Raw genomic sequence first — 288358 nt, forward strand, 5'->3', positions numbered from 1 at the left:
TTTTTTACTGAATTTCATAGGTTTTTATTAGTGCAACGTAACCATAACGTCCTTTTCAATGGTTGAAGACCACTAGCATCCTAGGTTCTCAAAGTGGGAACCCGGGTGGTAAAAAAAAGATTTTTCTTCCCAAATCGTAACGCCTGCGGCGTCCCTGGTGTAGGAAGGAAAATCTTTTACCAGGATGGACACCATGGAAAGGGAAGGCTCGGTGTATAAAGAGAACACAACAGGGCATCGGCGGGGGGGGGACCAGGAGAGAGACACGGGGCATGAGAGGGGGTAGGGGGGAACAGGGGAGACACGGGGCATGAGCAGGGGTGGGGGAACAGGGGCGAGATACAGGGCATGAGCGGGGGGTGGAGGGGAACAGGGGAGACACGGGGCATGAGCAGGGGGTGGGGGGAACAGGGGAGAGACACGTGGCATGACCGGGGTGGGGGAACGGGAGAGAGACAAGGGGCTTGAGCTGGGGGTGGGGGGAGTGGGAGGGAGACACAGGGCTTGATCGGGGAGGGGGGAACAGGAGGGAGACACAGGGCATCAGCGGGGGTGGGGGGAGTGGCAGGCAGACACGGGGCTTGGGCGGGGGGTGGGCGGAACAGGGGAGACACAGGGCATGAGCGGGTGTGGTGAGGGAACAGGGGAGACACGGAGCATGAGGGGGCATGGGGGGAACAGGGGAGAGACACGGGGCATGACCCGGGGGTGTGGGGCAACAGCAGAGAGACACAGGGCATGACCGGGGGTGGAGGGAACAGGAGGGAGACACGGGGCATGAGTGGGGGGTGGGGGGAACAGGGGAGACACTGGGCATGAGCGGGGGTTGGGGGAATAGGGGAAAGACACGGGGCATGAGCGGGGGTGGGGGGAATAGGGGAGAGACACGGGCATGAGCAGGGGGTGGGGGCAACAGGAGAGAGACACAGGGCATGAGTGGGGGCAACACGAGGTAGACACGGGCATGAGCGGGGGGTGGGGGTACAGGAGGGAGACACGTGGCATGAGCAGGGGGTGGGGGTAACAAGAGGGAGACACAGGGCATGAGCGGGGGGTGGGAGAACACGAGGGAGACACGGGGCATGAGCGGGGGTGGGGGGAACACGAGGGAGACACGGGGCATGAGCGCAGGGTAGGGGGTAACACGAGGGAGACACGGGGCATGAGCAGGGGGTGGGGGGAACAGGAGGGAGACACAGGGCATGAGCGGGGGTGGGGGTACAGGAGGGAGACACAGGGCATGAGCGGGGTGTGGGGGGAACAAGAGAGACATGGAGCAAGAGCAGGGGGTGGGGGGCACACGAGGGAGACACGGGGCATGAGCGGGGGGTGCGGGGTAACACGAGGGAGACATGGGGCATCAGCGGGGGGCGGGGTAACACGAGGGTGACACGGGGCATGAGCAGGGGTGGGGGGAACAGGGCAGACACGGGGCATGAGCGGGGGGTGGAGGGTACAGGAGGGAGTCACAGGGCATGAGCGGGGGGTGGGGGAAACAAGAGAGAGACACAGGGCATGAGCAGGGGGTGGGGGGTAACACGAGGGAGACATGGGGCATGAGCGGGGGGGCGGCGTAACACAAGGGAGACACGGGGCATGAGTGGGGGTGGGGGGAACAGGGCAGACATGGGACATGAGCAGGGGGTGGGGGGTAGAGTAGGGAGCCATGGGGCATGAGCGGGGGGTGGGGGGCAACACGAGGGAGACACGGGCATGAGCGGGGGCTGGGGGATACAGGAGGGAAACACGCGGCATGAGCGGGAGTGGGGGCAAAAGGAGAGACACGGGGCATGAGCGGGGGGTGGAGGGGTACACGAGGTAGACATGGAGCATGAGCGGGAGGTGGGAGGGTACACGAGGTAGACACCGGGCATGAGCGGGGGGTGGGGAGGAGATTCCCTAGCCTGCATTTCTGGACCTGCTTGCAAAAGCACCTTCCACCATAGCAAAATGTTAGCAACACACCATTGTAATGTAAGAAATGTCATTTACAAACTGTATTATTCAAAAACTCCAGCTTCAGCAATGGAACATTTAAATGATATTCCCCTACACGGTACAGCCAAATACCTGCTCGAACAAATATAGCACATCCAAAGTAAATATTTTGGAACTGAAGAACACTTACAAACTCCAGTACTTTCAAAAAACATTAGAAACAACTTTGCAGATGACAACTTTCTGTTTCACACATACAAAAAAGAAATACAAACGTTTGAAAGCACATCTCCTGAAGTGCCAAACCAATTATGTGTTTGTTGTCACAGAACTTTCTATACAAAGAGCACGAAAACTATAGATGTAATGCAGAAAATAGAAGACAATGACAAATCCCAGTGGGTTCAAATAGCTCTCTACCTTATAGAAGAAAACAAATACGAAATTACTAACACCTTCATATTGTGCACATAGTGCACTGCAAAACTTAACAATAACCAAATGCCTTCACGGGTTAATAGAAATATTTTTTGTAAATATTTCCACTGCCAAAGACAATCCAACAGGTTTATTTGTATGAAAGCATTGTAATCCAAACAGTACACCCATTGCAAGCAATAATGCGACTTCAATGAAAAACGGCAAAATTGACTCCCACAGAATTACTAAGAGGCATTCAAGGGTAAGTAGTTCATTTAGCATTAGATCTGAAAGAAAATGTAGACACTCGAGCACAGTATTACGGCGTCAGGACTTCTTATCACTTATTCAGAGTGAAAGAGATGAAAGGCAACCTACGCTCTCTGAAATCATGCAATAGTCATATTCTGCACTCCAGACTGCACCTTGTATATGCCCCACAGCGGGTCTTCGTTACCAGGCGTTCCCGTATACTAGAGCATTGGAGGTTGCCTTGGAGACGATGGCGTCCTCTCCATGCAATGCGTCACTCGGTGTGACTCGACCGGGTCAGGTGACATGTAGCATTTAATGCCCTTTCACTTTTGCCACTGTGCTTCTTATTCGCAATACGGTAGCTAACCCTTGCATTCCTTTTACATTCTGCTTTATTCCTGAAACCTTGCTTCGTCCCTGGATTTTCCTCATGCCTGACCCTCATTACTCTCTGAAACCACCATTGCCGACTCGGCCTTGTAACTCGACTCTTCTTGTCTTTCGATTCCACTTTGTTTGTCTTTTCATGTGCATGACCCGAACAGTACCAAGGATAATCTTCACCTCATGTTTAGGAATTACTTTGCCTGCCAGATGGCGACCATGTTTTGTTTGGATTCCTTAAACCTTGCTGCTTTGGAATTCATACACGCAGGGACTAGAGACTTTCCGATTGTGCGTCTTGATTTCTGGCGTCCGCATGCCATCGGGTGTCTGTGGCCTGTTGGTACGAGAGACTGGTGACACCTTAGACCTAGGCATCCTGGTACCGGCAGTGTAGTGGTTTTTGTTCTAGATTATTGTACTGGACCCTTTTTGCAACCGGAAGCAAGAACATTCAGACTTGTGCTCTCCCACATCCTTGAATCATGGTAAGCTGTGTTCATTGTTCTTGTTGTCCTTCTTCCTCATTGCCATTCCTAATTCCAGCCTTATCATACTACGTTTAGTTCTAGCGCCAACTTTGTCTCTATCTGAAGACCTTGTTCATTTAATGCAGTATAATGGAGACTGCCTTCAGGTTAGTTCCGTCTGACATTGCTTCACAGGCATTGATTGTGTTTATCAAGTGCACTGACATTGTTCTTCTTTGTTTACTGAAGCATGTGGTTGTCGTCTGGTGTTCCATCTTCCAGTTAGTAGACCCCTTTATGTGTTACCTTATTTGCTCACTCATAGGGGTACGTTATCAGGAAGAATTTGTTGGCTACTCTACGTGCTCCACGGCCAAGAATGGACGGATTCTGACATAATCAGAAGCCTCATGAACACCAACGAGACCCTGGAAAACATAATGCAGATGGTTGCTGAGCTGAGTTGCACACTGACATGGCAACTGCGCATAATGCCATACAGTGCTGCATTGATGAGCACCAGGCAGCCATCCCCTCTGGTGGTGCTACGGCACCCTCACCTGCCTTAGCATCAGGTTCTGGGGTTCAGTTACCCAGGCAAGACCAGCACACAGTCTACATGATGGCCCAGTTCACTCTTCCTCCACCAGAATTGTTTACGGGGACCCAAGAGTGTTCTGGACTTTCCTGAACCTGTGCCGGCTTAATTTTCTGTGTCGCCCCAACTATTTTCCTGACTCAACTGCGAAGGCAGCCTTCTTGCTCTCCCATTTAGGGGGGGCTGCTGCAACATGGGCTAACCCTCTGCTTGAGGGAGGCAGTCATCTGCTCTTTGATTGTGATGCTTTGATTAGCACTATACGTAGGGTTTTTGATACCCGATATAAAAACCAAGCAACGGATTTAGAACTGTTGGAATTACAATAGGGTAATTCCACTCTGTTGGCATATCTGGCAAAATCAGCTAGTGGCTGAAACTAGTTAGCCAGAAGAGAAAAAGGCTTCTCTGTTCTTCAAGGGTTTGTCAGAGTCCCTTAAAGACGTTCTGGCCACAGTTCTGGTGGTTCCTACAGGTTTTACTGAACTACTGGATCTTGTCTTGCATGTCGACGCCAGGAAAGCCGAAAGAAAAGGAGAACGCAGAACCCAGGTCCCTGTGTCATTGACTCTGCCCTGTCCTGTGTCCGGGGGTACCAAATCTATGCAGATAGGGGCCTTATGGGGTCCACTGTCTTCTGAAGAAAGAGAACAGCGTAAACAGAATAATCTGTGTTTCTATTGCATTTCTCCAGATCATCTATTACGGGCATGCCCTATAAAACCAAAAAAACAGGGAAACTCCAAAGCCCGGCAATAGAGGGAGTCCGATTGCCAAGCCTGTTATCTACAGACTCCATGACTTCTATGATTTTTACGATCCCTTCCCAATTCAGGTTATCCTCAGGTTTTTCCTAGAAAGCTGGAGCAGTTCTCGATTCCGGCGCACAGTATTGATACCAAGTATGTTCTCCAAGGCCCAACCCAAACTCGTCAACACAGTTGACGGTACTACTCATCTACTCTCAGGGTTGGTAACCGAACAAATGGTGGAGTTGTGTATGACAACCAACACGGGCCACACAGAAATGATTTTCTTTGATGTGATAGCTGCACCACAGTTTAGAGTTATCCTTAGGTTACTGTGGTTGGTCCTACATAATCCCAGTATAGACAGTATAGATTAACAGTCCGGGGATGTGAATTTCTGTTCTGACTATTGCAAGTCTCTCTGTCTGGGTGCAGAACACACGCTGGCCAATCCATGTCGCCCGTTGCTGGTAGTCATTCCCACCATTGATGTGGTTACGAGCACACTCCTGCCAAAGGCTTACGAGACGTTCAAGGATATTTTTGATGCTAAGGGGCAAGAAGAACTACCACCACATAGACCCTATGATTGTCCCATAGACCTGATACCCGGGGCTAAAATTCTGTCAGGTCGGGTCTATTCTATAACTGTAAAAGAGGATGCCATCATAAAGGAAAACAATGAGAAGTCATTGAAGATGGGTTTCATTCGCCCCTCACTGTCTCCAGCGGCTTCCCCCATGTTTTTGTGCCTAAATAAAGGGGATTGATGACCTTGTATCGATTACCATGCTCTGAATATGGTCATGATAAGGAATCAGTACCCAATACCATTGATCTCTGTGCTTCTTGACCAGTTGGATTCCTCATTGATCTTCACAAAGCTGGACGTTAGGGGGACCTCCAATCTGGTTTGAATATGTAGGGGGGACGAGTGGAAGACAGTCTTCAAGACACAGTACGGTTTGTATGAATACTGTGTAATGCCTTTTGGGCTGTGTAACACCCCAGCTACGTTTCAACCCTTCATCAATTATGTTTTTCATGACATGCTCGATCTATTCATCGTGGTATATCTCGATGATATCTTGATTTATTCCCCATCTCTCGAGTCCCATGTGCAACATGTTTCAGCCGTGTTACAACGCCTTCATGAGAATAGGCTTTATGCTAAACTGGAAAAATGAATATTCGACACCTCTTGTGTGGAGTTCCTTGGATACGATATCACTAATAAAGGTGTACTTATGAATGACACTAAAGTTTAAGCAGTCTTGGACTGGCCTATACCAAAGGATTTGAAAGCACTTCAGTCGTTCTTGGGATTCTCCAACTTTTATAGGAGATTTATACAATCCTTTTCAGAAATCGTAGCCCCGCTGACAGCTTCAACAAGTAGTAAGTTACATTATGTCTGGAATTCGGAGACACAACAGGCTTTTGATGCTCTCAAAGAGGCCTTTATGACCGCTCCAGTACTTCAGCATCCGGACACTGCTCTTCCTTTTGTGGTGGAGGCAGATGCTTCAGACAACGCTCTGGGTGTGGTGTTATCACAGTCATGCAGGGATTTTTGGGAATTACATCCAGTAGCATTCCACTCCCATAGGTTAACCCCTTACAAAAGGAATTATACAGTTACAGAGAAATAACTACTTTCATCCGGGATGCCTTTGTGGTTTGGTGTCATCATTTATTCAGTACTTCTACTGCTGTACAGGTGTTTACAGATCACCAGAATCTCTTGGCTCTGCAGTTTGTGAAATGCACCACGGCCCGTCATGCCCGTTGGCATGAGTTTTTTCCATGTGCCATTGTTCATTCCGTGTCGGGGCCTTCCCACATCCCCTGTCTTGGCTGATCTTTTTCTGCAAAACGTCTTCAGGTGTTTTGGATTACCCAACATTATATTCACAGACAGGGGGTCCCAGTTTACCTCTCGTTTCTGGAGGGCTCTTACTGGCTCTCTAGGTATCAATGATAGATACTCTAGTGCATACCACCCCCAGACGGATGTCCAGACAGAGCAATTGAACACGACACTAGAACAATACCTTTGCTGTCTCCTCCTCCAGTACCAGGAATCTGGGTTATCTGTCTTGATGATGGCAGAATCTGCCTACAATAATTCCCTTCATTCTTCCACAGGTTCTTCTCAATTTTTTCCATTATATGGCCATCACCCACGCGCTCTTCCCCTCTAAACTATGCCTTCAAGGGACAGTACAGCGGCCTTCGCTTGTGTTCGGGATTTGACTAGAGTGTGCAACGACATTAGGCAGCACCTACTGCTTGTGCAGGCTAGTACTAAAGAAGCTGCCGATACCCATCGGTCTCCTGCTAAGAATTATCATGTGGGCATGAAGGTATGGTTGTTGACTAAGCATTTGTGGATGCCAGGATGGAAGACGCTGTTGCCTCATTTCTTTGGCCATATCCGGTCATGTAACTCATCAACCCTGTGGTGGTTTGTTTGGATCTCCCGGTCCGGTGTAAAATCCATCTAGTCTTTCATGTTTCCCTAGTGAAACCCTACCTCCCTCCTATGTGTTTGGCAGCACGTCCATGTCCGGTTTCGGTTCTGGGGTCTGATGAATATGAGGTCAATGGAATTCTTGGCACCTCTCTTGCGTGGATTGGAAAAGTTTCAGTTCGGAAGATCGGACTTGGGAACCCACAGAGAATGTACATGCTCTGAAACTTTTGTCTCAGTTTTGGTCCTCCCAGAGGGTGGGGAATTCTTTGGGGGAGGATGCTGTCATGAATCGTGGCATCAAGCATGGCATCAAACACAGTATTACTCACGGCGTCAGGACTTCTTATCTCTTAGTCAGAGTGAAAGAGATGAAAGGCAACCTACTCTCTCTGAAATCATGCAACGGTCATATTCTGCACTCCAGACTGCGCCTTGGATATGTCCCGCAGCGGATCTCCCTTACTTGATGTTCCCGTATTCTAAAGCATTGGAGGTTGCCTTGGAGACAATGGCGTCCTCTCCACGCAACACGTCACTCGGTGCGACTCGACCAGGTCATGTGACATGTAGCATTTAAACCCCTTTCAATTTTGCTGTGGTGCTTCTGATTCGCACTACAGTAGCTAACCCTTGCGTTCCTTTTTGAATTGTGCTTTATTCCTGAAACCTTGCTTCGTCCCGGGATTTTCCTAACGTCTGACAATCATTACTCTCTGAAACCGCAAGTTTCCGACTCTGCCTTGTAACTCGACTCTTCTTGCCTTTCGAGTCCATTTTGTTTGTCTTCTCATGAGCATGCCCCGGACTGTTCCAAGGATAATCTTCGCCTCACGTTTAGGAATTACTTTGCCTGTCAGTTGCCGACCACGTTTTGTTTGGATTCCTTAAACCATGCTGCTTTGGAACGAATACACGCACGGACTAGAGACTTCAGATTGTGCGTCTTGATTGCTGACTCTAGGCGTCTGCGTGCCGTCAGGTGCCGGTGGCCCGTGGGGACTAGAGACTGGTGCCACCTTAGACCTAGGCGTCCCTGTGTTGGCGGTGTAGGGGTTCTTGTTCTGGATTATTGTACTGGACCCTTTTTGCATCCAGAAGAAAGAACATTCAGACTTGTGCTCTCCTACATCCTTGAATCACGGTAAGCTGTGTTCATTGTTATTCTTGTCCTTGACTTCTTCCACATTGCCATTCTTAATCCCAGCCTTAGCATGCTATGTTTATTTCTAGGCTTAACCTTGTCTCTATCGGAAGACCTTAGTCATTTTACGCCGTATAACAGAGACTGCCTTTAGGTTAGTTCCATCTTACATTGCTTCACAGGCATTGATTGTGTTTATGAAGTGCATTTACATTGTTCTTCTTTGTTAACTGCAGCCTGCGGTCATCATCTGGTGTTCCATCTTCCAGTTAACAGACCCCTTTGTGTGTTACCGTATTTGCTCTCTCATAGGGGTACATTATCAGGAAGAATTTGTCAGCTACTCTACGTGCTCAACAGCCAAGAGTGGACAAATTCTGACACTAACTAGTGGGCTTAATCAAAGTTAGGGAAGCTTTGCAGTATCTTAAAGAAAACAATGAATACTACAATAAAATATACGTTGAAGAGATCCTGAGAGAAACCACTGTCATAATTCAGGACTCCTCAACAACTGGCCAAGTTGAACTTCTAAATCCTACTGCAGCCTCCAATATTTTAGATCACTATTACACCCACTGGACTCCAAAGACACCATAGACGATGCACTGGAAACATATCAAATGTGGCAACGCAAAGGATTGCTAATCAGTATATGGAAAAAAATTGTAGAAGCACAAGCCTTTCCTCTACTCTTCTCGGCTGGAAAAGTTGGAAGATACAATGAAAGATGCACACAAATACCAACATCAGAATACCACTCTTTACGAATTTATTCTGAAGACCCTAGATGTAGACAAAACATGGAATACATATTCCACCTCCTCTTTCAAAGTGAACTAGCAACACTATGTTATGGAGTTGCACACACATTGAAAACAGGTTGCCATTTTCAAAACATGTGCACTACACAGCTTCTTCAAAAGATGCAAGACAAAGACGAAGTTTCACAGTCAAGTATTAAAAGTATAGCACCTTCTATGGGAAATATGAAAACATAGTGTGGCTAAGTCTTGGTTCTGCTGCATCCAGAAGAAGAGGTCTGAAATCGTACCAACACATAGAAACAATAGCCAAAAACGATCCCAAGAGCTAGGACATTTTGTAAAACAACTAATTGGACACATACTACCCAAAAAGGAGTACTGCTTTAGAAACCATGCACCTATACCACATAGCCCAAAACCTATCATGCAAAAATAACATTAAACCAGATTAGTCATATGAAGCTGCCATTAAAAACTACTCAACACAAAGAACTGTACTACATGGCCCTACTGCAACTTTTTACACCATAGAGAAAAGAAGAAGATGTATTAGACACCCATCCCTCCTATGAAGAAACTTTCAAAGTAAGTGAAAGTACCATAATAGATAAAGTTTACGCAGTACAAAACCATATTGGACAATAAACGCCAACAAGAAGAACTTCAAGCACAACTAAATGTAGACACTCCTGAGAGCAGTGACCCTTCTGTCACAGGAATCCAATAACCACTTGGACAGCCACTCAAAGCAAATGAGGCAGAATTAGCCATGACGGAAGTAGAGAACACCATGTGTCAGTATGAGCAATCTGCAGAAGAATTTACTGTACTAAAATCACAACTAAACAATGAGCAGGGTACCATTTTCCTATAAGTAAGTAAAGAAATTGAGCATGATATACAGCACAAAACTAAAACTTGTACCTGTGAACACTCCAAACCTGTACTGCTATACGTAAGTGATCAAGCTGGTTCAGGCAAAACATTCTTAATAAAAACCATCAGTAAATTCCTCCAATTAACAAAAAAGAAGCTTTCAGCTGGTGTAGCCGCCCCCACAGGTTTAGCTGCCTACAACATAGGTAGTGTCACTTTACACTGATTGCTACTCCTTCCAGTGGAACACCAAAACAAACTAGACAACTACAAACTGTCAACAGACTGTGCTATGGAGCTATGCAGAGTGTTGAAACAAATGAAAATGCTCCTAATAGATGAGATAAGCATGGTCTCCAACGTAATGTTAGCTTTCAATCACCTCAGATTGCAGGAGGTCCTCAAAACAGACTACGAAGACCTCTTTGGAGGAAAACATGTGATTGGTTTTGGAGATCTCCTTCAATTACCACCAGTTAAAGGTGAACCCATCTTTAAAACCTTAGGAAATAAACTGTGCCGTAACACTCTTGGAAGCATAGGGAATGCAAATATCTGGCAACATGTCACATACAGAGAAGTAACTGAAAGCTTGCGTCAGTCTGAAGACCTCACCTACGCCAACATTATGAAAAAGCATTCAGATTGGTGTACTGTCCAGGAGTGGACCAGGCCAATGAACTCTGCCTTAAATCCAGTAAGACTGAGATTCTCCTCATCGGCACACCCACTCCCTCCTTTCCTTTAGCTCTTTGGCCGGCCTCTCTTGGCCCTCTTCCTGCTCCCACCTGCAAGGCTAAAAATCTCGGTGTCATCTTCGACTCCACACTCTCCTTCTCTCCTCACATCTCTGACGTCTCTAAGAAGTCCCACTACCAGCTGTACCTCCTCAGAGGTATTCTTCATTTCCTCTCCTTGAAGCTCACTGTCTCCAGAGCTCTGGTTCTCTCTAGGCTGGATTACTGCAACAGCCTCTTTCTAAATCTGCCTGCCTCTACCCTCCACCCTTTGCAACTCATCCAGAACAGGACTGCAAGACTTGTCCTTGGCCTCAAGCCCAGGGATGGTATCTCCCCATGACTGAAATCTCTGCACTGGCTTCCAATGGCTGCGAGAAATAAGTTCAAAACCCTTTGCATTGTCCGCAAGGCCTTCTGGGGCACAGAGCCACTTAAACTTCAACTCTCTCTTCCTAAATATCTTCCTGCTCGAGCTCTTCGCTCATCCGCCTCCAACTCCCTCAGGGTCAGTTGCTTCTCCAAGCAACGACTTAGTGGTAGATCTCTTTCTTCAGCAGGGGCCTCCCTCTGGAGCAGCCTCCCTGCCTCCCTTAAACATTAGGAGAACCATCTCCAGTTCCGGAAGCACCTCAAAACCTTTCTCTTTGCTTCTGCTCTTTCTGCTCCTCTCCCCTGCTGACCGCCTGGCTGTAACACAAACTGTACCGATTACCTGGACACCCTCTGATCTCGAGCCCAGGTCCCTCCCCCACCACTCTCACACACCTGCACTGCCTGCCTGGCAACCCCGCACTTGGGGACTGTTTCTGTATCCCTACAGTCCCCCTACCAGCACATGACACCTGATGTCTGCACTTGCCCTTCCACTTGCCACTTGCTGGCCGTTCCTTTTACTTATTGTTATTATCTATTCCCATGTACTGCACTGTCCCTTCCCCCATCCCATGCACTTGAGCGATCTGAATGACACCTGGCCTAGTAGAATCGCTGTCTGTCCTCCCTTTGTTCCCCCTCCCTTGACTCGTCGAGCCTTGAAACACTTGTGTACAGGTGCGTTATAAATGCCATATCATATCATAGCATATCGAAGGACGCGCAGTGTACCCTAAATACCAGACGCATCCATGAGCTGTACGGCCATAACACATCTGCTACTGATGTCATGGAACAAATAGCATACAAAAATGTCAACTGTATGGCCTTAATGCCAACTCTAGCAATCTGTACATCATTTAATGAAACTATGCTGAAAAAAGAAATGTAACCACTGGTTCAAATTTACTCCACAGATAAACTGAATGGACATGGTATGACAATACCTATGTGTCAACAAGCCATAGCATGACTAAATACCTTAGAAATCTCTTTGTCTAACACAGCTGGTTTGGAGAAAATGTTAACATTGTGTTTAAACTGTAGAGTAATGCTTAAATGTAACCTCGATGTAGAGCATGTGGCAACAGCATTCAGTTTGTCAACATCCACTTTGACAAACTTTCAGAAATTAAACACATAGGACGTACAACAGCCCGATTCCTTCTTTTCAAAGACAGATATGTATGCAGAGAACAGTTTTCTCTATCGCTAGCATACGCAGTCACTTTTCATAAATCATAAGGTCTAACCTTAGAGCAAGCATTAATTGATATTGGTAGCACAGTTGTCAAAGAAGGCATGAGTTACATAGCACTGTCATGTTTACGTACAGTGGAATGACTATATCTTGTCCATTTTGAAGCAAGAGCAGTCAGGGCAGACATTCCTTGCATCGGAGAGTACAATAGTCTATGTTCACTCTACATACCCCATCTCAAAATGTACTGTGTTCCTCAAAAACGGAAAGGTTTTAAAAGAAAAGTAATGCAATCAGAAGTTCTAAATGATCTCCCAACAGTATCGTCAAAGAAATTGCAAGCAACTCATATTCCATCAACTACCAAAAACAAAATAGAATGGACTGAAAACAACAATGCATACCCAACTGCACACACAAAGAGAACACCCTCTTCGAAGAAACCACGTGCACTTCCCTCAAAGCACTCAGACACAAAACTACCTGGTCCATTCCCATTTTCCAATATAAGTGGTGTAAATTGCTGTGCAAATTTAGCAATCAATGTTCTATTGAATGTATATTATATTGAATGTTATATTGAATGTATATTGAATGTTCTATTGAATATTGAATATTGAATGTTCAATCAATGTTCTATTGAATTCTATGTGTTTACAAATGGAAGTCCTTCACAGAAATGCAGGAAACAGTCCTGAAAACAGTTACAGTGTCTCAAGAATAAGACAATAATTGGACTATTTTGCGGGAATGGTGAAATTCAGGTTAAACAAACAAGAAGATCCACAGGAATTTCTAATTTGCTTACGGCAAGTAGTGGAAAGCAAAAATATACCCATGAATGAAATATTTCAGTTTCCTACATGTGGAAACACACATGCACTCTCTGCAATCATGTAATTCAGGAAGAAGTCCCCAATGCGCTCTTTCGCTATGTATCTATACCTAATTGTGATTTCATTCCATTTCAGCAACTGGTACACAGTGCAAACCATACCTTATTGTGTAGCTCTGGCAATTCTGATAATTGTTCTACCTCACGTATACAATCACATAGTCAATACATAATATTAATGCTTTTACGATACAATGCAGATGGAACCAAAAATAACTGAAAGCTTACTACCTTCGCACACGGTCAGGTATCACTTGGCAATAAAACCTTCACAACAGTAGCCATAATGTATCACACAGGCGACACAACCAATTCAGGTTGCTATACTGTATACATCAGAAACCAATACTGTTCAATGTTCTGGAAAAACAGCTCCTGCATTGTCCTTCAATCGTAGGGGTCCCCTAGGAGGATATTTTTTGTTGTATGTTTGTTTGGGCATACACAAAGGGAATGTGTCGTGGGTCTGATGACACTTGCTGGCACTGACATCTGTTCTAAAAACCAAACACATGAATGGAGAGTCTGTTGGCAATTTTTGAAAGATGAATTGCATTTGTGTAGCCGTGGTAGGAGAGTGTCCCGTTCAAAACAGACAGCAAGCCGGTGGGTGAAAATCCGACAGTACTCAATAAGACACATTAGCTCATCTTAAGGTCCATGATCTGCCATCTAGGGCTCTCTGTGACATCCTTCCTTCAGAGCCCTTCTCCTTTATGCTGCCACTGATAAAGGCTACTTAAATGTATTTTTATTCCTTTTCGTTCGCAGATACCTGATACCTTACTGCCCGTGTCACTCCTTCCACAGCCAACAGACGGATTGTAGAGCAATCATTACAAGATTACCATAAGCAGTGTTTTTTCACTCATCGTTATCTTGGACAGCCGCTATGGCCCTGTATGTCCATTTGCGTTTCCAGCAATAAGAAGCAACATGCAAACGTTTATGATATAAGACATCACAGAGACAGCAACTGTCACCTTTCCTAACTTAAAAAGAAAGTGTGTTTTTCCACACAAACCACCAAGGACCATAAATAAATCCTTTTGCTGTTTTGGCAGACATCAAAAGAAGTACACAAAAGCACACACAGCAATTTGTGCTCAAAGTTACCTGCAAAATTAAAGAAGCTTATGTTTCAGTCAGCTTACACTTTCTTGTGGACATTCTATGAAAAATAAAACCACTGGTGACAGTACACAGTGTTGTGCGTAAATGAGTCAAATATTCTCTGACCAACTACTGTATATAACAAGACATTTAGGGTATGCTCTGTGGCAACATGTCTGTTTTAGCTTGTGTTTATTTTCCTGTTTTCCGGATCTAGGTCCTGACATGGCACGTTGGGCTACGCTGGGCACGAAAGTTATGAAAATAGCAGTAGTACATGGTTTACGAAACTACTGCAGAAAGTAATGTCACCTATGGGTGTGAGTGTTGAGATGTAGGGCCGCGCTATCACTTAAAGGTAGTGGAAGCTATGCACAAATAATATTAGCACGAAATGGCAATGCCGTGCGTGTTCTTTGCTTATCTGTAAAAGTACACAAAACAAAGGTAATAGTAAGATGGCTAACCGTCCAGTATTTTGCGGGACATACCCCCATTGATGATTTTGTCCAACAATTTTCTGGCACTCTGTGCGGACCTTTAAACATGCCTAATTTGCCTTCACCCTCTGCCGGATGAAAGCCTTTGGTGCCCTGAGTGCACACTTCTCTGTGCTAATTGAACGTCAGGGCAGAAAGGGAGGGGAGCTCTCCCTAGATGCGCGGCATGCAGCTCTCCGAGGATGCGTGGCATTTCAAGATTTTTCTCTGTGTAAACAGACCATTGCAATGGCAGCAGATAAACATCAATAAGGGCCAGTGGGGATATTAGCAAGGACTATTGTCCCTTAAGAAATGTGAATTCAGAGTGATTACAAGCGGCATTGCAGCATGTTGTCTTTCAAGTAAGACTGTAATTGTCAGAGTGGAGTGTTATTTTTTTGTCACACAGTAGTGTGTGTAGTACTAATGTACCTACCATGGTGGATGGGGGAGAAAAGAATAACAGCATACAAATGTAACTGAACACATTTCTATGACTAATTATGTAGTGCAACGGTAGGCCATTGTGAAATGCTCCTTTTCCTGTAATGGAATATTGTGGGATGTTTCAACCCACTAGTCCAGGCCCTGCAACATTACTGTGCATTGCTTGCAGCAGAAACATCAGAATGGGCACCGGAAAGCATGCTGCTTGCTAAAAATCACCAGAAAGTGTGCAGTAAAAATCAGAAAAATAGGCCGCCATCCACTTTTGCCTATGTCCGTGGGAACACAGGAGACCACTGCCAAAACCCATCATTTGGCTGCCCACAGAGCTAAATCATTGCAAAATAAACACAGAGCTGTTTTAAAAATCCATTTTTCCATGGCTGTCAAATTAAAAAAGATCATGGCTCACAAACCACTCAAAAAGATCCAGCCTCCATATTGGGTGGTAAACATCATTCTACTTCAAGAATCCACATAAATATAATGTCAGCAGGAGTATATGTTAGCAGAACAAAGTCCACTTTTGAAGATGGTTGCTGGAAGAAATCTGTCAAAAATGGGTGTAATACTGTTACTCACCTGTCAGAAGCTGGCGATTTTAAAACCTGTCATGTGTAAAGTTGTACATTGAACTCAAGCTACGCCAAAGAAAGACTTGCTATCAGAAGCCTGAGAGGTGGATACAATTCAAAACTATATTCTAAAAAGGCTTGAAGTAAGAAATTGATTGATGTATTTGTTAAAAATGTCAGTTATATTTTAAGACAAGACAATTTCAGATATTGTGTTTAAAAGTTAAGGTTTCCCACACTGGGCTTCAAACACATTCCACACCTCCTCCCTAAACAAAGGAATCTTTTCTCCTGTGCTCTGCTAAGAAACAGGCAGGCTGGTGTGAAAAGGAACTGGGAGGGGCACCCTGGCCTGGTGCTCTGAGTGCAGACAAAGGGCTCCCTTGAGCTGAATGGAAATGCTAATTTGGGCCATCAATAGAAACTGCCCTGACAGGAAGAAGGCCATGTGACTCTTTGACTCAGCCAAGACCTTGGAGGCGGGCTAGACTGAAAATGTGGATTTAAAATTGGAGTAAATATATGTTTAAGGAAAATACTTCTAAAATATTGTACCGTACTGACAAAAATATGAAACTTAGAGATTATTAAAATGAAAAATGTGCTCACATTTTAAAACTAATCTGGAGTCTGTGCGATGTTCTGAGACTGACCCACAAAAGTTTTTAATATTGTAGCTATTTTGGTTGTGCTAGGAACATGAAAAATTACAGAAGTATGACCTGATGGTATGTGCTTGTATATGTAAAAATTTGGTACAGATCTGAAAATGTGTAACCAACCAAAAGCGCGAAAAAGCTGTCATTTGTGAACCGAAACTCTTAGGAACATGGGACTTGAACAGAGACGTGCCTTAATTGATCTGTGATGTGTATATGTAATATTAACAAGTTGTGCATATTGGAAATATGTTTTTTGGGAAAAATAGATTTTCTGGGTAAAAGCAAAGGGGAGGTTCTTCACTAGATTGTAAATGGCAGCATCACTCTGACACATGATGACACACAGTTCCTTTCTCAAATCAGGGGACAGGGAATTCTCTGACCTATCAGATCCTTAGAGGGTTGGGCATAGACAATCAGCCTCCCCACCCACTTTGGAAAATGGATAAATAGGGACTGTTGAGGACCCACAGACACTTTCTCACTCATCAACTGATCCACTGGCGAAGCACCCTGCAGGAAGATCCAGACTCCAGACTCTAGAACCAGACCCAGAATCCAGACTCTAGAAGTTAGAAGCAGAAAGGCCCAATCCAAAAAGCTGAAGCCTTTTCAGCAGGCCTTTAAAATCTAGCAACCTGATTTTAACCCCTAAATTTCCAAGGTGCACCACAAAATCCAACAGCCTGGCTGAGCTGTTTTGTTGTTTGAGCTAGGAACCTCGTGCTAGAAACATGATCCAGACGCATAGAGCAGAGCTGTACCCAGAACCAACCTCTCAGATCCAGTCCAAGAGGCCGCGCAGACCAGCGGGCCTTGCTGAGAGCAGAACCCGTGCCTGAGACCTGTCCGGTGGTGAGAGAATCCCAGCCATACACTTGACCAGATCTTTGACGGGCCCATTCCATTCCAAAGCCATAGGAGTGAGTATTTAGTATATAACTGTCCATAGTCATCTCTTAGTTTAAAGTAATCCTATTCAATCCATTTCAACCTATCCAGAACTGCATTATAGAATGTTGTGTCCATCCTGAATTATTCTCATTATATAGTCTGTGATAATTGTAGCGATAATCATCTGTGCGCTGATATTTCTGAAGAAAGCCAAGTATCCTGGTGCACAGCAATCAGAGCGGAAGGTGCCCTGTTCTGGTGGTTGTCCCGTTGGGTATCTTGTACTTTCATAGCTCCTTAGTATTTTGAATCTTGACTCTGTTTCTGAAAAATCTACCTTCACTAAAACCTCTGTAACTTTTGAACCGTACGTCCTAGGAACAGAATTTGAATGTCATTTTGAAGCTAACATCCTCTGCTTTCAAACAAACGCAAAACATTCCAATTCCTTATAGTTTTTCTGAAATCGCATTTCCCACACGCGGAAAGGTTGCTGCGAATTTGCAATTTGGTTTAATTTCACCACATGTAAAAATAGCTATTTCTTGCTTTCAACTTCTGAATTTCGTTTTTCCTTCTAATAATTCTATAATCATTGCTAGTGTTGACCTGATCCTATCCCAAGCCACTCTCACTAGTTCTGAATCTCATTTAGTGAAAAAAATCATTTTTAGCATTTTTCCCAATTAACTCAAACCACATTTAAAAGCAATTGACCTGTTTAAAATCCTGCCTGTTCTATCTAAGCTTGCTGGGGGAATTGGGATTGAACTGCATTGTTGATTGTTATTCCTGATACCTGTGTGCCCTCATTCCATATCTACATATTGCATGTTGGGGGGAATGAGTAGTAACAGGGGAAAGAGTGATTATATTGTCATTTGATTGAAGTCATATCAAGTTTTATTTCTGTGTTGCATTCCTTCCTAACATTGCAATTTCTTGAACCCATACAAAGTATTCTCTGCTACATTATTCTTCCTATTCCTACTCCTAATTGATTAAAGAGATTGTTGATATTGTCATATTGCCCATTGCCGATCATTGTTCATATTTATAAGTGTGATATTCAGATATTATCATATTTATCAAAGTGTGATATATATATATATTGTTCAATTCTTCAAATAAATCTGTTAATTTGCAAAACAAACCTATTTCTTGGTTCAGTGAGACCGGGGGGATTCAAAGAGAGGGGCGTTATATAAGCGTACATCATCCAGAATTAAACAAACATTTGACATAAAAATATATAAATAAGGGTTTCCATTGCGCATCCCATTTTAGGCATTGACTTAGTTGGAGGGCTGGATTGAAATCACTTACAGATTGGGGGCTCGTGGCCCGGATTTCTGGATTGGAGCTACCACTTGTGCAGTGTGCTAACTGATAGGATACATAAATCCTGTTGGGCTGGCACGCTGTGTTACAATGTAAAAGCACCCCTCAAAAGGGAACGCTCTAAGGAAACGGTATTTTTTGCAAACATAAAATAAAAAACGTCTGTAAGTCAGGAAGGAAATCAATATTTCCAAAATGGCGACATTGGTAGACATCAAGATAGCTAGCAAATACCTTTTACATAAGTTATTTGTGAGAGGTGAGTGGACTGAGCAGGACCAGACTGTGTGTTTGCAGGCAATCACACAACAGATCACTGCAACTGGGTTAGATATCTGGATGAGCAAAATAAAATTGCCAAGATAGCGGCATATTTATATTTATCTATGGGAGCCATAGAGGACACATATGCTGAAGGCCAAGATCTGGCAAGTAGGCAACTGATGGCATTAGAAAAGGCCCAATTTGATCTGGACTCTTCTGAGCATAGGCTGCAGAGGAGCCAGGAGTCAGAAAATGAAAGCAGGCAGTACATAGTTAAAATAAAAGAGGATACGGGTATTCTGTAACAGGAAAAGGCAGACCAGGATACCAGAATTCTGGCCTTGCAGAAGGAGTACCAAGAAGGTTTGGACTCTCTACTGCAGAACCAGAAAAAGCTGGAGCAACAACTGGATTTCAACAGGGCATGCACAGAGCAGGTAGCCACCCTGCAAAGCCAATTAGATAGAGAAAAAGAGGAGAGCAATAAATTGATTTAGAAAGACCTGGATACCCAGCAGAGTTTGATGAAGAGCGCCAGAAAGCTGGCGCCCTTCAAAGGCAGAGGGACGACCTGGCGGCACAGAGGCAGGCTCTTGCGCAGGAAAGGGACACCTTAGGCCAGGAAGTCTGTCACTTAAAAGGGAAACTGGAAGAAAATCACCTGGCCCTCCAGGGACTGGGCGACCTCCAAAAAGAGCATGATAGATTGTTAGAGCACACCAGGAGGGTGGAAGATGCTCTGGCAAGAAAGGAGCAGGCCAGTAGGGACGGGACTCAGGAGGTAACCCTCCTGCAGCAAAGACTGGCCCAGTACTCAAAAGCAACCCAGGAAGCACAGAGAGAAAATGAGGCTCTCTGTGAGAATAATGACAAGCTCCACAGGCAGGTAGCCATGCAAGAGAGACTGATAGAGACTAGTAAGGCCTTGATTGAGGAACAGAAAGCTCAGGTTCTTGCATGGCAACAGGGAGCAGGGGCTGATAGAGATGAGGTTCACTGGGAAAGGGAAACACCTGAACATAACCTCAGGAACCCTAGTACCAGAGGCCTTCATCTCTCCCAGTCCCTGCACTCTGCCACCCCTATGTCCCATGGCGCACATGAGCTCAGGGCCACGGGGATGGCAGATTACTATCCAGTCAGAAGTATGGGGCTCATAGAACAGCACCTCCCAGGAATGGATGGGCGGGCGTCTGGGTATGGGTACCCAAGTACTGTGAAGTTTAGTGGGGAACTCCAGGAGAGTAGGCCCATTAAGGGCATCCTAAAAACCTCTGCCCAGCTAAGACAGTGGGGGGGGTACCCATCAAATCCTGGCAGCAAGTAGGAATCAGAAGACTCCTCTGAGCGCCCTAGGTCACAGGAGACTAGGTCCCCACATTCTGTCAGCCATTCCCAGGCTCGCAGAATCCGGGAGAACCTAGAAGATCAGACAGGCACCTCTGGGAGCAGTGCATCTGAGTCAGAGGATGAATGGACCAGGGTTACCCGAACTCAGAAGGCCAATAAGGCAAAAAGGACCTTGCTTAAGGACCCCTTAAAACAAATGGCAATAAGGAGCGTCATCACGCCTTATCATAAGAACGCTAAGTATTCTGTTTGGGAGCACCTAGAGCTCTTTGAGCAGATGATGGAAACTTTCCATTTGAAAGACAGTAGTAGCTGCATTCAGTATCTGAAATGGACATTCTCACCAGAATACTCCAGTTTCTTTGCGGGGCTGGAGGACCAAAATCATTCTAGATGGTCCACTTATAGGGTGGCCATCTTGAAGCATTTTTCTGTTCACAGAAATCCCCAAGAGGCTCGCAAGGAAGCCTACAACTTGCAATGTGGGGAGGATCAGGCCCCACAAGAATTTGTGCAGGAACTAAAGCATGCCTTTGCGCAGACTACCAGAAGGGTGCGCTCGGACAGCAGAGAATTTGTTAATACTTTTTTCCACGCTTTACCAAAGTACATCATGACCCAGCTAGTGAGAGGTTTTCATGAGAAAAGATCACTAGACTGGGTCATTGAACAGGCCACCCAGATCTATGAGGTGCAAAAGCCCATAGAAAACAAGAATGCTCAGAAAAGCCCCAAACCAACCAACACTCCTTCTGCTGCTAAGGTGGCAGAGGTAAAGGTTGCCCCCGTTTTAGATTTGGAATGGGGGGCCTAAAAACTTGCCGGCACAACAGAATAATCCCAAGACCAGAAGGCCCTCGGGCCAGTCACAGGCAGGGAGCCAAGGAGGTAGTCCCACAAATGGGATCCCTCACTCCCTTGACTATGTAAGTCCCCACTACAAGGGAAACATACCCATCCTGGGTTATGTGTGGACTCCTCCAGCCCAAGGGGGGGATCCAACCAGCCACCTAACCCAGGGAACTTCCCTCCTAACTTCCCCCAGGAAGGCAGAAACTCCCCATTCCTGGACAGAACTTCTGCCCCAGGTATCCACAAAACTTTCAACCTCAAAATCATCCATCCTTCTTTCCCCAATTCGCTGAGTCCAGACCACCTAATCCGAGAGAGGGGAGGCCAAGGGTGGAGGGGTACCCAAATCTTCCCAATCCGGGGTATTACCACAGAGGGGATAGCTACCCTTCCCAGGATCCACCCAGGGGAGAAAGGAGAACCCCATATCAGCCTGAACGGGTTTCACAGCTAGAGCGCCAGGACCAAAACATGGCACAGGATCTGGGTCGCATGCTGAGGGCTCAACAGAACCCTCAGATGGGCATGCCAGCACAGATTGCCTCCAACTCTGGACCTGGTGCTCCAGAACAATGACGGGGACAGCACCCGACAACCCACCGGTTCCCAGGGAGGTGGCACAAGGGGAAGGGGGTGTAAAGCCTTGGAGGAAGCTTCCTTCCCCCCTTGTAAAAAGCCCCTGGAAACCCAGGAACCGGAAACAAAATCTCCTGCCCCTGAAAGCCTGCCACCCAAGGAGCACGGGGGGGGGGGGTAGGAGAAACAAAAGATCCAAACAGACCCATTTTGTGGAGGAGGTGCAGATCTTCCCATTTGAAGGAGAGGGGTCCTCAGAGGATCCTGAGAAAAGGATCTTCTCCTTCAGAGATGGGGGAACTCCTCCCAAAGAGAAATGGATCCCAAAGGATTCAAATCCAGACTGGGTATATGTGGGGACTGAACTAGCGCCGCCCATCATCCAATCCCAGAACCAACAGCATCAAAATCCCCTGGTTCAAACACATCTTGGTGACTGCCTCCAAGAAGGGGGGGGCAGCCCAGAACGAGAACCAGGGGAACTCAAAACTTCTCCCATCTCTAATTGCCACCTTTTTCTTTCAGATTCCCCAGGCTCCTTACAGAATTCTGTCCAAATCTCTTCTCTTTCAGTGTCCAAAATTAAAAAATTCACCCACCAGTTGTCCACAAAATGTACATTATCTGTGCTGCTTGCTGAGAAGGAGGGACGATACTATGCCCCGGTACAAATACAGGGGCAGGGTAAAATTTTGGCACTGGTGGACACTGGATCCCAAGCTACCCTTCTGTCCAAAAAGGCCTTTGATAAACTGAATTCAGGAAAGGGGAAGAATTATCAAATTCCTCTCACCTCTCTTCCTGGACAATTTCAGAACTTTGACGGGAAGGAAATTCCTGTCGAGGGGGCTGCGGATTTGGACATTAAAATACGGCGACACAAGGTGAAGCACCCGGGCATAGATGTGACTCCAGAGGGCACCGCTTGTTACTAGGGAATGACCTCCTGCAAAGGTTGTCAGACCTAATAGATTGCGTAAACAAGGTCCTCTGGACACAGACTAGCCGACCAATAAAATTAAAACAGAGCGTTAACCATGTCAGTTTAAACGGCACATGCCACATGGTTGAACAAAAATCTGACCAAGTAGAATTTCACTTCCAGAACAACCAGGTTCCATGTGACAGTAATAGCAGTAGGACAACAGACTGGTGATGGGGGGTCCTCTATATTTCTGAAAATCAACCTTCCTTCCAGTCTAAGGTGGCATTCCACACTGGAAGGAAACACTCTGAAATTCTTTACCAATCCACAATCAGACATTCCCACTCCTATAGTCCAGAAAGATGAGAAATCAGCTCAGAGCCTGGCTGATATTCAGAAAATTGGAGAGCAGTTGTTCATCCCTGTTCAGTTAAATGAAGGGAAGGACTCTGTTCTCGCCCGAGTGTGTGTGAACAACGAACGGTAAGATCTTCATCAGCGAAGTCATGTTCCACCAACTCCCAAAATATCCAGCCATTCCCACATTTAGACTGATAGACAAATGGGAAACGAATCTGGAAACACCCAACTCCAAACATCTCCTGCCAAGCAGGTGTATGCTCAAAATCTCCATAGGCAACAAGAGCATAGTTCATAATTGTTGGGTCGTGCAAGACGTCACTGCCGCCTTTTTCTTGGGCAGTGATATCATCAATCGTTTTGCCATTAGTTTGGACCTAATAAACTTCAAAGCTTGGTCCTGATTAGCGGATAATTCCATGGGCCTTGATGATCCCGAGAAAGCATTTAGGTCAGCTCAACTGCTGCGTTATGCAGTTGAAATTCAGATTGGAGAGGAAGTCACCATCCCAGAAAGGACACGACAATTCTCCCTGGAAGTGAAAGTTAAAAGAGGACAGAAATTGAAAAACCCTGATGCTTATATTCATCTAAATGCTTCTTTCCAACAGCAAGGGTTGGGGGTAAACCCAACACCATTAGTCAACATAGAACATGACACCATTCCAATAGAGGTGGATAACAGCGACTTAAAGAGTAACACACTAGCCACATGCACCATTATTGGAATGGCGGTTGATGACCGACATTTTCCTTTGATTTAGGCAATGAACTGTTAGGACCAATCCAATCCCCAAAGACTGTTTTGACAGTGACAGTGATGACAACACAACACAAGACAGGATCTTTACCCGGCAGGGGGGAACTTTCTGGTGTACACTTCCTGCCCTTATGGTAAGGAAGATGTGACTTGTGACTTCAGGAGGGATGAGGTGATTTTCCAGGTCCATGAGGGCTGCCTTTCCCACCTGAAGCCACCAGTCCAAATCAGCACTTTGACCAGGGATTTCTCCACCCAGCTGGAGGAGGCCGCTGAGATAGCAAAACCAGAAGTCTTTCCAGGCTTCAGGCAGATGGTTGAAGAGAGAGTCAACCTAGCTGTTGCCTGTGAGACTCTGGAGCAGAAGCAAAAGTTGAAAAAAGTTTTCTTGGATTTTCAAGATCTCTTTGCGATGGACTCATATGACTGTGGTCGCACCGACATCCACACAACAACAATTCCTACGGACACTGGCATGACTCCCCTGTTTGTTAAGCAATATTACTTGCCCCTCGCATCAATGGAGACCCATACTGAAATAATTAAGAACCTTGAGTCCCGTGGGATAATCCATCCAGTCCACAGCACCTTCAATAATCCAGTGCTGGGGATATTGAAGCCAAACAGCCAGTGGAGACTCTGCGCCAACCTTAGGGAGCTCAACAAACGGGTCCATACTTCCTGATGGCATCTTCCCTACATTGACCAAGGGCTGACCCAGATCCAGGGGCCACAGATACTGGACTGTGCCTGTCAGTAGGCAGGACCAATACAAGCTGGCCTTTACCTTTGGGGGGCAGCAGTACACATGGACCCGGACTCCCTTCGGATACATCAACTCCGGCAATGAGTTAATCATTTTACTACATAAGGCCATGCCCGACCTGGGTAAGAGGGGTAACCTGGCCTATGTAGATGATGTTCTCATCAAAAGCTCAACTGTGGAGGAGCACATAGCAGAGATCCGTTATGTTCTGACACAGTTGAGGGCTGCCGTAGCAAAACTTTCCTTTCAAAAGGCACAGTGGTGTAGAACCTGTGTCAATTTCTTGGGGCATGAGATTACTCCTCAGGTTCTCTGTCCCCAGGAAAAGAAAGTGGAAGCGTAGAGAATGCATGGGTGAATGAGACCCCAGAACTCTCCGCTGGGTACAAGATTGGTCCCCGAAGTAGTCAAGTGGCAGAGTTGATGGCTGTGCATCAAGCCATCCTCACTGCTGTCCAAGATCAACTCCACAAACTGGTCATAATCACAGATTCGGAATATGTACTGAACGGGTTCGTGGAGCACCTGGTTAACTGGAAGACCAGAGGCATGTTATGTGCTAACAACAAACCATTGAAACATGGGAAATTAATTCAAAACATTGATGATCTGGTCACCTCGAATGAGATGACCATCTACTGGAAAAAGATCAAGGGTCATTCCAAAGTAGAGGGACCAGACAAAACTGGAAATGACTTAGCTGATCAGCTGGCCAAAACCGGTGCCATCCAAAGGGATCTAATTGAGATTGAGTCCCTGTTGGGGGAAATCCAGGTCACTGCTATCAGTAGATCCCAGACAAATGCTTACAATGATCTCTCAACTGCACAATGGACTAAGGAGACCCCAGATGCCAATTTAATTACGGCTCGAAAAGGGGATCCAATGATTGGAAAGTTTTATCAACACATTGAGGACCCTGAGAATTCTCCCTTGACGGATAATGATTACGTAGGGAAAGAGGACCTCAGAGTGCTGATGAAATGTCCAAAAATTTTCCGAATCCTAGACGGTTTGTTGGTAAGGAGATCCATATCTGGCTATGATCAGTGGGTGGTTCCTACCTCATTCCGAAGCCTGATGTTATGTCACGCCCATGATGCAGCCACAGCCGGTCATAGGGGGTTTCATAGAACACTTGAAATCTTAAGAGAGTTTGCATACTGGCCACACATGGGGCAGGACCTCGACCAATACTTGAAGGGGTGGCTTGTGTGTGCACAATTACAGCCAACATCCCTCACACACTGTGCGCCTCTCCAAAAGAGGGGGATGACACTGCCATGGTCAGATTTGCAAGTCGACTTTATCATGCCCCTGATTCACTCCTCTAGGGGGAACAAGTACATGTTGACCGTGACATGCTTGTTTACTAAATGGGTGGAATGTCTCCCGGCCCCAAACTGCAAGGCAGAAACAGCAGCTGCCCTGATGATCAACCCCATCTTTTCACGTTTTAAACTACCACAAAGGATCGAGTCAGACAGAGGTATCCATTTCACCAGTGAAGTAATGACACATATGTGGGAGATACTTGGGGTTAAAAGGAAGCACATTATTGCTTACCGGCAATCCTCTAGTGGTGCAGTAGAGAGATATAATAGGACAATTGTGAGCATATTAAAAAAGTTTGTGTCAGATTCTGAGCCGAGTTGGGATATTCGATTACCTCGTGTCCTAATGGCCATCAGATCTACACCTTCATCTGCAGCTAAAATGTCACCGTTTGAGCGGATGACTGGACGCAGGATGGTGCTTCCCCAGCATCTGCTCTACAGGACCTAAGAGCAGACATTGATCAATGCCTCAATAACTCATGAGTATGTTTAAAATCTAAGAAAACACCTTCAGCATTGTCGGGGAGTTTCTCCCGGGTTCGGCTGGGCCTTCCGCGGACCTCCGGGCTGGGAGGCCCCAACTCCTCCCGTGTATCCCAAAAATGAGTATGAGACACACACAAGAAGCAAGGTGGTTCTGCTGTTTATTGAACAACGGCAGGGATGGGTCTAGGATCGTACGTGTCCGTCCAGACTCTCGAAATTTGTGGGGCTCGCAGGCCCCTTTTTGCCTCAGTATGACGCGCTACTTGCGTCACCTGGGAAAGTTAGCAAAAAACCTATTGCCACTCTGGATTGGTTCCTTGAGTGGTAGGGTTAGTATAGCATACATATAGAGAACGTTGTTAGTGGTTAAGGGTCAGTCAGGTAGTATACTTGGGTTGTCCCTTCCATTAGATACTTGAAAATTGTTACACGAAGACCCCTAATGATTGGCTAATGTTAGTGGCGTCAGTGATGAGTGCCCCATGTTCTGATTGGTCTACTCGCGAGCCCCCCAGCCTGGGACCATCGTTGTTCCCAGCTCGCGGTGTACCTGTCATTTGCAACAATATATAACTATGTGTTCGTGCAGACAATGCGTGGATTTGCTCATATGCCTGAGAGCAGACCATTCCCATCGCTGTAGGTGTCCATTGGGTCATTTCATTGTTGCAGCCTGTGTCTCAGACGTGGAACCCAGGTGACTTCTCCCTCGTGGGTCTGGCACCCCGTCAGGTTTGGCTTGGTCACGTGAGGAGAGACCGTGGCTGAGGCAGAATTCTGCACATTTAAAGTTGTATTTGCCTCTGCGTGTCTGGCTTTGCTTACAGGTGTGGCCTTGGCGTCGGCTGGTAGCATACGAGTTGCAACATCGCTCCCTTGACTGTCAGTTCTCGCTGGGCTTGTTCTGCAGGGTCAGCAATTGTACTCTTGCTCGCCCAGTGTTCATGGAGGCTTTTGCTTGCGGCCTACTTGGGCCTGGTTCATAGGTGGGGATGTGTAAATCACGGCACTTAAGTTGCAGTGTCACATTGCTTCATAGGCAGTATCATGTCTTCGTTGTATTTTCATCACGATGCAAGGGTCGGGAGAAGCGTCAGCAAGCATGTAAACGAGTGCTTTGTGCGTCTTGCGTTTCGGAGAACCTATGTGAAAAATAATAAAGATGCGCGTCAGTGGGTGTGTCCGTCACCTACGTCATAGCACTGAGTATATTCTTCGTGTGGATTGGTGTGGGGGTGTCCAGTGTGCATGGTTGCACGTGTGTTCTGACAGTTGGCTAGGTCGTCATGGCATCTCTAACGATGTAGGTCCTTATTGTTGAAGGGCTTAGTCGAGTTCATCCATGCCGCAGGTGTCGGCTTGAGTAGGGCAGGCTGGCGGGCAGGCTGGTGGGCACATCCGTATGTTCTTGTACCAGGGTATTTGGTCGTCTGGTAGATAGACAAATTCATCTCGTGGCGGGTGTCTGGGCCGCGATCTTCTAGGCCAGGGGCGCGAGGAGATTGGGGGGAGTCTTTTCTCCCATTCTCCCACTTCAGTCCCCCCTCTGGTCGACTTGTCGACCACATACATATCCTTTTCTCTATCTCCTCTTACTCTCCATATTTTAGTTACTCCTCCCAGGTGCCCATAGTGGTTGACATGGTCCTCAAATGACTAATACATATATACACATCTTCCTCCTGGTTTGCAGTATACCCATCTTCCGATGTAGCTCCTCAGGTTTCTTGGGTTTTCGAGCTTTACGGATGGTGGGTCCAGGTGGTTGGTGATGATCTGTCTGCGCAGTTTCTCTCTTTCCTTTATTATGGTGTCTGTGTGCTGGTCATCATCAGTTGGCATCAAGGGATGCATACCAACGATTTCGATCATTTCATCTGTAGTGCGTGCCCTCCTGGCCTTCCAAAACCTTATTATAATCAATGCAGCCCCAGCCAGTATTATGCATGCAACTATAATCTTCAGCCCGTCCGACAGCCATGATGGCATCCATGACCATAACAATGAAAACCAGCTATCATCCTTCTTCACTCCTTTACTTTCTTCCATCATTTTGGAGTGCATCTGGGCCAGTTGTGATACTGCTTCGGTGAGTGTACCATTGTCGGCATCGTTAGCAGGTATAAATGTGCATTATGATTGTCCTATTTTTGCGCAAACTCCTCCCTCCATCGCTGTAAGGAGATCCAATACATATCTGTTCTGTAGTGCTACCATCCTCACCGCCCGTAGTTCCTCTTTTATTGCGTTGAATCCGTTTACTGTTGAATTAATGGTCATCATCAGTTCCCATCGGGTTATCTGGAGCCATTTAGCATTTGCATAAGCTTGTAGTCCAGGGTGTATTATTGACGAGAAGAACATTGCGGCTCTGCTAAATAATCTGTGTTCTGGTGGGATAGAAGTGAGTGATGTTTCCGACCTTCCCCACAGGTAGTTTCCCGTTAGAGGTTCTCCTTGTCTCTTTTTCCTGTTCAGGACATTATTGTTGTTGTTGTCGTTGTCCGAACTTCTCTGTGATTGTACCGATCTCTTCTTCCCTCCATCCATTTTGGGAAAGTTGGCCATGTTCACATGTTTTTGGGGCACCACTAGTGATGGTACATTGATGTGTACCATTGTGCATTTACCATTCCACAACGGGGGCAGAGTGTGATATGCCTTATTTCCGCATTAACACTGCTGTTCCTGCACCCCCCTCTGGTAACTCTAACACGCTTGCACAGTTGGTGTTGTATCCCACCTCCACATCTCCTCTGTGTTGGTAGCATAACTTGGGCGCGGTCAGCGGTAGTATGCTCATTGGGTCTTCATCCTTCTCCATCCATGTCAGCATGGGTACGTACTTGCCCCATATCGTCCAACATCTGTCATTGTGTTCCTTTATGGTGGTAATATTTTCTCTTGTTACCATGTTGCTACCGACCACTCCTATGTCCCATTCATTGTTCATGTATACTTTCCCTGTTATTGTTATCAGTGGCCTTTCCCAACAGCCTTGTGTACCAGGAACTTCAGTGGCATACCAATCACATGGTAGGTATTGTAGTGTTACTTTCTTCGTTTCTCCCTTTTCAGGGCCACTTGTCATGTATCTGAACGCTTCAGCATGCAAACTGCTCTTGTGGTAACTCAAATATGACTTGAGGAAATTGTTTTCATACGGATATGTGTCTCGCGTTTTCCACTCCATTCTCATCACCGTTCCTTGAAATCGCCCTCTCGTTTGGAATAGTGCCAGATATACTATACATCGTGCCGTCTTCTCTTCTATTTCTGTGGCGACGAATGTTCGAGAAGCGCTCATGGCGTATGGGATCAATGAGCAAACATAACAGCTGTCTTCTGTTGTCTGCTTACCTATTTGGGTCATGTGCTGGTACCACATGTTGTTCGAGACAATACCCTTATTATCTGAGTACGTGCTGCGTTTAACTCTACTTCCCTTATGCGGAGGGTTGCTAGTACCACCTGACGTAACACCTGTTGCAGCCGTGGGAGGGGGTACGTTAGGTTTGGGTGCAGCCATAATATTGATAGCATAACTTTTCTGCCATACAGAGGCAGCCAATAGATCAGTGATGACCAACACTCCTATAATTTTTATTACAAAAGCTAGTCTCACCGGCATTTGCTCTTACCTTGCTGCAGTCCACCAGCTATTTCTTGCGACGTTAAAGTTGCCCGCCTGAAAATTCTCAATACGCTTGTTATTATGGTTAGTTGTCGTTATCAAGCCCTCCCTATCAAGTAGTCGTTCAGTGCCCAGGCGAAGAGCTGTTCCCACGCCAACCTAAGTGATCTATCTCTTAGAGCAGGTAAGTGCTGGTGAAGATGGGGAAATGATTGTTCTATGGCCAAAACAAATGCGGTGTAATAGACGCGTACCCTCCTTCTTTTTAGGTACTTTGGCCTTCTTATATGATATACAAATTGGTGTGATAGGGCTTCAGGGTAGTTATCGTCCGCGGGTAGCATCTACTCCTGGGCAATGTACGCTGTTAGTTACTTATTTTCTTGACAATACAATTACACACGGTACCTGCATGTGAGAGAGAAGAAAAAGAGAAAACATACAAGTGTTTACATGTGTGTGTGCACAAACAATGTCCTTCAATTGGGGGTGACCTTAGCGGGCAGGGGGTTTGGGGCTCAATTGGCGGAAGTCTGTTTATTTTTCGATCTCGTGACCATGGGATGGGCCGTGGGCAAGTGTCCAGTGTCTATTTCAGTACTTGTCTCTGGGGACTCCTTGGGGTGATCGGGTGTAGTGACACTAATGTCGTCAGCTGTGGTCGACGTCTCCTTCTCTGTAGGTGATGCTGTCGTTGTTCTTCCAATGGCCCTGACGGTAACGCTAGGGCGGGTCTGGAGTTTGCAGATCTTCACGTCGTGTAGGTGATTCCAAGCACGCTTATCCTGCAACTTCACCGCTCTCGTAGATACCTCCTCTACCAAACGAGGACCAGTAAAGCGTGAGCTGTTCCACTTCCTATTGAAGTTGCGGAGTAGCACGTGGTCACCTTTAGCAATTTTGCTGAGTCCTTCCTTTTCCAATTCTTTGTCGGCGTCTTCTTGTTGATAACTCTTAGACCAGCACCGCGTGTGCTAGAGCTGTTGAGATACAAACGCTACACTAGTAATCAAAGAAGACACATACTGGTACATTTCATCACCAAGAACAGTTGCAGTGTTTTCATAATCTGTGAATGCTCTTGATGTAGGTGTTAGAGGAAGGCGCATTTGACGTCCTGTCACCACCTCGTGAGGAGTGAGGTGGTGGTCAGACCCTGGCCTATTCCTTAGCTCAAATAGAGCTAGCGGAAGACAATATAACCAGCTCTTCTTTGTTGTTTGCTGTATCTTTGCTATTTCTTCTTTCAATAGGCCGTTCAGGCGTTCACATACACCGTTGGCCTGCGGGTGATATGCACATGCAAATTTATGCTTAATGCCCAGCAAAGACGTGATGTGCTGAAACATTTCATTAGCGAAGTTTGGGCCGTTATCTGACCGCAGCACTTCACACACACCCCACCTGGGGAAAACCTCCCTCACTAGAAATTTAGCTGCTCTGAACGTATCTGCATGTGAGCAAGGTCCTGCCTCAATCCACCTGGAGAATGAGCATACCACTACAATCATATACCTATTTCCTGACATACATTGATCATATCAACGTAATCAATATGAATGTGCAGGAAGGGTCCCTCTGGCCGGGTTATAGTACCTTTTATCACTTGCACCGGCCGTAAACTGTTGGCATGTAAGGCAATTGCTGATAAAATTTGTTACATGAGAATTCAACTCGGGGCAGAACCAGTCTTCCCTAAGTCGTGCTGCAATAACTTCCTTTCCTGTATGAGCTGGGTGATGGAGCTGGGCCAGGGCGGTGTTCAATAGTGCCAACGGCATGACCATCTTTCCAGTGTTACCCTGACGCCATAGTGCGTCAGTTGGCGACATTGTACATCCTCTTTTGACCCATAGTTCCTTTTCTGCCATTGGTGCGGCCGCCTGTAATTCCATTATCTGTGTGGCTGGGAGATAGGTGTACCCTTCTTTCATCAACATCTGTTTAGCTATCCCCCTCCCTCTCCCTCTCTCTGACTCTGGGGGGTTCCATATTTCACCAAAATACGCCGCATGTTTGGCATGTGCATCTGCTGTTTCATTCCCTTTTGAGATATGATCTTCTCCATTAGTGTGTGCGGGACATTTGACCAAAGCTATTTCTTGGGGATTATTGATTACTTCAATTAAATCAGCTAACAAGAGAGCATGTTGCACTGGGGTGCCGTCAGCTCTCCTAAACCCCCTTCTCTGCCATTTTATCAACCCCGAGTGGACAGTTTACGTGACATATGCGCTATCAGAATATATAGTAACTCTTTTGTCAAAGCTTTCCTTCAACGCCAAGATCAGCGCAACCAATTCTGCTGCTTGATCCGAATAATGCTGTGGTAACTGTACACCAGGACACACACCAAATCTTCTGTCATTTTTATCTGCTGCCCCAGTTCTCCTTATCCCATCACTCTGGTCTATTGTTGATGACCCATCAATGAACAAGAGCTCTCCTCCATTGAGCGCATCCTCTTCAACTTTTCTAGTACATGAGTACATTTCAGTAGTCTGCGTACAGTCGTGAGCATAATCACCTTCTTCAATAACTTCCGCTATAAACCTTGCATGGTTAACTGTACTGTATCTAACAATAGATAGTTCTGGTCTAGATAAGATGATCTCATAACCTGATGCCCTCTGTGTGGTTAGTGTGGACTTAGGCTTGTTCAATATTGCAAATAGTGCATGCTCCACAAATAGTGTGGTTGGGCACCCCATTGTAATAGATGATGATTTCTCTACCGCGAAGGCAGCTGCGGCAAGACCTTGTTCACAAGGGAAATGACCTAACATAACAGGGTCCAAGTGACCGCTGTAGAACGCTATTGGCTTGTAGCCTATGCTTGTTTTCTGAGCCAATACTGCTTTCATTACTGCTGAGTCGCAATGTGAAAAGATAAGGAACTGTTGTTCATAATCTGGGGTGGCCAGTACCGGAGCAGTTGATATCGCGTTTTTTTAACTCGTCAAATGCTTGCTTCATTTCCCTTGTCCACCCCAATTTTTTCCCCCCTTTGTTTGCTTCTCTCAATGCTTCAAGTAGGAGTCCTATGTATGAGCTGTAATCAAAAACCCATGCTCTACAGTAGTTGCACAATCCCAGGAACTGCTGCAGCTCCCTCACTGTTTGTGGCAGTGGCGTGTTTGATATAGCCTGTGATCTTTGTGGTGTAATCTTTCTTCCGTGTTGGGATATTAGTTGACCAATGTATAATACCTGTTCCTGACAGTACTGTAACTTTTCTTTGTCTATCTTGTAACCTTTTTCAGCCAATATTGTCAGCATTTTCAATGAGTCCTCCCTGCACCTTTTCTCGCTTGTGCTGCAAATTATTATGTTGTCAACATATTGCAGCACCGTATTTTCCAATTCAACGTTTCCCAAGTCCATCTGTATTACTCTGTTGAATATTGAGGGTGACTCGCAGTACCCTTGTGGTAACCTGGTGTGTTTGCATTTTGTGTTTCTGTACGTGAAGCTTGTCAAGTCTTGTGAATCTGGATGCAGGGGTATTGAGAAAAGGGCATTTTTGAGGTCAATCACTGTGAACCGTGAGGCCTCTGCTGGAATTCCACATAATATTGTGGCCGGGTTTGCTGCTATGGGGTATTCTGCTTCCACAATGTTGTTCAAGGGCCTAGGGACCTGGATAAAACGCCAAGACCCTCCTTTAGCTTTGCGCACTGGGTACACGGCCGTGTTACATGGTGATTCTGATGGTACCAGTATGCCGTTATTTATTAGGGCCGTTATTGTTTCGTATATGCCCTCATCTGCCTCTTTTGATAGTGGGTATTGCTTCACTCTAGGGAGTATTGCACCCTTTTTCAGCTTTATTCTTACTCCCCCGATACTCTTTATGCAGCCCACGTCATAGGGACTAGTGGTCCACAGTGATGTTGGAACTTTTTCCATATCTTCCTCGTAAAAGGGAACTGGGGTAGATGCGGGTGCTTCAAGTGCCATGGCAATTTTCTGTGCCACTTGCTTGTGTGTCACTCTTATATCTACACTCATCATAAATACCATTTCACCCTCTTCCTTGTCTTCTGAAAAGAGCTCCTCATCGGACACCTGGGTGAGCCTGCATCCCTCCGCCAGCGCTATTACTGCCCTCCATGCTCTCCCTTCCCGATCTTGGGCATGTACTGCGATATAATCAGCAGTCGCTATAATACTCTCGATGCTCACTGAAATCACCTTCCCTTCCGGTTCATTGGCTGGTGTCTCAGGTCTAAACAGATATGCTGCTGGCCTCCTCCAGATCTTCCCTTCTATTCCTGGCATCCATGCGAATGCCATGTCTGTTCCATACTGGAACAGTTCGCCATCTACTGGCTCAGCCCTAGTCACTGTCTGCCCACAGTATGCTTGCATAATTTGCCGTGCAGTGAGCATGTTTATTTCTGGAGTGGAACAAATTATGCCGTCCTCCGTGAAGGAAATTGTCATATTTAACCTGCTCATTATGTCTCTCCCAAGTATGTTTACTGGCGACTCCCTTGAATACAGGAGCGGGACGGACATGTCATAATCCCCTATTGACAAGGAGATGTTATCAGTAAAGGGAACCAACCCCCTAGCCCCAGAGAATCCTTGGTGTTCATGGCCTCACCTGACATCTTAAATTTACCTTCCCTTATGCAAGACCGGGTTGCCCCAGTATCAACAAGGAATGATAATTTTTTGTCACCTATCGTTACCTCAATGCGTGGTTCCTCCGCACTATTAGGTGTTACCAACAGGATGGGACACACCAAGGACGTCTGTGGGCTGTCCTATTGTGGGTATAATGATTGACCACTTCCTGTGTAAGGGTTGTGTCCCAGTACAGTCACCCTTCCCAGTTGTGTTTGCTGTAGCTGTGTATTGGTGGAGGTTACCTTATGGTCCTGTATTTGAGTGGGCTGCTGTACTTGCTGCACTTGGTGTTGTTGTGATATCGCTACCTGTTTTTGCGGTAGTGAATATGTCTGTGGCTGTTGTTGTGTTACTAACTGTTGCTGCGTGCTGCCCTGTGGCAGCCCCTGCTGTTGTTGGTAACCCTGCTGTTCCCTTGTAGGCCCTTGTTGTCCTTGTTCCCCCCACGCTGGTGTGGAGGGTCTCATTCTACATGTGCGTGATATGTGTCCTAACATTCCAAAAATACAACATACAGGTGGTTCCCTGGTCTGCCATGGGAAACTTCCTAAATTATCCTGGTATACTGGTTGCCCAGTGGGGTAGAAGCTTCTGAATCCTCCCCCTTGCTGTTGTGCATTGTAGCCATATCCCCTCCCCCTCATCATTCCTCCCCTTCCCCTGTTGTTATTATAATATCCAGTTCCTGATGTCAAGTATCCTCCTCCCATGTTTGCCGTGTATGGTGGGGGTGGTGGCAGCTGTTGTGTTATAATTTGTGGTGATTGTATTTGGGAGGGATCTTGTGCGGCCACTACTTGCGTGGGGTTTGGTGTCATTGTTGTAGGTGTAGTTATTAGTGCACCTTCCATCGTGTACTTAGTCAGTTTTTTCTGCACTAATTTAGCCTCTCCCGCTTCTCTATCTTCTTCCTTTTGTTTCATCTTTTCTTGCCACGTCCTAAAATGATGTACTATCGTCAGTTGTATTTCCGGCCAAGCCTTTGCTTCCATCCCCACTACTTTCTTCAATTGTTTCTGCACTGCCTCCGGGATCCCTTGTATTAGTATATGATAAAATATTGCCGGTGTCTTGTCCCACTACTCTCCAGTTTCCATACGCCACTTCTCCTGAATTTCCTGGATATAATCAACAGGATCTTCGTTCTCACGCATCTTGCGTGATGTAATTGCTCCTATGTCTGAGGTGTCTGGGTATTGTACCCTTAGTGCTTGCCATAATGCATGTCTGCAGTTTGCAAATGGTGCCCCGTCGTGTGATGTGTTTGTTATTGTGACCCCGGGGAAGCCCGATCTCTTGCAGATGTCGTCTGCTGCATCCCCTAATATTGATATTAGTAGGCCCTTCATGTCTCCTACTGCCAGTTTCTGTCCTGCTGCCAGTTTCCGTCCTGCAGTGTGTTTTTCCATCTCATATATCCATTTCCCGCTACTACACCTTATATTTTCCTTGTTTGCATGCTTCCAAGGGACGTATTGTGGTCTAACCCCCTCCTCTCTCTAAAAGTGGCATTAGGTTATGTCCTATCTGACCCCCCGGGTGTCGCTGTGTTGAGTCCGTATACCCCTCCTCTTCTTCTGTGTCGTCTACGTCGTCTGTTATGTCCATTTTTCCCCCGCTCATAGCTGTTTCCCCTTCATCTTTTCCCCTTTGTTTATTATTTCCTTTATTTGATGTGGGCATGTGTGTTCGTTCTTCCTGCCTGCGTCCAGGGAGATCTCTAAGCCTGCCGGCGTAGGGTGTGTGTTCGTGAGGGGCGGGTGTAGGTGGACATGTTGGACGGGATGATGAGGGTGTAGCTGCACGTGTTTGCCTTCCCGCCATTCCTTGCTCTTCTTCCTCACTTCCCCCCAGTTCTTCCTTCCTTCTGCAAACCCATGGTGATTCCCTGTTGGTTCGGGTGATGTACAATTTATCTAAGCTCTCCCTTTCCCCGTTTCTTCCTTCTCTCCCCATTCCTTCTTCTTCCTCGCTGCAAAAATCATCCAGGAGCGACAACCCCCAATCTGTCTTTTTCTCCCTAATCGTCACTGTTTTTAAATCTATTAAATCCGTTCCTCCCACTTATTCTTTACCAATTGCTCCCCTTTGTGCTGATGTTGTTGCTACTTCTGTGTCCCTGCGTACATATTTCCTTATCCCACTCTCCCCTCTCCTATCTCCTCTTTCCCCTTCTTTTTTCTCTACTATTTCTCCACCTATTTCCTCTCTTTTCTTATTTAATTCCTCCATTACTTCACTACTCATCTTTTCTAATATCCTTTCTTCCTCTCTCCTCCTTTCCCATCTCTCTTTCCTGTTCAAATATGCTTTCTATCACCCTCCCTTCCTTGTATTTCTTTGTGGTTTCTGATAGTATTTTCCTCTTCCATATTTCCATTTCCTTTTCTTTCTCTTCTTCCTCCCTTTTCTTGTCGCGCTGTGCTGCTCTAGATACCCTTTCTGCTGCCGCCTTCACCCTTTCAGCTTCCCTCTTTCGTTCTTCAGTTCATTCCCTCATTGTTTCTAACTCATTCTTACTTTCTTTCCTTTCTCTCCTTCTCTCTCTTTCCTCCCACTCAAGCTGCTTGATCAGGGCGTTTTGCTCATTCCTTAACTCCGCCAATCGTTCCTCCAAAATCTCCTCCTCTTCTCGTAACAGCTCCCCTTCCTTCCTTTTCCCCCTTCCCCTTTTATCTCGCTTTTACTCTCATTGTCCTCGTTCATTTTTCTTACTACCTCCTTCTCTTCTCCTGTAAATGAACCTCGCAATTTTAATAACACCTGCGCAGCTACCCACTCGTCGTGTCCTATGGCTGCAATTTGTTCTTCACTAGTCTTCTCTTCCCTTGCGGGCATCTTCGTATAAGTTGACCCTACCGCACTTGTCGCCCCCCCCCGTGTAGCCACCTGCAGCTGTATATGGTGGTGGGCTGTATGCTGGGTTCGAATACCCCTCAGCCGCCCTTAATTGTTGCCTCACCACTTCTCGTAGTTCCGTTATAGGATATAACCCCCCTTCCTCCTTTTTCACTACTTTCGCTAAGGGCATGTCGTCGGCCTGCTCCTTTTTTATTTCTGTTTCATTTACGTTGCTAGGCTTTTCTCCTCCCTCTTGTCCTTTTCCCGTGCACTGTGTGCTTTCACTCTCTTTTTCCCCATTCTCTTCTTCCTCCTTAACCTTCTTCTCCTCCTTTGTTTCCCCCACAGTGAACATTCCGGTCGGTCCTGGTCAGGACCCCTGGAACATTCTCCATAAGTTAAACACCTCCACATGGTGCGTCAACTTCTTCCCCTTGTATGTGTTATGTACATGGGTCAGTAGTGAGTGCTGGACACATGGGTCGAAACTGCCGTTAGGCGGCCAGGGTATCTTCATTTTGTTGTCCGTCCCCTGTGTCCATTCTATGCTGTATTTAATCAGTTTCTCCCTAAGGGGTGACAGTGTTTTACATATATGCTGTAGCGGGGTAGTGAGGGTGTTCCCCCACCCTCCTGATCCTATCCCGTACGACATGGGAGCACTGTGTTGTTAGCTTCCCTCGATATGGTAGTCGTTACCTGGCTGATAATAAACTCTGTACAATTTCAAATGTTTTACCTGGCCCCGTAGTTTTGGGGACTTGCGATCGTCCGCTAAAAAGAAAGCAGTCAAATATAACGCTTGCAAGTATGTATTCTTTTCTCTGTCTTTGTTTCTCTCACCTAATACCGTTACGGCCCCCTACGGCCAAGGCGCACGTAGCCCCCTGCGGCTGCATGCCTTGTGTGACGTGCTTATACAGCCGTCCCACTTTTCTTCACCCCTCCTCCTCCTTCCTCACTCGTCGTGGCCGGCGTTCTCCGTGCGCGGTCACGTCTCCCTCTCCACCTGGCCCCGATTTAATCGTTGCCGTTGACCTCCGTGCTCTCCCCCTTACCACTATTCGCTTCCCCACCACTCTTCAACAACGCTGTGTGGTCGAGGTATCCTATGAAAGCCCTACGGGTGACGTCACCGACCTCTTTCGAAACTACCGGTAAGTTCTTTTCATACTTCTGAATGCTCGAAATAAGTTTTTGCTATTTATCCCTGTTAACCCCACAGCTGTCCTCTTGTCACGCCTGGAACAAGGTAACCAATAATATAATCAGACTGCGCACGCTGCGTCGCCTCGCGTGTGATACGCCCCTCAACAGGAGGGCTTAACCAGCCAATTATCTTCCGTATTTAGGCAACCAGTTAGCTAGCGCCTACAGGAAAACGTCATCTATCTATCGAGTTTTGCTGCTCGATCAATAGGGATCCTCATCTACTCATTGAACAATAATCGCCAATTTGTAGGAAACCGCACACACACACATACCCCACACCCTTACAGGTGGTCGCGACCTAGGCCAATCAGTGTCTACGAGTGGTCGCACGTGATATTTTTGTGCTCCGCCCACTCTTCTTCGTAGCGTAGCGGCACTTCTCCAGCTACCAATCACTTCACCATCAACACTAATTTATCAAATCTTTGCCGCACACCTTGGTAACACCTCCCACCTCCCTTATTCCATTCCTCCCCCCTCCCTCACAATTTCACATTGCTTGTTGGGTGTGGCATACTCACCAAGTTCTCTTGATGCGGGGCCACTCGACTGTGTGCACCCCTCCAAGCGGCTCGCCACCTCCCCTCGTCTGGACCATGTCTGGACACTCGCCAACCGCGGGCGGGATACTTTTCAACCGGCTCACGAGGGCCAATATCCAGATTGCGCTGTCCGGTCTTCTCGCAGTTCCGCGATGGTCCTGTAGTCCTCAAAAAGGGGGCAGCGGCAGAGGGGCCGCGCCGCCGGGCCTCCTCGCAACGAGAGTACTCAGAAAAAAATAAAAGGTAGATCGTAACCAGATCTCAGCAGTGCCTCCAACTTGTCGGGGAGTTTCTCCCGGGGTCGGCTGGGCCTTCCGCGGACCTCCGGGCTGGGAGGCCCCAACTCCTCCCGCGTATCCCAAAAATGAGTATGAGACACACACAAGAAGCAAGGTGGTTCTGCTGTTTATTGAACAACGGCAGTGATGGATCTAGGATCGTACGAGTCCGTCCAGACTCTCGAAATTCGTGGGGCTCGCAGGCCCCTTTTTGCCTCAGTATGACGCGCTACTTGCGTCACCTGGGAAAGTTAGCAAAAAACCTATTGCCACTCTGGATTGGTTCCTTGAGTGGTAGGGTTAGTATAGCATACATATAGGGAACGTTGTTAGTGGTTAAGGGTCAGTCAGGTGGTATACTTGAGTTGTCCCTTCTATTAGATACTTGAAAATTGTTACACAAAGACCCCTAATGATTGGCTAATGTTAGTGGCGTCAGTGATGAGTGCCCCATGTTCTGATTGGTCCACTCGCGAGCCCCCCAGCCTGGGACCATCGTTGTTCCCAGCTCGCGGTGTACCTGTCATTTGCAACAATATGTAACTATGTGTTCGTGCAGACAATGCGTGGATTTGCTCATATGCCTGCGGGCAGACCATTCCATCGCTGTAGGTGTCCATTGGGTCATTTCATTGTTGCAGCCTGTGTCTTAGACGTGGGACCCAGGCGACTTCTCCCTCGTGGGTCTGGCACCCCATCAGGTTTGGCTTGGTCACGTGAGGAGAGACCGTGGCTGAGGCAGAATTCTGCACATTTAAAGTTGTATTTGCCTCTGCGTGCCTGGCTTTGCTTACAGGTGTGACCTTTACGTCAGCTGGTAGCATACGAGTTGCAACATCGCTCCCTTGGCTGTCAGTTCTCGCTGGGCTCATTCTGCAGGGTCAGCAATTGTACTCTTGCTCGCCCAGTGTTCATGGAGGCTTTTGCTTGCAGCCTACTTGGGCCTGGTTCATAGGTGGAGATGTGTAAATCACGGCACTTAAGTTGCGGTGTCACATTGCTTCATAGGCAGTATCATGTCTTCGTTGTATTTTCATCACGATGCAAGGGTCGGGAGAAGCGTCAGCAAGCATGTAAACGAGTGCTTTGCGCGTCTTGCGTTTCTGCATTTCGGAGAACCTATGTGAAAAATAATAAAGATGCACGTCAGTGGGTGTGTCCGTCACCTACGTCATAGCACTGAGTATATTCTTCGAGTGGATTGGTGTGGGGGTGTCCAGTGTGCATGGTTGCACGTGTGTTCTGACAGTTGGCTAGGTCGTCATAACATCTCTAATGATGCAGGTCCTTATTGTTGAAGGCCTTAGTCGAGTTCATCCATGCCGCAGGTGTCGGCTTGAGTAGGGCAGGCTGGCGGGCAGGCTGGTGGGCACATCTGTATGTTCTTGTACCAGGGTATTTGGTCGTCTGGTAGATAGACAAATTCATCTCGTGGCGGGTGTCTGGGCCGCGATCCTCCAGGCCAGGGGCACGAGGAGATTGGGGGGAGTCTTTTCTCCCATTCTCCCACTTCAGCATGCTTTTGCCTTTGCTCAGCGAAATCTAGAGAGATCAGCAGACAGCATGAAGACCCACTATGACTTAAAGACTACCAGAAAAGAATAAAATGTAGGAGACCGGGTCTATTTATACAATTTCCAAAGGAACCAGGCCAAACACCAAATATTTCTGACTACCTGGAGGGGTCCTTTTGCTGAGAGCAGAACCCATGCCTGAGACCTGTCCGGTGGCAAGAGAACCCCAGCCAAACCCTTGACCAGATCTTTGATGGGCCCATTCCATTCCAAAGCCATAGGAGTGAGTATTTAGTATATAACTGTCCATAGTCATCTCTTAGTTTAAAGTAATCCTATTCAATCCATTTCAACCTATCCAGAACTGCATTATAGAATCTTGTGTCCATCTTGAATTCTTCTCATTATATAGTCTGTGATAATTGTAGCGATAATCATTTGTGCGCTGATATTTCTGAAGAATGTCAAGTGTCCTAGCGCACAGCAATCAGAGCGGAAGGCACCCTGTTCTGGTGGTTGTCCCGTTGGGTATCTTGTACTTTCATAGCTCCTTAGTATTTTGAATCTTGACTCTGTTTTTGAAAAATCTACCTTCACTAAAACCTCTGTAACTTTTGAACCATCCTAGAAACGGAATTTAAATGTAATTTTGAAGCTAACATCCTCAGCTTTCAAACGAACCCAAAACGACATTCCAATTCCTTATAGTTTTTCTGAAATCACGTTTCCCGCACACGGAAAAGTTGCTGCGAATTTGCAATTTCGTTCAATTTCACCACATGTAAAAATAGCAATTTCTTGCTTTCAACTTCTGAATTTCGTTTTCATCTGCTAATCATTCTATAATTATTGCTAGTGTTGACCTGAACCTATCCCAAGCCACTCCCACTAGTTCTGAATCTCATTTAGCGAATTAAAAACATTTTTAGCATTTTTCCCATTCAACTCAAACCACATTTAAAATAAACTGACCTGTTTAAAATCCTATCTGTTCTCTCTAAGCTTGCTGGGGGAATTGGGATTGAACTGCATTGTTGATTGTTATTCCTGATACCTGTGTGCCCTCATTCCATATCTTCATATTGCATGTTGGGGGGAGTGAGTAGTAACATAGGAAAGAGTGATCATATTGTCTTTTGATTGAAGTCATATCAAGTTTTATTTCTGTGTTGCATTCCTTCCTATCATTGCAATTTCTTGAACCCATACAAAGGGCCTCATTACGACCCTGGCGGTAAGGGGTTAACGCCAGCGTTAGCTGCGCCGACCCCTTACCGCCAATTACGAGTTCCCTTTCCGCCATGGCGGTTTTTACACCTGCTTTTAGCGGGAGTAAAAAACCATGGCGGTAAGGGAACTTGGTGTTAATTACGCCACCGTAATTTACGGTGGCGTAATTAACGCCTTCCCCACTCCCATTATGCCCTATGGGGCAAAAATGGGAATGGGGAAGGGTAAATGGGGATTGGGGATTTACCGCCCCGCCAAGGTCGGAATGGGGCGGTAAATCCCCTTACCGCCATGGCGTTAACGTAGTTAGCACCATGGCGGTAAAGTCACGGCCCTGGCGGTAATTTACCGCCAGGGTCGTAATGAGGCCCAAAGTATTCTCTGCTACATTATTCTTCCCATTCCTACTCCAAATTGATTAAAGAGATTGTTGATATTGTCATATTACTCATTGTCGATCATTGTTCATATTCTTAAGTGTGATATTCAGATATTATCCATATTTATCAAAGTGTGATATATATATTGTTCAATTCTTCAAATAAATATTTTAATTTGCAAAACAAACCTAATTCTTGGTTCAGTGAGACAGGGGTAATTCAAAGAGAGGGGTGTTATATAAGGGTACATCATCCAGAATTAAACAAACTTTTGACATAAAAATATATAAATATGGGTTTCCATTGGGCATCCCATTTTAGGCATTGACTTAGTTGGAGTGCTGAATTGAAATCACTTACAATATGTTTTTTCGCAAAGCATTTCTATAAACAAAACATTTCTTATGTACGTATGTGAAGTACATCTTCAACGATTTGTGGGTAGCTGCGTGCATTGTCCACATTTTAAATGTGTGATTCTAAGGAAATTCTTTCATGTCGCAATATCTTATTGCACTCCCTAAGTAAAGGGTCTGATCAGGGGCAAATGACAGCAAATGCAATTGTGGTGCTCTACCAAGCCTGAAATGTCCTCCACAACCATTCTGTAAAGGTGACCATCCTAGGAGAGATGCAGAGGAAAAGGTATGTACGATGCAGCAACGTATGGTTATAACAGGTTACCCAAAGGATTGAAGCAAGAAAGAAAAATCACTCCGTAAAACATATTTGTCGCATCCATATACCAGTATCACATTGTTTGCATGCATGGCTGCATTACGTTGCAGTGGGTGCGGCCAAGGCCTAGCCTCTTAGCTGCATGGACTACGGCCTTCAGCTATGCACCCAAGAGGCTAGGCCTTGGCCGTACCCACCGCAATGTAATGTAGCTATGCATGTGAACGTGTGGCCAGGTACCAAAACCCACAAACTTAACACAACCACTGGAACCCCTACCCAAATCTCATAAGATAATACAGCCATGCATGCAAACATCTAGCCAGTTAGCAGAATCCACAAACATAATACGGCCTTGGGCACCCCTACCCAATTCCGTTCACCTAGTATTATACTACTTCCAAGCCAACCACAAAATCTTCAGAACATTACCCCTGCACCCAACACTCTATAAACTACTCACAACCAATAGATCATATTAAAGTACAGTACTCAGTACTCTAGGCAATGGCCACATCCCAAACACATAAAGATTGCACTTGAACCATTTGCACTTCTATATGCACAGTATTCCAACACTTCACCCAGTGGACACTCTCCAGGACTGTTGACTCCATCACCTCCAGCCATGCACCAAAAACTTTAGGACGTGATAGCAATCACCACACCCATGCAACCAACAATGTGTACACAGCTCACAAAGCACACACACAAGCCAACAATGTAAAACCTACTTACAACCACCCGGCAAACTCTTCGGTGAAAGGTCACTGGCCATGCACCAATGGCACTAGAGACTTACCACACACAACACAGCATAGTACACCCAATGCAAATATCCTCATATCATCTGCAATCCACTCCACATGCCCAATTGAGCCCGCCTGCAGTCACTGAAAAAGCTACTCGCCTGAAGACCTGCCTGCGAATTGTGACAGTACTCGCGGACACTGCACGCACACCACCGTCTTCTTCCACCTAAACAAATATATCATATGAACCACTTTCCACTCCCCCACCCTTCCAATCCTCTCTTCCCACCACCAGATGCCACAGAGCATGTTTTGCAGCCCCTTGAACACTACGTAAACATATTTGTTGCATCCATATACCAGTATCACAGTGTTCACATGCATGGCTGCATTACCTTGCGGTGGGTGCGGCCAAGGCCTAGCCTCTTTGGTGCATGGCCAAGGCCTATGTCCTTTGGCCATGCATCCAAGAGGCTAAGCCTTGGCCGCACCCACCCCAATGTAATGCAGCCATGCATGCGAACATGTGGCCTGGTACCACAACCCACAACCATAGCACAGCCACTGGCACCCCTACCCAACCCCTGCAACATAATATAGCCATGCAAAACATCTAGCCAGTTAGCAGAATCCACAAACATAACACAGCCTGCAGCACCCCTACCCACTTCTGTTCACATAGTATTGTACTACTTCCAAGCAAACCACAAAATCTTCAGATCATTGCCCCTGCAACCAACACTCTATTAAAACTACTCACAACCAATAAATCATAATACAGTACAGTACTCAGTACACTAGGGAATGACACAACCCAAATACATAAAGATTGCACTTGAACTGTTTCACTTCTATACACATAGTATTCCAACGCTTCACCGAGTGGACACAATCAAGGACTGTTGACTCCATCACCTCCAGCCATGCACCCAAAACTGTAGGACGTGCTAACAATCACCACAAACATGAAACCAACAATATGTACACTGCTCACAAAGCACACACACAAGCCAACAATGTAAGACTGTGGGATGTATTTACCCATGCATCCTAGCCCTACCTCAAAACTGTGCAGTACTGACATGAAAACATCATGATGGCCAGAGCTTCCCAGAAAATGCACAGGGAAATGCAGGAAGAATAGGCTGCCACCCATTTTTGCCGATGTTATGGGCACAGAAGGACACTGCCTAAAACCACCATTGGACTACCCGCACAGTAGTCTGAAACCATTGGGAATGGCAATGCTGATTGCCAAATGCAACCTAGAATTGTGGGGAATTCATTTCTTAAATCCCAAAAATGGGTGCAGTACCAGTACTCACCACTATCCAAAAGCCGGCGTTTTAAAACCACTCTGTTTCCCTGAAGGCAAGCCAAAGTGCCTATTTCAAACATTGCAATATGTGCAAAATATTCACTGAATACCAGCAGACATTTGGTAGAATGGAGTTTTGTGTGCCTACAAAATCTGGGAAATGAAGAGCCCAGAAAAATGCTTATAACAAGACTGGCTGCGCTGTGGATTTCAGCAGTTTAAGTTGCATTGGACTGAAAGACACTACAAATCTAAATGTTTAAATTGACTGAGTGACCTACTTTTGAGTGTCACGTAGGTTGCAATTGTTTAAATGTCATAGTTTTGCACTTAGAATCAGCATTCTAGCTGCATGTGTAAAATTGCAAGTTAATTTAAAAAGCAACAAATAACATGACAGTAGCTGAAAGTCTGGCTTAAGGAACTTGATTCTGCCTGGCAACTACCCCCATCAGGAGTGAAATTTGAGTCACCACTGTGTTCCCAGGCCAACCTTCCTTTTGCTGCCCACACTAAGGATATGCCATCTATCTGATAATTGAATTAACTGTGCTCTGCAAGAGAGTGAACAAAGCCCTCTTCACTCAGGCAAAGGTTTTTATTACCGCAGTCGTAAAATGTAGCTTCCTCTTGGCAGGAGCTGGGAGGAGCACTGCCTGTGAGAGCAAGCTGGCTTGGCAGAAACTGGAAAGACTGGTTTCTATACCATGTGACCTGGGAAACCACACCCCTTTGGAGCCAGAACATAACTTTAAAAAGATGAATAACTCATAGAGCGGACATGTGAAAATTTTATAAATGATACCATAATTCTTGTGATTTTTCTGCCCACATTTTAAGAGGTTTTTCGACCCGGTGGCATGTTCAGGGGGGTTTTAGCGGAAAAATGGATATTACTCTAACTGTATGCATGTTAAAAATCTGAAACTTCTTCAGTTAATGTCCGTACTCCCTGCACACATGTATGTAAAGTTGGGTCAATGTCAGAAATTGCAAAATCAGTTAAAAAGTGAAATATGTGCCATTTCTGAATGCAAGCTCCCAGGAAGAGCAGAGTTTGAACAGGGTATACCTCCTGTAATGCATGATGGGTGCATATGATTTTAAAACAATATGTACCTCTGCAAATATGTATTTGTTTCAAATCTAGATTTGTGTGTAAGTTGACAGGAGGAGTGGACTTTCTGCAGGCTGTAAAATGACATCACTCTGACTCACAGTTCATTCCCCAATCAAATGATAAATGGAAGTTTGACCAATTAGAAGCTGAGAGAGAGGTAGGGTCAGTGATGCTAGAACACACCCACATTCTAAACACATAAAAGCAGACAGACAGGACAGATAGGGACCTTCCAAATCCATCTGCAGCGGGACGCTCTGCCGGAAAAATCCAGACTTCAAATTCATCAACCTACAGAAAGCCAAACTAGAGACCAGACCAGAGAGAGAAAGCAGTGCTGTACCCAGAGAGAAAGCAGTGCTGTGCCCAGAGAGAGACCAGAGCCCAGTCCAAAACCCTGACCAGATCCGTGATGAGGCCCATTTCACTCAAGAATATAGTGTGAGTACCTAGAAAACTGTGCAGAACCAATCTCTTAGTTAAAATAATATAATTCAATCCTATTTTAATCTAAGTAGAACTGTCTCCTAACTGTCACCTGTCACTTGTAAAGCTGTCACCTGTGATTTGCTAGTTGCAAGCTGCACTTGTCATTTTGAGCTTTTGAAATTTGCAAACCCAAAAACGACCTTTATTAAATCGCTCATATCTCCGCGACCGTTTGGGCTAGAGACTTGCAGTAACTTTCCTCTGATAGCTTAGAATCGTAGCTTTGAATCGCACCAAGAACCGCAGTCCTACCCCTTATAGTTTTACCGCAATCGCGGAACACGCATCCGCGAATTTTACCGCGATTTGCAATTTCTTCACATGTAAAAACTGCTGCTGCTTGCCTTCCATTTGCCAGAAATTCGTTTAACCTGTTAACTATCCCTGCATCATTGCTAGTGTGAGCCTGGACTAATATTAATTAGATACCACTCACCCTGAACCTCTGAAAGGGAATTAAAAGCATTTCCAGCATATTTCTCATCCATTGCTAGCACATATCAAAGCATTTGGGCCCGTGTTTTCAAAACTCCTATCTGTTTTCTGTGGTGTAAGCTTGCTGGGGTGAACTGATTACATTGATTGCATTTTTGAGAACTGCGTGCTTTCCTCCCATTCCCTTGCATTGCATAAAGAGGGGGGGAGTGGATTGCCAGAGAAAAGTGATTACATTGTTTGGTTGAAATCATATTGAGTATTTTCTGTACTGCATTCAGTGAATATTGCATCCACCTGAGCTTACATAAAGCATCCTCTACCACATTATACTTTTGTTCCTATTTACCAGTGTGCTACCTTATCCATTTCATGTCAACTCATTAGTGATTATAAGAAGTGTGCTAGTGCCAGATTCTCCGTTGTTGATCTTTATCATATCAGATTAAGTGTGCTATTCAATTATTAATTTATTATAAAGTGTCATATATATATCTATTGTTTAAATTATCAAATAAACCTTTTAAACTTGCAAAACAGAACTACTTCTTGGCTCAGTGGGGTCAGGGGGATTCCAAGAGAGGGGTGTTATACAGGGGTAGTCATCCAGAACGCATGAACTGGACATAAAGATATATCAATAAGGGTTTTCATTCAGTATTCTAGACTAGGCGTTAACTTAGCTGTAGTGCTGAATTGAATCCTCTTACAAATTGGGGGCTCGAGCCGAGACGTTGGGTTAGATTTACCACTTGTGCAGCTTAATACAGTGTGCTAACTGACGGGATACATACATCCGGTCGGATCACCATGCTGCATTACGCTGTGAAGCATTCCTCAAAAGGGACACTCCAAGAAAAGTTCTGTTCTGCAAAAATAAAATACAAACTTCTGTAAGTCAGGACAGAGACCAATCTCTAGAATGACGACCTTAGTAGACATGAAAATAGCCAGAGAGCACCTCTTGCATAAGCTATTTGTGAGAGGTGAATGGACCGAACAGGGCCAGGATGCGTGGTTGCAGGCCATCACACAACAGGTCACTGAAACAGGGTCAGATATATATAGAGATCAGGGTCCCTTACATGTGGCCCTGAGTGAACTATATATGGCTCCTAAAGCCAAAGATGAACACAATAAGATTGCCAGGGTAGCGGCGTATTTATATTTACATATGGGAGCCGTGCAGGACAAATGTGCTGAAGGCCAAGATCTGGCGAGTAGGCAACTGCTGGCATTACAGAAGGTCCAATCTGACCTGGTCTCTTCTGAGCAGAGGCTGCAGAGGAGCCAGGAGTCAGAAAATGACAGCAGACTGTACATCACTAAAATGAGGGAGGATATGGATGTGCTGCAAAAGGAAAAGTCAGAACAGGATACCAGATTTCTGGCCCTGCAGAAGGAGCACCAAGATAGTTTGGACTCCTTACTGCAGAGCCAGAAAAAGCTGGAGCAACAATTAGACTTTAACAGGGCATGCACGGAGCAGGTAGCCACCCTGCAAAGTCATCTAGATAGAGTGAAGGTAGAGAGCAACAAGCTGATCTTGAAAGACCTGGATACCCAGGCAGAGTTTGATGAGGAGCACCAAAAAGCTGGTGCCCTTCAACGGCAAAGGGACGACCTGGCGGCACAAATGCAGGCTCTTAGTCAGGAAAGAGACGCCTTAGGCCAGGAAGTCTGCCATTTAAAAAGAAAAATGGAAGAAAATCACCTGGCCCACCAGGGACTGGGTGATCTCCAAAAAGAACACCAGAACTTGTTAGAGCACACCAGGAGGGTGGAGGATGCTCTAGCAAGAAAGGAGCAGGCCAATAGGGACACAGCTCAGGAGGTAACCCTCCTGCAGCAAAGACTGGCCCAGTTCTCCAGGACCAACCAGGAAGCACAGAGGGAAAACGAGGCCCTCTGTGAACACAATGATAGGCTCCAACAACAGGTAGCGATGCAGGAGAGACTGATAGAGTCCAGTAAGGCCTTAACTGAAGAACTGAAGGCACAAATGCAGGCTCTTGCATTGCAACAGGGAGCAGGGGCGGATAGAGATGAGGTTCGCTGGGAAAGGGAAACTCCGGAGCATAACCTCAGGAGCCCTAGTACCAGAGGCCCTCATACCTCTCAGTCCCTGGACTCTGCCACCCCCATGTTCCCTGGCGCACATGAGCACAGGGCCACAGGGATGGCAGATTACTATCCAGCTAAGAGTATGGGGCTCATAGGCCAGAACCACTCAGGAATGGAGGGGTGGGCATCCGGGTATGGGCACCCAAGTACAGTACAGTTCAATGGGGAACCCCAGGAGAGTAGGCCCATTAAGGGCATCCTGAAAACCTCTGCCCAGTTAGGTCAGTGGAGGGGGTACCCATCAAATCCTGGCAGCAAGGAGGAATCTGAAGACCCCTCTGAACTGCGCAGGACACAGGAGACCAGGTCCCCACATTCTGCCAGCCATTCCCAGGCTCGCAGAATCCGGGAAAACCTGGAAGAACAGACGGGAACCTCTGGGAGCAGTGCCTCTGAGTCCGAGGAAGAATGGACAAGGGTTACCCGAACCAAAAAGGCCAATAAGGCAAAAAGGGCCTTGCTTAAGGACCCTTTAAAGCAGATTAAGGCGATCAGGAGCGTCATCACGCCTTACCATAAGAACGCTAAGTATTCTGTTTGGGAGCACTTAGAGTTGTTTGAGCAAATGATGGAGACTTTCCATATGAAGGACAGCCAAAGCTGTATTCAATATGTAAAGTGGACCTTCTCCCCGGAATACTCCAGTTTCTTTGCGGGGCTGGAGGACCAAAATCATTTAAGATGGTCCACATATAAGGCGGCCATCCTGAAACATTTTTCTGTTCACAGAAATCCTCAAGAGGCTCGCAAGGCAGCCTACAATTTGCAATGTGGGGAGGATCAGGCCCCACATTAATTTGTGCAGGAGTTAAAGCGTGCTTTTGCACAGACCACAAGAAGGGTGCGCACGGACAGCAGGGAATTTATAAATACGTTTTTCCATGCCTTGCCCAAATATATCATGACCCAGCTCGTGAGGGATTTTCACGAGAAAAGATCTTTAGACTGGGTCATTGAACAGGCTACCCGGATCTATGAGGTGCAGAAACCGGTAGATAGCAAAAGTAATGCCCAGAAAAACCCCAAAGCCAACAGCACCCCTGCTGCTGCCAAGGTGGCAGAGGTAAAGGTTACCCCCGTTTTGGATTTGGAGATGGGGGGGCCTAAAAACCTGCCTGCACCTAATAATGTTAGGCCCAGGAGGTCCTCGGGTCAGTCACAGACAGGGAGCCAAGGAGGCAGCCCCACAAATGGGGTCCCTCGCTCTCCTGATTATGTAAGTCCCCGTTACAAGGGAAATCGACCCATCCTGGGTTATGTGTGGACTCCTCCAGCCCAAGGGGGGGGATCCAGACAAGCACCTAACCCAGGGAACTTCCCTCCAAACTTCCCACAGGAGGGCAGAAATTTACCAAACCCTGGGCAGAACTTTTTCCCCAGATATCCACCCGACTTCCAGCCCCAAAACCATCCATCCTTCTTTCCCCAATTCCCTGAGCCCAGACCACTGAATCCGGGAGAGGGGAGGCCACGGGTGGAGGGGTACCCAAATCTTCCCAACCCGGGGGATTACCAGAGGAGGGACAGCTACCCTTCCCGGGATCAGCCCAGGGGAGAAAACAGGGCCCCGTATCAGCCTGAGCGGGTTTCCCAGTTAGAGCGCCAGGTTCAAAACATGGCGCGGGACCTGGGTCACATACTGAGGGCTCAGCAGAACCCTCAGATGGGCGTGCCGGCGCAGAACGCACCCAACTCTGGACCTGGTGCTCCAGAACAATGACGGGGCAGCACCCCGATAACTCACCGGTTCCCAGGGAGGAGGCACAAAGGGAAGGGGGGTGTAAAGCCTTGGAGGAAGCTTCCTTCCTCACTTGTAAACAGCCCCTGGAAACCCAGGAACCGGAAACAAAATCTCTTGCCCCTGAAAGTCTGCCTCCTAAGGAGCAGAGGGGGGGTAGGAGAAACAAAAGACCCAAACAGACTCAGTTTGAGGAGGAGGTACAGATCTTCCAATTTGAGGGAGAGGGATCCTCAGAGGATCCTGGGAAAAGGATCTTCTCCTTCAGAGAGGGGGGAACTCCTCCCAAAGAAAAATGGGTCCCTAGGGATGCAAATCCAGACTGGGGAGATGTGGAGACTGAGCTACCGCCGCCCACCATCTCATCCCAGAACCAACAGCAAGAAAATCCCCTGGTTCAAACCCATCCTGGTGACTGCCTCCAAAAAGGGGGGGGGGCGGCCCGGAACCGGAGCCAGGGGAACCCACAATGGCTCTGATCTCCAGTTGCCAAATTTTTCTTTCAGATTCCCAAGGCTCTCCCCCGAATTCTGCCCAAATCTCTTCGCTAGCAATGTCCAAAACTAGAAAGTTAGCCTACCAGTTGTCCAAAAATGTACATTACCTGTGCCCCCTTGAGGAGAAGGAGGGAAGATATTATGCCCCGGTACAAGTACAGGGGCAGGGTACAATCTCGGCACTGGTGGACACTGGATCTCAAGCTACCCTTCTGTCCAGAAGGGCCTTTGACGAACTGAATGCAGGAAGGGGAGAGAATTACCAAATTCCTCTCACCTCTCTTCCTGGACAACTACAGAACTTTGACGGGAAGGAAATTCCCGTTGAGGGGACTGCAGACTTGGACATTAAAATTGGGCGACATAAGTTGAAACACCCGGTCATAGTTGTGACCCCGGAGGGCACCCCTTGTTTACTAGGGAATGACCTCCTGAGAAGGTTGTCACCCCTAATAGATTGCGTAAACAAGGTCCTCTGGACCCAGACTAGCCGACCCATAAAATTAAAACAGAGTGTCAACCATGTTAGTTTAAACGGCACATGCCACATGGTTGAACAAAAATCTGACCAAGTAGAATTTCACTTCCAGAACAACCAGATTCCAGACGTGACAGTAATAGCAGTAGGACAACAGACTGGTGATGGGGGGTCCTCTCTATTTCTGAAAATTAACCTTCCTTGCAGTCTAAAGTGGTATTCCACGCTGGAAGGAAACACTTTGAAATTCTATACCAATCCACAATCTGAAACTCCCACTCCTATAGTCCAGAAAGATGTGAAATCAGCTCAGAGCCTGGCTGATATTCAGCAAATTGGAGAGCAGTGGTTCATCCCTGTTCAGTTAAATGATGGGAAGGACTCTGTTCTCGCTCGAGTGTGTGTGAACAACGGTAAGAGCTTCATCAGCGAAGCCATGTTTCGCCAACTCCCAAAAGATCCAGCCATTCCCACCTTCAAACTGATAGACAAGTGGGAAATGGACCTGGAAGCACCCAATTCAAAACATCTCCTGCCAAGCAGGTGTATGCTCAAAATCTCCATTGGCAACAAGAGCATAGTCCATAATTGTTGGGTCGTGCGAGACGTCACTGCCGCCTTTTACTTAGGCAGTGACATTCTCAATCGCTTTGCCATTAGTTTGGACCTAATAAACTTCAAAGCTTGGTCCCGATTAGCGGATAATCCCATGGGCTTTGATGATCAAGAAAAAGCATTTAGGTCAGCTCAATTGCTACCTTATGCAGTTGAAATTCAGGTTAAAGAGGAAGTCACCATCCCAGAAAGGACCCGACAATTCTCCCTGGAAGTGAAAGTTAAAAAGGGACAAGAGTTGAAAAACCCTGATGCTTACATACATCTAAATGCTTCTCTCCAACAGCAAGGGTTGGGGGTAAACCCGACACCATTAGTCAACATAGAACATGACACCATTCCAGTAGAGGTGGATAACAGCGACTTAAAGAGTATTACTCTAGCCGCAGGCACCATTATTGGAATGGCGGTTGATGACCAACATTTCTCCATTGATCTTGTAAATGAACTGTTAGGGCCAATCCCCAAGGACTGCGTTGACAGTGACAGTGAGGACAATACAACACCAGACAGGATTTTTACCCGGCATGGGGGGAACTTCCTGGTGTACACTTCCTGCCCTTATGGTAAGGAAGATGTGACTTGTGAATTCAGGAGGGATGAGGTGATTTTCCAGGTTCATGAGGGCTGCCTTTCCCACCTGAAGCCTCCAGTCCAAATCAGCACTCTGACCAGGGACTTCTCCACCCAGCTGGAGGAGGCCGCGGAAATAGCCAAACCAGAAGTCTTTCCAGGCTTCAGGCAGATGGTGGAAGAGAGAGTCAACCTAGCTGATGCCTGTGTGACTCTGGAACAAAAGCAAAAGTTGAAACAAGTTTTCTTGGATTTCCAAGATCTCTTTGCGGTAGACTCATATGACTGTGGTTGCACCGACATCCACACAACAACCATCCCCACGGACCCTGGCATGACTCCAGTGTTTGTGAAGCAATATCGCTTGCCTCTCGCATCAATGGAGTCCCTTACTGAAATAATTAAGAACCTTGAGTCCCGGGGAATAATCCGTCCAGTCCACAGCACCTTCAATAATCCGGTGCTGGGAATATTGAAGCCAAACGGCCAGTGGAGACTCTGTGCCGACCTCAGGGAGCTCAACAAACGGGTCCATACTTCCCGATGGCCTCTGCCCTACATTGACCAAGGTCTGGCCCAGATTCAGGGGTCACAGGTATTCACTGCAATAGACCTGACCAATGGATACTGGACCGTGCCTGTCAGTAGGGAGGACCAATACAAGCTGGCTTTTACCTTTGGGGGCCAGCAGTACACATGGACCCGGACTCCCTTCGGATACCTCAACTCCGGCAATGAATTCAACATTTTCCTACATAAGGCCATGCCCGACCTGGGTGCGAGGGGTAACCTGGCTTATGTAGATGATGTCCTCATCAAAAGTTCATCTGTGGAGGAACACATAGCGGAGATCCGTTATGTTCTGACGCAGTTGAGGGCCGCCGGAGCAAAACTTTCCTTTCAGAAAGCACAGTGGTGTAGAACCCGTGTTAATTTCTTGGGGCATGAGATTACTCCTCAGGGTCTCTGTCCCCAGGAAAAGAAAGTGGAAGCACTTCAGAAACTGAAAGACCCCACAACTCTGCGGGAACTAAGGAGCCTCCTTGGACTGACTAATTACAGCAGAAAGTTCATTGAGGGCTACGCAGAGATCACCAGACCCCTGATTCATCTCCTGAAGGGGGGGGTCAAGTGGGAATGGGGTCCAGAACAAGCCGAGGCAGTAAAACAACTCAAGAGAAGCCTCTCACAAGCGCCTTGCCTAGCTTACCCTGTCAGAAACAAGGAGTTCTTCCTGGAGACAGGGTTCTCTAATACGTGCTTGACGGCAGTATTATACCAAAAGCATGACAAGGTCAATAAAGTAATCTCCTATGCGAGCAAAACTTTATCCTCTGTGGAGGAAAAATTCAACGATTGTGAGAAGGCACTCCTGGCAACGGTGTGGGCATTGAAGAATTACCGCCCGTTTATCCAGGGGGAACACATCATAGTGGAGACTCCACACCAGCCTCTGCAATATCTCCAAAGTGACAGAATCCGGGCCGGAAATGTGAGTAATTCCCGAATTACTTCCTGGATTCTGTCAATGCAAGGCTTTCCTGTGGAGGTCAGATATGGCCAAAACAAGAAGAGTCCCCTCGCGCAAGGTCTGGCTGACTTGCATGATTGTGCCAGAGAAAACTGTCTCGAGGACGAAAGTCTAAAAATCAAGGACAACATGGAGGCATACCTTAATTCCCCCCACAAAGTCTTTGAAGAGGACAAGTGTGAGGGAATGCCCACTGTCTATGTGGATGGATGCTCTTACCATGTTGACAACGACGGGGAGAAAGAACTGGTGGCTGGCGTAGGGAATGCATGGGTGAATGAGTCCCCAGAACCCTCCGCTGGATACAAAATTGGTCCCCGAAGTAGTCAGGTGGCAGAATTGATGTCTGTGCATCATGCCATCCTCACTGCTGTCCAGCATCAACTCCACGAACTGGTCATAATCACAGATTCGGATTATGTACGGAACGGGTTCGTGGAGCACCTGGTTAATTGGAAAACCAGAGGCATGTTATGTGCTAACAACAAACCCTTGAAACATGGGAAGTTGATCCAAAACATTGATGATCTGGTCACATCGAATGGGATGACCATCTATTGGAAGAAGATTAAGGGTCATTCCAAAGTAGAGGGACCAGACAAAACTGGAAATGACTTAGCTGATCAGCTGGCCAAAACCGGGGCCATCCAAGGGGATCTAATTGAGATTGAGTCCCTGTTGGGGGAAATCCAGGTCACTGCCATCACTAGGTCCCAGACAAATGCTCACAACGACCTTTCAATTGCACAATGGAGCAAGGAGACCCCTGATGCTGATTTGATTACCGCTGAGAAGGGGGATCCAATAATTGGTAAATTTTACCAGCACCTTGAGGACCCTGAGAACTTTCCCCTGACGGATACCGATTACATTGGGAAAGAGGACCTAAGAGTGTTGATGAAATGTCCAAAAATGTTCCGAATCCAAGACGGTTTGCTGGTAAGGAAATCCAAAGCTGGCCACGATCAGTGGGTGGTTCCTACCTCATTCCGAAGCCTGATGTTAAGTCACGCCCATGATGCGGCCACCGCCGGTCATAGGGGGTTTCACACAACATTGGAAATCTTAAGAGAGGTTGCATACTGGCCACACATGGGCCAGGACCTCAACCAATATTTGAAGGGTTGTCTTGTGTGTGCACAATTTCAGCCGACATCCCTCACACACCGGGCGCCTTTACAAAAGAGGGGAATGACACTGCCATGGTCAGATTTACAAATCGACTTTGTAGGCCCTGTGATTCGCTCGGCTAGGGGGAATAAGTACATGTTGACTGTGACATGCTTGTTTACCAAGTGGGTGGAATGTCTCCCAGCCCCAAATTGCAAGGCAGAAACTGCAGCTGCCTTGATGATTAACCACATCTTTTCCCGTTTTGGTCTACCTCAAAGGATTGAGTCAGACAGAGGTAGCCACTTCACCAGTGAAGTAATGACAAAGATGTGGGAGATACTGGGGGTCAAGAGAAAGCTGCATATTGCTTATAGACCAGCTTCTTCTGGGGCAGTAGAGAGATATAACCGGACAATTGTGAGCATATTAAAGAAGTTTGTGGCAGATTCTGGGCCAAGTTGGGATATCCGATTACCTCTGGTCCTAATGGCTATCAGATCTACCCCTTCATCTGCAACCAAAATGTCACCATTTGAGTTGATGACTGGGCGCAAGATGGTGCTTCCTCAGCATTTGCTCTACAGGACCCAAGAGCAGACACTGATAAATGCCTCCACTACTCATGAGTATGTAGAGAATTTAAGGAAACACCTCCAACATGCTTTTGCTTATGCTCAGCGGAATCTAGAAAGATCAGCTGATAGCATGAAGACCCACTATGACCTGAAAACTTCCAGGAAGGAATATCAGGTGGGGGACCGGGTCTATCTATACAACTTCCAAAGGAACCAGGCCAAGCAGCGCAAATTTTTGCCTACATGGAAAGGACCCTTTGAGATCGTCGATAAGATCTCCCCTGTGGCCTACAAGATCCGCATCCCCAAAGGCGGTTCGGCAGAGGGGGAAGACAAGTGGGTCCACATAAACCAGTTGAAATGTTGCCATCCCAGGCACACTCTGCAACAACTGGAGGAATCCTCTGGAATCCTAGCGGGTACTGTCTCAGACTAATTCAGTTCCAATCATAAAACATACCACATCTAGTCTCTAAAATATTGTGATTTGCATGAAACTGTCTCTTAGTTATACTGTTTTTTTTTATCAAAGTAAGAATGTAATGTTTCGTTATGATAAAATGCATATGCTGCCCCACTATCTCAACGGTGGTGGAAAAACGTCTATGAATAGGTATTGCCGCTCTTCCTTTGTCGTCCTAGGAGAAAGAAAACCTTGAGACTGGCCAAGGAGGACGATCCGGAGACCGGGAACGAAGATCCAATGGGCCCAGTGGACCGCCCAATACTCCCATCAGGACTGGCGAGGAGAACCGATCGATCAGTACCGGATGGAGGAAAAGATGCTGAACTGTGCCATCTATTGGAAGAAGATGAGGAAACATCCCAGATCTTGCGAGTCCCATCAGTGAAACCGAATGGCCATCGCAAGAGGGGGGCTTGTGGGATGTATTTACCCATGCATCCTAGCCCTACCTCAAAACTGTGCAGTACTGACATGAAAACATCATGATGGCCAGAGCTTCCCAGAAAATGCACAGGGAAATGCAGGAAGAATAGGCTGCCACCCATTTTTGCCGATGTTATGGGCACAGAAGGACACTGCCTAAAACCACCATTGGACTACCCGCACAGTAGTCTGAAACCATTGGGAATGGCAATGCTGATTGCCAAATGCAACCTAGAATTGTGGGGAATTCATTTCTTAAATCCCAAAAATGGGTGCAGTACCAGTACTCACCACTATCCAAAAGCCGGCGTTTTAAAACCACTCTGTTTCCCTGAAGGCAAGCCAAAGTGCCTATTTCAAACATTGCAATATGTGCAAAATATTCACTGAACACCAGCAGACATTTGGTAGAATGGAGTTTTGTGTGCCTACAAAATCTGGGAAATGAAGAGCCCAGAAAAATGCTTATAACAAGACTGGCTGCGCTGTGGATTTCAGCAGTTTAAGTTGCATTGGACTGAAAGACACTACAAATCTAAATGTTTAAATTGACTGAGTGACCTACTTTTGAGTGTCACATAGGTTGCAATTGTTTAAATGTCATAGTTTTGCACTTAGAATCAGCATTCTAGCTGCATGTGTAAAATTGCAAGTTAATTTAAAAAGCAACAAATAACATGACAGTAGCTGAAAGTCTGGCTTAAGGAACTTGATTCTGCCTGGCAACTAACCCCATCAGGAGTGAAATTTGAGTCACCACTGTGTTCCCAGGCCAACCTTCCTTTTGCTGCCCACACTAAGGATATGCCATCTATCTGATAATTGAATTAACTGTGCTCTGCAAGAGAGTGAACAAAGCCCTCTTCACTCAGGCAAAGGTTTTTATTACCGCAGTCGTAAAATGTAGCTTCCTCTTGGCAGGAGCTGGGAGGAGCACTGCCTGTGAGAGCAAGCTGGCTTGGCAGAAACTGGAAAGACTGGTTTCTATACCATGTGACCTGGGAAACCACACCACTTTGGAGCCAGAACATAACTTTAAAAAGATGAATAACTCATAGAGCGGACATGTGAAAATTTTATAAATGATACCATAATTCTTGTGATTTTTCTGCCCACATTTTAAGAGGTTTTTCGACCCGGTGGCATGTTCAGGGGGGTTTTAGCGGAAAAATGGATATTACTCTAACTGTATGCATGTTAAAAATCTGAAACTTCTTCAGTTAATGTCCGTACTCCCTGCACACATGTATGTAAAGTTGGGTCAATGTCAGAAATTGCAAAATCAGTTAAAAAGTGAAATATGTGCCATTTCTGAATGCAAGCTCCCAGGAAGAGCAGAGTTTGAACAGGGTATACCTCCTGTAATGCATGATGGGTGCATATGATTTTAAAACAATATGTACCTCTGCAAATATGTATTTGTTTCAAATCTAGATTTGTGTGTAAGTTGACAGGAGGAGTGGACTTTCTGCAGGCTGTAAAATGACATCACTCGGACTCACAGTTCATTCCCCAATCAAATGATAAATGGAAGTTTGACCAATTAGAAGCTGAGAGAGAGGTAGGGTCAGTGATGCTAGAACACACCCACATTCTAAACACATAAAAGCAGACAGACAGGACAGATAGGGACCTTCCAAATCCATCTGCAGCGGGACGCTCTGCCGGAAAAATCCAGACTTCAAATTCATCAACCTACAGAAAGCCAAACTAGAGACCAGACCAGAGAGAGAAAGCAGTGCTGTACCCAGAGAGAAAGCAGTGCTGTGCCCAGAGAGAGACCAGAGCCCAGTCCAAAACCCTGACCAGATCCGTGATGAGGCCCATTTCACTCAAGAATATAGTGTGAGTACCTAGAAAACTGTGCAGAACCAATCTCTTAGTTAAAATAATATAATTCAATCCTATTTTAATCTAAGTAGAACTGTCTCCTAACTGTCACCTGTCACTTGTAAAGCTGTCACCTGTGATTTGCTAGTTGCAAGCTGCACTTGTCATTTTGAGCTTTTGAAATTTGCAAACCCAAAAACGACCTTTATTAAATCGCTCATATCTCCGCGACCGTTTAGGCTAGAGACTTGCAGTAACTTTCCTCTGATAGCTTAGAATCGTAGCTTTGAATCGCACCAAGAACCGCATTCCTACCCCTTATAGTTTTACCGCAATCGCGGAACACGCATCCGCGAATTTTACCGCGATTTGCAATTTCTTCACATGTAAAAACTGCTGCTGCTTGCCTTCCATTTGCCAGAAATTCGTTTAACCTGTTAACTATCCCTGCATCATTGCTAGTGTGAGCCTGGACTAATATTAATTAGATACCACTCACCCTGAACCTCTGAAAGGGAATTAAAAGCATTTCCAGCATATTTCTCATCCATTGCTAGCACATATCAAAGCATTTGGGCCCGTGTTTTCAAAACTCCTATCTGTTTTCTGTGGTGTAAGCTTGCTGGGGTGAACTGATTACATTGATTGCATTTTTGAGAACTGCGTGCTTTCCTCCCATTCCCTTGCATTGCATAAAGAGGGGGGGAGTGGATTGCCAGAGAAAAGTGATTACATTGTTTGGTTGAAATCATATTGAGTATTTTCTGTACTGCATTCAGTGAATATTGCATCCACCTGAGCTTACATAAAGCATCCTCTACCACATTATACTTTTGTTCCTATTTACCAGTGTGCTACCTTATCCATTTCATGTCAACTCATTAGTGATTATAAGAAGTGTGCTAGTGCCAGATTCTCCGTTGTTGATCTTTATCATATCAGATTAAGTGTGCTATTCAATTATTAATTTATTATAAAGTGTCATATATATATCTATTGTTTAAATTATCAAATAAACCTTTTAAACTTGCAAAACAGAACTACTTCTTGGCTCAGTGGGGTCAGGGGGATTCCAAGAGAGGGGTGTTATACAGGGGTAGTCATCCAGAACGCATGAACTGGACCTAAAGATATATCAATAAGGGTTTTCATTCAGTATTCTAGACTAGGCGTTAACTTAGCTGTAGTGCTGAATTGAATCCTCTTACAAGACCTACGTACAACCACTTGGCAAACACTTTGGTGCAAGGCCTCCGGCCATGCACCCAAGGCGCTAGGGGCTTACCACACACAATACAGCATAGCTCACCCTATGCAAATTTCCACATATCATCTGCAATCCACTCCACATCCCCAATTGAGCCTGCCTGCAGTCACCACAAAATCTACTCGCCTGAGGACCTACCCGCGAATTGCTGCAGTACTCTCAAACACCGCGCACACACCACCGTCTTCTTCAACCTAATCAAATATATGATGTGAACCACTTTTCACTCCCCCACACTTTCCATCCCCTCTTGCCACCACCAAATTCTGCAAAGCAGGTCTTGCAGCCCCTTCCGGCGCCTCAATATCCTCTGATACAACATGGTGGCGTTACCCAAAATTAAGACGCACACCACGTATCCCTCCAGCCAACCACCAGGCGTGCCCGATGTCCGCCGACATCACGCCACACTGCAGGTCTATCAGAGTTTTGACCGCAGAGCGAACAGGGGAATGGGACCGCGGAGCGAAGCCAGATATCACACATTTTTTGAGATGTACATTTTACCAGTTTTTAAAGAAAGTACTGGACGGATTTGCACCAAATGTACAAAAGCACGCTTTCGAGACCAAGCCGCCACTCCTGCTGCAAATTTGGTGAAAATCCATCCAACTGTTTGGGCCGTACGCGTGCGCAGCCCTTTTGTCCATTCAGTCTATGGAGAAAAAAAATTGGAAGACCACTTTTTGGGAGCCTTATAACTTTGCCCCCCCCCCTGGATGAAACCTCACCAAACTTCCCAACGAAATTCAGAGCGGGCCATATATTTTTATTGCAAAGTTTGATACATATTCCTCCAGGGGGAGCAAAGTTATAAGCCTCCCAAAAAGTGGTCTTGGTATGGGTTGAGCAATTTAACCATAACTACACGGCCGCTACCATTGGCCGTGAAATATATGCACCACCTGTGACATCCGTCATGCTTCAACTCTGTTACCTTAAAATGAAAGACTTTGTTTTTCTTGTCACTGTTTTGGCTGTGGTTTGGAGGGAGGTTTGAACTCCATTCATGCTGTTGGGATCCACTACCCTGACACTTCTTGCCCCTGAGGATGTTTGGATTCTACATCGGAGCCCCAAGGAGCCTTCCTGTCAGTGTCCCCTGTCCAAAGACAGGGAGCTTCGTCACACATGTCACAGTGTGTCCCAGAGTCTGAATTAGTCTTTACTCCCCTCTTGTCATCTTCTCGGATCTTCACTTGATCCTCTTTATGGTCTATGTACTAGGTCATTCTCGCTATGTATTGATGGAAACCAGAACAATTCCTTCTAGTTCATCGTATTCCTGTCCTGATTTTTGGGTTATTCCTCTGGGCGTGTCATCTCATTGGGTTATGCCTATGATGTCCATTCCTGTTTGTTTCAGTCTTGATTCATCCTTCATTCATTTCTCTTCAGTCCCTTCTCTTCTAGGTGATTTGAGGTATTCTACTTCTGGGCGGAAACCCTTCTTGGCTGCGGGGATTTCTTCTGTAAAGATTGACTTGTTCTTTTAACTGACTTGCTGGATACTCCTATCCCAGGCTCTACTTCTCACTTTTTCTCCTCTACTCGTTTGCTCTCTCCTATCAAGATCTCCCATTTTCCAGGCTGCATCCTTTGACTTGGTCACAGCATGGTTTATGTTTACATCCCAGCATACTCCTTCAATTAGTACCTGCCTTCCAGCACCTTTCTTTCTTCTCCTTTATCTCCTCTCTCACTTTGGGTTTTCGCATTGCCTGCACTGGCTCACCGTCACGCTATCACTCCACTCTTTGAGGTATGCACCGTTCCCTCCTCACACTCTCACCACGGTAACGTTTCTCTGGTCCCTTTCTCTTCAGCCTCTTCCTTCCTTATCACAGCCCTCTCATCATCTGTGTCCTCACTCTCTCTGTCAGCTTCTCATCCCCTTGAACCTCCTCTTTCCTCCTCCTCGCTGTTCCAAAATGTTGCAGCTTCTTTTTCTTTGTGGTCAGGTTTTATATTCATCACTTTGCATCACTGCCTTCCTTTCTTCATATTCGTATACCCCTCAAACCTTTCCTATTGATTTGCTTCTAGTTTAAGGACTCTTTTTGTTGGTATTGCACCAAAATACTGTAAAGACAATTCTGAATGCGCATTTCTTGCGCATTCTGCATTGCAGAAAATGACGAAGCCAAAAATGCTAAATCAGGTGAGCAGGGTAGCGGAGTGTCCCCCGTTCTCCCCGTTCAGCATTTTTTGGCTTCGGGGGTTGCGGGGGTGTCCCCCGCATACATCAATTGTAGAGCAGGGGACAAAAGAAGAAAATCCCAAAAGCTAGAGTTACAAAATGCGAAAAAGTCGGCTTTCCAGTTTTTGTAACTTGAGCTTTTGCGACTAGTTATTTTAAAGTAGATCACTTTCTGTTAACTCATCTGTCTCCCATCTTTGAAAGAATATTTTATGTGTTTATGAGGACTCTGTTAACCTATCAATACCCTCTGTGGCAGTCTCTAACCTCTTGGCCTGAGGTGTACCTTTACTCTCCAACGTTGGTTCCCTGAAACAATCAACTATGCTATTCAAAGACCAAGCTCAATCTCCATTTCATAACCTGTAAAGCAGCACTTTTATCCCTGTGTCTCCCTTCCATCTGACCACCATGCCTGCGCTAGTTAGACTTGACCCAAATGCATATCGACACACTGACCCTGGGTAAGCAATGTGCCGATGGCTATATGTAAATCTGATTTATGTATGTTCCCTTCTCACATACTATCCACTTTCTATGTACCATTGTAGTGCCCTCCAACAATTGTCTCACTCCCAACTATACAACCTCTACAAATTGTTCTATGCATGACATTTCTGGTAGAAATGACTGCTAAAAGAAAGAATATATAAACTATAAATACACACTGCTCTATCGTTGGTTAAACTATACTAGTTGTACAGTGTATTGCATCATACTATCACTCTGTTCAACCCTGGAACTGATACAGCTATGATCTGACCACTGGACGGTATCTAGATTCAGATTGGGATGAGCTGCACCAAACCTGTCTACTTTGTCTGCCTAGTTCCATGAACATACCACAGACCTACACACAATGTATCAGTCAAGGATTAAAGGGGATCAGACTTATCCAGGCTAGTCTTACTATGCCCCTTAAGTGGAATCGCAATGGTAAACTTGCAAACATGCCACAGGCCCACACACAACATATCAGGTAAGCGATACAGGATTTTGCCGCCATTCTGGTCTTTCTCCTTCCACCACGTAAATAAAAAGATGACAACTAAATGATTCAATGACACTGTAGCAACAATCTTCGGACAAAGGTTTTTCTCTCAATAAACCCTTCCTTGCTCTGTCCACCACATACATACTCATGTTTCCCGGGTCACGTTTTTATCTCGTGTCACCTTACACTACTCACACAATCATCCCTTGCACATAGCAGCCAACTGCCTGCTAACATACCACATGAAAGGCGGAATACCACTCAATACTCGCCCTCCAGACCAATTACACCCACCTACCACACCAGCATCTAACCAGGACCTTGCAGTGCTGACTTCAACTGATGGATCTTGAAATCTTCCTTGTGGAAGAAACGTTCAACCAAGTGTCTCCATCATTAACCTCTTAGAATCACAGCGACAGTCATGAATCAGGTTCTTGCAGGCCTGCATGCATTAACGCCACCGGATTTGGATATGCCTTCTCCTCTATCCACCTGATAACTTCCTCTCCCTCTTTGCTTGCAGGGCAAGACATCACATTACAATATTCAACATCGTTTGAATAAAAATAGAGAAAGGGCGCATTACAATGTCTAAAACAGTGGAGACTAAATTATTCATCTTGTGATTTTTAAAAACCAAATATATCCTGTTTATGTTATCTGACCGTAGTCTTACTGTCACCATCTGGCCAGATTGTATCCGAGCTTCATTTGTTTTAAATGTGTACATGCCTCTGATTGCCGTGTTGCATAGTACATGATTTATTAGAGATGAACGAAAAAAAATCTCTTCAAGTATTGTCCCCCTAGAAAATAGCATGTAGATGGGAAAAAGCATTAACGCGATGCATAATACATTGATCTAAATGGACGCCATATGTTTCTGCCAGAATTATGTGCATTCAAAATTGCTTTTATTAGGAAGGGTTTCGTTTTAGTAATGAATCCAAACAATACATTTTCTCTACGTGAGCTTTTCTTTGTCTCTAGAGCTGATAAACTGTAATATGTGTGCATATTCTCTGAATCCTACGTCTGTTCTCATTGCCTGTGATTGGGCTTGTTGACACACACACACATACACACACACACCACTTGCTCTGCTCTCCTGTTGTTAGCATCCTCCCTGCAGTGGAAATCAGACTTTGAAAGGTCGACTGCATTCTTTCAAATAATCACCGTATTAACACAATAAAGACAAAGCAGTCTAGCTGAAAGGTCACAGTGGGGGCTGGCATTTGTTGAACAAGGGTTACATAAATTGTCATCCTGCTCTCAAGCTCCCCAGCCACAGATGCCTATCAGCAATGATGTCATAGGCTCTCATTAGGAGGTAGAAATGTGCTTTGAAAAAGATGGTCCAGTTTAGTGTTGAGCATTTTGATGTTACTTTTGGGTTCACTTGTGATGCCTCGGCACTGTCTGAAATTAAAGCGGAACTGCTTGAGACATTCCAGAGAGCGTTTTCTTGGAGGGTATTCAAAGATTTTAGCCCAGTATATGATGGAGGGGCTGGATGCCTACATCTAAAATCGAAGGTTTTGAACCCCACAAAACTATCTTTTGTTACAAAACAGCAGGAGGGCTTATGTCCAACTGATGTCTGCAAATATCCACATCTGTTCCGCTGTGGTATTGGCATCCAGTCACATTACCAACCCATGCTAGACTTCAAAGTCTTGCCTTTGTTTTGGAAATGTGCATGTCTGGATATGACATAATTAGCCCCGCCATCACTGACAACAATTCCGTTACTCTTGTAGATAAAAATTGCACCAACCAGAAAACTGCGGGCACCGTAGGAAACAATATTAGAATATGCCAGCTGTTAAATAGAAGCATATGCTCCGCCATAAAGAGACCAAACAATGATGTTGAGGAATTGTTTTTCTGCTGGCATGTTGTTATAATATATGCTTTTGTCCAGAAGTATGATGTACACGAAGCAGACTAGAAAATCTAGAATTATGAGGCATGGTGTTTTGAAGATGAAGTTTAAGATGAAATGTTAACTGTACATACATGACTTAACATTATCATAAATTTACTTCAATCTTTACATAACCCACAATTAGTACCTTTTTCCCAACGCATTCGGAAGAATATATCAGTGACCCTAATGTCCGATCTGAGCACTCGGTCTAGCCATAGTGACAGGTTTGTTTGCCCAAATATTATAAGAGTCAACGTATAAGGTTTGTAAAATATAATTTCCCTGTAGACGTCTGCTGCACTGCTTTTCTTCCCACACTGGCCCCTCACTCCTGGCTACCATGTCCTCCCTACCTTTTTGTCTTGTAAGAAAATGAACTACCATGAAAGAACAATGAGGAGCAGACTAGGGGAAGGCAGAGCAGGAATAGATGTGTAGGGCCTCCTTACAAGGTTGGCAGAGCAGGAAAAAATTGCAGTAGTTCCGTTACCGCCCCTTTTCCCAAACCGTCAAATTATAATTTTTGGTAGATGTATCGCTGGCCATATTACCATGTGGTAAATCCACAGGTTTTCAGAGGAAAAGTGGAGCAATCACCTCCATCTTGTTACTGGATGAAAATCCTCCACTTTACCTAAAACAATCATCAGATTCACCATGCGGTAATTCCATAAGCAGTAAATCTGCCAAAATGCCAAAATTGTGGAAATGCCACCACTAGTTATTTTGTGTTAACTCCACGAGACAAGTGGCGGTAACGGTAATTGAGTTGAGCAACTCTTAATGAGGCCCATATGTGTAATAGTGGAAAGTACATATTTAAGTGGAAAGGAAATGTGCCCCTGTAATGTTGAAATAGTGTACCTAATTTACTTGGTATTTACAATCTAGAAGAGTTGTGAAGAGGGAAGCTTCTCACCAGCATTTCAATCCCAAGATGATGCACAACGCCCCCTGGGATTAATGCCAGTGGACATCAAGCAATTTGCCTGTTGTCATGCAAGCCACAAAAGTCACTCCCCATCTCAGTGGTAGTTCAAGAGTTGTTATTGAATTTTGTGGGCCCTTTGGCCATCCCTCTCTCTTGTCTTGTGTTGCAACCCCACCCTAACACAGGCATCCCTGGCCCAAGGTTAGTAGATACAGAAGATTGACCCCTACTGTCTATTTGTATCTTCTTCTAGTGCTGAGAATCTAAAGGCAGAATGTCTTATCTCAATAAAAACCCTCATGAACTTCCTAACTTTCCTGACACTATGTAGTGCTTAGTGTTCTAACAGGATTTGGGAAAATGTCCCTTACAAATACCCTGTTGTATTTAGGTCCTGTCTAAAATGCTCAGTCTTATATTTTCCTTTCCTACTCTTTCCTCTTATCCACTTCACCTCACTCCTCCTTGCATTTTCCTATTCCTTTGATGTTCTCACTCCTTCTTGGTCTTGCTTTTACCTCTTGATGTTACCCCCTTCCTCTACTCTACCACTCCTTTCCCACACTATTACTCAATCCTCTCCACTACTACATCCTCCTCCACACTACTACTCCCTCCTCCACATTACAATTCCTTCCTTCCCACTACTCCACCCTCCTTTAACTCAGTACCATTTGCTTTTTATCATTCTAAACCTCTGAACCTCTCATGCCAGGCTAACACCCACACTCACACTGAAGTACAACTTTCACCCCCTGGCCAATACATTACCTGTCCCAGTAATTCACTCCACAATCCACTGCTCTTTCCTCCCTCCTGCTGGTCTCTTGGTCATCCTCCATCTCCACTTCTGACCTTCCCTGAATAACCCACACTTTCTACTTGAAGCGTATATGCCTCTCTCTCTGCCGGGATTGGGTCTCTCTGTCAAGATTGGTTCTCTCTCCCTGAACAATCTTGCACAGTCTTCACCACTGAGGATGTGTGTGTGTAAAGCAAAAAGTCATAACTAGCAGGATCAGCTCCGTTCACTTTTTCAAAACATTGATCCACCGCGTAATGGAGGTGGCGACCCGGGAAGGCAAGTGTTCATTTTCTAGGGGCCTTTTCTTGGCCTCTGCAAGTTAAGTTCTCTGAGAGAGGGTGTGTATCTTTGCTATTTTGGTTCTGGTGGGCTATGGGGCCTGTGAGTTGTTGCATGGACTTGTAGGTCCCTCTCAGCAGCTCTGCAAGGTTCTCCTGGTGACTTCCCAATGAAGCGTTCTCTCTCCCCATCATGGATCACAGCAACGTATGGTGAGCGCCTGTATCAATGTTGTTGATTTCTTTCCTTGTGTATTTCTCTCTCTATCAGTGGATGATTACTGTTGTGGTCTGACTAAGTTCTCTTATATATGTGCAGGGTTCTGGATTTACTTTCTGACAGTTTTCCTTGCTTTCTTGCTTGGGTGCTGTGTCTCTTAAGGCAAAAGAAAGGCACTGGCAAGTATCTGATATTGAAGATAAGTTTGAGACAGTGGTGGTCTGCAAAGAAACATGCTGGCACAAGGAGGAAGGAATTGGGGCCCTCTCAATTGCCCTTATTCTCAGGCTTAGGACTGGTTGGCGTATTCTCCATAGGCATGCCACCCCCTTTGAAAAGGCCAGGTTACTGGCCATGCCGCACTGTTCATATTAACACTGTAGAAGTTAAGCCTGCCTTCTTCTCATTCAACAACTAAAATAAATAATAATAAATCACAGTAGCAACTTTAACACATTTGAAGGATAGATTCCCATGTAGAAGCTGTCCTGATCCTGAATACAACTTCTCTCCCATGGAATGTCCTTCTCATGGCAAGATTTTCCTTGGGGCACTATTATCTAGAGGAAGTGCATTCTACATTCTACCAAGTGGGAGCAAGACCTCCACCTGCCTGTGTACCCATGTATTAATTTTAGGTGTAGGTTAGACTTAGTTGACAATAACAATGATAAATGGAAATCCCTCTTACTTCCTAGCTGGTTTCTTCCCAAGAGTAGTCCTAAGAGAGCACCAAAAAGTCTAAGGGCATTTATAAAACACCCCTGCTAGAGATCTGTCCACTGTAACCAAGAGTGAGCATCCTAACCAGTCCCTCCATCAAGCAGTCTCGTATAGCCCTAACAACATAACACACAAACTACCCAATCTTTGAGATCACAGAGTCAGCTTGAACCAAATACATATCTAGTGTGAGACACCCCCGCCCCCAATTAAGAGAGGCCACAAAAGATTATTTATTTATTTGGATTCAATAAGCACTATCTATGACTCGTATAGAACCAAGGAGAACCCTCTACCTGTGCCAACAATGAGCCAAGAACCGGACCAGGGTATAGAAGGAATATATATGTATTTAAAGTATATGTTCAATAGATATTTTAATGGTTACACACGCCACCCTCTTTGTTGCACAAAAGAAAGCTTCAACACACAAGGAACTTTCTTTTTCGTAATAAACAGGTAAATATGACTTTACACATTATACGTGCCGTTCTTGATACATGGGGGTTCTCTGCACACTTGAACATGCTTGCAGTTTTGGAAACACACCAACTTTGAAGATATGTTTTTTTAATAGCACTTTTCTTTCTTCACCCCAAAAGCAATGCAAAAAATCGTTCTGCTACCAGGGTCTCTTCCTCACTCTAAGGAGAGAGTGTATATTTTGCAATGGAAATTACACTAGTTTCACGCATCTCCCCCGAGCACTAAAAACCCAGACATCCGTCATATGCAGCAAACCTCTGTTTAAAGGCCAGGTCTAGGAATTGGGGAGAATTAGGAATTTCGTTTAGGGCCAAAGGCACTGCTTTGTTTATATACAAGGTTTAATGGAGTGGTGACAATGGAGAATTTCGTTTTAGGTTAAGTATACATTTTGTTTAAAAGCAAGTTTTGGAAAGGGGGAACAGTTGGGAATTTCATTCTGGGACAAGGATCATTTTGTTTTAAAGGAACGGTTTTGGAATGGTGACAATTATCAAATTAATTTTGTGGTCAGAACACCCCAATTACTTTATGTGGCTATAACTTGAATTCCGTTAGGAAAGAGGTTGGGGGTTTCAAACTCCTCCAAACTCCCCCTATGTCAATCTATTTGGGAGTTAATTGAATTACTATTCAGTAAAATATGGTAAGGGTGTATACAGTTTGCTCCCCCACCCACTATGAAGTGAAGTTATTAGGCAGGCAGATCACCCACACACTTGGTTTCAAATTGACAATTCTACTTACATTGGACCTTTGTTTTGGGGTGCTCATGGAAGACAGTCAGGCACCTCTGGGGATCATCTTAGATCTGCTCACAGGCTGCTGTCAAAGATAGTCACAGCACACATCCCTCAGTTGTCTCTCCTTAAGAATCAGGGCCCGGTCAGCTGTTGGCTTCCGCAGTTTCTCTCTCCCTGGCAAAGTTTAAGTCCTCTCCACCCAAAATGGTTTTAGGCAGGCTTTCCTTTTTCTCCTTCTCTGCTTTATCTGTCTTTTGTCCACTTCTGGAATGAGCGAGTGCTTTTTAATGTAAGCCACACCTACAATTATTACAATTAGAAGGTGCCAGTTTATTGGTTCTAACTTTTTTACTCGAGGATTATCCTCTCTTCCTCCTCCTAGAAGCCAACCTTTCTCTGCCGATAGGCTCTTGATTGAGGTGAAGATAAATTGGTGGGAGTGAGGAACACACATTTTGGAGTGGTCATTTTAACTTTTCAGATTTGTCACCCAAAAGTCATAACATATCAAATGTTTGCAATTTACAAATAAACATTATAATATAGATATTAATTAGAGGAATCCCATGTTTGCACGAGATTGAACGTGCAAATGGTAGTGTTTCCCAATGTATTAAAATATAACAGTATAGTTATGTGGTTCCCTAGGCTAAGATCTCTCTGAGTTTCAGCTTCATCACACTTTTAGGGGAGCTGTGATCACTTTTTAGCTTGGAACAAGAGTTCTAAGATTCGGATGTGCATGAGGATTCCCCCCCCCCCCCAAAACCTCCTTGATAATATCTTCAAAATGACACCTCAATGTCCTTAAAATGATGGAGAAAATCATGCAAATGTGGTCAAATTGGCAATACAATAGCAAAATACATGATACATACTCCCCCATTACCTTTCATCTGCCATTTGCTCTGTTAGTTTCTATTTTCCTGAAACCACATGATGCAGGGGTCTGGGGAATGTTGATTCAGTCTGCAATAAATACATGACACGCATCAGGTAGGCCATTTGCCCTTCAAAGAAATGGCCTTTCAGAGACAACAGATCTGGCAATGGTGGGAGGGGGCAAGAGGTACATGGGATATCTGCCCAGCAACCCAAAATAAATGCATATTTTGCTTGGACTCAGAAGAGATTTACATGTTGGATCTGAAAACAAAATAGCCTTTTCAAGGATTGCATTTGTTTCCCTGTGCAGCATTTATTTAAGGTGGCTAACTGAAAGTGAAAGGCTGCTGTTCATGTTGTCTTCACAATGGGCATTTTCCATGTTATTTTCCCTGTGTTGCTTAATTTTCAGGGTGTACAGCATTTTGAGGTGTGGCAGTTTCAATGACAAATGCCACTTTTTGTCTCTCAACCAACAATGTGCCTTTTCCATCTTCACATTCTTCTTTGTGTCATTTTCAGCAAGACATATATGTTCCATGGTACACTGTTCATTGTGTGATTTTGGTACTCAGGCAGGGATTGGGTGGTTAGACATTGGTTGGGTGTGTTCGTAGAAGTCAGGAGAGTGGAAGGGTTGATAATCGGGCATGTATGCTGGTAGGCACGTTTGGGGTGGGGTAGGGTGAGCAGGGGATATGCAAGTCTGGGGTTGTGTGGGTGGGGTATGCATAGATTGGGTAGGGTGGGTGGGTAGCCCTAGGCATGTAATCATCTGGGATATGTGGGAAGGCAAGTGTGGGTAATGGTGTGTAGGCTTGGGTTGGATTGCTGAGTAGGGATAGACAGGTGTAGGGTAGGGTGGGTGTTTGGGATCAGGCAGTCATGGAGTAGGGTGTGTGGATGGAGACAGGCAGGTTTGCAATAGAATGGGTTGGTAGCACAGGAGGCCTGATCGTGAAGTACAGGAGGCACCTGATCATGTAGTACAGGAGGCACCCTTGACCCTTCCATCCCCACCAACTACCGCCCCATAAACATAGTGCTATTCCTACTGAAAATCTTAGATAAAGAAGCATATCTACAAATCCAGCACCACCTGGAACAAAACCACCTCCTAGGAGTGCGTCAGTCTGGCTTCAGACCTCAGCATGGCACTGAGACCGCACTCATAGACCTCAAGGCTCAAATAGACACACTGAGAGACTAAGGTAAGACGGCACTCTTGCTACTCCTTGACCTCTCAGCCACGTTTGATTTGGTAGACCACTCCATACTCTGCAACCACCTGGTCTCCCCGGCCCCCTTCTCTCAGGAGGCAGTCGCCTGGATCCAGACCTTCCTTGATAATAAGACGATGCAAGTCTTCTCTCCTCTAGGAGCTGCGGAACCCCCGCCCATATCATGCGGTGTACCCCAAGGCTCTTGCATATCTCCTACCTTGTACAACATCTTCACAAAGCCCCTTTTCGATGATCTAGATGGTTTAGGTATCACCTACACAAAGTATGCCGATGATACACAGATCCTCATCGATTGACGGGGATTATGACAAGGATTTGGCCTTTGTGAACAGAGTCTACCTCATCATCCAGGCATGGATGGCCTCTCACGGTCTATGCCTGAATGATGACAAAACAGAACTCCTCATTCTAGGTACCCCATCCAACATAAAAAAACTAGGCCTCAACTACGCATCCCTCATAATTGACAACAATAACATTACTGTGGCTAAGGTAGTTAAAACTCTTGGCTTTTACAAAGACTCCATGCTTACCTTTGGTAAACAAGTAAACGCTATGGCCTCAGCTACCTCCTACACCTGCAAGCTGATCAGAGCAGCTAAGCCGTTGCTCTCACCTAACAACTGCATTACTCTAGCGAGAGCCCTAATCTTATCCAAATTGGATTATTGTAACGCTCTATATATAGGCAGCAACAAATACATTACGTCCAAAATTCAGACTCTCCAAAATAATGCCCTGAGAGCTGCCCTAAGCCTCAATAAAAACTCCCATACTTCTGACCTCAGGAGATCCGCTAATTGGCTCTCTACGAAAGATAAAATCCTCCTTAAAACTGCATCTTTGACAGACAAATGTCTCAACCAAGCAGCCCCACAATACCTCACAGCCAGATTTACTAGACAAACAGCCTCTCGTCCCCTAAGAAAAACTCAAATCTACTAGTAGTACCCAGATTTAAGCTTACTAAATCCGGAGGGAGTAGCTTCCCTGTCAAAGAAGCACAATATTGGAATTCCCTCCCCCATGCCTTAAGGGAAGATCTACCTTACTCACAATTCAGATCTAGTCTTATTCACTGGCTAAAGGAACATGACGTCTGACCTTATCTCACCTGCAATCCTCCCAGTACTTATTGTATATATGTGACTTCACTGCTTTGTGCTATTTGTATGCGCCTCATACTTATTCTTGGCTCTTACTGTATATACCTATTATTATTTGCCCTGACTGTTGTTCATGCATACAGCATTGTAACACTAGCTGTACTCATTCCTGTGCCATGTAACTTAAGCTTAACAACCCTCTTTTTGCCTTCGCGCCCGAATACCTCTGGGTCAGGTGCGCATTATAAATAATAAAAACAAACAAACATAGGTTAGAGTGTGTAGTTGGGAAAGCAGTCATGAGGAGCAGTGGGTGGGTAGGCAGGTGTGGAGATGTGTGCTTTGGCAGGCCTGCTTTAGGGAGGGTAGGCAGGCATAAGGAAAGGTGAGTGGCTAGATAGGCGTGTGGTAGGATGGTGGCTAGACAGGTTGTTTTCTGGTTGGGTAGGAACGCTTGGGGTAAGTCAGGTGGTCAGGCCGTTGGGGTAGTGTAAGTGGGATATGCATAGATTGGGTATTCCTCGGCATGGAATCATATGTGGGAAGGCAAGTGTGGTTTATGGTTGTGTAGAGTGGGTGAGTGGGCAGGTATAGCTTTGGGTTTGTGCTGGTGCAGGAGTTAGGTATGGAGGGTAGGTGATAGGCAGGTGAGAGGTATGGTGTTGTGTGTGTGGACAGGGAGATGTGAAGTAGGGACAGTGGGTGAGCAGAAAGGCATTGGGTCGGGGGCAGGCAGGCATGAAGAAGTATCAGTGGTTGAGTATATAGGCATGCTGTAGGGCAAGTGTGTGGCTAGGCAGGCATGGCATAGGATTGGTGGGTAGGTAGGTATGTGTGGGGTAGGAGGAGTGAGTAGGCAGGAATGGATAAGGTTGGTGGGCAGATAAACATGGGGTAATGCAACGGTTGATGGATAGACAGGTGTTATTTGGTCAAGACAGCTGTGGATAGTGTATGTAGGTAATCAGGCATGTGAAGGGGCCAGTGAATAGGCAGTGTGAGAAACCTAGGGGTATTCTCCCATGTACATCCTGAGAATCCACTATTCAGGTGGCCAGGGGACAGCCATCGCTTTTGGATCCCAACCCTGGTGGTGGACGAGTGAGGGAGGATCACCTAGTTTGGGGAGGCCGGGGTTGCACTCAGGAAAATACCCTAGGAGAGACGTGGTATTCCAACAGGACGATAGGGGAAGACATCCCGGAAGCCTTTCTGGGTTATGCAGGTCCCATTATCCCTAGCCCAAGAAAGAGACAAACCGATTATCCGAGATTAACCCCGGGGAAAGGGGGAAGCATGTTAAAACAAAGACATAGGGCCTCATTATAACTTGTGCGGAATGGGTTTAACAGCGCCGGTAATGGTGCCGGCGCCGTTAAACCCACTCCACACTATTCCGAGGTCCCCTCGCGGGACCCGCTCTGGACGTCTGGTTTTTCCAGATGTCCATAGCGGGTCCCGCGAGGGGACCAGGCAGCTAACAATGGGCCCGTTCATAATGGGCCCGTTGTTAGCTCCCTCCCCATTTCCATTGAGCTCTATGAGGGCTCAAATGGGAATGGGGAAGGACCGGGCCCGGGTTCCCTGAAGGAGGAAATACTGGGCCCTCCATACTCGGAATGGCCCAGTATTTCCCCATTCAGGGAACCCAGACCCGAACACGATTTTGGAGGCAGCCCTTATTAAGGGCATGGCTGCCTCCAATGTCGTAATGAGGCCCATAATCTCAATACCAATGCTTCTTTGTTGTTGCCCAGTTCAGATCATGGGAAGTGTTATACAGGCCCGTGCTTGCATGTCTGGGTATGTAACATAGGGAGGAATTTAATACAAAAATAATCACCTAGTGTCTACCAAACTAGGGCTAAGGGGTCCCCCCCCATCATTTACCAATCACCTTGTAATAATATAGCCTGTAAAGGTCAATTCCCATCTCACCCAATCTCCCCCTCCCCATTTCCAACAAAGACCGAGACGAGGAGGAGGTAACTAAGATCACTAAGGTTAACCATAGGAATACCATGGGGAAAACAAGGGAAACCTGCCATAGAAACTGTGACAAATCAACTTCCCGGGAATCAGTGGTCATGGGATGAATATCTGGTTCAAAACCATAAATCAGCCCCACACCTCTCGTACACCAGAAAGGATCTGAACAGATTGAAACACAAGTCAATTATAAACCTCCTTGTCCAATTTTGGTAACGTGCATGATATGATATGATATGATAGTTTATTTATATAGCGACTATTCACAATGTGTTTCAAAGCGTTTCACGACAAGGGAGGGAACAAGGGAAAATACAAAACATTCTTACAGGCCATGAACGACAAGAATGTGAAAATAACTATCGTACTCGGCCTAGCGACCTTTCAGATAGTGCAAGTGCTAAAACACAGATAGGAAGGAAATGGGAACAGACAGGTGACTACTGTACTAGGCCTGGCAATGTTTCTGGTAGAGCCTGAGAATTACAAGAGGTGAGGGAGAGGGGAGGAGAGAGGAGAGAGAGGAACCAAACAAGCGACTATCGTACTAGGCCTGACGACATTTGCTACTATCGTACTACGTACAGGGACAATTCTGATAGAGTAAGTGAGCAGAAAAAAGTAGGGGATAGGGAAGTAGAGAGAGAGAAAGGGAAGGGAGCAGAGATGAGAATAGAATAAAAACAGTGAAAAGAGCAGAGAAGCAGAGGGGAGGGCGAAAAAACTTTCAAACTGCAGTGCGCAGTCAGTGGGTCTGCATCACTGTTCTCATCTGAGGCTGTTCCTGGTATGGGCATTGTGGAAGAAGTGCAAGCCTTTTTATTCCTTGAATGGCCCTCAAGGCCTCAAACCATTAAGTGTCTCCTCCCACATTTTCCCACTCTTTTCTGAGTCCAATGAAGTTTTTTAAAACACATAGAGATGGTTTTCTGTCATGGAGATATTGCAACAATTGCTCACCTAACATGGAAGCACTTACTAAGATGGAACGGCAAGCTTATCTCCGCAAGGTCGTGGATCGTTGGTTATTTGCAACACAGCAGAAATACAAATATTACCCAATGATTATCGGGACTGTCCAGTCAAGGTCTTATACAAATGTCTACTTTATTATTATGACAACAGACAGTTCTAGCACACTACAAAATACAACCCAACCTGTAAAGGAACACAGAGAAAAGACAGTTTCATGAGGGAAAGGGCTGCACTCTGGATACTGACAGGAGGGTAGTCGGTAAAGAAATCAGTCTTAACTGTTCAAGGTTATTTGGTTTCAGCACCAAGGGAGCAAGAGGTTGTAAATGTCACTAGGGGCCTTCGGAGAAGGACCGGGGGGACAGAACCACAATGAACTTGATGCTTGAGATGTTCTTGATGCTCGACACAGCGTCAAGTCCGTTGCAGCTCCTGCGACAGAGTTCAAGATGGGAGACAGTGGTGGGTATCAGGCAGTAGGCAGTTCAGCAAGTGAGGCTGGATCGATGGCTGCTGGCTCACCTATGCAGTGGCTCAGAGTCAAGAATCATTGTCTCTGTGCTGGTTGTAGGATCTGGAACACTGGTCGAGGCATCTTGGATGGCTTTAGTGACTACAGCATGATAACAGTCAGTGGTTCAGACAGTCACAGTTTGAGAGCTTGACTGCCTCGAACATCTTTTTAAAAGATGGACTCTGGTTGATGCTTGTGTGGCACTCCTCCTAGCTTCTTCGCAGGGCTTGTGGCATCCTTTCAAGGCGGACGGGCCAAAGCTGAGGAGAGTGTTTGCAGGCAACAGCCTTGTCCTTTGTTCAGATACTCTCTGGCATTTCTCACCTAGGAAGCTCGCTGACAGAACCTAGCAGGGCATGCTGTGTGCTGGCTGGGTAACAGTTCTGTAGCTGTTGGATGGGTCCTCTGAGTCCTGTATCATCCTCTGTTCCCTGGGAGATGTCTAGGGGAGAGATCTTGCTTCTCTCTTGGAAATCCTGGCCTTCCTTCACTGGCAGATGCTGTAAAGCAGACTGTACCTTCAGCTAGTGTCTAAATGAGCCCGTCCTCTTACTCCTTTCAAAGTCATTGGATGATCTTCTAAGTAAAAGGCTCACCCCTCTTTTTAAGCCATATGGGCCCCAGTGATGGGTGCAGGATAAGCCTACCTTAAGGAACCAATCCGTGGTCCCAGCAACAATTTTCTGTTATGCATGAGGTCAGGACCAGACTGCTTTGCAACAGGAAATGTAAGGGGTGACACCATGTACTCCTAAACCCCACCCATCTTCCTGTCTGTTGTAGATCAAAGTGTCTCTCTTGTTAACTGAGCCCTCTGTGACTCTTGATCAAAGCGCAAGAGCAGACTTTCTGTCTCCATTAAATCACATATTTCTCCCTCTAAAAGGGGTCCAATCTGCAGGGGTTGCCTACGGTAATTGTGGACCCAGAAATGCCATTCATTGTCCTTCGTACAAAGGGTTGGGAACTAGTTTCATGTTGACACATTGCAAATCACAGAGGTGTTAGCTCTGCCTTTCTGTTGTCTGTTCTGCGAACAAGCCCCTTTCGCAGGCTTGCCTCAATTAACTCTCATCAGTATGTGCTGCCACCAGCAAATGAAACAATAGGAATGCAGATCCATGGAGCCTTTGATATTTTGACTAGGCTGCCCATGGCTGGAGGAAGGTGTAGCCTTCCCCCTTCTTGAGATGCTTTGATGTACCTGTGGCTGTCACATTCCAGGGAAGAAAGGCGCCTGTAGGGTGTGTCCTCCCGGAGTACACGTGACTGTGCGTTTCATTCAGTGAGCAGGGAAAATGTGTGCGGAATGGCCTCACACATTTTCAGAGGTTGATCTCCCATTGTAAATTTTAATTTCCAAAAAAATCAAAAAAGCCCAGGTGAGCACACACTCTCTGTCCCACTAATAGAGTCAAGCAGGGTAAGGCATTTAATAGTGACCGTTTGTAAAGACCGGAGGGGTGGTCTGTACTTGTGCTCTCTATATGGCAGAGGAGAGGCACAGAGGACCCCAGCCAAGATTCTCTATTACGGTAGCAATGGACAAGCAATAAAGGCCTAGCTTCTCAGGAGGTGATGTGGACTGGTTCCTAAGTACAGTGTAGTCCCCACGCAACCACAAAGGAATGCCCACACACTGTGTTCGTTAAAACACAGTCTTTATATAATTAATATTCAAGGTTATGTACAATTTCACGATAACTCACTTTGTACTCGGTTATCTATAATGCCAGATCTATACAGTTCTACGTGGTACCACAATTACTATTCCATCTCTTTAAAGTGCATCAAGTGTATGGTTAAATGTCACACAAATCAGTTCATAAAGGAAACCAACAATAGATATAAGAGGAAAGCAGTTGGTTAGAAAAATTGGCAGAAAACTGGTCCCAATCCCTAGACACAGTCCTGTGTGGAGATCCCCCCACCTGGGCACCCTGTAGAATAAAGATATATCTCAAGCCCAGTCCATATATTGTTCAGAAGAGTCTTTCCAATAGTTCATCAACCTCAAAGTACCTGGCGTTGCAGCGTTCCTCGTCGGGAAATCAACGGCCCTTCTTGAGTGCCCTCCCTTTAAGGCAGGAGTCCCGGGTTGTCGAACATCCAGCGAAGAACAGTGTGAACTAAGGCGGTGAAGTGGCAGCCTCTTTCTTAGCGGTGCTCATTGATTGGGAAGCGTAAATGTCCTGCAAGGAAGAGGCATGCGGGGCACCTCGATGTTGATAGTTCTGGACCGCAAAGAGTTTGAAGAACTGTGGCCCAGCAAGGGCATCGAGTCATCACCATCTCTGTGAACTTTGGGTGGCAGGAAACCCACTGGCGGATGCTCCTCGGCGTGTCGACGGCCTGGACTTCTCCGGCGGGATAAGGCGGGTGGCGGTGTGGACGAGTACGTCCGTGAATCGGAAGTTCTTAGGCAAGGTCAGTCGGCAGCGATGGACAACAGTCCGGGCGTTTCTCTTTGGGATTCCGTGGCAGTCCCAGTCTCCGATTGGCAGCCTGTCATAGGTCTGTGTATGAGGGAGCTTTGGCAAAGATCAGCTGGTGCACGATGGGCCCTCGTAGCTCGGGAAGAGGATGCCTCACCAGGTCCTCTCTGGGTCAGTCCTTGGAGACACAGCAGCTTTCAGATTGATGCAGAGAAATTAAAATTCTTCTCTTCCAGCAGGGCTTCAAGGTCAAGCTTCAGTTTCACTCCAGTTACTCTTCGTAGTTTGGACTTCAACTTCTGAACACGATTCCTAGCAATGAGAGGTCCCCAGATATACTGTTGATCTCCCATTCGTTCTGCTGAGTCACACTTAAGCAGCCAATCACTATGAAGGGCATTCAGCAGTCAATCAGCCAATCAGGCACACGGTGCATTCAGGACATTCTTCTCCATCCACTCAAAACACAGAATGTGGATTCGGACAAGTACCACGCCATTCAACACTACACACTGCATTCATACCAGTTTTGGGCAGGGCTGTCTCAGTCATTGTGTCAAACACTAGATACCAGACATCCACAACAAGAAGTGTAGATTCATCACACACTCCATTCACCCAGGTCCCACCCACAGGTTTACCCACAACATACGGTCATTGGGAAGGCTCCAGCCAGTCTGGTAGGCACTTCCCACACTACCATATATGGAACTTCCCCCAACAGGCAGTCAGGGGGAAGGGACAGAGTCAGGGCTTCCCGGGACTTCGGGAAGTTCAAGGTAACAGGCGATGGAAGGCCACGGGGTCCATCTTGTCTCCACCAGGAATCTACTGATTCCAATGACAGGGCCTGGACATCCCAAAATGGAGGACGCTCAGGGCACCAGTCAATTCAGCACAGAGCTTCCACCAGCCCGTACCCTGCTCTGTGGGCCACACGCAGGTGCCCAAAAACATGCACTAGGTGCACAGAGTTGTACCCCCACCCATGGGTGCCATACGGGTATCCCATGGGTCTGTACACCAAACCAAAATAGAGAGCTGCACCACCAGGGGTCCCACATGAACACCTGGGCAGAAAACCCTACAGAACACATGATAAAAAGCAGTAAAGGACAAGGATACGGAGGCCCTGTCCCTCCAGCATCACACTGTTCACACCTGAATCCACTATACTATTGTTTTGCCACTATACAACGTGTAGTCTTACACAGATGAATGAGTGAGCTGGGGAGGCATTCTGAACCAGAGAGGTCATGAAGCTGGGAGCTGCAGAAAGAAGGATCCGGAGAAGAAGAGCTTGTCGTAACGCTGGCCCAGTGTTTGAGAGGGACTGCAGCGTGGCTAGAGAGTTGTGATTCCTGAGAGCCAGAGCGAGGCAGCTGGGACCCTGCTGGCGGTGTCTGTGCAATTGCTAATTCCCCTGGGCCGTGTGCCTGACCCAAGGATGCCTGAGGGGCAGGTGGCGAGACCCTGACCTCGAACCAAAGCATCCAGGAGAGACCGCTCACCAGCTCTACGCTACCAAGTGAGTTTCGCATGAGAGAGAGAGAGAAACCTGGGAGCTTGTGGGTGGCTGCAGTGGGAAAAGGACAAAAGCAATATTTGGAAAGCAGCATGGAGCAGAAAGCAAGAAGAACAGTTTTAAGAAACAGAAAGTAAGAAAGGAGAAAGCATGCTAGTGGCACAGAAGAAATAAAAAGGTACATTAGCGGCACAGAAGTAAAAGTGAAGTCCAGAGTAAAAGGAAAGGGAGCGAGCAACCCGGAAAGAAGGAAACAAGTGCAGGTGTGCACAAAAGATTAAAAGAAGTGGGCAAGAGATACAATAGGAAGAAAACAGTGCACGTGTGCATGACAGAAGGAGGGGAACATGCACGAGGCCAAACAGAGAGAAAGAAAAAGACAGTGAAAGTGTGCACAACCAAGTAAAAAGAACAATAGACATTGCATGTGTGCACATCAAAGGGAAAAGAATACAGACAGATGAAAGTGGTACAGGAAGCACCTGAAGATAAAAAGTACAAAGAAAAGCAAGTGTAAGAAATAAGAGAGGGGCAAAAGATCAGAGTAGTTGTGCTTAGGAAAAGCAAAAAGTCTGGAACAGATGCAATACAAATAGTCACACTTTCACGATGAATGTGTGTGGAATGAAAAATAAGAAACAGACAGTGTACCCTCACTCTTGGTGTGTAGGAAGTCCTTGCCTTATCTCTCCTGCCTGTGAGCAAAGGACCATTGTGTGTTCTCTGCTGGGCTTTGCTGATTCCAGGTTATTGTTTTGCTATTCTTGTTGGCACTGTCGAATGTTGTTGCTAGGAGCGGAAACCGCTTTGCAGGGCTATATGTCATGAGGTGGTTCCAAGTTTTCTTCCCGATCAATTTGACAGCTTGCTCATTTATCAGTTCAACTACGTGCTGTCCCGTGAACCACGGGGCATCCCACTTTCAGGAGAAATTACACAAAAGTACCTGATCCCCTGTATTGCTTGCCAAGAGTGTACAGACAGTTATTTATCACCAGTGCATTTGCAGAGCAGAGCAAATACTTTGAAAACAGGTACACAGAACAATATCTCAAGTAGACAGAACAATAACTCACAGCCAGACACGCAGTTAGCGAATAATGAGTACTTATACAGCTATTTATTCATGGTTAAGAAGCAACAAGTAATAACACAGAAATACATCACAGAAAAGATAGAGAATTAAAGAGAGAATACATCACCATGGGTGTAACTGAATCCCTCATCTTGCCAGAAGCAGCTGATGAGGGATTCATCAGCCGCTTCTGGCAAGGCAGAGAGCACAACAGCCCGCAGGAAGCCAGGCAGAGAGCACAACAGCCCACAGGAAGGTCGGAACAAGGCGTCCCCCCTCCGACTGAGGTCTTTGTGTTTTTTCCACCTGACCTTTCCAGAGCTCTGCATATATGCCCTCCTCAAAAAGCGGTGGCAATTTCTCGAACCTTCTGGCATTAGCGCTTGCACATTGCTGAATGACCGTTGGTTGCCGGCCGGGTCAACCGACAGTAACCGAAAGGAGCAAAGCTTCCCTCTTCTAAAGCACCACGGAAAACAATTCCATAACTCATCCTGAGACCTTGACGCAAGACGTAACAAAACCCTTTTTTTATATCTGGTGCCAGCCGGCACCTGTGGATTCTCGCTTTCCCAGCGTTGTGTCCTTGGCTGAGGCCTGCATACCAGGCTCAGCAACGAATAACATTAAAAGCATGTTTTTTAGCAAAGCAAGAGCAGTTTTCACTGAGGCATAGAATAAATATCCATTATAGCTCTGAGTGCCCCCAGAATGCACTGCGCATCAGTGCCATGTTTTAGCTCAAGCATCACAATCCACCCTTGGATATTTACCTTCCATAGCCCAGTGGTAGAGGAGACAGTCTCTGAAACTGACGAAACATCAGAACTAAGTTGGGAATACATTGAATACAACAACAACCAATTATCATAATAGCCAAAATAATACAAATGCAAGCAAAGGCGTAACACAGTGTACCCCCAATGTCAGGAATCCATGAAAATAACCAATGCCACCAATTCCCAGTATGATCTTGAGACACTTGGGAAATGAGGTCCCTTAAACCTCTAATATGACTTTCAATGGATCGTGAATGGTCACTTAGATTGAAACAACACATACCTTCAACTGCGTTACAGCCCAAATTATGTTTCAGCATGAGATAATCAATGGCAGCCCTGTTTTTGCAAAGTTGCTTTTCTAATAACTTTGCTATCAAGGAGCAACTCTTCTAATGCTTGAGAAGTATGATTAAGTCCTTTTACCACTAAACATGCTAGTTTAATTAAAGATGTGCAATCCCAGCAGCTAAACCCCAAATTCTCACTAATGAAAGGGCTAATGCTCGAACCACAGCCTCTGATAACAAATGCACATGTGAATCACAATCTGGGGATAAATCCACAGATTCAAAATTTGACCTTTTGCTTCGAGACATTGCTGGGTGTAAAGGGAACATCATTAGCCCTAATCGAGTTAAGGCACATGGACCTCTGGAAATGTTAGCTGGAATGTAAGTGTTTGTGATGTTGCCACATGAGAAGAGCCATCCTGTTGGAAGTTTCACGGTTTAGATGACTGGCAGCTATCACTGTATGATTGCAAGACATTGGGCCTCATTACACAGTAGGCGGTAACCATGGCGCTATTGCCGCCGGTACCGTACCGGGTCCGCCTTGGTGGATGGTGGAATTACCACCCTACTCCAAGGTGAGCGGGGGCGGTAATTCCCCATTCACCAAGGCCCTTCCCCATTCCCATTTTTGCCCCCATAGGGCATAATGGGAATGGGGAAGGTGCTAATTACGGTACCGCAAATTGCGGTAAAGTAATTAGCTCTGAGGTCCCTTTGCGGGCCCCGTCCTTAACGCCTGGAAAAACCAGGCGTTAAGGGAGGACCCGCAGAGGGACCTCGTAGTAAGGCGGTAAGGGTTTACCGGTACCGGTGCCCTTACTGGTACCGGTAAACCCTTACCGCCTACCGTGTAATGAGGCCCATAGAATTATTCACACTGGTACATGTGCTTGGAACTCGTGAAAACAACCGTTTCTCAAATGTAGTTTGATTTTTCTGTTTGGTTAAATTCAGCTGTTGACATTTGCCAATTTCTATTACATTGCAGGTCATAAAGTAACACACATCGCCTTGAGTTATATTGTATGTTATAATACGTGTGAAGTTTCTCCACTTGCAATCTGTTTCCTGGCAAAACCTGCAGTACTCATATACTGAAAAGGATTGTCTGATATTGGAATCTTGAGCAAAGCTTCCGCATGTTGCACGTCAGTAAGCAAAAAGTGCGTAATGTCCGTAATGTTAAGTAGTTGCTGTGCCAAATATGTCCACATATTCTCCGTTTGGACAATTATCGGGGAATATCTTCGCCGTCCCAAAGATATCTCCTGCATAGCTGGCATCAATGTTGTTTGCGCTTGCACCTGACGTGTTTTTTGCATTCCACAAATCAATTTCTTTGGTCTGGCTGGCTTTTCGGCATCGGCATAGGGTTGCTTTCGGACATCATTGCTCATCATCATCAGTTTCATATGTATTGCTGGCACAGATGTGACACTTTTCATGGGAAGCAGCATGCTGTTTGACTCTCCCAAACAGAGTCTATTTAGTCCCACAATTACACCAACCAGACACAGGATTTACAAGGCAAACCCAGAAAAGAGATATCAGTGTTGAAAATTACTCTCTTAGGTAACATTTGTCTGCGGGCACATACTGCCATTTTTTTTTACCAGGTTCCATTACTAAAACTACCTGGTCTTTGCCTGATGCAATAACATCTGCGGGCACAGGTGGGCCACTTGGTCTTTCAACCCACACGTTCGCACCTGGTACCATACTGTCTGAAGAGCCAAAACCACAATCCCCATGGGTAGTTAAGACTGTGGGAGGCACCCCCTTTTTAATCATGGACAACTTAACAGGAACAATAATCAACTGGGCCACCAGATTGCCATTATGGATCGGTAACACTTGGTCCCCACTATTCAACAAGATGACTTTGATCTCGCCTTGGTAATCGGTGTCAATGACCCCTCCCAGCACTTGAACTGCCTTCAATGCTAGGCCAGATCTAGGGGCAATCCATCCCATATGCTTTGGAGGAATTTGTACCCCAATCCCTGTTTCAATCACAACAATCCCTCTCGGGTCTAATCTGATTTCCTCATGAGAATGCAAGTCTACCCCTGCGGACTCTGGAGTCGCCCAATAGGGAGCTAAAGAACCCGGGGTAATTTCCCAGAACAATAGAGTCTCTCTAACTGAGTTGGGTTGAATCTGTAAAGCAGGAGTCATTAGCCGCAATAAGGGAGTTTCATGATTATTCACAGGCCTATTGTTTAGCACTTGCACCGCATCAAACACACAATCACGCTAGCCTGCTAAACTGCCATCTCCAGATTTGCGCAGCTGTTCTTTCAACAAACCATTGATCCATTCAATTAATCCTGAAGCTGCAGGGTAATAGGGCACGTGGTAGAGCCATTCAATACTCTTTTCCTGACAATATTCCTGAATTAATTTGCCTTTCAAGTGTGACCCATTGTCACTTTGAATCTGCAAAGGCACCCCGTAATGCAACGTGATCTGATCCAACAACTTAATGTTGTTCAGTTGTGTGGCACGTTTGCACGGCAAAACCATCATATATCCAGAGTATGTATCCACAATAGTGCATGCATACTGACAGCCTTTACTGATTGGCAGAGGACCGATGTAATCAATTTGCCAAATTTGACCTGGTAATTTTCCTCTTCGCAACGTACCCTGGACAATCTGAGGGATAGGCCTATGTTGTTGGTGTTGGCACACTGGACATTGCAAAATGATTGTTTTCACTACCTCTAAAGGAATACTGATTCCTCAAGCTTGTGCCCACCTGGTAGTAGCCTTTTCTCCAAGGTGCCCACATTTCTGGTGAGCCCACTTGGCCAAACCCTCCAAATCGTCCGCCTGAGCCTCCGCATCCACAGATGAAACCTTGGTGTGTTCATCTGCAACAGAATTAAACTAACGTTCTAATGAATCTGCAGCACAATGCGTAATCACATGATACACAGTGACTTCACTTTGTGATAACATTTCAGCAATATCTTGCCACAGTTCTTTTCCCCACAACTCTTTTGAGTGAATCATCCACCCATTCTTTTGCCAGGTTGGCCGCCACATCGCCAATCCATTCGCCACTGACCATGAATCTGTGTACAAATGACATTGACCAGGGGTCTCTTGTTTCAATGCTTGGTAAACTGCTTAAAGTTCTGCAAACCGACTGCTCTTCCCTTTCCCTGACGTTGTCAAAATCTTTTTAGTCTTGGTATTGTATGACACTACTTTCCAGTATCGCTCGGTTCCCACATATCGGGCTGAGCCATCTGTTAACCAGGCATGCTCTGTCTGCTCTACAGTCAGATCGCCATAGGTACTCCCCCTTTCACGGCAGATTCGCGTTTTTCAGACACTTCGGTGGTATGTAATCTGAGGGTGGTATGTTGGCCACTTGCTCATGTAATTTGGCAACCCCACCCTTCTCTGATTTAGCTCTGTCTTGAACGTACCATTTCCATTTGATAATGTGTCTGTCATGATGCCCAATCCCGGTGAGCCGGTTCAAGCCCTGCGTCCCCGAAAGCGGACATCCAGTCCCCAAGGAAGGACCCAGCAACCCCATATAGGGGCCCTTTGGACAGTGTCCTGGCGCCTATGGCGCCAGGCTCATAAAAGACATCAGTCCTGGCGCCATAGGCGCCAGGCTCATTATGGGAGTGCTTGGGTGCACTTACCTGATGCAGACCATGCTGCAGGATCCCGGCCTCCTTGAGACCTGAAAGGAACTACTTTACCTCTGGGACTAATTTACCATCCGGGCGTGGTCGGGGAAGGATACATACCTGATTGGAGGAAGGATACATACCTGGAACTTCTTCCAAGGCTATTTAAACCCCACCCGAACAGCCACACATGCTTCGCGTTGTTCTGCATCTAGCAGCTGGACACTCACCGTGTCTGCTCCTGCATCCTGACTTCTGCCACGCCTGCCAGCATCCTGGATCACCTGCAAAGGAAGAGAAGAAGAGAACAGAAGAAGGAAAAGTCCTTACCTGCTAAATCTGCATCCCGGAGACATCTTGCCGACAATCCTGAAAAGGAAGACTTTAATTTAAAAGCTCATCGCGTCGATCTCTGCAGCGCCACATTCCACTCACCTTTACAGGGCGCCTCCATGTTCAGCAGCGATCATCCAGATTCGCAGTCATGCCCCAGCGCCTAGGGAGAAAAAGACCAGAACAAAAGGTGAGAGAGAGAAGGGAATAAGGAAAGCTAAATCTCCATGTTAAGACTTACCTGTTGATTCATTCCCTCTTCATTTCGGGTCCGAGCCTTATCCTGGCATTTCCGGACCCCGGCCCCTAAGGGGAAAAGAGACATAAGCGTTAATGAGCGAATGAAAAGACATTACCAAAAAAACGCTCATTAAAGACTTACCTGATTTCTACAAGGATTTCACCTCGCATCTCGGGTCGGTGCCTGTTCCCCGGCATTCCGTACCCCGCCCCCTATGGGGAAAAAGACACTAGCATTAGTACATTAATGCATGGACACAAGGGGAACCTCTTATCAAAAAACTTACCTGGAAGCCAAGCAAGTTTGGTTCTCACCAATCCGAAAATCCAGTGAAGTAACTGGATACCAACGCGTCCCTGCATCAGAAGCAGGATGGAGAGCTCGTCCTTCCAGACCCTAAGGTGAGACGCTACGAGAAATCACAGAAGGGTTTCGAGGAGGGTGAGAGGGGAAAGTGGGAGGCGGATTGCATTACCCCGCAGACAGTTAATCCCCTATTTTCGCCTACAGAAGGATACTTCTGCGAGCCAGGCAAGCCAGATTTGGGGGCCCGGTCCAGTCCGTCTTCCGAACCCTGCGCATCACCTTAGAAGAGGTCACAGCAGCACAAACCAGGCCAGCGCCTCCGTGGGAGTCAGGTGAGCGTAACAGTGTTCTATTCTGTGTGTTTTAGGAGAGCTCAGCACCCATTGCATAATCGGGATTTCAAGCCTCATCAACACATCATGCCCCACTGTCATTTGCTCAGTATCGACCAAGGCTCAATAAAATGCCAGCAACTGCTTCTCGAACGGAGTGTATGAGTTACCAGCATCGGGCAGCTTACAAAACCCCAATGGCAGACATTTCCTGTCCTGTTACTGCCACACACTACAGTTAGCGTAATTGTCTTGCACAGACACATTCAATTCCACTACGCCTTCCTTCAATGGCCATAGATCAAGCACCTGCTGCACAGTGTTTTTCGCCGAATCCAATGCTTTTTGCTGCTCCTCCCCCCACTAAAACTCATATTTCTTTCGTGTCACTTTGTGGAGGGGAGCCAGTATCTGCCCTAAATGGGGAATGTGCTGTCTCCAAAACCCAAACAGCCCTATGAACTGCTGGGCTTGCTTTTTGTTCATTGGAGTGGTGAACTCAAGAATTTTCTGTCGGGCCTTCAGCACCATCTCTCGATGCCCATTATGCCACTGAATCCCTAGGAATATCATTGTCTCAGCTGGCCCTTGAATTTTGTTTGGGTTAATCTCCCACCCTTCCTTCTTCAATCCTTCCATAATGACTTCTAACTGGTTTTGCACACTGCGCTCATCCTTACCCTGAATCAAAATATCATCAATGTAGTGAGAGATCTGTATGTCAGGTTTACACAGTATCTTGTCTAAGTGCTCTGCCACCAGCCGGTGACAGATAGTCGGGCTATGTATGTACCACATAGGTAACCTTGTGAAGTTGTACTGACGCCCGCTCCAAGAGAATGCAAACTGCTCTTGGCATTCTTCAGCAATTGGCACAGAAAAAATGCATTGGCTAAATCTACCACTGCATACCAGGTCCCCTCATACTTTTGGACATTCTCAATCAAGGTAATGGCATCTGGGACTGCGGGCACCAAGGGAGGAGTGTGTTTATTTAACTCGCAGTAATCCAACATCATCCTCCAAGACCCATCCCATTTTTTGACAGGCCAGAGTGGGTTGTTCCACGCGGTAGTAATAGGGCGTAACACACCCGCCTCTACGTACTCTTTGATGGTGTCTGAAATTTCCATGTGCCCCCCCCGAGAATGCGGTATTGCTTCATCGCTACCCGCTTGGTCGCCAGAGGCACCTGCACTGGGGGTATCTTCAATTTGCCTATGGTAATGGGTGTGCAGGTCAATGCACTCACCCCAAACTGATACATTTTACCTCCTAGTCCCAAAGTCAATCCTTCTAGAATGTCAAAGCCAATTATGTACTCGGGTATCGGGACAATCAACACTTGGTATTTCTGCCTAGTCAAATTGCCTATTTTCATATCCACTTCTGTTTGTACTGCGGGGGTCTCCTTCCCCCCTAGCCCGGTAATGGTAAAGTGTCTGCCTTTGACTCGTGTTTGATTTCCATGAATCAGAGAGGCCTCCGCCCCGGTGTCTATCAATGCTCGCACCCCTTGCGTATTTCCGGTCCCCAAAAAATCTTAACATTAATATGGGGCCGCCTATCAACTTTTATGCGAGCGGATGCTGCCAGAGCTTGGCAGTAACCCTAGTCAAATTTTGAATGAGTGTAACCTGACTCTGCCTCTAACATTGCACTCACCACCTTCCTCAAATCAGCATATGTTGGCTGGTACGGGGAAGGTGTCCCCATAGACCCTTCTTCCTTTTCTTCCTCAGGAAGGGCGTAAGGTGAGGTGTCCCTCTGTGGCTTAGTCACCACCTGTTTCTTAACCTGCTTATAGCGCTCTTTAGCTGCAAGCCCTCTCTTTTTGTATAGTTCATACATTACCCTGGTTTCAATGCCATCAATTTCTTCTCGTGGCACACCATCTTTTAACAAAGCCAAAAACATGTATTTTCTGGACACTCGGGAGTCTATACTATCTTGCCTCCTGCCTTCAGTTCTTCTCTCACTACGCCCCTCTCTCTCTCGCCACTTGCCATCACTCTTGTCCCACTCCCCTAAGTCTGCCAATTGCCGGATGGCATCCACTACTTCATCATGGGTTTGCCCGTCATACCTACGAGCAAAGTCATAATGACACTTTTGTATGCGGGCGGTGCAGTTCTGATCACCATATTCCTGGTTGAAACTGATAGCGGCACGGCCCCGATGTGTCCTGGAGCATCTACATGAATTTCCTCCTTCATAGCATGCTCTCTGAGCTTTTGAATCGCCTCTTTCAAAGTGCACCACTTCTTTTCCTCGCTAGGCCAATCTGTGGTAATAGGATACTTACGGTTACATGCATGGGCTGCTAGGTGTAACAAAGACACTTGTGAATCTTGCCCATTGTCATCAGGGCCCGGCCCTGCCATTAAGACCTCCTGTACATTGGTGTCAGTTGACAAAGGCAAAAAGTACAGTGAGTCTGTGGAATCTACCAACAACCCTGCAGCGCCCCCATCTAGCAATCTCACCATCCATGTCAGTAAAGGTTCCCCTTACTTTTGCCTCAAATGAGTAATGATTTCCCCAACCTCCTGCTCGGTGTAATCTTCCAGCGTGGTTAAATCCACAACCCCACCTGCAGGATTCTTCGGGTGGGGTCTGGCACACTGTCTCCTAACTGGCTTCACTGCCACCATCTTTTGCTTCAGTCCTGCATTGGAATCTGACTCATTTGCCGAGCTACTCTCTGGGCTTGTTGAGTCAAAAATGTCTCCATCCCACTTATCAGGGTCCAAATCCAACACCGCAGTAGCGATTACCATTGCCACTTTCCTTTGGTTGACCCCCCTCGCCTCTTTTTATACTTGTAGCGAGCTACCCTAACTGCGGCCCGCTCTGCCACAGCCTGATATTTATCAGCCTTGTCTTTAAAAAGTTTCATCGGAATTTCATGCATCAAAGCTATTTGCTGCTTGGCAGCTAACTCTTTTTCTAATTGCAAATATATGCTCTTTCATTTCTAAATTTTTTTGATGTATTTTCCTATAGGCATGCAGGAGGACCTGCCCCAGCCTGTGTTTAAAAAGTTTCATCTGAATTTCCTGCATCAAAGCTATTTACTGCTTGGCAGCTAACTCTTTTGCTAATTGCAAAATATGCTCTTTCATTCTACATTTTTTTGATGTATTTTCCTATAGGCATGCAGGACGACCCGCCCCGCCTGCCCAACGCAATGCATTCCCTTCCCCTCTCTACTGAAATCTGCTGTAAACAAAGCATTACTTCTGACGGAGCAGCTTCTCATCAACCTACTGTCCCATGTTTCATTCAGACCAGCTCTGCACGCCCACACCTGGGCTAACTTATCATATGGGCTTTTAGCTCACCCTGGAATCATAACCTCGGGGCATTCACCGCCAGCGGGGACACCCTTTTTCCTGAACAAACTATTCGTCATTACAGTAATTTGCAAAACGTCTTTTCTTTTCTCCTTTCCACCCTGCAGTCACTCGCCCAAGCACGCACACACAACAAAAAACAGATTAACACAGTCCAACACTCACTGCCAAATGAAAACAAACTTTTGCTTGCAATGTAAGCAAAGCCTAGCTGCGTTCAAACAGATTCTTTAATATTTGGAGCAATTCATCACAAATATCCCATCCTCGGCGCCAAAATGTATTGCTCACCAAGAGTGCACGGACAGTTATTTTTCACCAGTACATTTGCAGAGCAGAGCAAATACTTTGAATGCAGGTAGACGGAACAATAACTCACAACCAGACACACAGTTAGCGAATAATGAGCACTTAGACGGCTATTTATTCATAGTTAAGGAGCAACAAGTGATAACACAGAAATAAATCACAGAAAAGATAGAGAATTAAAGAGAAAATACATCACCATGGGCGTAACTGAATCCCTCATCTCGCCAGAAGCAGCTGGAAGACCCCAGTAACAGCCAGGCAGAGAGCACAACAGCCCACAGGAAGGTCGGAACAAGGCGTCCCCCCTCTGACTGAGGTCTTTGTGTTTTTTCCACCTGACCTTTCCAGAACTCCGCATATATGCCCTCCTCAAAAAGGGGTGGCAATTTCTCGAACCTTCTGGCATTAGCGCTTGCGCGTTGCTGAGTGACCATTGATTGCCGGCCGGGTCAACCGTCAGTAACCCCAAGGAGCAAAGCTTCCCTCTTCTAAAGCACCATGGAAAACAATTCCATAACTCATCCTGAGACCTTGTTGCAAGTATAGCAAGACATAACAAAACCCTTTTTTTATATCTGGTGCCAGCCGGCACCTGTGGATTCTCGCTTTCCCAGCGCTGTGTCCTTGGCTGAGGCCTGCATACCAGGCTCAGCAATGAATAACATTGAAAGCATGTTTTTTAGCAAAGCAAGTTCAGTTTTCACTGAGGCATGGAATACATATCTATTATAGCTCTGAGTGCCCCCAGAATGCACTGCGCATCAGCGCCATGTTTTAGATCAAGCATCACATCCCCTTGATACAAACGTGGCTGTTTAAGTAAGTCATTGTTGGTCTAGGTCCTGTCACTCTCTTCTCTTACTTCCGGCCTCCCCTGTTGTCTTTGCAGATGGTGAGAAATAAAAGAGGCACTAGCAACCAAGGAAGTTCTTGACCCAATACATTAGACATACTTTCAGCATCTTTGATTGTCCTAGTGGGAGGAGCCATGGGAAGTCATATGCACTGTCCTGTCACCACCTCATGTGGGATTAAATGGTGTTCGGACCCGGGATTATTGTGCAGTGTGAACAAGGCTAAGGTAATACAATGGAGCCAGTTCTCATTCAGAGTCTTTTTAGTTTTGGCTATAGGCTCCTTGAGCAAGCCATTGAGGCGCTCACACACCCAATTTGTTTGCATGTGATAGGCACAGGAGAATTTGTATTGGATCCCTAACAAGGTTGTGATGTGCCGGAAGATCTCATTGGCGAAGTGAGAGCCGTTGCCAGACTGCAGGACTTCACACATCCCCATCATGGGAATATCTCCCAGAGCAGGAATGTTGCTGCTCTAAGGGCATCAGGATGGGAGCAAAGACAAACCTCGATCTAACGTGAAAATTGACGTACAACCACTATCATGTAGTGGTAACCTTCGTAGATGTGGATCATGTCAACATAGTCGACATGCAGGTGTTGGAATGGACCCACTGAGCGATGTATGGCTCCTCTCACTACCCTCAATGTATGACCTGCAATCCATTGTTTACACACTAGACAATTAGTCATGAACTCTGCCACGTGTTCCGCCAAGTTAGGACAGAAGCATGTTTCTTCAATATGAGGCACAAGCACCTCCTTCCCTGCATGGGTCGGATAGTGTAACTGTGTTAGTGCAGTGTGCAATAATGAGAAGGGCATTACCACCTTCCTTGTTTTGTTTTGCCACCATAGAGCTTCTGTCGGAGACATTGTATCTCCCCTCCTTACCCACAGCTCTTTTTGTTCCCTAGATGCAGCTCCCCGTAGCTCCACAATCGTTGTCACTGGTATTGTGTTGCATAATTGTGTGCGTAAAACAAGGCCTCTATTTCTAAAATGTCCCCAAAAGAGGTGGCGTGTTTTGCTTCTGCATCTGCTGCTTCATTACCCCTGGAGATGGAATCCTCCCCCTTTCTGTGTGCTTGGCACTTCCCTATTGCTATTCGCTCTGGGAGATCTATGACCTCTATCAATCTGCCCAATAGGAGTGTATGCTGCACTGGTGACCCACCAGCACACCTGAAGCCCCTCCTCATTCAACGTGACAGTTCAGAATGCACTGTGGAAGTCCCGTAGGCTGAATCTGAATACATTGTCACTTTCTTCTCCCTGATGTGCTCCAATACCAATATTAAGGCCACTAATTCTGCTGCTTGTGCTGTACAATGGAACGGTAGACGTGCACCTGTCACTACCACGCTTGTCCCATCATCTCTAAACCTCACAACTGCCTTTTCCCAGTCGTTTGGTCAATGGTTGACAACCCGTCAATGTAAAGTATGTCTCCCACCTCAAGTGCGTCCTCCTGTACCTTGTGAGTGTCACTGAATTCTTCTATGTTTGCTGTGCAGTCATGTGCACAGTCGCCCTTCGGTAAGATGTCAGCGATAAAGGTCACCGGATTGACAAGTCTGCATCTCACTACGTTGAGAGCCGCACATAGAGAGTGGTGCTGCATCCCATGGTAATACTCGCTGACTTGTCCACTGCGAATGCAGCTGGAGCCAAAGCCTATTCGCATGGATAGTGTCCTCTCATGACTGGGTCTAATTTCCCACTGTAATAGGCTAGAGGCTTGCCCCTATGCTTGTCTTCTGTGTCAGTACTGCGGTCATAACCAGTCCATCCGAGTGTGAGAATATGAAAAATTCCTTTTGATAATCTGGGATCCCTAAAACTGGAGCTGTGCATATTGCTTACTTCAGCTCGTCAAATTCCTCAGTCATCTCAGTTGTCCTTTTTTATGTTGTCTCCCCTCTTTCTGCTTCCTTCAGTGCGCTCAATAGGGGCCTAGTGTAAGTGCTGTAGTGGAATACCCATGCCCTGCAGTAATTACATAGTACTAGGAACTGCTGCATTTGTCTTACAGTCATGGGTTTTGATGTTCTGCATATTGTTTCTGCCCTTTCTGGTGGTACTCTTCTACCATTTTGGGATATCATTTGTCCAATGTACAACACTTCTGTCTGGCAATAGTGTAGCTTGGCTACGTCGACCTTGTACCCTTTTTCTGCCAGTACTGTGAACATGTGTACTGAGTCATTTCTACACTGCTCCTCTGTCTTGCTGCAACCCAATATGTTATCTACGTACTGTATAACCATGTTCTCCATCTGTACATTGCCTAGATCCATTTGGAGTACCCTATTGAATATGGAAGGTGATTCACAGTGCCCTTGATGAAGTCTTATATGTCTCTTGAAGTCCTGCGAATCTGGGTGTAGTGGTATAGAGAAGAATGCATTCTTAAAATCTATGACCGTAAAGTAAGCAGCTTCCATTGGTATGCTGCACAAAATTGTCGCTGGATTTGTAACTAAAGGAAATTCTGATTCTACAATTTGGTTGAGAGGGCACAATTCCTGTATAAAACACCTTGACTCCCTGTTGCCTTTTTGACAGGGTATACAGCCGTCCTGCATGGTGATTTTGATGGCAATAGGATGCCCTGCTTCACTAGTGCTGCAATGGTCTCATAAATGCCATTGTCTGTCTCTCGAAAGTGGGTACTGCTTAACCCTCCCGGCTTCAGCTTTATTTTCACTGCTCTTATACTCTTCAGAAGCCCCACATCATAGGGACTTGTGGTTCATAAGATGCTGAAAACCTTTGCAAAATCCTTCTCAAAAAGAGGTTGGCAGTGCTTTCAGCGCCATCACCATTCTCTGCGGTACCTCTCTGTAATGTATCCTCACCCAATTTGTGATGCTCATTTCAAACACCTTCTCATGGTCTGATCTGTTGTCTTTGAATAGTTCTTCACCTGTAACTGTAACTGTAATCAACCTGTATCCTTCTGCCACAACGATCACTGCTTGCCATGATCGCTCTGTGTCTCCTGTGTTGTGCTGTGTCATCTGTCCCATGCACTGCTATTCAGTCGCCCCCCAGTATCACTGCCCAATTCTATGGGCACTATTGTCCCTTCTTTCTGATCTAATGGTATCTCTGGCCTGAAAAAAGTACACATTTGGAAGGTGCCACATTTTCCCCATAATCCCTGCGAGCCATGCTATTTTTATTTCAGTCCCATACTGAAACAGCTCCTCATCTACTGGAAACCCCTTTGGTACCTTCCGTCCACAATGATCTCCCTCATGCTTAGAAGGTGTATCCCTGGTGTGGAACACACTATCCCCTGGTAAGTGAAAGAAATGGTCATATTAAGTCTGCTCATGATGTCTCTACCTAGTATGTTTACAGGTGTCTGTCAGGAATGTAGAAGGGGCAAAGATAGGCCATGCTCCCCTATGGAAAATATGAAGTCTTCTGTGAAAGGAACCACTTCCGTTGCCCCAGAGAATCCTTGAGCATTCATGGCATCGCCTGACATACTAGTATTCCCCTTCTGGATGCAGGATTTAGTTCATTTGGTTGTGCACTGCTCTGCATCTGCAGTATTTGCTGAGCCATGTATGCATGTTGTGTCTTACCTTGCATCTGCGGTATCTGTGGTGTTTGCGAATACTGATGCATAGGCACTTGCATTTGTGGTATCTGTGTCATGGGCTGGTGTGTCAGCGGGAATGTGTTCAGTGCCTGTCCCTGTTGTTGTGTCTGGTCCTGGGCATTGACCTTGTTCTGTTCTCCTTGATCTGTTGGCTGGTATTGCATTCCCTCATTTTGTTGTCTCCCTCCCCTGATTCTGCATACCCTCGAGATATGCCGTATCTGTCCACACACCCAGCAATGGGGTGATTCTCTCATTTTCCTCTGATACCACCCAGAAAACTCTTCTGGGCCCTGCTGCGTTTGCTGCCCATATCCTCAGAACACCCCCTGAGATCCCTCTTGGTTTTGCTGCATTTGATGCCCATACACACATCCCCTTGGTGGCACCCCCTCCTTCGGAAACCATGATGCGCAACCCCCTGCACCATGAACCCACCTCCCATGGGTGGTGGTATGTTCTCTGTCTGTGGCGCCCCTTGTAATCCACTGCTTGTTAATACTGCCTCTTCCATGGCATATTTAGATAGCTTCTTCTATACTAACTTCACCTTCTCCTGTTTTCTTTTTGTTGCATTCTCCTGCATTAACCTACAGTAATGTACTATCGTGAGTTGTATTTTTGACCATGGTTGTACTTCCATCCCCACCAACTTCTTCAATTGCCTTTGCACCTTTTCTGGTAACCCCTGGCATAGTACATGATATAATAATGCCACTGTTTTATCCAATGGTTCTTGTATTTCAAAGTGCCAGAGCTCTGGAATAGTCTGAATATAATTCAAGAGGTCTTCGCCTTCCCCCATTCTGCGTGACATAATCGCAATAATGTCTGGTTTGTGTGGGTACTGTGTCTGTAGGACTTGCCATATGGCCACTCGGCAGTTAGCGAATGCTGTGAAAGATACTCAACAATACTCGTTACCCAACATTAATTTACCACCCCCCTCAGTTGCTGTGTGGCTGAGTCAATACTTAAACTCCATTACTACTCATGCTGTTTAACAACCGGTTCTCTTAAAGCTGCCACAGCAACCTTCTGGCCTGCTGGGCTCCTCTCAGACCGCGGGCAGGATATGTCCAAGCTGGCTCCTGACTGCCTTTGCATGAGGGTGCACCTCCCATAGGGCTCATTTTCCACATGGTACCCTGCAGCCCTTCAGGTGCTGTGGCGGAAGAGGTACATTATGCTGAGCAGACATAGTCAACCATCCTCTGCTACAAACGTGTTGGCTTAGCAATGCCATAGGACTGGGGTTACCACAAGCTCACCGTCTCAGCTCCCAGCGCCCAACAACCCGCCCCCAGTATGCAAACAGAGGACTCAGCCAAGGGCAAGTAACGACTGTCGTTTATTACACAAAATGACAGGGATCATACAGGACATTCAAAAATGCCCATAATCAACGCTTCCACAACCCGTGTTGGGCAATTTTGTTTGCTTTCAACGTCACAACATGGGTGCTTCCACAAAAAACCTAGGAGTCTGCCTGGTAGGGTGATTGGCGTGGTATCACTTATGGACTGCTTCTATAGATATTGTGTTATTGGTCAACACATGTCAGGTGGCTGGCCTGCCCCTTCCCCAAGAAACTATCTATTACATTGTTGCAGGGTCGCAGGATTACCATTGGCCCTTGCCCTCTGCCATCCACCCCTGAATTTTAGTTCCCTGATTGGCTGGATCTGTTCTCCCCAGGCCTGGGATCCAGCTCTGTTCTCAGCATTATTTGTACCTTCTCATGGCGATGAGAATTACTATGTGTTCCCAATGTAACTGTTAGTACTACCACTTTTGCCTGTGAGAGTGCCCTCAGCGTTGCAACATTGTTTTACGATTCCATGTTTCACTTCATGTCTGTGTTGCTGAGAACTGTTTGTCTTCCCATTGTTGGTGAATGACCATTGTCTAGCTTGGCTGCATCACGTGGTTCGGGACCGCGAAATAGAACTCTCGGGTCCGCAATTTATGAGAATTAATCCTGTTTTTCTGCAGATGGCTCCTTCTCATTTTAGGTTTGGAATGTGCTGCTCGTCTCTGACCTGGGCTGCGAACCCTGGCCTGCTGTTCTGTGCAGCCTGGTTCCGCTTTCTCTCATCTCTCGTCCTGTGGCTTGTTGCCTCATGTAAATCTCATTATGCTTATATTATGATTTGTATATATCTATACCATGCTACGCTTCCTTTAGGTTAGTTGTCTTTTGGCCCTTCTGGGCTTCTTATATGATCCTGCAGTCCCATAGGGTTAATTGCGGTAAGTGGATGCAAGCTTGCTCTGCATCACTTTGTTTTCCTTCCATTCAGCGTTTCTGCACTTGGCTAATGAGAAAAATAATGAAAGCTTGCTTTGGTGGTATCAATCGACATTGAGAGAATCTCATTTCCAGTGAGGGACCATCTGGGTGTCAGTGTTATCCATCTGGCTTCCCCTCTGGTGGGGGATCTTATCCTTACACAGAGGGAGGCATTATCCCTGATGGGATTTGAAGTCCAGCAGGTGGAGGGAGAGAAGGGGGAAACTGACCATTATGATGTAAAAACGAATCTAGTCCCCTCTATGCCTGGAAAATTGGGAACAACAAAGTATGTTGATAGGGGGGAAATAAAAGATGTGGACTGGGCAACTATAATCTCCTCCCTGTGGCAAAAACTGGTCCTGTGATAAGTGGACTGGCCCTGTAATTACCCGGGAGGTGATTTTGCTAACTGTCATATCCTGGAATACCCGAGGCAATGCCCATCTTCTTTCGAATTGGGAATGTGTGAATAACCTAAGACTTGCTAACTGCATCTGCCTCCAAGAGACATGGCTGACCTCTGCCCCTAACCTGGATGGCTTTAGTGTATTTGTGCAGCCACCGAAAGAAAGTACTGGTGGTAGATCCTCGGGGGTCTGATGATTGCAATCGATAACTCAATAGGTTCAAGTGGGGAAAAAGCTGTGCATCTGCCATTTGCGGCACTGGGGATCGAGCTTTGCTCCAGTAATTGTAAGGTTAAAATCTTGATCATCAACATCTATTGGCACATGGGTATTGCACCTCTGGATGACTTTGTAGAAAATGTAGGCAATATAATAGATGCCTGGATTGAGAGAAATGTGAAATGTAGAATTATGGTGCTGGATGACTTTAATGCTGATTGTGACCCCTATTACTCCCTATGGAATCTTGAAGACCTAACTAGTGGCAATTCAGTAAAGAGATCTCTGGCCAGAATGTGGAAGGTTGGGTTTGAGGGGCGTGGTTTGAGCCCCTAGTGGGAAGAAAGACCAAACAACTCACCTCATTAGACTGGTATACGTGGCATAGAGGGATAAGTTAATCTTTGATTGACTATATTTTTGTTGATCCTTATCTTATAAACCTCTGCCAGTGATATGAGGTGATGAAAAATGATTGGAGTGATCATTCTATCTTGACGGCTTCCTTTGATCTGCCGGTCTGTATTAGGGAATTTCTGATTCAACCGTGAGTAATTGCTAATGTGGCTGGGAATGCTGTCAAATAGACAGACCGTAATATCCATCTGTTGAACTTGAGGGTAAGGAACAATCTTGACTTATCCACCTATGAGTGGAAGATTAATTGTTTCAATACTACGAATTCCAGAATCTTGTTCTGGGCTTGGTATCTGGTATTGGAGCAGGACGCGGTAGTAAGCATAAAAAAACACCTAGGCAGGGGCGTAGCCTGGAGCGCCAGCGAAGTGGCAGCTCCTTTAATGGCCTCCGCATGGGGACCGCAGTATTTAATGAATATCCTGAGTTCCTGCTGTAATCTATCTTCATGATCGATGGTTTTGGGTTGCGGAAGATGGGGGGCCCTGATCGAAGCATTTTGAGCCCATAAAGCGGACTGGATCTCCGAAAACATGGCAGGGGGGCCTGCGACAGCGATCACCAGGCAATTCCAAAATTGCAGGTGCGCCATCCCGGCCCTGTCCCTGTGACCTTCCTGAGGCCCTCGTTGTTTCTGGCGCTGCCCTTGACGGCTGGCTCCTTTCCAGACTCACCGGCGGAGCCGGAGATCCCTTGCTCTGTGGGCTGAATCCTGGCTGCAGTGCTGACTGGGGCTGACTGGGGGCCTATCCGGGACCTGGCCCGTGAAGATTGCACCTTCCTGGAGCAGAGCCCCCCACGCAGATGCTTCCAGCCTGCCTCCGACCGGCAGGGATCCCCCCTGACTCACCTGTCGTCTCCGCTGGGGTTCATCAGCCCCTCCTGGGGCGAAGTTGTGGGCCGCTGAGTGTGCTGGCGGCGGCTTCCCTCCTCTCTGGGGCCGGGCCCTGAGGCACTCCTCCTTCTGCCTATACTGCGGCATTCCCCACCAGAGGGGCAGCCGTGTTCGCCTCTTGCATGCGGGATTGGCAGACCCGCGGGCAATGAGTGGTGGCCCCTGATTCGGCCTGACCTGTCCTCCTTCTGCAAGCTTGGGGCTGCCGTGAGTGCTGGACAGCCTCTGCCGCCCTGTCGGGGACCCGAGCGCAGTGGAGCGGAGCTCACGAGCCATCACCGGGGGAGCTGTTGCCAACCCCATAAGGCCCCTGCTTGGCCAGCATGGCGTGAGTCTCCCTACTGGGTGCTCGGCCTGCGTCACTCTGATAGTTCCACTTGCTGGGGCCAGAACACTGAGGCCAGATCTTTGGGTCTGGGGCAGCAACCCCCCCCCACACATGACGGGGGTGATTTGGGGACACCCCCCTCCACTCAACTGAGCGCAGGGGCCTTTTACCCACCTCTGGCCCGGAGTCCTCAGGGCCCCCCAACAACTGCCTTATCACAACCAGGCTCCCCCTGGAGGCCCCCACCGCAGTGGGATGTGGTCTGCTCTGTTGGGGCCCACGGGCCTTGCCCCTCCTCTCTCTCCAGACCCATGACTGCACCTTTCTTGGATCCCTGGACCTCGGGATCTTCTTTGACAGCCCTGTCTGGTGCTGACTGCTCTCCCAGCTTCCTGGCGCACCCCTGCCCACCCTCTCCAAGCAGTGGAATGGAGTGACCTGGCCCCTCTGCCTTCACCCTGGGATCCTGCTACTACTGGTGAGTAGAGCACCACCACACGGCCACACCTGGAAGACCCCATCGCCCCCCAACCTGGGTACAGACCACTACCCCACCACTGCAAAAGACCCGACGACTCTACCCTGCTTGCCCACTTCCTGGGGTGCCCTGGCCCACTGTACTCCTCCGCTATCACCATACCTAGGTAGCGTGGACCCTACCTGGTGGCCTAGGACTTCCTACGGGTCAATTAGCAAGTCAATATTTGTAACCTGGTGAAAAGCTCGCCGAGATTCCCCCCCACCCTGAAACCATGGCTAAATCTTTGAAACCTCCAAAATCAGCATACATTTCCACCATGCTGCTGGCAACCAAAAAAGGGAAGAAAACAGACCCGCCAAAACTTACGCCTCAAAAAGCGCCAGATGATAGAGGGACCCTCACAACCAAAGAAGACCTTCAAGCCTTCATGTCCGATAATAAAGCAGAATTTAGATCCTGCATGTCGGAACTTACTGCAAAGCTAGAACAAACAGAGCACAGGATCGGCGAAGTTGAACACACGATGGGGGAGTCAGAAGACTTGGCCCAAGAAAACTCCAACGCGCTAGCGGAAGTGCAACGTACCATCAGGTCCTTAATGGACAGAACCGAGATTCTCGAACATAAGCAGGAGGATCTGGAAAATCGCTCCCGCCGCAATAACCTGCGTATCCGAGGTGTGCCCACTTCCATCTCTGACAAGGCACTCCCCGAGTATGTGAGCAGTTTCTTTCAGACGCTACTGCCGAACCTAGAGGAATCCCAACTTCTACTCGATCGCACCGACAGACTGCGCTCACATCGAGGAACCGACTCGGATCTCCCCCAGATGTAATCACAAGGGTCAATTTCTATACTACGAAAGAGGCCATTTCTGCAATAGTCTGCTCAAGCGACGAACTATCATTCCAGGGCGCTCCTCTTCAAATTTTCCAGCATCTTTCACCCCTGACCCTGCAGAAGCGCAGATCTCTGCGCACGCTCACGCTATTTCTCTGAGGCCATCAGATCCGCTACCGGTGGCTGTCCCCGACAGCCTTGCAATTCTCACACAAGGGCACCCCATGTACCATCAGCCACCTTGACGATGCAGCGTCGATCCTATGCTCGGGCTCCCCGGGGTGCACAGGAGCTTCCTCCCCAGGCCGAAAGAGTCCCGACCCAGGTACAGCTTCCCCTAAGCCTGACTGTGCCCCCTGGACAAGGGTCTAGAGAAGCCGTAAATCCAAATGAAGATCAGTGAAAAACACATAACACCGGAACCATTCTTGCCAACGCTTGCTGCGGGCCCCATGCGGTCCATACCCTCCTCCAGGGCGGATATCACTACTTTACCCTTGGAGTGAACCTCGACAACGTGGGCTGATAACAGCCTGGGTGGCTAGGGGAGGCACCGACAGTTCAAATTCGGTCCCCCTCGTCTCGGTTTGCGCCTCCCTTTGAAGGCCGATGTTGGAAGTTCGTATCTCCCGTTGGAGACTATTCAAAAAACCTCAGCCACAGGAGAACCCAAAGCAGCTAACCACTCACAGCTATGGCTAATTTGACTCCCCCCCAAACCTCCTCCTGTGGCAAAAGAGCTCATAGAGCCAGCCCCCACGTTTGAAACTAAAGTTCACCACCCTGAATGTAAGGGGCCTAAACTCCCCTCTGAAGACGAAATCCATCCTGCAAAAGCTACAAAATGACGGAACCGCAGTCGCCTTCCTGCAAGAAACTCATCTAATCCCGGCGGATTTCTCCCGCCTGCGAAGGAGACTTTTTCCCCTACAATTTCTGGTGTCCAACACCACCAAGAAAGGAGGAACTGCCATTCTTTTCGCAAAAGACCTGAATCCCCAGTTCCTGGACTCGCTACAATGCCGGGAGGGTTGTTTCATCGCAATCAGATGCGTCATCTTGAGCCTACTCTATACCCTCTTCTCAGCCTACACTCCGAACGAGCATCATGAAGGGTTCTATCAAGACCTAGAAGAGTCCCTCCTTCCATTCATTGAGGGGCAAGTCGTCATTGGAGGAGACTTTAACGGAGCCCTGGACCCCCTCAAAGATAGATCCCACCCTCCAACATCCAGGGACTTGAAGTTGGCAAAGGTCCTGCTCCAACTTTTCCATACACTGAATGTTGTGGACACTTGGAGAGTGCTATCACCGGAAGAGAAAGACTACACCTTCTATTCGTATGTGCACTGCACCTTCTCAAGAATCGACTTACTGCTGGCCTCCCCCCAGATCTTGGCCTTCACAGACGACATTACTATTGGCCCCCGGATCCTCTCTGACCACACCCCAGTCTCACCCTGCGATCCCACAAACCAGACCCTCCCCCTCGCCACCGATGGAACTTATATGACCCTATTTTGGGTAACATGGCAGTGACAGACTCCGTCGCCAGAACAATTAAAAACTTCTTTGCTGAAACCGCGATGAGGACACCTCCCCAGCTAACACCTGGGATGCCATGAATGCGATGCTTAGAGGGGAACTAATTGCTCAAGGCACAGCCTTCCATAAACAAAAGCAGGCGACACGCGCTACTTTAGAAGCAGAAGTCTGTGAATTTGGGGGCCACCCACAAACAGAAGAGCTGGTCCCCGAAATCCTACAGGGTCCTGCAGGTGGCAAGAAAGAGGCTTGAGGCACACTATGCAGACACCACAGCAAATCTACTAACCAGAACCAAACAATGGTTCTACGTCAATAATAATAAAGCTAACAAGCTGCTGGCAAATAAGCTGGCCAAAGAGAAGAAAAGGAAAACCATCTAGGTCTCCGCGACTCACAGGGGGTGGTCCATTATGTGGAACAGGAGAAGTTACGACTGGAGGTAGCCCACCATTCAGAGATAATGACGACAGTCCCGGGGGACCTAAACAAACAGCAGTCCTACATCCAAGAGGCAGCTCTCCCACCCTGACACCCACGGCGAGAGAAGAACTTAAAGCGCCCATTACAAATGAAGAAGTGGAGGTAGCTATAAAAAGCTTGAAACCCAGAGCCCCAGACCCAGATGGGTTCTCCACCTGATTCTATAAACTCATCTGCCCCCAATTAGTGGCCCCCCTAACTCGTTTTTTCAACTCATTTGCAGCCACTGGAACTGTCACTCCAACCATGCAGGAGTCCATCACAGTCCTCATCCTCAAGCCTGGAAAGGATCCCCAAGACAATAGCTCGTACAGACCCATCTCCCTATTGAAGTTGGACGCCAATATATACTCCAATATTCTGGCCACCGCCTTGCACCTATTCTTCCAAGCATTATAGACGCGGATCAAACTGGGTTCATAAACCGCAGGTCGACAAAAGACAACATTCACAGAGCACTAGACCTAATAGAGGTCGCCAACCAGGACACACAACAACTTGCCCTGGTGGCGCTAGATGCAACCAAAGCTTTTGACAAAGTGGACTGGTTTTATCTGTGCCTCACTATTGAGGCTTTCAGCTTTGGCCTGACTTTCAAGAAAATGGTTCTAGCGGACTATCAAGCCCCCAAGACCCGGCTGAGAGTTAACGGCCACCTGTCGGACCCAATCCCTCTCACGTGTGGAATGAGACAGGGATGCCCACTATCCCCACTGCTCTTTGCCTTGGCCATGGAACCTTTGGCCCAACAAATCCACCAAAACCCTCGGATCATCAGCAAGCAGATAGGCCCTGCTCAACATAAAATTGCTCTGTATGCAGACAATGCGTTGCTAACTATCACAAACATTAAGGCTTCCATGAGTGTGGCCCTGACTGAAATCCACGGTTTCGGGAGTGTGGCAGGATTCACCATTAATTTCAAAAAATCAATGGCACTTGGAATAGGCCTGGGCCCAGGCGAGAAGGAAGCCCTGGAGAAGCAAAGCCTGCTCCAATGGAGCACCCAATCCATCCCATACTTGGGGGTCCAGATCCCTACCCACACAACGAAAGTTTACCAGGCAAACCCCCCCCCCCCTTTGAGGTATTGGAAAGGGACCTTACCTGTTGGCAGTTGCAGGAGATCTCACTGTTGGGCCGCATCACAACATGCAAAATGAACCTCCTCCTTTGGTTCCTTTATGCCTGCTCCTCCCTCCCAACCTTTATCCCACTGCCTCCCCTACAGCGGCTCCAAAGGAAAATGATTGACTTTATCTGGGGGGGGCAAGAAAGCACGGATCCCCCAAAGAACCATGATGGGAGGACTAGGGGTGCCAGACCTCCGCAAATACCAAATAGCAGCGCAGCTGGCCCACTTTCAAGCATGGGGAATCGCCATAGGGCGCCCAAAGTGGGTAGAGATTGAACAATCCTGCCTACCCCTCCCACTACGCTTCCTTCCATTTATCCCCGCCGCACTAGGCTGGACTTGCCCAAGAGTGTTGTCCTCTATGAAACAATCAATAAGGGCCAGGGAGTGGGCCCGCAGACATGGAGGTATCCCAGGGGACCTGAGTACATTCTCCCCAATCTTCGTTAACGCAGCTTTCTCCCCGGGCACCCACCCAATAAACTTCAGGGACTGGGTTGCAGGAGGCCTCGAATTGCTGGGACAGCTCTTCAAGGGGAACACCCCCCTCACCTTCGAACAATCCAAAATGACTTACCAGCTGTCGGAAATTGATAGATTTACCTATGCCCAACTGAGGCACTGGTGCTCCCACCCCCAGACTCGAGCGGCAGCAACACAAGCCCCTGTCCTACTAGAGCTCACAGTAAATGACCTGCCGGCCCGAGGGAAGATCTCGGCCGTCTATAAACTGCTGCAAGAAGACCCCTTGCACGATAAGCCTTCCTATATGTCTGAATGGGAGGCGGACCTAGGTCATGCCATAGCAGACCACACATGGGTGGACATCTGGATAAGAATGCGCACAGCATCCCGCTGCATCACTAATTGAGAATGCGCCCACAAACTGCTTCTGCGCTGGTACTACCCCTCTTACGCCTTCACCACTTTCAACAGGCATTGGATCGCCACTGCTGGCGTCTCTGCAGCCACCCAGGATCCTACCTCCACATGTGGTGGACATGCCCTAAAGTAAGGGAGTTCTGGACCCAATGCCTTGCCACAATAAAGGAAATTACTCAAGTGACAATACCTCTGGCCCCCGAGAAAGTCCTCCTGGGGATCCCGTCTCCAGACTCCTATCCGAGAACAGGAAGGAGGGCAGCGTTAATATCCCATAATATAGCCAAAATTACAGGAGCCCGCACCTGGAAGTCCGCGGAAGGACTCCTGATGTCCCTGTGGTGGGATACACTCTGGGACATTCTAATAGCTGAAAAGGTTACAGCAGCAAAAGAGGGTCTGCTCCACCGATTTACAAACATTTGGGAACCATTGCTAGACTATGACCAGAACTATCCGGCCCTAACCTGTAAGCCACGCTTGATTGCGAGAGCCCTCCACATTACCAGCGATCACTCGCCGCATTGGCCCGGCCGAATGAGGGCCGAGAACAAAACCTAGTTGGGAAGACCGGGGAAGCGGGGGGACAAAGGGACATCATACCAAATGCATGCTAAGGGGTTACAAGCAAATGTTAATGTATATGTTCACCTGTACGCTGAGTTAAAAATAAACAAATAAAATAAAATGGCTTTAATATGGAATTAGCAGAAGCAGAAACGCTTATGAGAAGGGAAATTTGAATGATAAAATGTACCAACTTTGAACAGGCTAAATGTAATGAGCTGACTAGAAAGGTCAGACCGTCTCATCAGAATTTCTGCTAATCCCGGAAACATCTTACTCTACAGTGAGATGCAGAATTGATGTTAGGGATTTTGATTAAATCTGAAGTCAGCTCGTTCTGGTATCTGGTCAACGGGCAAGACCCTAATTATGCTATATCCCAGCTTAACTCAATTTCTGAACAAGAGTGACATCATTTCTACTGGGATCACTCCGAGCTCCTGGAATATGGTACATGTGGTCCCTATCATCAAGTGTGGGGGCAGGACTTATCCCAGTAACTATCGACCGATCTCTCTCATCGATGCTGATTGTAAAATCTTTTCAGAATTCCTGCTCTCAAACTTGGAGAATTGGGCAACCACTTACCATCCGCTGGCCCAATTCCAGACAGGCTTCGGGAAGGGACATTTTAAAAATATTAACGCCTTGGCACTCAAGTGTGTGCAGGAAGAGGCTTGGATTCAAATTAAGGGCTGTACTTATATGGCCTCGATCGATCTAATGGCTGCATTTGACTGCATCATCCGTGGCAGATTATGGTCCAAACTTGCCAAATGGGGGTTGCCTGATGGGTTGTTAAGACTCTTTAGCCTTGTGTACGAAAACTGTGGAATACAGGTCTGATTAAGTCAAAAGGGGGACTTCTCTATCAGAGTACGATACTACCGGGGGGTGAGGCAAGGGTGGCTCCTGGCCCCTTGATTATTTAATCAGTACTTCTCCGATTTAATACTATCGCTGGCTAAAGAGGGGCTGGTTGCCCCAAGGATCGGAAAGGAAAACATATCATGTCTTATTTATGCAGACGACGTACTGATTTTTGACTGCACTAATGTTGGGCTGCAAAGATCCTTAAACAACTTTGAGAACTATGCCAATGACAACGGGCTAATTATCAACCCAACTAAAACTAAGATTCTTGCCTTTAAGAAAGTAAAAGGGATGACAAAAGGACTTGTATGCTCCGTTGGAGGCAGGCCCCTGAAATTATCAGATTCAGTTCAGTATCTGGGCTTCTACTTCTCCGCCTGTAAAGGCTCTAAAAAAGCTAATGAGATCTTGCTGCACAAGGCTAAACTTTTAGAAGCTCAGATTATTAGAATTGACCGAAAGTTTGGCAGATTCTCTCTCAAACCCTCAATGATGTTCTTTGAAGGCAAAATTATGCCTAAATTTACCTATGGTTTAGAACTAAGATCTGATAATTTGTGTAACATCTTGAGCAGAATTGAGGGAAACATTTGGAGGAGAATTCTTGGAGTGCCAAACGCGATTCTGATCTCAGCTATCCACTTTGAGTTGGGTATGGTGTCCCTGTGGGCACGGGCACAATGGGCCTCCCTTGTTCTCTACTCAACAATTATTGCACCCATTCCTGGCTCCTTATACCAACTAATGAGTAGAAATCTGGACCATTCATCTGTATTAATAGCCTTCCGAGCTCGGTCTGAATGTACCCTAAATGAGATTGGTGTCTCTGTGGAATGTGGGATGTAGTAACCCACTTATGCTCTGCCCTGTGACATCACTGTGTCCTGGTGGTGCCAGAATTATCAAAATGGCCGCAAAACCCCTATGCGTGCCAAAACCTATGGAATTTGCGCTCTACAAATTACAGAAAGATGGCTGCCAAATCTACCATGCATGTTGTCAGTGGTGGAATTGGAGACCTCACTCCTGAAACATGTCATTGGGCTGCCCAACCAGTAAAAACGGAGACTGCGTGAAAAAGCAGTGCTTGCTGAAAGAAATCTGGAATCTTGTTTTTAAATCTTTTCTTGGTTGCTGAAAATACAGAATGCTGGTTCAAAACACCCAAAAACATCAAATCTTCTTGCTGGGTGTCACATTTTACTGAATTCAAGAAATCATTGTGAAATTGCAATATCCTGGAAAGCTGAATTGGTCATCAAAACACCCACAGCACAATTTTGTCTCCCTGTGGGATCTGTCAAAATCTGGGTGCAGTACCAGCGGCCGCCTGAATTACTGTTTTCAAAAGCCTGCATTAAAACTGTAAACTTGTACCACTAAGATCTAATGTCTGAAATCTAAGTGACCTGTTATCAAGAGTAACCTAGGTTGTAACTATTTAAACTTCATGGGTTAGAGTTTGGAATCAGTGTTCTAGCTGCTTGTTTGAAAATTGCAAGTTTATTTTAAACAAAGAAAAATGCAACAAATAACATTAACATTAAGCCTGACTCCAAGCCAAAACCAGTAGAACCACTTCCCTCACAGGGCCTGCCATCTCCCTTCTGCCCTCTAGACCAGGAACTCACATTGATTAAGAGGGGAGGGGAACTTGGGCTACTGTGGGAAGAGCACAATGGACTTCCGCCAAGGCAAGGAGATGCTAACCAGGAAGGATCGTAAATGGCCTCTGCCAGAAGGAAGGGGGCGGAGATTGCTTTTTGAGCTGCAAGAAGAGGAAGGAGGCGGGGACAGACAACTTTTGTTGATTCACAATGGACAAAAAGCATATTTCTAAAAAGACTGATAATTTACTCTGTACAATTGTAAAAAAATATGTAAACTCTGAACCTAATTTTTGGCTGCACATTTTAAGGGGAGCCAGAACTATGTGCTATGCTCTGGGAAGTAACTGTAGAAATTGTGGTTTTATGTCAAATGTAATTATGTCAAAAGCATGAAACTTCACTCGCTTATGCCCAGATACAATGTGCACAGTTGTACACATTTTTGGTAAAACTAGATATTGTGTTCCAGCCCAAAAGGGCAGAATTCTGTCAAAAGCCGGCACAAGATCCTACAATGACGGGGATGGGAAGAACATTTGCCCACAAAATATGTGATCTAGATATGTTATTGTTATAAAGTTTGCAAAATTGTAAATATGTATTATACTAAAAGTAGATTTCATGTTCAAAAGCCAAGGGGAGGATACTCTGACTCATAAACCCACATCATCATGGTGACACCCTGTTTTCTCCTCCAATCAAGGGAGAGGGGAAATTCTAGCCTATAGCCAGCCAAGGGGGCGCGCTTAGGATAATCCAGCATACACACCCCTTTACCAAATGCATAAATAGAGAAAGCTGAGGACTAAGAAGACACACAGATCCACCCACTATCCTGATTCTATGCGAAGCACCCTGAAGGAGATCCATCCATATTCCCTGCCCCAGACTCCAGAAACTTGGCAAAGCAGAAAGGCCCACTCTATAGCTGAACCATTCTCAGCTAGGCCTTAAACTTCTACAACCAGAATCCCACAAACTTAAATGGGAAACCAAAGAAGCAGCCGGGCTATGCAGTAACTGCTTTCCTGCCAAAGAATTTTTACCAGAATCAAAAAGACCCAATCCAGTTGTACCGTTCTGTGCTGTGCTGTGACCAGAGAGCCATTGAAGATCCAGTCCAGTTGTGCTGTGCCATGCAGACCAGAGCACCTTGCGGTCCAGTCTTGTGTGCCCAGCAGTCTGTCCCAGAACCAGATCCCTGACCAGAATTCCTGACGGTTCTGCTCAAACCTGTATAGTGAGTATCCATCAATCCCTATCCAAATCCACCCTATCTTGTCTTCAGAACTGCATTGTTAGAAATATTTTTGAATTGCTGGAACTCTTTATCTTATCCCTACTATCTCCTTCTGTACTAGTAGTGTTAAACCTATCTTTGCGCTGATATATTTCATCTGAAGAAGGCAAGCTCCTCGGCAGGCAAAAACTTGATCCAGAGGTGCCTGGTCAAGTGGCTGTGCTCCCGCATAGTATTTGCTTCTTCATAGTCAACCCCTAGTGTAAAGAAATCCTGTTTGTCTTTTAAAAGCACATCCCTGTTTTCTCATTGCTGCATCTATCTCAGAAAAACGACCTCCACGAAAACATCCATAACTTCTTCATTTTATGCTAGAAACAAAATTCAAACATCTGCTTGTAGCTAACATCCACAGCTTTCCATAGAACCAATCCAAATCCACATAGTTCTCCCACGATCGCATTTAACCATGAGTGGAAAATTGTGGTGCAAATTTTGTTTTAGGAAATTTCTATAACGTGTAAATCAGCTTTCAATTGCACCCAAACTCAAATTTCAGTTTGCCCATTGCTTTTTAGTGTCAAATCATTGCTAGTGTTTGTCTGCAGCCAAATAAAGCGGCTCCCATTACAATTTAAACAATGTCATTGATTTAGCCCATATTTAGTGTTTTACCGATTCATTCTTCAGATCACTGTAAAACCATTTTGACAGTTTGCCAATCAATTCTGTTTCTCTCTTGTGTTGCTGGGGGGAAATTGGGATTGTCATTTGCTTGAATTCTGCATTCCTGAAACCTGTTCTCTCCCCTCCTATCTCTCTACATTGCATATTGGGGGGTTGAGGGGTGTGCAGGGGGAAATAGTAACCATATTGCTATTTGATTTGAACACATACCCACAAAAGTATTATTTCTGTGCTGCATTGTTTTTGCTCATTATTACTCCTTGTGATTAAAGAGATTGCTTAGTGTGACATCACCCCATTGGTGATTATTGTATCCCCATTAAACATAGTGTGATTATATTGTGAATATATAAATAAATATTTTAACTTTGCAAACCAGCCTGTTTCCTGGTTCAGTGTAACTGGGGGGTGTTCCAAGAGAGGGGCTTGATCTAAGTGGTACATTGTTCAGAATAAAAGAACTTTTAGACAGAAATAAATAAGGGTTTCAGTTGTGCACTACACGCTAGGCATTGATTTAGGTGAAGTGCTGGATTGAAATCACTTACAGGATACACTGATTTCAAACCCTACTAAAGCTAAGCGAGCCTTATTTGATTATGATTGGTCTCAAAATACTGATACATTTCACTCTTATCCATCTATGGGCCACCTGACACATGAACACAGATGAAGACCAACCTTGACTAGGATCCTGTTACAATTTCCTAATTGTCACTACAGGGGCATCCTACTAAGGGTGAGGTGGAACTTGCTACCAACTAGGGAAATCCAGCTTAGGAGATCACTTATCATGGCAGAGTTAGCTACTTGTAGGTTCCGTATGGAAAAATTGGAAACCTTTAAGCATCTGGTGCTTGAATGCCTCACACTACAAGGCTTAAGAACCCAGTATCTGTGGCCACTTGCAATGAATCCATTCCTTTATGATGAAGATATGATATGGAAACATTGTCTAGAAAACGTTAATATCCGTGAAGGGTTGGCTGTGACTGGTTTCATCAAATCACTGAATCTGTAGACCTGGTAAACTGTGATACTTGGCAGGGGTTGCATTTCATTTCATTTTTTCTTTTTTTAAATTGACGCGATTTATAGAATTTGGATTTATCCTGAATTTGTATTTGAATTGTCTGTGGATCCACTGTTTCTACACTACAGTTGGTAGTATATAAGATCTGAAGTGAATGTAATTGTTGACCATTTTTATATGCTGATCTATTTGTTGTATTACTAACTATTGTGTGCACACTGAACCAATCCAATGAACTCACCTTCCGGGCGAAATTCTGTTGATGTATTGAACACAAATTGATTACCCTTTTCTTAACTCATTTTGTCTTTCTGCTTGGTAATCCTATGTGTACTATTTTACTTTATTTTTCTTTTAGTAATTACTTTTTTTTAACTATGGCCCTCATTACGACCCTGGCGGAAATCGAAAAACGATGGCGGAAATACAATACCGCCATCGAATAGCGCTCGGTGCGACTATGACCCGTCACCGCAAAGTACGAAGCCATTAGCGACACCGTAGTGAACGCCAACGCTAACTGCACCAAGCACGCGCGCGCGCGCCATGCCAAACCGCAAACACCACCATGGTGCAACGGTACGCCAATTCCGACCCTAGCGGACATGTACCTAACGCCATCAGGCATGGCGGAATGTACCATTCCGCCATGGCGAGAAGTACGGCATCGCGAATCAACCGTAAACGGCCCCACTGAGTGCCTGTACACCGCTCCCTGCCCACAAAGTACAACTCCCGGTAGGTGCAATGAAGTCACAATGCAACCATTGAAATGTACAAAGCACCCATGCATGCCAACGAACAAAAGCAACACAAGAGGGGCCAATGGGAGCTGCAGGTCACAGATGGCACGAATACAGAAGCCATCCCAATGGACATGACCACAGTCCCCCACCAAGAAACGCACGCAAACACAGGCACCTGTGCCCAGCAACATTCCGAAAATCACATCATTCCACCAGTCCACCTGGCTGACCAGCATCTGTTACACAAAACCCAATCCCCCGCCCCTGAGCATGACAACATTCAAACTGTCATATAGGCAGCCCCCATCCCTGACCTCACGGGCTTAGTAGGCAAACGCGCCCAGTACAGTACCACGCAACTAAACCCCGAAGCTGGAACCCAATGCAGATCTCCTCACAATACATCGCCCCCCAAATAGGCATATGCCACATCACTTGCAAAGAAAAACGCTACACGGGCCAAATCAGAATAGCAATTTATGCACATCAAAGACACCAAGCCCATACAGCCATCAGGCCATGAACTCCAAAACACTAATCACCATTGTGGGCTGCATCCGCAAGAAATGACCAGCCACTACTTGTGTGTCGCCCTGTACCCCCATGGTACACAGAGCCACATTCACGTACGAAAAGGCAACATGGAAGCGCACAGAACCACAGGGCTGTCCCAATGGGGAGGCACTAGTCCAGCTGAAAGGCCGAAATGTTGCACCGAGACACCAGTACTGCGTAAGGGCATGTGGGCCATTGGCGATCGTCCCATAAGATCGTAATGCTGCTCCACCGATTAACACGAAGCAGCAGGTGTCGGGAGTAAAATCCATCTGCAGGAGTGGCATACAGATGGCAGTGGCAAAAGGGGAGGAGATACCTGTCAACCAAAAGAAAAGAAAAAGAACAGAATGGCCATCAGAACTACATTCGAACAACTCACTTCAATGATCACACGAAATCCACAGCCATATGCATGCTAGCCCACTCAAAAGGATCATCACCACCCCAAAACAACTTGCGACTCATAACCATCTATATCGAGGTGCAAACACCATCACTAACAAGTGTACCTGTGCATGCGTCTGTCAAAACAGAATCCATCAGATGGGAATGTCAACGTGCATGGACACAAGTGTCTGAGGGCGCCTCGAGACAGGGAGGGCTCAACAAGGCCAGATAGACGATGGTCCCACTATGGCAGGCCTGCATCACATAGCGTAGGGGAGGCGGATAGATCCCAAGAAGCCCTGTACATGGCAAACTCTGTATCAAATCACCTGCCCATGCATCCATTCATCATTCCCTCATCCCGGGATCAAAACGCCTGAATAATTACTCACATGACATTAGAAACATCCATTGAGTCTGTGCGTTATGCAGCCTGCAAAATCCACAGTGCCCCAGCCCGTAATTCCAGTGTTGTGAAGTAACATGTATTTTGGAACGGCCGGCCTCATCGCCCACGTAGCTAATGCGCATCCCAAACTATTCATATCAATCATTGCTCCCTCGCCATGGGCCCTGTCTCAAGGACATTGAACAATAGAACGTTATATTTGCAGTCAGACCTGTGGGCATCTCCTCGCCGCCAGCTGATAACCGAAAGCGCCGCCCTTCGAATTCCTCATTTGCAACATCACGTTGAAAAGGCATCTGTGGCCGTTTGAAATCACTAATTATTCCATCGAGTGCGGCTGTGTGTGAAAATGGCAACTGCCTTCACCCACGAATGGGACGCCCCGCCCGTCGTTGCAACTCGGTACAGTGATGCATGAGGGCCCACCGTTACTCGAGTACTAAGTTCCACTGACCCTTCACAAGTCTGTTCGCGACTGCACAGATAGAATGGGAAACAATGGGACCATAGCCGAATGAACATAACAACCAATCCAACACGCCCATCGGGTACAAATACATGATAGCAATAGCAAGATACCATTCCCCGAATTGCAGCGTTGTGCGCGTGACGTGCTCGGCCAAAGGGGAGAGCAGTTTGCACAGGTGGAATGAATCACCACAGGTGGAGGCCATACAGCCTGAAAACACATGAATTGCACAGCCAGTCTCCTCCCACAACCACACCGAAATGCTACCGGCAGGACTCGCGATGTTGGCCCTGGGGGACCTGATAGCACTGCAAGTGCTCCAACTCCAAGAGGAAGACGAACACCAACTACAACCGGCCGCACGGAGGAGACGCAGGGGGAGGAGGAGGGCAAGGCAGGGCCAGCAAGGCCCACCAGCACAGCCACTACCACCACGCAGGCAGCCCGCAATCCCACGCCTCCGAGCACATCCGTTCAACCTCACTGATGAGCAGATCCACACCCTCTACCGTTTGGACCGGGACACCATAGCCGCCATTGTGGACATGACACAGGCTGACCTTGTCAGCATGATAGATAGCCCAACCGCCATCCCACCCCTACTGAAGGTGGTGTCTGTACTCCACTTCCTGGCCACAGGCACCTACCAGCACACAGTCGGACAGTTGCATGGCATTTCTCAGCCACTGTTCTCACGGACACTATTGCAAGTGCTCGATACCCTCCTGCAGCACGCAGACGACTACATCTGCCTACCACGCTCGGAGCAGGAAATTACAAACACGAAAGTGGGATTCCATGCACTTGGCGGCATACCGGGTTGCATTGGTGCCATCGACTGCACCCATGTGGAATTGGTCGTCCCACATGCCATGGAGGCCCAGTACCGCAACCGAAAACAATTTCATTCCCTGAATGTACAAATGGTGTGTGACTCCAACAGGATCATTACACATTGTTGTGCCCGATTCCCTGGATCAACCCATGATTCTATGGTCTTGAGGAACTCTACAATACCACGCTACATGGAGTGACACGCAGGGAACAGATCCTGGCTACTCGGTGAGTCTCATTACATGCATGATGATGTGGGGTATGTGAATTGGCAATGACCTGGCAGGAAGGGGGGGGGGGTGTGCGTACGTATCAATGGCATTCCACATCATACGTTTCTCGTCCACATACAGGTGATGCTGGATATCCACTGAAGAGATGGCTCCTCACACCAGTCCGGAACCCACGGGACCAGCATGAGGAGGACTACAACCATGCCCACTCACGTACCCGTGTAGTCATAGAACAGGCATTCGGCCTACTGAAGGGCCGTTTCCGCTGCCTCAGCAGGTCTGGCGGGGCACTCCTGTACCGCCATGAGAAGGTTGCAAAGATGATGATGCCATGTGTCATGCTCCACAACATGTGCGTACGTAGAAATGTGCCCATGCCCCCTGACGCAGAACTGCAAGCACCTGATGATGGTCATGATGAGGGTGGGGATGTGGCAGCACCTCATGGAGTCTGCGAGGCACCGGAGGCCCGTGACATTCGTCAGCATCTCATTGATGTATGCTTCTAGCACTCACGCCTGGTGGCTGATACATGGACACGGGACTCGTGGCACTGCGTGTGTCTGGGACATGCACAATATGGACTGTACGCCTATGATGGCCTAGTACACAAAGATCAATGTCCACACATCTCATTGGTTGATCGTGCACTTTTTATGGCATATGTGATGTCATGTTGAACACCCTATCGACCCGCCACCCAAGTGAGCCCAACACACCCCCTCCACCCCCCTACCTCCCCCCCGAACACCAGTGTCCAAAGATGCTCATTGTCAGTGGGCTGTCGCTATTGCAGGCCCCCTCTGCGGGTATCAGGGGCACCCCTGCCTGTGGAGCGCAGGTTCCTTCCAGATCTACGTTGGGGGCTGCCCTGGACGGAGCTTGCAACGGATGATGTGTCTGCCTGCTCACATCCATGCATGTCCCTAAGGGTTTGCGAGAGCTCAGTGAGCACACGGCGCACTGCGGCAAGTTCGGCACATACGTCCTTGGCCGTCGCATGCAGTTCCCCCCTGAGGCTCTCGGTGCTTCTCTCCATTTGGACTCTCAGGCTCTCGGTGCTACTCTCGATTTGTGCCCTAAGTGTCTCAGTTGATGTTTCTATGTCTGCCTTAGTGCCCCCACATTCATCAGCATGGTCCTTGAGGAGCGTGGCCAGTTGCTGCTGTTGTTCGATCAACTGGTCGAGGGACTGTTGCCTCTGCTGGGCCAAGGCCATTTGCGGGGGTGTCACAGAGGGGCTGTTGTCCTCATGTTGCATTGCCACAGGGCTTGTGGGGGATGGCCAGTCGTCGTCTTGTGGGTGCCCCTGCGTGGTATCCTCATGTTGTACGGGATGGGACAGACAGGGGGATTGGGACAGGTCATGGATGGATCTGACTTCGGCATCCCCGTTTTCTGTGTCGGAGCATGCTGCCATCAATGGGGTGTCACCTATGGTGCTGCTGCCACCGGAGGCAGTGCCTTCTGTGGCATCCATTGGGGGGACCTGTGGTGGTGGTGTTGTGGGCATGCTGGCTGCTGGGGTGCCTGTTGATGTTCCCTCCTCTGTGCTGCCACCTGATTTGTGCTGCTGCCGTGTCTTGATGCGTGCAGCTGAGGTGGAGGGTCTCTGGCCGTTGGTCTTGGCCCTCTTTGCAGGTGTGCTGGTAGGGGTGTCCTGTAGCTCGTCGTTTGGATCGGACCCTGTGGTGGAGTAGAGGAGGGCGAGGGTTATTGGTGGGTCTGTGGGAATTGGAATTGCATTGTGTCACATGCATTGGGGTGGTACCTGAGGGTGATTTGGGCCGGGCCCTTGGAGGTGCTTTGATTTGTGTGTGGAGTGAGGGTGCAGTTGTTTGGCAGCCTGCAGTTAGGGTGTGCCTGCTGCACGTGTAGTGCGTGTATTAGGGGTTTTTAATTATTTATGTATTTATTGTGGGTTTTAACGTGCGCTATCAGGCCGATGTGTGTGGACGTTCTCCTGGACATGTGTTTCTGTTGCACTATGTGGACGCATGGTACTTCACATGGATGGACTGTGTGGATTTGGCATTGTTTTTCTTGGCCCACCTACCTGTATCTTCGGATGTCTGCACTCCTTTCTCCATCCCTCCGACTCCCTCTATGCTCTCCATTCCGATGGTGGAGGCACAGATTTCTTCCCAGGGGGTCAACTTGATGGGTGATTCAGGACCTCCCCCGGTGGCTGTGGCAATGTTGCGGTTGGCAGAGAGTATGCTGCGGACGCGTATCCGCAGGTCGTCCCATCGCTTGCGGCATTGCTGTGGGGTGCGGGGTGCGGTCCCCACCGCACTTACCCGCTGTGCCACCAGAGCCCATATGGCCTTCTTGTTTGCAAGTGCCGTCCTGGTCATTTGCGTGCAGAAGACGACGGCAGCATTCTCCTGGAGGGTCTCTGTTAGCACGGTGAGTTCCTCACGGGAGAAGTGGACCTGCCGCTTGCGGTCGCACGCTTTCTTCGCTGCTTTTCCCATTATTCTTGGTTTCGCTAGGGTGGTTGACGGGTTGGGGTGTGTTTCAGGGTAGTGATTTTAGTGGTTGTGTGGTTTTAGTGTATTTATAGGTGTACGCCGGGATGTTTCCCGTTCCGGGCCCATGTTTTAACTTCCGTTTCCGTATATTTCCGGCCACCGTACTTTCCGGTAGGCGCACACTGCGGTGACCGCTAAGAGGGGTGGCGGTATTGCACCTGGGGCGCCGTACGGCGGCGGTGTGGGCCGTTTTGGGGTCATTTCCGCCATCGCGGACTTTGCACTTCCGCCATGCCGTGGTGCTCGTGCCCGATGGGTCGGAATGGGCCGCACTTTGCTCCTTCGTGCAATGGCGGAAACGCTATTTACGCTGTGGCGCTCCGGTCAGTCGCTTTCCGCCAGGGTCGTAATGAGGGCCTATGTGTATTATGTGATTATCTGAACTCTCTTTTGTAAAGGTTTGAACTAACCAAATACAATTTAAAAAAATGAGAAAAATAATAAAAGCTTTTGACAGTATGTATATGTATCTGTCCTCTATCTACAGAACTGTTTAAGCATGTTCTTCATGTGTGCATTTGTATGTTTGTGTAACTTTGTGCTTGGCTGCGAGTTTACTTCTTGACTAACATTGCTATGTTGTGGTGTCACTAAGGACGTCAGCACAATGGTCTCTCAGCATTAGTCAACGTCATCCATCAAGGCATTTGGGTCCATGACCAGTGTTGGGGCACGTGTGTCAAAAAACACATTCACTGTATAAGGTTTGAATGGTTGCCAAAGAGGGTATATGTCTGCATATGTGGATGGCCTCCTGGGGGTTGTCCGAATAGTGAGTTGCTTTGTGCGTTCTTAACTCTTCGGGCCGTCATGTTCCTTGGGGTGAGGTGGGGCATTCCAGGGACCCTCTACTCCGTCCCGCCTCTGGTCGACTTGTCAACCAAACCACCATACTTCGCCACCGTTGCTTTTGGTAGCCGTATCCAAGTTACAAATAGAAGTTATTTTTAACAAATACTGATAGAGGATTTTGAATCTTAATTGTATAAGGGATACACATGTGTGTTGGTTGTCTCCTCATGCCTCTATAAGTGAACTTTGGCTCCTTGTAGTGTGGGATATTTTTACCCATGCAGACGTGCCCCACTGCATCCCTTTAGCAATGGGGAAAGAAACAGCCAAAAATGTATGCGCTAACCCCTGTCCGCGCATACATCTGCAAAACTGCGTATGGGTCACAATCACAAAAGGCTGCACACCCCTAACACACACAGTGAAAGTGGGGGTGACAACCGAATTCTCACTGCAGGAGAATGCCAGTGGGTGCTGTTACATTTAACAGGAAGCAAGGCCACAGGGCTAAAAACCAAACATGCCTTTTAAAATGCAGCTTTGCAACCTTCAAAGTGCTGTTTTGGGGCTAGATCCATTCATGTTTCAGTGAACCATTGAAATTAAAATGGTAAAGATCATCCAGTGTGGCCAGGGAAGCCAGGCCACATTGACTGACAGCAGCTAAGAAATGTACTTCATGAAAAAGGCAGCCCAGCAACATTTCTTTCAGTTCCATGGGGAAAATGCAGCTAAAAATGGCAAAACATGTAACAATTTCAGCTCTGCAGAGGAAACTCTGACGTAAAGGATTCAGTTTAAATGTGCTTTTTCCATGAAGAAGTGCAAAATCGCCTGTTTGAAAGCATGTTTTGGTGAAAGGTATAATTCTTTAAATGTTAAAATCCCCTATAAACTATGTTCATTTTTATATGTTTTAAATGTAAGATTTAGGTGAATCTTAAATTCAAAACCCAGTCTGGAGTTAATTAAATAATTGATTCTGACTTCACAGTGTCCAGCCTGTGAAAGATGACACTTCATGTTGACACTCCACTGCTAACAGGAAGGTTAATTGCTGCAGGAGGTTCGCGCATATTGACAACAATGAACTGATTAGACATTCATCTGGGGCCCAGCCAAGGACACTGTCAGGCTGAGGACTGATCCCTTCAGGGTAGGGGCAAGAGACTTCCCTCTGGACCCCCACCCTGATCAAAGGAATTTGACAGCTGTTGCCAATTGAAAGAAGAAAAAAGAACTACTGAAAGAAATTTGTTGTTTAAAAGGCCTATTCATGGTTAAGCTTTGAAAATCTTTAACTTTGCAACATGAAGTAGGACAAATCTAAAAATGTGTAGTTATAAATCTAATTTTATGCTCTTTCTGTGAAGACATGAGTGAACCCTGTACCACAGAAGGAACCAAAGTTACACAAAAAGAATAATTGTGGCAAAACTATTGATGCTGCAAAAATAATATTTTATTCCCGTGTCCTAGGGGTGATTGCCCAGATATGTACTGAAGTAAGAATTGTTAGGCCAAACTGTATGATTAAAATTGACGAAATTTCAAAGAACGACAAAGATAGCTCTCACGGAGATGGGAGTTAGATGTCAGGATAACTCACAAAATATGTAATGTATGTGTCCGATTTTATTAGAGGGCAATATAGAAATGTGCATTTGAGGGATAGCTAAATTGTGGTTCAAATCAATGTAGGAGTTCCCAAATCAAATCATAAAATATGACAGCTCTTTCTGGCTTCCAACCAGAAAAAGGCAAGTGCCTTTGACCTATCAAAGCCGTGGGGTGTGGTTTGAAATTCTGCCCCTACCATAAACTTGTCAATGTCACTTGGCATGATAAATATAGGAACTTCACCACACACAGACACACTGATTCCTGACTTCATCCTGATTTCCGTGAGACGCTCTGATCCTGACTTCTTCATCCTGTTCCAGAATTTTTTATCTTGTCCTGATTCCAGACTTCTTTGCAAAACCCAGGCCTCAGCATGTGCTGAACTCTTTTCAGCGAGGCCCAAATCCTGAAACCATCACAAAAGAAATTCTGATCCAGGCTGGCTTGCTACCATTCATGCTTGCCGGCTGAAACTCGCCATCACGCTAACCTACAGTGTCCAGTGACGAGAAGGGCCAATCCAATCCCGTCTGAGGTGCCGTCCAATTGACCATAACCACCCAGCTGACCCAATTCCACCAGCGGTGCCCTGCTGCCTGTAGACCGATCTGTGATAACCAGAACCTGATGGTCCAATCTTAAAATACAGTGGACTGTAAGTATCAATAAGAATCCTAGTGACCCATAGTATATTTGCCTTGTCCAAACCCATCTCTCAACCTATCCCGTCTTTAACTTAAGAACCTTTAGCAACCGTGCGTAACTGTAGAGATTCACGGGTGGCATTCTCTTTTTCTTAGTCATTCATATAGTTTAAATAAAACCAATCTGTCATTTTTAAAACCAAATTTCTGCTTTTCTCTGTTCTATTTTTCAAAAATGCCACTCATTAAAGCTCACATAACTTCTTCAATTTATAGCTAGAGACTTAATTTCAACTCTCACTTAAACCTAAGACCTGTAACTACATCCTCAACTAAAAACCGTATTGCAAAACAGTATATTTGACCCGCTTTTATTAAAAATCGCATAGTGAAATTTAGGCACGAATTCACATTTTTGCAAATGTTTTACACATGTAAATTCCCATTCCAAGTGTTCCTTAACTTCCATTCAGATTTAAAGTGTGTTCTGTTGCTTATCTTGTAGCTCATGTTGGTTAGAATCTGTTCAGTGTTACTCTCATAGGAATTTCTATCATTTTAAGGATTTTGCACACTTTTCATTGTTTCGCACAGCCATTTTCACTTGTCATTTTAAAAGTTTAAAATTGATGAAAACGCTTTTTTCTCTTGTTTGGGGAGGGAGAATTGCATTCAAACCCTGTACACTGTTCATCATTCCTAAATACCTGCTGCTTACTTACATCTGTGTAGATATGCTCATTTGTGAATTGAGAACTTTGGAGGGGGAAACTTTAACCTAAGCACTATCTTTTTACAAGCGAAAATTGTTATTTTCCTGTGTTTTCTATTCTGTATTTCTATAAGTGAATTCAATTGCTTTCCTTACTTTCTGAATTGTTTTGTCACCACATTGGTAATTGCTGCCCTATATATATATATATATATATATATATATATACACATACATTAAAATTGAATTTGAATTTTAAATAAAATTTGTTTGATTTGAATTTTAAATAAATAAATAAATATTTACCTTTACCAACCAGCCTGATTCCTGGTCCACTGTAACCTGGGGGGCATTTTGCAATGGGTGTGATATGAGTTTTATATCACTCAGAATATTAAACCTATAGACATAATAAATAAGTATTTCATATTTGCATTACATGCTAGGCGAGACCCTGTTGTGTGCTTGATTGAAATCCTTAACAGTAGATGACCAGTGTACTAATTGTGAAGGCTGAAACTCTCCTTAGCAAGGTCATAGAATCTCCCATTTGTTTTATTGAAGTCAATGTACTGAGCATGCTATCAAAATCTGCCAATATGGGAGTGAGGTAACACAATTTGGAATTGCTTGCGTATTGTGTGTTGTCCGATTCTGTTTTCATCATGCAGTGGTGCTATTTTGCTATGAGGACACTCAAATATGTTTCTCTTTTCCCTCCTACACCCCAGCCATCTTGGAACAGATTACGAACTGTCTCATGGCAATTCATCACTGCATGGCTCTCCATTGCCCAATGCCGAACTCTTCAACAATGGAAATTAAATCATCTTTCTCCCAGCTTCCAATGCTATTCTTCCCCTCTTCTATCTTCTTCCCACCTGACCTTTGCACCCTTACCCAAGGCTTGAAATCTTGGGGTCATCTTTGATTGTGACCTACAACTGCAACAAATCATCACTACACTACCACGGCCTCTACTTCTTGCATTAACCTCCGCTTCATTTGGAAAATGTTTCCGTTTATTACTAACCACTCGACAAAAACTCTAATCTTCACTTTTGTGCTCTGAAAATTGGACTACTGCTTAAGCCTACTCCTTGGACATAACTCTGTACTCCTAGCTTCCTCTGGACTAAGTTCTCAACCTTTCTACCAGCATGCTCTTCAACATACCCATATCCTAGCCCCATTTCTACCTACCGACAACATGCTGTTTGGCTCTCCTTGCACAATAACTCTCTTTTCAAGTTCCTTCTCCTTGTCTACAATGCTATGAATGGTCTTGCTCCTCAGTAGCTGTCTGATTGTATCTAAGGTTACTCACTATTTCGTTCCATGCGATCCTCCTCTGCACTCAACCTCACTATCCAATTCCATCCCTGCACCGACTTTTGCTTCTGCTCTTTTTCCCTACTTGCTCAGCCCCACTGGAACCTACATAACAATCAAAGCCAACCCAACTGTGGATCTCTTCAAAGCTTGGCTTAAACTTCACTTACTTTGTAAAGAGCTAGCACCCCCTCACCTCTCTACTATCCTCCTTACCTGTCCCCACCACTGCCTCCACGTACGCTTAATAATGTCATTTTGTTTACATAATGCGTATTCCTCTTTAGTTGGAGCCCTGGCCCCCTTAGATTAATGTTACCTTTCTAAGTTACTAGTTTTCTTATATGCATTTTGTTTCTGTTTGTTTTGATTGATTGATTTAGATATTTAATTAGCGCAACAGGACGACCCAAATCGTATCATAGCATGGTTGTTAACATAGCAGCAATAGTAATACACCTCACGTTTATTGAAACAGGTAGGTTTTTATTTTTTTCCAAAATAATGGCAAATATTCCACTCTTCTTAACTCCACCGGAAGGCTGTTCCAGAATTGGGGTCCAAATACTGACAGTCTACAATCTCCTCTGAACATACATCCAGTTGGAGGGACAATCAACAAATACTTGTCCTTCGATCTTAAGGACCATGTTGGTTGACAGTGATGTAGCTTTTCCGCAAGATGCATAGGAGCTAGGTTATTCAGGCATTTAAAAATAATGCATCCAGTTTTAAATTTAAGCCGGTCATCCACCGCCAACCAATGGAATGATCAGCGCAGGTCTGATATAGGTGTTGACATCCTTACCCCAGACACTAATCTAACCACTGCATTTTTTGCTTTTTGAAGTCGGTATATTTCTTTGGCAGGAGCCCCCGTCAATATACTATTACAATAGTCCAATTTTGGCATTTACTAGGGCTCCTTCCACTGTGGCATGATTTTTTTTGGGAACATAATGAAGTGCCTTCCGGAGCAGCCGCAAGTCCTGTACTTTGGCCGTAACCTGGCCTTCACAAGTCAAATCACTCTGCCAATTGCACCACATGTTCTTAACTCTGGAGGCATACTTCAACTCTGATAAGAAGCACTACTGTTTTCCTGATAGAGACGTTGAATCAAAGAACGTCCCCACAACCTTGTGTGTACACAAAAAGATGTTGTCAATAGGAGCCGAAAGCAATTGGTGCCTGGCGTAATACAATGCAAATAAAGCCTGTAGATGAAGAATTAGTGCAGTACACTAGACAACCACCAAGAAAAGATACTGATGCCTCAGCGCGACATATGCCTCTACATTGTAACCTGTCCTTGCGCTGTCCACAAAATAAGCTTACAAACTTACCTGGTTTAGAAGACTAAATGCCTTACACGATCACTCATCTCTGTCCTGACGAAGGCCCGGTACAAATAACGAGAACACCAAGTTTGGATGTGGTCAATCTCCACCGAAAAGGGCCAAAACGCACCGCGTCAACACTATCAGGGTAATTCATAGAAATTCGCACAAAAGTGGTGCACGCGGTTGGCGCACAGTGTTCCCCTGCGAATGTCTGCGCCAGCCGCGTGCGCTAAAATCGATTTCCGCGCATAGCGTATTCATGGATTTTAGCTTCCAAAAGCAGTCGTGGCGCAGAGTGGCGCAGCGACCCTGCAGCAGCGCCATTTACGCCCCCAAGAACGCCCTTGCGCAAGGAAAAGCCATCAAAATCCCCAATCCAGCGCAAAGGGCTGCGCCAACCCTGCACCAGTTTACCGGACTGCCAAACAGCAAACGCCAAGCGGGGAACGTGTATTACGGGTTTCACAGTAACTTCCACATGCGAAAGGGCCTGTGCGAGTGGGGTACGTGTATAATTGTTGTTCGCGTGAATTTTTACACGCGATTGGCCTGGGTACGTGTATTCCAGGGGTGCGCGGGAAGTTTTACAGGTGATTGGCCTGGGTACGTGTATTACAGGGTTGCGCGGGAAGTTTCACACGCAATATGCCCTGTGCGAGTGAGGTATGTGTATTCCTGGGGTTCGCGTGAAGTTTCACACGCGATAGGCCTTGGGCAAGTGGGGTACGTGTATTTCAGGGGTGCGCGGGTAGTTTCACACGCAAATGGGTTGGGTACGCGTATTTCAGGGGTGCGCATGAAGTTTCACACGCGAATGGGCTGGGTATGTGTATTTCAGGGGTGCACGGGTAGTTCCACACACGAATGGGCTGGGTATGTGTATTTCAGGGGTGCGCGGGAAGTTTCACACACGATATGCCTTGGGCGAGTGGGGTACGTGTATTTCAGGGGTGCGCAGGTAGTTTCACACGCAAATGGGCTGAGTACGTGTATTTCAGGGGTGCGTGTGAAGTTTCACACGCGAATGGGCTGGGTACGTGTATTTCAGGGGTGCGCGGGTAGTTCCAGACGCGAATGGGCTGGGTACGTGTATTTCAAGGGTGTGCAGGAATTTTCACATGCGAATGGGCTGGGTACGTGTATTTCAGGGGTGCGCGGGAAGTTTCACATGCGATTGGCCTGGGTACATGTATTTCAGGGGTGCGTTGGTAGTTTCACACGCGACTGGCCTGGGTGCGTGTATTTCAGGGGTGCGCGGGTAGTTTCACACGCGAATGAGCTGGGTACATGTATTTCAGGGGTGCGCGGGTAGTTCCACACGCGAATGGGCTGGGTACGTGTATTTCAGGGGTGTGCGGGAAGTTTCACACGCGAATTGGCAGTGTGGGTCCTCCCAGGTGTCCCCTCTACCCCCTCCACGGCCCCTGCAGGCAGCCCACACCACAGGGGACTACCCTGCACCCCTGGTCATGTCCCGCAGGCAGCCCATCCACCATGGGCATGCCCCCCAGCCAAGCCACATGTCACGTTGCAATATGATCACCAACTCATGTCTCCCAGCACCCCCACCTCCCAGCAGTCAGGGGCACCTGCCAGCAGGCCCCCACTCATGTCCCACTCATGTCCCCCAGCACCCCCACCCCCCAGCAGTCATGGGCACCTGCCAGCAGGCCCCCACTCATGTCCCACTCATGTCCCCCAGCCCCCCCAGCCCCCAGCAGTCAGGGGCACCTGCCAGCAGGCCCCCACTTATGCCCCACTCATGTCCCCCAGCACCCCCAACCCCAGCAGTTAGGGACACCTGCCAGCAGGCCCCGACTCATGTCCCCCAGCACCCCCACCCCCCAACAGTGAGGGACACCTGCCAGCAGGCCCCCACTCATGTCCCCCAGCACCCCCACCCTCCAGCAGTCAGGGGCACCTGCCAGCAGGCCGCCACTCATGTCCCACTCATGTCCCCCAGCACCCCCACCCCCCACCAGTCAGGGGCACCTGCCAGCAGGCCCCCACTCATGTCCCCCTGCAACCCCACCCCCCAGCAGTCAGGGGCACCTGCCAGCAGGCCCCCACTCATGTCCCACTCATGTCCCCCAGCACCCCCACCCCCCAGCAGTCAGAGGCACCTGCCAGCAGGCCCCCACTCATGTCCAACTCATGTCCCCCAGCACCCCCACCCCCCAGCAGTCAGGGGCACCTGCCAGCAGGCCCCCACTCATGTCCCACTCATGTCCCCCAGCACCCCCACCCCCCAGCAGTCAGTGGCACCTGCCAGCAGGCCCCCACTCATGTCCCACTCATGTCCCCCCGCTCCCCCACCCCCCAGCAGTCAGGGGCACCTGCCAGCAGGCCCCCACTCATATCCCACTCATGTCCCCCAGCACCCCCACCCCCCAGCAGTCAGGGGCACCTGCCAGCAGGCCCCCACTCATGTCCCACTCATGTCCCCCAGCACCCCCACCCCCAAGCAGTCAGGGGCACCTACCAGCAGGCCCCCACTCATGTCCCACTCATGCCCCCCCCAACATGTCAACATGACCCACAATCATGGCCCTCATGTCCACCAAAATCCCACGGCACGCCACCCCTGCCTAAATAACCAACCAAGCATAACATACACCCCACATTGAAATGGCCATTACATGAAACAACCCAAATGGCATGTATGTACATCAGCACATGTCCGTCACACACACACAATGGGTGCCAGTGAATGTGAACACCCACATCGTGACATGCATGAAACCAATGAGAGAATACCACACATTGAAGTACGGGAACAAATGTATTGAACAAAAAATGTGGTGAAAGAAAATCAAATACCAAACAATGGACATAAGGAAAACAATGCAGAATGTCACATAATGATAAAAAAAGGAAATCAGAATCCAAAATATATGAAATAAAAAATGTCTACAAAGTCTCCTTCCAACAAAGCAAATCTAAACAGAAATGAAAAAGTAAAATCCATTGCTCCATGGAAAAATCAAAAAAGAAAAAGCTGACAATGCACACTCCAACTATTTACAAGGATGAAATCCTGGGTCCATGAGCCCAACTGTCCAAAGGAAACCTACAAAAAAGCCTACAGAATAAACAACTATATACAAAAATGTGGGGCATAGTCCATGCGCTCCAAAGGAAAGAAAAAAAGAAAGGAAACTTAACACTAATGAACTATATACAATGGCGGCGGGCAAGTCCAACGGCTCACTGGTTGATGTCATGGGCCAAGGCATCATCGAACTCCTGTTCAATGGCTTGGAGGCGGGCATGTTCAGTAGCCCCGAGGTCTCGCGGGGATAATGCGGTGTCCAGCTCCAACTCCCTGCAAATACCCTCGAGGCACTCAGCCTGCCTCAGCACCCTGCGAATGGAGTTCTCCGCCCTGACCATTGTGAGCCGTTCCTCCTCCGCCCGCCGCCGCTCCGCACCTATCTGCTGGCCCAACCGCTGCCACACGGAAGACACTCCCATTCCAGGGTTTTCCTGCCCTCCGGCCGATGCCTGCCCCTCTGATGTAGATGGCCCCGAGCCGTGATGCCTCCCACGTCGAGCCTGCCGCTGCTTCCGATGCAACTGCCTCTGCCAGCACGACGGCATCCAGGCTGATGGAATCCACCGACGCCGTTGTGCACGTGCCCTGCCTCATGATGCTGGCACATCCTCCATCTGCTGGGGTCCAGTTGCTGGTGTGTCCACCCCTGCTGGACCTCCGACTCCCGACTGTGGCAGGGATGGGAGCCCCACCGAGCTGGCTGCGTTGGTCGGGGCAGGTCCACAGGGTGCCGTGGTGCCATCTGAGCCGGAAGACGGCATGGAGATCGACTGGCGCATAGCCTCCACAGAGGAGGAGAGGGTCGCCAGAGTGGCCGACACATGTACGAAACCCCCGACCATGGTCGCTACCAACTGCTCTTCGTGATGACGTGCGTGCTCCCCCCGGAAAGCACGCACGTCATCACGAATAACACCCGTGCGCAACGCGACACCAATCAGGACCTTCTCCATACGCCCAGGGGTCCCCTCGTCCGCAGGTAGAGGAGTGTCAGATGACATGGACATCCCCCCTACCTGCGGACGGGCCTGGGATGGCGCATCCCTGCTGGTGCATGGTGGTGAAGTCACAGTGTCAGGGACAGTGACATGCACAGGCCCCTCCACGGTGACCTGTGCTGCCTCCTGCCCCTGGACTGCACCACTTGCACCAGTGGTACCACCCCACCAGGCCCCATGTGCAGCTCAGTAGCAGCCTCCTCCTCCTCTGTGGAAACCACCAACCTGGATGGCTCCACACCATCTCCCGCCGTTGCAAGCCCCTGTGGGGGCTCACCCACGCCTTCCGCTGCAGCCGTGGGGGTATCCCCGCCGCTTTGCTCCACAGCGCCGTCTCCGCCCTCTTCTTCACTTGCCGCTGTGTAGAGGGATACATAGAACACAAGCATTAGGGTACTGTACAATGGTCCCCTAGACAGGAAGCAATAGCAGATGATTGGCACTGTCAAACATCACTTCCATCATGTCTCTCCACAACACATGGGTCAGTGCAGGCAAAACACATGCAGTAACGGGCATGGTGCATGCTATGGACATTAGCATACATGTCCAAGGGACTCTTGAAACTTACAATGTTGGTTTGAGACTCACATGCATCATGGGTCATGCCTATCACATGCACACACTTCACTGTAGTTTCATCCATCTGGCCTCGTACACCCCAGACACAGTGGATACAAGGATGACTAGGCTGCATCAGTGAATCTGAACATTGTCACAGACATGTGTCATGCATCCATGGCATTCACAAGTCACAGACACGCAGGTCAGACACACAGACATGGACATCATACATGTACATGGCATCAGCACCCATCCCTCACCCCCACCCATGTCCAGGAACAGAGACTGGCATGCTCTCATGTGTCCATTCCGCATAGAGCTCCCCATGTTGCATTTAAACACATGTACCAGCCATGTGGTTCACACATTACTGGACTCACATGCATAACCATGATGTCCCTGCACACACACATACGTACATGGCCTGTGTCACACATACAGGCAAGTATCAGACAACCAGCACACTGCAACATGCCCTGTCTCACACAGCAATGCTTGGTCACTTACCGCTCAACTCCAGACGGGTCTGCCTCTCAAGGATCTGGGTGTGGAGCGCTGGGCGTACGCGTTCCAGGACCCTCAGCTGGATGTTACTCATGTGGCCCCAGCTCCCCTCCACGAGGCGCCGGGCCTTTAAGAGGGTCCTGGACCTCAAGTCCTCCCAGCGCTTCTTGACTTGCTTGATGTTGCGGGTTACCACCCCCTCCGCGTTATGGCAACCACAAAGTCGTCCCAGATCCTGTCCCGTCCTTCCTTGTTGGTGCGTGATGATCCGAAGAGGGCATCATAATGCCCCAGGACAAGCTCCACCAGGACACCAACTTCCTTCTGACTGAAGATGGTGGCCCTCTGCCCTCTGGCTGGGGGTCGCCAGTGGTCTCAGATGGTGTTTGCCCCAACATGGCGACCCCCGAGGCAGGCGTGGGTGGGCAACTGGGTCCTGGGGTTGGGCTGTGGAGCAATGGTATACCAGTCGGGAGTCTTCTGTTCCAGCAGGGGTGGACACAACAACTGGACCCCTGCAGATGGCAGATGTGCAGGCACAAAATGGCGGGGCACGATGGCAGCAGGCAGGCAGGCAGCAGCAGATGGCTCGTGGGAGGCTGCTCGGGGTTCTGGGGGGCAGTTATTCGGCCTTTTGGGCAGGAGCGTTGTCTTCCGTGTGTTTTTGCGTGGCCAGCTTGATACGGAGTGATTTGGCACGTGAAATTCTTGCACGTCAGTGTGTAATTCGAGGAAAGGCCCTTAGCGTGTAAGCGCGTCAGCACGCATACGCGATTTAATTGGACCAAAGGCCCTCAGCGAGTAAGCGCGTCTGTGACGTATCGCGCACGGGCCTGTACGTGCTTTTCGTGGGGTGCAGTGCGTTTGTTTTCCAGGTGTTGGGTTTCACACGCTATTACTTCACAGCGGGTGGGTGTTGGTTACACGTTCTTCTACACGCAAGGCAGACAGTGAGTGGTACCCCGCTCGCCCAGGCCCAATCGCGTGTGAAACTTCACGTGCACCCCTGAAATGCACATACCAAGGCCAATCGCGTGTGAAACTCCACGCGCACCCCTGAAATACACGTACCCAGGCCAATTGCGTGTGAAACTTCACGCGCACCCCTGAAATACACGTACCCAGACCAATTGCGTGTGAAACTTTGTGCGACCCCTGAAATACACGTACCCAGACCAATCGCGTGTGAAACGTCACGCGCACCGCTGAAATACACATACCCAGACCAATTGCGTGTGAAAGTTCACGCGCACCCCTGAAATACACGTACCCAGACTAATCGCGTGTGAAACTTCATGCACACCCCTGAAATACACGTACCCAGACCAATCGTGTGTGAAACTTCACGCGCACCCCTCAAATACACGTACCCAGGCCAATCGCATGTGAAACTTCATGCACACCCCTGAAATACATGTACCCAGGCCAATCGCGTGTGACACTTCACGCACATCCCTGAAATACACGTACCCAGGCCAATCGCATGTGAAACTTCCTGCGAACCCCAGATTTACACGTACCACGCTCGACCAAGGCCTATTGCATGTGAAACTTCACGCGAACCCCCGATTTACACGTACCACGCTCGACAAGGCCTATCACGTGTGAAACTTCACACGAACCCCAGATTTACATGTACCCCGCTCGACCAAGGCCTATCGCGTGTGAAACTTCACGCAAACCCCTGTAATACACGTGCCCCGCTCCCCCAGGGCAAATAGTGTATAGAACTTCCCGCGTACCCCCAAAATACATGCACATGCTATTTTTCACACAGTGGGTGTTTGTCGCGTACCACTTTGCACGTCATTTGTCCTAGAGTCCCACAGTATGGGACATTCTACATAGCTGAATATACCTGCTTTTTGTGGGTGCACATTTTGGCACACATTTTTTTCATGCGCAGGGACGCGACCGCCTGCCTTCGTGTGGCGGACGTGTTTAGGCCTGTGCCTGTCTTTGCCTGTTCGCTATTTTGCCCTATTCGATTCCATGAATACGTGTTGTAGGCGAGCGTGTGGGCGTTCCACGCACTTGCCTCCTGTACTTCCTCCGTGACGCCCACATTTTCACAAGTTGTTCCCCATTCCACGTGTCACGCCCCGTGTTCCGCCTACTTTTGTTATGTGCGCCGCGCTATGTGCGCTTTCGCTGTGGCCTTAGCACACGCCGTTAGATGACCTGTGTGCCCGCGAGCGCCGCGCACATTTTCAGCGCACATCCCAGATTTTACTTGTGCACGGACTTCCATGAATAGATGTGTGCTGGTTTCCCTGCGATATTCGCACTTGCGCTGCGATTTTTGCACTTTCACTGCGAATCGCACGTTTTCGCACGCTTGCGCTGATATTTTCAGCGCACATTAATTCCATGAATCGGCCTGCAAATCTGTATATATATCCACTGTGAATTACGAATATACTAGAGGTGACAGGGAGTCAGCACCTCCCAGAGTTAACAAAGGGGGTTAGAGCAGAGAAGCCTGAGAAATTATTATACATACAAAGAATAGAGCTGTGAACAAACGAGTCGTGACACCACTCGAAAGGCTTGGAACAAGATAATATCAAGTCTCTGTATATACCTTGCATGACGAAATGTATATATGTTTGTTTCTCTACCCTACTGAAACCCATGGTCAATGTTACTCTGTGTAAGAAGTTTGACAAAGCAATATGAATTTCTATAATTATGGAGAATAGAGTAGCTGGTACTTTAAGGCACATTGTTGTTTCTCTGTACTATATTAATACAGAATTTATGTCTACATAAGTAAATGTGCTATATACAATTTATTTTATCTGCTACATGTTATATGTTTTAGAATGAAAAGGAAATAGCTGTGTGAAACAAAGGAATACAATATGGTTCTGTGTTTGATAATACAAAAAGTGTATATTTCTTGGTCTAGAAGAGGTCAATTAATTGTTCACTCTTGGATACTAGTTTGGCTCTGACGATATAGAGTCACTGTTGTGCAAGAGCAGGAGGAAGTTTGTGATTCCCCTTTTTTTCTCATTGTACAGCTACCCTCATATATCACAGACCCCTCGAAAATCAAAAATGATGGGTTTGACCTACTTTACTGAGGGGATTAACTTAATCTTGTCCAAGAACAAGTTATTAAATACATTGGCCTGTTCTATTGAAGGTTCCCTCCCATAGGGTGTACTTTTTTGGGGCTGTAAGGATATTTGTCGTGTTACAGCACAGAGTACAGCACTACTGCACAGGTAGCAATTTTTTTTTGATGCAGCACCACCACATGGGTGTGGTGCATTGGTATATGTGTTGCCAGAGTAACATCGACATATAAGTAAAGACAGGCTATTCAGTCAAAAACGATTTTTACATATAAGATGCAAATCTATTTTTACAGTTAAAAGCACACATGTGCACATTCAAAAATGCACACTATTTTTCACCTGAAATGCCTATGTTGCAAAAGACACATTTGAAAATTAATAACTAACCTTATTAATAGCTAACCTGACTAATAAAACTTCATTTAACATAACCCACTAATAGAAATGTGTCTCCACTGCAGAATTCGGCCTACTCTGATAGTGAATTTTTAAACGCACATTCTTTTTATTTTCTCTGCTGCCCTGTCCACATAACTACAGGAAGCAAAGAGCTTGAAGGAACAGGAAATCAGTTTGTTACAATTTTTACTGTAGAAATGAGCCATTGTGTAGTGAGGGAGGAGATGACATGATTGATTCTGATTGGAGCAGCGTCATAGCAAGTATCATGCTAGAGGCTGTGATTAGAGTTTTGCTGGGGAAGCTTGAGGAGAGGGGGAGAACAATCGAGATCTTGCAGAGCTGGGAGAAGGACCTGTTTCCTGGCTGAAGCATTCCTGCTGCAAAAGCTGAGAATTCCAGGCAATAACCCCGGTTTGAGAACAGCAGATGCTTGTTTTCACTGGGGTTAATCTTCAAGGGAGCCAAATTCAGAAAGAGAATAGCCGGAGAAAACTCATGCTGAACAGATAAGGTAATTACAGAAGTGTGGGAGCTGTGCGAAAGTGTGCGAAACTGTTCAGTCAGTGTATTCGAGGGAGTCCCAGTCCCTTATCAGCATATTTAATGTTACCAATTGAATATATTCTCGCAGTTCTCTGTTCATTTTATCACAAATAATGTTGTACCATTTCATTTATTTCTGTAAAAAAGGGTTAAACTGTGTTTAAAGGAAATTTCTATAATACAAAAATATCTGAAAACAGATAGCTAGTGTGTATTATTTCTCTCTTTCATTTTGCATGGGAAAAGGTTTAAACGTGGGTAGATTTTTAAACAGTGCAATTGTCATTTTAAAACAGATGTGTGCATTATTATATTCAGTATGGACAGTTGTGAGTGACTGTTTGTAGCTTGTTGGAGGTACATGGGCCAACGGGAAGAGAGACTCTCTGGACATAGTTCCATACCGTATATAAGGTAGTGGAAATTACCACAGAAATACCACAATAGCCCATGGTGGCACACAACACTAACACTGAAAATGTGGTATCCCTAAAATGTAGGCCTGAGGTCTCTCTAGTGATCAAGAACAATCTAGATAAAAAACAAGGGATGTTGGATATTGGGGCCACAAATAAACCAACCACTATACCAACCAACCACGCAAATTATCGCGCACATTATCTAAATAGGTCTGAATTCTGAAATAATGCAATGTATTATTGTTATGTGTGATCCAATATGAATACAGAGAATGATTATTGCTAAAGGTATTTTGGCGGTAAGAAAATACTGCAAAGCCCCAAATATCCACAAAATACCCAACAGGGCCGACACAATTTGAGATAACCAGAAAGAGTTCTTGTGCATGATTAGCAGTTGTGTCTATCTTCCCGCTTAGGAAGTCCGCCTTCGATCTAAAAATGACTATTTTATATTTTGTGGAGGCCGTGAGGGAGACCCCAGTTAGAAAGGGAAAAGAAGATTCAACCTGGGAATCCTCCCATCCCCTGCACACCTTCAGGTGTATGTAAATTACAATGATATTCAAATTGATTTTTTGAACATGGTAGGAACAAATAAATCCATCACAAAGAAGGGATTTTTAGTTTGAAAAATATATATATAATTAATTCATGAAAATACATATACAAAATGTATCAAGAACATGGATCAATGTACAGAGAAGCAAACAAAGATTAGTCCGTTATATTGAGGTGACACGTTTTGAGGATTTGTTCCCCTTCTTCAATTGGCCAAATACATACTGTTAAAGAAACAAAATTACATTAATAAAATCAACATATTGAACAATTCATAATCTTTTTCAATTGTTTGACTAGAGGAAATCAGTTACATTTATCAAATGAACCCTTATCAGATAATGGTTTGTTTATAGATCATTGGATTGAACATTTTGAATTGAAAAAAAACAACATGATCAATACACATTTATCTCGAGGTATACAAAAAATATTTACAATGTTGCCATTGAACCTATACTTTTACTGTCACTCATGATTGGTAGTGCTCTAAAAAAAGAAAGTCCATTCCGGTCAATACCACAGACCAGCGCTGTGTGCAAGTAGTTCACCACTAAATAAAATGTGAAACCTAAAAAAGAAGACAAATGTGTTTAAGACAAGCAACGGTCTAACGGATAGAGTACATTAAAGTTCACATACCAGTGGAAAGGAAATGAGTCAGGTACCGTCTCTCTGTATCATATGCAGGCTTTCAAAATCATATATTACGCCAAAATTCCAAAGTCAATGTGATGCGGTGGGCCGTTGAGGGAACCATAGACGTGTCAAGGTCTGTAAGCCAGATAGCAATACATGTTTATAACATGGAGGATATGAGGAGATAGGAACTGTATTGCAACATCTGTAGCTCAATCGAACAGCTGAAGGCTGGATGAGTAATGCAGTGCAATTTAATGCACGCATAATTAAATCGTCATAGTTCCCTAAATCAGAGAGAATAGTTAAATTGCAAAGTAACAGAGTGGTCTCCCTTACCAAGTATACTGAAGTAAAAGGCCCTCACAAGATGAAGATTGTAAAGTGTTTAAGCTGCAGATGCAGGAAAAATGTAACCTTGTTCTGCAATGTGGAACGTACTGTTGTTCAAAAAAGTCTAAGAAGACAATAAATGGAGAGAAGGCTAAGTAAAGTAAACACAAAAGGCCTAGTGAAAAATTGTTTAAGTTGTTAATTAATAAAAAGCTCAAAATGAAAGAAGAGCAATAGAACATTAACCAGAAAGATAAAAAAATTAAAAACTAAAACATGTCAGAAATACTTGCCTCCTATGAGGTGCGGATGCAGACAAGAAAATTGAACTATCTCAGTGGATTAGTTTGATGGAAGAATGGCTGCAAAGGTGCCACAAGGCATCTTGAAATGTTACAAGTGGGTCATAGACATAAAGAAGGGACTGATCCCTATCGAAGTATAGAGCGAGCCATATTGGAAGTATATCCCATATTGCAGTATATAACCGTGTGGACAAGTCGGTAAATAATTATGGACAGCAAAATTAGTCTATATATATATGGCGCAAAACGCTAACAAAGGAGAACATAGTACAATCAAAAAATATATACCAACTTGGAATCGTTCATGCAGTAAAAGTGAAATATGATGAGTAGAAGGATGCAGACTGAATAAAGTTGGAAAAGATGTGTTGAAGGATCCTGAATAACGGTTGAGTTGAAAGAATGCGTAAGGAGAGAAGTGGACTACTTTCACTACACAAGGCGTGATCAGTGTGTTTTGCCCAGATGTGAAAATAAGTTAGACAAATGGAGTCAAAAACACAAATAAAGGGAAAAGAAAATATAATTTGTAAATTAAGAGAACATGTTTAAAATAATACCACAACAGGCAACATTACAAAAGATAACAGTGAAAATCATTCTCCAAGAGATGAAATCAATACAAAGGTTAAAAAAAGGTTAAATCTCACTGATGAAAAATGACAGAAGAAATTGCATTAATCCATCAGTGGAATTGTAGTTCAGAATTGTAAGGTGGACAGTACTTATTAAGGCTATATGGAGCTATAAGAAGCAGTTTAATGAAAACTCATTGTTCAGGCCACGAGGTTGGACAGAATCCAAAGTGTCAATCCAGTAGGATTCTCTTTGTAGAAGGAGAGCTTGGTAATTACCTCCCCTAGGAGGACATTTCACTACCTCTAAAATTTGAAATTTCAATTGGGCATTTGTATGTTTAAATTGGTTAAAGTTTTTTGCCAGGGGTGAGTGTTGGTTATTGCAGCGTATATTGGACTTATGTTCAGTCAGTCTGATTTTGAATGGTCTCTTGGTCTGGCCTACATACACTTTGTCACATGGACATTTAATCATGTATACTACTCCTGATGACATACAAGTGGACTAATGCCTTAATTTGATTTTTTTTCCAGTTCTTGGGTGAGTCACCATATTTCTCTTGATAACATTATTACAATGTGTACAGCTCAGGCACGGAAAGGTGCCAAGTTTCTTAGTAGATACAAATAGTTGTCTTTGGGTATTTTCTCTGCTCTGACCAATTTATTCCTGATGTTCTTGCCTCTCTTGAAACACATCATAGGTGCTGTCGGGAACACCCTTCGGAGTGTGGGGTTGTTGTGTAGAATGCTCCAGTTTTTTTTATGCATTTTGAAATCTGAAAACTTTGTCTAGAGAATCTTGAAATAAAGAGAAGTGGTGTTTCCTTGGTATTGGTCTTTGGTTTTAAGAGATCTGATCTAGTCATGTTTACAGATCTAGTCTTTGCTTCATTCAAAATATTTGAAGGATACCCTCTCACATGGAATTTGTTCATCAGAGTGGAGCATTCAGTTTCAAGCAATTCTGGGTTTGAGGTGATTCTTTTTAACCGTAGTATCTGGCTATATGGCAGACTTTGGAGCATAACTCGAGGATGGAAACTAGAATCACAAAGCAAGTTATTGACATCTGTAGGTTTATGATAAACTGAGGTGATAATATTGTTGTCAGCAAGTGTAAGATTCACGTCAAGAAAATGCAATGAAGGATTTCCGATCTCTATAGTAAATTTAATTCTCGGGTGAACCAAGTTTAGGTAATCAAAGAATAATGTCAATTCTTCCCTGGTACCACACTAGATGCCAAAGATGTCATCAATAAATATTTTCCAGGTGAGTATGTATGGTGACCAGACAGGATGTTCTAGAACATGGTGACTCTCAAAATGGAACATACATGCATTGGCATAGGCCGGGGCCATCGATGAGCCCATTGATGTACCCGAAGTTTGCAGATAATAGTTTCCTTGGAATCGAAAATAGCTATAGTATAGAATTACATTAATTCATTCTAATGTGAATTGGGCATTGCCCTTTAGACCAGATGAATTCAAAAGAAGCCATTCCATTGAGTCTATGCCCTCATTATGTGGTATTGAAGTGTACAAACTGCACACGTCGAGACTGAATATTATACATTCTGAACTTAATGCTGAAAAGTCTTTTAAAGAGTTTAGAAAATCGGTAGTGTCTTTTAGATATGTCGAAGTTGCCTGTATTAACGGTTGGATAAGTCTATCAATAAACTGCCAGAGGGTCAAAGATACTTTCAGTACCTGCAAAAATCGGTCTCAAAGGGGGATTTTGTTGGTCTTTGTGGATTTTCGGTAAACCGTAAAATACAGGAGTGATAGGATGATGATTGATAAGAAACTCGTAGGTCTTGCCACTGATCCAGTCATTTGCTTTTGCTTTGTCAAGTGTCTTGTGAATGAGGTTCCTAATTTCAGGTAAGGGAACACTTTCAAGTATAATGTAGGTATTCATATCATCCAATAATTCAATGCATTTTCTTATGTAAAAGGATGTATCCATCACTACAATGGCACCACCCTAATCAGACGATTTAATAGTAATGGCTTTATCCTTAGCTAAGTTCTCAACTAAATCTAATTGGCAGTTCTTTACATTGATAGGATTTTTTTTCTTGTAATGTATCCTATTAAGGTCCGCCAGAACAGTTTTTTTCAAACACAAAAGACCCCAGTTAGAGCCACAGTTTGGGCCATGGAGTCAACAGACCCGGTGGTGGTGCGTTGTGAAAGCAGACGCACTAGGTCACTCCTATGGTAATAACAGGCAGTTTACATGGAAATGTGGGAAAACAATGAAGGCACCAAACTCTTAGTAGAAACCAGGAACATATTTATTACAGGAAGATGAGTAAACTCATTGCCAGCAGGATAAATTTGACACACTGGACTAGCGAGGCACACCCACCGTCATGGAACCTGGGGCCTAGGGATTGCCCTTGGATGCAAAGGTGGGGGAAGGAATACCAAGGGGGAAAGGGAAGGGTTGAAGAAGGGGGGGGGCTGGTAGAGAGGGTGAGGGGGAAAATGAGAGAGAGACTTGTGCAGAGAGAGACCAGAGGGACAAACACAGGGGGACAGACACACAGGGGGACATCCACACAAGGGAGACAGCCACACAAGGCGGATAGACACAGACACAAGGGGGCCTGAGTTCAGAGAGGGACAGGGAGGGACAGCGAGGCAGGCAGGGTGGCAGAGGCTGAGATGCGAGGAGTGAGAAACAGGAGAAGAAGAGACAGAGGACAGGAGACCTACTGGTGAGAATAGAGCAGGGCTGATATGATATGATATGGCATTTATGACGCGCCTATACACAAGTGTTTCAAGACGCAACACAGCAAGGGAGGGGGAAAAAGGGAAGACAGAGACAGCAATCCTACTAGGCTTAGTGTCGTACAGATCTTGCAAGTGCAAGGGAAGGGGGAGAGAAAAAGTGTGGAGTGGGGGGGTGGGGACAGTGCAGTACAGGGGCAATAGAATAAATGAAACAATAAGAGCAGTAGGACCAGCTGGTGGTAAGTGCAAGGGTAAGTGCAGACATCAGGTGTCAAGTGCTGGGGGGGCTGTAGGGATACAGAAAACAGTTTGCAGGTGCAGGGTTTCCAGGGAGGCAGTGCAGGTGTGTAACTGGCAGGGGAGGGGACCTGGGCCCGAGATCGGAGGTTGGCCAGATAACCAGTATAGTTTCAGCCAGGAATTCAGCAGGGAAGAGGAGGAGATAAAGCAGAAGCGAAGAGGAAGATTTTGAGGTGCTTCCGAAATTGGAGATGGTTCTCCTCAAGTTTCATGGAGGCACGAAGGCTGTTCCAGAGGGAGGCCCCAGCCGAAGGAAGAGATCTACCACCAACTCATTGCTTGGAGAAGCGACTGACCCTGAGGGAGTTGGAGGAGGATGAACAAAGAGTTCGAGAAGGAAGATATTTAGGAAGTGTAACGCTCACCTGATTCCCACGGAGGCGCTGATCCCGGCTGGGCTGCTATCGTTTCTTCAATTGAGAAGCGTAGAGCTCGGACGACTCTCAGGACTGGGCTTCCTCTTATCGAATGTCTGACTTGCAGGGTAAGTTTTCTGCAGGTGGAAGAAAAAGGGTTAATCACCGTTTGATGGGATTCCTTCTCCCACCAATCGCCAGTTTCTCCCACAGCCTAGCTTTCTACTTGTCTCGGCGAGCTCTCACCTTAGGCGTATAAATGCTGAGCTCTCCATCCTGCGTCTGGTGCAGGGGTGCGTGGATTCCAGTTACGTCACTGGATGAGTTCAGTGTTGAGGCTCAAGTCTTTTGCGGCCTTAGTTGTGGCACTGGTGCTGGGATGCCGAAGAGCGATGCCGCCGTTACTGCACGAGCGGATGCCTGTAAGTATACTGTAGTCTTTAGGCTTTAAAAGATGGGCACCTCAATAATGTCCCTTTTCCTTTGTTTCAGGCCTCGGGATGCTGTGGGCGTAGTTTTCCGTTGCCGCTGCATGTGCCGATGCACGTAAGTATAATGTTCGTTGGCCGCTTTTAATGGCACCTCTTATAATGTCCTTTTTCTAGTTTTCAGGTGCCGGGATGCTGCGGGCTTTATATCCGTTGCCACTGCACGTGCCGATGCACGTAAGTATAATGATCGTTGGCCACTTTTAATGGCACCTCTAATAATGTCCTTTTTCTAGTTTTCAGGTGCCGGGATGCTGCGGTTGATGCGGCCGCTTCTGCGCGTGCAAAAACTGGTAAGTTAAGATGAATGCGACTGCCTTCACTTGAACCCCTTTTTAATTATGTCCTTTGCCTTTCAGGTGCAGAGAAGCTGCCGAAGAGAAGGCCGCGGTTAGCTCCGTTGCAATCACGGATGGATCAGGTAAGCGCGGTTGCGAGCGAGTTGCACTTTTCTAACCTTATGTTTATTCTTGCAGGTTTTGCCGGTGACTGGATTCCGGGATCTGGTAAGCATTGTTCTGTGTCTTTCTTCATCCACAGGTTGCTGCGCGGAAGCTGAAGATGACTCTGGACCTGGAATGCAGGAGCCGACTCGGTGAGCGTCCTGCTGCTGCTGCAGAATAACGCGAAGCACGTGTTTTCCATCGGGCGTGGTTTAAATAGCAGAGAAGTGCTTTCAGTGTGTGTTCTTCCACCAGTTCCACCCAGGTAAGAAAAGAGTTCCTGAATGGAGGGAATAGTTCCTCCCAGCCCTGACGGCTGGGGACTTCAACCAGACTGGATTTTTCTGGGTAAATATGCAGCATGGTCTGCCTCAGGTAAGTCCACCCAAGCATTATTACACTGTTTATCAATATGAGCCCGGCGCCTGTGGCGCCGGGACTGAAACCCTTCATGAGCCTGGCGCCAAAGGCGCCAGGACATGGTCCAAAGGGCCCCTGTAGGGGTCTGCTGGGTCCGGAGTAGTGGAAGACGGGTCTTCTTCCGAGGGCGCTGGGCCAGTCCTGGCCCCTCGGGAGTAGCGCCCATGACAGGAAGAGAGAGTTGAAGGTATTGAGGCCTCAGGTCCCAGAAGGCCTTGTGGACAATGCAGAGGGTTTTGAACTTAATCCTCGCAGCTATTGGGAGCCAGCGCAGAGATTTCAGTCCTGGAGAGATACGATCCCAGGCTTGAGGCCAAGGACAAGTCTTGCAGTCCTGTTGTGGTTGAGTTGCAGAGGGCGCAGAGTAGGAGCAGCCAGATTAAGAAGAAGGCTATTGCAATGTCCAGCCTAGAGAGAACCAGAGCTCTGGAGATAGTGAGCTTCTGGGGGAAGGAGAGGAAAAGAAGAATACCTCTGACGAGGGTCAGCTGGTAGTGTGACTTCTTAGAGACATCAGAGATGTGGGGAGAGAAGGAGAGTGTTGAGTCGAAGATGAACCCGAGGTTTTAAGCCCCGCTGGTGGGAGCAGGAAGAGGGCCACGAGAGGCCGGCCAGAGAGTGACAGGAAAGGCGGGAGCGGGTGTGCCGATGAGGAGCATCTCAGTCTTACTGGCATTAAGGCAGAGATCGTTGGCGCCACTCCACTCCTGGATAGCAGGCAGACAGTCAGAGATGAGAGATGAAGAAGAGGTGGCCAAAGGTAGCCTGAAAATGAGCTGAGTGTCACCCGCATAGCACTGAAAGTTGGGGCAAAAAGCAGCAATGCGGTGGGCAAGAAGTGCCAGGTATTGGTTGAACAGCCAGGGAGAGATGTTAGACCCCTGGAGGACACCACAGGTAGAGATAGAGATAGCGGAGAGGAAGGACCCAAGTTGGAACTGGTAGGGTTGATCAGAGAGGAAAGAAGTCAGCCATGCAAGGGCCTGACCGGTAATACCCAGGTTATCACGGAGATGGCAGGATGGCATGGTTGACTGTGTCAAAGGCAGAGGCGAGATCAAGTAAGATGAGGACACAGGGGTGTTTGAATCGAGGTTGGAGAGCAGGTCTTCACGGATGTTCAGGAGAGCAGTGTCCGTGCTTCTGGCAGCTCTGAAGCCAGGCTGATGGTCATGAAGAAAACCAACAGATTCACAGGGGAGGAAGGGAACCAGGGGAAAAGTGTAAAGCCAGACAGGGGGAAGGGTACCTGCCAGAAGGGCTTCTGAAGCCACTGCCCCCAACACACATCAGCACACAACACCGCCAGCAGCCAAGGGAAAAAATTGGGTTGTCTGTCCTCTTTCCACAGGCTTATATAAGGCTACATGGCCACAACATGTGGTTGGCAAGGGAGGTGGGGTGCAGTGCGGGCACACATTTTCATACATTTTCCACCCCTATCCCTTCCCTCAATAGAGATTACTCAGACCCAGCCTCTGAACCCAGAAACACAACTTGTGGTTGCCAGGGGGAGATTGGATGCAGGCAACTAGTCCGTCTGTTTGCTTGGTTGTCAGGGCTGTTGGAGGTTAATTGTAGGGAGGTTAGCTTGGTGACTCAAGATAATTACAGGGTGGGCTTGCCAGAGCCCCCCCACCCATGATGGACACAACAAGTAGACTGACAGGGGGTGAAAAACAGACAAACTGTCCCTGGGTAGTTGAGGAGGATCTCAGCTCAAAGAGTATGCTGAACAGGTTTTACGACCGTGGAGTTGTCAGGCCTTTGATAGGAATGAGACCCCTTTGTTACTGGCCATGAGCTGATTGCCTGGGAGTGGACAGGGGAAACTGGGGAGTCCTTTTCCTGACTAGAGGAATTCCACAAACCCCCTGTAGGCACACTGTAAACAGTGCAGATGTCGAAAGGAAACAAGTCTGCCATTTTGCTTGCTTTTCGGTGGAGATGGAGCCACAAAGCAGGAAACATGAAAGTTATACAGTGCAAGGCAGTTGAGGCCAAAGGGTAGGTTTCTTGTTGGACACAAGTGAAACTGGTTTGCAGGGTCCAAAGAGGCCTCATGCCAAGACAATGGGCAGATTAATTATAGGGTGGGGAGAGTGGGAGGAAGAGTTTAAAGGGGTTCCAGGCTGCAGCTGACCAACAGATAGAATTGGTTCTTTGTTGACAGATCATGGCTTGGGTCCTCAATCCCCCACCCACACAGTGCAGGGGACACAAAGGAAAATGCATTTGGAAAAAATAAAAGTCACCCAATACTTTGGAAAATGAAGTTGTGCAATACATTGAATACAGTGGGGAAATTAAAAGTCATGTACTACATTGCAAATAAAAGGTTAGCCATTTCCACACCTTAACCTTATCTGAATTTTCTGAGGTTCTTGATTTTCACCATCTGCTTTCCATTCCTCTGCATAGTCTCTTCAGCTCTAATAGCTGAGTAGTGAACCAAAGTTTTGAAATGTTCTTTTGTACTCTTGCTCTCAAACGAGCATTACAGGTACAGATGTTATCCATAATTGTGGCCCCTTCTTTAAACAAGGAATTACATTCACATATTGAGTTCGTAAATCCCAATTCTTTCCTCAGTTCCGTGCCCAGGATTTTGTCCAGTTCTTTAGGTTTACGACTGCAGCCAAGCTATTTGCACTAGATAAATGTTCTATAGGCCTATGAAAATACATATTATTTACCAAACTAACCTCACTTGAGCTTCACGTTCCGCATCTGTTTTCCGTGACAATGTTTGGTGCTATCAGGTAAAACGTGTTTTCTTGTGCTATGTTTTTGTATTTGTGACAGGCAACTCCCACTATAACAAAACAACATGTTTTCCAATTGATTACCAGACATTCTATTTTAGCACACGTTTCCATTGAACTATATATGTTGCTCTGTTTTTGGCTTTGCTACTACTTGTGAATACGACTCATGCGGAGATTGAGACTTAAAAACTGCTGCCTGGAACTCTTCTGGTGAAAGGCGCTTGTTCACATGTGACTTAGATCGGTGCAAACTGGAATGAATCATTATAGTCACCAGGAGAGAGCACATGGAGGTGTCAGAGGGACTCATCCTGTGGCCTACTGATTGGTCATCTACATCAACAACAGTCCAATATAAAGGAATGGATGGAAATCTAAGGGGGTAGAAGGTCTGCGTAGGCCTCAGACTGAGCCCCCCCTTGCCTCGTAGAGCTCTGAAACACTTGTGTATGAACATGATACAAATAAAATATCATTATCAATATCAATACCTGTGAGTACATCAGAGAAAATGGATACTTCCCCACAGATTGTCCTCACCGCACAGAGAGCCTTCAATTGCCAGAAGTTTCTGCCTCCATTGGAAGTATCAGAGTTGAATATGTCAGCACCGGATGCCCCTGCTTTGCTCGCATATGGAGAGATTACATCATCATGATCATACACATCTGAATCTGATCCAATATGGGATTCCTCTGTGATTAGTGCCATGATTGTGATGTCTGTTTATAGTGATGATGCTGCATCAGTGCAGGCTTTGTTTTTAGCTCTAGTTGGCAGTTCAGTCTCATATAAACTCCCATCCATTGCATTGAAGTCAACGTACTGAGAATGTTATACAAATCTGCTGCTATGGGGATGAGGAAACATTTTGAGATTGGTTGGAGATTGTGTGCTCTCCTTTCTTGTTTTCACCCTGCAATGATGCCACTACAAATGTACCAAACTAGCCTCACCTGGGATTTGAGTCCCACAGCTTTTTGCTATGACAGTAGGCAGACAGGCATGGGGTAGGGTAGGTGGGTAGGCAAGTGTGGTTTAGGGAGCGTGCACAGGCAGGCAAGGAGTATGGTGAGTGGGTAAGCAGGTGTCGAGTAGGTGGGAAGGTGTGGGATATAGTGGGTATGCAGGCAAACATGGGGTAGGGTAAGTGGGTGGACAGTGTGGCATGGGCTAGCATGGGTATTTGGTTATGCTGGCATGGGATAGAGTGGTTAAGCAGACAGGCAGGAAGGCAAGCATGGGGTACATAAGCTGGGTAGGCAGGGTAAACAGACATGGGATATGGTGGGTTGGCAGGCATTCAGTAGGATGAGTAGGCAGGTGTAGGGTAGGGTATTATGGGTAGCATGTCATGGAGTGAACATGGGTGAGTAAAAGATATGGGCTGGGATGGGTAGGTTTCTAGGCAGGGGTAGGGTTAGTTAGGTGGGTGGATAAGCAGGTGACGGGTTGGCATGAGTATTCAGGAGTAGGCTGCTGTAGGGTGAGTGGATAGATGCATAGGCAGGAATGGGTAGGGTGTAAGACAGGGTTGTAAAAAATCTTGGGACAGGGAGGTTTGGTAATATGATGGGGTTCCATGGATGAAGCTATGAACTTTAGAAAGAGAGACCCAGGGAGCCGGGGTTAACCACATGCTAAGTGATGTCAACTGAAGAAGGGATAAAACCAGTGGGCGCCTTACTGAACCGATGATGAGAGCTAGTGAGGCCCAAAACTAAATTTCCCTACACAAAAATGGAAGAGAGAGGCTAGCCATTAGCACTAAACCAGATCTGGTGCAATTTGAAAGTTCACCAACCATATTTGCTGGCTCAGCAAATAGGAAATGAACATGCTGCTGCTCTGCTCCCTTTGGTGGGGCTACAATGACGATAATGAATATCATATTCTAACAGGGAGGAATCAACAGTTATCTGACAAGCATCTTCATAATTCTTGGTTACAAGGGGACTCTAGGGCAGGGAATGATAAAAAGAGCTTTGAATGACTATGTTTTTGGTATCCTTTTTCCTAAAAACATATATTAAACTTGAATGCAATGATGTTGAGCATGGTGAACATTCCCTGCACTTATCAGTGTTCTGTCCCCATTGTGATTACAGAGTCATGTCCTACCTTAATTTTTACATGTGCTCCTACCCTTGACTTTATGGCACAAAACACATGCTTTACCACCCCAAACTTGCACTTTCAGTCCTCTGTCTATTCTCTGTGGGATAACAGAAGGCTGGTTGACAGACAAGGTGTAGAGAGGGTAGATGAACAAGTAGGAATAATGGATGTGTTGGGTGGCTGGGTAGGCAGAGGCGCGTGTGTAGGGGGGACAAGTACACAGATAGGTATGAGTTAGAGTTGATTGGTGTAGTGGAAGCCAGGTGTGGGTTAATAGGAGTCAGCCATGTGTATTATGCACCCACAGGGTATGGTGAGGTAGGTTGGCTCAGTAGGTGAATGGGGAAAAGTGGGTGTGTAGTCATTCATGTTTCAGGCAGGTAGGAGGGTAGGCAAGGCATGCAGATCTGGGGTAGGTTGGGTAGTACTTCAAAGAGAAATGCTCAAACGCACACTCATGTTGTTCCCTTAAACAATCGGTCCTCTTCCAAGGAAACAATGAATTTCCCTGATTAAGTTATAAGTGTCCCCCATTATCATGGTAGAGTTATGAGTCCCTGCTTTTCTCCCATCTCGGTCAATATCTAGAGAGGGCAGGAACAACAACATCCGATTCACTGTTAAAACGTTCCTCTTGGTTGTGCAAGGTTCGGCAGGACTTGTTGATGGTGGGGGGGGGTGAGGCAACGACCTCTGTATCCCCGACTACAGTCACCATGTCAATGTAAGGTTGAGGTGCAACGGGGAAAAGAACTGTTTGTGCGGGCCCCTGCCCCTTTTCTCACTCCTCAACTTCACGAAAGGCGTCGATGCGATGGTTCTCCCTTCGATGATAGAAGGTAGAACATTTTCCAGAGGGAAACAACCCTTTTGGTCGCTTAGCACCTCTGCAGGAGCTGAACAACCCGCTTCGGCCCTGCTGGGAAAAAGAAAAAGGGGAATGTCCTAGTGCTCCGGCGCTGTGAATGATGGTAGCCTCCTGGGACAACAGCAACAGCCCCCTGCAGGGGCTGAATACTGCACGCCCTTGTTTCCCCATGGGCTTTGGCCCTGGCGGACCTTGGCGTAGCTTGTATAGAAAAAGAGGTGTGGCCTAGCGCTCTGTCGCTCTGAATAACGGCAGCCTCCTGGGATAGCAACGACAGCCACTGCAGGAGCTGCACACCACCTTACCCTGTGTCCCCGTGGGCTTCAGTACAGATGTGTATCTATTGGAATGAGTACCATTTCAAATGAATCTGGAGACTATATTTGAAGAAATTCTCCTGATATCGACTCTCGAGTTTTCTTCCCTTTAATGCTTTTTATGAACATAAAAACATTACCATATAAAAGATAATACATTGATTGGCTGTTTCAGCTCGAAGGTATGCAGGGGACAGGGGTAGCCATAGTTTTGTGATTCCATTTGTCTATTGTAGGTTGGGTAGTAAGCTGGCATGGGGTAGGTGGGTGGAGAACCACACTGGCAGAGGGTGAATGTGTTGCAGACAGTCATGGGGTAGGGTTGGTAGGTGTATAGGCCAGCAGGTGTGCGGTGATAAGCAGGTAGGCATGAGGTATAAGGCATATATGAGTTGGATCCATGAATGGGTACGACAGATGTGAGGTAGTGTTGGAAGGTAGGTAGACAAGAGTTATTAGTGGGGCAAGCATTTGGGAAGTTAGCATGCTACATTGGCAAAAGTAACCACCAACCTCTGTTACACTGTGTAAAGGTTCATGTTTTGATCAAAACTTTGTGGAGAAGAAACGGGTGTCATGGCAATGGAGGCTTTAAATTTGGGGCCTGACTGCAGAGGTTAACAAAGGAGACAGGAAACTCCAAACGCCTTTCATATGCAACTGTGTCAATCTGAAGCCAGCGCCCACCCTCAGAATCAATTGACAGTGAACTGTCTTGTTTGGGACTGTGTGTTTAGCGAAGTCCACCCTGCACGGGAACCCCATTCAGAAGGTAGGAGCATGTGATTTGCAGGAGCCAGGGAGTCTGTTTAACTGCAGCTTCAAGAGAGACCTGCTGCTTTAATCAGGAACCACAGAGAACTCTATTAACCAGAGAAACCCTTTGATCCGCAACAGACAGGAGATGGGTGGGATTTAGCATCAAATGTTTTCACCCCTTTACTTTTTTTGTTGCAAAGCACTCTGGTTATGACCTCATGCATACATGAGGTTGTTGGTGGGGACCCAGGATTGGTTCCTTAATGTAGGTGTATCCTGTACTACACCAATCCCTGTGGTCCATTTGGTTTAACAGATAGACACGCTCCTCATTTTGCACATCATCTGAAGGCTTCACCAGGAGCAGAAGGAAGTATGCATTATTGGACCCTGGCTGATGGCACAGTCTACCTTAGATCTTCCGCCAGTGAAGGGAGGCAAGGACCTCCAAAGAGGGAAGCAAGATCCCTCCCCTAAACATCTCCCAGGGAACAGAGTGAGATACTGAATCCAGAGGACCATCCAGCAGCTCGAGAACCTGTACCCACTGTAGGATGATGATTATAGAAGAAGGGAATTAGCTGGATTTGTTAATAAAGGATTAACTAAAGGGGAATATAGGGTTGGACGTTCAGATCACTGCCCCTCTGAAACGATTTAGATTGCAGAAGATATATTAAACTGCAGAGACTGCCTAGAGGACGGTGTAGGGGGTAGAGGGAAATTATGGGTGGAAGTAGTTGATGAGGAACACATGTATTGTAGGAACTCATACAGGGAAGACTAACCATTGCTTTGTGATAGTGTCACTTGGAATACATTGCATGTGTCTGACATTCACAACATGACCTAGGACTCAAGAATAGGCCTGAATCTTCGCAGGCCATGTTGCAGACACAGAACAACGAGGCCTCATCTCTTGCTTGATTATTACATTCCAATTCTCAGGCGCAGCAAGGAACACACACGTACACCCACATATAATTGTATCAAGGTAGCCTTTTAAACAGTCAGGTAGGAATGTCAGAAGTCGAATGGAAGACGAGCTGTAGCCCAGTATGAAGGTCATACTCATGGGAGCTGGGGCAGAGGTCTTGAGCTGGCAAAACAGGAACTGAGATTTAGGCCACTAGCACCCCCCAGACAAATGGTAATTCTATTTGAACTACCAGATGCACAGAAATAGTGCGCTTAAATCCTTCATGAATTGGATGGATTAGTAGGACCCCAGGTCCATCGCCTGGGAGGGGTAGCTGATACACAGAGGAGGTGAGCACAACAAGGTCTGTGATTTGTACCAGAGAGAGCAAAGGGTGATGCCAAGTTATAAGATTATAATGGGGAGACACAATGCGGGTGCCTACGTGTCTGGGATGAGAAAATAGTTGCCTTGTTTGTGAGGACCAGACTGACCTTGAAGTTATCTTCTGAGTTCATAATGTTGACCAGATGTAAATCACATATTAAGGGTGGAAGATAGGATGTTGCCTTTTTGAGTTTGACCTATTACCTTGCAGTGCTCTGAGGTGAACAGCTCATCATCCACGTGTGGAGAAGATGGCGAAGAAGACAATACAACCAATCATCACAGGGACCCTATGTAACCATGAGCATGTAATTAGGCATGTAAATAGGCGGCTGCCAATGAAGGTAGGGGATTCATACTTTATATCAAATGTGTCATGAATCACCATTGTTGTATTTTTGAAGAAAACTGCATTTTGAGGAGGAGAGAGAGCTCTATAGCAATGGATTGTTGCCATTTTCCTTTTTGTGTAAAAAATAAAGCTCTTGTTCTTCTCGAAAAAAGGTGCATTAGCCTTTTTCCCTAGTGGGTTATTTTTTCTATGTCTGGTTGTTGTGGAGTTACCCTACACCAGCCAGCACATAGTCTGCCCTGCTACGCTCTGCAGTAAGCTTCCTATGTGGGAAGTGCCAGAAGGTGTCACATCTTGATCCCCCTCGTGGTCTTTATGGCACAAATGGAAGACAATGCACACCGGAGAAATCTCGCCCTTCCTTTGATGGACCAAATATGTTCCACAGTGCTGAATCTACTTCAGCAGTCTAGTTTATTCCAAGATGGCAGCCTACAATGTCCAATCAGTTCCAAGGACCCCATAAAACAACCTGCAATCCACAGCCCAGTTTGTTGCTTCTATCAGACTCCATGTAGTCTGTAAGTATCTGATCCCCCCTGCCGCTGTTCCCTTGTTTCCTTTCCTCTCTGTTCCCCTCGAGTATTTTAGCTCTTACGTCCAGACCATCGTGCCATTTGAAACGTTATCCGAAGCCCAACTTGTGCCTCATTGTTCAACTGCGAAGCACAACTCGTTCATCTCTTCAGAACACTGTCCTCCCTGAAAATCCAAAGTGCCTTGCATTATTCAAACCCCAACGTTTCTTTGATAGAGCGAACGCTGCTGGCGGCTCTGCGAGCACCGGACAGCCCAGTGCTCTAACCTGCTTGTCCTTCTCCCCAGCACCTCTCAGACAGAGCGAAAGCTGCACTCGGCTCTGCCAACACAGGATGGGCCAGTGCTCTATGCTGCTCGTCCTTCTCCTATTATCGAAACATTCGCCAGAGCAACATCTGCTCATGAGGGAACTAACATATACGGAGTGCCTTTCATCCGTTACCAATCTCCCACTACAAAGTCAGAACTAGCGCTTTCAGCACAAAACAACCCATTTTACTTCACAGGTGCATATTACCCTTTATATCTTGGAACACTGCCTTCCCAATGCAGACAAGGATATGTACTTAAGCTGCTGCTGGGATTCATCAAGGCCTCACAGAGCACATATCTGTGCTTGGGTTTCCTTCCGCAGGAGGGTTTCTCTGTCCTCACTTTGATACCCAGTTGACTTAGTTCGGAATATGAGTGGGAAAGGGGAGGCCTTTCCACAAACCACCCTCGACTTGGAACTCAATATCAGGTGAGTGAACATTGTGGGCTTCTAACAGTTTGCATTTCTAGTCACCCCTTTCCTTATGAAATTGACAGAAGGTTACTGTACCTGAAACCAAGGACAAGGCAGCTGCATGCAACACACTCCTCAGTTTTGGGCGGTCCGCCTTCAAGGATGACAATAGCCCAGTGAAGAAGCTAGGAAGAGTTCCCTGATGAGCATCTACTGACATCTGCATTAAAGGACATTTTTTTGAGCCAGTTGCACTCCTCAATCTGCCACGACTGCAACTCTGACCGTTTTTATGCCGCAGTCCCTTAAAGACACCTGAGACGTCTCGACCAGTGCTTCAGAACTGCCAACCAGCAGTGAGACAACAATTCCTGACCCTGAGCCATTGTGTAGGCCAGCCTGCACCCATCCTTCCAGCTTTGCTCACTAAACTGTTTGTCACCTGATACCCTCAGCTGTCTCCCATCTTAAACTCTGTCACAGAAGCTGCAAACCACCCTGAAACCAACTCGACCATGCTGTGCACCAAGAACACCTACAGCATAAGGTATATTCCAGTTCTGTCCCCCAGGTCCAGGGACATAATTTAGGGGTCGCCAGAGGTCGCAAGTGCGATCTCTGAGGTCTCCCTTGCAACCTCTGTGGTCTCCCTTGCGACTACAAATCCCCCCAACCCAAAAAACAGCAACAAAAAAACGTTATATATATATTTTTTATGTAATGCAAGCTCCAGCGCTGTGGCCAGCTCCATGTGGCTCTTTACTTCTGGAGTGGCAGGCCTTCTTGTTCAGACCCCTTAAAAAAAAGAAGAAAAATAAGAACAGGAGTGACACAAGTCACACTTTCAGCACTGACCTTAAATGAGAAAGAACATGAATACCAAATAATGTGTCTTTCTGGAATTCTATACAATCATTGTTAGACTCATTAAAGTTTTATTTCATCCACACTTCAGGGGGTGAGTCACTGATTTAGTCTGTTCTTAAATGCCTCAACTCAGCCTTTCATCCTTCTAAGGTCGATAAATGAGTAACAACCCAGGTTGGGTGATATTGGGTGTATATTTTTTCTATATAAAGTGCTTAAGCGTAAGTGCTATATAATAACATATCATTATCATTTGGTCATGAGCGTCTGCTTGCATTCACAGTAATTTGGTAATATGGGCCTATACACACTGATCTTAACGATACATATGGCGATCCATTCTTGTATGAAATGTACATCACATTATAGTGATATCGTAACTGTATTTTTCATAATGTACAATGCTATGTGATGCCACTTCCTGTTTTGTCAACGGGTGAAAGGTTGTGTTCCATCTCCCCGCGATATCACTTTGGGGTGGGGTCAAATGCCATCACTTCCGGTGATGTCATCAGTGGTCAAGGGTTGTGTGATGTCACTTCTGCTACCCCTGGCATTTTGCTCAAATGACCTCCCTGCCCAGGTCCTTAGAGACATTTTAAGACTCATTGCTCCCTTTGTGCTGAAGCCAAGTATCCTTGAACTTTTTCAATTATTTCCTATACTTACTACCCTCCACTCAGTATCCAGAGTCCATCCCTTTTCCTTCTTTGAAACTGTCCTCTGCATTCCTTTACAGGGTGGGTTGTATTTCATAGTGTACTAGAACTGTCTGTTGTGATAATAATAAAGTATATATTTTTGTATAACCTTTTTTGGTGACCTCAATATCCATCTGGATTCTCTCTGTTCTTCATCTGTGCACTTTTGCAACCTCTGCGTTTCACTCTGCCTCTCCATCCTCCCCTCCAGACCGACTCACTCTGCTGGTCACACACTTGATGTCTTGATCTCCTCTGGCCTCCCCCTCTCCATCCCTCTGCCTACTCCTCTCTCCTGGAGTGACCACTGCCTCCTCTCCTTTCATCTCTCACTCTCTTCCCCCCAAGCCGAGCCTATCCCAACACTGCCACCTACCTTCTCGGACATCTGACCCATGAAGCGCATGTCAGTTGAGGCTTTCGCTGCCACCTTCTCCCCCCCTCCCCTGTCCTCTGGCTGACTCACACCCGGACACAACCCTGTCCCTTATCTACTCTTCTATTTCTGATACTCTTGATGCTCTTGCCCCTGTCACGAGGATCTGTTTAGAGTCCAAAGCCAAGTGCAATTCCTGGTATGTCTCTGACCTAGCTACACTTAAACGTAAGTGTAGGGAGGCTGAGAGGAAATGGAGGGTTTCTTGTTCATCCTCTGACAAACTGGCCTGCCGCCTGCTCCAAAGGCAATACAGACTCTCTGTCCGCACCAAGAAGAGAGTCCACATTCAAGCTTGTGTCTCTGCGGCATCTACCAACTCAGCTGAACTCTTTAAAATCTGCAAGGAGCTGACCAACCCTGCTGCAGTTTCCACCCCCCCCTCAAGTCCCAGGCTCTTTGCAATGCCCTTGCCGCTCACTTTATCTCTAAAACCCAGGACATCTTGTCCACCCTCTCCTCCACTCCCCTTCCTCTCCCCTCTCTGTCTCTGCTTGCTCTCCCTCCTCCAACTACCTCCCACCCTCGTTCTCCTCTTTTCCTTTTTTCTCCCCTGATGAGGTCGCTAGACAAGTCCGAACTATGAAAGCCTCATCAAAACAAGTCTATCCCTGCTACTCTAAAACCATTAAGGACCACATTGATACCCTTGCCGATTACTGCAACCTCTCCTTTGCCCTTTGGATATTTCCCCTCCCCCTGAAGCACTCCATTGTGCATCCTCTGTTCAAGAACCCCACAGCCAATCCTTCTTGTCTGGCTAACTATCGCCCAATTTCCATTACTCCCTTTTTGGGTAAACTCCTGGAAAAGCTGGCCATCTCTCAGCTAAACCTTCATTCCAATTCAGTTGGCTCTCACCAATCTGGCTTCAGAGCTGCCAGAAGCACGGAAACTGCTCTCCTGAACATCTGTGATGATCTGCTCTCCAACCTTGACTCTAACATTCCCCTGTCCTTATACTACTTGATCTCTCCTCTGCCTTTGACACAATCAACCACACCACCCTGCTCTACCGATCTCCGTGACAACGTGGGTATCACAGATCAGGCTCTGGCCTGGCTGACCTCTTTCCTCTCTGATCGACCCTCCCAGGTACAACTTGGGTCCTTCCTTTCATCGATCTCCCTCTCTACCTGTGGTGTTCCCCAGGGTTCTAACCTCTCGCCCTGGCTTTTCAACCAATACCTGGCAGCTCTCGCCTACTGCATTTCCATTTTCTGCTCAAACTTCCAGTACTATGCTGATGACACTCAACTCCCATTGCACTGGGTTCTGTATCTGTACCCATACAGTCCCCTACTCTTCCTCTGCACTTACCAGATATACCCTATCTGACTAATCTTGCACTTGCCACTTGTACTACCACGTTTTCATTACCTGTATTTATTAATTTATTTAACTTTTCTTTTCTCTCCTCTGTTCTGCACTTTCCACTTCTCCCACTTCCACGCACTTTCCGCCTTTTCCCTTCTCCATGCACTTGCGCGTTCTTAATGTCACTGGGCCTAGTAAGATCGTTGTTTTTATTTTCTGTTCTCCCTTGTTCCCCTCCCTTTGCTTGGTTGCCCTCTAAAGCACTTGTGTATGAGCGCAATATAAATAAAATATCATATCATATCATATCATAACCTTCACTGGACAGTCCCTTTTATCCGTGGGTAATAATTGTATTTTCACTGTGTTGCAACTAACCAACGAGCCACAACCTTTCAGAGAGAAGCCTGTCGTTCCATCCACGTTACCAAAATTGGACAATGAGGTTTATAATTTGCTTGTGTTTCCAATATGTTCAGATCCATTCTGGTGTATTAGAGGTGTGGTACTGTTTGATGGTTTAGAACCCGACATTCATCCCTGGACCACAGGTGCTCCGGAAGCTGACTCATCAAATAGAGAGACTTAGGGAAGGCTGTGTGGGAATAGAGAGAGAGTGGGGTAGGGTGGGTCGATAGGCATAGAGAGAGTGGTGGCATGGTGGGTGGGGCTAGGGAGTGGTGATTGGCTGGTTGGGGTATAGAGAGGTTGGGTATTTAGTGAGAGTGGGAGTTGGGTGAGGGAGGGGTGGGTTTGGGTACAGTTAGAGGGAGTTGGGTGGGGTACAGTGAGTGGGTGTAGGGTAGGGGTAGAGTCAGTGGGGCAGGATGAGGGTTAGGGGTGTGTGGTCGGGGGTTGAGAGCATGGGGGTGAGGTAGGTGAATGGGTGGGGAGAGAGAATGGTGGTGGGCTGGGTAGATGGTGATATTTGGTAGGGGGCATAAAACATGAATATCAAAGCACTCTTGGGAGGACCTTTTGAAAGTAGCTCAAATTAGCCCAAACAAAACTCAACCAGCATTCATAATGGGAATGGTTGGGTGAGGGTTAGAGAGTGTGGGAGTAGAGACAGTGGGCATGGGGTGGGTGGGCTAGAGAAGCAGCCGTGGGAGGACTAAAAACAGATTTGCCATGAAAGGTAATTCAAAATAGCCCCCAGCACATGCCACACTAGCCTAATTGTGTGTGAAATAGCACAAAATTGCAACCTTACACATCACTGCGCGACTGGGAAATGGAAAACCCAGCACCTGACTTTCTTCTTACAAAGCTGCTGACTGGAGCAAATATTGTTAGGGAACTCCTCATTGGGTAGTACAGCAGTGAAGGGTGGAAAAATAAACTTTAGTGATTTGACTTTTTCATGCTGTGGCATGGCTGGTTACTATGCCAAACAGATATTCTCAGTGCAGAACCCCCTTTCCCCTCTCTCTCTTTTGTAACAATAGTTCTAGCATTTTTGTGACACAAGTGCCACAAAATTCACCAAAATCAACAAAATCAAGCCTTGTAAATCCAACTATTCCATTGGTCATGTACGCAACCTCCCTGGTCCCCCTGATTGGGACAGTGGGGGTGGCATGCATGGTAGAAGTTCTGATGGAAGACGCAAAAGTGTCATCTACTGTTATACCCATATTTCTGATAAATAATATATCGAGAATGTCACGGAATTAAAAAGTTGCCCCAGCCTTGTCGTAGGGGATATTATTATCTGTGTTGACATTTGGAGGCTCATAAAAAAAAAAGAAAAAAAAAGACGTCTTAATTTCGCAGAGGGGAAATGCCTATCTTCGCACTTCCATGCACTTTGGGCCTGCATGCAGTTTTCATCATTTGAACACAAAGTGCAAAGAAAGTGTTAAACCTGGCTAAAACAGGTTAACAGGCTGTTTGCAATTTCGAGTTCAAAGAGTTTAAATACTTCCCGCAATTAACGGTTGTGAGAGTAATTTACAATTGATGCCTATGCCTAAAAGCCGGTGAATTCCATAGGAATACAATGGTTTTCCGCCATCATGAACATGCCACGCTGCCGGAAAACCATGCCTTTGGTGTTGACAGGCTAATCGGGAAAGACAGGTGGATATGGTCGTCCTGTTTACTCACGCACACATCTGTCAGAAAATACAGACTTGCTGCAGGTGTTGGCACATACAAGCCTCAGCATGTGCAAGCACATTTTGTAAACAATTATGGCAATGTGTGGGAGTGGTATGATCAGAAGAGCAGTGCTATGGGAAATGTTATGGCTGTTTGCGACACTGGTCATGGCAGGGGGAGAGATATCCCCACACCATTAGTAGAACATGGCAAATGTTCCTACAGCACAGGCTATACACCGCATGCAGAAAGTCACTTCGTTGGCAATTACAATATCATGTAGATAAACAGTTCTACTTAGTACACAACCTATAAAGACCACATTCAAAATGTCTGGCCTAGCAGTGTGGCCATATCTATTTTCATAATAATATGTTTTAGGATTCAGCCCTCCTGTCACACGAGGCAGCTTATTAGAGCCCGGGCGCCAGACTTCCTGAACTCTGCAAACTCGATCCAGGCGCTAATCTATGCACCTTCTTGACACGTTCCAAAAATGTCGACGGTTTAATCAGATTTCGATTCTTACAGATGCAGGAGGGTGTGTACTGGTCCCTATCGTCTTTCTCTATATTATACCATATTATACCATGTAAAGGTGGCACTCATGGGTGGCCTACTGGGCCAAGTGATTAAGTACATTGGTCCTTTAATTCTGAAAGTACTATGGATCTGAGCTGCACATGTCCTTGATGAATGGTGGCCTCGCAACGATGTACAATCTATAAATAGAAGGTAGTGTCTAGATTCTCTGCACCTGGCTCACTAATTACAACGTTGTGCTGCCAGGAGTTGCCTTGATGCCACATGTGACCTTGGAGCTCATTGTTCTTGCAACAGTCAATTACTTATGAATACATGCTGCTCTGAACGAACCAGTGTGCTGTGCTGCTTGGCATTTAGCTTCTGAAATCACAGATGTTCATTTGAAACCAATGTGAACTCCTCCCATTAATGGAGCCTGTTTCACTGCACATATTCCTAATTTATCCTGCCCCTTGTTTCCCCTGCTCCACAACGCTTGTGTTTCCGCATTGCTAAGATTGTAACAACGCCCTTATTTTTCTCATTATTACTAATACTCTCGTCTTAAAATATGTACCACTCACCTACTAGATTCCAGTGTTACTTCATGCTCTTACTCATCCTAAATAAAGTCCAGTGTTTCTCAATGTTTGATTTAGAAACATCCAAGCATTGTCCACAAGGCCTTCTTGTGCCTAAATACCTTCAACTTTCTCTTCCTAAATATCTCCCTTCTCGAGCTCTTCGCTCATCTGCCTCCAACTCACTCAGAGTCAGTCACTTCTCCAAGCAGCGAGTTGGTGGTAGTTCTCTTTCTTCTGATGGGGCCTCCCTCTGGAACAGCCTCCCTGAAACTTGAGGAGAACCATCTCAAGTACCAAAAGCACCTGAAGACCTTCCTCTTTGCTTCTGCTTTCTCTCCTCCTCTCCCCCACTGATCTCCTGGCTGATTCTGAAACTGCACTGGTTACCTGGCTACCCTCTGATCTCTGGCCCAGGTCCCCTCCCCGCAGGTTGCACACCTGTACTGCCTCCATGGCTACCCTTGCACTCGGGGACTGCTTCTGTATCCCTACAGCCCCTACTAGAACTTGATCCCTGATGTCTGCACTTATCCTTGCACCTGCCAACAGCTGGACGCACTTTTATTTATTGTCTTTATTTGTTTTAGTGTTATCCTATGTACTGCACTGCCCCTCCCCTTTCCCCCGCACTTTTCCCCTTCCCCCCTCCCCTGCTTTTGTGCGGTCTCATTGTCACCTGGCCTAGTTGGATCGTTGTCTGTCTTCCCTCTGTTTCCCCTCCCTTGCCTCGTCGCACCTTGAAACACTTGTGTATAGGTGCGTTATAAATGACATATCATATCATCACTTAAGTCAGCTGGATTCCATTCTGTTTTGCCCATGTCTTTTTGTACCATTTGGATTCCTTTGATCTCTATCTTCGGGGCTGCTTGATCCATTTCATTGGTACCAATCACTGAGCCCAACTCTTTCTCTGCCTATTCTGCCCAAATCTCCGTTGCCAATTAAATTGGATAAGTCTCATGGATGATCTGTTCTTTTTCGCTTTCTTTGGGATACTATTAAAGTTGTCAATGTGTGTATGAACCTTCCACATCTTTCAGTGCTCTTCCTACCAATAGTGCATGAGAAATGGAGTGAGCCTGTGAGGATGCCCTTTGTGGAAGACCATAATGTTTTCCACAACCTCGATGCCTCCGTGTTGTATGGGCGCCTTAAGATTGAAATAAATAAATAAATAAAGTACATGTCACCCTAATCGAGTCTTCTGTGTACCTTATGCCTGACTCCTAGTGGACTTTGAGAGATAGTTGTCTGTAGCACCATGTGTTTTCTTTTGTCTGAATTTGAGAAGTTTCAGATGAACCCAACACCCCTGCGCCATAAAGGGAATTTGGAACGGACTGGGCATACCTAAATGTGGGCAGGGGAGGGTGGGAAGGAGGCTCGGGTGATGGTGAAGCGGGCGGAGCTGTGTTCTCCAGCAATTTCGCAACTTTAAAACACGTGTGTATAGGTGCGTTATAAATGCCATATCATATCATATCATGTCATGAGAATACCACAATTTACTTGACTATTTTTTAACGCTTGACTTGTCGCGAGAGAAACCCCATTCGGCTCTGAAGAAATAACGATGTCCAAATTTCTAAAGTTTCTCACCCTTTCCAGTTGTTCCTCCCACCACCTGTTAGCTTTAAACATGTGTGGGCAATACCAAAATGCATAATGTTGACCTTGTAGTGAGTCCTATTGGGACCCTTTCGTCTCTACATAAGTATGCTGGTAGGCAATGCTTACCTATAAAACGGACATCCGAATGACTTTGCCAAAACACGTGATAAACTGCTAATCTACAGGTTAAAATGCACAGTCCTAAAAGACACAACTCCCTTAACGTCTCATTCAATGTCATATTGCAAAACGTGTCTCAAGTCACGATGCATTTCCTTCAGAATAGTAAACGTGCTTTTGGTAATCCCAGGTCGGCTCCTATCTCCAAGAGTATGGATATATTGACACTATCGAATGCCGAACAGAGGTCTATAAATCCGAAATGCATTCTTTCAACTCAGCCTTAAACATATTCACTGCCAATTACATACCAATTAAGGACTTGTGCGTGGTACCCAACCGTTCCTGGAAGTCAATCACTGTGTTAATTAAAATGCAATTTCACTCGCTCAGTCCAAAGCTTTCTTTCCTTGTTCATTTTATTTTTAAATGATTTTCTAAAATAGCTGATGCATAGTCATTCTCACACAATCATGTTATGCAAGTCAGCAAAAACAATGTAAACATACACATACTTAACCAGCTGAACCAGTGAGAGAATAAGGGCAAATGATTGATAGTGAGGAAGGAAAGCTCAGGGTCAATGCCTTGACAACGCAGCTCAACACGGGTTCGAATTCTGATCCTGCACTTAGAAACCACTCACTGGTAGTAAGCTTGTTATAAATGAACAATTATAATCATAGTAATTCAGTAAACTCGCAGTTGTCCCGGCCTAGTCACAAAGCTTCAAGTATTTCTCGCAGATTACCATAACATGGCCCTCCCTTTTCTGCAGGGGTCACTTGATTCTCTCTAATGAAAAAGAGTCTGACCTGTCTCATGCCAAGATTTAAGCGCATGTCACTGTTTCGATTGTGAGAGTGCCAAGATGGTTCTCTTCTCCATTTCTTTTACTGCCTTAACCCACAGGAAGAGTGGGGCTTTTGTTTTAATGTAATTAGAGGTGTGTAAATATTTCCGATGAAAGTGTGCACTTGACCAAGCATAGAAAGCGAGCCTCATACAACGTAGGTCTGTTCAGAGAATTTGTTTTTTAAATTGATGCATTTTTTCAGCAGATTTTCTGTGAAATATTGGGCAAAAATGCCAACAGTTTATCATCATTTGCGGTGGGTACAGAGAAATATAGCGTGACAAATGGGCTGAACTGTTCAAACGCTAGTGACCTGGTCATTATCAACTGGTGTGTTATGTGTATAATTGCCCAATACGTTTTTGTATTATTTTTGCATTGATTTTATATATAGATTTTTTGGGGAACTTTTCTATCCTGGTATTGTGTGGAAATTGTGTAATAAAAATTGAGTTTTTCATATGTAACTGTCAACACAGGGTTGGACCATTATTTGCTCAAGGCTCACCCTAGAGATGGATGAGGATTACAATAGGGACACATACGTATAGGACCTTTTTGGTTTATGTTATAAATTAATTCCCACTTAGTAGGAAGGTCTGTTGCCCCACAGGGGGGGTTAACCGTTGTGAGATTGGTGTGCACAGAGACATACATAACACAATAACAATACAACAGTGTACCAAAAAGAATGTTATAGAATCAGTTCTAAGCGATGATGTCAGAATAAAGTGCAAATGGCCTGATCAGATCACGTGACCGATTAGCAATGTTGAAAATATTAGAAATACAATACATCTGCATCCACAATAACAACCAGACATCTCAGAAACAGCGCCTCCCTAAGCTCAAAGAGGAGCTAGCCGCCCAGTAGAATGTGGCATGTAACTGTTTTAGGAGCCAAGCCTGAAAACCTCTTCACTCTATAGCCTGGTCGGGTAAAACTTATCTCCAACTGCATCCAGAAGTCCCCAAAACCATCATACGTCATCTGCCAGAATTCAGGCAAGCCATTGTTCAGGGGGAGTCACTAAAATGTGAAATATTGATCTCTTCATGCAGCAAATGGGAGTCGCACATGGCATTAGGGTCTAAGCCAAGCAACCGTTGGTGCTTGACTTCTGCAAGATCAAGATGGCAGCCAAGTTCGCAACTTTGATACATATTCAATGCCTTGTAGTGATGATTTCCTAGAGTAACATCGCTAGCCTATATCTAATGCTAGGTTATTTGCAAGTCCCCTTAACTGTGCCAAGTAAAGAAAAGGCAGTATTCTATGCTCTATTTAAGTTCACAGTGATACTGATTTTCGAATTTACATTCTATAAAATACAAACATGACACGAAGGTAGAAGGGTGCTGTACACAACAAACAACTCCAGAGTTTCTATAAAAAAGATAAACTATGCACAATCAATATTTTCAAAAATATAAAGCAAAGGTTCAATACAATAAATTGCTTGATATATGACAGACAAGAAATGTTAGGAGTACACAATAGAAACATCAATATGCTTTAAATACCATTCTATAATCCAAAAGGATAGGTAGAAGACAATACAAAGGAGGAGAGCATTCCAAGCTAGGATAGCACCCATGCTGGAAAACGATAGGCAGAAGACGATTAAAGGAGAAGAGCATTCCACACTAGGGAAGCAGCACACCTGCTGGAAAAGGATAGGCAGAAGACGATAAAAGGGGAAGAGCATTTCAAGCTATGGAAGTAGCACACATGCTGAAAAATCCTTGGTAGTAAAGTAGGAGTTCTTTAAGTGGGGAACATCCAGACACATAATATCAGCACTTCTGGTACAGGTTGAACCCCCTTAAATAGCCAGCTTCTTTGCCAGGCCAGATGACCTTATAGGTGATGCAGCTAATCTTGAAATGTGCAATCAAGATGAATGAGGGGCCAATGAGGACAGAAAAGAATAGGGACAATGTGCGCGAACTCCCAAATGCCGAAATCAAACAGGCCACTGAAAGCAATACAAGGGGCCAAAGAAGAAGGAGGAAGAGCCATGAGAACAGCACACAGCCCTCCAACTGCGATAGAACTAAGGCATGGCTGGCAGTCCAGAAATGTAAACGGGGAAGGAAAGCTGCACTTTCCCAAGTGCAGAGTGGGGTGAAAAACTGGCACGATTGGAAAGGAATGTTTGACTATTAAATGGCCATGTGAATCAATCTGGTAACACCTCCTCAGAAACAAATCCGTATTGATTAGTGATCACTCTCTACTGATATGGCCCTCATGAGTTAAGACCACACACGTGAATGTTCTGTAGTAGTTTCTAATGATGGGAACCTTTTTATTTTTCAGTTAAACACCAGAGGAAGGGTTCAACATGAAGCTGACTTTCCGTCTCACTTGCAATTAAACAAAGACACACACATGTTGAAGGGAAGGGAAAGGAAGGGATGTTTAGCATCACCAGAAGAGCACTGTCAGCAGGCCAAGTCTGTCATGCCTATTGAACCACATTTAATCAGGCCTGCTGTGCCATGGCCCTTTAAAAAATCTGATTTTCTTAGGATGAAAGAACGAGAGTGCAGGAGAGCAGGCAGCAAACCATAGTGTTGCTTTGGGATGGAGTATGCTGCCTGGAATGATATACGACAACTGTGGGATGGAACCACTGTCTGAGCCTCGGAGAACGACACCAGTCTAAACAAGCATTGGAAATGCCAACAGTTTGGGCTTTTGTGTAGGCATGGGAAAGGAACTTGCCAGGCACTGTTGTAGTGATATTAACTTGCTATTGATGGTAGCAAGTGCAAAATGGTGTGAGTAGCTAAGCATTTGAAAACAGAGCCTGGAAATGCCTAATAATTATAAACAAGCCAAAACATTGGCTTTGCCAATGCTTGTTTTTAAGAGGACTTCCGTGAAGGACACACATAGTGCTTATAAAGGATCTATGTGATCACTGGGACCACATGTAATTGCGACGGGCGAAAATGCCAATTAAAAAAAATTAAACCCCTTTACACCACATAGATATGTGGGGGAAGACCCCCGCCACCCCCCATATTCCTATAGTATCCCATCACCCCGCACATATATATGTGGTCTAAAGGGGGTGTTTAAAAACATGTTGCATTTTGGCCGTCGCAATTGTGAGGGCGACATTTTGGGCCATTTCCCTTATAAATCGAGTGGCTGAAGGCAGACCTGGGTAAGACATGTTTTTTACACCAGTAGCGCAATTGCAACTCCCATCACGTCTTTAACTCTCAGAAGACTGATTTGAGAGAACACTGGCAAGCACTTCAAGCTCATAGAGTTGCCATAAGGAGGTGTTTTGTGCAGGAATGGCAGGACCTGGTTGGGAATGGCCATAGGGACTATCATGGCAATGGGCATTCAATGTGCGGGTAAATAACCAAACAACACCTTATACTGCAATAGTTTTGTCTTATAGGTGATGATAAAGCACCACCTAATAGCCCAAGCTAAGAAGGGGGCAAGCGATAAGGCAAAAGACATATATGGTGAAGTCTTCTCTAACACAGTCTGGACTTCTGCACTTACTGGTATTATGCATTGCTCTTCATCTTAGGTCAGTCTTTCCACTCTGAAAAGTTTTACCAGATGGTTTAGCATTACTCTTAACTGGACACTCTGGTTAGCAAGAATAATGAGGCTCTTTTCTACCTGGGACCGATGTGCTGGTTCCATGTTCCCTCTACCTATCTGCACAACTCCTTCTACCTTTCTCCCCTTCACTGCCTGTATTTCCACCAACCTCATTGCTTCATTTTATGATGACGTGAGTCATTGATCTTTATATTATGAATCCCCAATAAAGTAAAAATACAATAAACAATGACACAGACCCCACAAACTGAAGCAACAGAGAGATTGCTGTGCATCACAGAGATTCCAAATGATGGCGTAGAAACGGACCAGGGGCTAGCATCATGGTGAAAAGATGTGCCATCATCACATCCAATGCCTGGATGGCATGTGCTAATGACATTGTGCCCCTGATTCATGGACATATTTGTGTGTAAAACAGGGATTTAGGTGCCATTCTGCCCACGAATCCCCATTCGTCAAACAGACATTTGCACGCAGAATGGCATGCAAATCTGAGTTTTACATGCAAATAATTCCATGAGTCAGGGCCTGTATTATTAGGGCACACACCTATACGCCTTTAATGCACCATGCACACTGTGTCTTCCTATTTCACATCCATTAACCAATCTATAAACATTGCTAAAACAAAGGTAATTGGCCTCATTACAAGGTTGGAGGTAGCCTTGCTGGTGAAACCACTAAATTAGATTATCACACGTTCATCATCATCTTTGCATGGAAAATACTTATTATTACGCATTGCTGTATCAATGTGTTAGCTGTTCTGAGAACTAGGGACAGAAATGGGTACAGAAGCTGCTGATACTGTAAATCACTAAACAAAATTGAAACTACAAGGGATCACATCACCGACTGTCTAGCTTTATCAGAGTCAGAGAATCAAGAGAATTGTTTTTGGGTAGATTTATTTATAACAAAGACACTATGAGTGCTATTGAGTTTTGATTACTTTGTCTTGAGCGGGAAGAGTTTCTCATCTACTGTGGCAGTGTTAAGATCTTAGATTTTTATCAAAGAAATGTATAGCTGTTAAGGATTTCAATCAGGCAATACACCCACGTCTCACCCTAGCATGCAATGCACAAATTAAATACTTATTTATTGTGTCCATAGATTCAATATTCTGAGTGATATATCACTCATATCACACCCCTTCTCAAAATACCCCCAGGTCACAAGGGACCAGGAATCAGGCTGGTTGGTAAAGGCAACATTTATTTATGTATTTAAAATTCAAATCAAACATAGGTTTTAATATATGGGGCAGCAATCACCCATGTGGTGACAATACAAATCAGAAAGTAGGTAAGGCAGTTGAATTCACTTATAGCAATACAGAAGATAAAATATCAGAGAAAAGAACAGTTTTGGCTTCTTGGAAGATAGCACTTAAGTTAAGATTTACCCCTGCAAATGTCTCAACTCACAAAGAAGCAATTCTACACAGGTGTAAGTAAGCAGCAGGTATTCAGGAATAAAGAACAGTGTACAAGATTTGAATACTATCTTCCCTCCCCAAACAAGAGAAAAAAGTTTTGGAATGTTTACACTTTTAAGATGACAGTTGAAAATGGCTGAGCAAAACAATGAAAAGTGTGCAAAAATCCTTAAATTGATATACATTCCTATGGGAGCAGCACTGAAAAGGTACTAACAAACATAAGCTATAATATGAGAAACAGTATACACTTTGAATCAGAATGGAAGTTTGGAAGTATATGAGATTGGAAATCACAATTGTAAAACTTTGCAGAAAGGCGAATTCCTGCCTAATTTTCCCTAAACGGTTTTTAAGAAAAATACTGGAAATACTGTTTTTGGGTTAGGATGTAGCTACAGGTGTTATGTTCAATTCAGAGTTGAAATGAAATCTCTAGCTATTAATTTGTGGAAGTTATGCAAGTTTGAATGATAGGTGTTTTTAGGGAAATAGAACAGAGAAAAACAGAAAATTGGTTTTAAAATGACAGGTTGATTTTACTTAAACTATATTAATGGATAAGAAAAAGAGAGCGCCACCCGTGAATCTCCACAGTTACGCACGGACGCAAGTTACCCTTCACATGGCGAATACCCATATTTCTTTGTGGGAATTACTTTATTTAAACCGAATCAGTAAGGGCTTATGGTCTAGTAAAACAAAAATGAAGATAATATTGCTAACACTTGGAATCACAGACCGAGTTGCAAGAATAAAAAAATATTATAGGTTCTTAAATTAAAGATGGGATAGATTATAGATTGGGATAGGACAATGTAAGGCAATATATGTTATGGTTTACTATGATTCCTATTGATACTTATAGTCCACTTTAATTTAAGATTTTGGACCGTCAGGTTCTGGTCATCACACGTGTCTAAGGACAGCAGGGTACTTCTGGCAGAACAGGATCAGGAGGGTGGTTCTGGTCAACTGGACTGGCACCTCGGACTGGACTGGATTGGATTGGATTGGCCCTTCTGGTTGCTGGACACTGTAGATCAGTGGGATGGTGAGATTTCAGCAGGCAAGCATGAATGGTAGCAATCCAAACTGGATCAAATTTCTTCCCTTAGGTTTTAGAATGGTTTCAGGATTTGGGCCTAGCTGAAAAAGAGTTCAGCAATGCTGAGGCCTTGGCTTTTCAAAGAAATCTGGAATTAGCAACAAGATGGAGAATTCAGGAACAGGGCACCATGCGGAAATCATGATGGAGTCAGGAATCAGTGTGCCTGTGTGTTGTGAGGTTCCCTTATTTATCATGCCAAATGACATCACTAAGTTTATGGTAGGGGCAGACTTACAACCCACACCCACAAGGCTATGATTGATTAAAGGCACAGTTCCCGCCTTGCTCTTTGCTGGTTGGATGTCAGAAAGGGTTGCCATGTTTTATGATATAGTCTGGAAACCTCCCATAGTTATTGGGACCAAAATCTAACTTTCCCACAAATACATATTTATCTACTTATGCCCTCTAAGAAAATTGGATACATAAATTACATATTTTGTGGGTCACATTTACATCCAACTCCCAAGTCGGTGGAACCTGGTTCTGTCTTTCTGTGGAGTTTTGACAATTTTAATCATAAAGGTTTGGCCTAACAAGTCCTAATTCAGTACATATCTGTGCAATCACCCCTAGAACATGGGTACACAATATTAGGTTTGCAGCATTAATAGTTTCTGCGCAATTAGTCCTTTTTCATAACTTCAGTTCCTTACGCAGTAAGAAATCCTACTAAGTCTTCAAATGTCTATCATAAATTCAAATTTATATGTATGTATTTTTCACTCATTTACTTATTTTTGCTGCCAAGTTAAATATCTTGAAGTTCAGTGGCAAATAAGCATTTTAAATCCAAAATCACATATCAGTTATTTTTTCTTCCTTCCCAAGTGGTAGCAAATGGCCATACCTTTGAAGTTCAATGAGAAGCCTCTTCCAGCATCCTGCCCCTCCCCTGGAAGGATCAGTCTCCAAGCGTTCTATTGTCCTTGCCTAGGGCAAAGACGAATGTCTAATGAAGCGCATTGTCATGAGAATGCAAGGCCTCCCAACAGCAATGACTCCTTTCCTGCCAGCGGCGAAGTGCCAACCTTTCCCAGGCTGAGGACTGCCAAAGCAGAATTGTTTTTTTAAAATAGTTAATTAACTCAAACTGGGTTATTTTAAGTTTCACCTAAATCTTTCATTTAAACATATAAAATTAACACAGTTTATAGGTGGATTTTTACATTAGCAATCCTTATTTCTTAAAGTATTAAGCCTTTAAATAAAACATACTTTCACAACAGGCGATTTTGCACTTCATTCATGAAAATCACATCAGACTGATCTCTTTAAATCAGATTTTCCTATGCAGAACATACACAATTTATTCAGCATTCTTTCTTCCCTTGAGTGCTGGGATTGTTTGCAGTCTGGATACATGTATCCTGCCTTTGTTTAGAGGTTCTCTCTGCATAGCTGATTTTGTTACTTGTTGCAATTTTAGCTGCGTTTTTCCAGTGGAAATGAAAACAAAGGTTCCTGGGCTGCTTTCTCATTAGATACATTTTGGGGCCGATTCATGGAACAAACGTGCGCCGAAAATCCCAGCGCAAGCAGGAGCAAGGTGGCGCAAGCGTGAGAAAGCAAGCGCACATGCGCGCGTGCGATTCAAGGAAGGCACTGCGTGTGTATGCAACTGTATGTGCTCCAAATCTGTGCGTGGCGCACGCCGGCGCGCATGTCATCAAACGGCGTGCGCTACGCACACAGCGAAAGCGCACACAACAAAAGTGGGTGGAACAGTGGGCGTAACACGCGGAATGGGGAATAACGCGTGAAAAAGAAGGAGTAACTGGAGAAGTACTGCAGGGAACTACATGGAATGCCCACACGCTCGCGAACAACTCATATTCATGGATCCGAATACGGGAAACCTGCGCACGGCAAAAGATGCGCATAGGCGTCAATGCGTCCACCACAGGAAGGCAGGCGGAAGCGTCCCCGCGCACAGTATAAAAGTGCACGCAAACAACAAACACATATATACCACTACGAAGAATGCCCATTTGTCGCAGCACTGATCGTGGGACACCGCAGGAGGAGGAGAATAGCCAGGGCACACATTTTTTCACCACGGACAAGCCTTTTTGGGATGCCTGACGACCAGGTCTACGGCAGGTATAGGTTTCCACCTCGTATCATCTTAGACCTGGTCAGGGGGTGGGAAGATGACCTTACATCCCCCACCTTCTGCTCTCAAGCATCAAGCCCCTTGGAGAAGGTGCTCAATGTCCTCCATTTTTTGGCCACTGGGACATTTCAGCGGACTACTGCCATAGTGGGGGGGGTCTCACAGGCCACGCAGTCACACTGCCTACACCAGGACTTGGCAATCATGACAGCGTGCCCCTCAGTCCGCAGGCACATATACATGCCCAAAACACCTGCAGAAAGGCAGGCTGTTGTCCAGGACTTTTACAGGGTGGCACACTTCCCCAAAGTGCTTGGTGCCATAGATTGCACCCATGTGGCCCTACGTCCACCTAGGGCCACTGAGCACATCTACCGAAACTGCAAGCACTGGCATTCCATCAACGTGCAGGTGGTATGCGATGCAGAGGGAATCATCACCTCTGTCTATGCAAACTACCCTGGCTCCACCCATGACAGTTTCACATACAGAATGTCTGCCCTGAGCCGGGCCCTGGAAGCTGGGCAGCATGGCGACACATGGCTCCTAGGTGAGTACAAATGCCTGTGCACGTGCATGCATGTCACACACACACACACAAATACAAAAACCCCAATAATCACAACCATCATCACCTCTCCAGGGGACAGTGCCTACCCTCTGAGCAACCACATGATGACGCCAATCCAGAACCCCACCACACCCCCCCAGGTAATATACAACGCTTCCCATATTGCAACCAGGACCATAGTGGAGTGCACATTCGGAGTGCTCAAGTCACGCTTCCGCTCCCTTGACCGCTCTGGCGGGCAGCTACTCTATGCACCCCCAGTAGTGTGCAGGATCATAAAGGCAGCATGTGTCCTGCACAATGTTGCAACACGGCAGGGCGTACCGGTGGACATGGTGGTGCCCCCACTTCCCCAACCACAGGCACAGGCGCTGCCCATGGGAAGGGACAGGACAAGGCAGCCTGGACCCAGCTTGTGGCCACATTTTTCACCTAAACTCCCACCCCTGCGGAGTGCACACAGGCCTGGCACATACCAGGTGACAATCGATGATGACAAAGAGACAGTCAACTGTCACAACCTTACCACCCTGAGAATGTTGCGATGGAAGTGCCACATTGTGTGCATCCCTAGCTACTTAAACATAAGCAAACCTGTGTGACCAAAAGGCACACATGCAAGGTGTGAATCACACAGACCTGCAAAACAGGCCATGACTATCACTGCTATCTCACCCAAACCCTCCCAAACCACAACATGACATGGCAAGCAATAGCTATACACCAACACAGTACCAATAAGGTACACATCGACATGTGAAAAATGTAAAGTGGCATCAGACAATGATGCCTGACATGGAATCAGATGAAATGACTGACCAACAACCCCCACCCAAAAGAAGTCATACCCAAATGCATTCCAACAGTTGTAGTTGTAACATAACAATGAATGCCTGTCTACATGCACATTGTGCATTGCAAAATCAACACTGCAGCTTCTGTGTGCCATGTCCACCTCATGCAACACACTGCTCAGTGCACAGCATAGTGAACAGCCATTGTGTGTGACGCACACCCTGAGCATCACATCTAAGTGACAAACTACATCAAAAAGCAAATTACGCATGTACAGGATCCACAATTGGTCATAGATCATGTGCTGCAGGGACACAGTGGGCACCAGAAGGCAAACAGAGTGTACATGTGGACATGGAAGGGTGGTTGTACATGTAGTGGATCATAGAGCGAGTGTGTGGGTCGCTAGGGACATGCACTCGATGTATGCATGTGCAATCAACTGACCATCAGTTTCCTCTACATATCACATGTGAAAATTCACCATGTGTACACCCCAGCATATTAAGCCACAACTATTCCATCACACCTGAAAGGTAAACACAACACATGAACAGGCATTGATCAGCAGAATACATCATGTACATAGGATACTGCAATTACAATGTCAGGGTGTGCATCACACTGTAGGGCAAGGCAACTGTCAACAACAAAACACCCCCCTATCTCACAAATCACCATGACCCACTGAACAACTGCACCTGGGTTATATAGCCTTCATCCTTGAAGTTCACCTGGCCACAGGATCAACCTTCCCCTTTGTCACCATCTCCCACCTTGTGTGCAAAAAGTGTCCAGCACCCTCAGAGGCCACCTTGACTTGCAAAAACACCACATCAAAGAGAACCCAAAGCAGGCCAACACAGAAGCCAAGCACAAAGCCTGCAGGCAGCAAAACAAACCAGAAGGCCCTGCAGTAGATGACCTGAAGTAGCAGTACATCACAAAGCCCTAGTACTACCACAATGACGTAACAACCAAGATAGCACAGTAAAACAATGTCACAAGAGGATGTGTACCATGTGTGGTACATAACATAGAATAATGCGCCACAAACTGATGTGTACTGTCACTGCTTCTGTGTACAGGTGCAGGAGTGGCACGAACCAACCACCCCCACCGTGGCTGGGTGCCTGCAAGGTCAAACTCACACAGACCTCTGAGACCCTAGTGGGGAAGGAGGGTCAGGGATATGCAGTCGGGACAGGCATTGCTATACTGGATAACCAGAATGAGGGGCAGGAGAGGGGAGTAGGATTCACATGGGAAAGTAGGAAATGCACAAAACTGTACTACTCACATTAACACATACACAAGTACACCAAACTTGATCATCATGCACATAGTAACAAATTACTCAAATGGAAGACAAACAGAAACTTATCTCTGGGGTGAGTGCCGGCCTCCTGCCTACGCACTCTCAGGTCCGGTAACAGGAGCAGTTTAATGCTGCACAGAGAGTCACAGTTACTAATCTGTGCATGCCTATAACACACAAACACACCACCATATATGCCCCAAAGTAACAAAATACTCTAAAAACAAACAATCTGGTGTGGATGCTTCGTACCCATACGTAACATTACCCATGTGATGGTTCATACACAGTCAATGCAGTAAGTCATGCGCCCCTGGGTGAGTTGCAAATGGAAGACCAATGTGTCATGAATCACACAACATGCAATGTTCCCTGGGTAAACAGCCAGATGCATATAGAAAGGAATGACTTCAGAAAAAGTCGTGTTCCACCATGACCCAAATAAAGTAGGTAGTGCATGTGTCAAATTCTACATGGTAATGAAATGCACAGCACATGAGTCTGTCCCTTGCTGTCTGTCCCTGTGAGCTGCTTCCTTCAATGTCTCGGAATGCTACATGGCTAATACAAGTGCCTCAATGGACCATGGTGGACTGGAGGGTATGTGCCACTGGCCCTGCAGGTGTGCCCCAGACAACTTTCCCATCAACTAGCCATTAGTCCACCAACGTATCTCAGCTGTATTGTGCGCTTCAACACCAATATTTGTCCAAGCTCACCATCAGTGCTGCTACTAAGCATGCATGTGCAACTGGCCAGGTGGAAGGTCTGCTGCGTTGTGGCCCCCCTGTCCTGCTCACCCTGCCTGGAGTCCCTTGAAATACGTCAGCTGTTTTCGGATGTATGAGCGCAATCCCTGTGCCTCTGCTTGGGCACACATGCGCATGTCGGCACCACCAAACGTGTCCAGCTACCAGACGTCCAATGGCCCCTGTCTGCTGGCAAAGGTGGTCTGGAGGCTCATCCCCCTGCAGAAAGGGCATGAAACACATGATTAATGCTTTAAAATCAACTGTGTGTGTCTCTTCAGGCATTACATGACTGGACCATGTCAGAGACGTACAACACAAATCACACCATCAGTCCGTCTTTCACAGGCAAACTGTTGAACACACCATCTACGCCATGAATTGCAACAAGCACATGTACAGTATAGATAATAAACATACTACACAATGAATAGCAATGAATGTACACATCAATCATGAAACCCCCATCTAGCGAATGAAGAACAGTGGTCAATAACACCCCATATCATCCCCACTAGGGGTTTTAACACAAGTTTCACAGCAGCAGACATGCCACAGATATAACAGTCCAGAGCCCTTGTGAAATAGGCTGTTACACCGAACCATCCTTGCAAGCCCATGGATAAGAGATGCAGTAGTGGCATATGTGAGTCAAGGACCCCAAGCTGCAAACACATACACAAGACAAGCTCGAAGGGCCCAGCTGAAACAGACAGTGGATGCTCTCAAAAGCCACAAAGCACCACACCGTCACATGAAAGCACAATAGACAAACAAGTTTAAACTATATTAACTAATTACACTGACTATGAAAAACCTACATTACCTATTTAAACTAACTATCAAAATGAAACTAAACTAACTAAACTAAAAGAAAAATCAAAAATGGCCACATACGACCAGGGGGGAAAGGCACCCAGGAGGGGGGAGGTACAGGGTGCCGCTCAACATCCCCCAGGCGATGATGTTTAGGAAAAAAAAACCTCCATGGGCTCAACGCCTGCACAGCCTGACCTATGTGGGAGATAGATTGTCGTCCGAGTCTGGCTCTTCCTTGAAAGGAAGATGTGGCGCAGGAGCCTGACCATGCCTAGCTGCAGCTTGCCCCTCGTCGGCAGCAAGTCTGCCAGACGGGTGAGCCTGGTTCTGTGCGGCGATCACATGTAGGTATGCATACAGAACCTCCCGTGATACACGTGCTTCCTCTTGCAAGGTAGCACGTGTAACACAGAGTTCATCTTGCAAGGCCTGGCTGGACAACTGCTGCACCTCCCAGCAAGCATGTAGCTCAGCCGAGATGGTACGCTCAAGCTGCGCAAGCCTCTCCTCTGCCCGCTCCCTCTGGGACATCAGAAGGACACCCAGAGTGGATCTGAGGGAAGCATACTCTTGCCTCCATGAGTGCCTCTGCGTGAGCAGCAATTGCTTTACGCAGAGACGACATTTCAGCCTGGCGTGCCCTGTCTGAGGCCGCCATGCCCAGCCTGAGCGAGCGGGCCATGGACCGTGCCGCCTGCTGCTGGAGAAGCACCTGCCTAGCAGGGGGGAGCACAGATTGGGCCACACGCTCCATGCTCTCAGCGATGTTCTCCATTGCTGCCCCCTGCCGTTCAGAATTGGCAGTCATGTTTTGCTCCCACTGAGTATACTGCGGTTGCGCGCGGTGACCGCGTTGCTGGCCTTGACTCCTGCTTGACCCAAGGACTGGGTGTCCTCTTTGTGTTCGCACTGCCCGCGGCTGCACGACTACATGCCCCCATCAACGTGATGGCCCAGGCACATCAGTTACTGGTGTGGAGGGTGACCCTGCATCCCCATCCACCACAGGCAGAGGTTCCAAGACTGTCTGACCCCTCAGTGCAGGTGTCGCGGACAGAGGAGTGTCCACATCAGAATCACTCACCCTGACATATGGACCTGATGCTCATCCAACTCGACATGGACGTCAGAGTGGTCATCAGGGCTGGACTCATTGCCAGCCACAGACAAGATGGACTGTAGCACATGTGGGTTTTCGTGGCCTACCACCCCACGACCCCCACTTGTGCCGGGTTGCTGTAGTGATGACAACCCTGTGCCTGGCATGACAACACCATCCTCAGGCTCCATTGCGTCATCATCTGAAAAGTAGAGAGAAAAAAGGTCACTACACATATTAGAAGCACACAACACACACACACAAACAGACACCAAACACATCAAGCAGACATGTCACACACAAAATAGAACCTGCCATGCATGCTGGGTCAACTTGAAATTGCTTCTGTGATTAGGCATGTCGAAAGGTGTCAGTTTGCACTGAAGTGGGTTGATGCAGTGCAGCAAATATATACGTTACTCACTATCTACATGTACAAGAACTTCATGATGTGTGTCAGAAAATGTGAAGGCAGTGCAAGGTCAACTTCAGGCATCACGTGCAATGTGCATTCAATGGGTAGCATGTCTACAAGCAAACCACCCCTCCCCCCAAGTGCAAATGCAGGGATGGCTAGCATGGTATCAAAAGGCTGAACATAGACCCGTGTATTGACAGACAGTGTTGACTAGCATCAACTGCATCATGTGAGTCAAGTGACAACACAGCAAATGATGATGGGACAGTAAGCAGGACCCTTGATGAAACCTCTGGAGTACACCCACGTGTGAAGAAGACACTACACCAGTTGGACAGAGTCATTGGCCATTAAGCAGGCTGAGGCCTGTGACCCACACAGACTGTCACACCCTAAACATGTGTGTGACGCAGGACTGAGCCACAGTGCAAATGAGAAGGCTGATGAAATGCCATGCAATGTAGGTCCCCCTGGACTCCTACTACAATGATCATCCAGTCAAGGACACATAGGGGCATGAGTGGAATACACATGGAGCATGAATGGGGACTCATGTCCCTGCAGGGCATCTGACCTCTGCACAGTCCAAGTGAGACACCCTTCATCAAGTACAAAGGATGTATCACACAGCATATGTCTGGCAGATTGGCTGCTGGAAGTTAGCATGTACACAGGACGCATGAACAGGGAAGTACTCAACGGCAAAATTGAAGCATACCAGTGTCAAGGTGTAATTGGGGTGCACAGGGGGGTTGAGGGGCAAGGGAGCATGCCTACATGGAGTACCCGCATGCAGGCACAGGACACATGCACGTCAGTCATGCTATGACATAGTCCCTGGGCTGAGAGGATGGTCATCCCATGCTACATGCAGAAGGGTCAGTGAGCTGGAACATGGACTTGAGGGGCATCCTGGTGACCAGCATGTGAGTAGGGTGCAATAGTGGTGATGAGGACAGTCCCCGTCCGCTCCACATGTCCACCATCCATCAGAGCAGACATGCATCAGGGAAGCATTGCATTACTTGCACATCAGAACCATGTACACGTGACATGTAGTGGCAGTCATGCACAACACATCACACAAGTGAAACACACATGTCCACAACAAACACGCAGCAACACTCACTGGACTGGGCATCAAAGTCCAGCATCTCTCCCACTCCTTCGACCGATTCAGATAGTATGAACTCCACAACAAGTGACTCATGCGGAGTGAGGTCTTCCTCCTCAGGTGCAAGCCCACTGCCAGTCACCAGAGTCAAGTTGTAATTTGAGGCACGCTTAGCCTTAGCGCTGCGTTTGAGGTCATTCCAACGCTTTTTGCACTCTTGCGCTGTGCGCACCTCATGGCTGAATGCACTCACATGTTCCGCAACTTGCTTCCAGTGGGTGTCACGGTGGGCAGCCGTAGTCTGACAATTAGGACCCACTAGCATGTCACGCTGTGGCCCAGCACGTAGTCCATGAGGCAGTCCAGTTCCTGGTTGCAGAAAGGCTTCTTCCTCGGCGTGCTGGAGGTCGTGACTGTGTGTGGGGTCCCAGCCTGTGCTGCAGGTGCAACCTTCCTCCTCTTGGATTGTGGCACAGACCCTGGCTGGCAAATGCCACCCTGATCACTATGGCCAGTAGCACCGGTGGATTGAGCCAAGGGAGTGGCAGGTGGAGGGTTGACCAAAGGCCTGGCTGCGTTAGTGGCAGCTGGGTGCCCTCTAATGGACCCTGATCAGCAACATCCGCTGTGCCAGTCTCATTGACCGCGACTGTCCTGGTTGGCAGACTCACAACTGGGGTGTTGTTGGCTGCATCTGCCCCTGCACTTGCCAACACCCGGCTGGTTGGGGCAGCAGATGACATTACTGCTCCAGGGACATGTGTCTTGGTCAGGGCAGCGTTGCGTGCACCTACGGTTTCCCTCCTGGCCTGTTGGAAATCTTCCAAGGGCTCTTCAAGTGCCAACGCAGCCTGCGCTGGCAGACCCTGAGCCTTGGTGATGGTGTCCACAGTTGCACCTGCAGCTACCACTACCCTTGAGCCCATGGCAGTCGATGAAACAGACTGCTGGGTCACACGGGCACCAGTGCTAGATGCAGAAGCTGCATCTCCCGGAACCACAGGGGGTGGTGGCAAGACTGCACCGACACATGGCACAACATTGTGCTCAAGTGGTGCACCCCTGCCTCTTCCCCCTCTGTGGCCACCCTGGACACCCCCTACTCCCTGGTCACCCTGGCCACGTCCCTGACCACGCCTACCATGAGGAGGACACCCAGCTGAGGCGCCCCTCACCTTTGGTGGCCTCCCAACCATGGCACAGATGGAGTAGTGCCGGCACAGATGGAGGAGTGCCAATGGGAGGTGTACACCACAATTGTCCTGGGCAATTGGGGTGAAGGGGGTGGGATGCAAGATGTTAACAGCCCCCCTGCACCTGCAAGGCTGTATGTGACCCCGGTGATGTAGTGATGGGTCACGCAATGCTCAGGCACCCCAAAACTGCAGTAAAACTGTGCATGCAACCCTGCAGCCTACGTGCGTGGAATCAACCTCCCGCAGTACGCGGTGGCACCCAGTAACACGAAAAACACGTACGCGTGGGACACGCAGGCTACTATGACCTCGAAAACAGGTGCGATACACAGGGCTACCCGCAGTGGGAAAAATAGTGTGCGCGACTCACTGTCTGACTAGCGTGATAATGTAAAACATGCGTAGCCAATACCCCCGCGAAAGAAGAGATACGTCCTCGATCCGCTGTGAAGTTGTGATGGTGTGCGAAACAACACGAAGCAGCAACACATGTCGGTCTCCACGAAAGGCACGTACAGCGAACTGCTGACCCCTCTCACCTTTAACCCGTACTGAGGGAAATGCCCGCACGCGTCACTTCACTTAAGCGTAGGCCCTTTCCTCAGATTACATGCATTCACATGCAGACATGCAGTTTTTTCACGCGCGCGGGCGTTTCCCTCGTGACGTGGGCATAGTGGTTCAGCGCTAAGGGCCTTTCCTCGAATTACACACAGACGTCCAATTTCTTCACGTGCCAAATCACTCCGTATCAAGCTGGCCACGCAACAACACACGGAAGACCACGCTCCTGCCCAGAAGGCCGAATTACTGGCCCCCAGAGCCCCGAGCACGCTCCCACCTGCCATCTGCTGCTGCCTGTCTGCCTGCTGCCCACGTGCCCTGCTATTTGCTGCCTGCACATCAGCCATCTGCAGGGGTGCAGTTGTTGTGACCACCCCTGCTGAAACTGAAGACTCCCGACTGGGATATCATCACTCCACAGCCCAGACCCAGGACCCAGTTGCCCACCCACACCTGCCTCTGGGGTTGCCATGTCGGGCACCTGAGGGTTTGTAGCGCTATAAATGGCTATAAATGACAAATTATTATTATTATCTGGCACCACTGGCAACCCCCAGCCAGTGCCAGGGAAGTTGGTGTCCTGGTGGAGCAAGTCCTGGGGCAGGAAGTTCTCACGCCAACTATTAAGGATGGACCAGGATGGACATCGTGACTGCCATCAACGAGGAGGGGGTGGCACTCTGCGACATCAAACATGTGAAGAAGCACTGGGAGGACTTCAGGTCCAGGACCCTCGACAAGGGTGTATGTATGTTGGCATGGTTGTGGTGTCACACATGGATGTTGGTTCCAGCTGCATGTATCTGCAATGTGTACATGTGCATGTGTGTGTATTTGACAAGTGTGCAACTGTGATGCAACATGGATGCATTTGACACTGATATGTAGAAGGCTGAATGCCAGATGTGACATGTATGGCGATCTAATCACTGCGACAGTTGGTGGAGATGTGCACATGCATGTAAGTGTGGTGTCGTGTGTGCATGTCTTGTGCACTCCCCGTGTTTCATGTGATGTCAGGCTCACCTTCGGCTGCTCATGCTGTTGTATGTGTATGGATGGTGCTGCCTGCTGCAATATTGCTGTGGAATTACTCATGTGTGTGAGTTGAAATGACATGTGTGTTGGGTATTGTGATGCCATGTCTGAAGTTTGACACAGCCACTCATTTGCAACTGTCATGTGTGTATCAGCCCATTGTACAGTGCCCTGATGTCTGTGTCCTATCTCTCCCTGTCTGCAGTGTCAACTGATGAAGAGGGCGGAGAGGGTGCTGTGGAGCAAGGTGGCAGGGATCGCACCGCCAGCCGGAGACGCAAGGCCCGGCTCACCTCCCAGGTTGTCATCTCATCAGGGAGTGAGGAGTCCGGTGCCACGTCCCAGGCCGCAGCTGCTGAGGGTAAGTCCAAGAGGCAGAGGTAGGAGTTGGACTCCTCGGCAGCAGAAGGGGCAGCTGAGACCCCACAGGGTCCGACGGAGGAAGATGGCACAGAGTCATCCAGGTTGGTGGGGAGTTTGGTGGAGGAGGAGGCCGTGGAAGGGACAGACACGGGGTCTGGAGGTGGGAATTCCACTGGTGCTAGTGGTGCAGTGCAGGGGCAGGGACAGGAGGCAGCACAGGCCGCCGCGGAGGTGCCTGTGTGTAATCCTGTCCCCGATCCTGTGACTGCATAATCCTGCACCAGCAGGGATATCTATGTTTTCAGGAGGGGATCCGCTTACAACAACTGGACTTCCTCTCCCTACAGACGTGGCTTTCCGGGACCAGGTTGAGCCTGTCCTGTGTGGGATGGCGTTGCGTCAACGGGGCATGCGAGGTGACCTGCAGTGTTTTCGTGAGGACACTGCACATCATCTCGAATACCTCGTTGACCGCGTTGACCTACTGGGACGGTCACCAGGGCTGGATTCCTCCGTTTGCTGGACCTTGTTCTGACCCCCTCCTCACCTGAACCCCCTATGCGCCAGTCGTCCTCCATGCCATCTTCCCACCCATGTATCACCTGGGTACCCTGTGGTGCTGCCTCTGACCCTGCGGCCAAGCTGGTGGAGGACACATCCCTGCCACAGTCTGGAGTTGGACGTCCGACAGGGGTGGCCACCTCAACAACTGCACCCCAGCTGGAGGAGGACGTGTAGGCAGCAAGAGCCAGGGCACAGGCACAACAGCAGCAGCAACAAGGTGGGAGCCATGATGGCTCATGGCCTTCAACATCGGAGGGGCAGGCATCGGCCAGAGGGCAGGAGGACCCAGGATTGGAAGTGTCTTCCGTGTGGCAGCGGTTGGGCCACGCCATAGATGTGGAGCGGCAGCAGGCGGAAAAGGCACGGCTCACAATGGTCAGGGCGGAGAACTCCATGCAGAGGGCTCTGAGGCGGGCCGAGTGCCTCGAGGCAATTCGCAGGGAGTTGGAGGTCCACATATCATCTTCCCTGAGAACCCTCAGGGCCATGGAAGAGGACCGCCTCCGGGACATCGAGCAGGAGTTCGATGATGCCCTGGCCCGGGAAATCGGGAAGTGAGCCATCGGACTAGCCCGCTGCCATTGTAAATAGTTTTTAGAGTTAGGTTTCCTTTTCCTTTCCCTTTGATTTGTGGTGAATGGACTATGCCACACACATTTGTATATAGTTTTTTTTATTAGGTAGTTTCCTAGGTAGGTTTGATTTCTTTCATTGGGCTCATGGACCCTTGACAATAGATTGTACATAGTTGGACAATGGATTTATTTGAACTTTTTATTTGATTTTGAACATGGATTAATGGATTTTTCTTTTGGACTACAGGGGTGCAGGGGGACATGAGTGGGGGCCTGCTGACAGGTGCCCCTCACTGCTGGGGGTTAGGGGTGCAGGGGGACTTGAGTGGGGGCCTGCTGGCAGGTGCCCCTCACTGCTGGGGGTAGGGGTGCAGGGGGACATGCGTGGGTGCCTGCTGGCAGGTGCCCCTCACTGCTGGGTGGTGGGGATCCAGGGGGACATAAGTGGGGGCCTGCTGGCTGGTGCCCCTCCGTGCTGGGGGGTGGGGGTGCTGGGGGACATGAGTGGGGGCCTGCTGGCAGGTTCCCCTCACTGCTGGGGGGTGGGGGTGCAGGGGGACATGAGTTGGTGATCATATTGCAACGTGACATGTGGCTTGGCTGGGGGGCATGCCCATGGTGGATGGGCTGCCTGCGGGACATGACCAGGGGTGCAGGGGAGTCCCCTGTGGTGTGGGCTGCCTGCAGGGGCCGTGGAGGGGGTAGACGGGACACCTGGGAGGACCCACACTGCCAATTCACATGTGCGACTCCCCGCGCACCCTACTGGATACACGTACCCCGCTCTGACAGCAAAATCACTTGTGAAACTTCCTGTGCACCCCCGAAATACACGTACCCCGCTCTGACAGAGAAATCGCATGTGAAACCTCACGCGCACCCCTGAAATACACGTACCCCACTCTGACAGCGAAATCGCATTTGAAACGGCATGCGCACCCCCGAAATACACGTACCCCGCTCGCACAGGGCCAATCGCGTGTGAAACTTCCGACGAACCCCAGTAATACACGTACCCCGCTCGCACAGGGCCAATCACGTGTGAAACTTCCCGCGCTGGGGTGTACATATATTCGGAGGGGTGCGCGGGGAGTTTTACAGGCGTTTTCGTGGTTGGGGGCCTGTGCGCCATGTACTGGATTTGTGTGCTGTGCATGGCGCACGGGGAGGTGTTTGGGGTGTAACTGGCGCTGCTGCAGGGTCGCTGCGCCACTCTGCGCCACGGCTGGTTGTGATTGTTAAAATCCATGAATACGCGGAAATGGATTTTAGTGCACACGGCTGGCGCAGACTGTTGCACGCGCACACTGTGCGCCAGCCGCGTGCGCCACTTGTGCTTTGGATTCTATGAATTACCCTGATAATAGAGTTGTCAGTCAATGAGGCCCGGTTCCTCTAAGCCACACTTGATGATCCTGGGCATTGCAGTACCCTTTTGATTTCAATGATTCAATGGAAATAAATGGATCTAGCGCTAACAATTTAAAAGGCATTTTCGGTTTTCAGCACACTTCTGCTGCCTTGCTATATGTTGAATGTGGCAGAGTCCACTGGCATGCTCCTGCAGTGATAACTCTGTTTTCACCCCCTCTTGATTGTGTGTGGCAGGGTGTGCCCTTTTCTTCGGATGTGACTCAAATGCAGTTTCAAGATTTTGGCGCGCCCTGGAGTCAGCGCATCCATTTTGGGCTGTTTCTTTCCCCATTTGTAAAGTGATGCAGTGGGGCACATTGGAATGGGTCAAAATATCCCACAAAGCACAATGAAACTTTGGTATTAGGTGATGAACATTAGGCTTTTATATAGAATTATTCCTGCCAGCGGCGAAGTGTCAACCTTTTCCAGGCTGAGGACTGCCAAAGCAGATTTTTCTTTTTAAATAGTTAATTAACTCAAACTGGGTTACTTTAAGTTTCACCTAAATCTTTCATTCAAACATATAAAATGAACACAGTTTCTGGGTGGATTTTTACATTAGCAATCCTTTGACATTTCTTAAAGAATGAAGCCTTTGAACAAAACATACTTTCACAACAGGCGGTGTTGCACTTCATTCATAAAAAAGCACATCAGACTGATCTCTTTAAATCCGATTTTCCTATGCAGCACATACACCATTGGAATGGGTCAAAATATCCCACACAGCACAATGAAACTGTGATATGAGGTGATGAATATTAGGCTTTGATATAGAATTATTCGTATATAATAAACATATGGAAACACATTCATGAAACTGTTATTGAAATCATTTTTAATGAGTTAACATTTGTAGTATTGTTATTATCATTAGTGTGGAAGGTTTGTGGTTTGAACAGTATTGCACTTGCAATTAAAAAGAAATATGGCTGCAGCCTTGCTTGTGGGAAATACCATGCTCTTCTGAATCCCACTGGTAGTGGTATATTACATTTACTCCTGGGGATTTGACAGGCTCCCTTCCCTAAATATATGGTTTGATTTACAAGGTCCTGCCTGTCAAGGTGTTGGGCCATCTTAGAAAACGAATTAAATGCTAACAAAAAATATTGCATTGAATAACAAGGGTGTGCTTGGTATTTTAAGTGTCGGGTGTTATTTTTAGTGCATTCCAAAATTTGATAAGTCTTTCAAATTTCTTAAAAACGGAATGTTTAACTTTCTGGGAGTGAGTTGAAGGCTTCAAAGAATGATCTGTTCTTAGGCTCCTTGATTGGAATCCCATTCTGTTAACTCTTCCGAGGGAATTTATCACAGTTGGTGTTTGCTCAGGTGTCAGCTGGTATTCTCTTGTTACTCATTTTCTTATCTGGAGCATTTGCCATTACGTTCGGCAGCATTCAAAACTGAATTAGATTTGTATACAGATCTTGTCACCTGTAGAATAGTTCACAACTACATAGAAATTATAAGACACAACTGTTCCTGTTCATTTCAGCTTTTTACAAAAGCTGTTTGGAGTGCACCACTAAATAATCATTACAAACATGAGTCGGATGAGAATGAACTACGAAAAACCCAGTTCGCTGAAATATCTTGGTAAGATCAGGTTTTGCTTTAAATGAAATAAGGGAAAGCGAGATAAAATAGAATTATTTTGACCGCGTTCAGCCTTCATCCTCTGAAAAAAAGGTAAGAGCTCATCAGAAACATAGTACCCGTTTTAGCATGAAAACCATGATGCACACGCAACAAAAAACATAATGGAGCCAGAGATTCCCCCAGACACAACATGATTCTGTTTAACACTGCATAAGAGAACATACCGGAAGTGGAAGTAGTATACTGTCTAGCCTAGTGGCTGCCTGAATTGCAGGGAATGCTAGCCCCCATAATCCTTTTGACCTGAAAGCAGTTATTCATGGTTTTTGGGAAATATTTTAACAATTACTTTTTGACTAGAAAATTAAAGTGTTTCCATTTGTTAGAAAAAGTCTGCTTTTTTTTATTTTCCCCAGCACCATTTATGCTGCGTATGCCTACGTAAAAATCCACGAACCCAGATTGTGCAGATCTATGTCCCCATAAAAAAAAAAAATCTTCAAAACTATGTGCAGTTTGCAAAGCTTTGCACTTAATTTGAACTTTGGATACACCCTAAAATCTAGGTATCAGAACTAGAAGAACCGCACTCCTGAGCTCTGCAGATGCATGTTTTGAAAAACTGTCGATGAAATCCACTGTGTTAAGACTCATGCATGTGCGACAGCTACCGGCTGTTTTTCATGTTTAATTACAGCGCTAACCTTATGCATTGCGATTTGCTGGATCGACCATTTCTTCTGCTCTAATCTACTTTAATTACACGTAATTGGGCATTGGCATATATTAGTGGATCACTCATACGATAATAAAACTGAACCCATTCTGTGAAGAAATAAAATGGACGTACCATTAGGTTTCTAAGACGATGTTTGACTTTCTCACATTTTCTTCCACAGAGACCAACGACGCCTATTGGTGCAAATGAAAAATGAAAGTGCTGCACAATTATTCAGAGAGTTGGTGAAGGTGTCTCTCACATAATAACTCAGCCCTGTTATTGTATGAACCCTCAAATTTGAGTACTGAAAGTATTTAGCAGCAATACAGGAATTTGTTGTGAGAAATGCCGAAAGGACGTCTATGGAATCGTGTGCAGTATTTGTATCCATGTAAAGGAGGCAGTGACTGTAAGGTTCTTTATATGAGCTCTGCCAGAACTCTGGCTGTGTTTTATGTTGCTCTACTGGCATACGTTCTTGCTGGCAGGACCTATGACTATATAGAAATGCTGTTTGGTAAAGGCAATGACTATTTTTCTTTCAAGAAGCAGAGCTCTGTTATCTGCCTGCGAGGAAGAGGGCAACATATGCTTAAAATGACTCCATTGCATTAGACATTTCCAGGTCTCTGAGAAGCCAGCTGTAACTATCAACATAGAACAGGTGTTAGTAAATCCCTTGTGTAGCAAGAAAATGAAGCGATCACAACGGGAAAAAGACAATCTTGAAAGCTGGCTGAGTACCAAATAGTGACAGGAATTTCTCAATAAAAATCGTAAATGGGAGGATTGTCTTATGTTGGAGTTTACTCAGGGCCATCTTAAGCACTTTTGGGGCCCAGGCCATGCACACCTTTGGGGCCCCCCTCCACCAGACCAAAGGAATTAAGGGATAAAGAATATCTAGTGCACCCCACCCCTGCGTCACGGTCACAACCCATAACTTCATATGCTGCCTCGCAGTGATTAAAATAATCATGGATACTCCCTTTCAGTCTCCTTGCCCTCGTCATTCTTGTTGTAATCAAAGTAAAAATCAAGTGGCATTTCAAGGGCAATATTAGCAGCCTACGACAAGGGTACTTGTGTGCCAGCAGAGACACACAGCACTTTTCGTCAATAGCAGCCACAAGGAAGTTACAGCGGCCATAGTATATATGCAGGATACAGATCGATGGAAAAAAGCGCTCATAATCCAGAATAGAGAGGCGATTCAGATTAGCTGCCTCAAAGAATGCAAAAAGTGCTCAAGCATGGATACCGAAGACCAATTGGAAGCAAGGAGAAAGCTACACATAGCATACATAGTGCTGATGATTAGAAGCTACACAGAAGGTGTCCATATTCAGAAAGACTGATGCTAGAAGAAGGACTCTGGTGTGCTATAAATCAATGCTCACTATTATTATAGAGGAAGCAACACTATGGACCTTATTCAAAGAAGCGTTTTCCAGTGGGGGTTTGACATTATTAAACACTTCTGTGAATTAGGCCCAGCATATAGCCAGTGAAACCATGAGTGAGTCTTTTTTAAAGATAATACCCTGAGAAGGAAATCACTCTGAAGGGCTGACAATTTTGAAGGTTTAGGGACTTGCAATTTTGACAGGTGAGGAAATACAAGATTGAATTAGATACCCAAGATTACACATTGGTTAAGAGGTGAAGTTGGGATTCACACTGACTCTGAAATGTCTGCACTTTACCACTTTCTTTTCTAGTTTTTACCCTGAACTAAAATAATCCCATTTTACAGAACTGACTCGGAAAATATGCAAATCACATAACCCAATATAAACATTTTTAAAAACGGAATGTTATACAAGCATATTATTGTCATGGCCACTTGTCATTGGCCAGTTACTTCACATCCTGCAGTCCAAGGAAAAGCATGTGGGCCATGTAAGAGCTGTGCTGGAAAAGCTCTGTCAGCACCAATTGTTTGCCAAACTAGAAAAATGCTCCTTCCACGTCACAGAGGTCGAATTTTTGGGATTTATGCTTACTCCACAGGGTGTTCGAATGGACACACGCAAAGTTGAGTCTATCCTCAAATGGCCTTCTCCAACCTCTGACAAAGGGGTACAAAGCATGTTGGGATTTGCTAATTTGTACAGATGGTTTATACCACATTTCTCTCAGATCGTCCATCCAATCACATCCCTTCTAAAGAACAATAAGAAATTCTTATGGTCCGCCGAAGCAGAGAGCGCTTTTCAGGAATTGAAACAAGGATTCACCTCGGCACCTGTACTTTGACATCCTCGACCGGATCTACCCTATGTCGTTGAAACGGACATCTCCAGTATTGCCATGGGAACTGTGCTATCGCAAAAGAACCCTAAGACGGGGCAACTCCATCCCATAGCATTTTGGTCTCGCAGATTTTCAGCACCTGAAAAGAACTATGCAATCACCGACAAAGAACTCTTGGCAATCAGAGGAGCCTTCAAGACCTGGAGACATTACATGTTAGGGGCCAAACACACAGTTACTGTTATTACTGATCACTGTAATCTACAGTATTCCAACTCCGCTGGGCTTTATTCTTTGCTGAGTATGATTTTATAATAACCTATCGACCAGGAGTGTGAAACGGAAAGTCAAACACCCTATCGAAAATGGGAGAGGACCAAGACGCCTTCAATCCAGTCAACCCCATTGCCATTATTCCCGAAGAACGGATTCAACACCAGATCACTGTAACTACCTGCTGGGAAGACTTAAAAATTGATCCCCAAAGTCTGATGAACCAGACTGCCCAAAAGGAATGGTTGAGTAAGGGGAACCAATATTCTATCAAAAATAATCTGCCATACTTCCAAGGAAGACTATATGTTCACGACAAGGAAACATGCACAAAAATAATAGCAAACTATCATGAGTCATTGGTGGAAGGACACCCTGGAATTGCAAAGACTAGAGCCAACATCCATGGCAATTATTGGTGGACCTCTTGGAGGAAGGATGTAACCCAGTTTGTTACCACTTGCGGTGTCTGCGCACCAAACAAAGCCCAAAACCCTGGAGGGCTAATGAGACAATTATGAGTACCACTGATACCATGGCATATTTTGTCACTGGACTTCATTACTGACCTGCCACCCTGTGATGGGTTTAATACGATATTGGTAGTGGTAGACCTATTCTCCAAGAGGGCACATTTAATCCCACTGAAATGACTTCCGTCCACTGCTACTTTGGCCACAGTATTTCTGGAACAAATCCTTCGACTACATGGTTTTCCATCTGGTTTCCGAACGGGGCTCTCAGTTCGTTTCGGCCTTTTGGAAAAGATGTTGTAAGGTAACCCAAATTGACCTCTGTCTTTCCATGAGTCATCAACCCCAAACCGATGGTCAAACGGAAAGAACGAACCAGACGCTGGAACAGTACCTGAGATGTATGTTGCAACAAAGAGGAGAGTCCTAGAAAGAAATTCTCTGGTTAAGTGAATTGGCATACAACACTCTATTCACACCAGCACCGGGCAGACCCCATTTTACACAATGAATGGTCGACACCCAAGAACATACTCTTTTGACCCCCTTGACGAGTTGGAGATGCCGACTGTTACATCATTGCAAAGGATAATCAATCAATCCCTTAAAGAAGCCACCGAAAACTTGAACTGTGCTAAGGAGCAACAAAAGACATTTGCAGACCCACATAGGAAAGAGGCGCCACAATATCACGTTGGGGATAAAGTGTGGTTGGCATCCAAACACATTCCATTAAAAGGACCCCATGCCTTTCGGCCAAGTTACCTGGGACCATATCCAATTAAGGACATCATTAATCTGCGGCCATGAAATTGGATTTACCAGCCAACATGCAAATCCACCCAGTTTTTCATGTCTCTCTTCTAAAGCCAGTGATACCAAACACACAAATTTCAACACTACCTGAACTGGAGGTTAGCGCAGGGGAACTTGAGTATGAATTAAAAAACATCCTAGTCTCCAAGAAAGTACGCTCAAAACTTTATTATCTCATTGATTGGGAGGACTACGGGCCCCAGGATTGTATTTGGGGACCAGCCGAATTTGTCAATGCCCCACGACTCATCAAACAATTCACTGGAACAACCCCACCAAACTGGGACCAGAGGGAAGGACAATCCTGAGAGGGGCCTTGAGGGGGAGTGCTGTCATGGTCGCTGGTCATTGGCCAGTTACTTCACATCCTGAAGGGTCCCAATGGACCCAGTCTTGACGCCATTGGCACCAAGCTCATAATAAAGTGTGCTTTGCACACAGACTGTTGAAGGCAAGTGCATTTGGAAAGGGCCGGGCCTAGCAATGCATGAAAGCAGGAGGAGTGGTAAGGTGGGGCCTCAGGGTGGGGCCTAGAGGGAGTGGCTGGGGCGAGGCTATATAAACCGGCCCCACCTGCATGCTGGCCCTTCTCGTTAGTCTGCTAGAGCAGCGTAACGCTTACCGCCGTTCAGAAGACCTTACCTGTTTCAGCACATTTATCCTCAGACTCCGGAACCCTCCGGCTTCTTACCTCGAGTCAACCATATCATCGCTTCACTTCTGCAGCTACACGCGCATCTTACCTGAGTCAGCCGCACCATCGTTGGAAGCACTGCCATCGCTTCACTTCTGCAGCTACGTGCACATCTTACCTGAGTCAGCCACAGCATCGCTGGAAGCACTGCCACTGCTTCCCTCCTGCAGCCACTCGCATATCTTACCTGGATGTGCAGCCCCTCGCGGGTGCCGCCCAGCATCCTTACCAGTCCCAAACTTCCATCAACATGGGATCTTCTTCCGACATGCCATCTTCGAGGATCTTCATCTCCGACCGCCTGTAGGAATTTGGAAACCGCCCATCAAACAGTGATCAGCTGCACCTGCAAAGGGAAAGGAAACTAAAGGTTAGCTCTTGCCTAGACTTTCATATTATAAGCAGCAGGCTTCAAGTGGAGGCCACTTACCTCTGGTAGCTCCTCCGGAGTAGACTTTGTCATGACACGTTCCTGGGTCATCTTCATACCTAAGGAAGAGAGAAAGGACAATATAAGGTTACAGACAATAATCATGGAGGAAGATTAACACAAGCAATAGAAACAATAATCATAGTTACAAAACTTACCTTCAAAGCGGAATGGGCGCAGCCGGTCTGGTCCTTCACGCCAAGGACCAGTGATGCAACTAGGTCCATCTACAGTGCCCCAGCTGGAAGAAAGCAGGACAGAGAGCTCATCCTTCAATTAAAACAGGTGAGCCTGCATGGGAAAACTCTTGCTCACAACCTTCTGGCAAGAAAGGGTTGAGGGGAATCCCGACGACACCACGCCATTTTCACCGTCTCTCATCCTCTCTCAGGTGCAGAACCGGTATCTGGGGTCCTCGATAATGCAGTGGCTGGGGGAGAGAGCTGATGCACGGGAGCCAGGTCCAGGGAGGGCTCCAACCACGCCCCAACGCCCCCACAGATACCAGGTGAGCGTAACAATTATACAAAATGAGAATGATTGTAGATGCATTGTCTCCATCATCAAGGGAAGTATATAAGTACCAACCTATTAATTGATGTGATATTAAAATATTTCATACAGGTTTCTCTTTTGTATTGTAAAGCTTTAAATACACGCCAAAAACAGGATTGTGCAATGGTACTTTAAAACTTGCAGAAAAACCCTGTGCAATGATATTTAAAAACATGCAGAAAAACCTTGGAATTGTACAGAAAAACAAACTGTTTTGGTGTCACACAAGCAGATCTTAAAATATGCTTCCCAAAAGCCTAACATATCTGGTCTGCTCTTTTCTGTCTATAACTCCATCCACTCAAATGGCCTACATAATAGGAAGGATCAGGTATTTGCTGAACAATGCCTGCAGTTTTGTGAGAAGACAAACCTGTCCATATAGGCAGCACTGCAATGTCAGTGATACAATATTTTTTCAGGATCGTTGTATCATCTTCTGGCAAATCCAGGATCCAATCATGCACGCTTTGGTTTTACAGTGTGGAATTTGAATGCATAACCTGTTAGGTTTTACAACTCCCATCTTAACAAACCAATTTCTGGACCTTCACCATACCAACCCTATGTTAGTTTCTATAGCAACCACTATCTGGTGCAGGTACATTGGTGATGATAACACCTGGAGTGCTAAAAAACAAAGTAAATACACCAGCAGGAATAACAACTTCATACATTGGAAATGCTGAGTTGGCCTTGTTGGAATTAGGTATTGTAATCTTGCATATGAAGGTAGATCTCTTCAATGAGTGCTTAACACACTAAGTTATCCTCTGAAGCATGCGGCCAATCATATTTACAAATATCCACTTAATTTCTGGCTATTGCACATGTTCAATATAATCTCCACAGAAAAGTGTGACTACTATAGCTGTTGTACCACACAAACTATGTATACCACAGTGAACCTAGCATTAGAGGGTGAAAAGATCAGAGCAGAATGTACTTGTCAACAGCAAACAGGAAATAGGTTTAGAGCCTCTCAGCAGCACACCATAAACATCCTGACGTGTGATAGTTAAATGTGCTGACTAATGGGAACTGACTTTTTAAATAAGGCTGCCTTCTGGGGGCCCCTCCAAGGAGGAGGTCTGGGGCAAGTGCCCCTTTTGCCCTCCCATAAAGATGTCTATGAGTGAACCCCAAGACAGAAATAGAGCCATGCAAGAGAATAGTGGCAGTGGTGCACTGACACATGGAAGTGACATACTGCCCAAGATTAAATTTAAAACAGAGATGAAGACCAGACTTTGATATTCACTAATTGATGAGCTTATTGAATGAGATATGACACAAGAGTTGCCTGCACTACTGACTAAAGTAAAGACCCGTGTTTTGGGCTCAACCCAGACAAAATTCCTGGAATCAGTGGATTAGCCTGCCACACAACAATGCATTACACCTGTCATGCTTGGTACAAGTACTACACCTGACCCTACAAGGAGAGTGACAATGCCAGCAGGATATCATTGAGCCTTAGGCAGAGAAAATGAGAAGGAAGGACCTAACGGGCCATGGGACAGAGGTCAAAGAGTGATTGCATAAATATAGATAGGGTCAGAGCTAAGCTACTGTAGTTTAAACATATACACATATTAAATAAAGGATTGCATAGTGCACACTCTTGTTACCGCCTAATCGCCTTAATCAATGCCTCCAATAAGGTCTTTGCTGGGTGTCTGGAGGTTAGACTGGAAGAATGTGCTTTGGAGAATTCCAAACTCCCAGACATACAGGCTGGTTTTCGAAAAGGCATCTCCACTATCGACCAATGTTTTATTTTAAATACAATGGTGGAGAAGTACACAAGAAGGAGGAAGCTGCCCTTTTACAGCCTTTCTGTATCTGTCCAAAGCCTTTGATTCTATAAGTCATACTCTGCTGTGCACCAAGCACGACAGGATAGGGGTACCCTCCCAGCTCCTTCAATTCATTGTTACTTTATGTGGACACCGCTGTTGTGGTTAGGTGTACCAGGAATTTCAATTATGAAAGGGATTTTAATATTTTAATACTAATAGGGGGGTAAGCAAGATTGCCCCCTTGCTCCACTTTTATTCTCACTATTTTGTGCTTGAAGTGTCTTCTATGTGCTGGATGGAATTATCAGTAAATATCACAGACCAAATAACCAGACAGATCAAAGGAAGATGGTAGTATACTTTTCTAATCTCAAGCAGGGTGATATGACAACTATCAAAATAGATGCTCAATGTTCACACATAAGTGTGCTTGTAAAACGTTTATATACTTTCACATCCGTCATTTATGACATCATCCTACATGGCATTTCCTAAGAAATGTATGCCAGGAGGGATTGGATTTTGGGTACATATCTACTTATAGAATTGTATAAGGGTTAATATCTCATTGGCTGCCCCTTGTCTGTAGGACACACCCTGAGCTAATTCTACATACCTCACATACTGATCATAGCAGAGAATATGGCAACAGGCTAATAACTGTAACATTGTGTATGAAAGTGCGTGGCAGACCTTTTGTTTGGTTGGCAACCCTATCCAACCTTAGACTTTCAGCTCCTTATGTGGGATATTTTTACCCATGCCAATGCGCCCCACTGCACCCCTTTGCCAATGGGGAAAGAAAAAGTCAAAAATGGATACGCTAACCCCGATGTGTGCCAAATCTGCAAAACTGCGCATGATTCACAAATCACAAAAGGCTGCACACCCCTACCACACTTAGTCAAAGTTGGTGTCAAAACAGAACTCACGGCCGGAAAATGCCAGTGGGTTCTGTTACATGTCACATGAAGCAAGGCCACAGAAGTGGGCTAAAAACCAAAAATGTGCTTTAAAATGCAGTTTCCCAATCAATTGCAACCTTCAAAGTGATGTTTTGGCCCTAATTTCAGTCATTTTCCAAGTGAACTAATGAAATGAAAAGTGTGCTGAAACCACAGTCAGAAGAAATTGGGCCTCACTGACTGACAGCAGCTAAGAAATGTATTTTATGAATCACCCGTCCAGCAACAATTTGTTTTCAATTGCACAGGAAAAATGTGGATAAAAGTGGCAACATATCAATTTCAGCTGTGCAGAGAAGAATCTAAGCATAAGCTGAATACTTACTTCCAGATTGCAGACAATTTCCAGCTCTCAAAGACAGAATAATGCTGAGTTGAATGTGTGTGTGCTGCATAAGAAAATTAGATGTAAAAACCCAGTTTAAATGTGTTTCTTTTACCTGACGAAATTGCAACATTTGCCTATTTAACAGCATGTTTGTGAAGGGCTTAATTTCTGTAAATGTCCAAATTCCTTATAAACTGTGCTTATTTTTATATATTTTAAATAAAAGACCTTAACGTGAATTTTAAAGTAACTCAGTTTATAGTTAAGTAAATACCTAATTCTGACTTGACAGTGCCTAGCCTGGGAAAGATGACACTTCAGTTGACACTCCCTTGCTACAGGACAGCATAATGGATGATGGAGGTTTCCGCATATTGACAACAAAGACCTCATAAGCCATTCATCTTTGGCTGACCAAAGAACAATGACAGACTGCCTACTGATCTCTACAGGGGAGCTTCCCTCTCTAGGAAGAGGACACACTTCCCTGATCAAAGGAATGTGACAGCTGTTGTCTGTTGAAAGAAAAGTTACGAAGGAAAAAAAAAACTTCCCAGAACCTTTGGTGTTTAAATACTATTTGTGATTAAGTTTGAAACTCTTTAACTTTGCAACCTGAAGGAGGACAAATCTAAAAATTGGTAGATGTTACTCTAATGTTAGGCCCTTGCGTTGAAGACAATAATGGACCCTGTACTACCTAAGGAAGCAAAGTTACAGGAAAACCCTAATTGTAGCAAAACTATTAATGCTGCACGTCTAATATTGTATATCCATGTTCTAGTGATAATTGCCTAGATATGTACTGAATTAGAAATTGTTATGATGAAAATTGTTAAAATTCCACAGAATGACAAAGACTGCTCTCACAGAGATGAGGATTGAATGTAAAGATAACCCATCAAATATGTCATGTATACGTCCGATTTTATTAGGGGGCATACTTTTAGAAATGTACATTTGTGCAAAAGTTATGTTTTGGTCAAAATCAATGTGGGAGTTCCTAAATTCCATCATAAAGATGACAGCTCTGTTCTGACTGCCTACCAGAACAAGGCAAGTGCTTTTGGCCATTCACACGGTAATCCCTAACCGCCCTACTACGAGGTCCCTTAGTGGGTCCCGCAATGGACGCCTGGTTTTACCAGGCACCCTTAGCGGGAGCCGCTAATGTACCAGAGAGCTAATAACGGTACCGCAAATTGCAGTACCGTTATTAGCTACTTCCCCATTCCCATTGAGCCCTATGGGGCTCAAATGGGAATGTGGAATGGATTTTTCAATGGGGACTTACCGGTCCCGCAAAGTTCGGACTACACCGGTAAGTCCCCATTGAACCAGGTCGGAGTCGGTACTGGTATGGGAGGTAGTCATGGCGCAAATAGCTCCATGACTACCACCATACTCGAAATGAGGCCCATAGACACACTGCTTCCTGACCACATCCTGATTTCTGCTCAGCTCTTTCTTCCTGACTTCTTCATCTTGTTCCTGACTTTTTCATCTTGTCCTGATTCCAGAATTTTTTGCAGAATCCAGGACTATGCTGAACTCTTTTTTAGCTATGCCCAATTCAACCATCCCAAACTCAAGGGAATTTAATTTTGATCCAGTCTGGCTTGGTACCTTCACGCTTGCCTGCTGAAACTCGCCATCACGCTAATCTCCCGTGTCCAGTGACCACAAGGGCCAATCAATTCCAAATCCAGTTGAGGTGCCAGTCTGATTGACCAGAACTGCCCTGCTGACCGATCCCTCCAGAAGTGCCCTGCTGCCGGTAGACCCGATCCAATGACCAGAACCCTGATTGTCCAATCTTAATTACAATGGACTTTAAGTATCAACAAGAATAATAGCAGCCCATAGTATATTTGCCCTGTCCTATCCTAATCTCAACCTATCCCATCTTTGAATTCTGAACCCTAATATTGTCAGAACCATTCTTGCACTGATTTTTCTCTCATTTGTTTCATTAAACCATAACCCATTAATGATTTGGGTTGAATAAAGTAATTCCCATACAAAACGGAACTAGAATATCATACATGAAGAGTTACAAGCGGCCATGAGTAACTGTGGAGATTCATGGGTGGCATTCTCTTTTTCATTAATATAGTGTAATATAACCAATCTATAATTTTTTTAAGCCGAATATCTGCTTTTCTCTGTTCTATTTTTCAAAAACACCTCTTCTTAAAACTTCCATAACTTCTTCAATTTTATAGATAGAACCTAATTTCAACTCTCAGGCACACCTAAGACCCTTAGCTACATCCACAACCAAAATCGCAGAACATTGTATTTGACCCGTTTTTAACAAAAATCACATAGTGAAATTTTGCCACAAATTTACATTTTCAAATGTTTCCCACTTGTCTTTTTCTCATTTAAAGTATTTCTTAACTCCCATCCTGATCTAAAGTATGTTCTGTTGTTTATCGTGTAGCTCATGTGTGTTAGGACCTGTTTAGTGTTCCTCTCATAAGATTTTCTATCAATTTAAGCTTTTTTGCCCACTTTGCATTGTTTCACAAATGCACCCGTGAAGCCCCGGTAAGTCCTGCTTTGCTGCAGGAGACTCCTGTGGATCGATTCTGTTTCAGAGCTTTTGTGGATTGTGAATGAACGACATCTTCCAGCAGGCACTCTGCTATACTTCTTCTGGGAGGGGCCATAAATACGTGGTTGCGCGCGCACAGCGCGCACGCACCAGTGAAGCCCCGGTAAATCCCACTTTGCTGCGGGAGACTCCTGTGGATCGATCCTGTTTCAGCGCTTTTGTGGATTGTGAGCGAACGACATCTTCCAGCAGGTGAAGACATGCTTAAGGAAGCTTGACAATTTTTACTACTAGCATAAATATATGCTAAAATAACTTTTTTCTGCTTGTCTTAGGCACTCTGCTATACTTCTTCTGGGAGGGGCCATAAATATGTGGTTGCGCGCGCACCAAGCTTGCGCACCCTTGAAGCCCCGGTAAGTCCCGCTTCGCCACAGAGTCGCGGATAGCATAGCAGAGTGAAAATATTTTTTTATCCCTCTCCACAGTCTCGGAAATGTTAGCTTAAACAGCATACTAGTGTTGGTGGAATCTAAGCCCTCGTATTGGCCCACTCTGAGATAGTGTGTGGATTTAAGGGGTTCAGATGTTTACTCTATGGACGGACATGCCCTGTCCTGAAAGGCTACGTGCCCTTTTTGACTCTACTTCAAAAGATAGCCCTGCATCTACACCAAAAACTGCACGGCCTTGTGTGAATAGTGCGCCGTGGGATAAACGACCATCAAGGAAACAGACACGTCCCAATATTCTAACTGGTGATCTTCGAAATTTTGGGTTTGCTGCATTGCGTTCCCCCGGTCCTCTGACACGAATGGCAGAACTGGTAAATCTAAGTGTTTCGACTGCAGAGGCACAACCTCTTTCGAATAATCAAGATGGTGCAGTAGCACAGCAACCTTTAATGAGCTCACCGACTGTACTGGTTGTGAATGATGGTAATGAGGTTGCTAGACAACTATGTAACATTTCCTTTTCGGATACCATGATGCTACAAAATGCTTGTTGCATCAATGCTGAATAAGTCAAAATCGTATATTGTAATAGATGATGCGGTTATTCATTTGGAATCATCACATTCTTGTTTCTCAGTCAAGGAAGGTGAATCCGATCTTTCAAAATTGCCGGCATTGTTTCAGAATAGGAATATTTCAGAATCTGAATCTTCTATATCTTATATCCCTCCAACCCCTAGGAGACCAACTAGAAAAGATTTGGCTGTAATTATGGGCTCCCAATTTAAGGAACCCTCTCTGATAACATTTGAAACCATGATTTCGGCATTAATGTCACTTGCCAAACTATTTGAAGCCTTAAATTCCAAAGTAAATCTTATTCATACTAATTTAGGAAGTATGGCAAGTTGTCAAAAAACATGCAGTCATTTCTTGGCTCAGAGACAAGTGTCTGATGATAGAGATTTGGCACTTTTGTCAAAGCAATTTGTAGAGATTTCATTAAGGTACAAAAGATTAACTGAACAACTAGATCTGCGGCTGGAATTACAGACAGCAGGTGAAAACTTACAATGCTCAAAGTCTGCGGTCCCGTGTGTGGAAGGTATTATACGTGAACTACCTCTGGATGCGGCTGACATAATTCCCGAGGTTACGCAGTCAGATGTTGTTGATGCAGTGATTAAGGCATCTGATGTGGCCTTGCCCAAGTCAAAAAATGCCAAATCTAGCAAAGAAGCGTATACAATTTTCGCGAAAAATCCCATAATCCAGAAATCCGAATTTAGGACCAACATGAAGAAATCTGAAAATCAAAAATCCAAGGGAGTGATTGTGAGTGGACAAACAAGACCATTTTTTAAATCACTGTCCAAGCCAGTGAAATGTTCCACATTGGCAGCTAATGCCATATCCAAAAAATATCTAAATCAAACCCTAGAAAGAGAAAGGAATGCAAAGAATGGTGATAACATCCTTCAAGCCAACCTAACACACTCTCCATTAGATAGGTTGGTACAGGTTGTAGAGGGCATGGAAAATAGTCAAGAGAGTTTGATGTTAGAAACTCAACCAGCTCCGACTCTTAAAAGTAAAGCAGTGAGCAATGGTGAAAAATATGAATCTACACTTAATAGACTAGAGCTTAGGGAAGCTGTGGACGAGTATATGAGTCAATTCCACCCAGTGCCGAGTGTGATTCACCCGCTAGCTCGACTGACTTCTTCAATTGAGCACAAGCTAGGTCTGGGTAATGAAACAAAAACAAATTTGATGGGTTTACCATCTAGGAATAAAATTAAGGTTACAAATGGAAAATTGCCTAAAAAATCTCCTTTACCTGATATACAGGATAATCTCCAAAATAATATTCTAAGCACAATTAAAGATTGCTTAGTTGCCTTAACTGCCGAACAGAAGATACTTAAATCCTCTTTGAAAACCCTGTTCATCAACAAACCTGACTCATTAAGTGTTCCTGATGAGAAATTTGTCTCGAAGAATGTATCTTTCAAACTGCCAATAGAAGAAAAGAACCACAGTTTGCATAGAGATACCAAATCCAACAAAAATAGAGGCAAGCTCAAAGACGAGCGCTAAGAACATAAAGTCGCCCCAAATGTACTCACTATTCCTTAGTTGCTGTGGTGGCTCTTTTCCTTCTTATGCTATGAACAGAATGAGTATCTTACAGCTATTCTCTGATATTTCTAGCTTAGAAGATGTATCCTCAGGCGATATTCAGCAGGGTGAATTCCCTGATGATAATGATCAGACTGTATCTTGTCTGTGGATAAAGTCTTGTATTATTTACAATACAATCTGGTCTGCAAGATCTGCTCTTCATGACCTTGGATTCATATTAATCCCTACCACAATAGAGAGCTGTCCTAATGAGACTTTACAACATTCTGGAATACAAGGGGATAACACTGAACATACTTTGGCCTTAGCTTGTAATTGTAAGAAAACCTAACTAGAACCTGTTGATTTGTGTCCACTAACTCATAAAATAGCCATTGTGAGTTGGAATACCATTGGACATAAACACTTACTTAACAATTCCAATTGCTCGCACCAAAGTTTTGATTTAGTGCTATTGCAGGAAACTTGGTTAAGTGTCCCTCTTTCATGGGATAATCATTATGTTCACTTACTTCCTGCTATAAAAGGTCAGAAAGGAAGACTGATGTCTGGCCTTGCTACCATCTCTAATATTGCCACTACAAACAACATAGCTGACTGGCCCTCTCCGAATTCCTTTTTACAATGCTCAACAATAGTAATACAGATTACAAGATTTGCAATAATTAACATATACTGGAACCCAATGGCAATTGTAACTGATACCTTTTTTAAAGATTTGAATTTACTTATGGAGGAAATCATCATTACTCCAAATATTGACCATGTGATTCTAGCTGGCGACTTGAATATTCATCTTTTGGCAGTAGGGAAAAAGAGAAATTCGGAACGGGTCACTAAGTGGCTTGAGTTTGTTCAGACATGGGATTTAATAATGCTAAATGGAGCATTGGAGTCTGATACTTCTCCATCTCACACTTGGATAAGTGGATCAGAAAGGGCAACAATTGATTATATGTATGTGTATAGAGGACTATTTGCTAAAATCACCAAGTTTTCTGTATTGCCAACTATCTCTAGTGATCATTTGATGCTGATGGCCGAATTTGTGATCCACTCTTCTCATGATTCGCAGACGCAACAAAAAATATTGAGGAATCTAGTTATAAATCCTCAACAAAATAGACTACATTGGACTAGCCCTGCGCCAGAAGCTTTTGAGTGTAGTTTAGTAGAAGATCAACATCTTCTAGAGAAGGGCTTTGCTCCTCCTGAGTATACTGATAAAATACATTTATTTGCACTCTCTTCTGTATCTGGTGCCAATAAGCCCAGTATTCCGCGCACCCATATATTTGATCAATCTGTTAGACTCCAAAAAATGGTATTCCGGAAGCAAAAAAGGCAGATTTCATTACTTCCGGTGCAATATCGTGAGCTGCCCCTACGCAGGTTAAAGACAGTACAAAAATTGGATACGTGCGCATAAGGCAGTAATGCACCAAAATGATGGCGAACAGTGGCTCCAAGCAATTAAGAATAAACAATCATCTCAAATTTGGAAGCTGATAAATGTGGGCTCAGCACAGCCACAGTTTTTATCTCAACTCAATGGTGTATCTGAAAAGAGTTGGGTTAGTTATTTCACAAATATTTATGCTTCTCCACAAAACAGTAATGCACAACTATCTTATGATTTGGCTAAGACTGCTTTCAGGATCAAATTCGACCTAGAAGATGTGCTATTCTATATAAATAAGGCCAGCTCTTCAAGAGCGCCTGGCCCTGATGGCTTATCAAATTTCATTCTGAAACAGAATCCGGTATTGTGGGCTTCCATTCTATATGCAGTCTTTCAGGCAATACAAATAAAACAAAGTGTTCCGCCATCATGGTGCAGAGCTATAACGGTGCCAATATATAAAAAAGGAGACCGAACGGATCCGGCTAGTTATCGTCCGATATCTCTTCTTGACGCCCCGGGGAAGATCTACAGTAGAATTGTATTAAGAGATCTCAATATTTGGGCACTTAATGAGAACCGTCGTGATTCTTTCCAAACTGGATTTGTTGCAGGCCTTAGCACTGCCATTAACATCACAACACTCAGCGCGATTAAAGAGCTCTATGCGTCAAAAAAACAACCTCTTTATTTATCATATGTAGATTTTCGAGTTGCTTTTGACTCGGTAGATCGGCACTTACTTTTCCAAAAACTAACAAGATTTGATTGTCCATCTTCTCTAGTCTCTTTAATATATTTACTTCACTCAAACACCTCTATGCAGGTAAATCTGAACTTGGACGGGTTATTATCTGAAGTAATTCACACTAAACGCGGCCTGAAACAAGGCTGCATTCTAGCATCTACTTCATTTAACTTGTTCATATTCGACTTAGGAATTGATCTCATGGAAGTAATGCATGATGCACCAAAACTCGGAAATCAGGTCATTGCATGGCTTCGATATGCAGATGACCTCGTTCTCATATCGCATACACCGAGTGGTCTGCAAAACATGCTTGATAAATTAGACCAGTATGTTGTTAAAAACAATTTGCCCTTAATTCTGGAGAAAACTCAAATCATGGAATTGGGTAAAAGTCAAAAGAGACAAAGAAAACATTATGACTGGTTTCTGAAAAAGCAAAAACTGACTATAGTCATTGAATATAAATATCTTGGAGTCACATTCAATAATTCCATTGCGAACAAACCTCAGTTAAATAACATAAATGGCAAACTGACTTACTCTAATCTCGCAAGCGAAGATTCTTCAGTATAAGTATGGTAAATTTTCATGTGCACACATCCTTATATTTTACCAACAGAAAGTAGTACCCATTATTACATATGGGGCTGAGGCTTGGCTTCCCCAAATCTCCAGCTATTGGAATAAATTAGAAGCAAAGTTTTGGAAAAGGGTAATGAATCTTCCGAACTCAACTCCAACTGCTCTTCTCCGTTTTGAGCTAGGTCATTTATCTATACATATACAAGTCGCTTGGAAGAGGTGTTGCCTTTTTCGAAAGTGTAATAAGAATTTGCTCACAGTATTGGCAAACTACTTATTGCAATCTGAGCATCCTTTCCCTTCGAAATGGAGAACTGCTGTAATATCAGATGTGAGTGAAGCTAACATCTCGTTGGATATTTTGCTTAACAACCCTAACAAAGCAAAACTCAAATTGCATCAATTGGATTGGCACATTACTCAACAACGATGTCTGCAACTGAAAGACTTTGATAGAGCACTCTTTGGACATAAACAATTTCGACAGGCTGCTGATTACTTATTAAAATTCCCTTCTTTTAATTTAAGAAATCAGATATTACGGTTTTGTTTGAATTTATGGCCGACTAAGCAAATATTATTGAGAAGAGGTCTTATTCAAGTGGAAAATTCGATCTGTCGATTCTGTAAAATACCAGAAACCGAAGAAACTCTAAAACATTTATTAATTGAGTGTGTTGCCTTGGAAAAGCAGAGAGAAGTGGTTACTATTAAACTAATACGATGTCTATGGCACGAGCTATTTGCTACATCGAAAATTGCAGTAAGAATAACAACCATGCAATTTTTAAATACAGCTCTTTATACAACGTGTTCTGAGAACTAGCTTGCCCTAATGCTGCCCCTTCAAACCTAATTGATTGAAACTTAGATACTATAAGTATCATAGGATGTAAAGTAGTATGCGTGGGTCTATTAAAGAGAATGCGATTGGTATACATCTCAGGAAACACTGTCATATTGAAATGAATGTTTTATTCACTGTTTTTTAATAGAATGTTGTTTGATATGTATGTTACTGCTATATTGTGATGTGATCATGTCAATGTGACAACTTTTTACCTATTCATCTTATATTTTTTGTTGTTTCTTGGTTTCTACTGTTTTTCCTTTTTTATCTTTTTGTATCTATAAAATGTTTGTTTTGAAAGGTTAATTAATTAACCAACCAATATATAAAAAAAAATAATTCTCTCACAAAGCCATTTTCACCTGTCATTTTTAAAAGTCTCAATCTCCAAAAACACTTTTCTCTCTTGTCTGGAGAGGGAAGATTGCATTCAAACTCTAGACATTGGGCCTCATTACGACTTTTGTGGAATGGGTTAACGGGCTCCGCTAATGGAGGTGGACCCGTTAAACCCATTCTGCAAAATTACGAGGTCCCCTCGCGGAATCCGGTAAGGATGCCTGGTAAAACCAGGCGTTGTTACCGGGTCCCGCGAGGGGGCCAGGGAGCTAACAACGGGCCGGTCATAATCAGCCCATTGTTAGCTCCCTTTCCCATTCCCATTGAGTCCTATGGGGGCTCGAATGGGAATGGGGAAGGTCGAGGCCAGGGTTCCCTGAGGGAGGAATTACCAGGCCCTCCAAACTCGGAATGGCCAGGTAATTCCCCATTCAGGGAACCCAGACCCGGTTTTGGAGGCAGCCATGCCGCCAATAGCGGCATGGCTACCGCCAAACCCGTAATGAGGCCCATTGTCTTTTATTCCTGAATACCTGCTGATTACTGACATCTGTGTAGGATTGCTGATTTGTGCCTTAAGAACTTTGCAGGGGGAAATATTAACCTAAACACTATTCACACACCAAAACTGTTCTTTTTCCTGTGTTTTCTATTCAGCATTATTATAAGTGAATTCAATTGCTTTACTTATTTTCTGAATTGTATTGTCACAGTTTGGTGATTGCTGCCCCATATGTGTACATATATATATATATATATATATATATATATATATATATATATATATAAATGTATGTGCGATTTGAATGTTAAATTAATAAACGAATATTGCTTTTACCAACTAGCCTGATTCCTGGTCCATTGTGACCAGGGGGTATTTTGAGACAGGTGTGATATTCAGAATATTGAACCTGTACACATAATAAATAAGTATTTAATTGCACACTACATGCTAGACGAGACCCGGGTGTGTACCTGATTGAAATCCTTAACACTTAGCAGCACGTGAACAGAACGAAACCTAGGTGTTTAAGCTGTGTGAACTTGCTCTCTTGTTTTCCAAATAATTTTCCATGGCATTTCATCAACCAAATCCTTAGCCAAGGTCTATCGTTTGTAGTTGACCTCATAGTCTGCTCACTGTTCTGGGACATGCAATGGAGTGTGAGCACACCACTCTCTTAACCCAAGGTCTAATGAATAATCTTTGTTTTGAGTTCTTCAACACGTGTTAAGAGACCACGATGTTGTGCATTTCAGCCTCTCAATTACTGCTACTTGATTTTATTAAACAGGGTGTAATTTCCCCTTTCTGGCCTTCAGAGACCTGCTCAGCCCACCTTTCATAGGCTTTTGCCTTTGTATTTCTTCAGTGTTTGGCATCTGAAAATGTCCCTTTCCCTCCTAATCTTGAGCAGGAACACATCTCTCGAAATAGCCTCCTTGTCTTCAGGCTAACGTACTTGCTATTCTGCACACGAAAACAGCTTCTTCATCAATTCTTCAATTTGCAATGGTAGGCTCGTATTTTGAGGTAGCTGGGTTGATTATTTAACATGGGCCATTGACTTTTTTCTTCTAATGGCAGTCCTAAACATTATTCATACACCTCTTTGTAGCAATATTCTATATGCTTTTTCTACCTTGCGTTTCAGCGCATTTACAGTTATTGGTCAGCAAGTTACTTCATCTTCTTATTTGGACGATTACTTCCTTTTTAGGTACATGTTTCTCATTATATTGTCTGTCTTAAGTATTTTCATATCATTTCAACATAGGTTTATATATCTTCTTCATGACATAATTCTGTTGTCGTCAGACATTTACTTAGCATTCTTTCATGATTCCCATATCTGCATTCTTACACTTTAGCAGTGGGCATCCTTCTTGGTGACTTTCTTCCACTGTCTCAACATGAGGCTATCTTCTGTATGGCTGTCTGAGTGCATATTGTCTTTCATCCAATCGATGCCATGTGGACATGTTGCATAGACTCATGCATTGGTTCCCAATGGTAGCTCTTCATCTGCTACTCCAATAAGATGGTGGTGAGGGGGCAGGGACTAGTGTCACAACTAGTGGGTCTGGCACTTGGAATATGATCCACACAGAAAGCAGGATCATCGCTGAAACCTTCTTCCCCCTCCCCCTCCTCCTCACCTGTTTCTGTAGTGGAGTCTTGGACTTTCTTCCCACCTTTTCTCTTGCTCTTGTGTTTTTGTTCGAAGAAGTAGGGCCTCCTTCAGGTCGAAGCCACTCTGCTGCTTGTCAGAATGGCAAGCAAGGGGGGCCCCTTCCCGCTGGAGTCCAAAGGGAGGAAAAAGCCCAAAGGCAGAAAAAACCTCTGGATGTTCGACCGGCCGGTGAAATCAGCAAGGCGGAGGACCTCTGGATGTTCGGCAGGCTGGTGGAATCAGTAAGGCAGAGGGTGTGAGGAGGTCAATCTTCTGACAGACAATGGAAGCAGTGGAAGTCTTTAGAGACAGAGCGTGCCTCGGCGGTATAAGCTTCAATAATGATGGGAAGAGTTCCAAAAAGGCAAAAGGAAGCACCGGAGGGGCGCTGAGAGTCAGAAATGCCCCTTTCCCCTTGGGGTGGCACCAGACCAGTGATTGGGAGTGCTCTGGTTAGTGGGAAGGAGAGAGAGAACACCAGAACGCAGGACGCAGAAAGCGTAGGACGAGAGCGGGAAAGGAATCAGGGAAAGGAAAGAGGAGTCGGAGCCCAGAATGGGTAGAAAGCCGGAACGAGGAAGAAGGGTGAAGTCAGGGGAAAAAGCAGAACAGAATATACAGAGTACAAAGGTAGGGGGAGCGAGGAGAGAGGTAGCAAGGGAAAGAGGTGGAAGGAAAGCAAGCGAAAGGAAGCGAAACATTACACAGAAGGACAGAAGTAGTGTTAACCTCACGAAGCAGGAAAAACAGTGAGTTGCAACGCAACGCTAGCGCGGAAGGGGAGGAGTCAAAAAGGAGGAAGAAAGAATGTAGCTGGAAAGACTAGACCTGCAAACCCGGAAGGGAAGAATAGTGAAGGAGATACCTTACCAGCGGTACACTAGCCTAGCCGGCCAAATGCGCAAAGAGAATCGGCGCATGACAGTATGCCCCCCTCCTAAGGAGAGACCGCCCAGCTTGCCAGGATGGGATCGATGGAATCTCTGGACCAGGACCGGTGCATGAAGGTGGTATGCAGGTTCCCAAGAGTCCTCTGTATGAGGGAAACCCTTCCAATGAATGAGGTATTCCAATCTGCCCCTTCTGTATCTTGAGTCCTGCAAAGAAGCCACTTCGTACTTTTCGGTTTGTACTCTCGTTGGATAACTTGCCATAGGGCAGGGTCAGGTATACGGATCCACCAGACATTCCTTAAGTAATGAAGAATGAAACACAGGGTGAATATGTTTCATGTGGGTAGGTAAGTCCAATCGATACGCCACCAGATTGATCCACTCCAAAATGGGATAGGGACCCAGGAACCGAGGTGACAGTTTAGAGCTCTGCACCCATCGAGGCAGGTACTTTGTCGAAAGGCATACCTTGGTGCCCTTCTGCCACAATAGTGATGGGAGTCAATGAGGATTGGTCTGAGTTCAGTAACTGTGGCGGGAGTCTTCAAAACTCTTGTAGGCAATCTTGTGTGCTTCAGTGATGTCATCAAGTAAGGTGTCTACTGAAGGGAGGGAAGTGGCTTGCAGATCACCTGGTAAGAGGACTTGAGGGTGGATACCATAGGAGCAAAAATAGGGCTAAGAGAAGTAGAACTGTGTCTGCTATTGTTATAGGAGAATTCTGCCAAGGGCAACAACGCCACCCAGTTGTCTTGCTGATGGTTCACAAAACATCAGAGGTATCGTTCCAAGGAGGCGTTCAGTCTCTCTGTTTGGCCGTTCGTCTGAGGGTGAAACCCTGACGACAAAGCCCTCTGAATGCCCAGTTTGGTACAGAGTGTCTTTCAGAAGCGTGAGGTATACTGACTATCTCTATCTGAAATTATTTTAGTTGGAAGACCATGAAGACGAAACATGTCTCAGATAAATATTGAGGCCATTTCAGCAGCTGTGGATATTCCATGCAGAGGGGAGAAGTGGGCCATCTTGGTGAAAGCGTCTATGGTTGCCATGATGCATGTGCACCCCTCCGAGGGTGGCAGTTCCACAATCAAATCTGTTGTGATGATCTCCCATGGTTTGGATGGAAGGGGGTTGTGTTGTAGCAGCTCTATGGGTTTTGAAGAGTTGTACTTGGATCTACAACATACTGGACAAGATTGAACATAACTATTGACATCTTTTATCATGCCAGGCCACTAAAATTGTCGTCTGAGTAACTCCATGGTGTTGGAGACCCCACAGTGACCTGCCACTGGGCTATCATGACACCATTGAAGGGCCTTCAGTCTGGTAGAGTAGTTAGGAAGAAACAGAGGTTGGTTAACAAAAAGCAATCCATCTTTCATGGTGGCAGCATCCTGAGAGGTAAAGGAGGGCAGGACAGGATTGCGGATCGTGACCTCTTTGACTTTTTGAAGAAAAAACGAGACAAGAGTGATCACTTGGTTACGGGAAAACATGTGTTCGGGTGAGTGATTCAATATGGCACCCAGGACCGGAACCCGAGAGAGAGAGCATCCGCCAGAAGGTTCGGGATCCCAAGTAAGTAGGTGATGGTAAAGTCGTATTGGGAAAATAGGTGTGCACACCTGGCCTGCCGGGAATTGACACATTCCATCTGCTGTAACACCTTTAAATTCTTGTGGTCAGTTGTTATGATAAACGGATGAGTGGCCCCTTGGAGTAGATGACGCCACTCTTCACATGCCATTTTGATAGCCACAAGTTCTTTTTCAAGGACAGAATTGTTCTTCTGACTGGGCATCACAGTCTTTGATATATAGGCCACCGGATGCTCAAATCCCTTGTGTTCTTGCAAGAGCACAGCACCCAAAGCCGCTGCCGAGGCATCGATTTCTACCACGAAGGGCAGGTTTTGGTTTGGCTGTTGCAAAATGGGTGCCAAACAAAAGGAGTGTTTGAGCCTTTCAAAGGCTTGGTCAGCCTGCTCTGTCCAAACGAAAGGAACTGCAGTCTTCTTGAGCAGGTTCGTAATAGGCAACACAATCTAGGAGAAACCGGCTATAAACTTCCGGTAGAAATTGCTTAACCCCAAGAACCTCTGAATGTCCTTTATAGACATAGGAACATGCCACTCAAGAATGGCATTGACCTTGCAAGGATCCATCTGTGTGCCAGCACTGGATAGTATGAAACCCAAGTATGGGACTGTGGGTGCCTGAAATATGCACTTGTTGGGATTAACAAGAAGATGGTGTTCCTTAAGTTGTTGAACTACCTGGCGAAGATGTTCTCGGTGATCCGCCTCGGAAGCTGAAAAAAACAATATATCGTCAAGGTATATGACTGTGTTGTGAAATAGGAGATCAGAAAATATTCGGTCCATGCATCTAGGAAAATCAGCCGGGGTGTTGACAAGGCTGAATGGCATGACTCGGTATTCAAAATGCCTGTATGGGGTACGGAAAGCCGATTTCCATTCATCCCCCGCACGAACACGTAAGAGATGGTATGCTCTCCGGAGATCCAACTTGGAAAATATCACTGCTCCTTGCCCTGCTTCTAGAATGTCCTTTATAAGGGGCATGGGATATCTGTCTCTCACCGAGACCCGATTTAGGCCACGATAGTCAATGCAAGGGCGAAGCTCATGGGTGTCCTTCTTGGGGACAAACAATAATGATGCCCCTGCAGGGGAATGAGAAGGTTGTATGAGGCCGTGGTGACGATTGACATCTAAGTATTTCTGTAGACCCTCCTTCTCTTTGAGGGAAAGAGAAAACACTCGACCAAATGGGACTAGTGCCTCTGGTAAGAGATCGATGGCGCAATTCTCTGCCCAGTGTGGTGGTAGAGCTTGTGGTCTTGCATCACAGAATACCTCCTTGAATTTGTGCAGAAAGGTAGGTATGGTATGTATTCCCAGAGTTGTCCGAGCTGTGGGTGAGGCCATAGATGTGTCAACTGCAGTGTAGTTCATAGACTGAAGGCACTTCTGGTTGCAGTAGTCTGAAGTGAAGGCCATCTCATTCTTATTCCAATCTATGGAGGGGTTATGTTTTCTGAGCCATGAAATACCCAAGATGACTGAGAAGTGGGCAGCTTTAATGAGGTCGAACTGGATAGTTTCCTTATGATGCATCAACATCATCTCCAAAGGCGCAGTGGAATGAGTGATAAGGCCTGAACACAAAGGCCTGCCATCCACACCCTCACATTTTTTGATTTTCTTCCTTTTTCAGGGTCTTTATTCCATCTTCTTAGCCCAGGAGAGGTCCATAAAGCAACCAGCAGCACAGCAGTCAACAAGGGCTTATACCTTGGTCTTCCCTTCTTTGGACTGAAGCTGGATTCCCACCACCATGAAGCGGTTGTCATCCAATGGCACAGCAGTGGTAACAGATAGAGAAACATAGGGGCTTGTCGATCTTCCTCGGAGACTTGCCCCTTCTAGCTCTGAGGAAGGTTGTTTCCCGATCGCCGAGGAGGCACTTGAGAGCAGTCCTTAAGGTGATGCTTATCCATCCGCAATACATGCAGAGACTGTTATCCTTTCTCCTCTTCCTCTCTTCGGCACTCAGGGGTCCTCTCATGGTCCCTATTTGCATTGGTTCATCCTTGTTAGGAGAAGGTGAGGAGGGGCTAGGACCAGAGGTTTCCATCCGGAAAGGGATGCCTAGATTCTTTCTTCGTTCGGACGGTCTCTCACTGAGACGAAAGTCAATCTGTAGAACCGTGGATAGCAGGTCAGCAAGGTAGCAGGTCTTGAGGATCGAGCCAGCTCATCCTTTAGCTCTTCTCTAAGACCTCTACGAAAGATGGCATATTGAGCAGAGTCCAGTCAACCAGTCTCTGTGGCTACTCGTTTGAAATGGCAAAAACAAAGAGGTGATGGCTGGAAGGTTTAGACTTAATCTTAACCACTGGCAATGCTCTGGGCAACCCTCCAGACCACCGTTCTTCGCCTGCCAAGCCATTACAGAAGGGAAAGACCATATGCAAATCAGGCTTGGCCCCACCCCAAAAGGGGCAGTACAGCCCGAACTGCTAGGCCACATCCCTTCTGCACGAGACCACAAGCATCCCCAAACATGTTTCACCCTTGTTGGGGCTCATCAGTGAGGAGTAGCCTGGGTCTCTAGGCCCAGCAGGCACGGGACCCACGTCTGGGCATACCCGTCCCACTCGGGGTGACATAGCAAAAACAAAGAGGTGATGGCTGGAAGGTTTAGACTTAATCTTAACCACTGGCAATGCTCTGGGCAACCCTCCAGACCACCGTTCTTCGCCTGCCAAGCCATTACAGAAGGGAAAGACCATATGCAAATCAGGCTTGGCCCCACCCCAAAAGGGGCAGTACAGCCCGAACTGCTAGGCCACATCCCTTCTGCACGAGACCACAAGCATCCCCAAACATGTTTCACCCTTGTTGGGGCTCATCAGTGAGGAGTAGCCTGGGTCTCTAGGCCCAGCAGGCACGGGACCCACGTCTGGGCATACCCGTCCCACTCGGGGTGACATAGCAAAAACAAAGAGGTGATGGCTGGAAGGTTTAGACTTAATCTTAACCACTGGCAATGCTCTGGGCAACCCTCCAGACCACCGTTCTTCGCCTGCCAAGCCATTACAGAAGGGAAAGACCATATGCAAATCAGGCTTGGCCCCACCCCAAAAGGGGCAGTACAGCCCGAACTGCTAGGCCACATCCCTTCTGCACGAGACCACAAGCATCCCCAAACATGTTTCACCCTTGTTGGTGCTCATCAGTGAGGAGTAGCCTGGGTCTCTAGGCCCAGCAGGCACGGGACCCACGTCTGGGCATACCCGCCCCACTCGGGGTGACATAGCAAAAACAAAGAGGTGATGGCTGGAAGGTTTAGACTTAATCTTAACCACTGGCAATGCTCTGGGCAACCCTCCAGACCACCGTTCTTCGCCTGCCAAGCCATTACAGAAGGGAAAGACCATATGCAAATCAGGCTTGGCCCCACCCCAAAAGGGGCAGTACAGCCCGAACTGCTAGGCCACATCCCTTCTGCACGAGACCACAAGCATCCCCAAACATGTTTCACCCTTGTTGGGGCTCATCAGTGAGGAGTAGCCTGGGTCTCTAGGCCCAGCAGGCACGGGACCCACGTCTGGGCATACCCGTCCCACTCGGGGTGACATAGCAAAAACAAAGAGGTGATGGCTGGAAGGTTTAGACTTAATCTTAACCACTGGCAATGCTCTGGGCAACCCTCCAGACCACCGTTCTTCACCTGCCAAGCCATTACAGAAGGGAAAGACCATATGCAAATCAGGCTTGGCCCCACCCCAAAAGGGGCAGTACAGCCCGAACTGCTAGGCCACATCCCTTCTGCACGAGACCACAAGCATCCCCAAACATGTTTCACCCTTGTTGGGGCTCATCAGTGAGGAGTAGCCTGGGTCTCTAGGCCCAGCAGGCACGGGACCCACGTCTGGGCATACCCGTCCCACTCGGGGTGACATAGCAAAAACAAAGAGGTGATGGCTGGAAGGTTTAGACTTAATCTTAACCACTGGCAATGCTCTGGGCAACCCTCCAGACCACCGTTCTTCGCCTGCCAAGCCATTACAGAAGGGAAAGACCATATGCAAATCAGGCTTAGCCCCACCCCAAAAGGGGCAGTACAGCCCGAACTGCTAGGCCACATCCCTTCTGCACGAGACCACAAGCATCCCCAAACATGTTTCACCCTTGTTGGGGCTCATCAGTGAGGAGTAGCCTGGGTCTCTAGGCCCAGCAGGCACGGGACCCACGTCTGGGCATACCCGTCCCACTCGGGGTGACATAGCAAAAACAAAGAGGTGATGGCTGGAAGGTTTAGACTTAATCTTAACCACTGGCAATGCTCTGGGCAACCCTCCAGACCACCGTTCTTCGCCTGCCAAGCCATTACAGAAGGGAAAGACCATATGCAAATCAGGCTCGTTTGAAATGGGCAATGTAGGTAAGTAGAACAGAAGTGCCCTGTCGTATGTCCAGTAGCTCTGCACTGGCTACTTCAGCTGATTCCTGCCTTTCAAAATCAGACTTAAATTGAGCTGTAAAAGCACCGCAATCCTGTAGTAAAGGGCTAGCGCTGGTGACAAACGGAGTGTCCCACGCCAAAGCATTGCCGGTAAGATTGGAGATCAGAAAACCTATATGTGCTTGATCTGTAGCATAGGTTTGTGGGTGAAAGGTAAAGTGGATTATACAGGCTTCCATGAAGTCCTTAAACATTCGAGGGGAATTTTCCAGAAGTAAGAGGAATTGGGAGTAATTCTGTGCTTTGTTGATCCCGAACGGCTACTGCCTGTCGGAGATTAGCATTTTCTGTCTTCAAAGCCTGCACCTCCTGGGTTAAGCTTTGTACAGCGTTAACTACCTCCTGTAGCTGTTCCGCTGTTGCCATCTTGGTAGCTTCTTTCTGGCATTGCAAACTGTCACAACTAGTGGATCTGGCGCTTGGAATATGATCCACACAGAAAGCAGGATCGTCGCTGAAACATTCTTCCCCCTCCTCCTCCTCCTCACCTGTTTCTGTAGCGGAGTCTTGGACTTTTTTCCCACCTTTCTTCTTACTCTTGTGTTTTCTTTTGAAGAGGTAGGGCCTCCTTCGGGTCGAAGCTACTCTGCTGCCTGTCAGGTGATGGCAAGCAAGAGGGGCCCCTTCCCGCTGGAGTCCAAACATAGGAAAAAGCCCAAAGGCAGAAAAAACCTCTGGATGTTCGGCAGGCTGGTGGAATCAGCAAGGCGGAGGACCTCTGGATGTTTGGCAGGCCGTTGGAATCAGTAAGGCGGAGGGTGTGAGGAGGTTAATCTTCTGACAGACAATGGAAGCAGTGGAAGTCTTTAGAGACAGAGCGTGCCTTGGGGGTATAAGCTTCAATAATGATGGGAAGAGTTCCAAAAAGGCAAAAGGAAGCACCGGAGGGGCGCAGAGAGTCAGAACTGCCCCATTCCCTTTGCGGTGGCACCAGACCAGTGATCCGGAGTGCTATGTTAAGCGGGAAGGAAAGAGCAAGAGAACACCAGAACGTAGGACGCAGAAAGAGTAGGATGAGAGCGGGTAAGGAATCAGGGAAAGGAAAGAGGAGTCAGAGCCCAGAAAGGATAGAAAGCTGGAACGAGGAAGAACGGTAAAGTCTGAGGAATAAACAGAGCGGAATATACAGAGTACAAAGGCAGGGGGAACGGTAAGCGAACCGCAAGGAGAAAGGTAGCGAGAGAGAGAGGCGGAAGGAAGGCAAGCGAAAGGAAGCGAAAAATTATGCTGAAAGACAGAACTAGCGTAAACCTCACAAAGCAGGGAAAACAGTGAGTTGCAACGCAACACTAGCGCAGAAGGGGAGGAGTTAAAAAGGCGGAAGGAAGAATGTAGCTAGAAAGACTAGACTGACAAACCCGGAAGGGAAGAAAAGTGAAGGAGATACCCTACCGGCGGTAGACTCGCCTGGCTGGCCAAATGCGCCAAGAGAATCGGCACTTGACAACAAGAGAAGAGCCATCCACTTGCTCCTCTACAATTTATTTTCTGATTTCAACCAGCCTAATGCTACTTAAGGCTTGATACCCCCTCTTTTAGATGGTATCACATTCAGTACATTATTGTATGCCAACAATACCGTCCTCATGGATTTAACACCCACAGGGTTACAGCAAAGTTTAGAGTATGGCCACAATTATGTTCTGGAACATGAGCTTAAAATGAATCTCCTTAAAACAAAAATCTTTGTTTTTGTTAAAGGAAAGATAGACTTTAAATGGATTGTGTGCAAATGATCAATTGAGGTGGTTTAACGAATATGCGTATCTGGGCTTGATTTTCTCCAATAGAGGAAGGTGGATGAGCCATATAAGTGTGGTGGCTAACAAGGCGGCTGTGGATGTTATAGGGCTACTCCATTTCCTCCTTCAATCTGGGGGACTACCTTGATAAATGCCTCCAAGGGATGGAAACCAAAATTAATACGGCTGTTCTTTATGATGGAGAGGTTTGGGGGGCAGCTTCTTGTGGGTGCCTACAGCCTGCAAAATCAGGTCTTTGTATGGTTATTGGTGTGCCCACTAGCATCATGGGAGATGCTTTATGATATGAACATGGCCTCATTAACATCACTCTCGAAGCCCAGCAGAGGTTTCTAGAATTCTTCCTGAAGGTCCATTTTACTACCCTTGTCAATCCAAACCTCGCCATTGCAATGGGGGATGTATTGCGTTACTCTAGCAAAGATTGCACTATTTGGCACATCAGTGGGCTCATTCTGATTAAATGTTGGTGACACAGGGATGTTGCTGCACTGGGTTCCCTCTTGAATATAGAGCAAAGTTTATCCTCCAAAAAACGGTGGTAGATCTGGAATTGCCCTCACGTAAGGTAATCTTCAAAATTCTACTCTTCCGGTACCTAAGAAGTGTAGGTTGGCCTCCTCTGTAGTTAAGATTAAATCACTTGAGTGATGTAAATATGTTTTATTGACTAGCTTCAATGTTCTACCACTCAGAGAAAAGGCGCTATGGTTGGGCCTCGTGAAGGTCTGCCCGTGCAGTATGGGTTGCATTGAGGACCTGATGCAATTATTTATGATTTGTACATTCTTGATTAACTTAAGGAAATAGTGGCTTAGGCCGCATCTTATTAGGAATAATGTAAGGACATGTGCGGATGCTATGGCCCTTTTTATGCACAGTAACAAAGTAAAATATTTATGTGACGCATCTCAGTTTATTAAGGATGCTCATGAAGGTATGGTTAGAATGTGGGATGTTTTACTATAGTATTGTGGTATTATAGGCCTACTGTGCAATCAATTTTCCACCATCTTGTATTTTACTGCTGGTATTTTTAATGAATGTTTTACTCATGTTTTATGTTGTTGTTTTATTGTATGTTAATGGATTTATTTTCCGGATAAACTTTCTTCTTCTTCTAGTGTGCTCTCAATTAGAACTTTGAAATGGCTCTTTGTGTGCAGATTTCTGGGTTAGGTGACACGGCACGGCTTCAACAGGCATGGCACTAAGTGAATCCCTGTACTTTCAGATCAAGAGGGGAAGTGGACAGATTGAAAGTGGGCCACAGAAGGACTACTGCAAGGGTATAATGGGCTGATGGTATGCTTTTGAGGAATAGCAGTCTAAGAGAGCATATAGACAGCTAGTAAAGAAGAGACAGAAACTAACTAAACTGGCCAAAATGAAAACCCCTTTTGCAATAAGGAGTAATAAAGAAAGATACTATCTTCTTGTGAGAATGTAAAAGAGACAGCGGTACATGTTCCTCATACTAGAAATGAGTGTGCAGAGAAGATGTCTTGTGGTTTAGTGGGAGGCTTACAGATCACGTTTCACGCCCCAGAATTTTACTCAGCTACCAGAAGTGGCAGTGTGATTTGATGTGTGCGGCACTATGCCGTGCATTTCTGAAACAGTTCAGTATTCCTATGCAGTGGGAGTGAGCAGTCTGGTTTAGGGCATCTTAGGGGTCAGGCCACAACTGTGTAGGCATTAGTCTCATGTTATACCTACCTATATAGGCAAGCGATCTTGTAAGTTATGTGAGGTACATATGGATCTCCTCCCTCAGAATGTTAGAAGAAGAGCTAGCATCAGAAATGGTACGTGCCAGAGAGATAGGTGCATGCATTCTCTGGCCAGTAACAATTTCTTGAGGAGTCAAATGATGATCTCCTCCAGGCAAGTTTTGCAAAGCAAAGAGAGCAAGGGGTAAGGAGTACAACCATGTCTTTCCAAGCATCAATGTTAGCTTAGCTAAGCATTCTTTTACTAGGCCATTCCTTCTCTCAGCCCCACCATTGGCCTGTGGCCGGTAAATGGTACATAGTTTGTGCCGTATTCCTAGAAGGGAAGTTATTTCCCCAATCAAATCATTTGCAAAATGCTGACCATTGTGAGAGTGAATTTCATCTGGGATCCACCACCTTGGGAATACCTCCCTCACCAAGAATTTGGCTGCTGAACAGGCATCATTACTAGCACAGGGACCAGCCTCAAGCCAACGTGACAACAGCCATACCAAAGTAAGCATGTATCTCTAAGAGGTAAATCTATCTTGCATGTCGACATAGTCTATATGCAAGTACCGGAAGGATCCTTCCATTCACGGCAATGTCCCTCATTATCACTTTCAAAGTGTGGCCAGATAAACATTTTTGACATGTCATGCAGTTACTCCCAAATTCAGACACATATTCATATACATTTGGCACAAATCAATCACTTATCCCTGCTGGCACATACTCTTTCGATACATGGGCAGGGTAGTGAAGCTGTTCCAGAGACACATTTAACAACTTCCTCTGCATTACCACCTTGCCAGGGCTGTCTTGACACAAAATCAAGTCGGTTGGAGACAGAGAGCACACCTTTTATTCCAAAGGTCTTTTTCATCATTTGATGACATTCTGTAATTCTATTATATGCACTATAGGTATTGCATTAAATCCCTCTGACAGCGTATGTTGTTCTTTAGTTTTTTCATCAATGCTATAAGTGGTGTTTTCTCCTTTTCACCAGGGAACAGCTCATGTGTCCCTTCTGGCAAATAGGCTGCTTCTTTAGTTGCTCTGTCTGCTCTTTCGTTACCCAATGAAATCAAATCTTGTCCCCCAGTATGTGCTTTCACTTAATTATTACCATTTCTGCTGGGAGTAGTAGGATTTCCAATAATTTGCTCAAAAGTGCTGCATGTTGTACCTGTGAGCCATCAATTCTCCTGAATCCCCTCCTTTCCCATCTTGTTAGTCCCAAATTTAATGTAGATGTTACGTAGCCAGAATCGGAAAAGATATTTACCACCTGACCCTTAAACATGGCCTCAATTAATGCCACCAATGTGTGCTGACAGTCTTGTTTGTGAAAAAACTATAAATTCCCCTTCCTTGTGTATTCCATTTGTGTGTCCTACCACTGCTGCACCAGAATGCCTTTGCCCTAAATTTGGATCGATACTGGAAGACCCATCAATAAATGTTCCCCCCATTCTATTGCTTCTTCTTTTACCACGGGATTCCCTTTGTTCTTGTCCATGCTTGCCAAACAATCATGTACATAATCTCTTTCCCTATCGGTCCTGCAGTGAATGGAATTCTGCTGCGTTTACTATCCCTCATCTTACAATTTTGTTTGCAGTTTTTGTCAATATAATTTCATAACCTGCTTCTCTATGAGTTGTCAGAGTTGATTTGTACTTTTCCAGCATTGCAAACAATGCATGTTCATATACAAAATCATTGGACACCCAATTGTTATTGCTGATGCCTTCTCAATTGCAAATGCAGCGGCAGCTAGTGCCTGTTTGCAAGAGAAGTGTCCCTGCTTCACTGGGACTAGTGGCCCACTGTAGTATGCAAGTGGTTTATTTCCCTGTCCCTTATTTTGTGCCAGTAGGGCTGCCATTACTTTAACATCTGAGTGATAAAAAAACTGAAACCTTTCCTAGTGATTGGGTGTAGCCAATACTTGTGCATGTACCAGCTCATTTCTGTGTTTGTCGACATTTTCATTCATCTCAGCTGTCCACTTTATATTGCTTTGTTTTTCTGTGCTTCCTTAAGCGCATGGAGGAGTGGTCTGGTGTATGTGGAGTAATCAAAGACCCATGCACTGCAATAATCGAATACACCTGTTGCATTTCTTTCACTGTTTTAGGTTGGAGTATTTTATGTTTTGCTTCAACCCTTTCTGGTGTTATCCTTCTCCCATCTGCTGATACTATATGCCCCAAGTAAAACACTTCTGTTTAACAATTCTGGAATTTTCCTGTGTCCACTTTGTACCCTTTGTCATCCAGCAATGTTAGAAGTGTCACTGAGCCTTTCCTGCACTCATCTTCTGTTGTGTTATACACTAAAGGGTCATCCAAATATTGTATTATGGCACTTGCTACTTGCAAATTGTTCAAGTCCATTTGTATAACTCTGTTGAATATGCTGGGTCCCTCACAGTAGCCTAGGGAATTCTCATATGTTCGGATTTGGTCCTGCGATATGTGAACACAGTGAGATACCTGGAGTTTGGAGGTAGGGCAATGGAGAAGAATACATTCTTCAAATCCACGAATTTGAAGTCGCGTGCCTCTGCTCGGATGCTGCAGAAAACTTTTACTGGATGTGCAACTTGCAGAAATTCTTTGATGGTGTGGTTTAGGGGACGGAGATCCTTTATGAATCTCAAAACCCCGCCCTTTGCATTCTTAATCATATACATTGCTGTATTACTTGTGATGTAGATTCCTGTATGACACCTTGCTGCGATAAGGCATGCCGTGTCTCATATATCCTTTCATCTGCTTCCTGTGAAAGGGGGTATTCCTTCACCCACGCCAACAGTGCTCCTTTCTTGATCTTAATGCGCACTTCTCCCACCCCCTTCAATATTCCCACATCATGGGGTTCTTTTGTCCATAAATTCTCTGGAACTTTTCCTAAATCCTCCTGCATGTATTTTGTCTCTTTTTTTGCCATTTGTATCACTTGGGGTACTGCTCTTTCCTTTATCTGTACCGGACAGGGTATGCTCACCTGAAACACTATCTCCCCCTCGTCTTCTTTTGTAGCTAACAATTCTGTGTGTGTTACTTCTGTCAGTGTTAGTGTAGGATCAATACAAATTATTGATTGCCACTCATTGCTATCATTATGTGTAGCACACAGTATAATATCTTTTCTCACTACTACCTCCTCTAGGTATAGCGGTGTGTGTGTCTCTGGTGTGATTGCTTGCTGAGGGGCACCGTAGTCTGAATATAAATTCATTTGGCAGTCAGAAAACCTTTCCTTGTATCCTTGGGACCCATCCTAGCAGTACTTGAACCCCATACAGGAACATCTCTGTGTGCATGCGTATCCCTCTCAGTGTGGTTTGCGTAATACGCTTTGATCAGTACTGCCACCCTAGCTGAGGACATGCCAGGTATGGTGCACACTATCCCTTTCTCTGAAAATGAAATTGTTGCATTTAATTTACCTAACAAATCTCTTCCTAATATGTTAATAGGTGTGCCTTTTCAGTACAACAATGGTGCCACAATATGTTGTGTGCCTGTTGTTAGAGGAACAACTTGAATGGTCCTGAAAAGCCTTGTGTGGCTAATATCTTATTCAATAATGGAAACCCCCTTTCTTTTATACAGGATCTAGTTACTCCAGTGTCTATTAGAAAGAAAAAGTCCCTCTGTCATATTTGAACTGCTACCTCAGGCTCCTCTTCGGGGTCTTCAGTTACTGCTAGGACTGGACACACTCACACTTCCCGTGGGTACCCCTATTGGGAAAATGTGTTGAGGGAGGGTGTGAATAGATTTCCACCCACAACTGTGACCCAAAGTGTAATGGGGTGCCTCATTGTGTTCCTATATTGCCACCTTCTCTTGTGTGTGTGTCTTTGCTGCTGCTTGCAGTATGCTTACTGTACTCCGTGTTCCAGCTATCATTCCTCCTTGTGCTGGTACTTGTCCCTGTGTTGGTACAATCTATGGCTGTATAGGTTACAATTACATCTGTTGCTGTCACATCATTTGCATCTGCTGAGATTGTCATATAATGCTGCTGTTGCTGCACTGCTCCTTGATATGATATGATATGATAAGTCATTTATAACGCACCTGTGCACAAGTGTTTCTAGTTGATGCCTTGTTTGCTGAATGAGTGGGCATGTTCGAGCACAGTGACAAAAATTGCTAAAATGAAGCATGGTGCTACCTGAATATAAATGTTCAAAGTCCTTACCTATAAACGTAGAAAAGGAGTATATCTTGCAGTCAAGGAAACTTCTTTGCTTAATGTTGAGGTAGCAGAGGTGCAGTGTACCTCAGAGGTACAAATGCGGCAAGTGCTCTCAATATCAGAATATCTATGATGGAGGGAAGGGTAGAAGGATGCGTCAGATCTCACTTGCATGCAACTTGCATTCAGTCCTGGTACTGTTGAAAGAAAAGGTATAATATTCTGTCTTTTCCTACCGTGAGCTGCCGTAGCTGTGTGGATCTTAAGACCGTGAGCTGGACTGGTGGTTGTTCACTTGTATGTATAACCGCATAGTTGTAAGAAACACATCTAGGTTACTATGGTAACAAACGTGAATGACGAGCACGAGTACTGAGGCGTTGTGGCTTACCCAAGCAATTTTGACCAAGGGTAAAAATGTGGAACTGCATTGACTAAGGTCTATGGAGTAGGTTACAAAATAGAACAGTAATGTGTGTTTGGCTCTGAGTGCACCCTTCCTAATATAAAGCCATGTGGACCTAAAGACTGTGAGCTAGGACTGGAGGTTGTATGCTTGTTTGTATGACCACGTGGTGGTTAGAGACACATCTACATTTCTATGGTAATGGACGCGATTGACAAAAAAGCATACTGTCGCATCATCGCATTACCAAGCACATATGACTAGGGTTGGAGGTTGGAGATAGGTGCACTGGCTTGTGGTCAATGTAGTACACAGCAAAATTTCATGGTAATGTTTAAATTGCTCTGAGCACAGACAGCCTCTTATGAACTGTGACTGACAATCTGGTTGTACTAAAGATGGCTATACTGTCACTAATAGATCTGTACTTAAATACAAATATTGAAAACAGTGTGTCTCATGCACACTATTGAAGGCATCTGCTTCTGTTTCTTCTGTCAATGTACAGAGGCCTGTGGGTATGTCAGTTGCATGATGTTATTTTATTAGTACCATCTGTTAGGAGTTCCTAGAGATAGTTAAGAGGTGTAAATCTGGTAAAAAAAAACTCCTTCAACAGGAAATATGTCAATGGCAAAATGCAAAAAGTTGAAGAATGAGAGAAATGAAAGGCTGAAAAAATGAAAGGGTAAAAAGTGACAAAATGAGAAAAATGCAATTATAAATCTGAAATGATTGAACACATCCAAAAATCATTCATGATATTAATAACATTTGTTCACCTTTTCACTGTGGATTAGAGACAGGCGAGCATGCAGGACAGTATGACTATTCCTGGTTCGACATAGATTCTCAGTTTCTGCATGTTCCACGTTAAATTACATACAACAATATCTATGTGTATTATTGACAAATAACAGTGCAATTCAGATTAGAATATTGTGACAGGTGAGCCAAGGCATTGTTAGTTTCCATAAAAGTATTCATTTTTAAATATCATCATCATTATGTATATAGTCCAATGGAGATAGTAAGTGATTATCATAAAGAAAGAATATACTCAACTCTGTAGCATATAATTCAGAAACATGATCATTGATGGGTATCCCATTAAGAGGAGTGTGTGATATTAAACCTCAGAAGGCCCTGAATCAACAATTAAAACGTATCACTCATCAATTGAATACAATGTCTACCGAATGTAGGTTTCAGATAAGTGATAGTGTTTCCTTAGTCAGAGGAGTAATAACATGGTATCCTTTTAGAGAAAACTAAATGAATTCAGTACCTCATTGAGGCCATTAGGGGAAACTCTGTCCAATTTGTTGATCCAGTAAGATTTTCTCTTTCTAATTTCTTATTAATGCTGAATCTTAGATCTGTGGTGGTCACTACTTCGAGAATGTGAAATCTCATCTTTGAGGGTTGACGTCTCTGTTGTTAAAAATGTACTGATATCACTGAATACTGGTTACATGTTCCAATATTTGACTTATGGTTATTACACCATAAACGAGCCCTACGGCTCATCTGGCCTACATAGAGAAGGCCACATGGGGATTTTATGGAATATATTGCATTCTGAGAATTGCATCTGAAATAGTCTTTTAGTTTGATTTTCTCATCTTTTCTTTGCTGTGTGTCAAAGTCTCACTTGATGATATTTTTGCAGCTTTTGCATGATAGACAGGAAAATGCTCCTATATTCTTGAGTTTCTGTGTTTTAGTGTCCTTATGCTCATTTTTCACCAGCAAGTCTCTCAAATTGCTGCTCCTTTGAAAGGTAAAAATAGGCATCTCTACAAATAAATTCTGTAATTTATTGTTACAGCTCAGTAGGGGCCAGTGTTTCAATATACACTTTTTGATCTTTGTACACTGTAAATGCTGACAAATACCAGAGGTTTCTGTTCCAAGTTTGGAGGTTTCTTTGAGGTCAGTAAAGGGGGACTGTTCCTTAACCTCAACTTTGTTTCTAGCATCTGTTAGTACATCTTCCCAATATCCTCTTCCGTTGAATTTGACAATCATTTTGTCTAATTCTTGTTTGCACGCATTGTCAGTGTTCACTATTATAATTGTTATTTATTTATTTTTTCTGTTAGTTTAACAGATAGCAGTTGGCTGTATGGTAAACTCACGATGGTGGAGGGAGTACGAAAATTAATTCTGTGCACCCGCCACCTTCCACACAAGATCGCCATCTCAACTTTGTGACACCTGTATGCCCGCATCGGACAGTCCTCAGCCTGGATGCTTTTTTGCCACAAAGCAGCCCAGTTTCTGCAAAGAGCGGACATTTTCCAATATCATCGCTCATAATCCAGGCCCCTTGTTTGTCCCATCAATTGGTCTATTCTACAAGGACCTTCCCACCACTCCTCCATGATTATCTATCCTCTCAACCAATCCCCATCCTTCCTACACGACCTAAACAGCAACCTGGTCATGTCAAGGATTTCCTCAGATATCCTAAAACCGGTGACAACCAGGCATCTCCACTTACACTCCTGGTGAATACCTAGCATCCTGACTCTCCATAGTGCTTATAAAGATTCTTCCTTTGGCTTCACCACCATCCTTGACTATGCTAAATATTCATACTACATTGATCATATGTTCTCTCTCCAATCAAGCCCACACAATATGTCCACAAGACTAAAGTCCACTGTTGTCCTCCCAAGCTTCAACCCATATCCTTGTCCTCCTCCACCAATGACTTCACCTGTTACTTCTCTTAAATCACAAAAATATCAGACACCATGTCCATCCTTCTAACCATCCCGCCTTACTCTCCTCGCCTTCTTCCCTCATGCTTTTTTCCTCAGTCCCAATTCTATATAATTTCCACTGTCGAGCTGACACCCATCCACCATTCAGCCAACCCATCCTGCCCTCCTATTAATCTCTGTTCACCACATACAATCAAAGAGCAGGTTCCGGTCAGCTCTCACATCACTAATCTATTCAATGTATGTGTATCAACTGGCATCTTCACAGCCTTCTACAAGCTGGCTGAGGCAATACACATGTTAGTAAGGTCTTGCTACTGACCATAACACTAACACTCCTTATTTCTACACACCTGTCTCTCTTTTGGCCCAGATCACCATAATCCTTGAAGGAGTTGTCTTTAGCTGCATTGTCAACTACCCTGAGGCAAACAAGCTTTGCATTCCTCTTCCCTCTGCATTTCACAGCAAAGACTCCACTGAAAATGCTATCACTCATGTCCCTAACTTTCTTACCATTTGTCACCATTCCCCCTCATATATGTTCTCATTTTACTCAATCTTTATGCTCTCTTTCAAACAGTGCAATGTCTGTCCCTTCTTTTAATTCTCTCCTTTTCAGCATTCTGCAACATGCTTCTTGATTGGGTGAATACATCTATTAGGCTGCTCTTTCTCTGCTTCATGGAATTCTAACACTCCCTAAGCCCCCTTCCAATGGGGAACACACATGGTCCAGTCCTGTGCCCACTATGCTTAACCCTATATAGCACTTCTCCAGGCAAACTCATTTGATCGTTTTTGCTTCACCTTCCATCACTTTGCTGCATCCACTAGGTTGATACCTCCTGGTATACAATTGCACCCCACAGTTCTGTGACAAAACACTGGTGGTATTATGAATCAGAATGTAATTTTATTCAATTAACCTCACTGGAAATGTGGTCCCTTAACTTTACTTTGGGGAAGTTATAACAAAACATCGATACATGTGTCACTTGTTCACAAAAACAAGCATTGGCAAGCCTGTGTAATTCTCACTAAAAACCTGTACACACATGAAGTCACTCCATATGTCAAATGTACTTTTCATACACAATGCCATGGATGGGAGCATCAGATTCCTCACAGGGGAGGAGTTTCCAATAAGAGTGTTGTCAGACCGTTTGTATGGTATCGGAGGAGGAGTTGGGAAGAGCCTGGAAGTTATGTCTTCTGACTCTGGGTCACGTGTGCTCAAGACCACTGTATTTATATCATTTTATTTTTCTTCAAGGAATCACAGATAGCATTCAGTTTTGTTAAACAGAAAGACTTTCAATTCCTCCTTTTGAAAGTTCAAGGCTGCCACTTGATTTTCCCCTCAGTGCATTCTCCTTCAGATTCCTAACTAACTTCCCTTCTGAGGTTAAAAACAGTATCAGGGGATGACTTAGTTGGGAAAGTCCCTGTAGGTGACCATGATATGGTGAGATTTTATAAAATACATCAGGAATGTGAAGGCAAGACGCCCAGCCAATGTATTCAGTAATGTTCTCCATGGTTAGTGCATTCGTCCTACCATGATTGAACTTTGAATTTCAGTCACACTGAAGGAAAGGCGACGTGTAATTTCCAGCATCTCTTTAGACCTATCTCATTGTTACATGTTCATATGAACATGTTGGCCAACATGCTTGCAAATAGGTTACTTAATGCATTATCACACCTTCTCCCCAGGGTCAAGTGTGATTTTATGTGATAGGGCAAGGGGGTGATTACACTAGGAAGATCCTAAACCCAATGCGTCTGTCATAATGTAGAGGATAGCAGGGAATAATGGCATTGTTACATAACAAGAAGCCATTTGTCTGGGTGAAGTGACCGTTCTTTTCAAGTCACTGCTGTCCAGTAAGGGTATTAATTCTATCTTTAGAATTTAACCCAGGGCATGAGTGCAAATGAATTGGACTACTTCAAGGGATGTTACCCAGCAGCATGGAACTAGTCAGTGGTGCCCTTTGTCCATCCTCTTATTTCCTCTAGTTGTCAATCTGAGGCAATCAGGGGACACTGGTAGGCCACGTGTGTTATCTGTGATGGACTAAAGCTTAAGCCTTTTCTGTTTCTCAGTGACATACTTTTTTATTTGACTCGTCCCAAAATGTATTTGAGTGGGGGGGAAGTATATATTAAGCTGTCTGGTTTCAATGCCACCCATGCAGAATCATTTGTATTCCCATTCGGTGGCGAAAGCTCCAAGGGGGCAAACTTACCACTACTCGTGGCATAGTGTTGGAGAACAAAGCATGAAGTACCTGGATATATAAATCCCTGAAACCCAGTTGCACTATATGACTTAAATTATTGTCCTCTTTTTAAACCTGTTAAGTCACAATTCATAAAGTGGGATGCTATCAGGTTTCATAGCTGGAACGGGTGCAAAATATCATGCAAAACATTTGGTGAAAGACTTGGACCTGAGGAAAATGTAATTCACCAGCACTGCTGGAGTAGACAATTGATTAAAAAGGGTTCACGCATATGCCTGTTCTTATCCCACATTTATTGTCCTGTTGCTAAGAGGGCCACCTGAGGTATGAATTCTGTATGCACTCCTGTAGCAAATGGAGTTTAAAGTGAAATGTGATCTTTTCTTCTATGTTTAAAGAAATGTCAAGCACTTTTTGTTGTGTGCTCATTTTGTTATGGATATGGCGGGCCAAATCTAACCCTCATGCCCCCGCATGACTTTCGATACAAAGACAGAGAAATTATAGATGTGCCTCACTCTTAGTCCCATCACCACAACCATGGATGTATCGCAGGTGTGAAAAGCGACAACCATTCAGACCATACCCAATAAATGATTTAGATGACATGCAATTGACATAAATCGATCAGGTTGACTGACTGGGAAATCAGAATGCAATGACATCATCACTGACATCACAAAGTTGCTGCTCTTATACATGAACTACATATTCATCCATTCATGAAGCTACACAAACCTGCACTAGTTTATTGCATGTAGGCACAAAGCACATGCTTATGACCCATATAGGACAAACACATATACACATCTCTACATTTGTACCTTTCGCCAAAGCTGAAACAGCAAGATGCAAAGAATTCACATGGCAAAACCACAAGGAACACTATGGATGTTATAGTCCTTTGAAATTAACAAGAAGGGAAAGGAAAATGTGGGAAACACAGACAACCTGACATGATTGCCGCAGCTCGAGGCAAGCAGAAATAGGACACCCAGCCAAGGACAGAGTGGAGGCAGCAAATTTCCAGCTACCAAGATAGTGAGCCACCTGCAGAAATTCTGGCTAAAATCCTCATGATTACAGATGAGATGGCTTCATTTTGTGGTTTTAACAGACGGGACCCAGCTGAACAGGACAACAGGACAATGCCCATTCAACCAAGGTAGACAGACAGAGAGGGCCGTTCCCATCGAACCAGAGAGAACTGTCTAGGGTCCCAGGGATGGGAGGACACATTCTACCCAATCCAAATTCACCTTTTACATGGGGATATAATTTGTTGCAAGGGCCAATGGTCATTCGGCGACCCTGCAACATCGTAGACGGTGCTGGTAGAGGTGGTCCTAGGAGGAGCCACTGGATATGACTAACCCATTATAATAATAACCTGTATATTCTTTATATGTAATTTACCTAAGCTGACCAATCCAAATGGCTTCTAGGTTTCTGGGAGGGAACCTGAGTTAGCGACATCACACCGGGATAAAACTGAGTGACACATGCTTAGAAGCTGAGAGCTCTGGATGAAACATGCTTTACTGGTGTGATCCCTGTTATTTTTATTTGCTAATAAATGACAGTAACGTTGGCTGAGTCTACTGTTTTTGTGGTGGGGAGTCTTTGATGGGCCTAAGTGTACTCTGCTGATAAATGGGGTGACTGCTAGAGCACCCGGACACGCTATACAATCGTGCCCAACAAGTCATTGGGTCTTCAAAAGCTTATGCATTTTACCATCTCATCATAAGGTTTCCATTTAGTCCAGTATAAGGCCTCACAACTTGGATTTTGTGTGATTTTACAACTGGGCTAACATGGGGTCAAACCTTTGCTTTGTACGTTTGTGTTAACATAACCATACAAGCAGTGATTTTACTCCCACGGGAAGATGCTGGGCACAATTAGCACACAAAAAGTTAATATATCTAATCTTAGTAAATGCATAACTACCAGAGACATTCAGGGAAAAGTTACATTTTAAAAGTGGACTATGAAGGCAATCTGCACAGATGCATACCTAATGCATTATGAGTCAAGAACGGTGATGAAACTTATCCTGGCAATACGTCCACACACTGAGAACATTTTATTTTATGATTCTTCATAGCTTACACCTAGATCCCAGTAATTTGGCCAGGGTTGCTAACTTGAATTCTAGAATCTACGCCAGGCTATGGGATTATATGGATGAATCCAACCATATGTGGTGGTGGTGCTTTACATGTAAAAACTATTGGGCCGAATTTCTCATTTGGATAAAGATGTGTGGGGCTTGATCTGCTACATGGCACCCAGTGATTTGGTGCTAGACCTGCAGTCAACTGCATGGAATCATCGTGGCAGCCGTTGTGTGCAGACAGTATTGCACTGGCTCAGACATGGAAGGGTTCTCAGCCCTCTGGGACCTCAAATTAGCTCTGAAAGCTTTGCAAGGTTTTATGTTAGACAAGTTCTGAGATGTAGGACCGGACTGCTTCCGTTCCTGGATGACCCTATCCGGGGTTTCAACTGCTACTTAAATCAATTAATTCACTTTGTTCCAGTATTTGTAATTTTTAATCATGGATTCACAATTCTATGTATGATTCTTAAAATGTCATCCTTTATTCCTGACTCATCAGTGTCACATCATTATTCGCCAATGCATTTCGGACTTCAGTTCATCGTCAGGGCTATTGACACTGCTAATTAATCATCAATACTGATTCCATAATTCCACATCATTACACAATTGTCCAATTCATTCCCCATTTAACCATTATATTGTAAAATCCAACAGAAAGTAAATCATAATTACACATACCCAATGGTTGTTGTGGTCCAAGGTGAAATTTTGAAAGGAAACAAAAAAAGGAAATTCATTGTTATGCATTGTTTTTGTCAATTATTCACTGTTATGGAACTATATGTTGGTAACTTAAATTTGCTACCTGTTCAACTTGAATCACCCAGAGTATTTATGTTTGTTTCACTCTGCAAGCAAGTTTTTTCTGAGCAGCTCGTGCATTCTGTGAAGTTAAAACTTGCAATTAGATTCCCATACAGTTCTGTTTCCCTCATGTTTGCTCCCAAGATCATCGTTCTACATCGCTTTTCTATTCGTTTCTTACCTTCCACATTCCATATTGTGTGTTCGTGCTGGCTGCTCGAAAAGAGCTGCCGCCGTTGTTGAGTGCATTTTTGAAACGCTATTCTATCTGCGCATGCACGTAGCATTCTTTGGCCCACTAACTTAATTTCAACATCCATACGTGATACAAATATGTTCAATGGTTCTATACTTTTCTGGATGGTCATTATGTCCTTCCTGTCTCTAAACATCAGTTAATATCTCTAGATGAAAGGTTTACACAAGATACGCGAGACGTTCTCTTCAGCGCATGCGTGCCCATTGTACACTACACTATTGGCTACCGCGCGTGCGCGCAAACTCAAAAGGTAGTGTTCCATGCTTCCTCATAATTACTAATGTGTCGGCTCTCGGAATGTAGATCAAGAGATACCTGGGTCCCTCCTCACACAAACAGATAATTCATTTATTTAATTAAACTGCACTGATGTGCGCGTGCCTCAGATAATGTCATATGTGTGATATTCCATCTATTGCTACATCCAGCTTACCCTGGATACTAGATTGTCAATCTCATTATTTACCATATTATATCTGCATCTGAAATGTTGTCAATCATCAACCAAGTACTATGAGGATTACTACTTCCCCCTTACTCCAAGTGTTGTACTGCACATACTTCTTATCACGTTTTATCAAATTGACCTCCAACATATTGTATACACATATTTACATTCTCATATGTATATACATAACCACCACAGCCATCCATCGTCCAAGCTCCATAGATCGGCAGTGGTGACGCTGCCTTACGTCACACAGGGGGCTGATTCCCTGCAGGACATAGCTGCGGATCTCTGCTGGTGGCACAGTGGCTATGTCCATGTTAAGATAATATTCAATCAAGTACATTATTCATATTTCCATCTTTAGATTACAGGAAACACAAGAAGTTTATCTCTTCATTGATACCCCCTGGTCTCAGGGAGTCAAGGCGATCTATCCAGAAAGATTCTTGTTGGTTTGATCTTTTTCCCAAATCTTCGTGTACGTTACATTGTCTGATGACTTCTAGGACTTGTATCCTCATCTAGCTGATATTACGTTTCATTAAATTCCAATGTCTTGCCACCGCTGAATTCACATTCTTGTTCCGAATACATGATCTGTGTTTGTTCCATCGTAGTGTTCCTGGTCTTTTCGATTGGCCCACGTAGTAATGCCACATGGCTTATGTTAGACAAACACACATTTTTGTCAACTGTGGCCATTCCTTGAAAGTCATGCATCTGACCGGAGCACTCTCCTCTGACCTTAATTACTGCCGTTTTTACCACTGCATGAAATGCATAGGTCCTTTCTAGCAATGGGTGTGAAGGTTTAACGCATGGGACAGCACATTCAAGGAGGGGAGCATCATATAGACACACACAGGCCACAATGGGTTGAATAAAGGTAGTGTGGTATGTAGAGTGTGGGATGCTCCTGGGAATGAGAGGTGCCAAAGTTTACATAACCTAGCATCTCTAGGTGTGCCCATCTGGCTGTGCTGTGTTGGCATTTGCTTATGACTGGCGCTTGTTTTGCGTCAGTGCACGGGAGTTCGGGTTTTGTTATCGTTTTGAGTATCTTGCGGTTTGGAAAAGATGGAAATAGTGAGTAAACTGTTCTAGTTAATTGCATTTTCTTCACTGTTAGTACTGTGGATGATTTACTTTCAATTCTGATTTCAACTTTGTGTACTGATTATTGAAAAAGATTCAATACAAAAGAAAGTGCCACAGAGTACCAGAAATCTGGATTGTAAAAGGTAATCTGGACAGACGGCATCGCAAGAATGTGTGTCCAGTGTATGCACGTTTTCGAGAAAAGTGTGTGCATGCCTAGAGACTAGGTGGGTCTGATAGAGCGCTAGGATCTCAGGTACTGAGCCATGTTTCTTAAATCAACCTGGTTTGCAACTTAGCCAGGTATTGGTTCATGAGAGATACATGCACATGTGTCTAAGTAAATTACCAGCTTTCTAGGTTTGAACTTCATATGAGGGCAAGGGTGGTCATGCGCTAGATTGGTGTTGGCACGAAAGGAGGTGATACCCATCTTCGCATAGTGCAAGGGGATTTCATTCTGGTGCCCCAATAATAAGAACTGATTTGCAATTATTAATTTATTTTAGCAAGCACATCAAAGATTGGGAAACTAATTGTAAGATGGGGCATGACTGATATACAGGATATTGTATTGGGAAAGCAGGACACTGCCTAGCTGCCAGCATCCCCTGTGAGAATGACAACTAAACTATTGTGTCAAGTCTGTATGGTGGTAAACCAAATTAAAAGAGATTATAGGAATGTGTTCTCTAGAGACGCGTCACTGGGGAATCAGATATCTGGCAACTATCATAACAGCCCGTGCCGAGATCACCCCACATATACCTTTGTTTGTACACAGAAGCACTTCGAGGCCTCGGTGAATAAATGAAACCACACATAGCCATGTGAAATAAGTCATTATCGCAACACATGAAAACATATAGGCACACAGAATCACAGTGTGTATTTTGTACATATCAGGAACACATGAACTATTGTCTGAGTAAAAGGATAACTTTCCCAAGGTAGGAATATTGTCCTGAGGGGCGAGGACTGGAGGGTTTCCCTACGCTCGCGAGACCTATAATCATGGTCTCCGCTGACCATTTCCTGTTTTGATTGCGTTCTTTTTTTGTTGGCTTGTTTTCTCTGGAGTGCTTGGTATATCTTCTGGTAGAAAATGTGAGTTAAAGACACCAAGGCAGGCTGAGTCTCAGTGGCAGTTGCATCTGCAGCCCCTTTTGGCCTAATTATTGAAGCAGGATTTGGTGACGTGCTTAGAACATGAAGTCCATCACTAATCCTCTTTGAATAATTAAGCAGAAAATTGCTGCAATAATGTTTGAGAAGTGTGGCCTGCAGAGAAAGAACATGCAGCTTTGTCTTCCAGCTGGTTCCTCTCCATTCTATCAAGAGAAAACAAAAGAGCATTTTATAACTCTTGCCATAGCGGCGGAAATACAGGAATATTATACAGAGACACCTCTCCTAAACACTGGCACAATGACTAAAGGGCATATGGTTTTGAGTGTTTATCAAGGCGTGCTTACAAACATAACAAATACAATTAAGATTTGAGAACATTCCAAACTAAAATGTTTATTGTATGCTGTGTGAAAACAATTCTAAAATATCATCCCACTAGAACACTTTGAACATTGTACAATTGTCTTTTACTCTTCCCAGACATAAGTGCTCTAATTGAGGGAGTAGACACTTTTCCATCTTGGCAGAACTTAATCATCCTAAACGTAGATCCCTTCTCAAAACACACGTTTTCTAACTGCCAGGAAAGTAGGTGGGTTTTGAGGAGGTAACGCCCAGGGACGTCATTTGGGGGTCGCCAGTGGTTGCAACTGTGATCTCTGAGGTCTCCCTTGCTACCCCTGTGGTCTCCCTTGCTACCCCTAAAATAAATAAAACCAAAAAATATACATTCTTTTTTTTTCTTTTAAAATTTAAATGTGGCCAGCAGCATGCGGCTCTTTGTTTCTGGAGTGATTGGTTTGCTGATAGCTCAGTGGGTTCAGCGCTCGCAGCTGCAATGTGTGTGTGATCTGCAGGTCCGGCTCCCGGCAAGGTCAACTCAGCCTTTCATTCTGCTGAGGTTGATAAATGAGTACCAACACAGGTTGGGTGATATTGTATGTACATTTTTTCTATATGAAGCACTTGAGCGTAAGGGCTATATAATACATAATTATTGTTTGGCCTTGGACGTCTGCTTGCATTCACAGTTATTTGGTAAATGGGCCTATACCAACTGTTATTAACGATACATATGGTGATCCATTCTTGTATGAAATGTATATCACTTTACAGTGATATCATAACCATATTTTTCGTAGTGTACTTAGAAACAATGCTATGTGATGCCACTTCCTGTTTTGTCAAGGGGTTAAAGGTCGTGTTCTATCGCTTCCTGTGATGTCACTTTGGGGTGGGGTCAAATGACATCACTTCCTGTGATGTCATCAGAGGTCAAGGATCGTGTGATGTCATTTCCGCTACCCCAGGCATTTTGATGAAATGACGTCCCTGGTAACCCCCGGCCCTCTGTAGTGATGACCAGCACCAAGAGGTGACCCGACTCACAGTGTGTGCTATGCAAATTATGTCATTCGATCACTCACTCAGCTAAGAACTGTATTCCTGAAGAGTATAACATTGATGTTACAAGCAGGCATGTATTTCGTCACACACATGTCATTAGTGGGGGCCCTCCAAAATGGAGGTGCCTGAGGCACTGGTGCCACTGGATGGTCAAAAGCCCAACATTTTTATCCAATTGCAGAACCCTTAAAATGTCTTTTTATTTGTCCTGCTTACATCAGGATGTTGTATGGCCAGCTTTGACCCGTTGGGACTAATTCACAGAAACGTTTTATAATGGCAAAACCCCATTGGAAAACGTTCTATGAATTATGCCCCCTATCTCAACATGGACGCAAATCCTGGTGTGCTCCACAAGAATATGTCTGGCACTCTGTGTATTTGGCTCCTCTGCATACACAAGTGAACTGGGGACTTCCAGCTCTTTAAGATGAGTAGCAATACCCTTGAGCTGGATGGGGATGCAGATTTTAATCAAACATCAATAATTCAGACGACACAAATAGCTTGGCAAAAAGTTCATCTGTTTTAATGTAAGTAAGTAAAACAGGGAGTAAAACGAACATCAGCAATCGGTCGTTACTCAACCCTCAACTCATTTAAGAAATTTATAGACCAAATGTGTCACTACTGACATGCAGACCTGCGTCATTGCCAAAGTCATCCTACGTGCCAAGCTTCTAAAACCTATCGGGAAGCGGGAATGGCTCTAAGTGAACTACTATGTATAGGTGTAATATCTGTATAGAGTAACCCCCCCAACCACCCCAACAACGTGGTCCTCTACGATTGGCTGGCTACTAACCCCCGTCAATATCTTTCCACCTACGTGAGCAGCATGCAGACTGAACAACCAGGTGTGGGTGAGCTTGTCTCGGTACCAGCTTCCCACCAATTAAAAAGGGCACTCCATCATCACCTTAAAGTTCACTGTCAATTACTGTCTGAAGTTGGCCTTGAGTCTGTACTGTTCTCTGGGATTTCTTAAGTAGTATGCGTACTGTCTGGCTTCCGTGCATAGGTGTTTAGTTTAGTTTAGTTTAGTTTAGTTTATTTATTTGTACCGCGCACCGAACCCTGGGGTAGCTGGGCGCCGGAGACTTAAAAACAGTTACAGCATGGCAAAAATATACAGTACAGATTGTGATAAAACAACAACGGTGTAGTAGACCGGGTTACAGGTGGTCAACAGAGGCAAGCAGAGAGGAGTGATGTGATCTCCTCATGTGTCCAACTTTCTTCCATCACGTGACTGCACACCATGAATTGAGCCTTTTCTGTGTATTTAACTGTATATTCCAATAGTCCTCTGACGTCTTTGTTTATACTTGACCTTCTTGAACAGAAGCTTCTGTTCTTCCACGTTAATTATATCTAATGTCAACCAATTTTAGTTCTGATAGACCATGGCTCTTTGGCTCATCCAACTCCTTAGCTGAAATATAATTTGTTTAATTCAATTGCTTTTGTTACTGCAGCACTCAATTGGAGGCCTTCCTTGTTGTTCAAGACTGCTAAATATGTAGTGGAACCTTCATTCTTTATTTAATCCATATGTATCTATGAGGTATATATGTATATGTTGGCCCTTGCCGCTATCTATTTACTATAAGCATTTGGCTAGCTTCATGATTGCTGTACTGCTTGAGTTTCATTGCATCTGTACACGTTTAAACTAACTAAATATCTTCATCACTTATGTGGCATAGGTTTCTTCACCTTGATCCCAAAATGTCACGTATCCTTAGTAATTCTTCATGCTTCATAAATCATCTGCCTCTCAGGTCTGATTATCTTCTATCTATGGAATCGATTCAGTTTTGTATGACGTCACAATTCATCCTGGTCATTCAGTTTCTTTGTTTCATCAGGAATCGCATTCAAATGACCATCATATTGTCTTGGATGTAGGTATGGTTTCCTTAATGGATACTTTACTTCCCATATTCTCTTAGATATAGGCATTCTTATGGGCACTGCACAGAGTTGTTGCTCTTCTTCTTGCCTTCTGATTGGTGTAGTATATGTCACATACTTCGGTTCATACTTCTCATGTAATGTAGGTGGGGTAGGTGGAGTAGGGGTACTTGGCTCCTCCTCTACACAAGCAAAAGGACAAGGATCATTGGGAAGTGTGCCTAGGTGGTGCCGTACCAATGGGATTGTTGTAGACCTGGATTATCCTCTTTTGGTGCATTTCTGCTAGCTGTTATGTCTACTAGATCCCATGCCGAGCCTGGCCCATGTTATGGCATGGGTAAGCCATTTATTTGTTCAAACTTTGAACCACCCAAATTTCCGGTGGTATGAAAAGTTTGAACCGAGATCGAATTTATGAATGTTGGAACCAAAAGTTTAAACCTACCAGCCGCATATGAGTCTTTAGGTGGCTGAACCATTCAAGCCAAATTAAAAACTTTAGAAATAATAGAGGTTTGAATGGTTTTGAAGATGGCTAGAATGAATTTGCTATGGTATTACTAATGACTTCTGGAAGTTTAAGGCAAGTTCCTATTTAGGTGGTTGGACCAATTCAAGCCAAATATCAAGCTTTAGAAATAATAGAGTTTTGAAAGGGTTTTAATCCATAGCCATATAGACTTTTAAAATGTTACTTTCTTTTTGTGTATGAATGATTTTTATTTTACAAAGAGTTTCATTTGGTTAAGGAAGACTGGAAAAAGGAATGAGTGAATGGTTTACTCAGGGCCACTGTTTTTAGAGCATGTTGCTGATCTCTCTTTGAGCAAATTATTATTTTTCTAAAATACTTGAGATTATGGGGAAGAGAGAAGAATCCCTTGGCTCAGCGTGTGCTGTTGTGTTGAGAAGAGACTGGGAAGTAACAATTGAGATTGCAGAAAGTTACAGAGAGGCCGGAAATGAGAACCTATGACAGTCCATTTGTCTTGACTGAGAGAACTGTACAGGAGCCCATCGGTGATACTCGGTTGTAAGGACGAAAAGCATATAATCCCTTAGCACAGTTTGTGATCTTGTGTTGAGACAGTGAAGTGATATTTGGGGTTGCAGAAAGTTACAAAGAGGCCAGAGCTAATAACCAGTGACCGTCCATCTGTCTTGACTGAGTGACCTGCGCAGGAGTCGCTGGGTGATACTCGTTTATAAGGAAGGCAAGCATATAATCCCTGAGCACAGTTTGTGATGTGTTAAGAAGAGACTGGGAAGTGACAATTGGGATTGCAGAAAGTTAGAGAGAGGCCAGAGATAACAACACATGATGGTCCATTTGTCTTGACTCAGAGAATTGCGCAGGAGCATGTGTGATACTCAGTTGTGCGGAGGAAAAACATATAATCACTTAGCACAGTTTGTGCTGATGTATTGAGACAGTGAAGTGACACTTGGGGTTGCAGAAAGTTAGAGAAAGGCCATAGATAACAACCAGTGATCATCCATCTGTCTTGATTGAACTGTGCAGGAGTCCCTCAGTGACACTCAGTTGTAGGGAAGATGATCATATAATCCCTTAGCACAGCTTGTGCTTTTGTGTTGAGACAGTTAGAGAGAGTCAGGACATTTTTTGTTGTTGATGAAAGTGGACAGAGCGGTCTGGACAGGGATGTGCATTGCTGATGTAAAGCAGTAACAATAGTGATAAAAATCCGTAGGCCAATGTGACCACAAACACAGAGGCCAAATTAGTGCAACCCTGACCCCAAACTGTATACAGTCTCTTTAAAAAAACAGACTTTCTGTCGCAGGACTAACAGTACAACGTATCAGGTACCACCTAAAGGAGCACCACCAGAACTGTGTTCAGTAGAACACAGACTTTGCCCTCCTAGCCCACAATGAAAATGCAAAGTGTGGATTTACTCCACATAAAATAAAGTGCATACAAATCTGCCCCTTTGCACAATGTGCTGTAAATATGTGTGCTGAGGAAAGGCAGGGAGAAACTTGGGAACCACTTGTTTGCAGGCACATTTAATGCAGCACTATTCACACACATGGGAAGAACTCCAAAGACCCAAAGAGCACCCTTACCCAAACGTAATGAAAAGTGGCATACCAGCCCTTTCCCATACAATTACCCACGAATTTACCACTGCAGTTGTGTCAGGCCATTGTAGTGGGAGCCTTTTAGTGTGGCCAAAAGCATCACAGATCACATGATTGACAGTGCATGCTAAATGTAAATCTTACCTTTATGTTGTACTTAGTAAACCAGGGTTTACCCCTGGAATTACTATAGAGTATTACATCTCTTTACTGAGGCAGCTATCAAATGGGGCACACTGGGACAAATACAAATACTTTCTCAGTAAACAAAGGGGTACGACAAGGCTGTGTCATGCTATCCCTATTATCTTCCCTGTTTACTAAGGACATCTCTGAATCCATGTTAAATTCAGCTGTCTATGCTCTACTTAATCATTCTGAGAGGTTAAGCATCCCTTATGCGGACAATGCCGTCCTCTTCTCTACCTCAAATTTCGGCTTAAGGAAAGCTTTCAATATATTCTCTGACTTTGTGTCTCCAAAGAACTGATAATAAACATAAAACGAAGGCCATGAAGTGCAATTGTATTCTTTATATAAAGTTTTGATGTGGAATCCTACCGCTAATCAGCTTGACTTGCAGTTTGCATAAATCTAATACCAAAGTATGCCGATGTGCAAATTTCTCCAGAGTATTTGTTCAATTTATTCTTGTGATGTACTCAATTAAGTATCAATTGCCGATTATGGCCTGTTTCTCTTTTTAAATTTTATAAAGTTAGAACGATTATTCATGCCATGAATTTGTATAAATCAGTGCATAGAGAAACATGTCTTTTGCCGTAACAGGCTTTCTTGTTCGAGGATGGAATAGACACAGAACATTTTTATTAGAAACCCTTCTTGATCTCTAGCATCCTCTTCAGCTGTGTATTTATGCTTATTTTATTGTACTCATGTTGTATCCAAACTGCTGCAGCAAATGTTCTTATAACATGTTCATCTTTATTTGTGATGTTTCACGGAGGTCAGAGTATTGACTACATGGCCATCACAGCAGAATGGGTAGCCTTTCCATTATCTACCGGGCAAGAGGTTTCCTAACACTGCAAGTGGGCAATAGATGCTTGCTAGACACCAGGCAGCACGTTGAATGCAAGGGTTTTAAGGCAGAAGCCACATGGGCGTTGTCATCTGGGAGAATGTGTTGAGGTCCAAGCAAAGTGGCTAAGCCCTCCTAATTTGCAGTTGGGCTTTGTCACGACAAACAGTGGATCAAATGTCATTGCTTCCCTAAGAAGCACCCTTTGCTTTGTAAATGTACTACAACTGGTTGTCACATGTTTTGTGAACAACTGTCAGCCTATAAAGGAAATGATCATAGTGACACAGAGGATCAGAGCCCATTTCAGCTGGGCTGACCATGCAAAAATGCCCTGTGCCAAATACAGGTGCATCACAAGTTGTTACATCATAACCTAAAGACCTCAGTGGCCACTCATTGGAACTCAACTTTACACATGTTGAAGGGCCTGTGGCAGCAGAGCAAACCCAGTTCATACTATTGCAAATCACACAGAAAAGCACTAGGTGGGGTTTTCATAACAACAAGACAGTGGCAGTTATTATTCAATGTCTGCTCTGTGTTGCAACCTGTTGAGGAGGATATCCAGAGGGAATACTGTCACAGTTCATCACTCTGGGAGGTTCTCCCTCTGGTATACATCCTTGAAGTAAACCCCTCCAACTGACCAAGGCCCGTGACTTGGCTGGGTATGACAAGGAGGGACAGCTGGCAAGGGACCTGCTTGCAACCTTGCATGGGGATCCATGGGTAGTTGGAATTAAAAGTAACATTGAGTAACTGCTAGCTTAATTTTTAGACCCACGCTCCAAAGTGAAAGTGGGTGTTTTTAGTCATCCTGTGTCAGGGAAAGGGGGGTTTGCAAAAACCATCGAAAGAGGAAGGCACTTTGAAAGCATGCAAAGCTGCATTGCTGCAGCATTTGCAACAACAAGTGGAAGAAAAACAGAGACAGCAGGAAGAGCTGCAAGCGCCCCTACGTTTGCTAACAACACCAGATATGTCCATATTGGAGTGCAGGCATGGCCCCTGGAGAAGAAATGCATGGGACACCATTTTCACAGTCTCTGGTATCTTGAATACTGATAACACATCAAAAAGATCAGACAAAGAACCATCAGCTGCACATATACTTAATGCGTATATACTGGTCACTTCCCCCATTGGAAGGGATGACGAGGCTTTACAATATTGGAACAACAAGCAGTCCATATGGCTAACGCCACTTGTGAGTGTTGCACTGGGATTACACTTGCCTGACAGCAAGTGTTCAGTCGCAGAGGGTTTCAATGCGGCCAGGGCTATTGTCTGAAAACACTGGAGCCAGGGCTATTGTCTGAAAACACTGGAGGAGCCTGTCAAGTCTGCATGTAGAACAATTGACTGGTTTAAAAATGATTCAGCACTTCTTTGTGGCAGACTATGGGAAGTCATCTAACCACAGCTGACACAATAGCTCAGATTACTATGCTGAGATGTCACCCACTGCTGCCGCTACATGCCTGACACCAGGTCGTGGAGCAGGGTTGCTTCATGGTGCATGTGGTTGGGAAACTGACGTTTTGATGATGAGGACATGCTGTTGTTTTTTGAGCTTGTAAAGTGTTACTGTCCTACCATTGTCTGTCTCAACAGTCCAAATGCATTTACTTCTGGTTCCTCACCTTTCCTATTTTATAGTTTTTATTGAAGAATATAGTATTCAAAAATAAAGTCATTGTATCTGAAACATAATGCAGTAATATATTGGATAAACTATTTATAAACTATAGTTAGACAACAGAGACTCTTGAGAACAGATAATGGAATGCACTATAAACATATTTTGCTTATACATATCTTCAACAGTGTAACCTTATAAATAAGAAATAACCGAAAAGCATATAGCCATATACTTTGCACAACTTAACATAGAACGATTTCTGCATTAATATAGATTAAATAGGGGGGAGACAAACACTGGACGCACATAAGACAAACAAGAGATAGAAGGGAGAGGGGGAATCATGGGGATCAAAATAAAGAAGTAATAAAGAAGTAAGGCACTTTAGCATATAATAAAAATATTCAGTAAGTAGCAGGAGTAATATTCAGACATAGAAAAATTCAAGGAGCATCTAAGAAGTGTAAGAGATTAAACAAGGTCACATTCCATGTGTGGTTACATTGAAGTGATCCAGATAGCGAATGAACAAAGACCATTTAGCATTGTACTCAGGTATAGAGTTAAGATTGTTTGCCATACACAATTCCATCCTTTGCGTGAGACAAATGTTATTCCACCAGCTTCTAACACACAGGGAACGAGAGTTTTTCCAATTGGCAGTCATGCTCCTCATAGCCAGACAGATAAAGAGATCCTAAAGTTTATAAGCACCAGAAGGTAAGTGGGTGGTTATAGCAAGGCTACCTAAAACAATGTTTATGAAAGAAAGTGGGATTTCTGTGAAACAAATAGCATTAAGATATTTCCATACTTGTTGTCAACACTTATAAGGACACATAAAAACATATGCATATATGAGGCAGAGCCATCTCCACATGACCAAAAGTTATTGTTACATATCTTAGATGAAAGTAGTTTAGCAGGTGTAATGAATGCTCTATGTATAAAGAAGGTGAAATGCTGGGAGATATTTGCTGATGTAGGGAAATGTTTAATTCTAGAGAAAAGCAAAGACCATGTATGATCATCTAAAATGTGGCCAAAGTCGTCTTCCCATTTATGACGGATCCCACATATCTTAACGGATGCGATAAGAATGTTGTAGAATTTTGAAGCTTTAGTGTCTATAGGCATTGTAAGCTGTAGTAGTCTAGAGGCATCCATAGTTGAAATATCATTGGAGGAGCTAAGTAGTGCATCAAAGCAGGCGTTGACTAATTTATTGTAGAAATTGTAATCTGTGTTGGGGATGGAGAATTGATTTTTTGAGCTGTTGAAAAGAAAGAATAGAGGACCTATTTGTGATTTGTTGTGTACATCTAATACATTTTTTCAACCAGGATTTTCTGTTTAGGGTTCTATTATTAATCTGGTTCTTATTGTTATGCCATAAGAAAGGGGAGAGGCTTTTTTTGGAAATTTTGTATAAGGAAATAAAAAGAATTGAAGGGCGGATATTGTGGCTCTAATTGGGTCTGATATGGCCGACGAGGAATGATTAAATACGTAAATAAGGTCAGTTATTTCTACTGGAAACACCAACTGTTTCTCTATGGTACACCATGTGGGAATATCTGATGTTATGGGACAAGCAAACCAGCATCTAGATTGTTTTAAGAGAAAGGCAGTGTGACATACTTTAAAATTCAGGAAACCTAACTCCTCCCTTTTCATAGGGTGCTTTCAATTTGATCAAAGCAACCCTTTTGCTTTTGGCCGCTCCCCAGAGGAAATTAAATAGGATAGAATAAATAGATTTTAAAAAGGAAGGGGATATCGGAACACATAGGAGTTGTAGATAGTATAAAATTATAGGTGACAGCATCATCTTAATCGTATCAAGTTGTCCACCATGAAAGATATACGGGGGACCATCTAGATGTTAATTCTTTTAATCTATCTAATAAGGATTGTGTATTGAGTTTTAAAGTATACTGGATAGTAGGAGCAAAACACAGACCCAGATTCTTAATAGAGGAACTACACCATTTAAATCCAAAGAAATCAATGTCATGTTTAAGACAGTAGGGATTGAGGGGCATGATTTTAGATTTGTCTTTGTTAAGTTTGTAACCTGAAACTGAGCTAAATTGTGTTAGAGCATTGAGTAAATAAGGGAGGTGTATTTTAGGGTTCTTAATGAAGATGAGGATGTCATCTGCATATGCAGCTATTTTTATATGAGATGTGCTACGAGATATACCTGGGATATTTTTGTTAGATCTAATAATTTCTAATAACGGTTCTAGTGAGAGGATATATAAGATAGGTGAGAAGGGGCACCCTTGTCTTTTACCCCTGTAAAGGGAAAAGAATGGGGAGGTTAGACCATTAATAAATGTGGAAGATTTAGGGGAAGAGTAAAGCAATCTGAAAAGGGAGATGAACTTGTTGCCACAGCCGTGCCAGCAAAGAGACTGAAACATGAAGTCCCAATTGACCCAATCGAAGGTTTTTTCTGCATGTAGTGCTAATACAGCAGAGCCCAGCTTATCTTTTTTATTTTTGGCCGAAAGATGGATAGCATCCAGATGTAGTCTAGCATTGGAAGAAATGTTGTGACCCTTAACGTAGCCAACTTGATCAGCTTTTAATAGGGAAGGAAGAGAGGACTCTATCCTATTGGCTAGAATTTTTGCTAAAAATTTGCTTTCAACATTTATAAGAGAAATGGGCCGATAACTACCAAGGAGAGAAGTATCCTTGTCAGGTTTGGGGAAGAGTATGAGTTGGGCTTCTGAAAAGGAACCAGAGGAGACTTTTTGGGAAATAAAGTAGGAGAATAAGTTTTGGAGTTTGGGAATGAGGAATTGAGATAAACTATCAAAGTATTCTGTGGAAAGACCATCTGGGACCAGGGCATTGCCTTTACCCAGGCCTTTAATTGCCCCAGAAATTTCTGGAAGAGTGATCTCATTGTCCAAATGGGATAAATCCAATTTAGGGTACGAGGATCTGTTAATATCATCAAAAAAGGATGTAATGGTGTTATGAGGAATTGAGTTCTCTGGTGTGTATAGGTTCGCATACATTTTCTAAAGCAATTAAGTATATCATTAGGATGATGATATACAGTGCCAGATGAGTCTTTGATATGGGAAATAAAATGTTTTTCTTTTTTTTGTTTTTAGATAAGAAGCAAGTGCTTTACCGGCTTTATTGGATGTTTGATACATTTTCATTTTATATTTGAGAATGGTCCCTGCTGCAAGATCGGTGATCTCCTTATTGATTAGGAGGCGTATGGCCAATACTTGCCGAAGATGAATAGGTTTGGGGTCACTGTAATAGTGTTGTTCAGCTATGGTAAATTGAGAGTACAGCTCATCCAGATGCTTTTTGCGTTGAGCTTTCTTTTTCCCTGAATAAGCCATAATGTGCCCTCTCAGAGATGCCTTAAAAGCATCCCAATTATTCACAGTCAATGTTTCACAGTCTAGAATATCAACATAGAACTGTTGGATAAAAGATTCAATGGATAGGATAAATTGAGGATCTTGTAAAAGAAAATTATTAAGTTTCCAACGAGATGGCGTTTTATGCACATCTGAAAGACTAAAGGAGGTACAAACTGGAGCATGATCGGATGTTATGATATTTTCTATTTTAGAGTCAATAATAGAACCTGTAAGGGTTTTAGCAGAGAAAATGTAATCAAGCCGGGAGAGGGTGTTATGTGGAGAAGAGTGGAAGGTATAGTCAAGTTAGGTAGGATGAGATAATCTCAATGTATCAACAAGGCTGGTTTCAGATAAACATCCCAAAAAGGATTTGCGTGATTTGTTGTTTTTGAATAGGCAACTAGATTTTCTATCAAGAAAAGGATCAAGGAACTGATTTGTATCCCCGCACATAATTAAATTGGTAAAATTATTTTGAAGTATCAATTGTTTAATGGAAACCGAAAAGTTAGGGTCAGGATTGGTGGGACCGTAAATGTTAAAAATGATAACAAGTGTAGATTCTATCCGTAGTTTGACCCAAACCCATCTCCCATCCATAAAAGCGTCTTGGTCAAGAACTTTGGAGGGCAATTTCTTGCTGATTAAAATAGCTACACCATTTTTCTCAGCAACTGAGCAACAGCAGGACTGGAAATGATTTCCCTAACTCAGCGGGATTTCAGTTTTGATGCCTCTTTGCTGGAGAAATGTGTTTCTTGTACGCAAGCTATGGAAGGGTTACATTTGTTGAGATGAGAGACAACCTTGCATCTCTTGCTGGGGTTATTACAACCTTTGATGTTCCATGGGACACAATTAAAGATCATTGTACCATGTCAAATGTTATGATGACGATACCTGAAACCAAATAAATGTAAAACTTTAGTGCCAAAAAACAACATATTGGATCGTAGATATTCACAGAGAGACACAAGAGGATGACACATAGGGTAAAGGGCGGGGAGGTAGGGGTCTGATCATAAAAGACTTTAAAATAAGGAATTAGATAATAAAACAGTAATTAGGATCAGACTGGATAAGGGAGACAACAGGTGAGTGAAATAGCAGGAATGGGTGACGCCCGCTGAGTCGTTCAATAAGAAAAAAAAGAAAAAGCAACTCAGGATAGAAGATGGGCTATGTGAGGACATCCGTCCCATGAGTTATGGTAAAATGATAACCATGGCATTAGATATATAATGGAAAATCTTATGCAGGAGGAATGTAATTATGTAATGATCGAAGTAGAGATGCTGGCTGGCGATGATATGTTCATACTTTCGGATTTGATGGAACGTATAAAAGCTCTAAGGTCAGCAGGTTCATCAAACATGGTAGTATGACCTTCATGTGTCACTATGAATGAACAGGGGTGGTATAGACCATGCTAGCTATTTATCTGCTTTAAGGCTGGACGAAAGGATAGAAATATTTTCCTGCGCTGGGCTGTGCTTTTAGCAACATCTTGTGATATGTATATTCGATTGCCATTCCAAATGAGGGATTTTAGTTTCTTGGACGCAGACAGGATGAGCTGAAGGTGGGAATATTCCAGAAGATAAAAAATCAAAGTTCTAGACGATGCTTTAGGAGGGGTAGAGATAGATGAGTTACCAATTCGATGTGCTCATTGAATGTTAAGTATTAAATCAGAAGGTAAGTGAAGCATGGCTGAAAGAAACTTCTGTAGAAAGTCAATGGTGTTATTTCCTTCAGAGCCCTCCGGCAGGCCAGAGATGAAAAGATTTTTGCGTTGACTTTGATTTTCTAAGTCTTCATTATGCCTTTGGAGGTCTTTGATTGACTTCTCAAGTAATGCCACTTTGGGAGAGACCTCTTCCACTAAACCAACTCTTCTTTCTACCTCGTCCATTTTATTTTCGAAACCCTTCCATCTGTTATCTAGTTGTTGTAATTTTGATTTGTAGTCTCTATGAAGGGTTTGAGTGATCTGATTTCTGACAATATGGCATCAATGGCAGGATCAGATATACCCAGCGGGGGTGGTGAGTCACTTTTGGGTCTCTTAAGGTTAGAGGCTGAAATATTAGGCTCTTTTGTAGTTGTCGTGTTTTTTTTTATTGGCTGCCATATTATTGTTGATAAATATAAGAGTATATAGATATATTGAGTATATGACTGGAAGCTTATGAATTGAAAAGCACGACGGTGCTAATAATGTCTTCAGCATAAGCCACAAACTTGGAATTTTGTGGGGCAAAGGAAGACCAGTGGAGAAGTCAATATATAATAGTAATGACAGCTCTGTAGACATATTATTCCTCAGTTTACAATGATTGCATCCATATTATGCATGTATTGTTGTTCTGATAGAAGATTAAAAGTGAACACCAGAGAATAATAAGGAGTAAACCAAGGATACAATTATAAAGAGCTATTAGCCAAACAGCATTTGAAATGCATTCAACTCTTATTTCCTTTTTTTCCTTCCTTCTCCCCTTCAAAGCAGTCTCCACATATGTGCTCTTGAGAAACAGCAGGAAGTATCTGAAAAGATGATTTGCAGTGTGAGGCCATATATGCCATGGAAGCACCAAGCGTGGAAGAAAAAGAAAAGGAAAGGGTAAAGGACCCCCAATTTGTATGATGATTTTAATAACACTGTTAGTTATATGCAGGATATTTTATTGTGAAAAAACAGCTTATTCTTAATATAATGAAGGATTTGTAGATATGTACCAGAATACAGCTGTTTTCAAGTCGTTGTATACACATAAGGTATGTGGATAAGGTCTTATAAAAAATGTGCTCCTCTACCTTTAAAAGCTTTGACTCCATTAAAGTCCTTAAGCAGGAAGTTCCTCCTTTTCTGCGGCAGCACTTGGAGGAAAGATCCTACCAGGCCACAGCTGGCGCATCGCAGTAAGCACAACGCTGTTTGTCTCCACAGGCAGGACGGGCACCAGCTGCAACTGTCACCGCAGACGGAGCACCGGAGCGAATGCAGCACCTAAGGAAGGTCAGAGCGGCTTCAGGAAAACCGTTGGTGTGAGGAGCAGCAGCCGAAAGCGAAAGCCAAAAGAAGGTAAGTGAAGTAAATTATATTGTTTTTTAAAATAATGCCGTATATATAATCTTGTAGGATGGAGCAGCGCCACTAAGCGTCCATCTACAGTGGCGTCAGACCACGCCCCCTGGTTCCTCACCTTTGATTTCACCCCAAATCCACTTTGTAAAGTGTAGTGTATTTGTGTGTTTGAATCATTTTTGTTTCAGAAAATAGTTTTATTTTGGTTAAATTGGGTTTAGAAAGACTGGATGAGGAAATGAATGTGTGTCCTCTTAATCAGCACATTTTTTCTTTCTAAAATATCTGATGTTATAATTTTCAATTCAGTGTGTAAGCTTTTAGCAGGTTGTTTTTTCAGAGGAACAGTAATAATAATAATAAGTAATGTGTTGCTAAAAGATATGCTATTCAACTTTATTTTGTTGTCTGCGGCATTTTGTTTCTGTTGTCAGAAGCATTTTAGGGTTTTGTTTATGTTTTCAGTTATTTGATTTTTCATATATTTCATAATGGGAGGATAAATGTTTGATTCCCTGCCTGAAAAAAATGCAAGTGTTTTGCCTGCACAATGATGTGGTCTCTCAGCAAACACATGTATGTGAATCTTCAGTTTGGCTGCACTGGGATAAATGTATAATACCCTGCCTCAAACAAATTCAGGTATTCAGCCTGCAAACCTATGTGTTCTCGTAGAAAAATAATGCATGTGCATGCTTCCTCCTTTACCTACCTGCAGACAGTATGCCGTTCCCTAAATTCTGACCTGCAAATTTGATTGGTGCTGCAGAAAGAAATACATGTGTGCATGTTTTTCGACCTTTGCTGGCATGCAAGTTGATGTATTAACATGTTTTAACACATGAGCATTGTACATGACAGGAATATGTTTCCTTGGTTTTCAACTAAATAGTCAAAACTCATCAGTTCGCTGAACCATAATTTTTCAAGGTGCATGTTTCGTACAAGGAATTACCCTTAATTTTTCAGTTCATGCCTTTCCTACAACAGATGACCCGTAAAATGTGTTTGAGGTCAGAGTTTGCTACAAGGGATGAGCCAAGCCAGGACCTAAAATGTCTATGGATCCCTAAAAAAATGATCACTCGTAAAATAAGTTGTTTGTGCTTCTCACGCAAGCTAGTCACACATAGATTTCTATGCCCCTCAAAAAAGTAATCAGAAAATGAATATTTTTTAAATGAGTACAAATAATAACAATACCATTTATTACAGTGTTAAGAGATGGGAGAATGCAACATGGAATGCCTTATATACTGGGAATTGTTTTTAAAAATGTTTATTTTTTATTTTTGAATTAGCTGTCTTAATCAACTTTTCAATACATTTTTTAACAAAATGAATACAATTATAATATATAATAAAAGTATATGTATAAAACATATTGGCGTTACAGAATGGAATGATTATTACATAGCAACCAATTCCTCTTTTACATGTGGAAGAAAAGGATAAAAGAAAAGAGGAGATGAAAAATAACAATTATGATTATTACACTTGTATCATTACATTTGTAACTATCATTACATTTCGTCCCATAGTGTTAATATTGGTTGTTTCCATTTATGTCATGTCTAATAGATTTTATGTTGACTCAACACTTCTTATTATTTACATTATAGTATTCTCATTCCGATAATCTGACACATCCTCATTTAATAACATGTCATTAATTTTGGCAATTCCCTTGTAGCCATATGATTTACAATTCATGACATAAAACGTTCATCACAGCATGATTAAAATGTGACGAAATCGATGTGCCCACTTCAATTTGGGCTAAACACAAGTTTGGCTCATTGTATACTATTTGCAATATCGGACATTCATTGTAGCATAGTTAAAAGAATTACTATCACAAGATTCAGTAGATTTACTGTGATTTCGATTATGCCCAGACTTAAAACACATTTATTACACAGATATGTTATTTTTCTTTGTTGCTCTTATTTACTGTTGTTTCATCCAATTAGAGTCTGGTCAGAATATGTTGGAATGTTAATCAATGCATGGAAGTTGTTAAATGACACACATTAATTCTCTATGAAAGTCACATTACGCAGGGCTAATGATGTCAAAAAGTTTACAGTTGCTATTCTAATACTAATAGAGGGTGTAGACAAAATTAACTGCCACCTAAGATTTACATCCAGTTTGCTCAAATATATATAGGGGGTAATTCATGGAATAACTGGGCGCCGGAATTTGTGGCGCATGCGATTCATGGAATGCCCTGCACGTGTTTTTCCCGGGATGTGCGCCAAATCTGCGCTTACCTTACACGTCACTGCGACTTTCCAAACGTGTGCGTGACAGGAACGGGGAAGGTGCACAACTTCTCACACACACACCTAAAAAGGGGGCGGAACACGGGGAATGGGGAACAACGCGTGAAAATGTAGGCATAACGTGGGAAGTACCGCTGGAAAACACACGCAACGCCCACACGCTAGTGAACAACACGTATTCATGGAATTGAATAGGGAAAACCCACGCACGTCAAAACACATGCACATGCACAAATACGTCCGCCACACGAAAACAGGCGGAAGCGCCCCCCCGCGCAGCATAAAAGTGCGCGCAAACAACAAGCAAGCATATAAAGCTACGATGAATGTCCCATTCCTCGCAGCAGTGATCGTGGGACACCGCAGGAGGAGAATAGCCAGGCCCCACATTGTTTTGCCCAGGACCAGCCTTTTTGGGATGCCTGATGACCAGGTCTATGGCAAGTATAGGTTTCCACCTCATATCATCCTAGTGCTGGTCACTGAGTGGGAGGATGAACTCACATCACCCACCCTGTGCTCCCAAGCATTGAGCCCCTTGGAGAAGGTGCTCAATGTATTGCATTTTTTGGCCACTGGGTCATTTCAGCGGACACCTTCCATAGTGGAGGGCGTCTCACAGCCCACGCAGTAACGTTGCCTACACCAGGTGTTGGCAATCATCACTGCGCGCCCCTCAGTCCGCAGGCACATATACATGCCCAGAACACCTGCAGAAAGGCAGGCCGTGGTCATGGACTTCGACAGGGTGGCACACCTCCCCAAAGTGCTTGGTGCCATAGATTACACCCATGTGGCCCTACATTCACCTTGGGCCACTGAAAACATCTACCGCAACCTCAAGCACTGGCATTCCATCAACGTGCAGGTTGTGTGCTATGCCAAGGGAATCATCACCTCTCTCTATGCAAACTATGCAGGGTCCACCCATGACAGTTTACAGAATGTCCACCCTGAGCCGGGCCCTGGAAGCTGGGAAGCATGGCAACACATGGCTCATAGGTGAGTACAAATGCCTGTGCACATGCATGCATGTCACACACAGACAAATACACAAGCCAAACTAATGACAACCATTATCACCTTAACAGGGGACAGTGCCTACCCTCTGAGAACCTACATAATGATGCAAATACGGAACCCCCTACACCACCCGAGGTAATATACAACACAGCCCATATTGCAACCAGGACCGTAGTGGAGCGCACATTCGGAGTGCTCAAGTCACGCTTCTGCTCCCTTGACCGCTCTGGCGGACAGCTACTATATGCACCCCCAGTAATGTGCAGGATCATTGTGGCAGCATGTGTCCTGCACAACGTTGCAACACGGCGGGGCGTGCCGGTGGACATGGTGGTGCCCCCACATCCCCAACCACACGCACTGTCCCTGCGCATGGGAGGGTAAAGGGCATATGGCGAGGCAGCCCCTACCCAGCTTGTGGCCATAATTTTCACCTAAACTCCAACCCCTGCGCAATGCAAACAGGCCTGGCACATACCAGGTGACAATCGATGATGAGAAAGGGACAGTTAACTGTCACAACCTTACCACCCTGAGAATATGTCCACAGAAGTGCCACATTGTGTGCATCCCTAGCTACTTAAACACAACCAATACCATGTGACCAAAAGGAACACATGCAAGGTTCATATCCCACCAACCCCCCCTGCAAAACAGGGCGTGAAAGTACTGGTATGTCACCCAAACCCTCCCAAACCCCATGACCCCCGTCTGCCACACCATACCATGGTATGCAATGGCAAAACATCAAACCATATGCACAACACATGACACAATAGTCAGGAAGTGCCACGTGAGAAATGTAAATAGGCACCAGACAATTACACCTGACATGGAATCTGAAGAAATGACTGACCAAAACCTCACACTCTGAAAACTGTTGCACAAATGCATGCCACCAGTGGTGCAAGCAACAAAAGTCAGAATACCTGTTCCCATGCACATTGGACAATAGCAAATTGGCATTACAAACACCATGTGCTGCGTGTGTGTCCCCTGCAACACACTGCTCACTGCACAGCACAGTGAGTGTGCATTGCATTGGGGAAACCCCTTGAGCATCATGAAAAATAAGTACAATCAACAAAATAGTAGCCTGTGATGCATGTACACGATCAATGAATCGGAAGTGAACATGGATTGTAATGACACAGCATGCCTGAGAAGGCAATCTGGGTGCACGTGTGTGCATGGTGTCACCGTAGTTGGTGTGGGGGGGTGTTGCCTAAGTGTTTCTGTCAGTAGGGACATGCATTGAATACATGCATGTGAAATGAAGTGAGGCTCCGTGTCCTGTACATGTGAACATTGCAATCAAGGACTCCCCTGTGTATTAAACGACACCAATCCCCTGACACCTCAAAAATATCAAACCCAACATAGGATCAGCCATTGACCAGCAGAACATATTATGTACAGAGTACCCCACATCGACAATGGCAGACAGTGAGCGATCACTGATTCATTGAAAGGGAGAATAACAGTACCTTCCTACACGTCCTTCAAACAGTCCAGAATGTGAAAACGAACAATCAAATCAAAGTACATAGTACAAGTGCTTGTAACAATAAGGGAGAGTCTAGGGAGGGAATGTGGGAAAACAAAACTAGCATCAACATTGCTATGCCTGACGGCAATAGTTGCGGTGCAGGAGTCACATAAGGAGGTGGGTAGGGAAGAGGAGGGATGAGGTGAGGAGAGTAACAAAACAAGTGACAAACTATGGAAGGTCGATGAATAATCAAGATAGTGCTGGGGAGGGGGACAAGAAACACAGATGGGAAAGGGGGAACAGACAAGCTGTAATCAGTGGTGGAGGGACTGATGATAAAAGGTCGATGCCAAAATAAAACTCAAAAAGGTGAAGGTGGGGGGTGGATGGACAGAGGCAGAGGGGGAAGTGTCTGCAAAGAACAAGCAATGACGTATCACCATGCCTGACGGCAATTGGGGTAGTGCCGGAAAAAGACAGAAAGAGGACAAGGAGGAGGGGAAAGGGTGGTGGAGAGGGAGAGGGAGGAGAGAAGGGAGGAGGGGGCCAAGGTGTAAAGGCAGGAAGGGGGAAAGGGGGAAAGAAAGCACACACAGGGGGCAGAGGGAAAGAAGATGGTGCAGAAGGGGAGGGGGTGTGATGGTGACGAGAGAGACAGAGGGAGACAGGCGGGGAGCAGGTGGAGACTGGCAGGGGGCAAGGGAGACAGGGGTAGACTGGCAGGGGGCAGGTGGAGACAGGCGGGGGCAAGGGAGACAGGGGGAGACTGGCAGGAGGCAGGTGGAGACAAGTGGGGGCAGGGGAGACAGGGGGAGACTGGCAGAGGGCAGGTGGAGACAGGAGGGGGGCAGGGGAGACAGGGGAACAATCAAGGGACCCAGAAGGGTGGTAGACACGGGTGGACAGGGGTAGACAGGGCCTCCATTGTGGGCCTTTGGTAGTGGTGGCAGGCTCCAGCCTCCTGGTTGGCTGGATTGTCACAAGGGCCAAGTGCAACCAATGGGAGGGGGGAGCAGGTCCAGGCCACAAACATGACAGTCAAGTCAAAAGCAATGCATCCATATTTCAAATGGCACAACAAAACACCGGACAGGGCTGCAAGATGGCCAAAGCAGGGAAAGCAAGGAATTGGGGGTTGTTGAAATGCATGGTAACAAGGATAATTTAGCGTGCAGTGTTCATGTGGCATATCAAAATCACTGTAGGCCAAGTGTCCCAATGCAACATTGTCAGCACACAAACCCCTCCCACCATCAGTGTGTGTTACACAGCCAAACGGTGCATGGTACCGCCTACAGCAGGAAGTGCATGAACATAGACATTCAATTCATGAAAAAATCATAAGCAACATGATGAAATGCACAGTCAACAGAATACTCACCAAAATGAAGTGCAGACATGCATTGGAGAAGCCATCCAAAATACCCACTAGGGGTGTACACACAAGAAGTAATGCAGGCTGGCCACATATATGATGGAAGCCCAATGCCCCTGTGTGAGATGCTGTCACACCGAGCCATCCTTGCGAGCCCATGGAAAGGTGAAGCAGGAGTAGCATATGTGTCAAGACCTCAAGCAAAACACATACACGAGACAAGCCTGAATGGGCCCTGCTAGAACAGACAGTGGATGCCTTCAAATGCCACAAAGCACCACACTGTCACATGAATGCACAATAGACAACAAAAATAATCATAATTACTTGCAGGAAATAAAAATAAGAAGAAATAAAATCAAAAATGGCCACATATGACCCAGGGGGCTCGGGGGGGCACCCAGGAAGGGGGAGGTACAGGGTGCACCTCAACACCCACATGTATAGAGGTTGAGATTAAAAAATAAATAAATCACTGGGCTCAGCACCTGCACAGCCCGACCTGTGTAGGAGATAGGTTGTCATTGTCACCCTCTGGATGGAAATCAGAAGGTGGACACGGCGCAGTTGCCTCACCACGCCTATCCGTGCCTTGCCCCTCAGTGGCAGCAGGCATGTGGGTCTGGTAAGCCAGGTCCTGCATGGCAATTACACGTATGTCTGCATGCATTACCTCACGTGTCACACGTGCTTCCTCCTGCCAGGACTCACGTGTAAGACGGAGTTCTGCCTGCATGGCCTCACATGACATATGGAGTACCTCCTGGCTTGCATGGAGTTCAGCTGAGATGGTTCTTTCAAGCCGATCCATCCTGTCTTCTGCCCGCCTACTGTCGTCCATCATGAGAGCACCCAGAGTAGATCGGAGGATTTGGTGTTCGACCCTCAGGGCCTCACGGTGTGCCTCTGCTTGACGCAGAGCCACCATTTCAGCCCAGCACTCCCTTGCAGAGGCTGCCATGCCCAGCCTGAGTGAGCGGCACGTGGACCGTGTAGCCTGCTGCTGGAGCTGCACTTGCCTTTCAGGGGGGAGGATGGAAAGGCCACACTTTCCATTCCTTCAGCCATCATCTCAACTTCTCCCCCCTGTTGTTGTGCTATGGCAATAACGGCATGCTCCCAATCAGTTTACCCCGGTAGCGCACGGTCACCACGTTGCTGGCACGACAGCTGCTGGGCCCAAGGAGCCATGGTCCTTGCTGGTTTGGTTCCTCCCACGGCTGCAGGATTGTATCCTTCCATCAACCTGACGCCCCAGGAACATGACCAACTGGTGTGGAGTGTGACCCTGCACCCATAACCACCACAGGTGGACATTCCATCACTGCCTGGCCCACTACTGCAGGTGTCGCGGACAGAAGATCATCCAACACAGGATCACTCACCGGCGACGACGTGTTATGATTCAGATCTGGCTCAACATAGTGGTCAGAGGATACATCAGAGCCTGACTCAGAGTCCGTTCTGGACACGATGGCCTGGAGCACCAGTGGGTTCTCATTGGCTGCCATCCCACTACCACCACTGGTGCCTGGTCGGTCATGTGAACTGACCACCGTGTCTGGGATGACATCTTTATCCTCTGCCTCCAGTGATTCATCACCTGCAACATAAACAAAAGAAACAAGAACATGCATGTCAGTAGTACATACCACACACATACAGATCACCACATTGACAGCCACCACATGAAGCAGACATGTCACATGCAACTCAAAGCCCAACATGCATCCAGTGACATTGCAATGCAAGGGTATCCCGAAAGCAGAAAAGGATGTGTGCAAAATGTGAAGCCAACATATGTTTTGCATGTTGCCCATCACCTGCATCACACACAACCTCTAGCAGGCACATATCCAAGGCAGAAATGAGAGATGGCAACAAAGAGATGGCACGTAGCATAAGCATGTGGGAACACACAAATAGCCACAGCTGGCAATCACACCAAACACACCATGACACATGTAACATGCATGTTCACGTGCAGCACTCAACAACCATTGACTATGCAGAGTACGTGTGTCACAAGAGGCACCTACACTACTGCATTTCGATACAGTGAAAGGAGGGACATGGGTACATACATGGCAGGTCACTATCACACAGCAGCATTGTGTTGGCATGTTGAAGGGCTGAACTTGGCACAGGAGTGGGTGTGTAAAGTGCACTGCATGTGTACCCCCTCAACTTCCAACATCAACACGTACGTAGTGATGTCAACCTCCAAACGTGATGGCAGTGTAAGGGCAATTGCAGTCATCATGTGCAAATGGCATGCACCATGTAGCATGGATACTGTGAAACACCCACCCTCTGGGCAATAGCAGGGAGGCACTGCATGGCAACGAAAGGTTCACCACAGAACTGTGCATTTGCAGACAGTGTTGGCATGTGTCTATTGCATGTCATCAGTCAAATGTCACTACAGCCGATGAGAAGTGGACATGATGCAGGACAGATGAGGAACCATCAGTAGTACACCCATGCATGCAGAAGACACAACACCACTTGAAAAGAGGCAGGGGGCCTGTAACAGGGGGAGCCATGTGCATGACACAAATAAAGACATGCATGATGACACACAGACCCATGGTGAGCATGAAATGGCTGTCAAAATAACAAGACACTTGGATCATCCTGGAGACATACTACATTGAGCAGGCGGTCAAGGACACCTAGGGGCATACATGGAATGCACATAGAACATGAATGTGCACACATGTGCATGGGGAGCCACTGCCATCAGCAAAGTCAGAGTGAGACACATTGCACCGAGGACAAAGGATGTATATGACATGATATGACATCTCATCAAGATTGCCCTTGTACACAAGTGGCTCAGAGCACAACCAAACAAAGGGAGGGGAACAAGGGAGAAAAAGAAATGAAAACAACGTTCATACTGGGCACAGTGACATTGAGAACACGCAAGTGCATGGAGAAGGGATAAAGGGTTGAAGTCCCTGGAGGGGGGAGAAGTGGAACGTGCCAAACAGAGGAGACCAAAGATTGAAAATGAAGTCCAATTATAGAATATGCATACGAAAGGTGGTAGTGCAGCCAGCAAGTGGCAAGTGCAAGATCATTTGGATAGGGCAAATCTGATGAGTGCAGAAGAAGAGTGGGGGACTGTATGGGTACAGGTACAGGACCCATTGCAATGGGAGGCCTGGAGGCAGTGCAGCAGGGAGGCAGGGTGAGCAGGTACCTGTGCCCGAAGGACAGAGGGTACCCAGGTGCACCATGCCAAGAGAGGAAACAGTTCAGCTGGGGAGAAGAGGGGCTAATGCAGGAGCAAACAGGAAGGTCTTGAGGTGCTTCTGGAAGCAGAAATGTTTCTCTTCAAGTTTCAATGTGGCAGGTAGGCTGTTCCAAAGGGAGGTCCCAGCTGTAGACACAGATCTACCCCCAGCTTGTTTCTTTGATATACGACTGACCCGGAGGCAGTGTGAGGTAGAGGAGCAAAGGGCTCAAGAAGGGATGTTTTGGCAGAGGGATAGTTGAAGGAATTTTGGACCCAGGTCCCATAAATCCTTGTTCACAATGCAAAGGGTCTAAAATGTCATCTTTGCATCCACTGGTAGCCAATGAAGGAATTTCAGAGCTGGACAGATAGGATCCTGGGGCTTGAGGCCAAGGAGAAGTCTTGCAGTCCTGTACTGGATTAGTGGTAGAGGGAGGAGTGTGGAAGCAGGTAGAATTTTGAAAGAGCCTGTCACAGTAGTCCAACCTTGAGACAACCAGAGCTTGAGAGACAGTGAGCTTGTTGGTGAACGAGAGAAAAGGCACAGTACCCCTGAGGAGGTTAAGCAAGAACTTAATATATCACAAGAGACGTCAGAAATGTGTGCGCAGAAGGAATGTGTGGAGTCAAAGGTGACCCCAAGAGACGTCAGAAATGTGTGCAGAGAAGGAATGTGTGGAGTCAAAGGTGACCCCAAGGTTGTTGGCCTTCCAGGTGGGGGTAGGAGGAGGTCCAAGGGAGGCTGACCAAAGAGTGAGGGAAAGGATGGTGAAGGTGTACCGATGAGGAGGATGTCAGTCTTGCTGGCATTCAGACAGAGATTGTTGGCAGTACACCAATTTCAAATGGCAATGAGGCTATCAGAAATGAGGGAGGGAGAAGAGGTGGCCGAGGGCAGCCTGAAAATGAGTTCAGTGTCATCAGCATAGCACAGGAAGTTGTAGCAGAAAATGAAAATGCAGTAGGTGAGAGCTGCCAGGTTCTGTTTGGAAAGCCAGGCCGAGAGGTAAGACCCCTGGTGAAGACCACAGGTAGAGAGGGACATTCATGAAAGGAAGGACCCAAGATGTAGCTGGGAGGGTCACACGCCAAACACACATGTCATTGAGTAACATGCATCTATGCTCATCGGACGATGCATCATAATCCATCCTCTCTCCCACTCCACGGATTTGTTCTTCTGGAATGAACTCTGCAGAGATCTCCTCGTGCTGAGTGACTTCTTCCTCCTCTGGTGCAGGCCCAACACCAGTCACCTGAGACATGGAATAATTGGAGGCACGCTTTTGTTTTGCACAGCATCAAAGGTCATTCAAACGCTTGTAGCAGTCCTGAGCCATGCGCACCTGGAATCCCATGGCTGTCACACCATCCGCAACATGCTGCTAGTGGACCCAATGCTGGGGCGGCGTTGTATGGCACTGTGGGCCCACAACCATATATGGCGTCTGTGCTGACACATAGTACACAAGGAAGTCCAGTTCCTGCTTGCTGAAAGGCTTCTTCCTCGACGTGCCAGAGGCCGGAGCTGTGTCTGGGGTCTCAGCCTCTTGCACAGGAGCACGCTTCCTCCTTTTGGGCAGTGGTGCTGACCCTGAGTGGCCAATGTGGCCCTGATCAGTGGAGGCAGTGGCGCTGGTGGACTGGACCAAGGGAGTGGTTGTTTGAATGAGGACCGAAGGTCTGGCTTGGGTCTGACTCACTGCTGGGGTGGTGTTGGCTGCATCTGCCCATGCAGTTACCACCACCCGGCTGCTTGGGGCAGCAGATGTCATAACTGCCCCAGATACGTGTGCCCTGGTCACAGCTACACTGGACACACGTGACACGCACCTCCTGACAAGATGGAAATCGCCCTGGGAGTCCTCATCACACAACGCAACATGTGCTGCCCACCACGAGCCTGGGTGGTGGTCCCCACAGCTGCACCTGCAGCTACAACCACTGGTGGGCCTGTGACAGCAGTTGTAAATTGCTGTTCGGTCATATGGGTGCCAGGTTGTGATGCAACAGCTACATCTCCAGGAGCCACAGGGGGTGGTGGCATGTCTGCATCAGAACGTGGCTGGCCATCCTGCCCCAGTGGGGCACCCCTGCCTCTTCCCCCTCTGTAGCCACCCTGGCCACCCTGCACTCCCTGTCCCCCCTGGTCTCTGTGCCCAAGTGCCGGACCATGCCCAGCCCTGGGAGGATGCCCAGCTTTGCCGCCCTTAGCCTTTGGTGGCCTCCCAACCATGGCACAGATGGTAAGTAGCCGACGAATAGCACTCAACAATTGTCCTGGGCAATTGGATTGAAGAGGGCATGGTACTGGATGGAAATGGTACCCCTGTGCTCCTGCAAGGCTGTCTGTGACCCCTGGGGATAAAAGATGGGTCACGCAACGCTCAGCCCCCCCCCAAAAATAGCCAATTTAAAAAAAAAAAAAAAATAGTACAATTTCAATAGAAAAACGTGCACGCGACTCACACGCAGACATGTTGTTTTTGCACGTGCGGATTCACTGTGCACCCGTACCGAGGGAAACGCCTGCGTGCATCATGTCACTTACACGCTGTTAAGACGGATTTCTGAACTCTGTCCTGGTGGCGCAGAAGTTCAGAAGGCCAACCTAATTACTTGGAACAGGGTAACCTCTGGACGAGCCAGACCAATCAAGGTAGCGATCGCGGCGGTCAAGACTAGGTCTCAAGAGGGGTGAGGGTGACTGAAAGCCCGCAATGAGCACACAAAGCAAGAACACTTACAAACTACTCCAAACAGTTGTTATATTAAAAATATATACACATTTATTTCAAGGCCTTTAAAACAATGACCGTAGCGAGAAAATCACAATATAACGATAGTAAACCAACACATACCATATCAACACAATATATATACAAATACAACAAGTCTCAAGCGTTATATGCATGAAATGTGTAGTCCACCTAAAAGGGAGGGAAAACAGGCAGTGCGCAATAATGCTTAGACCCAGTTCGCCTTCAGAGGCACCTAACTAGATGGAAGTCCGAGCCCTGCGAAGAGTGGAGCCTTGTGCTCAAAAGTACCTGCACGCGCTGGTGCCAACGGGCAAAAGGAGAAGCTCTTCGAGGGAAATCAGGCAGTTCAGTTTAGTGCACAAATGTAGGAGAACAAGTTCCGCGACTCAAGCGCAGCCTCCACAGTGGGCAGAAGCAGAGCGCGAGTACGGAAAAGGGTGCTGTTTGACACAGCGGGGAAAAGCAATGGGCTCCTGCAGGAGGGCGACCAGATCCTAGCTATGCTACTCACCGGTCCCCGATGCAAGCAGACCCAGGCTTTTCCGCGTCAGTTTCAGCAGCTGGCAGGTTCAGAAGAGCAGGGAACGCCTCGTCGTCGTGTTGAGTAAAAAGACGTCCCAATCGAAGAAACCCGCACAGTTTGTTACCACAGCAGGGCAACGGAGCGGCCGTGTGTATCTGAGCCAAATGTACACTACTCACTTCAGACCTGGGAACGCCAAGTGTACGAAGCGTGTGAGAGTGACAAGGACTCGAAATACTACACAACCTGGCGGCGGTTACAGAGCAAGACTCCCGTGTAAGCTGGTCAGTCAGCTGCATGGCCCAGAGACGCTTCCGAAGGCTTACTGGCAGGAGATGGTGAAGATGCCGAGAATAGCTGTTCCCGCTATTCCAAGGGTCGAAGTACCAGTACAGGCCTTCTGGTTCGATCAAAGGTGAAAAGGGTTTCACAAGGCGACAGCAGTGCAGAGGAGAAGTCCTTCAGCGGGTCACCAGTGATTCCTCGGTCCAGCCTCTTGGTTGCAGGATACTTGGCTCCTGTATTCCTTCGTTCGTGAGAACTCAGGAGATCGACATGGTAGTGGTGTTTCCAGCCCCCTCTTATCCACGGTTCCCTTCGCGCCAAAACGGAGGAGACCCAATGGGAGATCCGCTCATCAACAATCACACCATTCGTGGACCAATCACGGACCACGGTGGTCCCAGGCATTCACACCACCCTAGACTCTCTGGCACCCAGGATGTGTATTGGGACCAGACATCCCAGCCCACATCCTGGAGGCACACACAAGACATGTAGAAGCCCGCGAAAGCATCCGTGTTTCGCGGGAAAGTACATGCCCAAATAAGGAAGGCCCCGGGTCGGCTCGACCTGGGGAAGGTGAAGGGAGCAAGACGGTCAGCGGACAGGACAAAGGAGCCTCGTGGTCTGGCCATTTTGGGAGCCAGGCCACCATTTTGGGTTAAGCGCGAGAAACGCGCTTAGAACGCCAAAAGGAGCTCAAAACACAAGAAACGATCGCTGCCACCATTCCCGTCCCTGAATCTCTTGCACCGATCAGATACAATCCTAAACGAGTATCTAGGGCCTGTAGAAGGCTAGAGACCCAAGAGAGCTGTAACTTAGCTTACAGTGCCCTCTTGTGTCATGTTGCACGAAAGCCGCAACATGATAAAAGAAACTACGGGAAACAGCGTTCCCCGGTACTGACAGTCTTAAGGGCATGTCAGTTTCCCCGTAAGAAAGGAGCGAAAGCCCAGAGGAGTGCGGCAGAAGGCTGTACTTCTCTGGCAAAGTCGAGAACAAGGTGAAAAACAACAGCAAAAAGTTTAGGGGTTGCCACATGGAAGGAAAATTACCTACAATTACGAAATCTTTCCTAACACACGCTTATGCGCTAAGGGCCTTTCCTTGAATTACACGCTGATGTGCTGTTTTTTCACGTGCCAATTCACTCTGCATCAAGCTGGCCACGCGACAACACACGGAAGACCGCACTTCTGCCCAGAAGGCCATTTTCCTGCCCCCAGAGCCCCGAGCCACCTCCTACGAGCCATCTGCTGCTGCCTGCCTGCCTGCTGGCCACGTGCCCTGCAATTTGTTGCCTGTACGTCAGCCATCTGCAAGGGTCCAGTTGCTGCGACCACCCCTGCTGGAACAGAAGACTCCCAACTGTAGTTCCATCGCTCCACAGCCTAGCACCACGACACAGTTGCCCACCCACACCTGCCTCGGGGTTGCCATGATGGGCCAAACTCCATCTGGGACCAGTGGTGACCCCCCAGCAGAGAGGCAGAGAGCTGCCAGCTTCACTGCAGGAGAAGTTGGCATCCTGGTGGAGCAAATCCTGGTGCATTATGATGCCCTCTTCGGACAACAACGCGTCGACAAGGATGGACAGAAGAGGATCTGGATGGACATCGTGGTTGTCATCAATGCGGAGGGGGTGGCAACCAGCGACATGCAACACATCCGTAAGCGCTGGGAGGACTTCAGGTCCTGGACCCTCAGGAAGGCCCAGCGCCTCTTGGACGCAGCGGATGCAGTGGGGTGCTGAGTCCGCCTTACCACCGAACCAGATGAGGGTCCTGGAATGCATTCGTCCAGCGCTTTACCTCCAGGTCCTCGAGAGGCAGACCCATCTGGAGTCGAGCGGTAAGTGTCCATACATACTCATTGGATGCAGTGCACGTTGAGGTGTGCCAGGAGTGTGCAGCTTGGACATATGTCTGAAATGGCCCATGTATCGATGTGTATGTGTATGTGCAGGGACATGACTGTGCTGCATGTGAGTCCAGTCATGTGTGATGTACATCAATGGTTTATGTGTTCCAAAGCATGATGCACAATTGCATGTGGAGATGCACATATGTTAGCATTTCTGTGTATGTACTATGCCATGGTTGGGGTGTGACACATGGATGCTGGTTCCACCTTCATGTACGTGCACGGTGTACATGTGCGTGTGTGTGTTTGACATGTGTGTGACTGTGATATGCCATGGATGCATGTGACACAGACATGTAGGAACCTGATTGGCACATGTGACATAGTTTCCAATGATTGCACTGTGACAGGTGGTGGAGATGTACAGATGCATGTTTGTCTGGTGGCGTGTGTGCATGTGTTCGGCACTCCCCATGTTGCTTGTGATGTCATGCCAACCTTCGGATGTTCATGCTGTTGTGTGTGTATTGATGCTGCTGCCTGCTGCCCGATTAATGTGAATGTGTGCATGTATATGGGTTCAAATGATATGAGTCTTGGGGAGTGTGATGCCATCTTTGAAGTTTGAAACTGCCACTCATGTGCAACTGTCATGTGTGTATCAGACCATTGTACAGTGCCCTGATGCCTCTGTTCTGTCTATCCCTGCCTGCAGCATTGACTGATGAAGAGGGCGGAGACGGTGCTGTGGAGCACAGCGGCAGGGATCCCACCGCCAGCTGGAGACGCAAGGCCCAGCTCTCCTCCCAGGTACTGATATCTTTCGGGAGTGATGAGTCTGGTGCCACGTCCATGGCCACAGCTGCCAAGGGAAAGTCCAAGAGGCGGAGGTTGGAGGTGGACTCCTCGGCAGCAGTAGGGGTAGCTGAGCCCCCACAGGGGCCTACGGAGGAAGATGGCACAGAGTCAACCAAGTTGGTGGGGGGTTTGGTTGAGGAGGAGGGCATGGAAGCCCCACACACGGGTCCTGGAAGGGGTGATTCCACTGGTGCTAGTGGTGCAGTCCAGGGGCATGGACAGGAAGCAGCACAGGCCACCATGGAGGTGCCTGTGTGTAATCCTGTCCCCGATCCCGTGACTGCATCATCCGGCACCAGCAGGGATGCCTCCGTCCAGCCCCGTTTTCAGGGAGGGGATGCACATATAACAACTGGCCTTCCTCTCCCTGCGGACATTGCAATTCGTGATCAGATTGAGCCTGTCCTAGCTGGTGTGGCGTTGCACCAACGTGGTATCCGGGATGATGTGCAGGGTTCTCGTGACGACAATGGACATCATTTTGAATACCTACTAGGACAGGTGGTCGGCATTGGGTTCCTCTGTGTGCTGGATCTTCTTGCGCCCCCCTCCTCAACTGAACCCCCTATGCGCCAGTCATCCTCCGTGCCATCTTCCTGCCCAAATATAACCTGGGCCCCAGTGTGGAGCTGCCCGTGAGCCAGCAGCCAGGCTGGTAGAGTATAAATCCCTGCCACAGTCGGAGGTCCAGCAGGGGTGGCCACCCCACCAACTGGACCCCAGCAAATGGAGGACGTGCAGGCATCAACAAGCAGGACATGTGCACGCCAGCAGCAGGCTAAGGTTGGGAGCGATCATGGCTCGGGCCATCAACATCATCTGGCATCGCCCGGCGGGCAGGAGGACCCAGGATTGGGAGTGTCTTCTATGTGGCAGCGGTTGGGCCAGCAAATAGATGCGGAGCGGTGGCGGGCAGAGAGGGCACGGCTCACAATAGTCAGGGCGGAGAACTCCATGCACCGGGCGTTGAGGCGGGCTGAGTGCCTCGAGGCAACTCACAGGGAGTTGGAGGAGGCCATGGCTGCATCCCTGCGAGACCTCTTGGCCAGGGAACAGGCCCACCTCCAGAACATTGACATGGAGTTCAATGATGCCCTGGCCCAGGACATCAATGAGTGAGCCGTCGGACTAGCCTGCCACCTTTGTATATAGTTATTTAGGTTTAGGTTTAATTTGGTTTTTATTATGATTTGGAGTCCACAGACTTTGCTCCACTTTTTGTATATAGTTGTATTTTACATGGGGTTTTTGGTAGGTTTCATTTTGTTTTGGGATAATGGACCCTTCAGACTTTCGTTTTCAAAATTCTTGACATGTACATACTTCATTTTTTGATTTTCACATGGAGTAATGTTTTGTTATGCTTTTCATTTTACGATTTATGTGTATGGCCTTTGGGGATGGACCACTTTTATTTTTTCATTTTTTGGATTTTTATTTTTCCTTGGCTTTCACTTTCTTTTTCATATTGCAATCATTATTTCTTCATTTGCAAGTGTGATTTTCATTTTGTCATTTGTTTTTATTTTTAATACATTTCATTATTCTTCATTCTTGGTGTGGTCTACTATGATTTCTTTTGTGCATGTCTCCATGAGCATTGGCTCAGTCATGTGTTGCCACTGTGTGGCTCTGTAGGACATTTGTTGATGGGCATGCTGGTTATTTTCAGACTCTCATGGCATGGGTAATTTACTATGGAGTAGGTGCAGTGGATTGTTGGGTGTTTGCACTGGGAGTTGGGGGGGTGGCAGTTGGGTTGGCATTAGGGCCATGGGTCTGTATATTTATGACATGGTGTTTGGGGGGACATGAGTCGGGGCATGCTGGCAGGTTGCCGTCAATGGGGGTGGGGTGAGGGGACATGAGTCGTGGCCTGCTGGCAGGTTGCCGTCAATGGGGGTGGGGTGGTGGGCGCATGAGTCTGGGCCTGCTGGCAGGTTGCCGTCAATGGGGGTGGGGTGGTGGGCGCATGAGTCTGGGCCGGCTGGCAGGTTGCCGTCAATGGGGGTGGGGTGGGGGGACATGAGTCGGGGTCTGCTGGCAGGTGCTCGTCACTGGTGGGGGGACTTGTGTTGGGGCTCACAAGTGCATGGTGCCATGTGGACTGTCTGTGGGGCATGTGCAGGGTGATGGGCTGCCTGCGGGGCATTGGAAGGGGCGTGGGGGGGTGGCCTGTGGTGTGTGCTGCCTGTGAGCCATGGGGAGGGGGGAAGGCACACCCGGGAGGGCACACACTGCCAAATTGCGTGCAATTTTCATTTGTGTACCCCCATATTCACGCAGCAGTGTGGTGAAGAGCTACATGCACTCCCTGCAGCCGGACCACACCACAGGGGTCCACCCTACACCCCTCCCCATGCCCTGCAGGCAGCCCATCACCCTTGCACATGCCCCACAGGCAGCCCATCACCACTGCACATGCCCCACAGGCAGCCCATCCCCCCTGCACATGCCCCGCAGGCAGCACATCACCCCTCCTCATGGCCCACAGGCAGCCCACACCACAAGCCCCCCACCCCTCACCATGCCCCACAGGCAGCCCATCACCCCTGCACATGCCCCACAGGCAGCCCATCGCCCCTGCACATGCCCCGCAGGCAGCACATCACCCCTCCTCATAGCCCACAGGCAGCCCACACCACAGGCCCCCCCACCCCTCACTATGCCCTGCAACCATCCCATCACCCCTGCACATGCCCCTCAGACAGCCCATCACCCCTGCAAATGCTCCACAGGCAGCCCATCACCCCTGCACATGCCCCACAGGCAGCCCATTACCCCTCCCCATGGCCCGCAGGCAGCACATCACCCCTCCCCATGGCCCACAGGTAGCACACACCACAGGCTCCACCACCCCTCCCCATGCCCCGCAGGCAGCCCATCACCCCTGCACATGCCCTTCAGGAAGCCCATTACCCCTGCACATGCCCCGCAGGAAGCCCATTACCACTGCACATGCCCTGCAGCCAGCACACACCACAGGGGGGACTTTTTCCATGCTATTTGCCTGGCGCGAGCAGGGTACTCGTATTCTGAGGGGTGCATGGGTAGTTTTACACCTGATGGGCCGGGCATGAGTGGCATACGCGTATTCTGAGGGGTGTGCAGGGAGTTTTACACACGACAGGCCGGGCGCGAGTGAGGTACGCATATTCCAAGGGCTGCGTGGGGAGTTTTACACACGATAGGCTGGGCGCAAGTGGGATACGCATATTGCGAGGGGTGCGCGGGGGAGTTTACATGCGATTGGGTTCTCACGTGAGAGCTGAGTGCTGTTTTTAGCACTTTTTCATTGTTGGGGGGCTGTATGCTGGTCCACTGGCCTTTGCGCCATGTATGGGATTTGTGCAGATGTTTTTGGCGCACAGGGCGGGGTTGGGGGCATAACTGGTGCTGCTGCAGGGTCGCTGCACCACGCTGCATCACGGCTGGTTATGGATGTAAGTATCCATGAATATGCTGTGCATCAAAATGGGTTTTGCCGCACACGGCTGGCGCAAGCTGGCACACGCTCCCTCTGTGCGCCAGCCACGTGCACCACTTCTGCGCTTGATTCCATGAATTACCCCCATAATGTTTTGCAAATAATCTTTGTCTTTCTGATACTAGAGCAGGACAGTAGATTATGAAATGCCAAAATGTTTCTTTACAAAGCGAGTTACTACATAATTGACAAACATTTTTATCCATACTTATTATTTTGCACTCTGCCAATTGATCTCAAGTCAATAGATTTAATCTGAGTCATAAAATGGAAGATCTAATGAGTGGTGAGGGACATCTACATAAGTAAGACTCCATTACCCGAAACTTTTTCTCCCCAAATGGATTTTTCTCTAAATGTTTGTAAGTTAAGCAAAGTCTTCTTGTCTCTATCCAGTCTGCTAAGTATATTTCCCTCTTCGTAAATTGTTTTCGTGGGTTTTTAGGGGGAAGGATCAAAACTGGTCAATGTAAACTTGGACCAAAAAAACAAAAAGAAAAGGGAGTTACTGAGCTTGGCTCAGATGGCTCTGCTATGTGGCAGGATGATATTATTTGAAGTGTGACACTCTGGCATCACCCCCTACCTTACCGCAGTCTCCAACACCACAGCATGACAAATGTGAGAAGAAGTCCCAGGATAGCTGACGGTCACTGTGGCCTTCACGGGGTGATGGCTTTCTTGCCAGTTGCCAGCAGCCTCTATATCCAGGAGGAAGGGACGGCTGCAGAGGCTCCAGGGGCAGAGAGAAGAGATTAATGCTATGTTTCTTGCTGAGGGGCTTAAGCATTCTTGAGGTGTTAAAATGGGACCTCTTTCCCCCTAGCCACCAATGCCTCAAAAAGGTTGCACTCCACTGTGGCAGCTGTTTCGGTGGGGGGTTCCCCAAGAGTGACAGTGAAATGTTCCCATGCTCTGGAGCCCGACCGACCTTGCTGATCCATCCCCACTGATGTCAGGAGTCTCCCGGAGTCCCCCTGTTCAAGTACAGGTGTTGCCAGTGGTGGCTGCTGCACCTCAGCAGACTGGGGCCGAGACTGCTGCTCTTGGGTCTCCTGTTGACAGGCTAGGGGAAGTGGAGAAAAGTCCCCCCACCTTGAACTCCAATTGTCTCTTCCACGCTTCCCCTCCAGCTGGTCCCCTCCCTTCTCCTCTCTTCATATTTAAAAAAAGTTGTTAAAACCCACCAAAACAGAAACGGTTCCACCCCACAAACTCAGCGCTGTCACCCTCTTTCTGTCTGCTGTGTCTCTTTTCTCTCTCTCAGTCCCTAACCAAAGACAACAGGAAACAGGATGTTTTTCATTTTGTTTCATTTTCCCTTTTGATTGAACCAGCAGATATCGTTCAAACAAATAGATTCCTATAGTTCTGGAAAAAAGATCAAGCTGATTCGAATCATTTGTCTATTCGATAAAGCTGTAATCCAGTTCAAGCAACAGAGACCTATTGGCTCAAAGCTGATTCAAACAACTTACGAGTCATATCGGTTCAATGGGCCTCATTACGACCCATGCGGAATGGGTTTAATGGCACCGGTAAAGGTGCCAGCGCCGTTAAACCCATTCCGTCCTATTACGAGGTTCCCTCGTGGGACCTGCTCTGGACGTCTGGTCAGACCAGACGTCCTTTGCGGGTCCCGCGAGGGGACCAGGGAGATAACAACGGGCCCGTTATTAATGGGTGCATTGTTAGCTCCCTCCCCATTCCCATTGAGCCATATAGGGGCTCAAATGGGAATGGGGATGGGTACATTGAATGAGGAATTACCGGGTCCTCCATGGTTGTAATGGCCCGGTAATTCCTCATTCAAGGAACCCGGACCCGAGTTTAAAGGCAGCCTTATTAAGGGCATGGCTACCTCCAAACTCGTAATGAGGCCCATTGTCCAGGCAGAATTTTCTATAGTTTTGAACCCTGCAACAATACTGTGTAGCATCCCTAAAGAGGTGACCCACTTCACCATGGTGGATCTTAAAAACACCTTCTTCTCCATACCACTGAACCCCGATTCGCAGTACCTCACTGCATTTACGCATTCAGGTATGCACTTTGAGCACAAGAGATTTCCTCAGGGGTGCCTTTTGTTGACAGGTCAGCAACTATCGACCAGGGAAACGGTTTGAGGCATATTGGAGCAGCAGTGGTATGCCTAGTAAATGGGATCTATGAGGTATTGGTACAGAAAAGGCTCCTCATGCCCTATTCAGCCCAAGCATTAGAACCTATATAACTTTGTGAGCACTTCTAGCATCTCAAGGGTGCTGCGTCCCCATCTATTTTGATTTGGCTTACATCACCACCATGGCACACACAGGCTTTGCCCGTTGGAAGAGAAGGGGTTTTTGGAGGGCTAGAGGGTCCATAGCACAGCATGCAGCACTGCTGGATAAATTGATGGACGCACTGTCTTAACCCTCCTTAACGGCGGTGCTGAAATGCACCACACATACTAACATCACAGACAAGGCCCCACTCGGTAACGCTGCCATGGATGTGGCAGCCAAACAAGCAGCATATTTACCGGTGCCAAGTGTTTCTGAGTACTCAGTGGTAGGGCAGAGCAGAGAACAGCTGCCAGACTCCTCTAATTCTTTACCGATTGCACAACTGATTGAGTTGCAAGAAGAAAATGCTCTATGACTGAAGAGGGGATGTAAGAAGTCCCCCACAGATTGACTTTGGTGACAAGAGAAGATAGGCAAAGCAGTAATGCCGCACACATTTTTGCTGCTGGTCCCATTTGACCAGCTGCATCATCCATCCCAAGTGTCAAAACAGCCTATCACTGCAGATATACTGGAAGAAAAATGTGTCCCCAATCTGCGTGAGGTAATATCTAAAATGGTTATTAACTGTACCACTTGTCACACTTACAGTACTGGTCTAACCCTGCGGACAAGCTAAGGTACACTGGCCCATCTAACTGGGCCATTCCGCGAGTCACATGTTGACTACGCGGACATGGGTGAAAGGTGTAACAGGTCTCGCTACCTAATAGTGATTGTGTGTCCTTTCTCATGCTGGGTGGAGGCTGGTTCTTGTGCACACCCAAATTGAAAATGTGCGTCAAAGTTCTTGGTCAGAGATGTTTTCCCTCACTGGGGTGTACTAGGGTCTGACTGTAGCACGCACATTTTCAATGAGCTCTTCAAAGACATCACAGTATTTCTGGGAATGAAGCATCGGATGTGTACAATTTGCCACCCAGGCCAACAGGGTTGTGGAGAGGATGGTCTTCTAAAAAGCTAATAATCAAAGCCATGTACTACGTTAAAAAAGAACTGGGTGCACTGCTTGCCCCTTGCCCTGTTTAGCATGTGCATGCAACCCTGTAAGGATCACCACTTATCGCCCCACAAGGTGGTAATGGGGTGACAAATGTTCATGCCACTATCTCCAATCAGGAGAGCAATCAGGAGAGCATCTGATGCTCACAGGGCTGGGTCGATTTTAGGGGACAAATTTGGAAGTTACTTATGTGCCTTAATAAAAGCAATACAATTTATCTCTCAACAGATAGCGCCACCAAGTACTGAAGAGACAATCAACATTTGATACTCTACCAATGTCACTTCCTCTCCAGCTCTTCCCTGGTGACCATGTCTATGTGAAGAACTTGGTCCACTGGTGGAATGAGCATAGATGTAACAGCCCTTTTGTGGTTGTCTATGCTACTCCCCTTGCAGTGAAAGTTTGTGAGTTGCAGTATTGGGTGCATCTGTCTGATGTTCGCAAAGCACCCCAGGCCACACCACCCACCCAAGATCAGTAAAATGCTCTCTCTCTCCTAGCCATTCCCTTACCGTGGCTACTATCTATTGGCCACCTGGTCAAATCTCCTCCTTCCTCTCTGAGTGGGCTGACCTCTCCTCCTCACACCTGTCCTCAACCACTCAACTCCTCTTTCTTGGTGACTTCAACATCCACTTGGATGCCTCCTGTCCCCCCACTGGACTCTTTCGTGACCTCTGTGACTCTCTCTCACTCTCTATTCTCCCTTCTGGGCCTACTCATTATGCAGGGCACACTCTTGATGCTCTGATCTCTTCTGACCTTCCCCTCTCCGTCCCTCTCTCCACTCCTCTCTCCTGGACTGATCACTTTCTCCTATCCTCCCACCTCACCCTCCCTACCTCACAGGCAAAGCCACCCTCACCACTGCCACCCACCTTCTCGGTCATCCGACCCATGAAGCTCATGTCAGTTGAGGCTTTCGCTGCCACCTTCTCGCTCCCCCTCCCCCTTCGGCTGACTCCCACGTTGACACAGCCCTCTCCATGCTCCAGTCTGCTATATCTGATACTCTTGATATCCTTGCCCCCGTCATGAGAATCCGCCTGAAGCCCAAAGCCAAATGTAACTCCTGGTATGACTCGGATCTCATCACCCTAAAATGCAAGTGCAGGGTGGCAGAGAGGAAATGGCATGCTTCATGTTCATCCTCTGACAAACTGGCCTGCCGCCTACTCCAAAGGCAATACCGTCTCTCCGTTCTCACCAAGAAGAGAACCCTTATCCAAGCCCACATCTCTGCGGCATCTAACAACTCGGCCGAACTCTTTAAAATCTGCAAGGAGCTTGCCAACCCTGCTGCAGTCTCTACCTCTCCTGTCCCCTCCCAGGCCCTCTGCACTGCACTGGCCTCTCACTTCATCTCTAAAACTCAGGACATCCTGTCCTCACTCTCCTCCTATCACCTCCCTCTCTTCCCGGCTCTTCCTCTGGCCCTTCTGCAGCCACCCCTCCCCCTCCTTCTCTGCCTTTCCCCTTCTTTCTGCTGATGAGGTTTCCAGACAAGTCCGATCTATGAAAGTCTCGTCTAAACAGGTTCACCCCTGTTCCTCCAAAACGATCAAGGACCACATCGACTCCCTGGCTCCTGCCCTGGCTGACTTCTGCAACCACTCCTTCGCCTCTGGTGTCTTCCCATCCCCCCTTAAGCACTCCCTTGTGCACCCTCTTCTTAAGAAACCCTCTTCCGACCCCTCCTGCCTGGCTAACTATCGCCCAATCTCCATCACTCCCTTCCTAGGCAAGCTCCTGGAGAAACTGGCCATCTCCCAGCTTAACCTCCATGCTGAATCTGTTGGTAGTCTTCATGACCATCAATCTGGCTTCAGAGCTGCCAGAAGCACAGAAGCACGGAAACTGCTCTCCTGAACATCCGTGAGGACCTGCTCTTGAACCTCGACTCCAACACTCTGTGTGTTCTCATTCTGCTCGATCTCTTTTCTGCCTTTGACACTGTCAACCATGCCATCCTGCTCAACCGTCTCCGTGATAACCTGGGTATCACTGGTCAGGCTCTGGTGTGGCTGACCTCTTTCATTTCCAATCGACCCTCCCAGGTCCAACTGGGGTCTTTCCTCTCTGACATCTTTTTCTCCACCTGTGGTGTCCCCCAGGGATCAAATCTCTCTCCCTGGCTGTTCAACCAGTATCTGGCACTCCTTGCCCACCGCATCGCTGCTCTCTGCCCCAACTTTCAGTGCTATGCGGACGATACCCAGCTCATTTTCAGGCTACCCTCGGCCTCCTCCTTCCCTCATCTCTCACTGTCTGTCTGCAATCCAGGAATGGTGTGCCGCCAATGACCTCTGCCTTAATGCCAGTAAGACTGAGATTCTACTCATCGGCACACCCACTCCCTCCTTCCCTGCAGCTCTTTGGCCGGCCTCTCTTGGCATTTTTCCTGCTCCTACCTGCAAGGCAAAAAACCTCGGGGTCATCTTCGACTCCACACTCTCCTTCTCTCCTCATATATCTGACGTCTCTAAGAAATCACACTACCAGCTGCACCTCCTCAGAGGTATTCTTCCCTTCCTCCCCTTCCCCCAGAAGCTCACTGTCTCCCGAGCCCTGGTTCTCTCGAAGCTGGACTACTGTAACAATAACAGCCTCTATCTTAATCTGCCTGCCTCCACTCTCCGCCCTCTGCAAATCATCCAGAACAGAACTGCAAGACTTGTCCTTGGCCTCAAGCCCAGGGACTGTATCTCTCCAGGACTGAAATCTCTACACTGGCTCCCAGTGGCTGCGAGGATAAAGTTCAAAACCCTCTGCATTGTCCACAAGGCCTTCTGGGGCCTGGGGCCTAAATACCTTCAACTCTCTCTTCCTAAATATCTTCCTTCCCGAGCCCTTCGCTTATCCGTCTCCAACTCCCTCAGGGTTAGCCGCTTCTCGAAGCAACGAGCTGGGGGTAGATCTCTCTCCGCGGCAGGGGCCTCCCTCTGGAACAGCCTTCCTGCCTCCCTGAAACTTGAGGAGAACCATCTCCGGTTCCGGAAGCACCTCAAAACCTTCCTCTTTGCTTCTGCTTTCTCTCTCCCTCTCCCCTGCTAAATTCTTCACTGAAACTGCACTGAATCTGCAACTGGGCCACTCTCACCGACCTCGGTCCTGGGCCCAGCCACTCTCCACTTGCACTGCCTCCCTGGCAAGCCCTGCACTGCGGGACTGCCTCTGTATCCCTACAGCCCCCCCTACCCAGCACTTGTCTGCACTTACCTTGCACTTGCCACCAGCTGGCCCTATTTATTTATTTTATTCTACTTACTTGTACTACACTTCCCCCCTCCCCTTCCCCATGCACTTTTTCCCTTCCCCCTACCCCTGCACTTGCGCGATCTGAATGACACCTGGCCTAGTAGGATCATTGTCTGTCTTCCCCTTGTTCCCCCCTCCCTGCCTCGTCGCGCCTTGAAACACTTGTGTATAGGCGCGTTACAAATGCCTTATCATATCATATCAATAGTCCAAGTTGAGTACTGCACTCTGACCCTCTCCTTCTAGTAGTACTATTGAAGGAACACTTGTAACTGCATACTGACTGCTGTTTCCTTCCCGGGGTGTTCTTGATTTTATTTTTTTAAGGTCCTACAACTGACCTACCTCTATGACAAACAGAAAATGCTGCTATACACTATTTGCACAAAAGAGCTCTCTCTCTCTCTCTCTCTCTCTCTCTCTCTCTCTCGTTTTTGTCCACTTTGCAATGTATGTACACGGGTCTAACAACTCCATTTATTTAAAAAAAGCAACATTCATGTTTTCAGGAATATTATCTTATAACAGTGTTTTCCTGCACATATACATGTGTTATGCACTGGGTAGCTGGTTTATTTGCTATTTCTATGTTTGGATTAGGAATATATCTAGGGTGCAGTTTTATATGAGGTGGTCATATAAAAGGGGTGGAATAAGAAATGGTTTCATTACTAATGGATCTTTTACTAATGTATCTTTGGGTTCTTTAATGCATGACAATTTTGCAAATGTAACTGAAATGAATAATACTATGGCCTCGGTCCATGATACACATCTTAATGATTCTGTTAATGATACACTTATCACCCAGCAACGCACGGGGAAGCTTGCAAATTTACTTATGTTTTCATTATTTCCTAATGTGTTTTTGAAAATAATTATAAACAATAGTTTCTTTCCTTGTGCTTCACATTTTGTTGGTCCGAAATGTTTTACTAGACAAGTTAGAAGGGCCAAATATGATCAGTACCGAGGACTTGGGTTAAACACAATAGAAGATGTGCACCATCCAGAGTTAAGTAATAGTTGGTATGCACTATTCTTAGAGAGGCACAGCTCCTCCCTACTGATGAGGTCCAACCAGACTGAAACACGTGTCTGGGGATGCTGTTGGTACTCTTGTTCAGAGGAGAATTACCTAGCATTTCGGTGCTGGACTGCCCCAGGGCAGGACAAAGACTGATATGTTTGGGATATTTCTTCTCTGTGAAAGATAGTGAGCTAAAGACTCTGGGTAAGTCTCTCGCAACCAGGACTAATGTCTGGCAGAGGGACTCCCAGGACCCCCCTTGTTAATTTGCATATTTGAGTAACTTTGGGTCTCACCCTAAGTTACTAGGGGAATCCAGACGTGGACCCCTTGCTCACTATTCTTAGAGAGGCACAGCTCCTCCCTACTGATGAGGTCCAACCAGACCGAAACACGTGTCTGGAGATGCTGTTGGTACTCTTGTTCAGAGGAGAATTGCCTAGCATTTCGGTGCTGGACTGCCCCAGGGCAGGACAAAGACTGATATGTTTGGGATATTTCTTCTCTGTGAAAGATAGTGAGCTAAAGACTCTGGGTAAGTCTCTCGCAACCAGGACTAATGTCTGGCAGAGGGACTCCCAGGACCCCCCTTGTTAATTTGCAAAGTTGGTATGCAGACATGAGCTCAGTGAGGAAAAAGAAGGTTAATGGAAGCTGTAATGTTTGTTCATTGATACAACACACGTCGGGATCCACAGGAAATTCCAATTTTGGAGACTCAATGCCTACTCCTCCTGACCTTGTGTGGATTGCGAGGCAATTTATAGAAACAAAGCGTGCAACTCAAAGTAGTGGATCCTGATCAACTGCAATGTGCTCAAAACCCCAAAAGTGTGCAGTGCTTACAATTAACGTACCTTAAGTTCTAAGGCGTGAGATTCTTGGCAAGCAGATGGCAAGGAACTACAATGAGCTGCATGGCAGGCAGACTCGTAGGATTCTGAGAAGAAGTGATTCAAAAATTGAATTCTGTATGCAGTGGATATTGGAATGAGCAAGTAGCAAAACTCACGTGGGTCGAGGCAATGGAAAAACCAGTGGAAGTGCAAAAGCAGGGAGAAAACAAACTATGTTTTTACAATGAAAGGAACGTCTTTGTGGAGACCAATAATAGGTAGAATAAGACATTATGGGCCTCATTACGACCCAGGCGGTAAGTTACCGCCTGGGCCGTGACTTTACCACCATGGCGTAAACTACGTTTACGCCATGGTGGTTGGCGGACTTACCGCCCTATTCCGACCTTGGCGGGGCGGTAAGTCCCCAATCCCCATTTACCCTTCCCCATTCCCATTTTTGCCCCATAGGGCATAATGGGAGTGGGGAAGGCGTTAATTACGCCACCGTAAATTACTGTGGCGTAATTAACTCCATGGTCCCTTAGCGCCATGGATTTTAACACCTGCTAAAAGCAGGTGTTAAATCCGCCATGGCGCTAAGGGACCTCGTACTCAGGCGGTAAGGGTCGGCGCTGTTTACGCCGGCGTAAAACCCTTACCGCCTGAGTCGTAATGAGGCCCCATGCATCTCAGATCTCAAGAAAGGAAGAGCAGCTGTGTTGGATAACTATTGGGTGTGTGGCCATCAGGCATTTCTGTACCTCCCGCCATCATGGACGGGCAGCTGCTCACTGGCCTTGTTGCACTCAGCGCACCTGGTGGTCCCTGAAGAGCACTTGATGGTGGGACCAGGTGGCTTATCGGCCCCAACATCTGCACCAGTGTCTGACTTTCCCTCCACAGTGCCACCGCAGAAGCCCATATTCCGTATCTTGCCAGAGAAGGAGAAAATAAAATTGTGAAGAAGAAGAAGGTCCAATTATCTATCTCAAGATTCCTGAAAATTACTTCAAGAAATACCAGATCAGTACCAACTTTACAGCAAAGAAGAGACCTTTTTTTACATCATTACTGTTGACAGGAGTGCAGACCGTCGTGAATGCGAAATGGCTCTAAATTCTGTGTTGGGAAGTGATGCAGCTGGCCAATGACACTGAACAAGGTCTCAACACGATTAAGATGGAAATACGCGCAATCCGGATGATGACGTTGCAGAACTGCTTCGTGCTGGACATCCTCATGGCCATGGAAGGAGAGGTTTGCAAAAAGATGGCAATTCCTGTTGCACCTATGTACATCCTAATGACGCAGAAAATGGGTCCCTCACCAACATAGTAGGGGGCCTGCACGTCATTTACACTTACATGCAAACAGAAGTTGGCATACCGGAAAGTGATTGGCTCGACAACTTTTTTTTCGGGCACCGTCCTGGATGGGGGCTATTGTGAAGATGTTGGTTCCTGTGATCGTGTTTGTGTTTGTGTTGGTGATCTTCTGCACCTGCCAGCTGGGGCTTCGATGCTGCAACAATGCAGTTCCTAGCAGTGCAATGATGACGATCTCAATTGGGGTACAGAAGGCACCTTGTGTTACAAAAATAGCACAATTCAAACTGATGACGCAGACAAGCCACACATGGTTGCAATAGAGCAACGTCTTCACCCCTCAGGCACCACCACAGTTCCCCCACCTAACCCCAAGAATTACACAGAACACTGGGTAGATTTTGCAGGGGATGGAGGGTGTATATACATGACATTTACTCCTGAGCAATACGCACAAGCAGGGAAAAGCTTACGATCTTTATGCCGGGCATGGGTACCAAAGGAAGGGTCACTTCCATATGTGGAAGCTAAAGGTTTTTAAAGCGAAAGAATGATAAAAGAGGACGAGAAGCTCACCTCAGAGTTTGTTAATACACTATTAATGAAAGGGGGAATGTTGGGAAGGAGGGACGATAGTCTCAGACCACCAAGCGCTTTCAGGTGAAGCAGAGGCCTAGAAGTGTGCAGTAGGGGCTCAGATAGGTTACAGGGGGGAGGGAGTATCATAAGGGGTTATAGTGCGGGGAGGGTGGTGCAGGCTTTGGCTTGAGAGTACATTGGGCACCAAACACCATTATAGATAGTAGCAGCAATATTGAAATGGAGGCCTAGCTTTGTGCTGCAGCCAGGACTGCAGGCCTGAGCCACACACATGGGAATGGGTTTATGCATGCAGGAATAGGTTGTAACTTGGGCACCGGTGAGAAAGTCAAGAGCAGCAGGGATTCATAGGCCATTTATTGTCTTATGTTGCCAGCATTCTTATGCCAGAAGGAATGCGCCATGCAAGGCCACATGGGAGTTGAGAGCTCGCTGTGAAAAGCAGAGCCCCTGACCTTCCCCATCCCAGCTCTAAGTAATAGCGCCCAGATGCCTCCATACAAAGACCCCCAGCATTCCAAGGCACCAATCAGTCCCAGACCACCAACCATAAATCTGTTAGACCCCCAATTGATCAGAAAAGATCAGAAAGCAGGGACCAGTTGCCTTCACCATATGTCACGTGATTTGTGCTGCGAGGTTCCGGGAGGGGCAAAACAACAAATGTAAATTGAGGGTGGGGAGCGTTGGAGGGCACTGACGTGTCTGGGACTGAGCCGTAGTCTGTTTGATACAATTACCTCAAAGTATCTTCTTAGTTCTAGTCTGTAGTACCAGGTGCACAGTAGGTTAGATATAAAGCATGTATTGTTTTTCTTTGCATAATGACCAATTAATTGTAGCTTAATGCCTGATGATGACAAGGAGGAACCCACGTGGAAGAAGATGGATAGAAGGGGCTGGGACCAATGGCATCCTTTATGGAGCAGGTAGCCTATGTATGTGGTCTCACCAACCAGCAATTTGAATTTGTACATTATGTAATTTACGTCACTGATGACGCTGTGTGCCTTCATAAAGTATTGCTCATTCTGATTTTGCCAGAACGTTCTGTGGCAGCAGAGTGCTTTCCTGGTGCATCTCTATTTTTGTGGAAATAAATCTTGTTCTCCTTGTGGTGTGCTGGGCCTTTTTCCCTAGTGGGTTGAATTATTTTTGATTTGAGGGTTGAGGGGCTTCTCTACAATATATTAAAATGTTTATGGGAATCCAAGATGATGCCGTGCACAGGGAAGACATGCAGGGCGCTCGTCACCAAAGCCGGCACAAGAATCACCCTGGAGCCCAGTGTTTAGGCAGGTGGACGGCGCTGGGGGATTAAGTCCCACTAATTTCGAGACATGAGGCCCCCACAGTGAGAGATGGTTTTCCACAGCTGATGGAAGTGAGCGGCTGAGAGGCTCTGCGTTGGACTGGGCCGAGGGAACTAAGAAGACGACGGCTGTAATGGTGCGATACCTCCAAGCTCGGAAAGCGTAATTGTGAGCTCCCTCCTCTCATTGCTGATGGCCTGATAGAAGAGATGGCTCCCTCATCACTCGCCTATTATTCACAAGACAGATGACCAGGCAGGCCTGTTCACCTGACCCTCATGGCAGGTGCCGAACGGTATTGGTGGTGATGAAGGGAGGTCGCTGCTGGAGCGCTTCATCCTTGGAACAGGGGCCGCGAGAAGAGACTGATCCTCCAGTACCAAGGTGTCTGCGGTGAAGTGGCAGGTGCCCTCCCTTCTCAGTCACAGGGCCCCTGGTAGTGCTGGCCACCTGTGGGGAAGATTACTGCAGAGGATACCAGGGCTCACTCTTTCAAGATTGCGGGGGGCTTGGGTTGGAGCTGGGAGCTGTTGCCTTGCAGCAGGTAAGGAGCCTCGGAGATCCCCTAAAGTTGAGTGCACTACCCTGTGAGGTCTACCCTGGGGCAAGAGAGAAAAATAATTAACAGAGGCTGGCAGAGTTGAATTCAAGGTTAACAAGATGCCTGAAGGAGTCATTTGGCTCCATTGATGAAGAAATCAGCCTGCAAGATTTAATGCCTTAAGGCAAATTCAACACTGCATCTCCCTCTGCTGCCCGATATAGAAGGTCACGAGCTAGGCCGCTGCATAGGTGCTGGGGTTCCCAGGAACCCCATAATAAAGCCATCAAAAGAGGACTTGCAATAATGGCGAAAGGCATTTCAAAAGGTGTTCATGAGCGCTTTTCAGGAAAGATTTCCAGGCACTACAAGCAGACTTAACTCTATGGTTGGCGAAGATCAATGGAGAGTGTCCAGCCTGGGCGAACCAACTAATAACAATGAAAGAACTATCGAAGATTTGGCTGAAGATGTGGGCACCATTAATGAGCCCCTGGAGCAGCTCTGCAGGCTCTCTGCTAACCTGTAGATTCAAGCAGAGGACCTTGAATATAGGTCATGTCACTCAAACATCAGAGTTAGAAGTCTCCCTGAAGTCTCCCTGAAGACATAGCTGACAGTGACCTGAAGTCAACTATTCAGTCTTTAGCGAGCTCCTGGGATATGTGATGCCAGAAGAGGTCCACCGCACTGGGCCCAAGCAAGGGGCCCAGTGCAGCGCCCCATGATGAGCTGATGGCTCTCACTATATATGTGTAAAAAGAACAAAACCTGAGAGCAGCGAGAGAAGGTGAGCCCATGCGGTCAAATGGTGAGGAAAAACAGCTGTACCAGGAAATAGCGGCAAGTACCCTCCAGAAATGCAGGGAGATGGGTCCAGTGGTGGCAGAGTTAAGGTGGAGAAGCAAAAGGTATAAATGGACCTTCCTGTTCGCTCTCCTGTTTACGTGGGAAGGGGCCCAGCAACGAATCACCATGCTGCAGGAAGGTGTGGGCCTGCTGCAATTAGAATCTGAGGGGGGGAGTCTGATGACACACGCAATAAGGGGGCCTTACAAAAATGTAGAGGTGGTAGTGGATGACAATCTCATCCTTCCGGACTTGCAGGAGGGGGAGAAGAGGGAGAGGTTGGTCTTGATGATGAGAGAGGGGTTGTGAAAGAGGTCGGGGACACTCTCTATAAGTGTAGGATGTGAAATGGGCGATGGGGAATGTGGCAGGGGAGACAAAGGGGCTCAAATGGGGGAAGGGACAGAGGCATGATTGGAGTCAGTGATAGGGCTCTAGAATGCTCTACACCAACACGGGTCAGCAAGGTTGCCCCAAGACTTGGTGCACTCAGAGGCTATTTTGGGCAAGTTGACCCAAACCCTCGTGTTCAGGGTTTATAGGGCAGGTTGTTTGTTGGGTTTCTCATTTCAAGAAATAGGTTGGGGATGGGTAGGCACCATGGAGAACACATGTAGACAAGGGGGAGGGAGGGCTGTAATAACGTTGGTGGCAGCGAACATTGGGAGCGGAGAGGGATCCCCTCAATGGGGGCAAGCCAGGAAGATCCTAACTCAAAATATAAGGGGATTAAACTCTCCAACTAAATGGAACAAGGTAGACTTTATGCAGAGGGATATAAGGCCAAATATAGTTGCCCTGCAGGAAATGCACTAGTCAGGTTACACACAGGGTCAGGTTGCGGCACTATACTACCATCCACCAAGCCACTGCTCAGACTAAACCAGCAGGGGTATTGATAGTGATAAGAGATGGTGCGGGCAAAAATGTGACAAAAGTGGTTCCAAATAAGAAAGGAATGACTCCTGATATTGGTGGGGCAATGGAATCAGGGTCAGGTCAAGATAGTGATGATCTAAGTCCCCAATACAGGCCAGGACAGATACATAATAATAATAATAATAATAATAATAATAATAATAATAATAATAATAATAATAATAATTTAGTATTTATATAGCGCTACGATCCCTCAGGTATCTGAGCGTTGCTTATTATTACCCACAGCGTGTGGTGCTCATTTATCAACCTCGGAAGGATGAAAGGCTGAGTTTGGCCTGGCCCTGCCGGTATTCAAACCTGCGTCAGCAGGCTTGGCACAGATGTCAAAGCGAGCGCTCGACTCGCTGTGCTTTCGGACAGGCATATATAATAGATTCTCTGGCTAAGCTGGAGAGAATGGCAGGAGAAATTAATTGGGACATCACCATAGCATGGTCTCTGACACTTGTTCGAAGTGCAGTTAGGTCCTATAGCAGCCCTGCAGCTTCGCAGACACTTAAAAAAGCAATGGAACAACTGACACTACGAGATGTGTGGAGGGAACTCCATGGACAAAAACAGGAATACACATTCTTATCTCGTGTACCTGGTACACACTCTAGAATTTATCATATCTGGGTTACAGTGACCTTAGTAGGGATGGTAAAAGACGTGCATATAGGGATTATCTCTATATTAGATCACCCACAGATTGCATTAAATATGGAGTGCTTGAAACCACGGTGGAGGCTATAGGGTTAAAACTTCCCTAGAGAGTTTCTTGGAGATGAGGATCTAATTTAGCAGATAAGGGAAAGGTTTCAGATAATAAGGTTTCAGGAAGACAACTAGCCATCACAAACCTCAGTTAATTTTACTTGGGAAACATTCAAGGCAGTAATGAGCGGGGCAATTATTGCTATGAAAGCTCAGAGAGAGAAGCAGCTGGAAACCATTGAACAGGATCTAGAAATATAGTTGAAGGAACAACAGAGAGTCATGGGGGAACATCCGTCCATGTTGAATTTGAGGAGGTTCCGGGGGATTGCGAGGCAACTAGAAATATGAGGAATAAAAGAGCTGAGAAGGCACTGCTACATACCAAACAGCTATTTTACACAAAAGCAAACAAGGCAGATGCCTTGTTAGCCTGGTATCTTAGGGGTCAAAGAGGTGCCAAAATTATCAGGAAGCTTAGGGGTGACTGGGGAGGGGAGTCCAATCGTTTGGAAGAAATAGGTAAACTGATGGCCGGATACTATAGTTCGTTACATAAGTCAGACCAACCGGGGTGGACAGATAAAGTATATATTTAGATTCTGTTTCAATGCCTCAGATAACTGATACTGACAGGGAAAGTTTGGATGGGGAAATAACCTGCCCAAACTACTTCATAGCTTTGGCATGAGGTTTGTCATATATGCAGTGAGACCCATACTCTGCATAACCTCAATTCTGTGAAGCGCTGCATTGATTTCATCTTTACCTGTTAGATGACAGAGGGACAACGTTGGATGAATTGTCTGAAATTCAACGCAACAAAGAAAGAAGTCATGTTATGTAGAACTCAGTCACCTAGCTGGACACCAGATTTATAGCCCGAAGACACTGGCTCCCCACACACTCCATCAATGGTGTTAGGAATCTTGGAATTCACATGAATAAATCCTTTTCTTTATTCCTCATATCAATAAGGTCCTACAACCAGCCCCTTTTCGAATTAAACTCTTAAGAGGAATATTGCACTGTTTTTCTACCGCTCATTAGGTGCCTATCATCAATGCTTAGATTGCTGCCAGACAGAAAAGATTATGGAAACCCTATTTTCTTTGGACTACCAAGTTACGTCCCCAACAAACATCACAATATCCAAAAAATTCTGCAGCTAAACTGCTGTTCAAATATCCATGTAGAGAACATATTGTTCTGCCTTTTGTCAAATCCTTCTGTGCCTACAACAAAGAGGGCCTGTACTACATGTGTCAGTCTGTGGATTGTCCCCTGGTACTTTCATGAACAAACAGGCCTTTGTGGTCCAATAACAGAGCTTTGGAATAGCATCCCAGAACATCTCAACAACACTCCTGACCATTTGGTGTTTAGAGGCCAGAACAACATACCTTTTTCCTGCCTTGGTCTATATATCCCTGTCTACCATTGCTACACACTTGCTATATTGCCATATTTTCATGCATCTTAGAGCCATGGTGCCCCTGAAAGTGTTGCTCTAGAAATACATTTAACATAACATAACATAACATAATATGAATGGATACAAAAACAAGAAGTAAGAACTTGAAATAGGGATCTGTGTTGCAGGTTAAGCCAACCAGAATGGAGGCTGTACAAAGGGTTGGAGAAGACATGGAGGTTGTACAGTGTATGCGTGGAACATTTAAGAATTTTGATGAGGGAGACAAGAGGGAGGTCCAGGAGGGGACATGAACAACAGTGCATCAGACTGTGTACTTGAATTGAGATGAGGGATCTGCTTAGTGGAAAGTGAGAAAGGAACAACATTTCTGATGTTGAGCAAATTTAGACTTGCAGCAGATGTGTTAACAGTAATGAACTGGCTCAGCTTAACCATACTGTCAAACAAGAACTCCTAGGCTGCAAGCCAAAGGTGATTGTGAAAGGAGAATGGGGGAACAGAGGAGGAAGGGAAGGATGGAAGGAACATAGCAATTTTGGAGTTAGATAAATTCAGCCTTGGCAGACTTCAGCATCACTCAGCAAAGAGACATCCAATGAAAGATAGCCATGAGAAACATATCCAGGCAGAGAGGTCAGGGATAACAAAGTTAAAGGAGAAACAAGTAGGGGTCAAAGGATGAAGTATATGGGAATGCCAATTTTCCCATCAGTGTGGTCCAAAGTGCCCTTATTCAAAGTGATTGAGAAAGAGCAAATAGAGAAGTAGGTGGTAATGGATGCAAGTATACTGTCTTAAATATCAGGTGTGGCAGGGTTACAAAAGGATATGAGTGGTCATTGTTGGTTGTTGAAGGCAAATTAAAGTATAAGAAGGGTTACAAAGATTTTAGGGTGGTAATCTGAAGTGAGGAAGTTAGAGATGTGGGTAAGTGCTGTCTCAGTGGAGGTTTGAAATGAATTCCATTTTGAAAGTGGTTTGATAGGTTGATGGCCTTGAGGTATGTAATGTTGCAAGTAATGAAAATGCCTTTAAAAGAATTTGGAGTTGTGGTGCAGGTGGGAGACAGAGATGTCTTTGAATGGATTTGTAGGGTCAGCTGAGCACTTTATTGTCATGGGGCCTCATTAGGACCCTGGCGGAGAGGGTTTTACGCCAGCGTAGTGCATGGCGTACCTCTCCGCCATACTACGAGTTCCCGTAGCGCCATGGCGGCCTTTTCCGCCTGGTTTTACCAGGCGGAGAAAACCATGGCGCTACGGGACCTCGTTGTTAATTACGCCACCGTATTTTACGGTGGCGTAATTAACTCCTTCCCCACTCCCATTATACCCTATGGGGCAAAAATGGGAATGGGGAAGGGCAGAATGGGGATTGGGGATTTACCGCCCCGCCAAGGTCGGAATGGGGCGGTAAATCCGCCAACCCCCATGGCGCTATCGGCGGCTTTCCGCCATGCTTCGCGGTGCATTTAGCACCGCGAAATCCGCCTGGGTCCTAATGAGGCCCATGGTAAGGACAATGACAACCTTGAAGCAATCATGGAAAGATCCAGATGTGCAATTCAAGATCAAATGGGTGGTGTGGGCAAGTGAGTGGAGCCAGGGCCTTAATGGTTTGAGGGCCAAATGGGATGATGGGGACACACAATGGATTATCCTTTTTCAGTATGGGCTCAAGTTCATTTATTGAGGTGTGGAAAGAGGAAGTAAGACATGGCTGGGAACAGAAATGAGGGGAGCAGAGAAGGCGTAATATTGAGGGATGGAGAGATGTTTGCTTAGAATGTCATGCAGGTGAAATATGGGGCAAAATCCTTACCAGAATGAGAGGAGGAACATGGGTGGGGGGGGGAGGCATGGTTTGAAGGTTAGAGGAGGGTTTACTGAGGTGAGAGCATACTGAGGGGAATAGGTTCATAAATTAAGAAAATGTGGCTTTAGACAAGGCCAAAGAAAAGGTAATGAGGGCAGCTTAGTAATCCATAGTGGTTAGTCGTGCTAAAAGGGGGAGTTTATTTTATTGCATTGAGCATTTGTTAGGTGTTTATACAAATGAATTTGGTTTCAAAGCCCCACATGGCAAAATGGGAAGGAAAAGGGGAAAAATAACAATGGCAAAAACAGTCAAATACAGTCATGGTCCTACAAGGCCTTGTGGCATTCTGACGTGCACGTGCAGTGAGGAGAACGGCATGAGATTGGTGTACTTCGGGGGAGCACAGGAGTGGACAAGCACTGGTAGAAGGCCCAAGAGGGAAGTGCTAAGGGGAGCCAAGGAGGAGAACTTCAGACTAAGTGCTAGTGCAGGCGACTCCCACGGGTGGGATGCAGAGCTGCCAAGCAGGAGGCCAAGGGCAGTGCAGTGGTGGCAGGGGGCTGCTGGTATCAACTGTGAAGAAGGGCCTGGAATCCTGTGAGGTTCATGAGGATCAGGCCATCAGTCACTGCGGCAGTGGGGTGATTAACAGGAAAGGGAAAGAGGTGGAAAACAGCAGAGCTTTGAGCAGTTTCCGGAACTTGAGGAGGTCTAGCTCAAGTCTGAGAGTTGAGGATTCAGGTGGGGTTCAGGCAGACTTGTTAAGTAGAAGAAGGTAAAAGGAGAGAAGCAGATAGGATGGAGGACCTGGCTCCTTCTAGTTTGGACACCATGGCTTTAGGCTTACATTTAGATTTGGAAAGGAGTAATATGAGGATAAGTGAGTGGGGCATAGTGACCCTAAAGTGTGTGTAGGAGTCATTCTCATATATTTATTTATTTATGTTTATTTATTTGTTTATTTATTTATTTATTCATCATTTGTAACTAGCTTTATACAACAGAATTGTGTTCAAAGTGCCACAAGGCTAAATGGAAAGGGAACAGGGGAGATAATAACAGTGGTAAAAAACAAAAAGCAACAATAATATATATACGTTGTGGTCCTACTAGGCCTTGGGTCATTCGGCCGTGCAAGTGCATTGATGAGAAGTGCAGGGAGGTGGATGGAAAGGGGGAGCAGAGGAGTGGACGGGTGCTGGAGGAGGGCCCAGTAGGAAGTGCTAATGGGGAACCAGGAGGATCACCTCAGGCTAAGTGCTAGTACAAGCTCAAGTCTAAAAGGGGCAGGGAGGCTGTTCCAAAGGGAGGCACCAGCCAACGACTGAGATCTGCTGCCCCCACTCTCTGCTTAGAGAAATGTTTGACAATCAGAGAGTTGGAATTAGAAGAGCATAGGGCTCGAGCAGGGGAATATTTTGGGAGGGAAAGTTGGAGATGGCGTGGTCCCAGGCCCCAGAAGGCCTTGTGGATGATGCAGAGGGTCTTGAATTTGATCCTGGCAGCCACCGGGAGCCAGTGGAGAGATTTTAGGGCTGGAGAAACATTATCCCTTGGCTTAAGGCCAAGAATAAGCTTTGAAGCCTTTTCTGGATTAGCTAGAGGGGGCGAAGAGAGGAGAGAAGGAGATTGAGAAAGAGGCCGTTGCAGTAGTCCAGCCTGGAAAGGACCAGAGCTGCGGAAACATTGAGCTTCTGAGGGAAGGTGAGTAAAGCAGGAATGCCTCTGAGGAGGTGGAGCTGGAAGCAGGACTTTTTGGTAATGTCGATGATGTGAGGGGTGAAGGAGAGAGCGCAGTCGAAGATGACCCCAAGGTTTTTGGCCTCACAAGATGGTGGGGGTAGAGGGCCCAAAGAGGGAGGCCAACGGATAGAAGGAAAGGAGAGCATAGGTGTCCCAATGAGGAGGATCTCCATCTTGATTGCATTGAGACAGATTGTTCGCTGAACACCATGCCTGAATGGCAGACAGACAGGGGATGAGAGAGGAGGAAGAGGGGGAAGTAGAGGGAAGTTTGAAGGGAAGTTTTGTGTCATCGGCATAACACTGGAAGAGCCAAGGTGATAGGATAGAGCCCAAGGGGACACAACATGTAGAGAGGATGGTGGAGGAGTAGCAAAGGCCCAATTGCAGTTGGAAAGGATGGTTAGTGAGGAAAGAGGTCAGCCATTCCAGTGCCCGATTAGTGATGCTGAGGGTGTCACAGAGATAGTTTATGAGGATGGAATGGTTGACCGTGTCAGAGACCGAGGAGAGATCAAGGAGAATGAGAATAGCAGGAGAGTAGGAATCGAGATTTGCGAGCATGGTTTCACGGGTGTTCAGCAGAGTAGTTTCCGTGTCTCTAGATACTCAGAATCGAGATTGGTGGTCATAAAGGCAGCCAACAAGATGACTGTGGAGGGTCAGTTGGGGGAGAACCAACTTTTCCAAGAGTTTACCCAGGAAGGGGGTAATACATATAGGGTGATAGTTAGCCAGGCAGGAGGGGTCAGCAGGTGAGGATGTGCAAGGGAGTGCTTGAGTGATTGAGGGAAAGGGGCATTGGTGAAGGAGGGGTTAGAGAGGTCTGCAAGGGCCGGTGCAAGAGAGGGGATGTTGTCATTAATGGTTCTGGGGGAGCAGGGGAGCACCTGTTTCGAGGACGCCTTCATAGAGCGGACCACTTTAGAGACCTGGTCCAGTGCTATGGGCAGAAGGGAGGTAAGTGAGGGTGTGTGAAGAAGGGGGCCAAGGGAGGCAGGGGAAGAGGAGTGGGAGAGGAGATGGGGCAGAGGAGAGTGAGGACAGGATGTCTTGAGTTTTGGATGTGAAATGGGAGGCCAAGGCAGTGCAGAGGGCCTGCAAAAGGAGGGGAGAGGTGGAGACTGCAATCGGATTGGAAAGTTCCTTGCACTTTTTGAAAAGTTCGGCCATGTTGTTAGAGGCTCCAGTGATGCAGACTTGGATGTGTGCCCACTATTTAGAGTGGATAGAGAAGCGATATTGCCTTTGGAGCAGGTAGCAGGCCAGTTTGTCAGAGGATGAGCACAAGGACTGCCACTTCCATTCAGCAACTCTGCACTTGCAGTTCAGAGATGGTAGATCAGAGTCGTACCAGCTGTTGTTCTTGGTGGCCTGTTTTAGACGTATCCTCATGGCAAGGATGCCGAGAGTGTTGGAGATGGCAAGATGCAGATTAGCAAGGACAGAGTCAGAGGGAGAGTCAGGAGCGGGGTGGGAGGGGAGATGAAGGTGGAGGTACAAGCAGCAACTGGCGCTCGCTTCATTGGTCAAATGACAGTAAAGGAGCCTGGTAGTGAAGGGGGTGGCTTGGATAGAGGGCCAAGGTACATCAAATAGGACGAAAGGAGAGAGTGGTCAGACCAGGAGAGGGGGTAGTGACCAGGTTAGAGATAGGGATGTTACCGGAGATGAGGGCATCAAGAGTGTGGCCAGCAGAGTGAGTCGGGCCGGAAGGAAGAATAGTGGGAGATAGGGAGTCACAGAGGACCCAGAACTGCGAGGTGGATGATTCAAGAGAGTCAAGGTGGATGTTGAAGTCACCAAGGAGGAGGACATTGGAAGAAGAGGTGGAAAGAGATGAGGCGAGGTCAGCGAATTCAAAGAGGAAGAGGGAGATAGGACGAGGGGGTCTGTAGATAGTGGTGAGAGAGAAAGCGAGTGAGACCCCCAGTCTACAGGCGAGGCATTCAAAAGAGGAGTAGGATTGAGTATGAATAAAGGATTCAGGGACCCACTCAGGGAATATCAGGGCCACTACACCTCCAGTCCTGTTGGGTCTGAGTTTGGAGTGGATTTTGTAGCCCTCAGGAAGGAGAGTGTCAAGAGCAGTGACAGAGCTCAGTAAGAGCGAGGACATCCAAGTTAAGGGGCCTCATTACCAGGTGGGCGGAATGGGATTAACGGCGCTGGTAATGGTGCCGGCGCCGTTAATCCCACTCCGCCCTATCACGAAGTTCCCTCGCGGGACCCGCTCTGGATGTCTGGTTTTACCGGACGTCCAAAGCGGGTCCCGCGGCGGGACCATGGAGCTAACAACGGGCCCGTTATTAACAGGCCCATTGTTAGCTCCCTCCCCATTCCCATTGAGCCCTATGGGGGCTCAAATGGGAATGGGGAAGGACCAGGTCCGGGTTCCCTGAAGGACGAAATTCTGGGACCTCCAAAGTTGGAATGGCCCGGTATTTCCCCATTCAGGGAACCCGGACCCAGACACGATTTAGGTGGCAGCCATGCCCTTATTAAGGGCATGGATACTTCCAAAGTCGTAATGCGGCCCAAGGTCTTTAAGAAGGAGACATATGTCACAGTAGTGTTTGGCAGCAGAGCGAGCATTCAGGGTAGCTAGTTACCACCTTTGAAGGTTCCCAAGGGGGCATACAGGGGCATGGTACTCCCATCGGTGGTGGTGGAGAAGTGAGGGGAGAGAAGAAGGTGTGGTAGGAGAGGGGAGGAAGTTTATAAGAGAAGGTAGGCATCGATCGAGAAGGAGAAGGGTCTGATTGCAGAAACAAGTCTATCTACTTCTTCTCTCAGAATCTGCACCTTTCCCCACTCTGGTGCCCCCTACTGCTTCACCCATAAACAACCTTCAATCCTCTCTTATTCTTAAAATTAACCAACCCCTTAGTACTCCCCACCTTACTTCTCTTATCAATATTTCTCTCTCTTCTGCTGTGTTCCGCTTTACTTTAGAATTGTGGTTAGTCTTCCTCTTCTTAAAATGCCCTCTCTCGACCCCAACTCTCCACTAATTTCTTCCCTATCTTTCTTCTTCCCCTCCTGTCAAAAATTCATAAACGTATTGTTTACTGTCAGGTCTCATTTTATCTTGACATAAATTCTCTTTTCCCACATTCACAATCTGGGTTCCGTCCTTTCCACTCTAGTAACACTTCTCTTCTTAGTGTCTCTGATTCTCTATTATCTGTCCAACATTCTAAACACTCTTCCCTTCTTATTCTTCTAGAACTGTCTGAAGCATGTGACACTGTCGATCATCCTACTCTGCTATCCTCCCTTAATACTCATTTTTTCTTAAAGGCTATCTTCTACAAGGTTTCAATATTCTTAATCTAATGGCTCATTCTCTTTATCATATTGTGGGCAATAAACATTCCCCCATTTTTCCTTTGCTGTACAATGTCCATCAAGGTTTGGTTCTGGGTCCTCTGCTTTTTTCACTACACACTTCTCCACTATTGTCTCCTCTTAAGCCATTTCCTCTCACTTTTATTCTGATGATTCCTGGCTGTTGTCTCTTTTTCTTCCTTCATTTACTCTCTCCTCTCTACGATCTCTGCCTGGCTCCTCACAATCCAATCTTGGATGCATGCTCTCTTCTTACATCTTAATGCAGCCAATACTAAGATTCTATTTTGTCACGCTTCATTTGCTCCCCTTTCTGCCTTACCTCTCAATTCCTCCCTGCCAATCTAATCTGCCCCTTTCTGCTACAGCTCATATTCTGGGTGTTTTCTTTAACTCCTCTCTTTCACATATGTCTTCCACTGCTCGCTCTTGTCCTTTCCAACTTTGTAACATTCGCAAAGGTCATCAGTTCCTTACCTTCCATACTACTAAGCTACTCTTGTTCTTTATCATCTTGATTACTATTCTGTTCTTTCTATTAGTACCCGGAAGTATAAGAGTAAGCCAGGGAACAAAAAGATGGTTTGATGGAGGCACGAGTATAAAAACCACAAAGAATCAGATTGATAGAGTTCAAAATAGAGTGCAGAGGAAAAAGCTGTTAGACAGGGATGCCAATAAAGCAATAGGCCCCTTGCAGGGGAGGGGGGGGCATTACCCCTTCAGGTAATGCCCCGGGGCCTTAGTTAAGGCCCTAGCTTTGCTCTGGCCTGTAATTATGGTCCTGGGGCATTACCTGAAGTGGAAATGCCCCCCATGCTCAGGGCCTATTGCTTTATTGGCATCCCTGTCTAACAGCTTTTTCCTCTGCACCCTATTTTGAACTCTATCATTCTGATTCTTTGTGGTCTTTATACTCGTGCCTCCATCACACCATCATATTGTTCCCTGGCTTACTCTTTCATTGTCTTTGTATTGTCTTTAAATGTATGCATGTTTTTGCTCCTTCCTATCTCTCTTCTCTAATTTCATTATACAGTCCTCCCTGACCTCTTCGTTCTCAAGCACGGTTTCTTGTTCTGTCCCAAAACTCCTTTGTGCCCAATCCCATGTCTGTTCTTTCTAACTTCTTACACCAAAGCACTAGAATGATTTGACCTTCTGTATTAGATCATCTCCCACTCTCCACCACTTCTGATCTCATCTCAAAAATGCTCCCTTGTCTTCTGCTTCTTAATTTAGCGATGTCATACATTATCTGTTTCATGAATTATACTGCCTAACTTTGTGCAGCTTTGGTGCTATATAAGTCAATAAAATACAATACAAATACAAAAAACAATGTTGCATAAGAATTAGATCTAGTGGGTATGAGTGTTAATGCATCTTTTAAATAATTTTTCAACCATCATAAAACAAACACCTTTTTACTCTTTGGCAATCTGTCTAAGCATCCAGCTGATTAAAATGGAATACATACATCAATAGTTCATTGAACATTTGTTTCGTAACTAGTAGATATGCGTTTGAAATGTGAGTTTCATGTCTGGTACTAAATACGTTTCATACTTTATTAACCAAGATCTCAAAGTTATGCAATAGGAGATGCATTTTCTTTCATAACGGTTTTGCCAAGAAGGGTGCTACGGTTACCAGACATTTCGTCGAAAACAAATGGTCGACAGGACATTTGGTCGAAACCATTTGGTCGAAAACCAAATGGTCGAAATTTGTTTTGTTTTTTTATTTTCACTTTTTTTTTTTTTTTGGGGGGGTCCCCCCAACCCCCTTTTGTTTCTAAAAAACCCTTTTTTTCCCTAAACTAAAACCTAAAAAATGTATAGATAAATAATAAAAAAAAATTCGACCATTTGGTTTTCGACCAAATTCCGTCGACCAAATGTCTTTCGACAAAATGTCTTTCGACGAAATGTCCGGACACCGGGTGCTACAACACAAAAACAGTGCAGAGCAAGATCAGACTTAGAAGACAAGTCTGAAGAACTTGTGAGGACTGCAAAGAATATTTAGTTTACATTGTTTAGTGAACATATGCACATGATGAGAATCGCTTAAAAATTGAATTGGCGGCAAAATGGGAATTGGGTTAGTGACTATGGGAAAATAATGATACTAGGGACACTGGAATGAATGCCATGTTACTGGATGAGGTTGGATCCCCTGGTCTTAAGTATCATCATTATCAGGCAATGGTCTCGTTTGGGCTTTTAGCTGTCCCCGTTAATTTCTGTAATGCAAATGAAATGTACCAACTTCTATCATCAATTTGGTAAGAGCCTGAACGATGGTAGACATGGAATCTGAATGAACACTTATGATGAAAAATCTGTATGGATGATAAAAATAGTCCTCAGCAATCTATCACAATTATGAACACAATGTGTGGTCCACGAACACAGTCCTCAACATTTCCCTTCTGATTAACCAGCTTGATCACCAGCACTG

Source organism: Ambystoma mexicanum, chromosome 12 (assembly GCF_040938575.1).
Source record: "Ambystoma mexicanum isolate Mex_15411 chromosome 12, UKY_AmexF1_1, whole genome shotgun sequence".
In the NCBI taxonomy this organism is placed as follows: Eukaryota; Metazoa; Chordata; class Amphibia; order Caudata; family Ambystomatidae; genus Ambystoma; species Ambystoma mexicanum.